At 39.3% G+C, this 280,304-nt stretch overlaps 7 protein-coding genes and 1 long non-coding RNA gene across 13 annotated transcripts; 5 read left to right on the plus strand and 3 right to left on the minus strand.

Moving 5' to 3' along the window:
• Positions 1-4,025: 4,025 nt before the first annotated feature.
• Positions 4,026-6,335, plus strand: LOC139165462 (cation channel sperm-associated auxiliary subunit delta-like). The gene has a single exon (XM_070748638.1). It carries the CDS (start codon positions 4,026-4,028, stop codon positions 6,333-6,335), a length of 2,310 nt encoding a protein of 769 aa, XP_070604739.1.
• Positions 6,336-8,390: 2,055 nt separating this feature from the next.
• On the plus strand, positions 8,391-10,700 carry LOC139165463 (cation channel sperm-associated auxiliary subunit delta-like). The gene has a single exon (XM_070748639.1). It carries the CDS (start codon positions 8,391-8,393, stop codon positions 10,698-10,700), a length of 2,310 nt encoding a protein of 769 aa, XP_070604740.1.
• Positions 10,701-21,723: 11,023 nt separating this feature from the next.
• Positions 21,724-24,033, plus strand: LOC139165464 (cation channel sperm-associated auxiliary subunit delta-like). Its single transcript, XM_070748640.1, has one exon. The coding sequence runs from the start codon at positions 21,724-21,726 to the stop codon at positions 24,031-24,033; it is 2,310 nt and encodes a 769-aa protein (XP_070604741.1).
• Positions 24,034-24,476: 443 nt separating this feature from the next.
• TRAPPC8 (trafficking protein particle complex subunit 8) lies at positions 24,477-116,036 on the minus strand. Of its 2 annotated transcripts, XM_070747693.1 has the most exons (31): positions 115,575-116,030; positions 113,650-113,844; positions 105,089-105,172; positions 99,894-99,983; positions 94,918-95,092; positions 93,738-93,891; positions 88,285-88,375; positions 85,421-85,674; positions 83,159-83,274; positions 77,875-78,025; positions 76,288-76,388; positions 75,364-75,469; positions 70,665-70,796; positions 66,022-66,246; positions 65,458-65,566; positions 63,100-63,294; positions 62,828-62,958; positions 62,097-62,171; positions 58,304-58,430; positions 57,332-57,489; positions 56,523-56,962; positions 55,864-56,011; positions 53,532-53,628; positions 47,726-47,794; positions 47,591-47,631; positions 46,763-46,930; positions 41,981-42,082; positions 34,910-34,957; positions 33,885-34,030; positions 26,442-26,531; positions 24,477-25,457 (listed from the first exon to the last, which is right to left on the minus strand). In XM_070747693.1, the coding sequence occupies exons 1-31, from the start codon at positions 115,729-115,731 to the stop codon at positions 25,223-25,225; spliced, it is 4,410 nt and encodes a 1,469-aa protein (XP_070603794.1). In that variant the 5' UTR covers positions 115,732-116,030; the 3' UTR covers positions 24,477-25,222. The 2 variants fall into 2 exon arrangements, with proteins under 2 accessions (XP_070603794.1, XP_070603795.1); XM_070747694.1 differs by lacking the exon at positions 105,089-105,172 and having other exon boundaries at positions 115,575-116,036.
• A 4,513-nt stretch (positions 116,037-120,549) lies between these two features.
• Positions 120,550-146,556, minus strand: LOC139164948 (uncharacterized). 2 transcript variants are annotated; one of them, XR_011558718.1, is made up of 6 exons: positions 146,429-146,556; positions 131,922-131,980; positions 131,540-131,645; positions 131,169-131,446; positions 123,904-124,026; positions 120,550-120,648 (listed from the first exon to the last, which is right to left on the minus strand). It is a non-coding gene; the product is annotated as an uncharacterized lncRNA (long non-coding RNA). The 2 variants fall into 2 exon arrangements; XR_011558717.1 differs by lacking the exon at positions 120,550-120,648 and having other exon boundaries at positions 123,371-124,026.
• RNF125 (ring finger protein 125) lies at positions 124,997-138,361 on the plus strand. The gene is made up of 6 exons (XM_070747699.1): positions 124,997-125,465; positions 128,393-128,546; positions 128,790-128,884; positions 129,116-129,206; positions 136,744-136,851; positions 137,953-138,361. The coding sequence occupies exons 1-6, from the start codon at positions 125,269-125,271 to the stop codon at positions 138,043-138,045; spliced, it is 738 nt and encodes a 245-aa protein (XP_070603800.1). The 5' UTR covers positions 124,997-125,268; the 3' UTR covers positions 138,046-138,361.
• On the plus strand, positions 144,854-160,903 carry RNF138 (ring finger protein 138). Of its 3 annotated transcripts, XM_070747695.1 has the most exons (8): positions 144,854-145,133; positions 145,321-145,509; positions 147,468-147,594; positions 148,367-148,532; positions 149,001-149,116; positions 150,406-150,477; positions 157,080-157,185; positions 159,793-160,903. In XM_070747695.1, exons 2-8 carry the CDS (start codon positions 145,335-145,337, stop codon positions 159,859-159,861), a joined length of 831 nt encoding a protein of 276 aa, XP_070603796.1. In that variant the 5' UTR covers positions 144,854-145,133; positions 145,321-145,334; the 3' UTR covers positions 159,862-160,903. The 3 variants fall into 3 exon arrangements, with proteins under 3 accessions (XP_070603796.1, XP_070603799.1, XP_070603797.1); XM_070747698.1 differs by lacking the exon at positions 145,321-145,509 and having other exon boundaries at positions 144,860-145,133; XM_070747696.1 differs by lacking the exons at positions 144,854-145,133; positions 145,321-145,509 and adding an exon at positions 145,953-146,245.
• An 18,196-nt stretch (positions 160,904-179,099) lies between these two features.
• Positions 179,100-272,655, minus strand: GAREM1 (GRB2 associated regulator of MAPK1 subtype 1). Of its 2 annotated transcripts, none has more exons than XM_070747701.1 (6): positions 272,359-272,655; positions 235,928-236,068; positions 202,778-202,908; positions 191,702-192,874; positions 188,642-188,808; positions 179,100-185,575 (listed from the first exon to the last, which is right to left on the minus strand). In XM_070747701.1, the coding sequence occupies exons 1-6, from the start codon at positions 272,480-272,482 to the stop codon at positions 184,666-184,668; spliced, it is 2,646 nt and encodes an 881-aa protein (XP_070603802.1). In that variant the 5' UTR covers positions 272,483-272,655; the 3' UTR covers positions 179,100-184,665. The 2 variants fall into 2 exon arrangements, with proteins under 2 accessions (XP_070603802.1, XP_070603801.1); XM_070747700.1 differs by having other exon boundaries at positions 183,011-185,578.
• Between the last annotated feature and the right edge of the window lie 7,649 nt (positions 272,656-280,304).

A 280,304-nucleotide genomic window follows, 5' to 3' on the forward strand; every position in this document is an offset into this window, starting at 1 on the left:
CTGGCCCAGCTCCTGCCCCAAGGACTGTGGATGTGGGGGAGACATCCACATGCTGCAGGCCTGTTTTGCCCCCGGTGGAATCTGATGATGAAGGCTCCTCTGACCAAGAAGACATGAGTGACAGGGAGGAGGAGAGTGTGGCAGACAGCTCAGAAGGAGATCAATTATCTAGCTCCTCCTTGGATTCAGAACAAGAGTTAATGATACAGCCACGCATGCGGAGAGCGATGCATAGGCAACAACAACTGAGAGATTATTCTCAAAGAAAATGAGGCCACCTGTGGTTGGGTGGGGCTGTGGTAATTAGTGAGGCTGCTATAAAGAGCAGCCTGTGGGTTTGGCCATTGTGGAGGATTATCTGATCATTGTGTTTCGTGACTGCTTTACTGACTTTGACATTTTGTGTGCTGATTTTTTCCCCTTTGAAACTAAACCAGAGCAAAATGTGTTTCACTTTGTGAAAGAAGGACTGTTTGTTTGGAGATGAGTGCTCTTTGCTATACCAAAAGAGGGCTTAGTTTAAGTGAATTTTCATTATAAAGAACATTGTTTTTAATTTTCAAACGTGTGTGTGTCTGAAATTTGTACCTGTGAATTTTGGGGAGGATTCTACCAGACAGCCCGACAGAACAAGTATAGATCTATTTTGGCTTTATGGCCTCATCAGCTAGACATATCCTTTCCCTAATAAGGCGAAATAGATCTATACTAGGCTCCCTTCCTTTTCACTTATCAGCAAAAATAAGTAACCATGTAAATTATAGTTTGTCGACTATCAAAAAAATTATGTCTTGGAAATGGCCCCTGCTTGGGCCTGAGGACCAAAAAGAAAGCAAAGTTGCTTCCTCCCATATTTGGGAATACCAGGGTTATTTCAACAGAAAAACAACTCTGTCTGTGTGTGTGTGTCACATATTTTTTGCTGAATTCGAAAATTAAGGGAGATTCATCAAAAACACATGACACATAAAGAATATAGTTTGTCGGCTAAGAATAAATTAATTAACTGCCTTGGAAATGGCTGTGGGTTGGGCTGAGAGGCAAAAGGAATGAATTAGGCTCCAGAGTGATTGGACATAAAAAACAGTGTGTGTGTGTGTGTATACAATGGTACCTCTACTTATGAACTTAATTCATTCTGTGACCAGATTCTTAAGTAGAAAAGTTTGTAAGTAGAAGCAATTTTTTGCCATAGGAATCAATATAAAAGCAAATAACGCATGCAAACCCATTAGGAAAGAAATAAAAGCTCGGAATTTGGGTGGGAGAAGGAGGAGGAAGAAGAGGAGGACAGTCGCTGCCGAAGGAAGCAGGGGAGGTGAAGGGAATTTTAAAAATCCAATACTTTTAATAAAAGAGGGACTCTGAGGCAGCGAGGAGGAGCACGCACCTCCCAGATACCTGGCATGAGGCTGCCTCCCATACACTGCGCCAGAGAGAGAAACCCAAGGGAACGGCAGGAAACTGGCTGGGCCTTCGTGCCGCTGCCAAAATGGTTCTTAAGAAGAGGCAAAAAAATGTTGAACACCCGGTTCTTATCCAGAAAAGTTCTTAAGTAGAGGCGTTCTTAGGTAGAGGTATCACTGTATCTCTATATGGCATTGGCCAATTCATATCATATGAGCCGAGGTGGCACAGTTGGTAGAGTGCAGTACTACAGGCCACTAAAGCTGATTGCTAGATCTGCAGCAGCTCAAGGTTGACTTAACCTTCCATCCTTCCGAGGTGGGTAAAATGAGGACCCGGATTGTGGGGGCAATATGCTGGCTATTGCTATTGCTAACATGTTGTAAGCCACCTATAGTCTAAGGAGAAGGGCAGCATTTAAAAAACTGAATGAATGAATGAATAAATAAATAAATAAATAAATAGATATAAAAATATCTACACTTAATGCTTTTTTGGTTTAAATATTTTTGTGAAATCCGGACCCTCGTCCTCTCCTCCCGCACCAGGCCTGAGAAGGTAAGAGTGATGCCGGGAATGAAGAAGCATCTGCGGCTGATTTTCCAGTGCTGGTTGAAAAATATAGCCAGCCCTGGTGGAGGCTTTCCTTTGGGCGACCCTCCTCTCCCTCTCGTGACTCCCTGGCTGGCTGCGGCAGGGCCAGGCGGGTGCACATGCCCGAGGTGACTCTCCTCAAGTGAGCACCAAAGCAAAGCAGAGGAGGGGTTTTGGACATGGTTTCTCTCCTGCCATAAGGATCTTGCCAATGCCTTGCTGTGTCTACCCCCTACCTCCCACAGCTCTTCGGCCAAGTGGGGAGGGTGTAAGATCCAGCCCGAAGCAGCAGGGAGCAAATGCTGCCTTATGTGTAAATGTGGGATGAAGGCAGGTACAGGGCTGCTTCTATCCTGCACTAAGGCTCCCGCAACCCTACTCCCTATTCCTTCTTCTCTCATTGGAGAGGACGGGGCATGGCAAGGTGATGACAACCACATTTACGCATAAGACAGCCTTTGGTTCCTGCTGCTTTGGGATTGAGGTTACGCCCTCCCTGCTCAGCTGAAGAGCTGCGGGGGTGGGGCTGGCATAGCAAGTTGAGGGCCAGATCCTTAGGGCAGGGGGGAAGCCTCATCCAAAGACAGTCTTTAAGCAAGCAGCTGCTTGTGCCTTTGCTGCACTTTGGTGGTTGCTTGAGAAGGGTCTCCCTGAGGTGCAGGGTTGGGCTGCTGCCTGAACGGGGCGGGGGCGTAGAAAGTTAGCGAAAATAGAACACCCCAGTGCACCCAATTTGCACTGAAAGATGTTGAAGGGAAATGCAGGATGTCCTGCATAAGCCACACCCACAGCGTGGTAGTAAAAAATTTGGTAATCCTTCACTGGAGAAAGGTCACCTGAAAGGAAGCTTCTGCCAGGAGTGACAATCGTTCCTCAGCAGAGAGAAGGGGAGAGATGGGGGAAACAGAGAGATGAGGGTGGGAGAGGGAAATGGGTGAGAAGGAAGGGGGAGATAGCAAGAGGGAGAGGAGAGATGGAAAAAAAGAGATGAGAGAGAGGGAGAGAAATGGGAGTGGGAGAGAGATTGAAATAGAAAAGAAAACATGGAGCCCAAAACCTAGGGAGGCCTGGTTGGGGGTCATGGAACTTGGTGGGAGTGAGTGACATTGAGGTGGCCATGGCCACCCAGGTTTTGACACTCCGGGTGTTTTCTATTCTCTGGGTCCAAATGACTCTTTGAATTTTTAAGGTTGCCGAGCCCTGGAATAGAGGTTGATAACACTTTTAATGGAAATAGTAAATCATCTTTCAAAACTAAGCTGCAAATCTCTTATTTACCCTGAATTCCTGGATTTTATATTTATATGTTTCAGCCACAACATGTGACATATATGCAAATTTGAAAGTTAAGGGAGACTAGGATAGATCTATTTCGGCCTTATTTGGCCGTATCAGCTACCCATACCCTCACTGCAACCTTTGCCTTGTAAGGCAGAGAATTAACCTCTAGGCTACAGTATCCAATCCCTTCAGCTCTGTACCAGGGAAGGGTTACATATTTTTGTGTCTCTCTGTCATGTTCATCAGAATATATATATATATATTCTGATTGAGTCATTCTATGAGGAAGATAAATGGTTTCTAAATTCAGGTAGATGATGGATATATAGACGGACAGATGAACATGACAGAGAGACACACAGACAGACAGACAGACAGACAGACAGACAGACAGACAGACAGATAGATAGATAAAGGTAGAAATTTACCAGAATTGTATAGAAGTGAAGGTAAAAGATAATTTGATATATTCAGTTAATAAGAATTTATTAGCCAATGTTCCTTGACAGAAAGATCTCAACTCATGTTTTCCATCAGTTTTTGTTTAGTAATAAATATGGTCTGTTACCAACAGCTCCTGGGTATTCTTTATGACATAGCAGATACCTCAGAGCCTTAAGCTGTCAACTGCCTTCTAGAAACATCTCCCCCAACGACCATTGCAAATAGAACCTCAAGAGAAGTAACAGAAAGGATATTTATGATCTTACGCATTATGTCCGTTAAGCTAAAGGAGCCAAATCATGTTGTTCTCCCTGTTAGTGAAGTTTTGGCTGTCCCCCATTATGGCAGTTGGCTCCTGGCCATGCAGCAATGAACAAGCGGTACATTCAATTTATTCTTACCATTTGGTCACACCATCGTCAGGTATCCTGCTTACTTTCAGATACAATCAACCTTATATTTTACATCACCCTTGTGGAAATCATTTTCCACATGGCATTTCCCCAGCTCTTTATCTTGGAGAAAGGTTATTCATCAGCTTTGATATGTTTGAAAGCAGCATTCTTCCTCTAACCATCCCCAACGGTTTTACAAGGTCACCTGCCATTGTTAGTGCTGCTGTCTTTGGGCAGAATACAATTGTGGCAGTAGTGAATGGTGTCGTCTTTGTATATCTCTATGCCACATGGAAGAGATGGCTGCATTCAGAGGGGATTACTCGTCCGGTTACTGAACTTGCCACCTACAAATGCTGCTTTGCTCTAAATGATCCTTCCTGTGACAAAATCAATGAACTTATTATGGCATATGACCCAGGCAATTTGGTTAGCACGAGTGAAATATTTTATTCACGAAATGGAGGCTACATATTTCAATCTTTAAAAAGTAGACCAGTGCGTGATGCCATTCTACTTGGTATCTATGTTTTTTATTCCTCCTCATGTTTTGGAATTCTCCTCCAGGATACCAGTCATCCAAATGTTACATACTTCAGAAGTGGAGATATTGAATTCACAAGCAACACAACAGGAAAATACTTTGGATCAAGCATACCAAGTGGTTATACAGTTAAAAGCATGTCCCCCCCTGGTATGAGAGGTTTTCTTTTCTTTTGGACTAACAAAACATTTACGAGCACCTCAAATGATGCATGGACTACAGAAGATCTTTTTTTAATTCCTACAGACACCTATCGTAATAAATCCTTTCCAAAAGGTATTTGCTTTGTAGCTGCTACTAGTAACGAATTTGCAGTCCTCACTCAGACTCAGCTTTTCTACGGAAACATTAACGCGCTCACTAGACAAATGGTACATTTAGGAGACAACAATGTTTCCTCAGCCCATGCTTCTTGTGAAGCTATGTTGTTTGAAAATATTGGAATACTTAGCATCATCCATCCCTTTCCCAGCAATACATCTAAATACTATCATTTTCGAAAATGCATCATCAACATCCAGGATAAGCTCATGGCTGTGCAGCCACCACTCCAATCCTGTCCAATGGAGATCCTCAGGGGTGATTTCCATAACAGAATGTATTATATTGATGCAAATCAGATTCTTCATTTTAATGCCACGTTTGTACCAAAGCCAGGGACTGATGCTTATCCATATGTAACGTTGAGCAATCCACAGGTGCTGGGATTTGAGGCACATATTGTCGACGATGGCTACACTTCTAATGGAAACTCTAAATACAAGTTGAAAATTAAATTAGCAGAACAACACTTAAATCAGATGGTAAAAAAAGAGAACTCAACACTCTTTAAGAAAGTGTCATCTCTTACTGTGGATATCTATAACAAAGGGATATTCTGCATTGATATGCATCCATTGACAGCTCTTATTGTACTGGGCTGCCCACCTAAGAAACACATCAGAATTTTAAAGAGAACAACTGGTTGCAGTTTAGGTCTCTTTGAACCAACATTACTGCAGAATGCTGTTCATTCAATTGATAAGAAGCTATATGATCCTTTGTTCCTTGGCAGAAAAAAATTAGAACAGGATGATCTTAATGTGTCCTACAAATATGACTTTTGGGGATGTCCCCTTCTCTTATTTTATGATAAGCCGTGGCTTCCAGCTTTTGAATTATGGGACAACGATGAATTTGTGGAATACGTTTCTGCGGATTTTGTACTGTATGAAATAAATGGCATGCACAATTATGATTATCTCTTGAATGAAATAGAGGCCAATTGTTTGTCAGAGGCCCAGAACTGGACCAAACAATTAGCAAAGTTTCCAGGCTCTCCACAAAGTGCATGGAATAGATATAATTATGTGAATTGTAAGAAATACAGAGGAAACACGTCTTTACCATCAGTTAATTCAAAGTACCAGGTTTTAAACAGGGATGAAAAAAATAGAATAATTTTTTCACAATACAATGGCTTTTATATCTTCAGAGCTACTGTTGTAGATAGTTTGTATAGCTATTGTGACCTTACGACAGTTTTCAGTGTGTATGTTCATGGAGCCCTCCCAAAAACTAAGGTCAGTGTTGGGAAAGCGCTAATTAGTTTTCTTGTTCTAATATTTGGCACGATGCTGATAGTTTATTTTTTTCTTAAATTACTAAAGGAGTACTCAAGAACGAAATAAATTTAACCCTCATTTCACATCTTAGTGTAGAACGATTAATGTGGGTGTAATTATACTATTTTTTCCTTTTGCTTCCTGGTTTGAAATAAGAATACTGTATACTGTAATAAATGTTATGTTTGTTTATGTGCATGTATGTATATATTCTTCTGTTTGAATTTTGTGATAAAGAACATTGTTTTGAATTTTCAAATATCTGTGTGTCTGAAATTTGTACCCTTGAATTTTCAGGAGGCTCCTAACAGAGAGCCCGCCAGAACACTGGTTAGGGCATTAAAAAAGTATTCGGAGAGAGTAACAACAAAAGAGTTTGCAAGCCAGTAAGAGCTGTGAACATAATTACAACCTGGAAAGAAACATTCAGAGCAAGTAGAGCAATGAAAAAACCCCTGCAAAGACTTAGGATTTGAAAAACATTCTTCGTAGAGAGTAACAATGAAAGAGCTTGCAAGCTGGTAAGAGCAGTGAACATAGTTAGTACCTGGTTAGGGCTCGAAAGAAACATTTCAAGCAAGTTAGACCAATTGAAAAAAAATCTGCAAAAATATTCTTTCCCAAGAGTAACAATGAAAGAACTTGCAAGCTGGTAAGAGCTGGGAACATTGTTAACACCTGTTTAGGACTGGAAAGAAACATTCAAAATAAGTAGAGAATGAAAAAATATCTACAGAGACAAGGTTTGGAAAACACTCTTCCCAGAGTGTAACAATAAAAGAGTTTGCAAGCCGGAAACAGCTGGGAACATTGTTAGCACCTGGTTAGGGCTGGAAAGAAACCTATTCAGAGCAAGTTAGAGGAATGAAAAAATCCTGCAAAGGGCTTGGAAAATATTCTTCCCAGAGAGAAACAGTGAAAGAGCTTGAAAGGCAAGAGCTGGGAAGTTACATTCACATGCACCCAAATTATCAGTCTCTTTTAGGGAAGAAAAAAGGTGCATCTTATATTCTGAAAAATAAGGTACAGTGTTTCCTCGCCACTTTGCAGTTTCTCGGACTTGGTACATCATGGGTTTTCATAAAATATTAATGGCTACTTAGTGGGTTTTCTGCAGAACTTGCCTGACTGAGACACTACTTGCCTCCATGAGATTGTAAACAACACATGATTGGATGATTGACGGAGAGGTGAACAACCAGAGAGTGCTGCTTTGTATCGCAGAGCCTGATTGGCTCAGTACTGTAGCACGTTGTTCACTTTTTGTCTGTGCGCAGCTTCCCCATCTCTGAGTCTGCTCCTATTCGGCCATTTCATGTGTAACATCATTACATCACGTAGGTTTAGGAATTCAAAACATTTTACAGTAAGTATAAATGCACAGAACAGTGTGGGAATGGTTATTAAGGGAATGAGAAAGGTTTATGTAGTGTAAAAGTGTGGGGGAGGGTTAATAAAGCCTTAAAATAGTGTATAAATAAATAAATATAGCGTCCCGACTTTGCTAGAGGTTGGTTACACTTTTAATGGAAATAGTAAATAATCTTTGAAAACTTAGCTGCAAATCTCTTATTTATCCTGAATTCCTGGACAATAGATAGATAGATAGATAGATAGATAGATAGATAGATAGATAGATAGATAGATAGATAGATAGATAGATAGATAGATAGATAGATAGATAAAAAGATAGGTAGGTATGTAGGTAGGTAGGTAAGTAAAGGTAGGTAGATAGGCAGGCAGGCAGCCAGGCAGAAAGACAAACAGTGACTTTCTACCTAAGAAATCTACAGAATTGTATAGAAGTGCATATAAAAAATAATTTGATATATTCAGTTAATAAGAATTTATTAGCCAATGTTCCTTTACAGAAAATATTTAGAACAGGAAGATCTCAACTCATGTTATCCATCAGTTTTTGTTTAGTAATAAATATGGTCTGTTACCAACAGCTCCCGGGTATTCTTTATGAGACAGCAGATACCTCAGAGCCTTAAGCTGCCAACTGCCTTCTAGAAACATCTCCCCCAACGACCATGGCAAATAGAACCTCAAGAGAAATAACAGAAGGGATATTTATGATCTTACGCATTATGTCAGTTAAGCTAAAGAAGCCAAATCATGTTGTTCTCCCTGTTAGTGAAGTTTTGGCTGTCCCCCATTATGGCAGTTGGCTCCTGGCCATGCAGCAATGAACAAGCGGTACGTTCAATTTATTCTTACCATTTGGTCACACAATCGTCAGGTATGCTGCTTACTTTCAGACACAATCACCCTTATATATTACATCACCCTTGTGGAAATCATTTTCCACATGGAATTTCCCCAGCTCTTTATCTTGGAGAAAGGTTATTCATCAGCTTTGATATGTTTGAAAGCAGCATTCTTCCTCTAACCATCCCCAACGGTTTTACAAGGTCACCTGCCATTGTTAGTGCTGCTGTCTTTGGGCAGAATACAATTGTGGCAGTGGTGAATGGTGTCGTCTTTCTATATCTCTATGCCACATGGAAGAGATGGCTGCATTCAAAGGGGATTACTCGTCCGGTTACTGAACTTGTCACCTACGAATGCTGCTTTGCTCTAAATGATCCTGTCTGTGACAAAATCAATGAACTTATTATGGCATATGACCCAGGCAATTTGGTTAGCACGAATGTGATCTTTTATTCACGAAATGGAGGCTACATATTTGAATCTTTAAAAAGTAGACCAGTGCGTGATGCCATTCTACTTGGTATCTATGTTTTTCATTCCTCATCATGTTTTGGACTTCTCCTCGAGGATGCCAGTCATCCAGATGTTACATACTTCAGATGTGGAGATATTGAATTCATAAGCAACGGAACAGGAACATTCTTTGGATCAAAAGTCCCAAGTGGTCATACAGTTAAAGGCATGTCCCCCCCTGGTTTGAGAGGTTTTCTCTTTCTCTGGACTAACAAAACATTTATGAGCTCCTCAAATGATGCATGGACTACAGACGATGTTCATGTGGTTCCCACAGAAAGCTACCCCAATAAAACCCTTCCAGAAAATATTTGCTTTGTAGCTGCTACTAGTAATGAATTTGCAGTCCTCACTCAGACTCAGCTTTTCTATGGAAACATGGACATAGTCACTACACAAATGGTACATTTAGGAGACAACAATATTTCCTCAGCCCATGCTTCTTGTGAAGCTATGTTGTTTGAAAATATTGGAATACTTAGCATCATCCGCCCATTTGCAAGCACTACATCTAAATACTATCATTTTCAAAAATGCATCATCAACATCCAGGATAAACTCATGACTGTGCAGCCACCACTCCAATCCTGTCCAATGGAGATCCTCACGGGTGATTTCCATAACAGAATGTATTATATTGATGCAAATCAGATTCTTCATTTTAATGCCACATTTGTACCAAAGCCAGGGACTGATGCTTATCCATATGTAATGTTGAGCAATCCACAGGTGCTGGGATTTGAGGCACATATTGTCGACGATGGCCACACTTCTAATGGAAACTCTAAATACAGATTGAAAATTAAATTAGCAGAACAACAGTTAAATCAGGTGGTAAAAAAAGAGAACTCAACACTCTTTAAGAAAGTGTCATCTCTTACTGTGGATATCTATAACAAAGGGATATTCTGCATTGATATGCATCCATTGACAGCTCTTATTGCACTGGGCTGCCCACCTAAGAAACACATCAGAATTTTAAAGAGAACAGCTGATTGCAGTTTAGGTCTCTTTGAACCAACATTACTACAGAATGCTGTTTATTCAATTGATAAGAAACTATACGATCCTTTGTTCCTTGGCAGAAAAAACCTAAAACAGGATGATCTTAATGTGTCCTACAAATATGACCTTTGGGGATGTCCCCTTCTCTTATTTTATGATAAGCCGTGGCTTCCAACTTTTGAACTATGGGACAACGATGAGTTTGTGGAATATGTTTCTGCGGATTTTGTACTATATGAAATAAATGGCATGCACAATTATGATTATCTCTTGAATGAAATAGAGGCCAATTGTTTGTCAGAGGCCCAGAACTGGAACAAACAATTAGCAAAGTTTCCAGGTTCTCCACAAAGTGCATGGAGTAGATATAATTATGTGAGTTGCAAGAAATACAGAGGAAACACGTCTTTACCATCCATTAATTCAAAGTACCAGGTTTTAAACAGGGATGAAGAAAATAGAATAATTTTTCCACAGTACAATGGCTTTTATATCTTCAGAGCTATTGTTGTAGATAGTTTGTATACCTATTGTGACCTTACCACAGTTTTCAGTGTATATGTTCATGGAGCCCTCCCAAAAACTAAGGTCAGTGTTGGGAAAGCGCTAATTAGTTTTCTTGTTCTCATATTTGGCACAATGCTGATAGTTTATTTTTTTCTTAAATTATTAAAGGAGTACTCAAGAATGAAATAAATGTAACTCTCATTTCACAACTTACTGTAAAACGATTAATGTGGGAGTAATTATACTATTTCTTTCTGTTGCTCCCTGGTTTGAAATAAGAATATACTGTAATAAATGTTATGTTTGTACATGTGCATGTATGTATGTATTCTTCTGTTTCTCTTATTTCATTAAATTATTTTCATGAATATTTATTACATTAATGGTCACATGAATAATAAACCCTTTTTAGGACCATTGATAAAAATTGACAATGTGTTGTGTCCATTTTATTTTCATTTTCAGTGGCTGACAATGGCCTTGTTTGTTTCTACTTACTTTCTTCACCTCAAAACCTTAAATCTTGCAAGAACATGTTTCAGGCTGTACAATGATCATTGAAATTGGTTAATCTGTGCACAAAACAATTGCTCATCCTGATACCTTCATTTCACAGTTTTTAAAAAATACAGTGGGGAATATAGTGAATATGATGCACAATTTTATTTTATTAATTTTATTTACAGCAAATCAGTTATAAATATAATACATTTCCTGAAAAGCTTCCCTTTCTTTAAAAAAACAGAACAACTTAATTGCTCTAGTTACTTAATAAAGTGAATAAATTTAACTGAAAAAACATTTTTATTTTATTTATTATTTATTTATTTATTTATTTATTTATTCATTTATTTATTTATTCATTTATTCATTCATTCATTCATTCATTCATTTATTTATTTATTTATTTATTTATTTGAGTTGAAGCAGGGGGTTTGACTTGCAGGTTATCAATTCCATCCCCCTGCTCAAGCAGGAAACCTTACACCACCCCAACCAGATGGCAATCCAGTTTTCTTTTGAATGTGTCAAGTGATGGGGCATTTACCATCTCTGCTGGCAGGCTATTCCACTGGTTGATCGCTCTCACTATTAGAAAGTTCTTCCTTACTTCCAGGTTGAATCTCTCCTTGGTTAGTTTCCATCCGTCGTTCCTGGTCTGGCCTTCTGCTGCCCTGGAAAATAGTGTGACCCCTCTCCTCTCTGTGGCAACCCTTCAAATATCTATATACTGCTATCATGTCCCCTTTGGCCCTCCTTTTTGCTAAATTATCCATGCCCAGTTCCAGCAAGCTCTCTTCATATGTCTTGGTTTCCAGTCCCTTTATTATTTTAGTTGCTCTTTTCTGTACTTTCTCTAGAGTGTCAATGCCCTTTTTGTAGTGAGGTGAGTAAAATTGAATGCAGTTTTCTAGGTATGGTCTGACTAGGGCATTACAGAGTGGTATTAATACCTCCTTAGTCTTGGAGTGTTTCCCCCTGTTGATGCAGTTTAAGATTGTGTTGGCTTTTTTAGCCACCACTGCACATTGCTGGCTCATATTTATTATTATTATTTATTAGATTTGTATACCGCCCCTCTCCGAAGACTCGGGGCGGCTCACAACAATAGTAAAAGACCATCGAGATAGAAAAACATCCCCAAAATATGAACAAGCGGGATGATACCTCCCGCTTACCAGACATCTGGAAACCAGCCCTCAAACACATCCCAGCCATAGAAACCAGACTCAGAACACTCAGAACAATCAAGTGGGCCTGCAAGTCCCAACTACTCAGGATATCACGCCTAATCTACAACCATTAACTAATCAGCATACCTCAGCTACATCAACGACCCCAATTGTTACCCCACTGACTCACCAGGAAGTTTCTACACAGCAGGCAATTGCTGAGCCATCAAACCACACCCAGCCACCAGTATTTATAGGAAGAAGGCAGCTTAGGTCTCGCAGTGTTCGCCTGAGAACAAGGACAGAAACACCAGCCTGAAGATGACGAGTGAGACCTCGTCGAAACGTCGCCAGAAATTTCCAAATCCTACATGGGAAGAAACCCGAATATACCAAGACCGTCATACCTGTACCCGTGAAAATCTACGAAAACATATATATATGTCACATGTTTTTGGGGTGTTTTTTTTGCTGAATCTGAAAATTAAGGGAGAGTAGGATAGATCTATTTCGGCCTTATTTTGGCCTCATCAGCTAGCCATACCCACTGGGACTTGAACCTGCAACCTTTGCCTTGTAAGGCAGAGAATTATCCTCTAGGCTACAGTATCCAATCCCTTTAGCTCTGCACCAGGGAAGGGTTACATATTTTTGTGTCGAATAACCCTGGTGTATTGAAGGAACATCACAGCTCCTTATTTGCTTCTCGGCCCAACCCAGGGCCATTTCCAAGGCAGTTAATTTTATTGATAGCTGACAATTCTATCTGTATGTGTACATATTTGGGGGAGGGGGGTTGGCTGAATTTGAAAATTAAGGGAGACTAGGATAGATCTATTTCGGCCTTATTTTGGCCTCATCAGCTAGCCATACCCACTGGGACTTGAACCTGCAACCTTTGCCTTGTAAGGCAGAGAATTATCCTCTAGGCTACAATATCCAATCCCTTCAGCTCTGTACCAGGGAAGGGTTACATATTTTTGTGTCGAATCACATATATAAAAAACCCCAATAGTTAAAAAACCGTACAACACATACATACCAATTATAAAATATAAGAGCCTGGGGGAGGTGTCGCAGTTCCCCCATGCCTGGCGATATAGGTGGGTCTTGAGTAATTTGCAAAAGACAAGGTGGGTGGGGGCCGTTCTGATCTCCTGGGGGAGTTGATTCCAGAGGGCCGGGACCGCCACAGAGAAGGCTCTTCCCCTGGGGCCCGCCAGACAACATTGTTTCGTCGACGGGGCCCAGAGAAGGCCAACTCTGTGGAACCTTATCGGCCACTGGGATTCATGCAGTAGAAGGCAGTTTGAGAGGTATTCTGGTCCAATGCTATGTAGGACTTTAAAGGTCATTACCAACACTTTGAATTGTGACTGAATACTGATTTAGTTGGTTATCCACCAAAACTCAAAGATTTCTCTCACAGTTGCTGCTGTTAAGTGTGTTTTCTCCCAATTTGTATGCATGTCTTAAGTTTTCCTTGCCTAGGTATAAGATTTTGCTTTTTTCAACATTAAATTTTATTTTCTTAGTTTGAGCCCACAGTACTAATCTATCTAGATCTTTCTGTATTTTGAGCCTATCCTTTGGGTTATTGGCTACCCCCGCCAGCTTGGTGTGGCCTGCAAATTTGATTAGTTCCCCCTCTATTCCCTCATCTAGGTCATTGATGAATATTTTGAAGAGCACTGGGCCCGGGACCAATGTTCCCTCTAATTTTTTTTCGGTGTGGGCGGAAAAGTTTAGTGTCTGAGCGGCAGTCCCCTTGGGACTGGGCGGCATAGAAGAATAAATAAATAAATAAATAAATAAATAAATAAATAAATAAGGGGAAAAAATCCCTTCTTTTTTATTAAAAGAAATTAATAATTTTAAAAAAACAAAATCCATTACTATTAAAACTAAAACAACCAGCAAAACCAAAAACATAAGTATTAATAAAAACAGGTGAGGGATGGGGACTTTTTTCTCTGTTATTATTTAAGTGCTTTTACCATATGCTTTAAATCAAGTGTCACTTCTCTCTCTGTTTCTCTCTCTTTCCTGTCATTCTCTGCCTCAATCATTTTCTCATTTCACTTTTTTTCTCCTTTTTTCTATCATTTCTCTCTCTCTCTCTCTTCCTTCCACTCCACTGTCTCTCTTGCTTTCTCTGTCTCTCTCTTGCTTTCTTGCCCTCTCCCTCTCCTTCCTTTCTTCTCTGTCTTTCTTTCTCTCTCTTTCTCTCTCTCCCCCTCTTTCTCTCTCTTTTTCTCACTTTCTCTCTCTTGTTTTCTTTCTCTCTCTCTCTCTTGCTTTCTCTCTCTCTCACTCTTTCTCTCTTGTTTTCTCTCTCTCTCTCTCACTCTTTCTCTTGTTCTCTCTCTCTTGCTCTCTCTCTTTCTCTCCCCCTCTTTCTCTCTCTCTTTCTTACTTTCTATCTTGCTCTGTCTGTTGCTCTCACTCTCTCTCATTCTCTCTCCATTCTTCTCACAGTGGAGGCCGGCGAAGGTGATTTTCAATGTCGGGCGCATGGGGGTGCGCTCTCCCCATCCCCCTGCCAGCCCACCCAGAACATTCAAAATAAGGGTTGGCAGGGGGATGGGGAGCACGCTCACTCACGCACCCGACATTGAAAATCACTTTCACCTGCCTCTGCTGTGAGAAGAATGCCTGCCCCGCCTCTCCTGCAGCCCCCTCGCTGACTGCCCAGGACAAAAGCGCTCTCGGCAAAGGGACTGCAAGAGGGGCAGGGCAGGCATTCCCAAAGCACTCAGAGCGGCTAGTGACCAGATGAGGAGGACGAGAAGCTGCAGCTGCCACTTCTGCTATGGGGGGGAGCTGCGCCCCAAGGTGGGAAGTGGAGGAGGAAAAAGAGAGGTGGATCGGGGGGGCAGTGGCGAGAAGCAAGGGGCGCGAGGGGGGCGGAGGCGCAAGGGGGGCGGGGGCAGCTGCGGCTCCTTGTGCACCCTTGGAAAAGGGTGCGCAGGGGGGGTGTTTTGGGGTGCGCGCAGCTTAGAGTGAACAGTGCCCAGGACTGAACCCTGAGCTACACCGCTGTTTACCTCATTCCATGTGGATTTGGAACAATTGAGTACTACTCATTGGGTGTGGTTTGTCAGCCAATTGTTAATCCATCTACATGTGTTATAGTCTATCCCACTTTTGTAGAGTAGAGTAGTAGGTTGTGGTCTACTTTATCAAAAGCTTTACTAAAGTCCATGTATATTCGGTCTATTGCATTATGATTTGGTTATGGTATTGAAAAATGATATGAGATTGCTTTGGCATGGTTTATTTCTGACAAATCCATGTTGGCTGTTGGTTATTATCTTGTTTGTTTCTAGGTAGTGGCAATTTTGCTGAGGCTTTCCTTCCTGGGAAACCCCACCTCTGGACTTCCATTGCCAGCCGAAGCGCCTGTTTTCATGCTGGTGGGATTCCCCTGCTGGAATTTCCCTGCAGCATCGCAATATCTGGAGGTGCGGTTTCCCATGGAGGGGAGCCTCAGGGGAATCACACCAGTGTGAAACCGGGTGCTTCGGCTGGCAATGGAAGTCTGGCGGCAGGGCATCCCAGCAGCGGTGGCAGGTTCATAAGGTGAAAATAGTTCGGAAGAAGAGGCAAAAAAATCTTAAACCCCGGGTTTGTATCTCGAAAGGTTTGTATGGTGAGAGGTTCGTAAGACCAGGTATCACTGTATATATATATGTAACTATGCAGGGTGGGATGCACTACTGTAATGTTGAAAATGCTGCAGAAGCTCATGGTCAATAATGGCAAACAGCCTCCGGTGTAGAGGAAACGATTGCCAGCTCCAACTCTCACAAGAAATGCCTAGTCACTCAGAAGGCTCACCGCAACTGAATGACTAACTAATGAAGCCACAAATTTGCTTGGGAACCAATGAAAAGGGCGGTGGCATAATAATATAATTTCCAATTTGGGAGACCTAGGCCTCCTCTTTCTTTGCGATCTTCTAATGAATTTTGTTTTATTCTTGGTTTCTTACTTTGCCATATAATTTTTTTTATTATCTTATTTAATTCTCCAAAAAAATTTGATCCAGGATTTATTGGGATAACTTGAAAAAGAAACAAAATTTTGGAAAGAATATTCATTTTAATTGTAGAAATTCTTCCCACCAGTGGTAATTGCAAGTTGCTCCAAACTTCTAGGTCTTTTTTAATCTGACCTAATAGTTTTAAGTAATTATCATTTTTTAAGGATATGGCTTTGGATGTCATTCATATCCCTAAATATTTCACCTTTTTTGTAATTTTCATGTTTGATAAATCTTCTAAGTATTTTCTCTGTATCTCTGTCATATTTTTTGTTAATATCTGTGTCTTTTCTTTATTTTCAATCCTGCGATGTTCCCGTATTCTTCAATTAAATTTATTAACCTTAAAATGGATACTGTAGGGTCTTCTAAAATAAAGACCACATCATCAGCAAATGCTTGTAATTTATAGGTCTTTTAAAATTGGGACTTTTTAAAAATGCCGTGGGACGCGGGACAAATTAATCAAAAGCGGGATTGTCCCTCCAAAAACAGGACGTCTGGTCACCTTATCCTAGACAGTTCTTTCTCTTATATTATTCCACGGCGTCTGGGACCAACAGTTATCTTTCAGCTTTATGTAGAACCTTTTTGAGTTGTATATGGTTTCTTACATTAAGTTTCAACAGAAGGTTTATTATATTTTTTGTATTTATTAAACATAGTTTCTCTATGTACAGCTTTATTTCTGCTTCCTCTTTTCCACCCAATTGTAAAATTCTTTTCAAATTTCATAGTATTTTGTTTCATCATTGTCTTCCACCTGCCTGTGTCTATAAGAATCTTGATATTCAATTTAGGTATAGTCCAAATTCATACAACCATGCATAGGCTTTAGACCAGTGGTGCTCAACCTGGGGGTCGGGACCTCTTTGGGGGTCAAACAACCATTTCACAGGGGTCGCCCAAGACCATGGGCAAAAGACAATTTTCTCATGGTGTTAAGAACTATAGCTTCTATTTTGGCACCTTGGAACATATTCTTACAATCCAACCAATCAGGCATTTAAAGTGGGGGTGTCCCTCTGACCTTCCTGCCAATCAGCTTAAAGCTCTGTTGGGAGAATTGGGGCTAGACTTATGGTTGGGTGTCACCACAACATGAGGAACTGTATTAAGGGGTCACGGCATTAGAAAGGTTGAGAACCACTGCTTTAGATCATAACAAAATTAGATTAGATTAGATTAGATTATTAGATTTAGAAGGACTCTATAGGTCATCGAGTCCAAACCCCCCTCCAGCAGGAGTCCCTGGGAGGGCGTTTTTGGCTTTCAGAGAGCCTCCGGAGGGATGGGGAAAGGAGTTATAACCTTCCCCCAGCTCTAGCAAAGGCTTTGGAGCCTGGGGAGGGCAAAACACAAACACAAGAAAGTTGGGAAACAGGCTATTTCCAGTCTCCAGAGGGCCTCGAGGGGGGGGGCATGGGAAACTGATTTCACCGTCCCCAGGTATTGAAATATGTGTGTGGGCACTCATGCATGCGCGAGAACATTCACACATGCTCTTTCAGCACTCAAGGAAAAAAGGTTTGCCTTCACTGTCCTACACTATTTTGGACAAATGGCAGTCCAATCTCCCTTTGAAAGTCTCAAGTGTTGGAGCTCTCACAACCTCTGCAGGTAAGCTGTTCCACTAAATTGCTTTTCAAACTACAATTTATTATGAGCTTCTCATTTGGATGAAATATAAAGATAAATTTAGCATGTCAGGTATATACAGTATGAAGGTATGTTCTGATATTGCAAAAACAACCAGATTCAAACCTTAAGAAAATCACAGACACTAGATTGCTAGAAATTCAATTGCAATTTATCTTCCAACGTGGTTTACAGTGTTTTGACTTCCAGTGACCACCTGTTCAATGTCTAAATCTTTAGAAAACATCTGATGAATTTATTCCAAACTCATTTCACTCATATTTGCTTCAATAAAGCCTCCTAAGCAATGACAAAAAGTAAATTTTGATAAATACCCTCCCCCATTTAAAGATAAGATGTGTAAATGACATATAACATAACAGCCAGTAATATACTGATGTCTGATACAGATTTTCAAATGCTACCACACAATATAGTTAAGAAAATGAGAATTTCTGCTTGAAATTGAGGTGGATGGGTCGGGGAAGGAGCCCTTTGAGTTTTCAATAGCCAGGAGTGCCTACGATTACTGTTGCTACATGGCTCAGGGCCAGACTATTTACAGGACCGCCTCTTGCCGCATACCTCTCAGAGACCAATAAGAGCACAGAGTTGGCCTCCTCCAGGTCCCATTGTAAGTTGGCAGGACCACGGTGGAGGGCCTTCTCTGTTGCCACCCCGCTCTATAGAAACAACCCCCCCAGATGTCCATTCTGCTCCCACCCAGCTGGCCTTCCGTAAGGCCACGAAGACCTGGTTTTTCTCGCAGGCCTGGGGACCACAAACTAACAACCATCATGGCCAAATATTGTGAATTGTTTATATGTATGTTGTTGTGACTGATTTATCGTGAGTTTTTTAGTGAGGGATTTATTGGTTTAGATTTTATATTCAACTTTTTTATTGTTTTTTATTTATATTGTTTATTGTAAACCTTCCCGAGTCATGTGACTGAGTGGGTGTGGCCAATTTGACATCACTCACACACACACCCTAAGCCAAGTCTACAGAAAATGGTAGGAAAATTTACCCTTCTTTAGCGCCGCCGCCCCATCCCTTGCCCCACCTGCCACCTCCAAATTTATCTTTCCTCCTGCAGCACCACCACCCTTCTCAGCCCCAGCTCAGGATCTGTGACTTTTATTATTAAAACCTGTCTGAAATAAATAAATTAACTACCAAAGCATGGTCAAAATGGGGCAACATGATAAACTTCTATATACTAAGCTGAGGATGGATTCAGAAACCAAGTAAAGTCAGAGCAGGCTAGGACTTGGAAGGGATCTTACTATCAATCTTAAGAGGTATTGTTATAACATCTTTTGAGTAATAGGTGGCAAAATATATAAATGAAAAACATTTCTATATGTTGCTAGCAAAACTAAACTGATATGTCCATGAATCATTTAGGAACTGAGCTTTGCTGGAAAGAAATATAACCTTTACTTTTTGGGGTAGCTAGGTTTGGTTTTGTTTTTTGGCAGGTTGCATTTGTGTCATGCCATGATATAACTGGCTTGATTTAGGCTTAACATATAAATCCAGTCATTTTATGTTTAATAAGCTAAACTAGGTTTAAGCAAGGTTGTTCTTGTCTGTACCTGATTCCAGCTATTATAGAACCTGGCCCAAAGGCAACAACCAGAGCTCCCCTTCTCCTCTTCCCCACCAATCCCAACAGTAGGACTCAAAACAATGGCAGCAAATATTCAGAGTAGATTTTGTCAGCAATCAAAACCTCAGGGAAAAATTGACATTTTTAAAAACTCTTGATTAATAACCACATGGGTAGAATTAAATATTAATCTAATATTTATTAGATTTGTACTGTATTGTATTGTCATTATGTTGTGAGCTACCCCGAGTCCTGGAGAGGGGCGGCATACAAACATAATAAATTAATGTATTATTATCATTATCATTAGAACCTGGAAAGAAACATTCAGAGCAAGTAGAGCAATGAAAAAAAAACTCTGCAAAGACTTAGGGTTTGGAAAACATTATTCGTAGAGAGTAACAATGAAAGAGCTTGCAAGCTGGTAAGACCAGTGAACATTGTTAGTTCCTGATTAGGGCTGGAAAGAAATATTTCAAGCAACTTAGACCAATTGAAAAAAAAATCTACAAAGACTTAGGGCTTGGAAAATATTCTTCCTCAAGAGTATTATTATTATTATTATTATTATTATTATTATTATTATTATTAATTAGATTTGTATGCCACCCCTCTCCGTAGACTCAGGGTAGCTCACAGCAGTAATAAAAATCAGTGTACAGTAACAAATCTAATATTTAAAAATATCTAACAATGTAACAATGAAAGAGCTTGCAAGCTGTTAAGAGCTGGGAACATTGTTAACACCTGTTTAGGACTGGAAATAAACATTCAAAATAAGTAGAGAATGAAAAAATAATCTACAAAGACAAGGTTTGGAAAACACTCTTTGCAGAGTGCAACAATGAAAGAGTTTGCAAGCCGGTAACAGCTGGGAACATCGTTAGCATCTGGTAAGGGCTGGAAATAAACTTATTCAGAGCAAGTTAGAGCAATGAAAAAACCCTGCAAAGGGTTTGGAAAATATTCTTCGCAGAGAGAAACCATGAAAGAGCCTGCAAGGTAAGATCTGGGAAGATTGTTAGCAGTTAGTTAGGACTGGGGGGAAAAGCTACATTCAGATGCACCCAAATTATCAGCCTCTTTTAGGGAGGAAAAAGGTGCATCTTATATTCCAAAAAATAAGGTACAGTGTTCCCTCGCCACTTTGCAGTTCACCTTTTGCGGACTCGGTGCATCACGGGTTTTCATAAAATATTAATGGCTACTTCGTGGGAACTTGCCGGCTGAGACGCTACTTGCCTACATGAGATTGTAAACAACACACGATTGGATGATTGATGGAGAAGTGACCAACCAGAGAGTGCTGCTTTGTATCGCAGAGCCTGATTGGCTCAGTACAGTAGCACGTTGTTTACTTTACGTCTGTGCGCATCTTTCCCATCGTTGAGTCTGCTCCTATTCGGCCATTTCATGTAGGTTTAGGAATTCAAAACATTTTACAGTAAATGTAAAAGGTACAATACATGCACAGAACAGTGTGGGAATGGTTATTAAGGGAATGGGAAAGGTTTATGTAGTGTAAAAGTGTGGAGGAGGGTTTATAAAGCCTTAAAATAGTGTATAAATAAATAAATAAATATAGCGTCCCGACTTCACTAGAGGTTGGTTACACTTTTAATGAAAATAGTAAATAATCTTTGAAAACATAGCTGCAAATCTCTTATTTATCCTGAATCCCTGGACTGTCTGTCTGTCTGTCTATCGGCATATTCCTCATTATCACTGTGGATATTTACAATGAAAGCATATTCTGATTGAGTCATTCTGTGAGGGAGATAAATAGTTTCTAAATTCAGGTAGATGATTGATGGATGGATGGTTGGACAGACGGACGGACGGATGGATGATAGGTAGATCAAGGTAGGTAGATAGTCAGGCAGGCAGGTAGACAGACAGTGACTTCCTACCTAAGACATCTACCAGAATTGTGTAGAAGTGAATGTAAAAAATAATTTGATATATTCAGTTAATAAGAATTTATTTGCCAATGTTCATTCATAACAGGAAGATCTCAACTGATATTATCCATCAGGTTTTATTTAGTAATAAATATGGTCTGTTACCAACAGCTCCCGGGTATTCTTTATGACACAGCAGATACCTCAGAGCCTTAAGCTGCCAACTGCCTTCTAGAAACATCTCCCCCAACGACCATTGCAAATAGAACCTCAAGAGAAATAACAGAAGGGATGTTTATAATCTTACGCATTATGTCCGTGAAGCTAAAGGAGCCACATCATGTTGTTCTCCCTGTTAGTGAAGTTTTGGCTGTCCCCCATTATGGCAGTTGGCTCCTGGCCATGCAGCAATGAGCAAGTGATACATTCAATTCAGTCTGACTATTTGGTCACACCATCGTCAGGTATGCAGCTTACTTTCAGATACAATCACCCTTATATATTGCATCACCCTTGTGCAAATCATTTTTCACATGGAATTTCCCCAGCTCTTTATCTTGGAGAAAGGTTATTCATGAGCCTTGATAGGTTTGAAAACAGCATTCTTCCTCTAACCATCCCCAACGGTTATACAAGGTCACCTGCCACTGTTAGTGCTGCTGTCTTTGGGCAGAATACTATCGTGGCAGTGGTGAATGGTGTCGTCTTTCTATATCTGTATGACACATGGCAGAGATGGCTGCACTCAGAGGGGATTACTCATCCAGTTACTGAACTTGCCAGCTCCAAATGCTGCTTTGCTCTAAATGATCCTTCCTGTGACCAAATCAATGAACTTGTTCTGGCATATGACCCAGGCAAATTGGTTAGCACGAGTGAGATATTTTATTCACGAAATGGAGGATACGTATTTGAATCTTTAAAAAGTAGACCACATTTTGATGACATTCTGGTTGGTATCTATGTTTTTGCTTCTTCATCATGTTTTGGAATACTCCTCAAGGATGCCTTTGAAACAGAGATTACATACTTCAGATTTGGAGATATTGAATCCATAAAAAATGAAACAGGAACAACCTTTAGATCAAATTTCTCAGTTGGTTACAAAGTTGAAAGCACATATGCCCCTGGTATGAAAGGTTTTCTCTTACTATGGACTGACAAAACATTGATGAGCTCCTCAAATGATGGATTGACTACAGAACATATTGCTGTAGTTCCCACAGAAAGCTACCCCAATAAAACCCTTCCAGAAAATATTTGCTTTGTAGCTGCTACTAGTAATGAATTTGCAGTCCTCACTCAGACTCAGCTTTTCTACGGAAACCTGGACATGGTCAGTAGAAAAATGGTACATTTAGGAGACAACAATGTTTCCTTAGCCCATGCTTCTTGTGAAACTATGTTGTTTGAAAATATTGGAATACTTAGCATCATCCGTCCATTTCCAAGCACTACATCTAAATACTATCATTTTCAAAAATGCATCATCAACATCCAGGATAAACTCATGACTGTGCAGCCACCACTCCAATCCTGCCCAATGGAGATACTCACGGGTGATTTCCACAACAGAATGTATTATATTGATACATATCAGATTCTTAATTTGAATGCCACGTTTGTACCAAAGCCAGGGACTGATGCTTATCCATATGTAATGTTGAGCAATCCACAGATGCTGGGATTGGATGCACACATTGTGGACGATGGCTACACTTTTAATGGAAACCCTAAATACAGCTTGAAAATTAAATTATCAGAGCAACACTTCAATCTGAGGGTAGAAAAAGAAAACTCATCACTCTTTAAGCAGGTGACATCTGTAACTGTGGATATCTATAACAAAGGGATATTCTGCATTGACATGTATCCATTGACAGCTCTTATTACAGTGGACTGCCCACCTAAGAAACACATCAGAATTTTAAAGAGAACAACTGGTTGCAGTTTAGGTCTCTTTGAACCAACATTACTACAGAATGCGGTTTATTCAATTGATAAGAAGCTATATGATCCTTTGTTCCTTGGAAGAAAAAAATTAGTACAGGATGATCTTAATGTGTCCTACAAATATGACCTTTGGGGATGTCCCCTTCTCTTATTTTATGATAAGCCGTGGCTTCCAACTTTTGAATTATGGGACAATGATGAATTTGTGGAATACGTTTCTGCGGATTTTGTACTGTATGAAATAAATGGCATGCACAATTATGATTATCTCTTGAATGAAATAGAGGCCTATTGTTTGTCAGAGGCCCAGAACTGGACCAAACAATTAGCAAAGTTTCCAGGCTCTCCAGAAAGTGCATGGAGTAGATATAATTATGTGAGTTGCAAGAAATATAGAGGAAACACGTCTTTACCATCAGTTAACTCAAAGTACCAGGTTTTAAACAGGGATGAAGGAAACAGAATAATTTTTCCACAGTACAATGGCTTTTATATCTTCAGAGCTACTGTTGTAGATAATTTGTATAGCTATTGTGAACTTACCACAGTTTTCAGTGTGTACGTTCATGGAGCCCTCCCAAAAACTAAAGTCAGTGTTGGGAAAGCGCTAATTAGTTTTCTTGTTCTCATATTTGGCACAATGCTGATAGTTTATTTTTTTCTTAAATTACTAAAGGAGTACTCAAGAACGAAATAAATTTAAGTCTCATTTCACAACTTACTATAGAACAATAAATGTGGGTGTAATTATACTATTTTTTTCTGTTGCTTCCTGTTTCGAAATAAGAATTTACTGTAATAAATGTTATGTTTGTATATGTGCATGTATGTATGTATTCTGTTTCATTTTATCAAATTATTTTCATGAATATTTATTACATTAATGGTCACATGAATAATAAACTCTTTTTAGGACCGCTGATAAAAATTGACAATGTGTTATGTCCATTTTATTTTAATTTTCAGTGGCTGACAATGGCCTTATTTGTTTCTACTTTCTTCACCTCAAAATCTTAAATCTTGCAAGAACATATTTCAGGCTGTACACTGATAAATGAAATTGGTTAGTGTGTGCACAAAATATTTTACCCATCGTGATACATTCATTTCAAGTTTTAAAAACCACAGTGGGGAATGTAGTGAATATGATGCACAATTTTATTTTATTTATTTTATTTACAGCAAATTTGTTATAAATATAATACATTTCTTGAAAAGCTTAACTTTCTTTAAAAAAAACAGGTCAACTTAATTGCTCTAATTACATAATAAAGTGAATGAATTTAACTGACAAAACGTTTCTTTGTTTGAAACAGTGCATTTTGTAGAGATGAATGAGAAAATATTCAAACTGCTGTCAAAAATTGTAGAATATTAAGTGGAATTATATATGCAATTGCAGTAAGAATTGCTTAATAGTATGTGAGGCAAGTTGCAAATGCAACTTTTTAAAAATTGAAAATGAAAAACAGAAGATTTGGACTGGAATAAATTGGATCCTAGTTAACGTTACAGAAACAATATGATATAATCTATGGCTTACTCAAAAAAAGCCACCAAGGAACTTTTTTCCTAAATTTCCATGTAATACAGCCACAAATATAAACACATGCTGTACATTTTTTTTCAGCATTAAAATGTACAAGGATTTCCCAATTTTGTTCTTAGGAATCTTAAAAGTTATGTAGTTATTTCCATTTAACTTATGAAACATTTTTAAAAGAAAGAAACTGGAATTCAAGATGCCTAGTATTGTGAAACAAAAGTAGGCATGTAATCATATTATGTGGAAGATTTATCTACAATTTTTTAGCAGGTTATATGCCAATGTTGTAAGTTCAAAGAAATAACAGCACTTTTGTTTTGTTTTTAAACAAACCCCTCAGTCAAATACTGTTAATAATAATCAGGGCTGGCACTGAATTCTGTTGACTTGTTTCAATTAAAGTAACTTGATGGGAAAGCTTGATAAATATTCGTGGGGTTCCAAGATTATACACTCCAGGATGAACAAAGCAAGCCTTTAACTGAAGGTTAGATACTTCATAGGCTTTTAGCTGAAGCTTGTATTGTGTCTGCCCAAGCCAGGTAAATGAACCATGGATCTCAAGAGTTTCTGGACTGGAAAAGACAAAGCACAGGGGTCACAATTTCTTCCTGCTTATACCCTTGTTTTAAACAATGTACAGTACTACATATTTTTCGGAGTATAAGACACATCTTAGTTTTTGGGGAGGAAAATAGGGGGCGGGGGGGAAATCTACCTACTAGGTATTCATCTGGCTAGCATCATGTCTGTTCAGTTTCAGCACATTATTTTCATCCCCTGGTTAGGGCTGAAAAAGGAGTAGGAATGAAAGCAAGACTGCAAAACTTAGGGCAGGAAAAACTGCTTCGGAGGAAGTAAGAATAAAAAAAATGCAGCAAGGCAGGACGATTGTTATCCCCATGTTAGGACTGAAAAAGCCTTTTTCAGAAGGAGTAGGAATGAAAGCAAGCCTTTAAAGACTTACGGCTGAAAAAAACTTTCTTCGGAGGGAATAGAAAGCCAGGAATCATTAGCATCTAGTTAGGGCTGGGGAGAAAAGCTACATTCGAAGTATAAGAGGCACCCAAATTTTCAACTTCTTTTAAGGTGGAAAAAGGTACGTTTTATACTCCTAAAAATATATCATTTGTCCTCAATAGTTCACTTCTGGATGTTAACAAGAAATTTATGTAAAATACAGTATTTGCATTGAGCATAAAATTATAAATTGGAAAATTCTATTACTTAAACCTATACTACCCTAACCCTCTATTACCATTGTATGAAAAAGGTTTTAAGCATCCCAGATCAGACTAACAGCTTCACGCTGACATCATACAGAGTTATTTAGGTTATCAGTCAATAATTGTTAGTTCTAACCAAAAATGCCCATTCTGGTACTTCACCAATCTGAAACTTGTAAAACCATTAAACCAAATACAAATTAGAAATATGCTTTGATAAGCCCTGATGTTTGCATGTCTTAGGCAGGATATAATATTCTAAAGAATTTTCTCTAGGAATCTAATCCAGAGAACCTTCCCAAGTATAAATAGCTTATAAGCTGTAAAAATTACCTTCTTGTTTTATGTCGCAGATCAATTATCACATCAACATCAGCTTCAGAACAATTTGAAAGTAGAAGATTAACTGGAACTATACAAAGACTGGAAATAAAATTTGCATTAATTGCAACTAAATCAACTGATCATTTGAATCAATAGTAGTGCACAATCACTTTTGCTTTTTAAAAACAACAACCGTGAAATATGCTAGTTTTAAATAGAATATATAGTTACAGTCAACTGCCAAACAAAAATGAACCATTCTGGAGGAAAAAAAGTAGAACAGAATACAGTGATACCTCAAGATACGAACTTAATTGGTGCCGGGAGGAGGTTCGTAAGGTGAAAAGTTCGTAAGATGAAACATTGTTTCCCATAGGAATCAATGGAAAAGCAATTAATGCGTGAAAGCCCAAAACTGAGAAACCGGGAAGCCGGCCGCCACCACCAAAGGAGGCTTGAGCCTCCCTTTGCCCCACGCTGCTTCGCCCTGCCTGTTGTCCTGGGTGAAGTGCTGGGGGGAGGGAGTCAGGAAGGTCGTCCTGCTCCCCTCCCCAGCCAAAAACACAAAGACAGGCAGGGCGGAGCAGCGTGGAGCAAAGGGAGGCTGAAACCGCGGGCGGCTTCAGCTTCCCATTGCTCCGCGGGAGCGGCAGACCGCCTTTATATTTTTGGCTGGGGGGGGGGAAGCAGGAGGCGCAGGATCGGGTCGGCGGTGGGCGTGCTGTGAGGTAGCAGGTCAGCATCCTGGGCGGCTGGGCGGAGGGCGAGGAGGCGCGGCCGAGCGGACCTGGCTCCGGCTAGACCTCCAGCGAGAATGGGGCTGGCAGTGGGCGCGGCGGCAGCGGTAGCGGCGAGGTTGCGTCCGATTCGGGGCTGGCGGCCCCCAACGCAATGGGGAACATCGGCGCGGGAGGCAGGAGAGGACCGGGCGACTGGAGCAGCAGCGCGGCTTCTTTTTGCCTGGGAGGGAAGGTGAAATGCCGGCGGCTCTAGCAGCTGCTACGAGCGGCATTTCACCTTCCCTCCCAGGAAAAAAGATGCCGGGGAGAGGGGCACGCCTTCCGCCTGGGAAGTCCGGCCCCATCATCCCAGAATGCCGGCAACTTTTTGCCTGGGAGAGAAAGTGAAATGCCGCTCCTAGCAGCTGCTATGAGCGGCATTTCACCTTCTCTCCCAGGCAAAAAGATGCCGGGGAGAGGGGCACGCCTTCCGCCTGGGAAGTCCGGCCCCATCATCCCAGAATGCCGGCAACTTTTTGCCTGGGAGAGAAAGTGAAATGCCGCTCCTAGCAGCTGCTACGGGCGGCATTTCACCTTCTCTCCCAGGCAAAAAGATGCCGGGGAGAGGGGCACGCCTTCCGCCTGGGAAGTCCGGCCCCATCATCCCAGAATGCCGGCAACTTTTTGCCTGGGAGAGAAAGTGAAATGCCGCTCCTAGCAGCTGCTACGAGCGGCATTTCATCTTCTCTCCCAGGCAAAAAGATGCCGGGGAGAGGGGCACGCCTTCCGCCTGGGAAGTCCGGCCCCATCATCCCAGAATGCCGGCAACTTTTTGCCTGGGAGAGTCGGCTGCGGGCGGGAGGAAGGCGATTGTTCCGCTGCCGCCAGCAAGGCCTGGCTGGCAGCGGAAGATGTAATGAAGCCCACGGGGGATTCGCTTTCCTCCCGCCCGCAGCCGACTGACCGTGGGCTCCTTCGCAACCTCGGAGAGCTTCCAGGGCATGAAAGCTCACGAAAACCAGGAAGCTCTCCGAGGTCGGGAAGGAGCCCACGATCAGTCTCGGCTGCGGGCGGGAGGAAAGCGAATGCCACGGGGCTGGGCTCGGCTCCCCCCTCGGCTCCCCCCCTTACCAGCCCCGCCGCGGAACGCTCCATTCTGTTCCCTGCCGGCCTGATTGAGCGGCCGGCGGTCTCCATTCAGGGAACAGAATGGAGCCTTCCGCGGCGGGGCTGGTAAGGGGGGGAGCCGAGGGGGAAGCCGAGCCCAGCGTGGGCTCCTTCGCAACCTCGGAGAGCTTCCAGGGCATGAAAGCTCACAAAAACCAGGAAGCTCTCCGAGGTCGGGAAGGAGCCCACGATCAGTCTCGGCTGCGGGTGGGAGGAAAGCGAATGCCACGGTGCTGGGCTCGGCTCCCCCCCTTACCAGCCCCGCCGCGGAACACTCCATTCTGTTCCCTGCCGGCCTGATTGAGCGGCCGGCAGTTTCCATTCAGGGAACAGAATGGAGCCTTCCACGGCGGGGCTGGTAAGGGGGGGAGCCGAGGGGGAAGCCGAGCCCAGCCCCGTGGCATTCGCTTTCCTCCCGCCCGCAGCCGAGACTGATCGTGGGCTCCTTCGCAACCTCGGAGAGCTTCCAGGGCATGAAAGCTCACGAAAACCAGGAAGCTCTCCGAGGTCGGGAAGGAGCCCACGGTCAGTCGGCTGCGGGCGGGAGGAAAGCGAATGCCACGGGGCTGGGCTCGGCTCCCCCCTCGGCTCCCCCCCTTACCCGTTTGAGCGGCCGGCGGTCTCCATTCAGGGAACAGAATGGAGCCTTCCGCAGCGAGGCTGGTAAGGGGGGGAGCCGAGGGGGGAGCCGAGCCCAGCCCCGTGGCATTCCCTTTCCTCCCGCCAGCCCCTCAAGTTGGATGCACCCTCGCTGGCCCGCTCGGCCGCGCCGCCTCGCCCGCCGCCCGCCCAGGATGCAGACCTGCTGCCTCGCCCCACGCCCGCCGATCCTGCGCCTCCTGCTTCCCCCCCCCCAGCCAAATATACAAAGGCTGTCAGCCGCCGCCCGCGGAGCAATGGGAAGCTGAAGCCGGCGGCGGTTTCAGACTCCCTTTGTTCCAGGCTGCTCTTCCCTGCCTGTCAGACCGTCTCTGTGTTTTTCGCTGGGGGGGGGGAGAGCAGGAGGACCTTCCTGACTCCCTCCCCCAGCGCCGGACCTCCTGCCCTCTCTCCCAGACAAAACCCCAAAGTGGCCTCCCGAACCCGGAAAGAAGCCCCGCCGCCGGCTGTCACCTTTTAAAACAGCCGGGCGGCTTTCCAGCAGCCTCCGAACGCTGAACCCGGAAGTTCGGGTTTGGCGTTCATAACACGAAAAAAGTTCGTAGGAAGAGGCAAATTTTTCCTGAACCCCGGGTTCGTATCACGAGTTGTTCGTAAGACGAGGGGTTCGTATCTTGAGGTACCACTGTATTCTGCTTGCGGCGTAAATGAAAATATATATTATTTGACAGGTTTCTATTAGCATTCCAATTTGACATGACACTTACTGTCATTCCAATTTGACATGACACTTACTGTATATGTTAGATTTAGGTATCATTATCTGTGAAGGGAAGGGCTTCTTACATTCATAGAAAGAATTAAGATTTATTAAACATTTTCTATTGGAAAAAAAGGATGAGAAAGCCTCTCTTGAGCAGACTACAGTAACAAAAAAGAATCTCAAGCAATTATTTCTATTGAGAAAAAAAAATTCTACTGGATGCAACTACGGATCCAACCCACTGACTATAAACCTCCCAAGAAAGAATACTTCTGCTTTATATTTATACAAAGATTGTGTCAATTACTGTTAAAAATCAAACATGAGAAGTATTTCTTAAGATAAAGATAGAAAACAGAATAGCTAGGGCTATACATTCTTAAAACTTAAGATTTCAAAGTAACTTCATAAAATATCATGAAGGTTAGCTAAAAGTTATTTTATTTCAATGCAAGAGCACAAGAAAATAATTTATTGCAGATTTTCTTGTTAGGCGTTCTGTGTTGTTTCAGAAAAGAATCAAGCTAGAGCAGTGGTTCCCAACATTTTCTATACCCCGCACCCCTAGAATGGTTCTGATATATTCTCTCAACTCTTAAAAAAGTAAATAATTTTGAAACTTTTAAACCCAAGTTTAAACTCCAGAATATCATTTTGCACCCCAAGGGGGTATGTGAAATAGAATTTGAACTCTGCAGAAAAGGGGTGTTGGCTTACCTGAATGCCTTTTCTCAGTAGGTTGCACAACAGACTACAGTCTGATCTGCCCAGTTATTGAGTCTATGTTTCTTCCTGACCACTCCTCCATGCCTCTCTGAGTATACTCCAGTTTTCGTCAAATGATGGCTGAAATGAGTGAGACCTGCACACAATATTAGAGAGAAGGCGGCTCCAGATCCCATGAGCATTCTGCAGGATGGGGCTGGATTGTTGTGCAACCTACTGAGAACAGGAATTCAGGTAAGCCAGTGCCCCTTTTCCAGTAAGGTTGCAAAACAGTCCAGGAATGGGATGTACCAAAGCCTGGTATCCCTAAGGGCAGGAAGCCGTTAGGTCTGGAGCCCCCAAGGCTAAGTGGACCTGTTGTAAGACCCTCCTCCCAAATGAAGCCTCTGCTGAAGCAAAGACGTCCAACTTGTAATGTCTAATGAAAGAGATGGGGTGGTCTAAGTGGCTGCCCTGCAGATATCCTTGAGAGGGGCCGAGCAGCCCATGTAGCGGCGGTAGCTGCACTTCTCATGGAGTGCGGGCTGATACGTCTGGGAATCAGGAGAGACTGTGCTTCATATGCTTTAGCTATGCACACTCTGATCCTGTGACCAACAGTCAAGGATGACACCTTAACGCCCATAGAAGAGGATTGGAAAGAGACAAAGAGAGCTTCTGATCTCCTGGTGGGTGCTGTCCACTTGATATACATTTTTAAGGACCTACGTATGTCCAGTTTATGCCACCTTCGCTCCAAGGCATCAGAAGGCCAAGGGCAGAAGCTCAGCAGAACCAACTCCTGGGCCTGGTGGAAGTAGGAGTTGATCTTGGGAATGAAAGAGGGATCAAGTCTTAAGGTTACCTTATCCTAGTGGAAGATGTAGAGGTCACTTCTGACGGATAAGGCCCCCAATTCAGAGATACACCAAGTGGATGTTACGGTGACCAGGAACAGCACCTTGAGCATCATATATCTTAGACTGGTAGTCCACAGGGGCTCAAAGAGAGTCTCTGTCAAGGCATGAAGTACTTTGGGAAGATGCCAGGTAGGGTATCTGTCGACTGATGGGGGACACCAGTTGCTGATGCCTCTGAGAAAGACTCAAATGTCAGGGTGGTGTGACAAAGGGGGCTTTTTGCCACCAGCCAGTACCATACTAGTCCCGAGTCTACGGACAGGGGCAGCATACAAATCTAATAAATAAATAAAATAAATAAATAGACAATGCTGCAACTTGCCGTCGCAAACTGCCATGAACTAGGCCTCTGTCCAGTTTGTCCTGGAGGAAATCTAGATCCTGTGAAAAAGAGGCTGAGGCAGGCTCAATGCAAAGCAGTCAGTACCATTTGACAAATGTTGCCATGTGGCATTATATATACTGATGGTGGATGGGTGGATTGGTGGATTGGTTCCTGGCCGCCTGTACAGTCTGAATGACTTTTTCAGAGTAATTCTTACTCCTCAAGCGGCAGCCACTGAAACTCCAGATCAGTATTGGGTTCCTAATGATATGGGCCACACTGTAGCTCCAGTAGGGAAAATGGAACTGCGTGCGCAGCTCTGTGTCCCTGGTGCACCCAACTCCATATCCCGGCACACACACATGCATTGTCCGAATGAGATTTTGCTTCTGCACATGAAGCAAAATCTCATGAGCAGACGTGCGCACAAGCAAGATTTCGGCAATTATTTCCTTAAATGCACATGCGCAGAAGCAAAATCTCTCTCAGACGCACAGGAGCTGCCTCTGATTAAGATTCATCAGAGTGGTCTGATTGAGGCCTCGTAGGAACCTCGCAGGCAAAGGGGTCCTCACCTCCAACCAAATGTCTACACTCCCTGGAAGTTGTGCGAGGAAAGACTTTCGGAGAGAAGGCCTGTGAAGAAATCACTGGGTGATCCTGCATGGAGCACAGAACCATCACTGTAAGGGAGTCGGTGCTCTCTAGCAGCCTGTTGGCCCATAACAGATTGAGGTTTCTCTTTTGACTTAGAAGACCTTTTGCCCTCCTTGTGTGACTTGCCTGAGGCCTTTCTGGATACAGAGGCCTCCACCTGTTCCAATGCATGGGAAAAATCTGCCATTCTGCAAAATAAGTTGCTAGGAAAGGCGGGATCACTGGAGAATGACCAAAATCAAAAACCCAACTGGATAAGGCTTGTCCAAACCTGAGCAGCCACACAATAATTGATGGCTGAAGGTTCAAGCCAAAAGGTGAAGACTAGACCACACCTGACTCCTGAGAGGCTTAGGCCAAGGCAGGGTTGGTCAGCACCTGCATACAAAGGTACAATAATAATAGAGTCCAGTGAGCCTGATACTGTAAGCCCGGCTGGGCTTCCCGAGAGGAGGACAGCCAAGAACCTGGTATGGGACTCTGGTAGAGTAATCCTCCAAAGGGTGATAGAGGTAAAAGGCTGATGTACAAGGAAGCATATGAAATGGCCGCTTGAGGCTCCTAAAATGGCCACTGAAGCCTTGAGAGAAGGCCTGGACACAATATGGCCATTCAAGGCTCTCCAAATGGCTGCCGCAGCCTTGAATAAGGCGTGAGCACAGGGCCAGGTAATAAGGCACTTTAGATGGCTTAGTGGACTCCTAGCAATCAGCTTCATTGGCTCCATTGGAAGGAGACGCCAGAGAAAAGCAAGCCAGGGGAAAGTACATAGAACAGTGAATTGCTCAGTGCCTCCGTATGCCCAAACTGAATGTAAGACCAATGAATTTTTAGAGGTCCCCCAGGTACCCACATAACAATGAAGTACTGCCAGCAGAGCTGCCATTGGATCAGGACAATGGGGCTGCGCTAATGATTGAGCAGCTGGAAGAAAGGGTATGGCTGCAGAGGTAGCAAGTTGCTGGGAAGGATCCAAATGGATACCCACGATCCAAGAGGCCAGAATCGGCAGAATTCGGTGGCAACAAGCCAACTGCTGTTGAAAGGTCCAAAGGGCTTGTTGGCTTGAATTGTCTTTGGAAAAAAATTGTTTCCTCTGATAGGATTGATTTAGAGTGGCCAAATTGAAAGGAATAAACCTGAATCCTTAAGTCCAGATGTCCAGGAATGGTTTTGCTAGAGACAAAACCGCAAAGACAACTGTTTTAGATCTGACTGAGTTGGAAACTGGGGCATGCTCAGAGAAGCATGGAGGAGTGGCCGGGGGGAAATGCAGACTCAATAACTGGGCAGATCAGACTGTAGCAACCCATTCCTGGACTGTTTTGCAACCTTACTGAGGAACAAACTACATTCTTTCCATCTCATCAGCACAGATGTACTAATGGTCCCCAAGCAAATCACTCCCTAACCCAATGTATTTGCTCATGCTCAATGGAAAAATATGCTTCACTTGCAGACTTGCATAAATAATATTTTATGCTTTGCACTGAAATGTTATAACAAGTGCCATATTTACATTTCCAAAAAGGAGGAAAAATGGCTGGAAGTTTAATGCTGGTTACAATCTAGAGTAAAAAGAAAAAATATTCAAACCTTTTCTGATTAAAGGAGTGATTAAATGTTTCAGGATAATGAAGACTAGTTTTAATAAGATTAGAAAACTCTTCCGCAGTTGGTTTGGATGATGCAGTAGTGTTTTCTTGGCGAACAAGATTTGAAAGGCCTATTTCTGTGGATTCCTATAACATAAAATGTATTAAGAAAATATTTTGGTTCAAGAAAGACTTGAAATTATATATATGACAAATGGACTATATCATATAAATAAAGAAAAAATCAGTCAGTGGGTTATACTGTACTTATGAATCAAGTGAAGCAGGTAAAAAATACCAAAAAATGTATAAGATATCTGGTGATATAATTGCAGAGAATTCACATAATTAAATGATTGTTTTTATAAGGTATAAAACACTTGATAATCAAATTATTCTGAAAATGTTTCAAGCACAAGGAGTTCAGTTTCTTTTAAGCTTGAAATACTTTCAGAATGATCAAAATAGCCTGTTTCTAATGTGAAAAAAACAGTAATTTGAAACATTTTTTATTTATTTCTAACTCTTCTATACTTATGATTATACCAAGGCATAATTTTTTATTATTATTATTATTATTATTATTATTATTATTATTATTCATTAGATTTGTATGCCGCCCCTCTCCGCAGACTCAGGACGGCTCACAGCAGTGATAAAACAATATACAGTAATTTGGGATAATCTTTAATATACAGACAGTTCCTACATCCTCTTTTTGTTTATTTCACATGAAAATAGTTCCATGTGGAGATTAAACATTTTTAAAATAATATTAATGCTTTTTGAAGCAGAGGGTAATGGTTAGAGAAACCAAATTCATTAACAATGTAATTATTCTAATGCAAGGAATTCACAAATGCAGAACAAACCTTCATCTTGTGATGAAAAATATTAAACTTTGCTCATGCCCTTGGCCCATGATTATAAAAAGCCTCATCTTTCCCCTTATGTTGCAAATAACTAGTTAGAAAAATAAACCATGTATAGTACTATACAAATGTATTTTCCCTAGAATTTCAGTACCTGCTCCAAGTCCTCCCAATCAGAATTTCCAAGTATTTTTTTAAAGCCCTATGAAACATAAAAGTAGATTACACCAAGATGCATCAACATTATATAATATATAATCTTTATAAAGATTGTAGTGAAACATTTGAAAAGTAAAATGCATTTTCTTAAACCTGACTAAGAATTTGACATCTGTAAGTGAAGAAAGCAATACAGTGATACCTCGTCTTACAAACGCCTCGTCATAAAAACTTTTCAAGATACAAACCCGGGGTTTAAGATTTTTTTGCCTCTTCTTACAAACTATTTTCACCTTACAAACCCACCACCGCTGCTGGGATGCCCCGCCTCTGGACTTCCGTTGCCAGCGAAGTACCCGTTTTTGTGCTGCTGGGATTCCCCTGAGGCTCCTCTCCATGGGAAACCCCACCTCCGGACTTCCGTGTTTTTGCAATGCTGCAGGGGAATCACAGCAGAGGAATCACAGCATCGCAAAAACAAGCGCTTCGCTGGCAATGGAAGTCCGGAGGTGGGGTTTCCCAGCAAAGGGAGCATCAATGAAATCGCAGCATCGCAAAAACACAGAGGTCCAGATGTGGGGTTTCGAGGACTTTGGTGTTTTTGCTATGCTGCGATTTCATTGATGCTCTCTTTGCTGGGAAACCCCATCTCCGGACTTCCATTGCCAGCGAAGCGCTTGTTTTTGCGATGCTGGGATTCCTCTGCTGGGATTGCAAAAACACAGAAGTCCGGAGGTGGGGTTTCCCATGGAGGGGAGCCTCAGGGGAATCCCAGCAGCACAAAAACGGGCGCTTCGGCTGGCAAAAGGGGTGAATTTTGGGCTTGCACGCATTAATCGCTTTTCCATTGATTCCTATGGGAAACATTGTTTCGTCTTACAAACTTTTCACCTTAAGAACATAGAAACATAGAAACATAGAAGTCTGACGGCAGAAAAAGACCTCATGGTCCATCTAGTCTGCCCTTATACTATTTTCTGTATTTTATCTTAGGATGGATATATGTTTATCCCAGGCATGTTTAAATTCAGTTACTGTGGATTTATCTACCACATCTGCTGGAAGTTTGTTCCAAGGATCTACTACTCTTTCAGTAAAATAATATTTTCTCATGTTGCTTTTGATCTTTCCCCCAACTAACTTCAGATTGTGTCCCCTTGTTCTTGTGTTCACTTTCCTATTAAAAACACTTCCCTCCTGGACCTTATTTAACCCTTTAATATATTTAAATGTTTCGATCATGTCCCCCCTTTTCCTTCTGTCCTCCAGACTATACAGATTGAGTTCATTAAGTCTTTCCTGATACGTTTTATGCTTAAGACCTTCCACCATTCTTGTAGCCCGTCTTTGGACCCGTTCAATTTTGTCAATATCTTTTTGTAGGTGAGGTCTCCAGAACTGAACACAGTATTCCAAATGTGGTCTCACCATCATTCTATATAGTGGGATCATAATCTCCCTCTTCCTGCTTGTTATACCTCTAGCTATGCAGCCAAGCATCCTACTTGCTTTCCCTACCGCCTGACTGCACTGTTCACCCATTTTGAGACTGTCAGAAATCACTACCCCTAAATCCTTTTCTTTTGAAGTATTTGCCAACACTGAACTGCCAATACAATACTCAGATTGAGGATTCCTTTTCCCCAAGTGCATTATTTTACATTTGGAAACATTAAACTGCAGTTTCCATTTCTTTGACCATTTATCTAGTAAAGCTAAATCATTTACCATATTACAGACGCCTCCAGGAATATCAACCCTATTGCACACTTTAGAGTCATCGGCAAATAGGCAAACCTTCCCTACCAAACCTTCCCCCATGTCACTCACAAATATATTAAAAAGAATAGGACCCAGAACAGATCCTTGTGGCACACCGCTTGTAACCTGACTCTGCTCAGAATACTCGCCATTAACAATAACTCTCTGATGTCTACGCTTCAGCCAGCTGCAAATCCATTGAACTATCCAGGGATTAAGTCCAATCTTCACTAATTTATCTATCAGCTCTTTATGTGGAACCGTATCAAAGGCTTTGCTGAAGTCCAGGTAGGCAATATCCACGGCACCACCTTCATCCAACACCTTTGTGACATAGTCAAAGAAATCAATGAGATTAGTCTGACATGATTTGCCTTCAGTAAAGCCATGCTGATTTGGGTCTAATAAGTTATTGTTTTTTAGGTGCTGATTTATCCTCTTTTTGAGTAGAGTCTCCATCATTTTAACTACAACTGATGTCAAGCTAACTGGCCTGTAGTTACCAGCTTCTTCTCTACTGCCCTTCTTGTGAATAGGCACAACACTGGCCATTCTCCAATCCTCAGGAACTTCTCCTGTTAACAAGGATTGGTTAAACAAATCAGTCAGGGGGGTAGCAATGACAGATCTGAGTTCTTTAAGAACTCTGGGGTGGATGCCATCTGGACCCATTGCCTTATTTATCTTTAATCGTTCAAGTTCTTCTAAGACATCGGTTTCTAAGATCACTGGAGCTGAATCCGTACAGCTGGAAGCAATGCTATATCCCTCTATAGTATTATTTTGTAAGGTGTCTTTTGAGAAAACTGAACAGAAGTAGCTATTGAAATGGTCAGCGATCTCCTTATTCCCATTAATGCATGTATTATTCCTGGTACTAAGCTTCGTGATGCCGCAGTTTTTCTTCTTCTTATCATTAATATATCTGAAGAAGGTTTTATCCCCCTTCTTTACAGATTTGGCAATTTCTTCCTCTTTTGAGGCTTTAGCAGCATATATTATCTGTTTCGCCTCCTTCTGTCTCATTTTATATACCTCCCTATCAGCTATACTTCCAGACTCTTTATACCTCCTATAGGCAGCCTTTTTTTCATTGACTATAGCCCTTACATCATTGCTAAACCATAGCGGTTTCTTCTTCCTTTTACCTTTAGTTATTTGTCTTACATACAGTCCAGTGGCTTTTAAGATGGCCTTTTTTAATACAGTCCACTGGATGCTCGCTCCTGCCATTTTATCCCTCCCCTTTAATTCATTATCTAAATATTCTCCCATTGCATTAAAATTTGTTTTTCTGAAATCCAATACTTTGGTTGCATTATAGGATTGCTCACAATGAGTTTTTACATCAAACCACAAACATAGATGGTCACTGCAACCTAAATTTTCTCCCACCTTGACATCTGAAACCCAATTCCCATTCGTAAAAACTAAATCTAGAATATTCTCCCCTCTAGTTGGTGTCTTAACCAGCTGTGCCAGAGCTGCTCCTGTAAAGGCCTCTACTATATTCTTACTTTTGCATGTAAGGGCACTGGGGATATTCCAGTCAACATCAGGCATGTTGAAATCACCCATAACCACAATATCTCCCTTTACTGCCATTTGGGTAATTTCATCCACCATCTTGTTGTCATATTCCTCGGATTGCCCTGGAGGCCTATAGATCACCCCAATTCTAATGACAGAACCTTCTTTATTTTGCATGCAAATCCAGAGAGTCTCTAGATCTTGACACGTATTTTGAATTAGTGTTGTTTTTAGACTTTCTTTAATATAAATGGCTACTCCACCTCCCCTTCTCTCTATTCTATCCTTCCTATACAGTGTATATCCTGGTATATCCTTGTCCCGGAACCAATTAAGTTTGTAAGACAAGGTATCACTGTATATGGCTTTCCAAACTAAAGAGATAATTAAGCCTCGACATTTTCTAAGCATATTTCTTTGTTGTGTGCTCCTCCAGAATGGTTGAAATAAATTCACAACAATTGGCCGCTATACCTGCAACCCTCTTTACTCATAAAAGATCAAATAGCATAAAGATTAGGACTTCCAGTCAGCCTCTTTTCCAAAAAGAGGAACAAAATTCAAAGTCCAATTATAGAGATATCAATTTAATGGCTGTCATAAGTAAACTTGATGCAACATTATCTGAATTAATAATTCTTAGATCAGCTGGACAGAGCACGGCTCTTGTAGATGAATTGAAGTGATTTAGGTCAGCTGGATAGTGATAAAATTTATGCCTGATTCTATTTATCTTATTTTAATTCCAATATATTTTAAAATATAAACATACACTTTTCAAATCAATCAATCCAAGCTTGTCAGCCTTTCATAATCTTGAAGACTTGGTTCTTTCATATGGCTCGGTTTTGGGGCATAGGACAAAGCTGTGGCATGATTGTGCTGATTGTTATGGTGGCTTTTTTTCTACCCTTAGTTGCCAATTTGTATTTATTGTGATAGTGGATTTTGTTACAATACTGTCATTTTAAATTATTATTAGCTTCCTAGGGACATGATATTGAGATGAACGGCCATGTCAATTCAAACAAACAAACAAACAAACAAACAAACAAACAAACAAACAGATAAACATATCTATATGTGACTCTATATAACTTCTGTAAACAGTATCAGAACTAACCAAAAATCCCTGCAAGAAATTTAAATAATCATCTATGACTATTCAGTACAGATAATTATAAGAAGCCTCTCTTCTATTTAATGTTTATATAAATACACTCACTGTAAGTTAGTAACCTAGGCATAATTTCGCAAAGTTGCCTGAGAAAGTTCTTATCAGTTTTATTATGTAAAGCCATGCAATGTTACTTGGGTTTTCCACTGCTTCAAAACTTATCGAATTTGGTAAACACATTTTGATGGGAAAATGTTGCCCTAGTACAAATCATTTGTTTGGTACTTGACTATTTTGGCCCCATTGCGGCCTGGTTTGGAGGAGAAGGATTGTGGAACCATGACCACCTGACAGGGATGGCACATCTCCCTTGGCATGTTTCAAGAGACCAGGGGCTGGGGAAGATGCTGTCCTATGTCTCTCAGGCATTGGGGGGATATAGCTGACCAGACGGAGAACTGCCTACCTGCATAGACAAAGGGGAGAATTGGTTGCTGACAAGCTTGATGCAAGGACAAGGAATGTGGAGCATAGGGAAACCCAGAGAAGGGCTACAAGGCTATTTGGGAACACTTGAAAAGAGAAGTAATTAAAAATAAGATGTGGGGAGTTTGACTTTCCCAGGAACAATTATTTGCTTTGGCTTACATTCCCTCAGCTTTGACTCATGCCTGTTGCTTTTTGCCTTGCCTCATTTGGAAGATAGCTCTTTGCCTTTTGCCTTGAATCCATCCCATTCTCTTACGGACTACTTTTGGCTTTTGCTTCACTTTGCCTTTGGGATTGCTTCTTGCCTTGGACTTTTTCTTTGTCCTAAAGATTGCCATTGTCTTGTGCCTGGACTCTGCCTTGTGGGCTGGATTTGGAACACTGAATCTTGCCCTGTGAGTATGCTCCTATTTTGTGGGCTTTATTTGCATTATAAGGACTGTTGTTTGGTGGTCTGAGGTGGGTTGCCTTAAGGGTCGTGTGGGGATGAAGCCTTACTGGTCATTGGGGGGCCGTTTGCTGGAACATTTGTTGAGAGAAATAACATTTTCACTAGAGGCCTGCCTTACCTTGAATCACCTGAGACATAAAATTGACATTCTACAAAGGAAAGTGGGAAATAGTTGCAGAGGACAGATAGAAAATTTGCCATGCTGGAAAGGTCATTGCAAAAAGAGTGGGGAACAGCCACAGGGGCAGTCAGGAAGTCGGCCATGTTGGGAAGGTCAGTTTATGACATAATTCAAAATGTTATATAAGTTTCCTAAAATGGTGTTAAGAACATAAGAACAGCCATGCTGAATCAGGCCAAAGCCCATCGAGTCCAGCATTCTGTGTCACACAGTGGCCCACCAATTGTGCATGGGGATCTTGAGTAGAAAGAGAAGGCAAAACCCTCCCTTTCCCTTGCCCCCCCCCCCCCAATGTTCAATATGGACTATTTTCAAGGAAGATACATTTCTGAATATATCCCAACTTTTTCAGTGAAAACAACACATTAGAAGTTTAGTCAGCACTGAAGGCACTGAGGTATCTGGTAAGGAAATATCTTTGAAAACTTGACCCAATAGGTTACAAGGAAAAGCTAGCATCACAAGGGTATGAAAATGCTTTTGTCATTTGATGTAAATGCTAGACCTGCAGACCTCTCCTGAAGGTATTGAGACTAAAAAGTCAAGAATTCTGGAGGTTACATTTCCAACACATAAGGAGATAGTGTCCTGGAAAAGCTGTTCTATATAACAAGCTGATTTTTCTCAGAGGTTAAATTCCATGCAATGCTTCAATTTTTATTCATGCCTGTTCCACAGTGGTCTTGTTAGGGATATTTTGACCATTTTTAATTTTGCATTAAGTTTTAAAACATTATTTTTGTAATCCTTAATATAGTCTGAAATCATACAATGTATAGTACCTGAGAAATAATCTCTGATTTTAGCAAAACCAAAATAATAGAATAATAATTATTTTGAACTCTTTCCCACCCTTTACACTCGGGTTTTGTTTTAGAATATTGTTTTGGCCTGCTAATAGTGGAGCTGACAGCAGAGTCGGACAGTGAGGAGATTGGGGAGGAATATGGGTCAGTCCTGGGGGCTGGGGAAAGTTCGGACGAGGGCTATGCCTCGGAGGCAGGGAGAGAGGTAGATAGCAGTGAGGCAGAGGAACAGCTGGAGCTTGTTCCCAGTGTGCACAAGCTGAGCTGCCAGAAGACAAGAACAACTATGAAAGCAGGGTCGACTTGGGAGTAAACCCTTGGAGATGATTGGCCCCCTCCCACAGGAAACAAAAGAGGAGCAAAAGTGGTGTCAGCTTTTGCAGGAAACTATTAATTCCTCCAGTCTTTTCAAGAGTGAAAATGTCTGTTTGTGACTCTAATAGACTCTGTGCCAAGTTTTGCCTTGCCCTGCCTCTGGAAACTAGTTCTCTGGTAGCATTCCAAGTGAGATAAGGTATGTGTTGATAAATATGCCTATGAAAGACTGTTTGCCAAGCCTTGTAGACTGTGAATGAAAGGAATTCACAGTTGTGTAAATAAAAGGGACTTGCCGGGACTAAGATTCTGATTCATGCTTTCTAAGGAAGCTTAGGTCAGAATAAATACTTGAAATATTTTACTTAATTTAATGAATTGGTTTAGAAAAAAATCAGAAGTGAAATTTTCCATACCTGTTTTTGAGGTAAAGAAAACGCATCTTTTCCAACTGCATTAAGACAGACATGATGCTGGCCTTCCAAAATGAGTTGTTTGTTATCTTCTACAACATATGCCTGTTGGAGGATAAAGTTAAAATAAATTGTAATATATTCGATTCTGCAATACTTTGGGTATAAATGTGTTATTTCCACATATATTACGTACAATAAGTATTTACAAAAATAATAGACAAATAAAATCCAATTGCAAAACATGCTATTTGGTTCAGTCATTGGAGAGGGGCGGCATATAAATCCAATTAATTAATTAGAGTTTTGCTATTATTTTCACTATTATATTACCTTACCTTTATTCAAATTAAGAAAATCTGCTTCTGGAAGCCTCTTATAAATGTATATAAACAGTGACAAGTGTTTGTAAAATGTTTTCAATGCTATTTTTAAAAAATCTTCAGATCAAAACAGATATAATTATTAATAGTAAACAAAATTCCCAAGACGTTGTGTCTACACAGATTAGCTTTCTATAATTCTATTATTAAAATAGCTTTAAAGTCGTAAATAATTTAGGACCTGATTATTCAAGAATCTGCCATTCCCTTTTATGACTCCGACCTGGATATTCAGTTCCAGACAGGAGGAATAGGAGGCATTTCTAAAAATAGTTCTACTGACATATCTATCACATTGGAGAAGGCTTCCTGCAGTCCTGTTCTCAGGTAATGAAATGCAGTCCATTGGAATTTGAGTTTAAGTCACCATTTTCTTATCATTTAGAAAATCTGTAAAGATGCATGTCTTTCACAAGGTTTTTCATTATTAATCATTGTTAGTAGTGTTTTTCATGTTTACATCAACTTTTCAGACCGTGGATATGTTTGAATTTTAATGTTTGAATTTTTAAATAATGCAAAGATGGCAACTACCTTAACAAAAATTAGATTTTAAGGAAATTTTAAGGTTAGAAGGATTGTATTTTGATTGGGAGATAGAAGGGCTTGATGGAGAGGAAATTTACTAACGGGAACAAAGATAATTCTGTTGTGAATAATATATAATTAAGATATTTTTGCTTGAATCTATAAAACTATATTTTGGGTAAAACTTAAAACATAAATCTTTGAAATTTGACTTGATAATGGATTTAATAATGGAATTAATTGAGGTGACTTAGTAATGAACTGAATTATTATAGATAATATTTGGAGATTGAATTAAGATACCGTATATACTCGAGTATAAGCCGACCCGAGTATAAGCCGAGGCACCAATTTTTGCCACAAAAACTGGGAAAACGTATTGACCCGAGTATAAGCCGAGGTTAGAAAATGCAGTGGCTACTGGTAACTTATAAAAATGGAAAACAATAAAATTACATTAATTGAGACATGTTTTAGAATATTTATTTTAAAGAAAACCAGTAAACTAGCTCTGTAAATTTAAAAGAGGGTAAACAAATTAACAATATTAACAATAAATTAAAAAGTAAAAAAAGTAGCTCGATCAGGAACAAAGCTAAAACCTAAGAGTTAAAATCCTTCAAAACTGGATTCCTTCTCATCATTAATTGGATTTACATTATTGTTCTGTTTTTATATATGCTGTGAGCCACCCTGAGTCCTTGGAGAGGGATTGCATACAAATCCAATTAAATAAATAAATAAACAAACAAACAAACAAACAAATAAGTGTATCCAAAGAAGAGCTTCAGCATCAGCTGCTGTGAGGTTATCAGCATAGAAAACCAAATAGATAGATAGATAGATAGATAGATAGATAGATAGATAGATAGATAGATAGATAGATAGAAATAGATAGATAGATAGATATAGACAGAAAGATAGATAGACAGACAGACAGAAAAATAGATAGATAGATAGATAGAAATAGATAGATAGATAGATAGATAGATAGATAGATATAGATAGAAAGATAGATAGACAGACAGACAGATAGAAAAATAGATAGATAGATATAGATAAAGATAGATAGACAGACAGACAGACAGATAGAAAAATAGATAGATAGATAGATAGATAGATAGATAGATAGATAGATAGATAGATAGATAGATAGATAGATAGATAGATAGAAATAGATACAGATAGATAGATAGATAGATAGATAGATAGATAGATAGATAGATAGATAGATAGATAGAAAGAAAAATAGTTAGATAGAAAAAAAGATAGATAGAAATAGATACAGATAGATAGATAGATAGATGATAGATAGATAGATAGATAGATAGATAGATAGATAGATAGATAGACAGATAGATATAAAGATAGACAGACAGATAGAAAAATAGATAGATAGATAGATAGATAGATAGATAGATAGAAAGAAATAGATACAGATAGATAGATAGATAGATAGAAAAATAGATAGATAGAAAAATAGATAGATAGAAAGATAGACAGATAGAAAAAGAATTCCTGTCTAGCTCTGCCTCATAACACATTATTAGATCCTATCCAAGCAAGGACAGCAACTACCACAAAATACCATTTTTTAAACAGTTTAAATCCTTTCAAAGGAGGGGGAGGAGAATCTGATAGCAGGGGGCCTTTTTAATCCGACTCACCATTGCAAATGGCTGCCTTCTTTGCTTGAGTTAGGGAGAGGAACTACAGCGTGCCAGAGGGGACAAAAGCTGGTGCCTCCTCGCTCTGGCTCAAGCAATGGCGCCCTCGTGTGGTGACTTTGTCAATGACCCGAATATAAGCCGAGGCTGTGTTTTTCAGCCCATTTTTGGGGCTAAAAAACTCGGCTTATACTCGAGTATATACGGTATTTAGTTTACTCATTTATATTTAAGAAATTTGGAAATAGAAGATTATGTTGGTAATATTGGGATATTGAATTTGAATTAAGATATTTAATTTACTGATTTAAACTATAAGAAACCTGGAAACAGAAGATCATGCTTGATTTCTTTTTCTTTTTAAAGGAAAAGAGATCTTGCCAGGGGTAATCATTGAATTTAGAACTTACAGAATGATAGATTTTTACAGATCACAATTTAGAAAGAAAGTTGAATTGAGGAAGCGGAACTTTCTTTTAATCTATTTGCATCAATACAATTAGAGTAGAGCACGAGGATTACGCTGGGTAAGCAGCGACAAAATTAGGGTAGGGCATGAAGATTCAGCTGGGTATGCAGCGTTATATTGAGAAATTGATTCCAGTGGGTTATTGGAGGGTTTTTTTTCTTCTCTTCTCCTCTTTTATTTTTTGTTTATATATAAAGAAAGAGAAATTATTTTAGCAGTAAATACTAAAAATAGAATTTATGGAATTATAGAAAATACAGATCATAAATTTTGAAAGGTGTTTTAATTTTAAATTAGACTAAGGTAGGGGAACTTATTTTATCTATTGGGATCAATACTTTTACATTAGGGCATGATGATTCCGCTGGATTTGCAGCAATAAAATTAGAGTAGGGCATGAAGATTCCGCTGGGAATGCAGCGATATACTTAGATTGATTCCAATGGGTCATCAGTTATTTCTTTTCTTCCCTCCTTTTTATTTATTTGTTTGTTTGTTTGTTTGTTTGTTTGTTTGTTTGTTAAGGAATAGGGCAGGAGGTTCTCAGGATAGGAACATGATTATTTCACAGGATATGGACAATAGGAAGGTTTGAATCAATGGTTTTTCTTTTCTTTCTTAATTAGAATTATTGTTTCATGATTTAGATTGGGATGGAGGAGTTTAGTGGTTTATAGATGAACTTTAAGGTTTGGTAATTTTGTTATACTGAGGAATTTTGGGAAGTTGATGAGAGGAAAAGAAAAGATTCTTTTTCTCCCTCTTCCCTCTTCTTCTCTTTTTGGTTTAATTTATCTCTTTCTTTTTTCTATTTTTTTAGTAGTACTTTTCTCATTCTCTTTTTTTCTTTTTACATATATTTTCCTCTTTATTTTAACTTATTTGTCTTTCCTCTTTACTTTTTAAATTCTATTTTTTTATTTTTACGCATTTTTTATGATTTCTATAAAGGAATTATGACTAATTAGATTTTACAATATGGCTAATTTGGAGAATTATTGAGATTTTAATTGGTCTTTTCCACCTTGATTTGTATATTGGTGTTTATTAACTTTATTTTTTAAAATTCCTTTTTAATGGGCATTTACTAATAAAAAAGGTTAATAAATATATATGAAAATTGAAATGGAAGAGATGTGGAGAAATTTGAACTACTACCTAATTAACTTGAGGCCTAATTAACTTGAGGCATTTAAAATTTGGATCAGCTTAAAATATGTTTTAGCAAATATCATATTAATACAATATAAGAAATCTGAGCATCTATTTATTATCCAGATGTCAAAAGTAAAGGAGGTAGCATTGGATTTGTATACCATAATTTTTAAAATTGAATTATTGATGTATTTAAACAATTTGATGTTGTTGGTACTTTACATTGGTGAGAAAAAATTTTAAAATGTGGAAAAAAAATAAAATTATCTGGGACTAAATCAAGAAGACAGGGTATTGTTTTCTCTCTAAGGGTGGACCAGCTGCTCAGATATGATCTAAGACAGATCCTTTTACTTCAAAAATACAGAGGATACAAAAACATAGCCTTCTTGTAATGATATTTAGGATGCAAAAAATCTTTAGGCATCACTAGGTACTTTCCAAATGAATCAATTAGAACTTTTCCATTCTCTCTGATCTATGATAACAATGCCGAACAACCGATTACTATTGCACTATTAAGTGGTCGTTTTTTAACGTTGTAATAGATTAGTTGCCTGTTTTTTAGTTTTGTTATACATACCCTCCAAAGTACAATAATATTCATATCCACTTCACTACACTTCTGTATCTGTCTGGCAGCATTGTCACACGAGCTTTGCAAATTGCTGTGTTGGGTCTGTATTTTTTTTAAGTTGGAATATAAACTTCGAAAAAAGAAATCAGCAGATGGACTGGTTGAACTGATTATCTATTAAAAAAGAATAACATGATTTTATTTTGAAAACTTTCACAAAACTGTAATTCTAAATATATATTGTGATATGCATTTATAAGCTGATTCATCACTACCTCAAAAATTTTCATCAACTTAAAAAAGTATAATTTGAACATTAGTGCAAAATTAACTCCTCTCTTCTAAACTTATTTGTCTGCAACCCACATAGCCAATTTTAGGCTATTTCATGTTTCTGTTTTAAATATAAAAAGCAGTTATTCTCAGAGAAAGCAGGAAACTATTTTTAAGAAAAAAATAAAATATACATTATCTTTGATTACATTTATATAAAATAAACAACAGAGTATGTATATAGAGTGTGTGTGTGTTCTAAACACATATACATACACATCTGTGTATATGTTTTTTTATATTTTGTATGGCTAGAAAAGAAAATATTACTTCATTTTTTTAAAAAAAAAGTGCAGACTCATCAAGTTTTCTATTGCTACATTTGATAGATCTATTTGTTGTTTTATTTTTGTGCTTTTACTTTATACATTGCATAGATGCTAGCAATTTGGCATTGCTGTATTTTTCTCCTAGATGTATTTCATAAGGATATTTCTGTCATGTTAAGTCACTCTTTATGAAATGAAACAATACTTTTAAAACAAAATAAGATAAGCATACCTGTTCATTTCCAAAAACAACATCTGCAAAAATATAATTTTCTATGGAATAAAGGAGGAAGGAAAAAGTCAGTCTCCCAAATGAGAAAACAATTAAATGAAATGAAATAATGAAAAATAAAATTTGATTATTTACCTGCTGATTGTTTGCATTTGACTGCTTTTAAACATAATTTTCCCTTTTCTCTGTTAGCTAGTTTAATATCTGGTAAAAAGAATGATAAAATATGAATTGCTTAGCATGCCAAAATAATTTAATGTGAACCATCCGTTTCCCCAAAACACAGGTTTCAAAGAAAATTAAGAAAATACATTCCTGCATTTATTTGAAAGCCAAATTCAAATATTCACCAAAATGTTGTACATAGAAATTACATTTCATAAATGCTATAGATGCACACTTTGTATCATGTATATAAAGTAACGTATAAGTTATGACATAAATATAAGTACAGTACAGTACCAGAAAATATAGCGTACATACAACTTAATAAAAGTGAATTTTTCAGGATATTGTTCATCTAGATATGAAAAAAAGTACTGTAGTTGGAAGAAAAAATGCATTATATGTGTTTTTGTGATCATAACTACGAACACAATTGGATTAACTTTAATTTAATTTATTCAGCTGCTATGCCACCCAATCCCATAGGACTAGGGCAGCTTACAACAATACAATACAGTAATAAAAAGAAGTCAAATATAAATAACAACAATAAAAACCCCATTATAAACCCATATGCTAAAACTATAACCCCCCTAATAAATCCCTATTTTTAATCTATCAACAAGATACATACCAATCATGACTCGGCCATGTTAAATGTTAAAATTCATGGCACCCAGGCCTGTCAGCAAAGCCAGGTTTTGACGGCTTTTCGGAAGGACAGTAGAGTGGGAGTAGTACGGACACTGGGGGAGGGGAGGTGGTTCCAATTCTGAGGCAGCTACAGAAAAGGCCCTCCCCTGCAGTCCTGCCAACCTACATTGCTTAGTCGATGGAACCCGGAGAAAGCCAATTCTGCGCGATCTTATAGGTCTCTGGGAGGTATGTGGGAGGAGATGGTCCCGTAAATAGTCAGGCCCTAAGCCATGTAGGGCTTTATAGGTAATAACCCATATCTTGAATAGTGACTGGAGACTAATTGGTACCAGTGCAGCACGCAAAGTTTTGGTGTTATACTGGCGTACCGAGGTACACCCATAACAGCTCACGCGATTGCATTCTGGACTATCTGCACTCCAAAAACTCTTCAAGGGTAGCCCCATGTAGAGTGCATTGCAATAATCAAGACAGAAGGTGATGAGGGCCAGAGTGACTTTGCGCAAGGCCTCCTTGTATACCAGGAAAACCTGGGCAAAAGTCCCTCTGGCCACAGCTGAGAGATGATGTTCAAGGTTCCACTGTGGATCCACCCCCTCCCCAGAACAATGGACGGACAGATGGAGCAGTCCTTCGTAAGGAATGCTCAGACCACTCAGTCTTGTCTGGGTTGAGCTTGAGCCTGTTGGCTCCCATCCAGACCCTTACAGCTTCCAGGCACCGGCACATCACATCCACCATTTTACTGAATAGGCATGGGGTGGAGATGTACAACTGGGTATCATCAGTGTACTGATGATACCTCATCCCATGCCGTCGGATGATAAATGTTAAATAGTGGGCGGGAGAGAACCGATCCCTGTGGCACCTCACAAAGTAGGGGCCAAGGGATGGATCTCTGCCCCCCATAACACCAAATGCGAATAACCGGAGAAGTAGGTGAAGAACAATCATAAAACGGTGCCTCCCAGCCCCTCCTGCCAACAAAGAAGGATACCATGGTCAATGTTATCAAAAGCTGCTGAGAGGTCGAGAAATACCAGGATAGACCCCTATCCCAGGCCCGCCAGAGATCATCCATCAGCATGTCGAAAGCTGTTTCTGTGCTGTGACCGGTCCTGAAACCAGACTGAAAAGGGTATAGATAATCGGCTTCCTCCAAGGACCGCCAAGAGCTGGAGTGCCACCATCTTCCCAACAACCTTGCCCAAAAAAGCAGGTTGGAGACTGGCCTAAAGTTCTTCCATTCAGCTGGATCTAGGGATGGTTTCTTGAGGAGGGGTCGCACAACCGCTTCCTCCAGCAGCTATGGAAAGGACTCATCATTCAAGGAAGCATTAATCAATGCCTGGATCCAGCTACCTGTCATCTACCGGCTGCCCAAAACCAGCCAGAAAGGGCATGGATCCAGTAAAAGGTGGAGGAACTCACAGCTCCCATGGCCTATATACTATACTAATTACTATACATATTAATATATATAGTATATTAGCAAAAATTCAGTGGTTATTTTTAAATATTATGGTCTCCAAACAAACAGAGAGCCGGGGTGGTGCAGTGGGTAGAGTTCACTACTGCAGGCCACTGAAGCTGATTGTAGATCTGCAGGTCAGCGGTTCAAATCTCACCGCCGGCTCAAGGTTGACTCAGCCTTCCATCCTTCCGAGGTGGGTCAAATGACCCGGATTGTGGGGGCAATATGCTGGCTCTGTTAAAAAAGTGCTATTGCTAACATGTTGTAAGCCGCCCTAAGTCTAAGAAGAAGGCCGGCATAAAAATTGAATGAATGAATGAATGAATGAATAAATAAATAAATAAATAAATAAATAAATAAATAAACAAACAAACAAACAAACAAACAGACCTATTTGATTTTTGGATTATGACTGCAATGTTGTAGCTGTATCAATTTGTTCCATGTAACAGATTTTGCTACTCTGTCAAATGACAAAAAAGGAGCTTTGCAACAAAATCAATATACTTGCATATCATACGCAGGTTTCATCAGTAACAGATCCAGCAGAGCAATCTCCTTAAATTGACATTTTACATACATCTATTTAAAAAATAGTCAATGCTATTTTCAGTGGGCCATACTTCTACTAAGAAACACAGGACTACCATTATACTATAGTTTCATGCAAAGTTACCAGATAAACCAAAGTTAAAAATACCACAAGAAGACTATAGGTCCGTGATGACGAACCTATGGCACATGGAGCCATATCGGTGGGCATATGAGGCATTTTCTATGTCAACTCCAGAGCGCATGTACGTGCTAACCAGCTAATTTTCAGCCTTGAGAAAGGCCGTATTGCCCTCCTGAAGCTCTGGAGTGCAAAAAAACCTCGCCTTTGGGCAAACTGAAAGTTCCAGAAAAAAGGACTTCCGGTTTGCCAGTTGTGCTCTTTTTTGCAGTCCGGAAGCTTTAGGGAAGCTTCTGGAAGCCTCAGAGTGTGAAAAACAACCCAACGAGCAAAAAGGTAGTTTGAAAAACAAACTTCCAGTTTGCCTGTTGGGCTGTTTTTCGCACTCCACTGCTTCAGGAAGCTTCCCTGAGGCCTCTAGAGTACAAAAAGCAGCGTAATGAGCAAAACGGAAATCTATTTTTTCGAATTTCAAGTTTGCCCATTTTCTTACCCTCTCAGGCTTCAGTGAGGCCTGTGTGCATGCGTGGGGACGGGGGGGGGAGTTGTGCGCATGCACAGAGGCTGCACAGAGGATGCACACGAGTGGGGGAGAGTGAATGGGTATGGGCACATGCACATGTGCTAGCACATGCACATACAGTACACTCTTTTGGCATGCGAACCAAATTCTTTTTGCCATCACTGGTATAGGTGGTTCCTAATTTATGACTGGTTGCTTACAACTGTTTCAACTTATGACGGATCTCCCAAAAGCTGTTTGGACCTGTTTTCAAAGTGAACTGCAGTCACTTCATAGAATTTCAGGTGTTTGGCAAACAGCTCACCTTAATGGCAGATCCAATGATCATTTGATCAAAATATGCAACTTTTTTGACTATTTCCAGTATTTATTTCTAGTTTTCAGAAAAGAAGAAAAAAAGCAGCCACTGTAGGAAAAGGCTTAACTACCATGGTATTTGCTTAACGACTGATAAAAAATTGGTTTAGAAAAATCAAGTCTGGTCATGTGAGACCTTGACTTATGACTACAATGATTTACAAGTATAATTCCGGATTCTTGTGCAATTATAATTTGAGGATTATCTGTACAGTAGTCCAAATTCAAAAATACATTTTACATTTTTGCAAACCTGATGTGTTTTCAATAACCATTGTTTTCATTATTACAGAAAGGAATTCTCCTTGGATTTTTGCCTTGATGATTAAAGATTTTAATGTATGGCATATTTAAATTTTTAATAGCGATGATAAGAACTAGTTCATCACTGTGCTGTTTTATGAGATAATAAATATTTAAAATTTATTTGTTGTCTTAACTCCTTCCATCCATGTAATTAAACTATCAGTGAATTAAGTTTATTCTTTTTACTAAGATACACTATACAATTCTATGTATGTAAATCTCTCTGGATGACTATTCTTCCAAAGGGAGATAACTGCTGAATCAGAAGGGAAAAGGGAAAAAATATGGCAGTGAGGATTTGTTAGCTGTGGCATGCTACCAAACAGAGGACAAAATAAGAAGAAAGAAAAACATGGCCTTTAGTACAATAACCAGCCATGGAGAAAACATGAGCAGTCCATAGTCATTAAAAAAGCCACCCAGAGTTGCTTGACAGTGAGATGGGCATCATATAAATTTAATAAATAAAATAAAGATTAACAAAAGAGATTTCTGAGTCCCCAGACTGTATACCCATTTCTCAGGTAAACCCACACTAGTAGATTAGGATAACAGAACATACTGAAGATCAGCAACCAACAAGGGACATTGACTGTTAGGCATCAGTGTAAAATAGAGTACTTTTAGAACAGGATTTGAGATAGATATGGTTACAAGAAAATAGAAGGCAGTATTATTAAGTAAAAACACAGAAATGACTAAATGCTAGAACATGGCATCATATTCAAATAAAAAGTAAAACAAAGTATAAACCTACAGGCTAAGAGAAACAAATTAAGGAATGAGACTTTAGAACAGGGTGGGCAATTAATTTTGCCATGGGGCTGCATGAGAAATTGGGATGGTTTTAAAGGGCTGGCTAATATAATTCACTCAGTTCTACCCAATACTGCAAAGGCCCAGACCCTGGCCTGACCTAAACACCCAGACCCACTCTATAGACCCTTAATTGTTTGTTTTACGGCAACATGGTGCACCACAGTCACTGCGCTGGTGTGTTTGCATGGTTTTCGTGCTCGGCCGCTCTTGGTAGGAGGTCCGGGTCCACTCCAGTGCGAGGATGAAAGAGCTCACTGCATCTGCCGGGACTCCTCCGGTTCCTGCTTTCCTCATGATTCATCAGGAAAGCAGGAACCAGAGGAGTCCTGGCAGACGTGGTGAGCTCTTTCATCCTCGCACTGGAGCGGACCCCGACCCCCGCGGACCAGTCACAGATAGCGGGCGGGCCGGTCACAGACAGTGGGTGGGCCGCCCCTTGCCCAGGTCTGCTTTAGAAAGATGAAGACAGATTAGAATAATCATAGGTCAGCATGTGAATACAAAAAGATGAATTGATAAGGATAAGAAAAATAAAACATAGAAACAGCACTGGGAAGATCTTGTATATCAGTGGTTCTCAAACTGGGGGTCAGGATCCCTTTGGGGGTCAAATGACTGTTTCACAGTGATCGCCTAAAATCATGGGAAAAGACAAATTTCCCATGGTGTTAGGAATTAAAGCTTCTATTCTGGAGCCTTGGAACAACCAATCAGGTGTTTAGAAAGGTTGAGAACCACTGTTCTAGATAAAAACAAAACCATAAAAATGTTAGTATAGAAACAGAAAATCTAAAATAAAAATAAAAATCCCACCACCACTGGCAAGTAATAGGTTTATTTTTGTATGAATCACTTTTGTAATAAATTACTTCCTTATTCAGTGTGTCTTGCCTGGATTTGTACCATCCCTGATCCCATGGCCATTAAAGAGAATTTGAAATTTTATTATATTATAAATTTAACAAACCTTTATCTTCAGAGAAATTTATGGATTTTTGTAACTTCCAGTTTTTGCTGTTACTAGACACTTGGACTATATGAAATTCTTTTATACCAGCTTCACTCTAAAAAGAGAGATATCAAAATAACATTTGCAAATCATTTGTCTGTCTCAAAGATAAATTATCTCAAAACTAAAAATTATAAATAAAGAACTATTCTATTGTTGTTTTTTATGCATAACCCTTTTGGATGGGGTGGGGGAAGATTACAGCAGCACAATTTACAAATCCTCCATATACAATAATTTATATAGCCAATGTTCCTCATTCAATGAACGTTGTACTTGCACAGGAGCTATGGCTGAAAAAAGGGAGGAGTTCATGAAAAAAAGGGAGGAGTTGAATCTTTTTGTTGAAATCTTAAATTGATAATTCACTTGGGTTTTGAAATGTAAACAAGAGAAATAAGAAATAGAAAAATCACTTGCTGCTAATATCTGTTGGGAGCACAAGAGGGTCAGAATTATAAAACCTAAGATGATCAGAATGATAAAACTGGTGTGATACCATTGTGATACAAGTCAAAAGTATTTGTATTGTTATTGTGATACCATATGCACATACAAAAGGGATGGACTTTGCAATCAATACTGTTTTCATAATTTTTTGTCAAAAACAGACATCAGTCCTAAGAAACCAATACCATATAAGCCAATTTTATTAGAACAACTATAGTAACAGAATCTTGCAAGTCTGAATGTGCTCCTCCCGTCTCTTACTTCATATTTGTGTGAATTAGAAAGGAGTCTAAGATGTTTATCCAGATTAGCTTCTTGGAATGGGCCTCTTGCACTTCATATTCATATGCCCTCCACATCAGCACAATCCTGTGATGCCCTTGTGCTAGCCCCTTTTCCAATATGGTTTATATCTATCTAGCTCAATGTATTTTAATCAGAATTATCTCTGTGGGAAGATTAGAAATAGGCATCGATCTTATTCACTCTTTTCCTCAGTTCTCAGGGTAATGAAAAAAAGAGATCTGGACCAGAATATCGAACATTTAATTTTTGCACTGCAGGAATATACTCGTTTTATAGAAATTTTATTCTTACAGAATCAAAGACACATAATCTTTAGGTAGATAGAGATAAAAAATAGCAAATGTCTAAAAATTAGCTAGACTTCATCCCAGAGGGAAAAAAAGAAGTTTAAAAGTTGTTAAATAAGGATTTCCATATGAATAAAAAGCTGACTACTGCAGAAACACATTAAAACTATATTTACTCTAGATATCTTTCAAAAGGGGGGCATTTGGCCAGGTTCGCCTGGTGCACCAGTTGTGGCCCTGTTTGGAGTCTCTACACACAATCACTCAGGTTCTTATCACCTCAAGATTCAACTACTGCAATGCTCTCTACATGGGGCTACGTTTGAAGAAGTGCAAAATGCAACAGCGCAAGTGGTCATGGGCCTTCCTAGACATGCCATTTCTCCAACACTCTGCGGACTGCATTGGTTACTGATTGATTTCCGGACACAGTTCAAAGTGTTAGTAATGACCTATAAAGCCCTACATGGCATCGGGCCAGATTACTTACAGGACCACCTTCTGCCATATGAGTCCCATCGACCGGTTAGGTCCCACAGAGTTGGCCTTCCCCAAGTCCTGTCAAACAGACAATGTCGCTTGGCGGGGCCTTGGGGAAGAGCCTTCTCTGAGAGGGCCCCGACCCTCTGGAATCAGCTGCCCACATAGATTCGCACTTCACCCACCCTCCTCGTCTTCTGCAAGAGTCTTAAGACTCATTTATGTCATCAGGCTTGGGGCAATTAGATCTTGGCCCCCTAGCCGACAAATGTTACATGGTCGATGTCTGAATGGGTACGATTGATTTTTAATAAAATTGGGGATTTTAGATTAGTTTATCTAATTAACATTAATTGGATTTAGCCATTGTATTTTGTTGTTTTCTTTTATATGTTGTAAGCTTCCCTGAGTCCTCGTAGAGGACAAGAGGAGAGAGGCAGTATATAAATCCAATAAATAAATAATAAGTTAATTGTCTGAATTCCAATGCACACACTAAGCAATTAAAAACAAAAAAACATAACAGCAACATGAGCAGCTATTCCTATATGGAAAGGTTGGGAAAGTACATTGGAAAAAACATTCTGGATTTGTCTACATAGCAGATTTCTATTGCCAAATTTCTATGAAGTCCTGAAGAAGGAAAATGATTTAAAAGTATTGACCTTTTCTATCTACTTTAAAAAATTAAACAAATATTTCATAAGAGAACAGAAAGGTTGTTTTAAATGCAATCAATGTTGTTCACCAGTTCCAAGAAGACTTACAGAATTGATATTTTCCACATCCACAAACACTAGCATATTGTCATCTTCACCTTTTTCATCCTCAAGAGCATTGCTCCGATACACAGTAGATCGCACAGTCAAAGATCGGCTGGTGCAAATAACTGCAGTGTGTCTCAATACTCTGTGACTGGAAAAAGGAAATATCTTACAGGCCATGTGTCAAATTTTCTTCAAATATAATTCAGCGGCTATTATATGAATTAATGATCCATTCCCCCACCATCTAGTCAGAGCTGCAGAAGCTTCTTGGATGAGAAGTGAAATGTCTTCAAAGAAAAACCAGAAAGTCCAATTCCCTCTTGAAAAAAGCTTCTTTGGGACGACCATTATCTGGATGACTGAGAATCTCCAGAGACACAATACTGTGTACTCTTAAAACAAATTGTGTCCCATATATTTACAAGCTGGTACACTCAGAATTTGAGGAATACATTTGTGAAGACTTAAGTTATTTAACATTTATCAAGAAGTACTGACAATGTTCTTCATTACAACAGTTTTCCATATAGCATTTATTTGTGGAAAAATGTTCAGCCAGAGGTTAATATGATCTTATTAAACATCATTTTCTTTTGTTTAATTATCTTTTTGGAAAATTTTAGTTCTTAGATAGAACAATATAGTTTTAAAAGACTTACCACATTTTTGAGTGCTTTCTAATACTTTCATAGTAAAACAAGAAATTTATTTCATGAACTCCTTCTTCATCTGGCCCACGAAGCCACATGGGTAGCTGTACTGATACTCCAGGGAGGAGAACTGAGTCGGGAAGTGGGACATCAATTATTTCAGGTTGACTTCCTGTTCCAACTCCAAATTCTGAAGCAACAGCTGAGGATATCAGTGAACATACTGAGGTAGAATGTGTAACAACAGTCTTATAAGCACTGCAATGTTCAGATGCTGTTGGGCTTAGTGGAGATAAAACAGCATCTTTACTACCAAAGGTAAAGAACTCAGGCTGTTTAGAGACCACTTTCACTCCAGTTAGAGGACACTTGCTTACATTCATGAATTCTACATACGTCTTTCGTATTTCTCCACAAAGCAGCAGTGTCGGGAAATTTATAAAAAATACCTGCATTTAAAAAAAAAAAAAGAAATCAATATGTTTTGATAAAGTTTTAAAATGTTAAATGCTAGCTCTGACTGCTTTAATTTTAACAGCATTATAAAATGAGAAAAAGGAAGGGGGAAAGCACAGTACATTTCTCTTCGTTTTAAAAAGGGTTGACGTCATTCAAACCTGTTATTTTGTACAGTGCTTACATTTTATTTTATTATAACAGGTTTCAGAATTTCCCTGATTTTAAGTATACTAATATAAAAATGTAAAATTGAAGTAGACTGGAAAACAAAAATCAAAAGTGAGAAGATGGTTCACGTAACCAGAAAACTGTTAAAATATCTAATAATAACTTAGATGTTGCCAACTGTTGAACTGTACCTCAAGCAAAGGCATCTCTTCTGTAATAATGGGATCTAAACGTCGATCTGGCCCATACTTAATAGATGTTTTCTCTACTTTGGTGCTGTTTAACCGAGGGCCCTGGATTTCCAAATCTTGCCGCCCTCGCACAGACATTTCAGCAGAATTATATTTCTCTAAAACAAAAGGTATCAAATGAGTCGGTAATCCAAACTTTGATATAGCTTTAGCCACAATTTCAATGGCAATTTTAATATAATAGTTAAAGCAAGTATAAAAACTGTTACAGCATATCTCAGATACTGGAAAAAAATTAAGGTTGCAGAAAAGGATCAGAAGGAAAAATCAACTCTATTGAAAAACTAGTGTCATTCTTTCTTCTCCAGCAATTACCATCCAATACTTTGCATGAGGCTACAGCAGCTAAGAAGATAGGTAATATTCAAATAGGCGTTACACATAAGCAATGCCTATGTGCCTCTTCTATTGCAACTACCTGTCATAAAAAGTTTTTAAAGAAATGGTTAAGCATTTAAGAATATTGTTGTTTTTGAAGGGCCTTTAATGAGTTTTGATGGCTCAAGAACAGGTTACCTTGTTCAAATGAATAAACTAATATAATCCAAGATTTTACAGTATGAAATTTCACTATTCATTTAGCGGACTGCTAATTAATCAAAATATCAACTTTTTGAAATATTATCCTTGTATTTGGTTAAATTCAAGTTGGTGCAAATATAAAGTAACCCTTCCAGTATACGATGTATTGAAATATGGCAATGTATAATCATTGGGAAAAATCCTGAACTGCAGAAATCAGGTCTTTGTATTAAATGAATTGCTCCTATTTCTGGGAGCCATGAGCTTTTCTTTCTTATTGGGGATAGCAATTATTTCAACTATAACACACTGAATTTATATAACAATCTAACAATATGATAGGAAACTTACATGAAACTTCAGTGAAAGGAAAATGCCACACAGGCTTACCTCTCAGTAATCCAACAGAAGAATCTAATCCATCTAGCACCGTAGTACCCTGCATAGTGCCAAGATTGTAAGCGACTCCCAGAATGTGTAGCTCCCCTGTTTGATGGGGAAAGAGCTTTAGTCTTGCCTGTGGAGATATGTTAAATTTTTGTTGTTGCTACTGTAGTTATTTTACATTTATAAACCACTTACTATATAAAAGCAACTACCTATGTCACACATTTTAACACATTGAATCTACATTATTCCTTCTAAGAAGCTATATAAATTTAACACATTTTCTATATGTTTCTTGAATCCAACAATCCTGAAACTCTTTGGGCCATTTTCTATCCTTCCCCCTTTTTGGGAAAGCTTATATAGAAGCTCCAGAGAACAGATTAACTGGGGGCATTGAAATGGCACTGATAGCACTTTTAGATGATTTGTGGTAGGAGTGGAATTAGAATGGTGCATCTGTCCATGCTCTTCTTGATTTCTCAGTGGCTTACAGGGCCTGCTCCCAGGTAGTGCTGTACTTTTCTCCTTTCTCCAGGGTCAGTTCCAGTCCATGTTGTGTGGAAGAGAGGTTCAGCTCACACCCTGTTTTATATGGGGTACCACAGGGCTCAGTACACTTCCCTCTCCTGTTTTAACTTGTAGATGAATCTGCATAGCAAAGTCCTTCAACATTTTGGGATGAAGTATCATCAGTTTTATGTCTCCATCCCAAGCTGCCTAAATAATATCATGGAGGTCCTATCTTGATATCTGGAGATGTCTGGATCTGGATAGGAAATAGTGGGTTGCTGCCCGTTCAGAGCAAGTCTGAATGGTTTTGGCTTTTAAAACCTCCGGGTCTATAGATTTTCTATCACTTATTCTGGACACTACCTCAAATAGAATGGAAGTTCTCTTGGGCTTGCCACATGGTTAGGATGGTTTTTACATGTGTAAATTTCTGTACTAGGAGGCCCTGCTTCCAGTCATTTCTGCCCCAGTTATTTCCTAATTGAACTATTGCAAAATGCTGTACACAGGGCTGTCCTTGAAGAACATCTGGAAGCTCCATCCAGAGTAAAATGTACTGGTACAGACTTTTCATGCAGTATGTCATATCTGTGCTCTGCAAGCCACACTGGTTGCTAACATGCTTCTGGTTTCAAGTCAAGGTGCTGGTAATGACTTATAAAGCCTTTCATGAAATATGACTCATGTTTGATTATCAAACAATATCTACCTGGTTGAATCTCCATGTTTTGTGAGATCTGGAGAGAGATTATGATGGCTCCCTTGAGTGCCAGCTCAGATCACGAAGAATAGCTAGCTCTGAGTCTGAGAGGGATGATGGGAAGCACATGGGAGACATGGGAGATTCTGTGTCAGAATTGGATGGTCAAAGTGATACCATGCTGGGAATGTTGAGAGAATCTAAGAGAGAGCAGCCAGATAAAAAGCCGGATATGCAGGCTGGAGAAGAGACAGCTTCAGCTGGTCTGCAAAGGTGATGAGCCTCCAGTCAAGGCTGGAGAAGAGACTTAGCTGCAACATACATCACAGAAGAGAAACTGCTGCTCCCACATGATCCCAGGTCATGCAAAGTCAAGTGAATAGAGGTCAGTGAGGCTACTCACAAGGAGACATCCTTGCCCTTCGTACAGAGGTGCATTGGTCAGCACCTATTTAACTCAGCATCTGTTAGTTGACAATCACTTGTAATCTGTCCATCCGTAAATGCTTGTGACCCGTTGCCTTGAATTCATTGAGGCTGTGTTGCTGTTATTGTGCCTAGCACCTGTTCTGTTTCCAGGCTTTTGGAATGAAACCTCCATCTAAAATGCACTATTTTCAGATTTAAATCACACTCTTTTTTGGGAAACACAGCATTAAGCAGAAAGCAGTTTGTTAAATTGTTCGGGGAGTATTTTTTCTCTGCTGCAAAATGATCAGATTAGGTTCCAGGAAAGGCGCCAACTTTGGCCTAATGGCATTCCAGCGAGATAAGAAAGGGAATGCAGGATAGAAAAGTTTTCTAACAGTCATGCAGTGTCTGGCAAAGAGTTTTTAGCAAGACAGAAATCAGGTTTTCGGGGGCATTGTCAAGCACCCCAACTCTAACATAACGTTCATGAAACAACGTTGAAACCCCACCCCGAATTTCCCCAAATCCTTTGATTTTATATTTTCTGGGAGTGGCATCAAACCCCCAAAAGGAAAAGCTGCAAACTATTTCCTTTTACCATACAATTTCTGTTGTCTTCTCCTGTATCTAGCATCTAAGAGTGGGTCATCCACTCTGTCTTCTTCATACTCTGACTGGGACCACTCCCCCTTTGGTATATCAGCCCACTCTGGTGATCCCTCAGGTTCATCCAGGTCACTTTCTCCCTCACTCTCATTCTCTGCATCAGCTGGCAACCACACTGGCCCAGGGTATCCAGAGGGGCCTAACTCATCCTCCTCAGAATCTGATATTATTAGAGGTGGACAAGGAGCGCTCACAACAGCACCTATTGAAGGCAAGTTGCCTTCAGTGTGCCTTGAACCTGTGCGAGTTGTGGTTGCTTTTGCTGTGCCTTGCAATCAGCCATTGTTGTCATCCTGCTCAAAGTTCATTAATTCCCCTTGCTGTTGTCCTAACCAAAATCCCTTGACTCCCCTTGCTGTTATCCTGCCTGGAGTTCTTAGTTCATCTTGCTGAGTCAGAAACAGACTGTGTTTTTTCTTGCTCCCATTGTTTTCATCATGCCCAGTTGGCATTTTCTTGAAAGGCTGTTTGAAACTGGTTCTAAGGACTACACATGCAGTTGGGACTTGGGACTGGTGACTGAGATTGGTGGTGTGAAATAAGCATACTTAACTTTGCCCGTGCTATGTGTGCCTAAACTGGGACAGGACAGATAAGCATGCTCAAGGTCCCTGGTAAATCCCAAGAGAACATTTTTTTCTGTCATGGCAGAACAGCATTACCACAGAAATTAACCTTACCTCAATTCTATTGGCTTTTCATAAGATTTTTTAAAGCCTGGGGATCATGATGTGGTTTAGGCCATATTATGGTTGTTGTTGTTGTTGTTGTTGTTGTTGTTGTTATTATTATTATTATTATTATTATTATTATTATTATTATTAATTAGATTTATATGCCGCCCCTCTCCGTAGACTCGGGGCGGCGCACAGCAACAATAAAACAACATACAGTAACAAATCTAATAATTAAAAAACGAAAAACCCTTATTTAAAAATAAAACATACACACAAACATACCATGCATAAAACATATAGGCCAGGGGAGATGTCTCAATTTCCCCATGCCTGACGGCAGAGGTGGGTTTTAAGAAGTTTACGAAAGGCAAGGAGGGTGGGGGCAATCCTAATCTCCGAGGAGACCTGGTTCCAAAGGGTCGGGGCTGCCACAGAGAAGGTTCTTCCCCTGGGTCCCGCCAGCCGACATTGTTTAGTCGACGGGACCCGGAGAAGGCCAACTCTGTGGGACCTAACTGGTCGCTGAGATTCATGCGGCAGAAGGAGGTCCCAGAGATATTATAGTTATGTTGATCGTGCTGTTTTCTTTTATTTTGTATACTTTATTTGTTATTTACTGCTTAGTTATGATGTTTTAATCTCATTATTATTTCCTTTCAGCTACAAAGTCATATTTTTAACATGGGTGGCCATGCAGTGTACTGTAAACTGAATACATAAAATGTATAATTATTTGATTTATTAATGCACATGTAATCCCCAGATCCTTTTGTGAGCAACCATCCTTAGATTACTATTTTTTAAAAAGATGTGAAACAAACCTACCTACCATTTTAGTTTCTTCACTATTAATCAAAAATTCTGATATCACTTCAGCCCCAATCATGTCTTTTCCACATGTTTCCTAGAAAAAAAAGAGGTACTTATTTCTCACAATGATTTTTTGCCAATAATACTTTTCAAAAACACTGCATTTGTTTTCATGGTCAACATTTTTTGATGAAAGAAACATACTCCTAAATGTTCTAGATATACAATCATATGAACACGAGACCCCAGTTTAATACCGCAAGATTACAAACCGGTGAATTGGCCCCTGACATGCACTCTAATCTCTCGGATACAGTTTTGATTGTTTTCATTTCCTAAGAGCGAAATATGATAATGTGCTTTGTTTTGCATTATTCCTAGTTTTCAACATTATTTTTTTATAACAGGTGAGAACAGAAACCCAAACAAACAACCATAAAAATGTTTTTCTAAACAAGTGCCCATGGACTAACACTAGTTTAGGGTCAGTGTGAAATGTTTCATTTTTGTTACTTTACACGGAAGCTCTGAATCATCTTGTTGCTATGCAAAGGAGGAAACGAAATGTTTGAGCACCGAGAAAAACTATGATTGAAATGTTAAACTCTACTTTAATATCACAATTTAATGCCATCATTATCTAAAAATTAAAAGAAAATCAACCTAATAAAATATGGAATCGTAATTCTAATTAATTGTAATTTCTAGTATATTAAAAATCCTTGCTATAGACAATTTCTAATTACTTACAAATTCCTTTGTTTCTCCATTATTCTTTGAATTGAAATCCTTTGGTTGGAATTTCCAAAGTAATGATAGATCGCTTAATAAAAGTGGAACTTTCAGTGGATTTCTAAAAGCTACTTCTACTGTTATTGGTTCTATTAAAAGGAAAAAGTATACATATTTTTAGAAAGTGTTTAAATATGATTTTAATAAACCATTTGTAAAGTTTAAATTAAAATTGCCATTATTAAAATAATGTTATATCATATATCCCTTATCTATACATCTTCATTTACCTTCTACTACAGCAAGTGGAAATCTAGAATTATCCGTATATCTGTTCAAACAATACTGTGTTGCCTGGAAATTAGGAAGTGGTGTGCCTCTGTTAACTGTAGACACAACTTGCTCTTCAAGTTCTTTCCATTGTTGTGAAAATTCTGAAACATATTCCTGATCAAGGCTTATATGTGTTGCTGCCTGTTTTTCACCTAGATGTCAGTATTGAAATAAAAATTAAAAAGTTTTATTTTTATGTCATAATTTACCTGTTGTTTTTTCCATATGATGTGCTTTTTTTAAAAAAGGACATATTATTCCTATTTTATATCTTTTAATGTATTATTATCAGGAAAGAAGCAGAAGTCCATAATTCAAGTCACTGACTAGTACAGGAAATAAAACAACTACGTGAACAGGGAATCTAAGGAGATAATGAAAAAGCCTGGAGTTTTAAAAAATAAACAGCTAATAAAGAGGCTAAGTCATTTGCATGCTGATCTTAGCATCTTTTTCTTTTAATAGATATTGGAGCCCCCCCCCCGACTGTAGTGCTAAAATTTGGGAGAAAGCTCATGACCATAGGAACATTACTTTACTTTTTTTTTCATAAAACAAGAATTAAAATGAGCATATTATATCTCCAATATTATTACAGTAATCCCTCGTTTTTCACGGGGTATGCGTTCCAAGACCACCCGTGAAAAACGAATTTCCGTGAAGTAGAGGAAATATATTTTTTTATGTATTTAATGAGTATTTGGACTTTTAAAACCCACCCATTGCATTAAACAGTCATTCTATAATGTTTCTCAGCTGGAACTACATGTGATATCCTACCAGTTTCTTTAATAGAGCACAATAGTACTGTAGAAGAATTTTATGAATTTTTGATGGATTTAAAATTTTCAATGTATTTAATGGATTAAAGCTCCTTTTGAAAACTCGTGAAGTAGCGAATCTGCAAAAGATGAACCGCGAAGTAGCGAGGGATTACTGTATACAAATTTGGTTTCCCCCCACCTAAAAAAAGCAATAGCAACTACAAAACAGAACTCTGAATTTTCTCAAAACAGGAGTGAAAAAGAAGAAAAATTCTGCTCATGCTCCTCCCTTTGACATGAATTTTATCACCATCATATTTCTCGCCATTTATATGCCAGTTAAAAGGGTACCTACCTCCTTTTAAATTTTAAATTTGTTTGATTTAGCTGGAGCACATCCAAAAATAAATATTCTATGATACAAAATATAACTTGAGCTATATACAGTGATCCCTCGAGTACCGCGAGGGTTACGTTCCAAGACCCCTCGCGATACTCGATTTTTCGCGATATAGTGGTGCGGAAGTAAAAACACCATCTGCGCATGCGCGCCCTTTTTCCATGGCCGCGCATGCGCAGATGGTGGAGTTTGCGTGGGCAGCGGGGAAGACCCAGGGAAGGTTTCTTCAGCCGCCCAGCAGCTGATCTGCTCGGCAGCGCCGCAGCAGCGAGGAGCCGAAGATCGGGGTTTCCCCTTTGCGTGGGCGGCGGGGAAGACCCAGGGAAGGTTTCTTCGGCCGCCCAGCAGCTGATCTGCTCGGCAGCGCCGCAGCAGCGAGGAGCCGAAGATCGGGGTTTCCCCACCGCCCACGCAAAGGGGAAACCCCGATCTTCGGCTCCTCACTGCTGTGGCGCTGCCGAGCAGATCAGCTGCTGGGCGGCCGAAGAAACCTTCCCTGGGTCTTCCCCACCACCCACGCAAAGGGGAAACCCCGATCTTCGGCTCCTCGCTGCTCGCCCGCCCGCTGCTCGCCCACCCGCCCGCCGCCCGAGAGCAAGAGGGGGAGAGATAGAGAAAGAGAGAGAAGGAAAGAAAGAGATGAGAGAGGGAGGGAAAGAGTGTGAGAGAGGAAGAAGCAAGAGAGAGAAAGAGAGAGAGAAAGAAAGATGAGAAAGGAAGAGAGTGACGTCATCGGGTGGGGAAAAATCGCGATATAGCGTTTCGCGAAGATCGAGATCGCGAAAATCGAGGGATCACTGTATCCTGCAAAATTAGAAGTCATGTTCTGAAAAAGTAAAGGGAATTGCACTCTTTCAGCCCACAGTGGAAATAACATTAAATGTTAATGACATCCACATTATATATAAAAAATGAAAATTTAGAAAAATACACAGCAGAGAAAAGTGGTGGTTAAGAGCCATTCCTAGGCTCATAGTTTCCTAATCCTCTATTTGCAGGAATTTTATATGGTGGATATTAAAAAATAATGATCCCAAACTGCAAGATGTACCACATAAAGTATATTTTATTTTATTCTCTCTGAAACATTAATTTTACAGTCTTTTACATAAAAACTTAAGATTCGTACAACTGAAAAAAAGGACAATGACCTTCTGCTGGCCGTCTGTCATGTCCGAAGAATACACGTGTTTCAGAATTGTTAATATAGGGTAAAGGAAGTTGTGGCAAAGGACCATCAGGTGACAACTGACTTATATTCTGTAAAAACAAAAAAAGAAACGTCATCCACGCTTAGCAAGTAAAAGCTGTGCATCTTTTGAATAAAAAAATAATAATACTGGGTATCTAATCCATCTCTTGATGAAAAGTTGTCAGGTCGCAACATAATTGGGGATATTATTAACTGTATTTGTCTATTTTATGTATTACATTTTAGTTGCTCTACAGAAATTAATTTGACTGAGGGACAATATAGGATTGTATTCTGTCATAACTAGAGAGGAGATTCCAACTTCCATTTTTTAAAGGCATCGAATATCTTGAACTAGAATAAAATCTAATATTCTCAGTAAGTCCTCAAAGCAACAAAAATGTGTTCCAAATGGAATTTACTTATTTTAACTAAAAAGGCAAAACCTCAAATCTTAGTGCAAAATATTTTAATGGCAAGCTCTCAAATTAAGATTCTACTGAGAGCAAAACTGGTGACTTACCTTATAAACATAAAGATATTCTCGGAGGAAGGCTCCTTGCTGAACAGCAGTTTGCTTGCTATCATTGATTAAAATATGCCTGAAGGCTGCTATAGCATTATCAAGTTGCCGAAGGGTAAAAGACTGGCGGCCAATTGTGAAATTGATATGGTCTTCAGCAAGGGACCACCCTTTTCCTTTATAAACTTGCATTGCTTGACAGTAGCATCGTAGAGCATGTTTTTTCTGTAAGCATTTAAAATGTAAAAAGAATTATGCATGTCATAAATTGAAAGCATATTATTTTAAAAACCCCAAAAGGTATTTTAATGAAGAATCTTTAGTGAAGAAACAAATCTGCAAAGTTCAGTTTCACTTGATTTCTCATTATTTGAAGCCCATTTTGTTTAGTCTTCAGATCATTATTCTTTTTCTTAATGTCTACATGGAAATGTTTGTTTATGTTTATGTTTATGTTTATGTTTATTTAGATTTGTATGCCGCCCCTCTCCGCAGACTCGGGGCGGCTCACAACAAAGTGGGGAAAAAAACAGTTTACAACAAATCTAAATTTCTACTAAAAACATTTAAATATGTACATATCTATTTATACATTTCTTGAAATATGTCTAGGCATGCAATATATTTTTGTGCTCTTTTTCCTGAGACATAGCATTTGTGTGGAGTACCTCATATATACAGTGATCCCCCGGGTATCGCGACCCCGATCATTGCGAAACGGCTATATCGCGAGTTTTCAACCCGGAAGTAACACCATCTGCACGCATGCGTAGATGGTGGAGTTTGCGTTCCGGCAGATCAGCTGCTGGGCGGCCGAAGGAACGTTCCCTGGGTCTTCCCGCCGGCATGGGGGGCTTCCTAGCACCCCCCAAACCCGGGTTGAGGGCTGGGGGGGGTGCTAGGAAGCTCCCCATGATGGCGGAGACCTGTTAAAACACTCGCGCGGCTTCCAAACTGAGTCCTGAAGCCAAGCGCAGAAGTTCGCCTTTGGCGCTTGGCTTCAGGACTCGGTTTGGAAGCCGCGCGAGTGTTTTAAAAGGTCTCCGCCAACAATGGGAGCTTCCTAGCACCCCCCAAACCCGGGTTGGGGGCTCGGGGGGGGTGCTAGGAAGCTCCCCATGATGGCGGAGACCTGTTAAAACACTCGCGCGGCTTCCAAACCGAGTCATGAAGCCAAGCGCCAAAGGCGAACTTCTGCGCTTGGCTTCAGGACTCGGTTTGGAAGCCGCGCGAGTGTTTTAAAAGGTCTCCGCCAACAATGGGAGCTTCCTAGCACCCCCCCCCCGAGCCCCCAACCCGGGTTTGGGGGGTGCTAGGAAGCTCCCATTGTTGGCGGAGACCTTTTAAAACACTCGCGCGGCTTCCAGGACTCGGTTTGGAAGCCGCGCGAGTGTTTTAAAAGGTCTCCGCCAACAATGGGAGCTTCCTAGCACACCCCCCCGAGCCCCCAACCCGGGTTTGGGGGGTGCTAGGAAGCTCCCATTGTTGGCGGAGACCTTTTAAAACACTCGCGCGGCTTCCAAACCGAGTCCTGAAGCCAAGCGCCAAAGGCGAACTTCTGCGCTTGGCTTCAGGACTCGGTTTGGAAGCCGCGCGAGTGTTTTAAAAGGTCTCCGCCAACAATGGGAGCTTCCTAGCACCCCCCCCGAGCCCCCAACCCGGGTTTGGGGGGTGCTAGGAAGCTCCCATTGTTGGCGGAGACCTTTTAAAACACTCGCGCGGCTTCAGGACTCGGTTTGGAAGCCGCGCGAGTGTTTTAAAAGGTCTCCGCCAACAATGGGAGCTTCCTAGCACCCCCCCCCGAGCCCCCAACCCGGGTTTGGGGGGTGCTAGGAAGCTCCCATTGTTGGCGGAGACCTTTTAAAACACTCGCGCGGCTTCCAGGACTCGGTTTGGAAGCCGCGCGAGTGTTTTAAAAGGTCTCCGCCAACAATGGGAGCTTCCTAGCACCCCCCCGAGCCCCCAACCCGGGTTTGGGGGGTGCTAGGAAGCTCCCATTGTTGGCGGAGACCTTTTAAAACACTCGCGCGGCTTCCAAACCGAGTCCTGAAGCCAAGCGCCAAAGGCGAACTTCTGCGCTTGGCTTCAGGACTCGGTTTGGAAGCCGCGCGAGTGTTTTAACAGGTCTCCGCCATCATGGGGAGCTTCCTAGCACCCCCCCCGAGCCCCCAACCCGGGTTTGGGGGGTGCTAGGAAGCTCCCATTGTTGGCGGAGACCTTTTAAAACACTCGCGCGGCTTCCAAACCGAGTCCTGAAGCCAAGCGCTTTTAAAGCCAAGCGCTTTTAAAACACCCGCGCGACTTTCCAATGAGTCCCGAAGACAAACGCGTTGTCTTCGGGACTCATTGGAAAGTCGCGCGGGTGTTTTAAAACATTCCCGCCGACATGGGAGGCTCGCTAGCACACCCCCGAGCCCCCAACCCGGGTTTGGGGGGTGCTAGGAAGCTCCCATTGTTGGCGGAGACCTTTTAAAACACTCGCGCGGCTTCCAAACCGAGTCCTGAAGCCGCGCGAGTGTTTTAAAAGGTCTCCGCCAACAATGGGAGCTTCCTAGCACCCCCCAAACCCGGGTTGGGGGCTCGGGGGGGGTGCTAGGAAGCTCCCATTGTTGGCGGAGACCTTTTAAAACACTCGCGCGGCTTCCAAACCGAGTCCTGGAAGCCGCTCGGTTTGGAAGCCGCGCGAGTGTTTTAAAAGGTCTCCGCCAACAATGGGAGCTTCCTAGCACCCCCCCCGAGCCCCCAACCCGGGTTTGCGGGGTGCTAGGAAGCTCCCATTGTTGGCGGAGACCTTTTAAAACACTCGCGCGGCTTCAGGACTCGGTTTGGAAGCCGCGCGAGTGTTTTAAAAGGTCTCCGCCAACAATGGGAGCTTCCTAGCACCCCCCAAACCCGGGTTGGGGGCTCGGGGGTGTGCTAGCGAGCCTCCCATGTCGGCGGGGATGTTTTAAAACACCCGCGCGACTTTCCAATGAGTCCCGAAGACAACGCGTTTGTCTTCGGGACTCATTGGAAAGTCGCGCGGGTGTTTTAAAACATCCCCGCCGACATGGGAGGCTCGCTAGCACACCCCCGAACCCCCAACCCGGGTTTGGGGGTGTGCTAGCAAGCCCCTCATGTCGGCGGGGATGTTTTAAAACACCCGCGCCGCCCCCAATCTTAGGCTCCTCGCTAGCGCTGCGGAAGTAAAAACACCCTCTGCACATGCGCAGATGGTGTTTTTACTTCCGCAGCGCTACTTCGCGAAAACCCGCTCGTTGCGGGGGGTCCTGGAACGGAACCCTCGCAAAGAGCGGGGGATCACTGTATATAGTTGCCACAATCATTTTCATGCAACCAGTCTGGGGTCCTCCTGGGGCCTGAGGCCAGCAGCCGCAGAGGTGAAGGTGGCCTGCAGTTCAGTGCACCTCTGGCGTAGAGGAGGCGGGGCAATCTCAGTGAGGGGAAGGAAACTTGCACAGGGCCCCCAAAGTTAACAATTAGAGCTGGGGATAACAGAATCAAGAGTTGAGGCCCCGCTGCCTGAGGGCCCAGCCACTGGAGCCAGAACACTCTCATCTACCTCTGGGGATGTAGTTGTAGGAGTGTGACCTCCTGGCCACAGTTTTGTCATATCTTATCTAACACCCCATGATGTAGTTGTTGATAAATTTGGAAGATCTGGAAGATGAAGAGGGCGTTTCCAAGCCCTTGGATGATCTCTGAAAAATAGCTGGGATCAAAGGGACCCCTTGCCAGCCAGTAGTCAGTCTGGATCAGAGCCGTGATCCTCGGCACTGAGAAAGCCTTGCCCACAGGTTGCTGCTTTTGGATCACTCAACTAAGCAAGCAGCAATTCAAAGTTTTTTTCCTCACTATAAAGCTGTGAGGCAGCTCGAGCCGCAGTTCGGCTGCAATGGAAATTCTAATGTTAGCAACTGTCTCTGCTGTAACTGAGGTCAAGCTAATCTAAGAAGAATAGCAATAATAATAAAAAGTAGAAAAACCTCACAGTGGATACAGCAACCAATTTAGGAGGAATGGAGTGGCACAACCATCCTCGTTGAACAACTGAGTGATAAAGCTGCCAAGCATAGCAACCAAGGGCGGTACCTAAACAGCTTTGACAGACTCAGTCCAATCAGAGAGCAGATGGATTTAACCCATTCCTAGATGCTATATCCACTATGAGGGAGAATATGACATTCCAAGTTTTACAAGAGTTATATAAAGAAGAATTTCAAAATATTATGCCAATATATTAATTTAAGTCCTTCCATTATCAGCTTGTGAAAATGATACAGAATTAATTCTCTGCTATGAATCACTTATATAATTCTCTCTTCAAAGATTTGTCGAACTTCATTCTCTTTTTTTCTGGTTTGACTCGTCTAAAACCTTTAAGGACTTTAGAACTTGGTATGCTATAAAGTTTTGCTATGATTATCTATATTTAGCTAATATTTCAGACTGATTTGAATTATATAAATTAGAGACATGCCAGAATAGGGGCTGGGATGAATTTTTCCTTGCAATCCGTGGGTCGTTTTGTTCCTCCCTCACAAAAACAGACAGGCAATAATGTATAACATTAACTTGTTTAACAAAAATTGAAACAAATCAATCAAATTGTGATAATTTCTTTTGTTATCTGCCAAACTTACCTGTCCTGCTTTACTATATCTATGTCCAGCCAGTATCATATGAAAGGCAAATTTTCTAACCATAGGATTTTTCATGTTTATAAAACAATGTGCAGCTTGTTCCAGCAGCAGTGCACTTCGAAGATCTGAATCCTATTAGAAAGAGTGAATAATGAGACAACTGGCAACTATTTTTAACACTAGTTCTGAAGACCAAAGCTATGCAAACCCCCATTATATTGCTATTGCAGTAAAACAGTGTCTGTTTATACATAATAACAAACACTGAATAAATAAATAACTTGTCTACCGTCCCTGTCCTAAAGTCCCCATGTATTTCGTAAAATATCATATACTCAAAACCATGCTTGCACTTTTATATATGCACTTTAATGTTTATACTTTGTTTGTATTCATACACACGCTTGATAAAATAAAATAAATAAAATGTGCATCAATAACAATGAATTACTTTATTGTTACCCAGTAATAATTTAGCAGAATATGTTTCAATATATTTAATACACTATCTAATCTTCCAGCAACTCCAGCTCACATTTCTAACACTCACCGTGCCCATCCAAGCGCTCTGCTGCAATTTTTTTTCCACAGAAAAATTTAAAAACAAGAAGGTAAGCTTTAAAATATTTCAATTAAACAAAAAGAAAATGAAGACTGGGAAAAACTGAATATTACAAATCTAACTCTGACTATAATTTTGAAATCCTCATTAACATCTGATTTAAAACTATACGTAATATATAACTGAGATATCAATTAAATGATTTCAAAATGTTTCTAAACAATTTAAATGCCCTGTATCGAAACACTTATATTCATTATTTTTCCTTTTAATTAGCTTATGATTTCTAGGCAGATTTTTTTTTACTCTGCTACTATCTGAACATGCATGATTTTAAAAGGCATAAAATGTGAAGTTTCAAATTTTCAGCATCTATATGGCATCTATTGTCTGTTTATTTGAACATGTTTTCTTTTTTCAGATAAAAATTGCATGAATTAGGCGTTGATTACTTACCTGAACGCCTCTTCTCGTACGCTGAGCGGGTACAGCAGTCATGTGGGCTCCACGCTGTCCAATCCGCATAGGACCGAGCCTTGTCTTTAAAAAGATTGCTGGATGTGCCCCTTCCCCAGAATTCGCGAATCCGTACACTTAGGCTCGAAAAAGTGGTGGCTCAAATGATGCTCTACTCTCTTAATTAGGAAAAACAGGTTAAAAGGTATAACCATAGTTAGAAAGAAACCTAGGGAGGGAAGTGACTGCTGTACCCGCTCAGCGTATGAGAATAGGCGTTCAGGTAAGCAATCAATGCCTATTCTCCGTAATGAAAGAGCGGGTCCAGCAGTCACATGGGACATACCCAACAGATGTGTCCCTAGGGAGGGATTAGTTGGCTATCATGAGAGATAACGGATTGGAGGACTCTTCTGCCAAAGGCAGCATCCGCTGAAGCGTAAGAGCGTAAGAGTCAATTTTATAATGCCTTATGAAGGAATTTGGTGAGGCTCAAGTGGCCGCTTTGCAGACTTCTTCCATAGGAGCCTAAGTTGCCCATGCGGCTGACGTGGTTGCATTTCTTGTGGTATGTATGTATGTATGTATGTATGTATGTATGTATGTATGTATTTATTTATTTATTTATTTATTTATTTATTAGATTTGTATGCCGCTCCTCTCCGAAGACTCGGGGTGGCTCACAACAACAGAACAATACAAATCCAATAGTTAAAAACAATTTAAAAGCCTTAATATAAAAAACAACCATACGTCTCATACAAACCATATGCTTGTGTGTGCCATGATATCTCTTGGTATGCTGAGGGAAGCTGACTCGTATGCTTTCAAGATTGTCCCTCGAATCAAATGGCCTAATACAGTTGACAAATAAGGCTTTGGACCTACGAAAAGGTCTAGTTCATTGGATGTAAATCCGCAGAGCTCTAGTGTGTGCCATCTGATGGAAAGATGATGGTTCTGGTTGGAACAGAAGGAGGGCAATACAATGTCTTGGGATCTGTGGAACAGGGAGCTGACCTTTGGCAGAAAGGTGGGGTCCAGACGGAGGACTATTTTGTCCGTATGAAACTGGCATAAGTCTTGACGGATGGAAAGGGCCGCCAGTTCTGAGATGCGTTGGGCAGACGTAATTGGCACGAGAAAGGCTACCTTGTAAGATAGGTACTTGAAGGACAATGACATTAAGGGTTTGTATGGAGCTTGAGTAATGCAGAACCCAAGGTAGGTCCCAGGACGGATAACTATGTACAGTAGGAGGCCTGAGGTTTGAGATGCCTCTTAGTAATTCTTGTATCTCAGGGAAGAAACGAAGTGCTTGTCTGCGGGGTCCTGCCAAGACCGAAGATAAGGCTACTAGATTACGCCGAATGGTGTTGACTGAGAGGCCTTGATGAAAATCTTTCATGAGGGAGGATATGATTCTGTGAATGGGAATGCACAGGGGGGAGAGACCTTCCTGCGTACACCACTGGTGAAATTTAGACCAGGTATGTTTGTAGATCCTACACTCTGCTACTGCAGAGTGTAGGATTTTCACCGATTCATCTGCTCTGGGAAAAACAAGAAGACCTTCATAAGATGGAGAAACCTTATATAATTTCTTGTCTTTAGAGGTGGGGTTAGATCCCAAAGTTGGGTGGTCCTACTGTTTAAGCAGAGCATCCTTGAACAGCTTAGGCATGCGGATGACCTCAGTATCCTCTTGCTCCTGCATGAAGAATGGAAGATTCTCTTCTTGAGTAGCAGTAGGAGAGTCAGCAGGTTTGTCCTGACCAGCAAGGCCTGTGGCTGCTCTTGCCTTGAATAGAAGGGACTTGAACAGTTGAAAGGGGAAAATGGTGGCAGGAGAGGGAATCTTGTTTTCGGATTCCTCATCCTCTGACAGGCCTTGGAAAGGGTCATCACTGTCTTCTGCATCCTCGTCTTCTTCATTCTCATCTTGTGAGGAATCAGTCTGGTTCTTGGACTGGGACTCTGTAGGTTGAGGAGGAATCACGGGCCTAGGGGCACGTGGGGGGGGATGAGGCTGAGAGGGCGCATTGATAGCCGAGAGCAGAATACGTAGTTTGGAGCTCTGGAGAAAGGTTAGTAATAGGAGCAGGTAATAAAGGAGATACCCTAAAGGCCTGGGTTGGACCTGGCTTGGAGGGATCTTCCATCATGATATCTGGCTCACCTGGACCTAAGCCCATAAGTTAGGTTAGGGTCTGTTTAGGTTTGTCTCATCCAGGGAAAGCACAGGGACACCTGAGGGAGGCAGGCCAGAAGCCTCTGGAGGATCAGGAGGGCTAACGTGCACTTGGGCCTGAATTCTAAAATGTTTAGCTGACAGCTCATGAATTTTTTGAAGAGCTTGGTCCCGCCTCTTTTCAGCTCTAGTGGCCCTAGCCATGGGGGGAGCTACAAGTGAAGAGGAGGAGGAGTCCTGGGGGATGGTTTCAATTTCATCACCGGTAGGCCTACTGTCCAGGGGACCTTTAGAAGAAGTGCCTCTCTTGGGAATAGAGGAAGCCATGGCCTGAACAAATTACAGGAACAAGGCTTGAGCCAAAGGAGAAGAAGCTACTGTGAATAAGCAAAATTTCCAAGAGGAAGGAGGCCGAAGCTCCTAGGCCCAGGAGCGTCTGCAGCTCAAAGGCAATCTGGACAAATCCAAAGTTCGTGCCAATGAGTACAGATGGGCCAGGCCTCACTATGTAAAAGAAAACAAACCAAGGCACACTGATTTTTAGGCCTAGCCAGGGAGTAATAGCCTGAGGGTCTCACAACCTACTCCAGGCCACGCGGTGGACTTTATGGCACCAAACAGCTTGATCGTGGGTGAGCTGCAAGTGCCGAAATTACTGGGCACTGAGGGCCTTCGCGCCAAAGAAAAACGTTCCAATAGTTTGAATGGAGACAAGACAAAAGTCCAAGAGACTAACAAGAGAGCTTGTTATGTGTCCCACACCACCGGAGGAAAAAAAGGGCCACAATGATAATCTCCTAGCCGAGTAGATTTACTTGTAAATGCAATCCGGCAGAAGCGCGAGCAGGGCGATTGCGAAATTCACGGCTTTAGCCATGCCGCGGCTTCTCTCTTTTGGCGCAGAGTCCAGTAGAGCTGGCGTGAAGTCAAAGCTTCGAAGAAGAAAAGGCAATTGTAAACGATTTTACCTATCTGTTGAATTGAGAGAGAGAGAGAGAGAGAGAGAGAGAGAGAGAGAGAACGAAGAGGGAAGGTGTTTTTGAGAGGAGCTGAGCCACCACGCGTCCTGCCGGTAGGAGGACCGAGCAAATTCTGGGGAAGGGGCGGATCCAGCAATCTTTTTAAAGACAAGGCTCGGTCCTATGCGGATTGGACAGCGAGCAACCCACGTGACTGCTGGACCCGCTCTTTCAGTACGGAGCAGTACTATAAATTATTATAACTCTTTCAGTGAACTCTGTTAGACTGTTGCCAGTATGAAATAAAGGATTAATTTGCTAGCCATAACAGAGATGAATAATTTTCCTATAAACAAATAAATGTAATACAATGTACATGCAATTACACACAGGAAAGATATTATTTTAATCTTACAAATCTTTCCTTTAGATAGTGTTCCATCTACTTAAGAAATGCAAATTTTTAAAATCCCCCCCCCCCTCCCCTTTATTTGCAACATACAAAACCAAAGCAATTAAAACCTTATCTACCTCACTGGTTAAACGAATAAGGAGAGCAGCTGCCTCTGAATATTTGGCTTGGCTTTTCAGTATTTCAGCACTAAGGAGAACACATCTCTCTGCCAGTAACATATTCCTAGGAAACACAAAATAAATTATTTGGATATAATTTAATATCCCATGTATTGTACTCTTATAGAAACTACGCGGTGAATATTTTAATTAAACATAAACAATAAAAGTATTTTATTTTCTCCAATTTTCATTATGAAATAGTGAACAATTCTAAACACTGTAATAATACTCTTGCCATATATAATACTAAGGATTTAACCTAGTAAAATAATGATAACACTTATCAACTGTTGTACAACAGTGTAGTTATTTAAAATAAGAATTTGCCTTTGCCTTCAGGAAGGCAATAGGAAATTTGATTCCATTTAAAGAAAATAATTTTACAGTTTTTATTGTTGATATTTCACTAATTATGCATGCATCATTATGGAATACAGTGTTCCCTCAATTTCCACGGGGGATGCGTTCCAAGACCACCAGCGAAAGTTGAATTTCCGCGAAGTAGAAATGCGGAAGTAAATACACTATTTTTGGCTATGAACAGTATCACAAGCCTTCCCTTAACACTTTAAACCCCTAAATTGCAATTTCCCATTCCCTTAGCAACCATTTAGATTATTACTCACCAAGTTTCTTTATTAAAGTTTATTAAAAAAAATATTTATTAAAGGTGGACGAAGGTTTGGTGATGATATATGATGTCATTGGGCAGGAAAAACCATGGTATAGGGGAAAAAACGCAAAGTATTTTTTACTTAATATTTTTTGAAAAACCGTGGTATAGACTTTTCGCAAAGTTTAAACCCGCGAAAATCGAGGGAACACTGTAATGAAAAATGTTTAATAAGAATGGTTTAAGAACCAAAAGTAACCACATACTTGCAGATATCTCTATAGGTCTGAACTGCCGTCTCCATGTAATGAGCAGGATATGGCCTTGGTGCTCCTGGCTGAAGAAAAGCCGACACTGCTGCCATTTCCTATAAAGCAAAAGTGGTCATTAAATAATTTTACCACAATTCTGTAACCTGAAAAAATTATTTGGGCACAAGTATTCACATATGCAAACATAAGTCAACAATCTTTTATAGTATAATAAATGTGGGTTTCCAAGCATATTGTATTGTAATTCACAATGGAGTCAATGTCAAAATCAAAACAATATCCACAAAATCTTAGGACATCCATTTTACTTTTTAAATAATTTTGACAGCTCTGACTGAAAACAGTTAACGCCCATTTATTTTAAGCTGAGCTGGCAACAGTCATATTAAAGTTACAATCTAGGAAGAAAAAAAAAGAGCAATAGAAGTATCCTGTTCCCATGCTATGAATGTCTTCTGTATCTGCATGAGACCTAGATTTATATGCATTTTGAAATATACATATACATAATCTTTGGCATTACATGAAAAATGTAAATAATACTTATCTAATGTCAAATATTATATTTATAAAAAATGACAGATAAGCAACAGGTGATACTACACAACAATATAATTGGGCTAATGCCAATGTCATTCATATCAATAACAGAGGATGCATTAATTTGTTTTTGTTTGAAATATTTTAACAGATAAAGCAATATACTCTCTTTTTGTTCTTTTCAGAACACCCCCCCCCCGTAACACAAACATATTTTGTTATACTATGTATCTGAAAAGTTTAACCTTTAATCCTTGTCGAAATATGTTTACATTTTAAATGTTAACCTGAAGTCTGATAAAGTTATAGATTCTGTAACTTCATGTAGCTTTATTTATTACTGGTTGACTCAGCCTTCCATCCTTCCAATGCCAGTAAAATGAGAAGCCAGATTGTTGGGAGCAAAATGCTGACTCTAAACAGTTTAGAGAAGGCTATGTGAAGCAGTATATAAGTCTTAAGTGCTATTGCTATTGCTGTACTAAGTTTCCAATAACTGTCACAACCAGCTGAGGCTACTGTAGCAGCGATATCTCAAAAACACATTCCTCTTTCCTTTTATAATCCTACATTTAATTTTCTAGTGTCAAATCATATGACAGTGCCTAATGACCCTACAACTAATAAGTTTTTAGGGGAACTAATAAGTGCTAATTGAATAAATGGAAGCAATTAATGAATAGGCATTAACTTTTCTATTTGTCAGCCTATTTGCTTTAATAGGCAGTTAACACGATTCTAGTATTGATTCTGTAGAATGGACACAATGTTTCAAATTGCCTTACCAACTCTAATAGTTATAGATGTACAGTATTTTCTAAAAATTGTCTCCTCTCTTATTTAAATCATATGCATTGGTAACAATTTCTGATGCTTCGAGATTTCAATTAGCTTAATCCTAAGAATTAAGAAGAGCTTACACTGTTGTAAGCTACATAAGAGAAACATCTGAACATATAAGATGGTATATAGGCAATAGTAAGATTTTTTTGTGCAAAGCGACACAAACATAATTTTTTGCAAATACGTTAAGGCACCAACCAATGCTCCTGCTGCATATAGCATTGCTTGATCATTCAAAAAGTCTTTCTTTGCTGTATGATAGCAACTATATGCCAGTTCATAGTGCTGTACCAAAAAACACAAATCTGCCATTTTCCTGATTTGGAGCTCTGGTGCTTCAGGAGAGTATCTGAACATAGAAACAAATAAAAATGCCAATTTATAAACAAAAATGTCATACCATATTCATACAAGCTTCAAACCAAATCGCAGCTAATCCAAATTACCAATTTAATATATCTATATATACAAAGAAAAGGAATAACGGTAACAGCCATTTCTAGCCTACCTATAACATTTTTAAATGAAAGCTATATTGGCCTCCTGAAGTTACCGTATATATCATACCGTGTTTCCCCGATAGTAAGACCCCCCCCCGATTGTAAGACATATGGGGGGTTTCAGGGGGGTCGGCTAAAATAAGCCATACCCCGAAAGTAAGACATATGTCTTACTTTCGGGGAAACACGGTACGATATGCCGGAGAGCCGGAGAAGGGGGCGTCCGGACCCCCCCACCCCCAGCAGAAGCCAAGGGGGGGTTCCTTTCAAGCGGCGTTGGGTGAAAGAGGGCGGGCAGCCAGCAGCAGAAGGCGAGAGGTGCCTCCTTCTCCGGCTCTCCGGCAGATCGAGCGCGCGAAGAGGCACCTCTCACCTTCCGCCGCTGCTGGCCGCCCTCTTTCGCCTAGCGTCGCTTCGGAAGCCACCAAACGCCGTCAGGGGGGCGCTTGGCGACCGCCTCTCCGTTCGCCAAGCGCCGCTCGCCAAGCACCCCCCTGACGGCGTTCGGCGGCTTCCGAAGCGACGCTGGGCGAAAGAGGGCGGCCAGCAGCGGCGGAAGGTGAGAGGTGCCTCTTCGATATGCCGGAGAGCCGGAGAAGGGGGCACCTCTCGCCTTCTGCTGCTGGCCGCCCACCCTCTTTCGCCCAGCGCCGCTTGAAAGGACCCCCCCCTTGGCTTCTGCTGAGGGTGGGGAGGTCCGGACGCCCCCTTCTCCGGCTCTCCTGCATATCTCAGAAGCCAAGGGGGGGGGGGTCCTTTCAAGCGGCGTTGGGCGAAAGGGCGGGCGGCCAGCAGCAGAAGGCGAGAGGTGACTCCTTCTCCGGCTCTCCGGCAGATCGAGCGCGCGAAGAGGCACCTCTCACCTTCCGCCGCTGCTGGCCGCCCTCTTTCGCCCAGCGTCGCTTCGGAAGCCGCCGAATGCCATCAGGGGGGCGCTTGGTGACCGCCTCTCCGCTCGCCAAGCACCTCCCTGACGGCGTTCAGCGGCTTCCGAAGCGACGCTGGGCGAAAGAGGGCGGCCAGCAGCGGCGGAAGGTGAGAGGTGACTCTTTGATATGCCAGAGAGCCGGAGAAGGGGGCACCTCTCGCCTTCTGCTGCTGGCCGCCCGCCCTCTTTCGCCCAGCGACGCTTGAAAGGACCCCCCTCCCTTGGCTTCTGCTGGGGGTGGGGGGGTCCGGACGCCCCCTTCTCTGGCTCTCCGGCATATCGCAGAAGCCAAGGGGGGGTGTCCTTTCAAGCGGCGCTGGGCGAAAGAGGGCGGGCGGCCAGCAGCGGCGGAAGATGAGAGGTGCCTCTTCGCGCGCTCGATCTGCCGGAGAAGGAGAAAGAAAGAGGTCGGGTTGTGTGAAAGAGGCCGGGGTTGGGGGAAGGGGAGACGTAAGATGTGTGTTTTTTTTTTCCCAACGCCGCTCAAAAGGTGCCTTGGCTGGAAGAGTAGCTGGTTTCCAGGGCATAAACTGGCTCGCTTCCGGGGATGGTAATGTAAGACATACCCCGAAAGTAAGACATAGTGGGGCTTTTGGGGGTAAAAAGAAAGTAAGACATGGTCTTACTATCGGGGAAACACGGTAGTTAACACTAACTGCTTGATTTCCCTTCTATTTAGTTTCAAATCAGTTAGAAAACAGGTGTGCCTGGAAACAAAGTTTTCATCTACAAGAGAACAATTATATTAATAGAACATGTGATTCCATTCATGTGACTGTGTCATCCATTTGTGTAACATAAGCTTTGGACTCAACTCACTAAGAAGAAATTAATTCATATTAAATATTTACCAATTCTAATTTCAACAAAACTATATAGAACAGTGTTTTTCTTTTCTTTAGCGTCAAATAAATACCTTGTTTCCCCCAAAATAAGGCATCTTCTGATAAAAAGCCCAATTGGGCTTTTGAGTGCATGGCAATAAGGCCAAGCGCTTATTTCAGGATTCAAAAAAATATAAGACATTTTATATTATTTTCAGAGAACACAAGTAGGTAGTCCTTGACATAAAATCATTCATTAAGTGACCATTCAAAATTACAACATTACTGGAAAAAAGTCACTTATGACCATTTTTCACACATGACTATTGAAGCATCAGCAAGGTCACATGATCAAAATTTATCCACTTGGCAACTGTCTTGTATGTGATGGCAATGCTCTCCTGGGATCATGTGATCACCACTGTGACCTTCCCAGCTGGCTTCTGACAGGCAAAGTTCATGGGGGAAACCAGATTCACCTAACAACAACATGATTCACTTAACAACTGCCTTGCTTTTAGCAACAAAAATGTGAGGCTCAATTGTGGTCGAGGACTATCTGTAGTAATCAAAATGCAATTTAGTTGTAGCATATACATTTTGAGTATATCCAAAGCAGAAGCAAAGAATTTGAATTGATAATTGTTCGATTATCTTTTAATTAGTAGCAAGCCAATTTTAGCATATAAAAATATATGTATTCAATATGCCCATATCTTTTGACCACACATGCAACCGCTTCCTACCTCCTTTCAATGCTCCCTAAATAAATGAGAAAACTTTCAATTAACCACAGTTATTAAATTGAGGTTCCTGGGAACAACACATCATTTTTAAATAGTGTGGTAAATAGTGTTGGATAGGAGCCAGTCATTATGGTACATATTGGCAATAAGTACAGAGGGAAATTAGTCATTAGTGATTTCAATCACCTTCAAAAAGTCTGAGAAAATGCATGTTCTGGATATGGCAAAAACCAAACTGCTTATGTCCTGGAACAGCTAGTCAAAAACAACAACAACAGAGCACTGGACTTAATCTTAAATTGTGTTCAGAATTTTGTCCAAGATTTAAATGTTTTGGAGAACTGATCATAATTTTATAATTATCAATTGGAAAGTGAGTGGATACTTGCCACTAACATGATCTCAGAAGAAAAGACTTTCAAAAACAATGGCAATGTCTGGCCAAAGCCATAATTTGGAGTTAGAGATTTTGGCCTGCCACAGTAGAATAGTATTATGGAACCACTCCCCCTCAGGATCTGTCTCTCCTCGGAACCGTAGGAGGCCAGGAGTATCTGGCCAGAGAAAGTGATGCCCAATAGGGGGCAACTTGGTCACCCCACTCTGATTGGAGATCTCTGAGAAACCAAGCTGTCGACCGGTCTGAAGTTGGGAGTTCCCGGCCCGTGTCTCGCAGCCAGTCCTTGGCAGACCTCCCTGACTATTTTGCACATCTAACTGTAAGTGGAACGTTCCCTAAGCAAGACTCTTGGACCCACGAATGGGCACTGAAGGCCCCTGGGGATCCTTATACTGGGTTAACAAAGGGGTTCCAGCGAAGTGAAGACACCCCATCATTCCACATGGCTGCAAATGAAACTGACAGGCAGCATCATTGAAAAGAAAAATGAAGGGATAGTAATAAAGGCCAATTACTTCATAAAGCTTGAAGATTATTTATAAATATGATAGTGTATCAGCTAGAATATACACCTAAAATCAGGAGAGGTACCATCTAGGTACCATCTACAATAGCTATTAAAGACAAGGCTTGTTGGTTGTTGTTTTTTAAAGGAAATCTTGGCCAGCTGGGGAGTACTGTACAATGAAGAACATAAAATCTGGCCAGAGAAATAGAGGCGGTTAAAAAAAGTGACACTCTCCCTCCAAAAAAATTTGCACATTGTAAACACTGAAACAAAGAGTAACAAATTCTTCACATATGTTTGATTTAGAATAGGAAGGATATTAAAGACTTGTTAGAATGGGAGAAAGAAATAGCAAGTAAGTGAATTAATTATTTGTTTATTCTCACTGATAAAGATGTAGGGATTTAGTTTATTTTTCAGGAACAAGATCAGACAAGATGACCCAAGCAAAGATAAAGATGGGCAAAAAGGAATCTATTCCTCATTATACTGGAGATGGTATCCAAGAGTTTTTAAAGAACTTAAATTAGAATTTGCTGATCTTTTCACAAAATTATGCAATTACACTTTAACAACAATAATATCTGTTCCTAAAAAATGGAAAATGCCATTATAAGCCATTTTTTAAAAAATAAAAATATAGATAAGGAAATTATAGGTCAGTTAGCTTCACATCTGTCCCAGGAAAGAACTATATATTTTAAAAAAACAGCAAGTGTATGAGCTTTCCTTGTCCTTTGGCTATCTGGATTAAGTTTGGTCTCATTAACCTTCTAGACATTTTGAGTGTGTCAACAAGCATGTAGACAAGGATGACATAATAGACCATATATACCTGGACTTTCATAAAAGCCTTTCACAAAATCCCTCACCAAAAGCTTGAGCAAACTCAGCTGTCATGGGGTAATAGGATAGGTGCTCTCATGGACTGACAACTGGTTAAAAACAGAAAATAGAGAGTAGGAATAAATGTGTGATTTGTACACTGGCAGATAATGTAAACCACTAATACATTAATGGAATCTAAGCTGGCAGTGTCTGCCCAGAAAAAGGATCGTAGAATCACAGCAGACTGCTTGATTAATGTTAACCCAGCATGCAATTGCTGTAATATATAAATTCCATGCTTAGAGTACTGAGACCAAAACTGTTGAAATAGAAGCGTCACTGTACAAATGGCAAATTACTTAGGGTAGAACAAATCAGGATCTTAAACCACAATTAAAATGTGGATAAATATCTGGCTTCTTACGAAATTGTCAATAGCCTCCAATTTGGATATAAGGAAAACTATGGCTAAGAGAAAGTTTACTATTTTAATCATGATGAGCTCATAAAGAAGACAGGGTTGCATCTGTAAGCAAAAGACCTATCTAAATGGAGACATAATCATTAAAAAGTAGTTACTCTTAATTGTGTTAATATTATTAAAATAACAAAAAATGCCTTTTATTTATTTTATTTTATTTTAAATTTAAATTTATTAGCCACCCAACTGCAGTGGACATGGAAGTCAGAAAAGGCAAAACCTAATAAAATTCAAGTATTCTGCATTTTTATAAACAGGTATACTTACAACAAACCAGATGTGCTTTTCAGTTCATTCACACCCTTCTCTGGAACTTTACCTCCAGTAAACCATTTTTTGGTTGCAGAAAATAAAGATCTACTCAAACCTTTCCTAGATATTAACTGAAAGATATAAATATTTTCTCACTGAAATGCAATAGTTTATTATTCACAGAAAACGCTTTTCAGAGATTTACAGCTATCTAAAAAACTATGTATAGGCTCCAATCAAACATGTATTACAATTATGGACCAGCATAAAGAAGATAAAATGAAAACATTAGCTTTTTAAACAAAATATTGTAACAAATATCCACAAAATTAGAAAAATTAAAAATACATTAAAAATATATACATATATTGTATACTTAAACTATCATTTTTACACACATCTAAAAAACAAGAGAGAAATTTTTTAAAAGTCAGATAATTTTCTTTTCAGCTTTTGTTAAATACTGCTATCTTGTTATCTTCAGAAAATATAATATATGCTTCATTTTAGGAAATGTATGAATTTATGATTCACTCATCTATTGAGCATTGTTATATAATTTTCAGCAGCAGATATTACTTCAAAGGCAGGAATAATTATTCATTATTTGTCATTACATAGTTTATCAAAGTAATGTGAAGTGCTCTGCATAAAAGGAATCTTGTTTTTATTGGCTCTAGGTTTCATTTGTTACTTTAGATCATTTAAAATACAGTGTGTTGGATTTCTAGAGCATTACATCATCTTTATAAATGAATGGCAATGATATCTGTATTAAATTTCATTATTAAATATCAATTACACTATGCACATGTACTTTGATATAAGCTGAATTGAGGATTTTCACTGAAATAAATACCGTATATACTCGAGTATAAGCCGAGTTTTTTAGCCCCAAAAATGGGCTGAAAAACACAGCCTCGGCTTATACTCGGGTCATTGACAAAGTCACCACACGAGGGCGCCATTGCTTGAGCCAGAGCGAGGAGGCACCAGCTTTTGTCCCTTCTCCCATGCCGTAGTTCCTCTCCCTAGCTCAAGCAAAGAAGGCAGCCATTTGCAATGGTGAGTCGGATTAAAAAGGCCCCCTGCTGTCAGATTCTCCTCCCCCTCCTTTGAAAGGATTTAAACTGTTTAAAAAATGGTATTTTGTGGTAGTTGCTGTCCTTGCTTGGATAGGATCTAATAATGTGTTATGAGGCAGAGCTAGACAGGAATTCTTTTTCTATCTTTCTATCTATTTTTCTATCTATCTATTTTTCTATCTATCTATCTATCTATCTGTATCTATTTCTTTCTATCTATCTATCTATCTATCTATCTATTTTTCTATCTGTCTGTCTGTCTGTCTATCTTTCTATCTATATCTATCTATCTATCTATCTATCTATCTATCCATCATCATCTATCTGTATCTACAGTATTTCTATCTATCTATTTTTCTATCTATTTTTCTTTCTATCTATCTATCTATCTATCTGTATCTATTTCTATCTATCTATCTATCTATTTTTCTGTCTGTCTGTCTGTCTATCTATCTTTCTATCTATATCTATCTATCTATCTATCTATCTATTTCTATCTATCTATCTATCTATCTATCTATCTATCTATCTATCTATTTGGTTTTCTATGCTGATAACCTCACAGCAGCTAATGCTGAAGCTCTTCTTTGGATACACTTATTTGTTTGTTTGTTTGTTTGTTTATTTATTTAATTGGATTTGTATGCAATCCCTCTCCAAGGACTCAGGGTGGCTCACAGCATATATAAAAACAGAACAATAATGTAAATCCAATTAATGATGAGAAGGAATCCAGTTTTGAAGGATTTTAACTCTTAGGTTTTAGCTTCCTGATCGAGCTACTTTTTTTACTTTTTAATTTATTGTTAATATTGTTAATTTGTTTACCCTCTTTTAAATTTACAGAGCTAGTTTACTGGTTTTCTTTAAAATAAATATTCTAAAACATGTCTCAATTAATGTAATTTTATTGTTTTCCATTTTTATAAGTTACCAGTAGCCACTGCATTTTCTAACCTCGGCTTATACTCGGGTCAATAAGTTTTCCCAGTTTTTGTGGCAAAAATTGGTGCCTCGGCTTATACTCGGGTCGGCTTATACTCGAGTATATACGGTATACAAGATTTGTTTTGAAAATACGTATGTTGCATTCGAGATTTTACATAACAGGCTTTAATTGTGAATCTAGTTTGAATTTCAGCTAAGCCAAAAACCTCCCTAAAAACATTTTTGTAGAAATAAAATTACTTACCTGATCATTCAGTTGCCTAATAGTTTTCTCTATATGTGGTAAAAGTCCCCTAAAAGTAAATTCTTGTATGAATTGCCGAATTCTATCATGATCTGTGAGTGTCAAACAAGTACCATGAGGTGTCCAAATATTTGATTTCTTTGATTCGTGCATAGATAGATTTGGTTTTATGTAATCTGTCCCATCGAAGCAACTACTGTCACTACCATGATCCAACTGAAGTGGGTGAGTCTTAAAGTTATTTGATAAACCATCTAAGAAAAAGAAATTATATGTAACAACTATTTATTAAATTATGTTTTCAAACTGCCTACAGTAATCCTTAACTTACTATGGCAATTGGAATCAGACTTTCTAGCACTGAACAATGAGCTTATAAAACACAACCACATCATTTAGTAATGGCAATCACTGCAATTCCAGCTGCTGTTGTTTAATCAAATCCCACAACTTTTAGGTAAGGCAACTTCCTGCTAACCTCCGACAAAAAGTCAATGGAGAAGTCGCAAGTCACAAGAACCTTACAAACATGCCAGGAAGGAGGTAGGTGATTGCTCCTTTGGGTGGGGGGGTGTCCAAAAGTGCAAGGGATATGTGCAAGAAGGTATGGTATGTGTTAACAGTGTGAGATGCAGGAAGGGTTGGGGAGGGTGCATGAAGGTGTGAACAGGTACGTGGACATGCTAGGAACACACATCACGGCTCAGAAAGAGCTTGTACAAGTGGCCAGCATAATGCAACTACAGAAGGGCTGGAGGTGAGTGCATAGATGGGAGAGACATATCTCAGTGATTTGTAACATTCCCTGCTGGCTTCCCTATTGAATTTCTGAGGAAGTCAGAAGGGAAGGTTGCAAATGACAATCATGTGATTGCAGGTTGTGCAACAGGTAATAAATTGTGCTAGCTGTCAATCACCCAGAGTGTGATTACATGATCATGGGGATGCTGGGATGGTTAAAACTCCAAAGACCAGTTATAACCATCATTTGTTCACCACCGTTACAAGTTTGAACAGTCATGAATGAATGGTCATAAATTGAGGACTACCTATCTTCATAACAACATTTAGCTATTTTGCAAGATTTCATACTTTCACAATATAACTTCATATCCACATCAATCCACAATGCACACACATATATATCACTAATGTCACAATATTTGACACCATTGTAATAGGCAAGCTTCAGCACCTTGTTTATCAAAATGTCTTAAATTTTTTCCCAGCCTCCAATAGCTGCTGGGAATATGGTAGTAATATAGTGACAATCTTGAGGGGACATGACTGAAATTTTCAGTTTACGGGTAGGTTTTAAAAGATCATTATTAATAGAAGCTTAACACACAGTACTTATTTTAACTTTCTTTTATGCCTCCTCCAAAATACTAGGAAAAAAAGAAGGTAGACAAAGACTATTGAAGAAGTCTGCTCTTCTGCATTCTCTCCTCTCATTGGCTTATTGTTTTCAAATGCCTTGTGATAAGTCCTTATTTTTGCTTTTTAAAGCATGAAGTATTTTATTTATAATCATACTGTTATAATCATATTGTTAAGTAAATTGTTTTGGTAGGATAACTATCTGAAAAGTAGAATATACCATATTTCTGTGAAAGGAAGGTGCCTCTGAACGAAGACCATTTCCGATTACAAGCAAACAAAAATACATGTCAAATACTCACCTGGTGGCTTCCCCACCTGGTGGCAACAAGAGTTGCTAACTTCAGTCAAAAATATTCTTCCTATAAAGCAAGGGTCTCCAACCTTGGCAACTTTAAGACTTGTGGAGTTCAATTCCCAGAGTTCTGAGAGTTGCCATTCTGGGAATTGAAGTCGACAGGTCTAAAAAATGCCAAGGTTGGAGATCCCTGCTATAAAGTGTGCCTTTGTCACAATCGGCATATATACCCCTCCAAAAGAAATAGATAAAATAAAGCAAATAGTGTGTCTCTAGAAGTAATCCCATTAACAAAATTAAATGATCCTCAATTACATAATTATGAGCTGAGGTGGTGCAGCGGGTAGAGTGCATACTGCAGGCCACTAAAGCTGACTGCTAGATCTGGAGGTCAGTGGTTCAAATCTCATTACCGGCTCAAGGTTGACTCAGCCTCCCATCTTTCCGAGGTGGGTAAAATGAGGACCCGGATTGTGGGGGCCATATGCTGGCTCGGTTAAAAAGTGCTATTGCTAACATGTTGTAAGCCGCCCTGAGTATAAGGAGAAGGGCGGCATTTTAAAAAAATCAAATAAATAAATAAATAAATAGAAATGTACAGAAGCCACTACCTCACACAGAAACCTATACATAAGCATAATTTTTTTTTCTCTTTATCCAACATATATGAGCAGTCCTTGACTTGATCACACCCACAACTGAGACCAGAATTTTCATCGTATATCAGTATGTTTATCAAGTGACCAGACCCAATTTTACAGTTTTATCAGTGAATCACACAGCATTATGACTTCCTCAACCATCTTTGTTAGAAACTGAGTGAGAAGGTTAGAAATTGCAATTGCGTGTCTGCAAGATACTGCAACCATTCTAAATGCAAATTGGATGCCATGTGCCCGAACTGCAATCTTAAGACTATGGAGGTGATACAACAGCCATAATTTCAAGGACAGGTCATGTCACTTTTTTCAAGATCATCTTACTTTGAACTGTCATTAAATAAATGGTTGTAAATCAAAGACTGCTTCTATAGTGAAAAGGAAAGGAACTCAACTGCAATAAATAATATGTTCTTGGTGACAAATGATTCTTTATAAACTGGAAAAAGTATGGCGAATTCTAGTATAATCAAAATGTGGTATAATATACTTGGAATAATAGCCTTTTTTATTTCAAAGAAATGTACCTTTGGAATCATTATTTAATCCATCCAGTGGTATGAAGTGATCAGAAATCTTATTTGAAATAACTGTACATATGCCATCTTCATAAAGTTCCTGTCAGAACAAAATATACAAAAACACATCCAATTTTACCAAAATATTATGCATCAAAATATTCCAATGAAAAATGTTCTTTATTTTTTAAGCAATTTGGCCTTAAAGATACCTTTGAAAGGCATACAATATTCTCACTAAATTATAGATCAATAAACAACACATACAGATTCTTGGAAGGGAGCAATACAGGTAATTCTCAATCTACGACCACAATGGAGCCCAAAAGTTTATGTTGCTAAGTGACACATTTAATTCTGCTCCATTTTATAAATGTTCTTGCTATGGTTGTTAATCACTGTGATTGTTAAGTTAGTAATATGGTTGTTACCGTGTTTCCCCGATAGTAAGACCCCCCCGATTGTAAGACATATGGGGGGTTTCAGGGGGGTCGGCTAATATAAGTCATACCCCGAAAGTAAGACATATGTCTTACTTTCGGGGAAACACAGTACTAAAAGCGAGGGAGGCGTCCGCTACTCCCGCCGCCGCCTTTGCTCTCCCTGCCGCGCCTGGGGCTGCCTGCCTGCCTGCTGCCGTAGCCGGGCTGGGCGCGGGGCATTCTCGGCGTTGGCCAGCAGGCAGGCAGGCAGCCCCAGGCGCGGCGGGGAGAGCAAAGGCGGCTTCGGCCCGGGCGAGGCCTCTTCTCCTCCGGGCAGCCGCACCTGCCGCGCAACGCCGCCTAACGCCGCCCGCCCGGAGGAGAAGATGCCTCGCCCGGGCCGAAGCCGCCTTTGGTCTCCCCGCCGTGCCTGGGGCTGCCTGCCTGCCTGCTGCCGTAGCCGGGCTGGGCGCGGGGCATCCTCGGCATTGGGCAGCAGGCAGGCAGGCAGCCCCAGGCGCGGCGGGGAGAGCAAAGGCGGCTTCGGCCCGGGCGAGGCCTCTTCTCCTCCAGGCAGCCGCGCCTGCCGCGCAACGCCACCCGCCCGGAGAAGAGGCCTCGCCCGGGCCGAAGCCGCCTTTGCTCTCCCCGCCGTGCCTGGGGCTGCCTGCCTGCCTGCTGCCGTAGCCGGGCTGGGCGCGGGGCATCCTCGGCGTTGGGCAGCAGCGGGAGGAGCCGCAGCCTCCGGAGCCGGCCAGCCGGGCGCCCCCAGGACGCGCATCGCGGACCGGCCCCGCCGCGGCGCAGGAGGGATGGAGGCCAGGCCCGACGCCGCGCAACGCCGCCTAACGCCGCCCGCCCGGAGGAGAAGAGGCCTCGCCCGGGCCGAAGCCCGAAGACGAGCCGGCCCCGGGTGCCCGGGACAATGTAAGACATACCCCCAAAGTAAGACACAGTGGGGCTTTTGGGGGTAAAAAGATAGTAAGACACTGCCTTACTATCGGGGAAACACGGTAAGTGAATCCGGTTTCCCCATTGACCTTGTTTGTCAGGAGATCACAAAAGATAATCATGTGACCTTGGGACATGACAACAGTCATAAACATGAACCAGTTGCCAAGCATCTCAATTCTGATCACGTGACCATGGGGATGCTGCAACAGTTGAAAATGTGAAAAACGTTTTTCATTAGATGCTTTTTTTGGTGCAGTTGTAACTTCAAACAATCACTAAATAAACTGTTGTAAGTCAAGGACTGCATGTACTTTATATGTATTTTAATATATGAAGAATAGAAAATATAAAGTATTACACTAGATCAGTGATGGCAAACCTTTTTTTCCTCAAGTGCCGAAAGAGCGTTATCGTGCATGTGCAAATGCCCACACTCATAATTTAATGTCTGGGGAGGGCAAAAACAGCATCCCCTACCCCCTGCAAGTCCCCTGGAGGCAGGAAATGGCCTGTTTCCCAAGTTCTGGTGGGCCCAGTAGGCTCGCGTTTGGCCTACCCAGGTTCTAAAGGCTTCCCTGGAGCCAGGGGAATGTAAAAAAAGGTCCTCCCCCATCTCCCGAGAGGCTTTCTGGAAGCCAAAAACATCCTCCCAGAGCCTCTGTGTGAGCCAAAAATCAGATGGCCGCCACACACATGTATAATGGAGCTGAGCTAAAGGGTTAAATAAGGTCCAGGAGGGAAGTGTTTTTAATAGGAAAGTGAACATAAGAACAAGGGGACACAATCTGAAGTTAGTTGGGGGAAAGATCAAAAGCAACGTGAGGAAATATTATTTCACTGAAAGAGTAGTAGATTTATTTATTTATTTATTATTTAGATTTGTATGCCGCCCCTCTCCAAAGACTCGGGGCGGCTCACAACAAGATATAACAAATCATAAATAATTCAAATACTTTAAAATATTTAAAGATTTAAAAGAACCCCATATACTAACAGACACGCACACAAGCATACCGTGTATCAAATTGAACAAGCCCGGGGGAGGTGTTTCAATTCCCCCATGCCTGACGGCAAAGGTGGGTTTTAAGGAGTTTACGGAAGGCAGGAAGAGTAGGGGCAGTTCTAATCTCTGGGGGGAGTTGGTTCCAGAGGGCCGGTGCCGCCACAGAGAAGGCTCTTCCCCTGGGGCCCGCCAACCGACATTGTTTAGTTGACGGGACCCGGAGAAGGCCCAGTCTGTGGGACCTAATCGGTCGCTGGGATTCGTGTGGCAGGAGGCGGTCCCGGAGATATTCTGGTCCAGTGCCATGAAGGGCTTTAAAGGTCCTAACCAACACTTTGAATTGTGACCGGAAATTGATCGGCAGCCAATGCAGATTGCGGAGTGATGGTGAAACATGGGCATACCTAGGTAAGCCCATGACTGCTCTCGCAGCTGCATTCTGCACGATCTGAAGTTTCCGAACACTTTTCAAAGGTAGCCCCATGTAGAGAGCATTACAGTAGTCGAACCTCGAGGTGATGAGGGCATGAGTGACTGTGAGCAATGAGTCCCGGTCCAGATAGGGCCGCAACTGGTGCACCAGGCGAACCTGGGCAAACGCCCCCCTCGCCACAGCTGAAAGATGGTTCTCTAATGTAAGCTGTGGATCAAGGAGGACGCCCAAGTTGCGGACCCTCTCTGAGGGAGTCAATAGTTTCCCCCCCCCCCCCAGGGTAATGGACGGACAGATGGGATTGTCTTTGGGAGGCAAAACCCACAACCACTCCGTCTTATCCGGGTTGAGTTTGAGTCTGTTGGCACCCATCCAGGCCCCAACAGCCTCCAGGTACCGGCACATCACTTCCACCGCTTCGTTGACTGGACATGGGGTGGAGATGTAAAGCTGGGTATCATCAGCATATTGATGATACCTCATCCCATGTCCTTGGATGATCTCACCCAGCGGTTTCATGTAGATATTAAATAGCAGGGGGGAGAGGACCGACCCCTGAGGCACCCCACAAGGGAGAGACCTCGGAGCCGACCTCTGACCCCCCACTAACACCGACTGCGACCGGCCAGAGAGGTAGGAGGGGAACCACTGGAGAACAGTGCCTCCCACCCCCAACCCCTCCAGACGGTGCAGAAGGATACCATGGTCGATGGTATCGAAAGCCGCTGAGAGGTCAAGGAGCACCAGGACAGAGGATAAACCCCTGTCCCGGGCCCGCCAGAGATCATCCATCAACGCGACCAAAGCAGTTTCCGTGCTGTAACCGGGCCTGAAACCAGACTGCCGGGGACCTAGATAATCGGCTTCTTCCAAGGACCGTTGGAGCTGGAGTGCCACCACCTTCTCAACAACCTTCCCCATAAAGGGAAGATTGGAGACTGGACGATAGTTATTAAGTACGGCTGGGTCCAGGGAAGGCTTCTTGAGGAGGGGGCGCACAAGCGCTTCTTTATAGAGTGTTGGAAAAACTCCCCTCCCCAAGGAAGCGTTGGTAATCTCCTGGGCCCAGCTCCGTGTCACCTCCCTGCTGGCCGAAACCAACCAGGAGGGACATGGATCCAGTAAACAGGTGGCGGAACTCACAGCTCCAATGGCCTTGTCCACTTCATCAGGTGTCACCAGATCAAACTCTTCCCAGACAGGTGGACAAGTACGTGCCCCAGATCCTTGGAACAAACTTCCAGCAGACGTGGTTGGTAAATCCACAGTAACTGAATTTAAACATGCCTTGGATAAACATATATCCATCCTAAGATAAAACACAGGAAATGGTATAAGGGCAGACTAGATGGACCATGAGGTCTTTTTCTGCCGTCAGTCTTCTATGTTTCTATGTGCCAGCAAATACGGCTCTGCGTGCCACCTATGGCACCTGTGCCATAGGTTTGCCATCACTGCACTAGATAGTTCTAAGATCTATTTTTGAAAGAGTGACCTATTTTATACTAAAAATTTCTATTAAATTTTTAATAGAAATTGTTAATTAAAGTGTTTTCTCATCCCTTCCCTCACCTTTCATTGTTGAAGGCCTCTTTGGCTGGAGCTAGCAAGACACAGACAATTTCAGATATCTTCCTCTTTCTGGCAACCAAGCTTCAGTCAGGTTGCCTAAGAGGACAGTCCGAGAATCTGTCTCTCTACCATCTACCATGAATTGAGGAGTCATTTATTACTCAACTGATAATTCTCTTGCTTTGCCAAATCCCTCTATTCCTCAAAAGCAAAACTGCAGGCAACAGATAAGGCCTCAAGCTTGTTATAGTTATTACTAAGAAAATGTTGATCTATGAAAGTATCTCATGGAAGTTATTGATTTTGTCCTTAATCTCTCTTATTTTTAATTTGCAATTGAAACCACTGTTCTGTTTTATTGACAGAGGACACATTTCATACGTACATAACAGTGGTTGGCTTAAATAAAAATTGTACGCCAAAAATATGTCTCATTTACAAATTACAGATTTTTACATTATATGTATTGAAATTGGGCAAAAGTTTGGTAATTGGTCAGGATATTAAATTAATTGGAAGAAGTTTAATATGATTCTATAGGCTCTTCTACGGAAATTTGTAATAACTGGAGTTTCTATTGTTGCAGAAATGGAAAGTGTAAATCCAAAAATCCACAGGTTTTCATTTTTGAGATAAAGATATAAAATTTACCTTGAAAAACTACATATATAAATGAACATTTATTGAGTTTCTGTAAAAAAATGCAAATCTTGTAAAATTATCATTAACCTCGAGATTAATATACCTATACGGACAAATACATGTGTTTGTGTGATTCTAAGTCTACTGTGTTTTGTTCTTCAAATAAACAGATAGTGGTTATTGGTTATTTCTAAGAACTATGGAACAAAGACTGTCCTATATCAATAGATGTTTAAAGGCATTTAAAAATAATAAGCACATTTCTTAAGATAAAACTAATTCTCATCTAATCAACAAAAGTATTACTTTTCTCATTCAGTAAATGCTTGAGATAATTTTTAAAAGGAGTTGCAGTCAATTAGCTATGTGAGAAAGATAAAATGTATAAGGGGTGTTTTGAATCTAATAAACAAATGATGGATGGATGGATAGATACCTGAGTTTGCATAATATTTTTCTGAAGGTACTGGCTCCAAGGATCAGGAATCTGTTCATCTGTTCCTCGATTAGACACACGAGAATTTATTTTAAGCAAGTAGCAACCCTGAGTTCCATATCTCTGCTTCATTTCTTCATATACTGAATCAGCTCTGCAAAGATGTTAAATATGGCCAAGAGAAAACTATGACATTTTGAAAGACCAGAATAAGAGAGTATAGGACAAACTTTAATGAAAATACATTTATTAAATATAAGAAATACAATTATGAGCAGCACAAGAATGGTTTCTGGTTGAAGTAACATGCAAAATTGAAATTTGCATTTCAAAACAGGAAAGGAAAAATATGACATAGGGGTAACTAAGTAGAGAAAATATTTCATTCTTGGATAATTATTCTTCCTTCTGCTAGCAGATGGAATATATCACATTATAATTACCACTTGAACAATTTTAGCTTCCATTTGTTTTAGGCATAATGAATTACAGTTATGTTATTAAAAGAATATTTATTGTACAATACATTACTTTATGATAAATCCACAAATGGGTGCATAGTCAATAATTAACATTCCTTCATCAAGAAAATTAGAATAAGTGCAGTATAAATGAAGTCAAGACAAAATAAGATAATCAAGCTGGAGACTTGTTTGTTATTCCTCTAACTAATCAGAATGCAAGCAAGTAAGTTTTAAATGTATTGCCTAGGATGAAGGTAAAAGCCTCCCAGGCATGGGGTAAGGAAGGGAAGGTAAGGGGTTGGGGTGAAATCCTTTCCTTTTATTCATTTTTTAATAACCCAATGTAGAATTATAAAAGAAATGTAAAAAAAGAAATAAAAAATAATTATCTTGTAGAAGTCTAGGCTAAAGATTCTCTATGTTATTTGATTTTCAGAAAATTCCATTATGTACAGTAGAAGTAAAAAATATTAAATAATGAATAATCAAATATCTTTTCTTCCAAACTGTTTTATATAAGATGATAGAGAACGGCTTTGGATAAGCAGCAACTGATTTCCCACAGGTAGGAATCATTTAAATCCACATTACTGATTTACCTTAATGATTTCAAACAAGTTAGGTGTCTTTAGGCTACTTTTTCATTTATTTTAAATCAAATAAATGGACAATATTGATTTCAGAAGCCTAATAAAATATTGATGATGCCTACTCACCTTTGTTCCTCTCCTATACTCACATCATGCAACAACACGTAATATTTCAGTGTGTTTGGAATAAACCACTTTGGATAGGAATATTCAGTACTATGTTGAATCCGATGTTGCTCTTGTGATAGTTTTAGAAACTGTTCCACAGGTTCAGATTCACTAGATGATACCACGAGCATACCTTACATAATGTTAAGGTGGAATCACAACTCTAAAAATTAACTAATGACCAATACAAACACTAAAGAAGTATGGAAGATGCTGGTAATAAGTTAATTGCTTTAGTGACAATGGCAAAGATATTAATTCATAATGCATAAGAGAAGGAAATGGTAAAGCTGTATTTTTTTAATTAAAAAACCCACATAAATAAAAGTATTAAACGATTGATAATATGTTAGAGAATGGTTTCCTCAGTTTGAATAGCATTCAAAATGCTATTGAGGAAGAGCTGAGGATATCTCTAAGTATTACTAGCCTTATGACATGGTTAAATTAGAGAATTTATGATGTGTAATTGCTAATGTTGGCACACAGGTAGTACTCGCTTAACTATTTATTAGAAGCTGCAGTCAATCCTCCAAATTATGGCCACTGAACACCCCGCCCCATAGTTAAATATAGCCCATTCATATTTATGACTGTAGCATGTACTTCCTCCCATCCATTTATCACCCCTCTCTGTTCTTCTGGCCATCCTGTACTCCGTCTATCCCTGCTACACAAACCTCATAACTGACCTTGTCTACCTTCTTTTCCCATTGCTGCTGAAGCATGCCTAACTAAGACAGCGGTTCACTCTTCATGAGGCCATGCAGAAAGATGGTGATGAAGGCCAGATGTGAGTGTACAGTGACAAAAGTGTGCAGGACAGCTATAAAGGCATAAGTGGGGGGAATAGGAGGATAGGGGAAACTGAAATGGAGGTGAAGATGGCAGGGCAGAAAAAGCATGAACCGTTGCCTAATGATGGCATAAACTTGGCTTAACAATTACAAATGGGACTACTAGAACCACCATTTCTGAGCAGTGACCTCATGTGATGTTTAGCCTAGTGACCACACCATTTAGAGATGGAAAATCTGATCCCAATTAGACTCATTAAGTGTGGCCTATCTGTACAGGGGGGGAAAATCTGAAGCTGCAAAGAGAGAATTACAGAAGGAACATTGAATGTAAGACTCATGAACATGGGAAAGCTCAACACAATGAAAGAAATGACTAAATGTTGACATCTTAGGTATTAATAGGGAGAGAGGGGCGGGGTTTTGAGCCTGCAGCACCGGGGATTTTTCCTTCTCCAGGGAAATGTCCCCAAATCCCATAGTTTGAGGGTTCTGGTCCTTTTGGACCAGACCGGACCTCTCCTGTATAGAGCGATGCATGGGAAGCTGCCAGTGGCCTGGCAGGGCCGGCATGCCCCTCTAGGCAAACTGGCTTTTTCTCGCACCAGCTGTGGTAAAGCCAGGCAGGCAGCCATGCCTGTTCTGACACAGCTCAGGTGATTCACAATGCCGGGAGTATAGCTGAATGAATTCATCTGGAAAGAGAAGTGATGACTTGCCTGCAGAGCCGAGAAGGTTTTTTTCTGCCTATGTTGGTAAGCAGAGAGTGCCTGAATGGGATTTTGGATTTTTGTTTCTTGCTTGGTTGCTGGACGAAGTTAAAATGGCCTCAGATTGAAGAAGGCAGCTAACTGTGCGGTGTGGCATTTCAGCAAAAACCTCTAAAGTAGCGAAATTGCCCATCTTTTTTGATTATTTTTTAAAAACATTTAATTGATTTTTAAAAAAAATTTGCCCTTTGGAATTCAGAATTTTTAACTTTTTCTTGTAGAACTCTTATCTTTCTCTTCTTCTATAAACAACTATAACATAAGACAGGAAGAACAATCATTGGACCGGAGGTGACGGAAGATTATTGTTTTTAGAGTTTCTGAAGCGGAGGTGCTTGGAAAATATTCAAAGAACTGATCACCTAGCAATATCATGTGGCCAGAAGAAATATGGCAGTTGTTGCAGGTTTAAGACTTTTCAGCTAATGCTTGGAAGGAAAGCAACATATAAGATGAAGTTACTTAAACTGAACTAAAGTGTCCTGAACTGATTTGATCTAATTGGATTGATTGGCATTTAAAGGCAATATTTAGAAGTTATTAAAGTTATTTAGAAGCTACTAAAAGATATTAACATTTTTTCTCTCTTTTTACAAACCTACAAATTATAAAAAGAATTGAGTATACATAATGAATTGGATTTATTAATAGTTTAATTTTATGGGAGTTTATCAATGAAAATTTATGTATTTTACAAATATATAAGCAAGTGATATAAAGTGTAAAATGAAAGAATTATATAGGAGGAGAAAATTTTAATGGCATATAAATGAAAGAAATGAAAATAGTTTTGATCATTATGTATGACAAAGATTATGATTAATTTTGGATGATTTTTGTTTCCTTTTTCCTTTATTTTGTCTTTGTTTTCTTTCCTTCTTTTTAATTATTTTGATTGATTGAAATATAAATTCTCTATTTGATCTATGGTGATAAATAAAATGGGAGGAAAAGGGAATGGTAAGGGGAGGATAGTTATAATAACAGGAGTAGGATTAATACAGATGAAACAATGAAGAGTTTAAATCAATAGATTAGGGAAGATCATCACATTAAGTTTGATAGTGGAAGATATTTAAAACTAGGGATAATATATAGATTAGGGAACTATATAGATTAGGGAAGATTATAGCACCGCATTTAGCAGTGAAAAAAATAGAATAAGGAAGATTATTGCACTGACATGACAGTGACACACAGATTAGGGAAGATAATTACACTGGGATTGGCAGTGGGGTTTGTTAGATTAGAGAAGATTACCACACTAAGAACGGCAATGGAAAATATTTAGATTAGGGAAGAACATTAATATTTTGGTCTTTTTTAATAGAATATATTTTTTGTACAAAATAGCGAAATAATAATGATTTATAATAATGATTCATAGTTATTTTAATTTGCTAAAGCAGAAATGATATATTGATATAATGAAAGAAATGAAGTAAATGAATTGAGTAGGAAATTGCAATCTTAAAAAACAACACTTCCTCCTACTTTTCTATTCTCTTTTTCCTGTTGGTTTCCTTTTTTTTCTTTTCTTTCTTTTTCTTCCTTCCTGGGGTTTTTAAGATGTAAAGTTGGATATTTTCTATTGTTAAGGGCAGCTGTGATAAAATGAGGGTGTTTTTATTTTTTAAATGAAAGTAGGTATGTATTCTTTAAAGGGATCGAAGCACGATGGCAAAGTTGGGAAAAATAGCAAATAGCCAAGAGAAATTTAGACAGCTATAGCAATTTAAATATAAATGAAAGTGGAGAACATTTTCAGAAATCCGGATGATAGCACTTGGCAAGAAGGTAGCACAGGATGAATGATATACAGTGATCCCTCGAGTTTCGCGATCTCGATCTTCGCGAAACGCTATATCGCGATTTTTAAAAAAATATTAATTTTTTAAAAAACCACTTCCGCGTTTGGCTTCAGGACTCAGCTCGGAAGCGGCGCAGCTGTTTTAAAAGGTCGCAGCCGGCCTGGGGGGCTTCCCAGCACCCCCCGAACCTGGGTTGGGGGTTTGGGGGGGTGCTGGGAAGCCCCCCAGGCCGGCTGCGACCTTTTAAAACAGCCACGCCGCTTCCGAGCTGAGTCCTGAAGCCAAACGCCAAAGGCGAACTTCCGCGTTTGGCTTCAGGACTCAGCTGGGAAGCGGCGCGGCTGTTTTAAAAGGTCGCAGCCGGCCTGGGGGGCTTCCCAGTTCGGGGGGGTGCTGGGAAGCCCCCCAGGCCGGCTGCGACCTTTTAAAACAGCCGCGCCGCTTCCCAGCTGAGTCCTGAAGCCAAACATGGAAGTTCGCCTTTGGCGTTTGGCTTCAGGACTCAGTGGGAAGCGGCGCGGCTGTTTTAAAAGGTCGCAGCCGGCCTGGGGGGCTTCCCAGCACCCCCCCCCGAACCCCCAACCTGGGTCTTCCCGGCCGCCCACGCAAAGGGGAAACCCCGGCTCCTCGCTGATGCCCGCCACTCGCCCGCCCGCCAGCAAGAGGGGGAAGACCCAGGGAAGGTTCCTTCGGCCGCCCAGCAGCTGATCTGCTCGGTAGCGCAGCAGCAGCGAGGAGCCGAATCGGGTTTCCCCTTTGCGTGGGCGGCGGGGAACGCAAACTCCACCATCTACGCATGCGCGGCCATAGAAAAAAAGGGCGCGCATGCACAGATGGTGTTTTTACTTCCGCAACCCTACATTGCGAAAAATCGATTATCGCGAGGGGTCTTGGAACGGATCACTGTATACCAGAAATAATTGGATAAATAATTAGAAAATTTGATTAATTTGACTGAGAATTTGATATTTGATATTATATTGTATTATTTTAATTTGAGGTATGTGAATTGGAATCTCTGTAAGGTGTGAAAAATAATAAAAAAATTATACCCATCTTAGGTATCAATAAATTGAGATGAATTTTGAACGTACATTTTTAGTCATAAAATCATATTGTTTATTACTCAGGATTTTAAATCAAATAAAAAGTATTGCTATTATAGTTAAGAAGGGTATAGTAAGAACACTACTTAATTATAATGCAATCAGTGGCAACAGTTAGACTTAGTTAATAACTCTTCAATATAACCATCATTCAAACTTATGCTCCAACCACAATGCAGATAAGGTTTTTTAAAAGCCCTAACCAGGGAATAAAATAATGTGCTGAAGCTGACCAGATTAAGGACGCTAGCCATATGAATATCTGGTAGGCAGATCCCCCCCCCCTATTCTCTGCCCCAAAAACTAAGGTGCATCTTATACTCCAGTATGTCTTATACTCTGAAAAATACAGTAATCACTATGTCATGTTTTCAAGAGGAATTTCTATAAAGACATGGTCCATTCGAAGCTAACTATCAGTATATCATGTTCATCCATTTCTAAGGATACAGGCTACATAGTGGTTTAGGAACTCGTGGTCTGATGCTGGCATAGACTGAAGAAAACTCTCTCGATAAGCTTCAAACCATGGGGTGGTGGCTGAAATAAATGAGAAATTAAAAAGATGGTTATACAACATTTTTTTGCTGTAAAACCATTCATGCTACTTAAATTATTATAAAAGAAGACTGAGAAAATATATCAAGTTAAGAGCATTATCTTAGAAGAATTATACATTATGAGTTTTCAATATGTCCCATAACCATGTATTAGAACAGAAAGCTTTAAACATTGTATCTATGTTTTTATATATGATTAGATACATTTTCATTTATCTCCATGGAAGCAATTCAAATTAAAAAATTAAAGATAACCTGAAAATGCATGAGTAGTGTGCTGACAGTCTGACTCTATGAATACCTATTAAAAATACAAGGCATTGAACTCAACAAGAATTTACTTGCAGGTAGTCCTCACTTAACACCTGCCCCATTTAGTGACCATTCAAAGTTACAATAGTGAAAATGTAACTTTATGATCATCCTCATACTTACAACCATAGCAGTATCCTGCAATTACATGATCACATTTGAGTCCCTCACAGCCAGCTTCCAACAAGTAGTGTCAATGGAGAAGCTGGTGGTAAAATCACAAGTGATAGTCACATGATGTCTTGTTTACTTATGACCACAGCAGAAGTGAGGTCATAGGTCTATGGCAGTGATGTTATGTTTCGCTTAATGACCACATTGCTAGTAATGGAGTTGCCCATCCAAATTGTGATCATTAAGCGAGGACTACCTGTATTACAGTATGATACAATGGCATGTTCACCTAGAGAAGCAGTGAGGGAATTTGGCAATGTAGGAGCTTTTCCAGAAAGAAGTAGAGAGAGGTTTGGAGTAGTTTTCATATTAGGAATATAGGAAATATTCTATTATATTCTAATATTTCTATTATGAAATTTATATGTAGTTCATCTTGCTATTCAAAGCAATATTTTAAAAAGTATTTTTAAGAAGCTAAAATTGTAATTAGAATAGTATTTTTAACAATATAGAGTAATTTGTTTAGCAACCAATCATAGTTATGACAGTGATGAAAAAATAACTGTACAACCAATCCTCACATTTGAAACCTTCGCAAGTCTGTAAATCAAAGGAAAGCACTGTTTTACATAAATATTTGAAAATTAGTAGTAATCATTTGTAAATAAGTACAGTAATACCTCGTCTTACGAACCTAATTGGTTCCCGGGGGAGGTTCGTAAGGTGAAAAGTTCGTAAGGCGAAACATTGTTTCCCATAGGAAACAATGAAAAATGAATTAATGCATGCAACGGAAAAAAAATGCAAAAAAACGCCACCGCCTGGCTGTTTCAATTGAAACAGCCGGGCGCTTCTCAGCGTTCTCCCAATGCCAAACCCGGAAGTTCGGCAAAAGTTCGGGTTCGGGTGGCCGCCGAGAAGCCCTGCCGCCCGGCTGTCACCTTTTGAAACAACCGGCGGGCTTCTCGGCGGCCTCCCGAACGCCGAACCCGGAAGTTCGGGTTTGGTGTTCGGGTTCAGGAGGACGCTGGGAAGCCCCCTGGCTGTTTCAAAAGGTGACAGGCGGGTGGCGGGGCTTCTCGGCGGCCACCCGAACCCGAACTTTTGCTGAACTTCCGGATTTGGCGTTCGGGAAGCCGCCGAGAAGCCCCGCCGCCCGGCTGTCATCTTTTGAAACAGCCGGGGGACTTCTCGGCGGCCTCCCGAAGGCCAAACCTGGAAGTTCGGGTTTGGCGTTCGGGTTCAGGAGGACGCTGGGAAGCCCCCCGGCTGTTTCAAAAAGCGACAGCCGGGCGGCGGGGGGCGGGTTCGTAAGACGGAAAACGTTCGTAAGAAGAGGCAAAATATATCCAAACCCCAGGTTCATATCTCGGGTTGTTCGTATGGCGAGGGGTTCATATCATGAGGTACCACTGTATCCATACATTTATGCTTCCATTATTCAACAAGTCTTTGCAATAAACTCCTGCAACTCACAACTAAAAGAAACAGTACTATATCCATCTACATATATACATACATAAATCGTAATACTATTTCCTTTTAGGATGAGTAATGTTATGCAGAAAAAGAAAAGAAAAAAGTAAACCAAAGAAATTAAAGACAGGAGATAAGAAAAAGAAATATTGCAAAACATAGTCTACAACACCACCATGCGATGTACACCTGCAAAAAATATTTGCTTCCATCATATTACTACATTTACTTCATACTTACATTGTGTTCTATAAATGACCCTACTGTCTCTTTTTCAGCATCTTATTTACTTTAAACATAATGTCAGCTTCCTAAGCATATATTGTATTCACCAGTCACCATTACTTGTTCTTGGTTCTCCAAATGCTCCAACCATTTTTTGAGCTATATTCCCTTTTTCCCATTTATTCATTCCTATCATATCGTTGAATATCTTTCCCCAATTGGATAGCATTATTTCAGAATGTTACAATATTTTTCTCCAAGCTCTTATCTTGTTTTCCATTTTTCATTATTTACTAAGCATAACTAGCAGTATCACCAAAATATGGCTTCTTTCTTATTTCATATACACAACTCCCTAGTGACACCAATTCATATTTTCTTCACTTTACATTTTAAGACCTTTCATTTATAATTAGTCATGTATTTAACAACTCTATTTCGTAAGCTGAGGCTTTCAAATCTTTTCTATCCTTCCTTTGATTTAGATTCTGACATACTGTATACCCTATTTTTTTATTGATATTTTTTTATTACAATTAGCTTCTCTTATATTCTAAGTTATAATTTTTCTTATGCTACATTTATCACAAGACCAGAATAGAGACACTGAGGTTCACTTGCACAACATTATTTAGGTCAATCAGTGCTTCACATAATACTTTTTAATCTATATTATACCTGTGACATAGGAAAATAGCAATAATAATACTAATCAATTTTAGCCAGTTTGTCACAAACATATGCTCACAGAATCTTGGAAAGTCAGTATCTTTAATGCAGAAATTATCTTTCAAACCAACAATTGCATCCCATCGATTAAGAGATAAATGCAATAAATGCAATAAACTGACACACAATCAAAACTGGGTTGGTTATGACCTATAGGTTGGTTATGACCTATAAAACCCTCCATGGCACCGGACCAGATTATCTCAGGGACCGTCTTCTGCTGCACGAATCCCAGTGACCAGTTAGGTCCCACAGAGTGAGCCTTCTCCGGGTCCCGTCAACTAAACAATGTCGTTTGGCGGGGCCCAGGGGAAGAGCCTTCTCTGTGGCGGCCCCGGCCCTCTGGAACCAACTCCCCCTGGAGATTAGAATTGCCCCCACCCTCCTCGCCTTTCGTAAGTTCCTTAAAACCCACCTCTGCCATCAGGCATGGGGGAACTGAGATACTCTTTCCCCCTAGGCCTTTACAATTTATGCATGGTATGTTTGTTTGTATGTATGATTGGTTTTAAAATAAGGGTTTTTTAGTTGTTTTAGTATTGGATTTACATGCTGTTTTTTATTATTGTTGTTAGCCGCCCCGAGTCTACAGAGAGGGGCGGCATACAAATCCAATAAATAAATAAATAAATAAATAAATAAATAAAATAAAACACATATTCTGTGTTAAAAAGGAATCTAAGTACAAGAGAGAAAGACAAATGATTTACAAAATCAGAATCCCAGCAAAACATTTAAGGATTATTCTGGCAGCTTGTATAAAATAAAGGATATCAACAGACTATTTAGAACTAATCCTGTTCTGGTTAACAGTGACGTACGCCAAGGCAGCATACTTGGACCAACACTCTTCATACTCTATATAAATGGCCTTTGAGATCATATTACAAGCAACTGCGTTGTCTTCACAGAGGATGTAAAAATTTTCAATACCACCGATAACACAGCTATTCTCCAAAGAGACCTTGATTTTTTCTCTGAATGGTTAAACATCTGGCAACTCCAAATCTCAATCAAAAATTTCTCTGTCCTACACATTGGCAAAAAAGAATCAGAACATCAAATACAAGCTAAACAAACAACTACTTCAGCTTCAACCACAACACACGAGCACACAACAGATACAAACTTAAAGTAAACCGCTCTAAACTCGACTGCAGGAAATACGACTTTAGTACCGAGTAGTTAATGCATGGAACTCACTACCTGACTCTGTAGTATCATCGCCTAACCTCCAAAACTCTACCCTTAGACTATCCACTGTTGACCTCTCCCATGCACCAGCATGCTTTCCATCCCCTATCCTAATGTTTCTCTCTTACTAGTATCATGTATAAACATTGTTATATATTTGTATACTACCAATACGTACTTGACAAAATAACTAAATAAAAATAATAAAAATAACTAAATAAAAACTGAAACCCCCCTATTTTTTCTAGTCTCAAAATCAAATCATCATGGTGGCATCACTTGACACATCAGGATTTTTCCCCCTGTTGCTAAACTGGGCATGGGCGTGGTCAGCACGTGATGCATCCAACCCCAGGCCAGGAATTTAACAGTCTTGCTCTAGTAGAACTTCTAAAACAAAGGCAAGTAGCATGTTAGAAGAGAAAATAATTTTCAAAAATGCACTTCAAGTATTACTCCATAGATTCTAATGGTAACACACAATTTTATTCATATAAAATTCAATGTTATTTTTAAGAGAAATGTAATTGCTTTTTCCTGCATGCCAATGCCCTGATTGATTTTTTTTAAAAAAAACATTCTTGATAAAATACAACCAAATTCATTGAAGCACATAAAAATAAATTTATTATGCAATAATAAAGGACCATTCATAAGTTGTTTTAATAAGAAAATGAACAAAAATTCACATATAATTCCAAGAGCACTCCTGAATCTGATACCATGTATGCATAGACATTATTTAAGAGAAAAGAAAAAAAATTGGATGCAGCAGATACTGTATTATAAAAGTCAGCATGCACAACGAAATTAATCAGAAATTGAAAATGATTGTTTCTGCATTTAAAATTCCATTATCAGTCAGCAATAATATATGAATCAACTAGAGAAACATAGCCATCACCAATATTCTTCCAGGAAAAACAAGATAAGAAAGCACTACACTACAATTGGATTATAAAGAAATATGGAAGCATTATATAATAGAGAAAAAGAAATGGAATAGCAACCCACACCTATCACACAAAATACCTGAATAAAATGTGGATGTGTTCAGTCCCATCAGTGTGTCTTTCCAACTAATGTACCAAGGGACACTAGCTTTAACTGAGTGATCTGACAGAGAAAACATGGAATTATTACACTAAGCAAATAAGTTTGAAATATCTTGCTCGCCATGTTAGATTTCCTAAATTTTAATACACAAATAGCCCATATGTATTTAGATTAAACTGATCTTTTTGGAATACTTCACTTTCTGAACAAATCTTGAAAAATACACTAACATATTTATTTACAGCATGCTGATATCCTGTTGAAAGAAAAATATATTAAATGTAGCTAATGTTCAAATTTACAAAAAGGCAAATGTACATAAGTGAAAGATTAATGAAGTTTTTATATACAATTGATATTCTTCCAAAAATTACAGAAGTTTAAATCGGTTGGACTTACTATGAGGTTCCATCTTAGCCCCAGAAGAAGAAGTTCATTCATTTCTTCCCATTAGAAAACAAGGTAAGAATTCTGCTTTCTGTGGAAGTGATCCTTCCTAACTTGATTTCTTACTGATTGGTAATAACCACTTTAACACTCCTTATATACAGTGCATCAGTTAGTAACATTTAAACATAGCAAAAAAAGTTAATTCAAATATGACACACATTCATATCCCATTCGCATATCCTATACCTGCCCCCCTGAAATGGGCTAAAAATGGAACACGCAGCGGCTGAAAATGGGACATTCAAAGGCCAAAAATGGGCAATACGGAGGCGGCAATAGGCGGCACTGGCAATGGTGGTGATGATACTGATGGGTGCTGGCAATCCCTGCAGCCTGGAATAACTGAAAGGTGATATCCCACAAGGCACATCCAACCGCCAATCAACTGCTTGTGTTAAATCAGGCTATGTGCTGTTTGCTAAGGAGGCAAATTGCTAGGAGGCAGATTTTTTTTCTTGTTTTCCTCCCAAAAGGAAGGTGCATGTTATAGTCCAGAGTATTTTATAGTCTGAAAAATACAGTAATTTTCCTCCTTCTATTAATGGGAATGGCTTCAGTAATCAGAAATTATTTGTTTAATGCAAAGGTGCTTCTAGATACTTCAGGCCCATCAAACCCAAACAACCTGACTAATCACAAGAGATTGTAAAATTAAACTAGAAACATCAGGATGGCATCAAGTTACCTAGCCCTGATAACAAAGTTATCAGCCAGAAGATTCAAAATACATGGCGTCTGTTGTGACTCTCTGTGTAAATGAGGCATAGTATCCTCCCCTCAGTGTGACTGCAAGGTCCAATGTATCTGATTTTTTAAAATATAAACAATGCTCCTGCTCAATGGTTAGATGACTTAGACTTTGGTTTTTAAACAAAGATCTTTTTAATATTTATATTTTATTGTGTTTTATTAATCTAGGTTAAATATTAATATGAATTGCTATTCATGTATGATATGCCATACACTAAATAAAATAAATAATGCCTAGCCCTGACTTAAGAATTATTTGTAGGGAAGATCCTGATTATTGAACTTTTACAAGATTCATTATCTCAAACACGATGAAAACTATGTCTTTATCTTAGCTGCATTCCATTTAATAATTAGCTCTAAAGAATTTTATAACTATAATAAAATCAAGGCAAAGTCCTCTCCTCAGTAACTTTTTTTACTAGTTGGTAGCTATTTTTCAAATAAGGAAAAGCAACATTATGCACAGTGAATCATAAGTGATTCTTATATAGGGTTTTATATGTTTTTAATATTAGATTTGTTCTACTGTTATATTGTTTTTATTGCTGTTGTGAGCCGCCCGAGTCTTCGGAGAGGGGCGGCATATAAATCAAATAAATAAATAAATAAATAAATAAACAAACAAACAAACAAACAAACAAACACACACACACACACACACACACTTGTTTGTTTTCTTAGATTTTCACGGGTATATGTATGTAGATTGTTCTGAGTTCGGGTTTTGCCCCGTGTAATATTTTGAGTGTCTATGCAACGTTTTGGTGAAATCACATTCACCATCATCAGGCTGAAGTTGTAAGCTTCGTGCTGCTGTAAATATAGTTTGTTTGCAACTGCCATTTGTTCCTTATATATAGTGGTGGAGGTGGAGCTTTGGTTTGAATGTAGCAAATAGATTGGGTGGCTATGTTTTAATGATTTGATTGGTTGGTGGAATCACATTTAGTTGAAGGATTGACATGGTGATGATTATGATATGTTTTTTTGTTTAAGGCTGGTTTCCAAATCTTTGGTAGGTGGGACGTGTCATCTCGTTTGTTCATGCTAAGGGGGTGTTTTTCTATCTCTATGGCTTCCATGATAATTCGTTTGTATACATTTTCTGTTTTGGAAAGTAATTTAGTTTTTTCAAAGTCAATTTCATGCCGTTTTTTTAATGTGCTGGACAAGGGAGGAAGTTTTTTCTTCTTTTTTGACTGCACCCCCCAAAAATCAAGATCAAGAACAGGATAATGGCACCACCCTCCTCCCTTACATCAAGGGCACCACAGACAAAATTAGTAAAATTCTACACAAACATAATATCAAAACTTCATTTGTCACTAACCAAAAAATATCAAACATCCTAAGAAACCCAAAAGATAAAAATCCAACTCGAAAACCAAGGAATCTATGAAATCCCTTGCAAAACATGTGCAGCCACATACATTGGACAAACTAATTGAAGAGTAAATGCATGCATTGCAGAACATAAGAATGCAGTCAAAAAAGAAGAAAAAACTTCCTCCCTTGTCCAGCACATTAAAAAACAGGGCATGAAATTGACTTTGAAAAAACTAAATTAATTTCCAAAACAGAAAATGTATACAAACGAATTATCATGGAAGCCATAGAGATAGAAAAACACCCCCTTAGCATGAACAAACGAGATGACACGTCCCACCTACCAAAGATTTGGAAACCAGCCTTAAACAAAAAAACATATCATAATCATCACCATGTCAATCCTTCAACTAAATGTAATTCCACCAACCAATCAAATCATTAAAACATAGCTACCCAATCTATTTGCTACATTCAATCCAAAGCTCCACCTCCACCATTATATATAAGAAACAAATGGCAGTTGCGAACAAACTATATTTACCATTGGCTCGAACAATGATGGAGTAACCTTTTTGGCATAATGCAATGCCCGCACAACACCCCCCCAACTCCCTGTGCATGTACGCCCCTGTGCATAAGCATATAACTACCCGCACATGTGCCCCTGAATAAGCATTGCAAGCTACTTCTTCTAGCTGCCAGCAATTTGGCAGATGAAATCTCAGTAGGCTCAAGATCGACTCAGACTTCCATCCTTCCAAGATCAGCAAAATGAGGACCCAGATTGTTTGGGGCAATATGCTTATTCTCTATAAACTGCTTAGAGAGGGCTGTAAAGCACTGTGAAGCGCTTTACAGCCCACTAAAGTCTAAATTTATTTAATTTTATTTTTTATTAGATTTGTATGCCGCCCCTCTCAGAAGACTCAGGGCGGTTCACAACAATAAAAACAGTACAAATCCAATATTTAAAAAGAATTTAAACCCCTTCATATAAAAAGCAATCATACACCTCACACAAAACATGCATAAAATAAAAACGGTCCAGGGGAATCAATTTCCCCATGCCTGATGACAGAGGTGGGTTTTAAGGAGTTTGCAAAAGGAAAGGAGGGTGGGTGCAATCCTAATCTCTGGGGGAAGTTGATTCCAGAGGGCCGGGGCCACCACAGAGAAGGCTCTTCCCCTGCGTCCCGCCAGACGGCATTGTTTCGTCAATGAGACCCAGAGAAGGTCAACTCTGTGGGACCTAACCGGTCGCTGAGATTCGTGCGGCAGAAGACAGTCTTGGAGATATTCTGGTCAGTGAAGGGCTTTATAGGTCATAACCAACACTTTGAATTGTGACCGGAAACCGATCGGCAACCAATGCAGACTGCGGAGCGTTGGTGTAACATGGGCATACCAAGGAAAGCCCATGACTGCTCTCACAGCTGCATTCTGCACGATCTGTAGTTTCCAAACACTCTTCAAAGGTAGCCCAGTGTAGATAGCGTTACAGTAGTCGAACCTTAAGGTGATAAGGGCATGAGTGACTGTTAGCAGTGACTCCTGGTCCAGATAGGGCCGCAACTGGTGTACCAGGCGAACCTGGGGAAACGCCTCCCTCGCCACAGCTGAAAGATGGTTCTCTAATGTAAGCTGTGGATCGAGGAAGATGCCCAAGTTGCGGACCCTCTCTGAGGGGGTCAGTAATTCCCCCCCCCCAGGGTAATGGACGGACAGATGGAATTGTCCTTGGGAGGCAAAACCCACAGCCACTCCATCTTATCAGGGTTGAGTTTGAGTCTGTTGACACCCATCCAGACCCTAACAGCCTCCAGGCACCGGCACATCACTTATACTGCTTCGTTGACTGGACATGGAGGTGTACAACTGGGTATCATCAGCGTACTGATGATACCTCACCCCATGCCCTTGGATGATCTCACCCAGCGGTTTCATGTAGATATTAAATAGCAAAGGGGAGAGGACTGACCCCTGAGGCACCCCACAAAGGAGAGACCTAGAGGTCAACCTCTGACCCCCCACTAACACCGACTGCGACCGACCAGAGAGGTAGAAGGAGAACCACTGAAGGACAGTGCCTCCCACTCCCAAACCCTCCAGTCGGCGCAGAAGGATACCATGGTCGATATTATCGAAAGCTGCTGAGAGGTCAAGAAGCACCAGGACAGAGGATAAACCCCTGTCCCAGGCCCGCCAGAGATCATCCATCAACGCGATCAAAGCCGTTTCCGTGCTGTAGCCGGGCCTGAAACCCGACTGTTGAGAGCCTAGATAATCGGCTTCTTCCAAGGACCACTGGAGCTGGAGCGCCACCAAACTTCTCAACAACCTTCCTCATAAAGGGAAGGTTGGAGAATGGACGATAGTTATTGAGAATAGCTGGGTCCAGAGAAGGCTTCTTGAGGAGGGGGCGCACAAGTGCCTCCTTATAAGGAGCCGGGAAGGACCCCCTCCCCTAAATGCTATTGCTATATGCGCATACGCCCCCTGTGTGCATCCCACTCCTCCGTGCTTGTGCACATGACCCTTGCATGTGCATCAAACCCCAAGGATGCATGCACATCTCACGCATGTGCCCCACTCCTGCACACGTGTGGCAGAGACACGAAAACCAGCTGGCTGACAGAAGGCATGTGCGGCAGAGATTATCTGGGGCAATGACTCATGTGTACGCAGAGTAGGCTCTGTGTGCCAACCGTGGCACACGTGCCAGAGATTCACCATCACAGGGCTAGAGTATACTTCCAAAATCAGTTTTACTCAGGAAGATTCTTTCTGGTATTTCTCTGGTATTTACATCTTTTCTAACTACACACTAAGGATATGGAAACTAAAAACAGGCACAAGAAATTGATCATTACATTGTAACAATTGCAAATAAGGTTAATATTAAAAGGTTAGAAAGATTCAAATTTGCTATCAGGTACACAATGATCTGAAGCACTTATCTCTACACTAAATAAGCCTTCTTCACCAGGAGTCTCTGCCAAAGGACTATGTAAGAATATGGTGGACTTATATCATCTACATTCTTAATATCTGCTTTTCTGTTTTCAACCAAACTTATTTAAATGTAAGCAAATCAATACATAAATGTCTATGTATAATAAGTATTCATGTAAGCTCTTCCTTTTTTTCTCCTTTTACAATTTTTTAAAACGATGACTACTAGGAATTCTGAAGGATTCAGTTCTGGTCTTCATCCCATTCCTTTCAAAACATTACTCTTGGATGGCTTGAAATCCATGCCTTTCAATACTAAAAGTATATAAAGGTATTTCAAAGTACCGTACTTGTCTCCAACACTTAGACTAAAAAAATCTTTTCCTAATCTGTATTGCATACTAAACATCCTTGGTGCGCATTCTCTTTGAGTTTGAGATGTTGCCTAGTATAACACTGGATCATCTTTATGGAGAACTTCCGCGTTTGGCTTCGGGACTCAGTTGGGAAGCCGCGCGGCTGTTTTAAAACGTCGCCGCCGGCATGGGGGGCTTCCTAGCAGCCCCCGGACCCCCAACCCGGGTTTGGGGGGCTGCTAGGAAGCCCCCCATGCCGGCGGTGACGTTTTAAAACAGCCGCGCGGCTTCCCAACTGAGTCCCGAAGCCAAACGCGGAAGTTCGCCTTTGACGTTTGGCTTCGGGACTCAGTTGGGAAGCCGTGCGGCTGTTTTAAAACGTCGCCGCCGGCATGGGGGGCTTGCCAGCACCCCCCGGACCCCAAACCCGGGTTTGGGGGGCTGCTAGGAAGCCCCCCATGCCAGCGGCGACGTTTTAAAACAGCTGCGCGGCTTCCCAACTGAGTCCCGAAGCCAAACGTCAAAGGCGAACTTCCGCGTTTGGCTTCGGGACTCAGTTGGGAAGCCGCGCGGCTGTTTTAAAACGTCGCCGCCGGCATGGGGGGCTTCCTAGCAGCCCCCGGACCCCCAACCCGGGTTTGGGGGGCTGCTAGGAAGCCCCCCATGCCGGCGGCGACGTTTTAAAACAGCCGCGCTGCTTCCCAAGGCGGCGGGGAAACCCCAATCTTCGGTTCCTCACTGCTGCGGCGGAAGTAAAAACACCATCTGCGAATGCGCAGATGGTGTTTTTACTTCTGCAGCGCTACTTCGCGAAAAACCGATCATTGCGAGGGGTCCTGGAACGGAACCCTCGCAATAATCGGGGGACCACTGTATTCCCTTTAAGTTCAAAATGTTGCTCAATTATACCATTTTAATATATTCTGAACATAAGCTTTATTCCTTCCACTCCTATATTATGCCTAATCTCAGTTTCTTCAAAATTCTCAATATTTATTTATATTGTGAATCATTTTAAATCTTTCAACAGTTTTATAATTACATTCATCTACAAAAATAGATTTCTAAGCATAAGCAATTGAAACAATCATTTGTTTTATTACACTGAATGCTACATTGCAAACACTTTGATGAAGAGAATTGTTTTCTTGTACTCTGAAGGTGCATACAATCAAGGTGCTACTGTATATATAAATAATATAATAGTACTTTATTTTTTAGTGCAGTCTTCTCTTATTTCAAGTACTAACTGGTTAAGAGGAGTGCAATAGTATTATCCAAACCCAAAATTCTGGAGTATGTCATCCATTTATATACCATTGATTTGAACAGTATTTTTTTCCAAGCAAAAATAATTAGGATCAACCAGTAAGTTTTAACTACTTTAATACTACTTCATACCTATTTATTTGCAAAAATACAGCTTTAGTTAGGTATATTATTTTTTGCTGAATAAAGATGTTTAGGAATTAAATCATCCAACAAGTTAAAAATTCAAAGGCATTATTGAATTGGAACCAAATAAATGCTATTATTTTGTGCAAATTTGCCAAACACTACTTAATTATATAACTTACACTTCACAACAGTGCATTATTCTAATGCAACAGTGACTAATCTGCATTGAAATGTAATATAATTTTATATACCTTTCACTACAACAATAAACTATTGCAATGTACAAACTGAAAATGTTTGTTTAAAATGTTAGAACAATTGCAAAAAAAATAATAACAAAGTTTTAAGACAAAAATAATTTTTAAAAAAATTCACACCCTTTTAGGATATTTTAATTCAGACATGTGCTTTCTGAAGTTTTTCACTTCTCTTTCCGTTAAAAGTTTTTCCCCATCCTTTTCCTTTCTAAGTGATTTGAACTGTAAGAGAGTATTTTTAATTAAACAAAACAACCAAGATTTAAAAACAACAGTTTTTTGCACACTGAGCTCAATTCCTAAGGACTTCACAAACATCAATGTAGTCTTTCTGGAAACAGTTTTTTGGAAGTGGTTTTTAATGGCTTTCTTGTTACAGTCATAATCCAGAATTTCTGCTTAACATTCAATACTAATCAGATCTGATCCTGCTTGACTTCTCAAGCTAAGTCAATATGAGTTTGAAGATTTAAAACAGAGATATATAATTATTTCATAGTACAATCAATATTCAGGGCTAATAAACCTCTTCCATATTACTAACCTACATTCTATCAGGCAATATTTGTGGCTGAGTCCTACACATCTTCTTGCTAAAGGAAGATGAATAAAGGAAGAGAAACAACAGGAAAATATTCCCAATGATCAGTGCTACCTCAGAATTTTTCTATACAAAGTTGGATTTGGTCTAAATTGCACTTCAGAGATTGCTTCCAGTTCTATGATTCTGTAAAAAATACCGAGTGGATAAAAGAGCTAACAAGGACTACAACTTATAGCAATAATAAAGCAGAAACACTTTTAACACTAAGTGATATATTTGGAAAACATCATTCCAAATATATATAACCAAATCTTTCCTTGTTTTTTATAATGGATTTTGATTACTTTATTTACGATAGTCAGACTTTTGTACAAGGAATTCTGCTTTTCCCACAAAGAAATTGTATGTGCATTTGTATATATGTAGTGCACCTGCCTACCTTTACATGTATAAGGTATTATGACATCTAATACATATGGGAATCTTTTTGTTGCTTACCACTAATGTTGAGATCATAATCTCCTGCAGTAATCACATTAGCTAATAATCCTTCAGCAGGCTGGCTAACAGTCACCACATCATTCAGAAGTTTTCGAATAGTTGCAGTCTGAGGTGGCTGAGTAATAATGTTGTTGACAGCTATTTTCAAGTTTTTGATTATGTGAAGTTGATTGTTAGGGTCTCTCATGTGCACTGAAATAAGAAAATAAATATGTTTTAAAAATAACCCTTTCTGATACTACGTATCTAGCAAAATAATATTTTCAGTACTAGGAATCAAATATAAATTTTATCTCATTGAAGTTCATGATTATAATCAAACTATAGAGAAAACCTGCATTAAACAGATAATACAACAACAGAAATACAATTAAAAATAACTGAAGTGTTCTTCTTAATGAAAACCAGAAAAATGTAATGTATCTTGCATTACCATTTGAATATGTTGTCCACCCATTCAGAGTGAATGTTAAGTCCTTTTTCTAAATTCCCACCAAATAGAAACTTGTCTTGGTTGTAGATTCCCACTCTACCCCACCCCACCCCAAATATCTTATATTTCCAGCTGCATATTATATTTGCTTTTATTATAGTATTTCTTGCATCAAAATAAGGGGAGCACTGTGTTTCATTACATGGGGCAGCTATTGCTTTTAAGACCTAACTTTTCCCCTGCACATGGAGGGGGACTCTTGGCCATTTCTTAAACTGTATTCAGGCTGTATTTGAACAGAAAAGACAGTCTGTCAACTACATGTATGTCAAGACACACACTATGGACATTCAAGTGAAAATCATCAACTTGAATTATACCCACGAGTGTACAAGAAGCCAATGCAGCAGCCAAGACGTTGTATAATAATAATACTAAATTCTTGTTGTGATTTAAATTATTGGAGTCCTACCAATAGAATTTCTGTGTTTGTCTTCAATTACAGTCCCATCTAAAGTTTACTGTAGATGCCTACATGTGAAGTGAAGAGACTAAATTACCATCATAAAATCTTCTTGGTCCCAGCTCCCAAAAATACAGGGATTAAAATAGTGTTATCATTTAAACCTGGCTTTTCCAACATTCCTGGAGCCATTGACCTGGGGAGGGGGTTTTTACTAGCGAGGTCCACCTATGCATGGCTGTAATTATTTTAAATAGAAATGTTTTTATATTGATCCATGTTTATTTTTGTTATTTTTGTTGTGAGCCGCCCTGAGTCCCTAGAGTTGGGCGGTATATGTATGTGTGTGTGTGTGTGTGTGTGTGTGTGTGTGTATACATACACACATACATACATACATACATACATACATACATACATACACAGGCTTATATATACTGCTCAAAAAAATAAAGGGAACACATCCAAGATCTGAATGAATGAAATATTCTCATTGAATACTTTGTTCTGTACAAAGTTGAATGTGCACAACAGCATGTGAAATTGATTGTCAATCAGTGTTGCTTCCTAAGTGGATAGTTTGATTTCACAGAAGTTTGATTTACTTGGAGTTATATTGTGTTGTTTAAGTGTTCCCTTTATTTTTTTAAACAGTGTTGGTTATCTGGCACATGGTTATTATTATGAAAATATTTTTGGTAAGGTAGTTTAAGTCTCGTTCTTATATATTATCCATATATTAGCAGACTCCAGTGTATGTCTCCGAGCCCATCATCTACACAACCATTCTGGTAAAAGCCGACAGAAAACTAAGATGGGCAACAGCTGCCTTACGGGGCTGTCAAACTTTAGAGAGAGGTGAACAGCAGAAAGGCTCCCCACTCTTGTTCTGACTCAAAGGGGAGGCCTTAACAGGGCCAGGTAGCCTCTCACAGGCGCAGCTGGCGATAATGCCAAGAGCTTGAATCTGTCCCCAACCCCCGCCATGTAAACAACCCAGTTCCTCTCCCGCCGAGCGATACCGACCTTCCGAAGTGAGGCGGCAGAAGGGCTTTACCAGCTCACAGAAGCCCAGGTTGTTCTTGCGGGTGATTCTCTCTGCCTCCTCGCTACACAACGCGGCCACTAAAGGCACAAACGAATCCTGGAGGAACTCTTGAACCGACTGCACCCGCTGGGCCATCTCTCCGATCGACGGAACGGCCCAACACGCCGAGCTTCAACCGACGACCTTACGGACGGCCTACCCGCTTTGGGCCCTCTCCTTCTCTCGCCGTTTCCCCCTTCGTGCCGGAGCCGAGTTTGCGCCGATGGATACGGTCCTCTCTCCCCCGCCCACCCCGTCCAGGGTTGAGAGCCGTGGCCTCAACTGCCACCTTACCGGCCCCTCAACGCCCGCCCGGAGCCGCCATATTGGATCTGGGGGGGGGGGGGGAGAAAGTCAGACAAGTGGGTAAACTAGGCCGGCAGACTTTGCGGCTGTCACGTGATGGGAGTGGACAGGAAGAGGTGAAAAATCGGAGCGAGGGAGAAAATGGGCGGGGGAAGCCGTTGACGTGTATTCTATGAGCCGCGTTCCTGACAGCGGCTGAGGGAACCGGGGAGAACACGGGCGGGGGGAGAGGGCTGAGAAGCGGTTTGGCAGCAGTTCTTCCATTTTAGACTTGCAAAAGCGAAAGAAGTTTTGTTACAGGACAACAACTTTATTGTTCGTCCGTAGGCGGTGTCTATTCTAGGATAGCATGCGGAGAGAAGGGTGACCACAGCTTTCCTCGGTTTTTGTAGCCAGACCTATATGTGTGCTTAAGACCAGGGATCTCCAACCTTGGCGACGTTTAAGACTTGTAGACTTCAAGTCCCAGCATTCTGGGACTTGAAGTCCACAAGTCTTAAATTTATCAAAGTTGGAGACCCCTGCTTAAGACGGGTCGCCTAGCACTTTTTTCCCCTCACATAGAAATTTCATTGACAGTGACTGACCCCAAGTCAGTGATGGAGAACCATTTTTCCCCTCAGGTGCCGAAGGCACGTGCAAACACACACTATCGCACCTGCGCGAGTGCCCGTACCCATAATTCAATGCCTGGGGAGAGCAAAAATTGGCTCCTCTGCCCCTTCTGGAGGCCAGAAACAGTCCATTTTCCAATTTCTGGTGGGCCAGGTGGGCTTTTTTTTCACCCTCCGCAGGCTTCAGAGGCTTCCCTGGTCTGTGCAGGGCAAAAATGCCCTTCCAGAGCCTCCATGCAAGCCGAAAATCAGCTGACTGATGCGCACATGCATGCTGGAGTTGAACTAGGGCAATGGCAGATATGGCTCCATGTGCCACAGGTTCGCCATCACTGTCCTAAGTCATTTCAGCTGAACGTGGGCTATCTAGTCTACATCAAGCAGTATAGGAGTCCAAAACTGACGTGTCCCGTCCCCCTCTTTTTTGTGTGTGTTTGCCTGAATACAAATTAGCCAGCTATGGTTTTAGCCCAACATTTTGTGGAAAACTAGAACGATTTGTGTGTCACTAACTTTTGAACTCAGAAATGTGGTTCACTGAACAACTGATAGTTAACCAAGGGAAGGGTAAAGGACAATGATGGCGAACCTTTTTTTTCTTGGCTGCCGAAAGAGCGTGTGCGCGCGCTATTGTGCATGCATAAGTGCCACACCCATAATCCAATGCCTGGGGAGGGTGAAAATGGCCTCTTCTGCCCCCCCCAGGCCCTCGGAAGGCTGGAAACAACCTGTTTCCCAACTTCTGGTAGGCCCGTTTTTCACCCTTCCCAAGCACTCTGGAGCCTGGGGAGAGCAAAAACACCTTCTCTATTCCCACAGAGGCCCTCTGGAAGTTGAAAACACCCTCCCAGAGTTTCGTGCAACCCAAAAATCAGCTGGTCAGCGTGCACATACACATTGGAGCTGAACTAGGGCAACAGCTTGCATGCCAGAAGATATGGCTCCGTGTGCCACCTGTGGAATGCATGCCATAAGTTCACCATCACTGGTATAGGAGATACATTGTATCCGGGATATAAACTTATTGATCTAGCTGCAAAGTGGATACTTTTTCAAATGTGTACAAACAATGGTTTTTCTGCTCTGATCAACATGGTTTAAAACAAGTATGGATACAATTGCAAAAATAAAATATTGTATAAAAGCTCTTGTTCCTACTGTTGCTTCTGTACTAACAATTTCAGATTATTCTGAAGCTAATAAAAGTGATGAACCCTTGCATATTGATAGCCCTTCAATCTGTTTCTCTTATCAGTACATTGGGCAATTTCATAGGCAATTTAATGGTCTATAATTTTCCAAACTCTGCACATAAGGATTCAATTTTACATGTATTTCTCTGGAAAAGGATTGTTCCGTCCATGTCTTTCACCTATAGATTACAGTTCATTTATATCACCACCCCCCAGCAAATTCCCAGCAGTTTGTCATAAAAATATGAAACATATTAAATAACCTAAATCAATATAAAGCATAAATTGTTTTAGTATCTACATCAATTGATTTATATCTAAATCAATATAGAACAAAAAATCTGCAGTGGTAATTACTCATTCCCCAGAACCCATTGAAATATCTCTTTTTTTAATACATTTCTGGAAGGTCAATAAGATTTTAGCCCTATTTGCAGAGGGAAGCTATTCCAGCCCTCCATGGACTCCGTGGAGTTGAATTCCACTAGTCTTAAAGCTGTCAAGTTTGAACTTTGTAAAAAGTGTACATGGTTGTAAAAAGTATTCTGATACACTGGTATTTTATTAAATAATATATTACTACACCATTTGGTTCAGAATATTTTTTCCCTTGTTTTCCACCTCTAAAATCTAGGTGTGTTTTATATTCTGCTGTGTCTTATAGTCTGAAAAATACAGTAGTTTAGAATGCCTGTGTGGGTGAGAAGTTCAACAAGTTCAATTTCCTTTGAATATAGTTGAACATTATCTAGTCTCATTTAAATGCAAAGCATTAGTCTCAGAAGATTCTTGCAATAAGCTTGGGCAAGATCAGCTAGTTGAATTCTTCCTATGTGGACCTTGTTATTTGCATCTGACACTGATTGGGAGATAGGGTTCCATCATGCTTATCTTGCAGAATTAAGCTCAACCAAGCTTCATTCCTTAATAATAGAAATATCCAAAAAAATGATTATATTGAAGAGATTAAAACCCCTTTGATGGAGATTTATTTTTATTTATTATTTATTTATTTATTCTTTGTCCAATATACAATACATATGAAAGAGAATAGACATTAAGTGATATATAAAAGATAGGAAGTAAAGATAGGAAGTAAAGAGGAAGAGAAGTGGGTGGGAAGGAAATAATATATATGATAAAAGGGAAAGGAAATACAATTGGACAGGGGACGAAAGGCACATCAGTGCACTTATGTACGCCCCTTACTGGCCTCTTAGGAACCTGGAGAGGTCAATCGTGGAGAGTCTGAGGGAGAAATGTTGGGGGTTGGGGGTTGACACTATTGAGTCCGGTAATGAGTTCCACGCTTCGATGACTCGATTGTTAAAGTCATATTTTTTACAGTCAAGTTTGGAGCGATTAACATTGAGTTTGAAGCTGTTGCATGCTCTTGTGTTGTTGCGGTTGAAGCTGAAGATGATGCAATGTTTTTAATAAAACTATTAAGAGAGCTCTGTGGCTACAAAAATAGATTGACAGAAAATTCTAGGGCTCTTTCTGAAAGGATTAAGAATTGAGATTATTAAAAATTGAAGGAAGGGTTATAAAATTTATTTGTTTGTTTGTTTGTTTATTGGTTGGTTTATTTATTTATTTATTGGTTGATTTGATTTGATTTGATTTGTATGCCGCCCTTCTCCGAGGACTCGTGGCGGCTAAAATTGGTTTACTTGTTGAGGACTAAGAAACATAGTAAGATTTTGCCTGCTGGGCTTTTGCTGACAAGAAATATTTGACAAAACTTGTGAATTTGTGTTTATTTCTCAAGTGATGAATTTGAGATTATATGTAGTCCTTGACTTACAACAATTCAGCCCAAAATTGTTATTGCTAAGTGAGGCAGTTGTTAAGAATTTTTCCCCATTTAACAAGCTTTCCTGACATAGTTGTTAAATGAATCACTGTTAACTAAGTAGCATGGATGTTAAGTGAATCAGGCTTTCCCCAATGACTTCACTTGTCAGAAGGCCTCAAAAGGTATACATAATCTCAGGACACTGCAATTATCATAAATATGAGTCAGTTGCCAAGCATCCAAAATTTGATCATGTGACCATGTGGATGCTGCAAGGGTTGTATGAAAAATATGTAAACTCTTTCAATGAAACAAAACACAGAAGTAATTGAATATGAGAGAGAAAAGAATATGCCTTACTCTGCTTTAGGGTAAAAACTGGAAGAAAGCCTCTTCAATTTCCCAATGTGGGGAAGAGTCTAGCCAGACAATGCTTTTTTAAAACAACTGATTTTAGTAACATGATATACCAAAACAAAGGAAACGCCCAAATGCAGAATTAGACAATACAGTTCATTTTTTTAAATAGAAAAGGCAATAATTACCCAAGTTCTTCAAAACTTTTTATCATATTAAATAGCATAAAAATACTGTAGAAGAAAGTTTTTAAAAGTCCAATAATTAAGACTAGGGATAGATAAGAACTGTAGATTAAATTAGTTCTATGTAGGTGTTAAAGCTTTCAGAATTTATCAAGACAAAGAAACAATGGCTGATTTCCATAGTTCAGGAATATGAAAGGCCAGCTATTTCAGTCTCTTATCTTGAGTAAAATGAACAATTGTGTACAGTGACTTGCCCAAAAGGTGGTTGGGGAAGATGTGTAAATGTACACTTTGGCTGTAATACATCTGTTTATGACATGAAATACAAAAAGGAAGAAATTCAATTGAAATTTTCCAGAAGGCTAATAGTAATTAAAAATGGGATACAAACAGATATAAAACAGTACTGTTTTTAGACATGTTCCTACAGTAAAAAATGTATTTATTGAATTTATATAGCGGCTCATGTTGATTCAGCAGCCCAGTTCTGTTATATTACTACACAGCTTCTCAGGATCCATTTGTTCCCCTGCATTTGTTCCCCTGCATTTGTTCCCCTGCATCAATGAGAGAGTTGGATAGTTCTTAAAACAGAATTGATTGATTGATTGATTGATTGATTGATTGATTGATTGATTGATTACTTTATGGCCTTGCAAATCTCACTGTTGGCTTCCAAATGGCAACAATAACAATGTAATAAGTAGCAATATGTGAATCAATTTTATTAATAATTCAAGATTGGATTATTCCCTGCAACATGAACTATAAGCCATGTTTTACAAATCACAATGGCATAGTTCATATAACCAAAGGAACAGCATTATGGCTTACAGCAACATGTAAATCCACCTGTAGAATAAATAGATTTAAACCTGTCCTTCTCATAGTACAGAATAGGCCAATCATATTACCGTGAACACTTCTTGAATATGGAACCTATATCTTACTTGAATATGGAACTTGTATACTCATAAATCTGACTCTTGAGAACATAGAAATAAAACTGCTCTTAAGTTTCCTATTAAATAGTAGAATAATTTAGGTTGGATCACTTAGCCATCATGGGTAGGCAAAGCAAAGTAGGACTTGATTAATACTTGGATTAGAAGCTTTCATGAAATACTAGGCTGAGAAGTAAAAAAGAAAATCCTGAGAGAAAACAATGTCAAACTACACGTATTTCCCATGACAGTAAGAGTGGAGTTAAATATTCACATAGGTATTAAATGGATAGTAGACTAGAAACTTTTTAACATTTGTCAAAACAGCATAATACACAAGGGAAACTTATGACAGAAACTAATATCTACAATATTGTGAAAAAAGTAGGGAAATATATAATCCTAATATTAACTGAGTTATTAAAAAAACAATAAAGCTAGAATAAAATAATAATAGCAAAGCAGAAGAGGAAGAACTGGAAAAAAATCACAAAACACAAGAACACGTAAAAATAAATAGAATGACTGTGCTAAAAGGAATCAAAGCAGTAAGAATATTAATAAGCACTTTGTGCACAATCCCAAAACAACTGGAGCACCACTTGAACACTTAGCATTGACAAGATTACCATCAGTCAATTGCAAATGCAGCTTTATTGGGAACATCTAATGCCATTAAACAAGTTCTGTCTATCCCAGGTTTTTAAAAAAGACCAGATAGGTTGATAAAAATGCCAAATCCAGTATAAACATCTGGCTTACCATGCAAATAATAATAATAATAATAATAATAGTAGTAGTAGTAGTAGTAGTAGTAATAGCAGTAGTAGCAGAAAAGAAAATCATTTGGTGGACACACTTAGCTTGGGCAACTGCCAACTGATTTTGAGGGTAAAGGCAAAGCCAAGACATGGAAAAATGAGGAAGGTGTAGTTGTCCTCCTGGATTCTGAATAGTAACACTGTTAATGTTGTGAAAAGCACATGCCCGTCTCCTAGAAAAATGAAATAGTCTAGGAAATATTAAAAAGGTAGAATATATTTCCCTGGATGAGAAATGGAGAAAAATGTTTTTAGGCAGGAAACAGACTGACCCCCACCATCCTCAATAGCTCAAGGGAGATGTCTGCATTTAAGAGATAAAGAGATAGTTAGGTCTATTCATAGGCAAATGCTCTCACCCAAGATTAAACAAAGATAGGATTAGCCCTCTACCCATCTAGCAACAGAACTCACCATGTGGCACTTGGGAAGATTACATCACCCAATTTATTTGCTGTATGCAATCCAGTTGGTGGCAGAGGTCCCCAAACTTGGCAACTTTAAGACTTGTGGACTTCAACTCCCAGAATTGGTTGAGCCTTGCTTGGGACTCAGGACAGCCCTGCATGGCTCCATGGGAGTCTGACAACCAATCAGAATACAGGCTCAAATTCAAAAGTTTTTATAATTTTGACACTCAGACACTATCATTATCTCTGCCTTTTTTTTCTTTACCCAACATCAGGAAGGCATGTAATCCTGTCCACCATTAAACCATCGTTCCAAACAGCCACCATGTTTCCAGGGTCTTTCTGCCCACTGGGAACTGAACCCAGAAGGACATTTCTTCCAATAGTGTTTTATATCAATGTGTAGCCTAGCATCTAAATCACAATGATTAGATCTGGCTTCCAAAGAGAAGGTGGCAGCATAATAATCTCTAGTCTCATTTGCAATTGTTGCTCCAAGCCACAATTCTTAAACTAATTTTAAGATGTAAAACTATTTAATTTATTTGCTGTAAGCCAATCTCGTTGGTGCAGAGGTCTCCAAACTTGGGAACTTTAAAACTTGTGGACTTCAACTCCCAGAATTCTGTGAGTTGAAGTCCACAAGTCTAAAAGTTGCCAAGGTTGAAGACCTCTGGTTTACAGCATTAAAGCATTATAATCTTCAGAGATAAGTATTCCCAACCCAATAAAGTAAATCATAGTTCCAAGAGAGGGAGAGGGGATTGCCACTTTTTAAGGAGATTTAAGGTCAGAAGGGTGGGACCAAATCTCACCTCTCAAGAAAGAAGATACAGTATTCCAAAGGGCAGAGACCACTGCAGGGAAATCTCTTCTCCAGGATCCCAACCAAAATTCCTTGACTGATGAGATCCATGGGCCACTCCCACCAGGGAAAGACAATTCCTCAACTAAAATAACTCAAACCATGATTTCAGTTCACAGTACAGTATAAACATAAACATGATCTGTGGCTTGCTACATTCTAGGAATCTAGTCACTGCTTTACAATCCGATTTGTTTTTATATATTTTGAAAATTTATCAATAAGACCTGAACAAGGAATTTTATTTATTTATTTTTATTTTATTTATTTTTGTCAATCAAGTATAGGATAGTAGTTTATATAAACATAACATAGAAAGTAATGATAAAAAAGACAATAGGACAGGGATGATAGGCACAGTGGTATGCTTATGCACGCCCCTTACAGACCTCTTAGAAAAGGGGAAAAGGTCAACTGTAGAAAATCTAAGGTTGAAGATTTTCGGGTTGGGAGAAGAAGCAACAGAGTCAGGTAGTTAATTCCATGCGTTGATCACTCTATTGCTGAAGTTGGATTTTCTGCAGCCTAGTTTGGAGCAGTTTAAATTTAGTTTGATTCTGTTACGTGCTTCTGTGTTGTTGTGGTTGAAGGTGAAGTAGTCATTAACAGGAAGAACATTTTGGTATATGATTTTGTGAACTATGGTTAGATCAGTTCGGAGGCCACATAGTTGTAAATTGTCTAACTTCAGAATTTCAAGTCTGGTGGAGTAAGGTATTCATTATATTCGGGTTTGTGTGATTTACTAATTAGGCTGGCTAAAAACCATTACCTTAAGGCAACACGTGAATTTCAGTGTTCATTTTCAGCAGAGGACAGCTGCTTAGTGTTTTCCCTTGTAGATTGCGTCCTTTTTCTCAGGATGTAGGGTTGTTGTTTTTTTACATTCATGCAACTGGAAGAGAGAAAGAGAAGAGGGAGAGAGCGCGATGAGCTTGGCCACGAAATACACTGCCCCCCAAAATAAAGGGAACACTTAAACAACACGATATAACTCCAAGTAAATCAAACTTCTGTGAAATCAAACTGTCCACTTAGGAAGCAATACAATCAATTGACAATCAATTTCAGATGCTGCTGTGCACATTCAACTTTGTACAGAACAAAGTATTCAATGAGAATATTTCATTCATTCAGATCTAGGATGTGTTATTTGAATGTTCCCTTTATTTTTTTGAGCAGTATGCAGTGGTACCCGTACCTAAGAACGCCTCTACTTAAGAACTTTTCTATATAAGAACCGGATGTTCAAGATTTTTTTGCCTCTTAAGAACCATTTTCTACTTAAGAACCCGAACCAGGAAATTTGAGAGCGGTCCGAAGGACCGTCCAGTTTCCTGTTATTCCCTCTTTAATCCCAGCCATTTTGGGCTTTTCTGGGCTGCCAGAGGAGCATTCCGTGTTTTATGTATAGTTTGTTTGGGTTGTATGAGTGTTTTTTTAATCAAGGATTTTTAACTGTTTTGCTTTTTTAATCATTGGATTTGTATTCTGTATTCCTGTTGTGAGCCGCTCCGAGTCTTCGGAGAGGGGCAGCATACAAATATATATATACATACCCAGTAAGGGTATGGCTTGCTGATGAGGCCAGAATAAGGCTGAAATAGCGCTATCCTAGTCTAGGATAGCGCTATTTAGGTCTTATTCTAGCTTCATCAGCTAGCCATACCCTTACTGGGATTTGATCCTGGGGCTTCTGCCTTGAAATGGCCTTGGGTTGGGCCTATAGGCAAAAAGGAACTGTGGTGTTCCTTCAATATACCAGGGTGATCCAACAGAGAAAAAAAAACAACCCAAGATACTCGGGGAAATAAACTCCCTTCGACCCAGTAGGAATCATCTTTGGTCATTCTACGCAGAGCCCATTGGCAAACCATCCGGGTCCAAGGCAAAACAAAACAAAACATTGCGCCAACCAATAAACGAAGCCGGGGCTACTTTGTTATCTGAAGGTGTCAGGTTTCAGCGCGGAGACTTGGGACTGGCGGCGGGGCAGCTGACCCTTTTGTTTTGCTTCAAGGCGAAGCCCTCCTTGCAAAACTGCGAGCGTTCCGGTCGCAACGCATTTGAGCAGCGCGCCTGCTGCGTAGTAGCGGCGAGGGCTAGCAACGAAAGCGCGGAGAGCTGGTTTAGGGCCATGGGGTCGGTGCTAAGCGGCGACGGGCGGGAGGCGGCGAGGACGCCGGACGCTGGCGATCCCCGAGACAGTATTCAGTTCCCACAACCACCGTCCGATCGAGCGGGAGACGTGGGAAAGCAGCCAGTTCCCTCTTTTGAATGCGCCATCTGCTTGGAGGTGTTCGACCAGCCTGTAAGGACCAAATGCGGCCACGTGTAAGTGCAACTTCTCTGAGTTTACCTCAGGTTGGGAGACAGGGGTTAAACTTTGGTTCTTGCTTTGAGAAGCTTGTGTTGAAGGAACTGTGCTTTGCAATGCAAACTGATTGGAAATATAAGTTGCGAGTGTTATGTATGAACGTTTAAGATTTTTCTTAAAACCAAATATTTATATATTCCTGCGATGGGGTTGAATTTATATTATTATTATTATTATTATTATTATTATTATTATTATTATTATTATTATTATTATTATTATTATTATTATTATTATTATTATTTATATTTGTAAGCCGCCCCTCTCCGAGGACTCGGAGCGGCTCACAACAAAATACAATGTCACAAATCCAATGTATTAAAAACCCCCATTAAAAACCCATTATTAAAAACCATAAAACTCAGACAGACCATACACAATTCTACCAATTTAGTTCCAGATTTGGTCCAATGAGAGACCAAGCTCATCAATGGATGATTTTCCTTTTGAACATTTATCTCGAGGATGGCATTAGAACGAAAAGTACTTGTGTGGAAAAAGGAAGGAAAGGAAAAAGAAAATTAAATTTGAATCAAACTATATTGCTGAAACACAGGTTGATTCGTTTCTCTGATTGTTTTGATAAGCTAAACAAGATGTTTTGGTAGAGAACTAATACATTGCTATGTATTTTAAACGTGATTTTGGTTTAAAAAAACTTTATATTTTGAAAATGAAATGTTTTTTTAAAAATATTTGTGTCACATGTTCCTGGCAGAATACAAATAATGTAAAATAAAAATACTGCAGAAGCCAGCCTTAAATTTTAGTTGCCTGCCCAAAAGATAATTGAACAAGTCATCTGACTCCATTACTTAGTCTCAAATCTATAATGACTTCTTCCCGTTTTTGCAAATGAAGGTCTTGATTAACAGCCTAGGTTTTCTCTTGGGTAAATAATTAAATTTTCAATGATTAGTAGCATCATATACTTTGCTTTCAGCGTGCCCCTTTTTCTCCAAGAAATTTAGGTAAGAGTCACTCTAAATATCTGTAAATAAAAATCTGTGAATCTGTTGAATGATGTGGGCTTCAGCAATAATCTAATCAGCACACTACCAAAATCTTTAGAAAACTCTTGCTTGATAGCAAATCCCATGGTAAAAGTTTTTTTTCCTCCTTTGGAGAAAAAAAAAAGCTCCTCACATAAATTAAAACAAATGCATCTGAATCCGCTCCATTGTCCAAATAATGTTTCAACTGCCATGACCCTATCATACATGTTTTCCTGCAATAGCGTTTTAACTATGCAAAGTACCATTCATGACATTGGACAAACCTTGATATCCATTTGATTGAGCCAGAATATCAAACAATACTATGGGCTTGTCATGAAATCCATTCATGTCAGGCTAGAACTTGTGTAATAGTGAGTTCTATCTCTGCTTTAGGCAGGAAACCACCTTGGGCCAGTCATTTTCCCTCAATCCAGGAAGGAGGCAAACCAGTTCTAAAAATCTTTGCCAAATGAACTGCAGCCACAGAAACTTAGTAGTTCTGGACTCATCACACTCATTCAGCCCAGCCTATATTTCAAAATTGTTAAGGTGGTAAAATGTAAGTCACCTTTTGTTTTGGGAAGAAAGACAAGATATAAATACAATATTCTGCTCAAAAAAATAAAGGGAACACTCAAATAACGCCTCCTAGATCTGAATGAATGAAATATTATCATTGAATACTTTGCTCTGTACAGAGTTGAATGTGCACAACAGCATGTGAAATTGATTGTCAATCAGTGTTGCTTCCTAAATGGACAGTTTGATTTCACAGAAGTTTGATTTACTTGTAGTTATATTGTGTTGTTTAAGTGTTCCTTTTATTTTTTTTGAGCAGTGTATCTAAAAATCTATAAAACTGTTCTTCTAATATAAAAACCTCCTCAAGAGAAGATGATAATATTGAAATGTAATTTGAATGCATTTCTTTAACTTTGGGTTATCTCCAAGACAATGCTTGTTAAATGTCATCCTGATAGCACCTTTTATTTTGCATATCAGTTTCTAATCTCCAAGCTTTTCTAAAGTAAATCCAATCAGGGTTCACAAAGCTTATTTGAACAGTCATTTCATTTCTGTGAAAGTTCCTTAAAATGCTTCCAGGCACTCTTTCCTGAGTGGGGGAGGGGGGCTGGGGGGCGCGCATAGAGGTGGGGAAAAACACCTCTTTGGTACCAGTAACAAGCAGCCAAAAATCTCACCCCTCTGAAACAGAGAGTGGGTACCAAAGGAGCCATAAAAGGCAGAGGCTGTTCTCACAGTAGTTTGGGAGTTGGTTATTATCAAAAAGTAGGCATCACATATTCCATGGTAGAGGGGAGGAAATTGAGAAGCAAAAATTACTGTGATTCTACTTTGCAAAAGATACTGCACTGTTTCCCTGAAGACCAGGTTCTTCACAATAAAGCAAGGATATTGACTTTAAATTTGAGAGGAAGTATATTGTAAAGAAAGTATAAATATATTATATTTTAATTCAGAATAGTGAAGGATTACATGAAATTCATTACTGTAAATTATGCATACAAATGAGAGCAAAATTAAAACTGAAGCCCTTTTCTTTGGAAATAGTTGTAATTAATTTTTGGCTAGTTCTTTGCCTTAAGTTCTTTTTGCAGCATTGACATCTCATATTAAAGTTGTATTACAAGTCACTTATTTTCAGTCACTAATAGGCAAGTACTTTGATGCTAATTAGTAACTTAGGTAATGTAGAGATAGCCTCATATCAAAGCCTATGATCTTCTATAGCTATTCTTTATCAACAGATTAGAAATCTAAAATCAGACAGAAATAATTCTTCATAGGATGTGTCTATATTTTAGATTGCTTTTCTTAAAATAGGTTCTTGTGAAGAAACATGATTTTATTTTTATCTTTGCCAGATTTTGTCACACTTGTATTACCACTTGTTTAAGAAATCATACATGGACATGTCCATATTGTCGAGCCTATCTTCCTTCTGAAGGGAACCCAGCAACTGATATTATCAAAATGATGAAAAACACACACCAAAACTGTACAGAATGTAAAACACGGGTAAGTAATGATTGATACTATGTAATTTACTCTAAAATTAAGAACTTTCTAAATAGTACTCCGATACACACTTTTTCAAAGTTATTTTGAGTTGTAAGCAATGTGTGATACCCAGCTGAGAAAAATTTGAACTTACCTTGCCTCCTCACTTTTATGAAAATCAAAATTTTAAAATGTTAATCTTTAAGTGTAAAATTTTAACTAAAAACATAGTTAAAACAAACATGTCTTTGCATGTTTCAGGTTTGCCTTAGTGAAATGAGAGCTCATTTGAAGACTTGTGACCAATATTTAGAAAAATATGGGCCTCTACAAGAAGTTGCATACCCCGAAACAAGGTAAATTACATCTTAATAAAATTAAGGATAAAGAAATCTATAGATTTATTAGTTATTTTATCTTTTCATATCCAAGTGGCTTGTGTATGAACTAAAACTTGCTATGAATAGACAACGTTATAATTTCTCAGGAGCAAATTGGTTCATTGTCCAAATTAGCTGTCAACTGGAGAATGTATTTAGTAGCTAACATTTAAAACGTGGGTATTTATATATATCTGTTGTTTTCAGGTATCCTTGTCCTTTCTGTCAGAATGAATTGGATGAAAATGATCTCTTGGACCATTTTCTCACTTTTCACAGAACTGAAAGAAGACCAATGGTAACTTTATTATATTTCTATTTATGTCTATATCATAGTTTGATAAATTAGATAAGATGAGATAAATGTACATTTGCATGTCATGATATATTAATAACTGATATTTCTTTAAAATAATACATCTGATGAAAAATTATCTCCGCAGCTTGCTGCCTAAGGTTTTATGAAATATAGATTTCAAAAGCTCCAGAACTAAAATTTCTTATTCATGCCCTTATAGAAGTATACTGGAAAGGTTAAGAGCACTTCTTTCAACTTTCTCATTAGCATGAGTTGGCTCGCCTGTTTGTTTCATCTGGGCAAACTTGCATGTTTGAAAATCTATTATGACTTACTATATAATATGTTATTTTGTTCATTGCAACAAAGTACATTAATTAGTGTGCTTCTTTGATCAGAGAAATTGTAATAAACATAGATTTAGAAAGAGGAAGGTATTTACAGTAATCAAACAACTATTACCGGTAAGTAATCATCCACTGTGAGCAATGAAAGTGCAAAAATAGTAATTCTCAATTTCAAATAGTAAATTATTTTCTTAGATTAAAGTACAGTGGTACTTCTAGTTAAGATCCTAATTCGTTCCGTGACCAGGTCCTTAAGTAGAAAAGTTTGTAAGTAGAAGCAATTTTTCCCATAGGAATCAAATGTAAAAGCAAATAATGTGTGCAAACCCATTAGGAAAGAAATAAAAGCTCGGAATTTGGGTGGGAGGAGTTGGAGGACAGTCGCCGCCGAAGGAAGAAGGTGAGGTGAGGGGAATCGAAAAAATCCAAAACTTTAAGGTTTAAAAAAGAAAAAAGAGGGACTCTGAGGCTGCCCAGAGCGAAGGGAGTGTTTCTTTTCTCTGGGCACTGGCAGAGGTTTATTCCCTTTCCAAGTGCCCAAAGAGAGGAAAATGCTTAGTTCGCTCTGGACTGCCTTCTTAAGCGCCACTGAAAGGCTCCTCTGGCAGCCTGTGATGGGCCGGGATTAAAGGGGGAATGGCAGGAAACTGGCCGGGCCTTGTGCTGCTCTCAAATTTCCTAGGAAATTTTTCTGGGCTCGGGTTCTTAAGTAGAAAATGGTTCTTAAGAAAAAAATATCTTGAACACCCGAGTCTTATCTAGAAAAGTTCTTAAGTAGAGGTGTTCTTAAGTAGAGGTACCACTGTACATTTAAAGCTTCATTAAGGTTTTAAACTCACTTGAGAACTGCCAGCATGTGTCAGGAGAAAAATAGTTCAGTAATTAAAGCTACTTATGGCTACAAAATATTCATCCATGGAAGAGGTTTCCACTATGTCTGTAATTGGGCAGAGGTTTATTCTGACTTGTTTTCCAAAAATCCAGTGCTGGATTTTTAATAAATAAAGTAAAAAATATGTAGAACAGTAAACTGCTGGTCGTTGTAATCTGTAGCAGCTGGCTACTCTCATTTCTATATCTTGTCCATAAATTAATGCACTGAATTGTATTAATTTACGGACAGTTGGATACAGTTGTGTCTAACTGTATGTTCAGTTGGATAAAAAAGAACGGTGTGAAGTTTCCCTCTTATAGTTTGGAACCATACATTCTAGTTTACACATCTTCAATCGTATAGGTTGATTTATGGTCACATTTGGGGCTGGGATTGTAGTCCTAAATTGGTGCAGTTGCAAAGAGACATGATGTCATGACACCAATTTACAATGGCAATCAAAGCATTTCCTATTGTGGTCATTAACCGAGAATTGTGGTTGTTAATGGAGTACCCATCCCAATGTAAGACATTCCAGTTTTGATCCCCCCTAGCCTCAAGCTTCAGGAAAGTAAGGGACTGTCTCCTCTTCCTCATCTCTGCCCTTTAGATGCCCTACACCTTGTTTTACAGGACAGTAAGCAGCTCTAGAATCACCGCTCCACTCTGGGGACCCATCCAGCTCACCCAAGCCAACATTCATTCACCCTGCTGCCTTCTCTCCCAATTCCCCATACTGACCTTTCCTCTTTTCCACCAACCGTCATGGCTGAAGGATAAACACTCCATTGTCTTTGCCTCCACCTGTTTGGATCCAGTTTTTATGATGAACATTTCTTACATATGGCTCCTTGAGTCTTTGGAATGCTGTGTTGTCTTCGTAAAGTTGTGCTGACTTTGAAAAACTGCTGGAAAATATGCAGGTGGTTGAAGACTTGAAGTATCCCTGTGGTTGTAAGTATGGCCAGGCTGCCAAATACCCAAATTTTCATCATGTGACTGCCGGGCCACTTCAGTAACTGCAATTTTGGGCATGGGTAGAAAGTGCACTTTTTTACCAATGCAATAATTTTGAAAATTTGCAGAATGAACAAACATAAGAAGAGAAATACCTGTACATTTGGGTTGTTTTGCTTTGATATTTTGCTTACTGTAGGAGAAAACTGTATTAATTCTTTGGAATGTTTGAAATTTAGAGACAATATCCTGGAAACTTTCCTGAAATGACAGGAGACAAATATTTACAAATTTGCTGTTTTGTTGGAGGGGGCAGGGGCGGAGTTGTATGTTTGAGTCAACTTTTTGACTCTGTGAAACCACCCAAATATGTACCTGCACATTTTTTTGCAGTTTTTAAAAGTGATTTTCTATAGCGTCTTTCTTAAGACTTAGAGAGATAAAATAACTATTGTATTTTTCGGAGTATAAGACGCACTGGAATATAAGATGCACCTTAGTTTTTGGGGAGGAAAATAAGGAAAAGAATCTGCTTACCAGGTATTCATCTGACTAGCGTCCTTAGTCTGGTCAGCTTCAGCACATTATTTTCTCCCCTGGTTAAGGGTTTTAGAAAAAATTATTCTGAGAGAGAGACAATGAAAGAGCTTGCCAGCCAGTAAGAGCTGGGAACATCATTAGCACCTGGAAAGAAACAGTCTGAGCAAGTAGAGCAATGGGAAAAAAAAACCTGCAAAGATACTTAGGGTTTGGAAAGCATTCTTCTTTGCAGAGAGTAACAATGAAAGAGCTTGCAAGCCGGTAAGAGCTGGGAACATTGTTAGCATCTGGTTAGGGCTGGAAAGAAACTTACTCAGAGCAAGTTAGAGAAATGGAAAAAACCCTGCTAAGACTTAGGGCTTGGAAAACATTCTTCACAGAGAATAATAATGAAAGGGCTTGGGTACATTAATAGCACCTGGTTAGGGCTGGAAAGAAACATTTGGAGCAAATAGAGAATGAAAAAAAACCCCCTACAAAGACAGGGTTTGAAATACATTCTTGGCAGAGAATAACAATGAAAGAGCTTGCAAGCTGGTAAGAGCTGGGAACATCGTTAGCACATTGTTAGGGATGGAAAGAAACTTACTCAGAGCAAGTTAGAGTAATGGGAAAAACCCTGCAAAGACTTAGGGCTTGGAAACATTCTTGCAGAGAGAAACAATGAAAGAACCGGCAAGATAAGAGTTGGGAAGATCATTAGCAGCTAGTTAGGGCTGGGGGGGGGGGGGGAAGCTACATTCAGAGTATAAGATGCACTCTAATTATCAGTCTCTTTTAGGGAGGAAAAAGGTATACGCCAAAAAATATGGTAGCTTATGGTCACCTAGTTGGCTTTGTGCCTGGGCTCAAGTTGCTGCTGCTCAATGCCAGGCCGGTGGTAAATAAAGCTCTCCTCATCCGGGATTTGATCCTGGATGAGGAGGCCGACCTGGCTTGTGTGACCGAAACCTGGCTGGGCCCGGAGGGAGGAGTTCCTCTCTCGGAAATCTGTCCAACTGGGTTTCGGGTATGGCACCAACCTTGACCCCAGGGAAGGGGAGGAGGAGTGGCTAATTATTATAGCCAGGGAGAGTCTTTGCCTGCGTAGGCTCATTGCTCCAGAGGTTGCGGGTTGCGAGTCCCTCCTGGTGAAGTTGGACTTAGGGGTTCAGGTGGGTTTGTTACTCACGTACCTGCCTCCCAGCTGCGTGTCAAAAGCCCTGCCTGTGCTGCTCGAGGAGGTGGCCGGGTTGGCGGTTGAGTTCCCCGGACTTTTTTGTCCTGGGGGACTTCAATCTGCCGTCACTCGGTGGTTCCTCTGGACTGACACAGGAGTTCATGGCCACCATGACAGCCATGGACCTGACTCAAGTAGTTCATGGTCCGACTCACGAGGGTGGGCACGCACCCGATATGATATTCCTCTCTGAGCAATTGAGTAATGGTCTGAGACTAAGGGGCTTAGAAGTGTTTTTGTCATGGTCAGACAATTTCCTACTGCGGCTTAACTTCCTGGCTCCAATCCTTCCCCGCAGGGAGGCAGAACCGATTAAGTTGTTCCGCCCCAGATGCCTGATGGATCCAGAAGGTTTTCAGAGGGCGCTTGGGGTTATTCCAGATACACTCGTTCACAGTTCGGCAGAGTCTTGCTGAGGCCTGGAACAAGGCTGCAGTAGGGGCTCTTGACCAGATTGCGCCTTTACGACCTCTCCGCGGCACTAGATCCCGTAGAGCTCCATGGTACAACGAGGAGCTCCGGGAGTTGAAGCGCCAGAAGAGACGTCTGGAGAAGCGATGGAGGAAGAGTAACTCTGAATCCGATCGAACACTTGTAAGAGCTCATATTAAGACTTACAAAGTGGCGCTCAAGGCGGCAAGATGCACGTATCATGCCGCTTTGATTGCATCAGCGGAATCCCGCCTGGCCGCTCTGTTTAGGGTAACCCGCTCCCTTCTTAATTGGGGGAGTTGGGGAGCCCTTGCAGAGTAGTGCTGAGGATTTTAACACATTTTTCGCTGATAAAATCGCTCGGATCCGGGCGGACCTTGACTCCAATTGTAAAACAGAGTCGACTGACAACGAGTCAGTCGAGGTGACTGGGGCTAAACGTCTTTGTCCACCTGTCTGGGCGGAGTTTGACTTGGTGTCACCTGATGAAGTGGACAAGGCCATTGGAGCTGTGAGTTCCGCCACCTGTTTACTGGATCCGTGTCCCTCTTGGCTGGTTTCGGCCAGTCGGGAGGTGACACGGAGCTGGGTCCAGGAGATTGTCAACGCCTCCTTGGGGAGGGGGTCCTTTCCAGCCCTTTATAAGGAGGCACTCATGCGCCCCCTCCTCAAGAAGCCTTCCCTGGACCCAGCCGTGCTTAATAACTACCGTCCAGTCTCCAACCTTCCCTTTATGGGGAAGGTTGTTGAGAAGGTGGTGGCACTTCAACTCCAGCGGTCCTTGGAAGAAGCCGATTATCTAGGTCCTCAGCAGTCTGGATTCAGGCCTGGCTACAGCACGGAAACTGCTTTGGTCACGTTGCTGGATGATCTCTGGCGGGCCTGGGACAGGGGCTTGTCCTCTGTCCTGGTGCTCCTTGACCTCTCAGCGGCTTTCGATACCATCGACCATGGTATCCTTCTGCACCGGCTGGAGGGGTTGGGAGTGGGAGGCACTGTTCTCCAGTGGTTCTCCTCCTACCTCTCCGGTCGGTCGCAGTCGCTGTTAGTGGGGGGTCAGAGGTCGACCTCAAGGTCTCTCCCTTGTGGTGTGCCTCAGGGGTCGGTCCTCTCCCCCCTGCTATTTAATATCTACGTGAAACCGCTGGGCGAGATCATCCAAGGACATGGGGTGAGGTATCATCAATACGCCGATGATACCCAGTTATACATCTCCACCCCATGCCCAGTCAATGAAGCAGTGGAAGTGATGTGCCGGTGCCTGGAGGCTGTTGGGGCCTGGATCGGTATCAACAAACTCAAACTCAATCCAGACAAGACGGAGTGGCTGTGGGTCTTGCCTCCCAAGGACAATTCTATCTGTCCATCCATTACCCTGGGGGGGGGATTATTGACCCCCTCAGAGAGGGTCCGCAACTTGGGCGTCCTCCTCGATCCACAGCTCACATTAGAGGAACATCTTTCAGCTGTGGCGAGGGGGGCGTTTGCCCAGGTTCGCCTGGTGCGCCAGTTGCGGCCCTACTTGGACCGGGAGTCATTGCTTACAGTCACTCATGCCATCATCACCTCGAGGCTCGACTACTGTAACGCTCTCTACATGGGGCTACCTTTGAAAAGTGTTTGGAAACTTCAGATCGTGCAGAATGCAGCTGCGAGAGCAATTATGGGCTTCTCTAAGTATGCCCATATCACTCCAACACTCCGCAGTCTGCATTGGTTTCCGATCAGTTTCCGGTCACAATTCAAAGTGTTGGTTATGACCTATAAAGCCCTTCATGGCACCGGACCAGAATATCTCCGGAACCGCCTTCTGCTGCACGAATCCCAGCGACTGGTTCGGTCCCACAGAGTTGGCCTTCTCCGGGTCCCGTCGACTAAACAATGTCATCTGGCGGGACCCAGGGGAAGAGCCTTCTCTGTGGTGGCTCCGACCCTCTGGAACCAGCTCCCCCCTGAGATTAGGATTGCCCCCACCCTCCTTGCCTTTCGCAAACTCCTTAAAACCCACCTCTGCCTTCAGGCATGGGGGAACTGAAACATCTCCCCCATGCCCATGTTGTTTTGGTGTTAGACTGATTGTGTGCTTGTTTTTTTTAATATTCTGGGGTTGTTTTTTATGAATTTTTTAGCTTAAAATTGTAATTGGATTGGTGGGTATTGGATTTGTTATTATGTTTTTTTTTACCTTGTTGTGGGCCGCTCTGAGTTTGTGGAGAGGGGCGGCATATAAATGCAATACATCTAATCTAATCTAAGGCAGGACTAGAACTCAGTCTCCCAGGTTTTAGCCTGATGTGCTAAATCCCTACTCTAAACACCTTTCTCAGTGTACAGCGGTTATCACCAGTCAGAAAACACCATAATAAACTGATGAGGGTGCTTTTCCCAACTATGTGAGATCAAGAAGCATTTTTGGAAATAAAAATGCTGCAGGGTAACTACATGTTTTTACCTTACCATGCCTGATTCTTTTTAAGTTTCAAGTTAAAAAAGGTTTATTAGAAGCACTGCCTGTTGTGTACCAAGGAATCTGTCCATGGGTTTAATATTGCTTAGCCTATTGTGCTTTTGCATTAATACAATCATCGTAGCTTATAAACCATAATTTATTAGTTAGTTATTTTGTGTGAATGCAGATAAATCTGATCTGTTAATAAACAATATTTATAAAATCAGGGATTTGTCTAACCCAGTGTTTCCCAACCTTGGCAACTTGAAGATATTTGGACTTCAACTCCCATAATTCCCCAGCCAGTGAATGCTGGCTGGGAAATTCTGGGAGTTGAAGTCCAGATATCTTCAAGTAGCCAAGGTTGGGAAACACTGGTCTAACCTGTAAGATTGGTCATGTTTGATGACTCATTGAGGTCTGCATGGATAGAAGACACTAATTTACAGATGCATATGAAAATGTTCTTGGAACATAAACTATTTTTGTATTTTCCCCATGACTTAAATAGGTAACAAGACCAACTGCTTTTGCAGACAGGATATTTGTATTCTTGTATATGTACTGTAGGCTATGAAGAAAATAATATCTGAAATCTTTCATTCAACCAACCAACAATAATTTACATATACTGTAATTAACATTTCTTTTTTAATAATTCATGATGCACATTATAATGACAAAAATATTTATTTCTTCCCACCTTGAAATGTCTACAGTATTGTCCAATCTGTCGTTTACTACCTGGTGGTAGTCCAAGTTACTACATCAGAAGTTTTATAAGGCATCTTCAGCTGAGACATACATTCTATTATGAAGATTATATTGTGAGTAAATTGTGTCATTTTTTCCTAATTCCTGCTAAACTTGATCTGAATCTTTATCTCTCTGTTTCTCTTGTAGTGTATAAGGACATTTATAGATTTCAAGAGCATTATTTGGGGGATAGGTTGCAAAGACTAAAGACTTCAGTGGATAAATAATCAAATTTACATTGAATGTGCTATGCCAGAGAATTTGTTCAGATGTTTAATAGCAATTCAAAATTTACTGAATGTTATAAGTGTTTATTTTTCAAATTACTAGAATTTCTGCTTATGTCTTGCTTATGCAACGATCTCAGGGGGAAAGTAGGAACCTGTTTGCTGGTTGAAGCTGAACATGAATCTTCTATTTACAAATCTAAGATACGTACAGTGGTACCTCTGCTTATGAACTTAATTCGTTCTGTGACCAGGTTTAGTAGAAAAGTTTGTAAGAAGTAATTTTTCCCATAGGAATCAATGTAAAAGCAAATAATGTGTGTGATTGGGGAAACCACAGGGAAGGGTGGAGGCCCTGTTTCCTCCCAGGAGATTCCTAGAGGCCCCATGGAGGCTTCTCCCCACCTTTTCTGGCCCTGTTTCCTCCCAGGAGATTCCTAGAGAGGCCCCACAGAGGCTTCTCCCTGCCTTTTCTGGCCCTGTTTCCTCCCAGGAGATTCCTAGTGAAGCACAACAGAGGCTTCTCCCTGCCTTTTCCAGTTACAGTTTCAGAGGCTTGGGTTTGTAAGAGGAAAATAGTTCTTGAGAATAGGCAAAAAAATCTTGAACCCCCGGTTCTTATCTAGAAAAGTTCGTAAGTAGAGGTACCACTGTAAGAGGAATTTGTTATAAAAAGACATTCTGCTGTTTTTTTGTGAACTTATTGAGAAATACATCCAATTACAGTTCCCTTTTATTTAGAACTATAATTTGAAGGTGTTTAGTTTATATGTGTGATTGAAATATCAAGGGGTTACTATCCTAAAATATGTAAGATGGGTGTAATCTAATTATTGCTAACGAAGTTATTACTAAAGCCTACAATTTGGCTGCTTTCACAACTAAACAAGATTTTGTTGAAGTATTTTACTTGAAACTTCTGATTTCCTTCCCTTCTTATTTCAGGACATAAATATTGTAGAAGAAGTTCTCATTGAAAGAGTTCTGGATCGATCAGTTTTAGATTATGTACATGTGAATAATACAGGTACTATGTGATCAACAATTTTACAAAGACAAATGGATTACATTGTGAATTAAACACTGGTTGTTTATGCTGTTATCAAGTAACATACAAAAAAATTGAATTTTAAATATTTCATATGTGAAACATTCCATTTCAAGTATGAAACAACTGCACTTGACTATTCTATTTATAACTATAAATTGCAGATTCAAAACGAAATATTTCAAGAATGAAGCTTTTGTGTATCAGTTTCCTTGTCTGTAATTCATTTCTATAATTTCTAATTAAATTTAAGTTTCTAAACTCTTATTATTTTCCTTAAACAGCAAATAAATCAAACTAATCTTACTTGGTTGTGAATTACTGAGATTGAATGCATACCAGAACCCTTCTCAATGTATGTATCTTGAGTTCATTCATTAATTTCAAATTTGGAGAACCTAGCTTTAAAAGTTTTCAAGAAATCTGTTTGGTTCTTATCATTCAGCCTTATACAAGCCAGTTATGGAATAAAATAGATCTTAAAGAAGATCAATTAATATCCAGATTTTTATACTACTACTACTACTACGGTGTAATAAAAATCCAAAATTTTTTACATTTGCTTTAAACAAGTTGGCAAGCTACATTTGTTATAGTTCTAATTCATTCTTATCCTTTAATTTCAACATTAGAGAAAGATTTGCTTTTCAACATATACAGGTTAAAAAACGCATATCAAACAATTAGTACAAAGTAATTCAGAATACAAATTATTACCCATTTTTTCAACAGCAAAACTTATTATCGGGCTTTTTTACCTATAGTTTTGAAAAAACTGACCAAAGCTCAGATCATCTTGTGACTGCATTTCTAAGAGAAGGACAGGATCTTTATGATCATGAAAATGTTGCAATGCCAATGAGCAACTATTTACTTTTTAAAAAGCATTGCATCATTTCTCAGTAAGAAAACTAACTTGACAAACAGAGTATATCATTACATAGTCCTGCAGAATTAATTGGATATATTAATGCTGTAGCTTAAATTGACAGCTGTTGGGCTGTCAAATACAACAGAACGATAATTGAATCAGTTAAATCATACTTCAAACTAGAACTAATGACACTGTTTTTCCATCTTACTCTCTGCCATATTTCATACTGTTTTGCATAGGATCTTTTAAAACTATTTCCAGTAATACTTTGTACATGCTATACATTCATGCACCTTAATATGTGCTGATAAAAGATTATAAAAAAGTTGTTCTTACAATATTAGTGTATATAAAATATTCAAGAAAGAATTAGTCTTTTATTTACTAGTCAAGAACAATATGAAAGAAGGGTGATATAAAATTACCTCAAAACTATTGACCTATTATTAATCTGCTGAATATAGTCAGCAAGCAGTATGTCAGATGTTTATGTAGTCCATTAGTGGATTGGAATGACTCTAAAACTATTTTGGTATGTAACACTTGACTTTCACCTATATCATTCTATTGTATATCTAGCCTTTATACCATTTAGTAGAACAATAACATCTAAATTGATTTTAAATCTGCAAAAAAAACCTTCAGACTAAAGAGTGGGCAATTGAGTATTACTGCCAAGGCACAGCTAAGCTGGCAAGGACAGGAATTGGTCTTCGGAGATAACTCTATTATTTAGGTGTCATGTTTTCTTACAAATTCTCCAAAAGGGTTCTACTTTATCTTCCACCGTGCACCACCTCAATTTTCTCCTAACATTTGGGTTTAATATAGAAAACACAGTGATAAAGATAAATTCAATTAACCTTAAAGCCATGGTAATTCCAGCAGGAGAATTCAGTGCTAGGGTGGGAGCTTCTATACAAGCTTTGTTTCATTTGGATGTTATTCCTGAAGATTATTTAATTATTGTCCTGGCTCTCTAGAGACAACAAAAGAAATACTACAGGTTCACAATTGGTCTCCACAGCTCCACAACCGGTCGTCTTGATTTATAAAAGGGCAGACTAGATGGACCATGAGGTCTTTTTCTGCCGTCAGACTTCTATGTTTCTATGTTTCTATAAATGTAATCTCCATATTTTAGGTGGTAAAGAACCTGTATATCCTTTTACATTCCATTCAGGAAACTTCCGCAGTGTTCTAGATGAAACAAAGAATTGTTTTCAGATATTGCATCTCATGTGAGGGAGGATAGCAATCATTAAAATCTGTTTCCGAGGAAGACCTGATACTAAATTATACCTGTCTCATGTTAACAGTATATTAACTAATCTTGAAGTGATGCACAACAGAGCACTTAACTGAGTCAAATTTGATTAGCTATCAAATTAGTGATTTTTTAAAACTCAGAACAGGCCGAGACCTGGAGGGACACCGTACAACAAAATATATGCTAAAATGCTTAAAATTAGTATTTTATTTTCTCCTGTCTTATTCCAGAATTAGATTATGTCTATGTTTATTTTATTGATAAGGCTTTAGGAGTAATCAAGCAATAAACAATTATTACAATGCTGCTCCTCATATAGAAGCAGTTGAAGTTTCTTAAAGTTGAAGCCAATGTATGAAGCAGTATCTTCAAATTGTGGCTAAACCTAATAACTTTCTATAACTTGGTTAAAACATAAGAACATAAGAAGAGCCATGCTGAATCAACATAGAGGCGGCACATGGATATCCGTTTCAATAACCACCGATATACTTGGCATCCATGAATCTGTCTAATCCTGCCTTGAAGCTATCAAGGCTCACAGCTGTCACGACCTCTTCTGGAAGTGAATTCCATAAACCAACGACCCTCTGGGTGAAGAAATATTTCCCTTGATTTGTCCTCACTTTCTTACCTATAAGCTTTAGGGAGTGCCCCCTTGTCCTAGTATAGTGTGATAGAGAAAAGAATTTTTCTCTATCCACCTTTTCTATCCCATGCATGATTTTATACACTTCAATCAAGTCACCCCTTAAACGCCATCTTTCAAGGCTGAAGAGACCGAGGCGTTGCAACCTGGTATCATAAGGGGGCCATTTCCTTGATCATTCTTGTTGCCCTTTTTTGCACCTTTTCCAGTTCCATTATATCCTTCTTGAGGTTCTAGTTGTGTTAATGACTTTTTAATTACGGTACAAAATTGAAAACAGGACTGGAGGATAAGCTGCATTATTATGGCTTCTATCCTGTTTTTATCACAACGCGGTATAATGTCACTACACATAAAAGTGTCAGACATCTCATTTTGCTACACTAACATTCCAGAGAGTTCTCACACTTGCCCACTGAAATGTGTAACAAATTCTAATTATGGAAGGCAGATTCCAGGAAATCCCATATCATGAACGACTGTCACTACAAATCAAGTTATTGAAACAAGTAATGTACTTTTTCTATTGTCAGTGTTACGTTGAACTGTGATATGAATTTTAACCACAACTTTATTATCTCAGCTTTTAGCTTGTGCTCTTTATTGGGAAAAAACCTTTTCTGAGTAGCAATGAAAAAAAATCCTGCAAGCCAGAAAGGTCACTAGCAGCTCATTAGGGCTGAAAAAAACCTTTTCCTGGGAAAGTGGCAAGTGGAGCCATATTGGTGGGCATGCAGGAGAAGTTGGGAAACAGGTCATTTTTGGCCTCTGGGGGTGGAGGTAGGGAAGGCTGTTTTCACCTTCCCCAGGATCCTAGAAAGGCTTGGAAGCCTGGGAAGAGTGGAAAATGGGCTTGCCATCATGTGCCAGGAGACGGAGTCCTATGTGTGTGTGTATGGAAATGGAATTATGGGCTTGGGCACACATGTGTGTCTCCCCATGCCCTGCCTTTTGGCACACGAACCAAAAAATGTTCACCTCACCATCAGTGTCATAGGGAATACCATTACTGCACTATTCTGTATTTTTTAAGCATTAGAACATTTGAATATATTTTCCTTCTTGGTTGCTCTACCAAATGTTAGTCTATGGTACATTTCTTGACTACTGATACTTCTTTCTTTACTGTTGAAGATTAATCCTAAAAGGCAAAAACTATCATCAATATCTTAATTGTCAGTTCTAAGGTTTATATCTGTTGCCATTGGTTTGATTGTCTTTAGATGTAAAGATGTAATTTCAGGGCCTTTTTCCCCCTTTCTGTTTATTATTAGAGCTTGCAGATCATTTGCAGAGTCCGTTTGGATTGAGCGGCATATAAACACCATAAACAAACAAATAAATGAATGAATGGCAAACATGCAGTCTTATCTCTCTCCTTTGCAAACATGGAGCTGTCCCTTTACCATGTTCTGTCTGTATTGTAGCTTCCTGACTTGATTGTGTTTCTCATGAGGATAATGAGATGTTGTGATTCCTATTTTTCTAAGCACTTTCTACAATTTGACATAATCGACAATCAGATGCCAACAGACTTCTTTTTGGTGTTTGGCTTTTTCAGTTCCCATATTGATCATCAATGTCGAGTTGTCTCTGGTCATTTCTAAAGTAAAGTTGAACATCTAACATATATTTTTAGTTAAATGCATAAAAATAAGAAACATAAGTACAGGAAGGCTTTTGAGAAGATTCAGATGTATTTTCCATTTATTTGTAAATACAGTGGTTCCTTGACATTCGCGGGTCCGACTTTCACAGAAAGACTACCACAGGTTTTCAAAAAATATTAATGGAAAAAATACTCCACGGTTTTTTTGAACACCACGGGTTTTCCTGATCTACCCCTCCCCCGGGGGAGAGCATGGAAGCCAAGCCGCAGCTTTTCAAACGCGCCACTTCCCTGGACGGGCGGCTTTGCTTGCTCTTGACAGGTTTGACAGCAGCCCCCCGACCGCCACAACTACCTTGTGCCGCGAGTCCTTGGAGAGGGGCGGCATACAAATCCATTAATTAAATAAATAAATAAATAAATAAGGCCCCCCCCTCTTCCACCGCCCCGCTGCCTGAGCCCGGCAATGTTGTTTACACGGTGCTGGTGGAAAATCGTTCATCGCTCCAGAGATCCTGGCACAGGAACTGCAAAGATGGAGCTGGATGGAGCGCCCAAAGCCTTTCTCACACACACAAACACCGACACACATCTCCTCCCCCTTCTCTCCTGGTTTAAGGCACGAGTTAAAAAGGAGCGTTGGCCGAGGGGCAGGTGACGGAGGGGCGAGCGGCATCAAGGGAGGGGGCATGCTTTTTACGTTTTTTAATGTTATATTTATGTTGTAAATACTGTATAGCGTCTCTACTTCGCGGTTTTTCGTTTTTCGCCGGTTGTCTTGGAATGCATCCCCCGTGAAAACAAGGGATCACTGTATGCATAGATAGAGTTGCATTCAGTATAATTTCATATGATTATCATACAAGTCACATTAGAGTCACTTTGAAATGAGATGGGCAGCAAATTTCAGAACAAAATTTTTAAAATTATTATTAAAATAATAAAATCTGTCAAAAATATGAAATCCTTTAAACTCGGAAGTTGTTTTCAAAAATGACTTCCGGCAATTGATTTAATAATTTTCAGTCATTTCAACTTTGTTTTTCTCTCCTTTTGTAAAAGGAAAAAAAATAACTGGAAAATAGGAAGGTATTACTATGTTGTATCCCATAAAATGATACAGCAATGTTAAATCACCCTTGTATTGTTACTGGAAAAATCCAGATGGGGAGAAAATACAGGGAAAATATATCTTACATGATTACTAGGAGTCAAAAGAAATTTGATCGTGCATAATTACCTTATAAAATCCTATGAATTAATCTCTTGTATGGGTCTAGTCTAGTTATAAGGCAGACATTCCATTCAAAACTGCTCTGGTTTTAAAGAGTAAATAAGAGAAATAGATCTTATTCCCCTATAAAAATCAAAGAAATCAATCACAAACAAGTATGTATACATAAGATCATTTATATCACAAATGTTACTGTCCAAATACATATTTATATACATAGAGAAAAGTAAATGATGAAGTAAAAATCCAGGATTGTAGTCACATTCCATTTTCTGAACTGTGAAGAATTTATAAGATATGGTATACTATTGAACATAGTCACCACATATCGACAGACCTCCTCACATCCTGGGCACGAACCGTTTCAACTTCTACTGTCAAAATGATGCTATAAGGCACTGTAAGACAAAACAACTAGACACAAGGACTTCCTACCTCCATGCTATTACTCTGCTAAACAAATTCCCACAATACTGTCAAAACTATCTGTATTACCATCCTTCTCATGTTCCCTATAACCAATCTCTTCTAAATGATAAATGCTTGCCACTATTGTATGTACCAGAAACAAATTCCTTTTGTTTCTTAATTACTGTACACTTAATTACACTTGGCCAATAAAGACTTCTACTATATTATGTTGCCTGGCATACACTGATGCAAATAAGTAATGTACTCTTTGGATTTAAGAGCATATCCTGTCAACTTTCCTGATTGATTGCTATTCAAAAAGAGATACAAACAAAAACATATAGCCTCAGTATATCTTTACACTAACACTGAATATTTGACTTGCTTGTAGCTGTCATTTGCCATAACTTGGGATGGTGACTTGGTGATAGCTCTCTAGGCCAGGAGTCTCTAACCTTGGCAACTTTTAAGACTTGTGGACTTCAAGTCCCAGAATTTCTCTGCCTGCAAAGCTGGCTGAGGAATTCTGGGAGTTGGAGTCCACAAGTTTTAAAGTTGTGGACTTCAATTCCCAGAATTTCTCTGCATGAAAAGCTAGTCGAGGAATTCTGGGAGTTGAAGTCCACAAGTCTTATTAGTTGCCAATGTTGGAAACCTCTGTTCTAGGCTGTAGCCAGCTTGCCTAGAGCTTAAGCCATAAAGCCGCTAAGTCAATTTATGGTGCAAACCGCAGTTAAGAGAAGGCGGTCGCAATGCTCCATAGCGTGCTATGAAAGCGAGGGACGACAGGGGCCGTTTTTAAAAACACCGACCTTACCGATGATAAACCAGAGTTCTTTTGACGTTTACGCAGAGCCTCGCTGCCTAAGTAGATATCGCCGACGTAACAATCGGTGAAAATCTCCCGTGTTCTCTTAATCAAGGTTAACTCAGAAAAGAAACGGAAAGCATTGACCTGGGTGGCTTGGGCTTTCCAAATCTTCCATCCCGTAGGACCGTTCTCAACCACCACGTAATAAAAGTTTCAGCAGGTAAAGAAGCAAAGTCCAACTACTAAAACTTACAGGCGGCATGCTAGCAGGGGGAAGAGACGAAAAAGGGCGATAACCTGGTCGGAAAAGCCGCTTAACTTCTAAAATGCGTGTACCATTAACGGGTGGTAAAAACAAGAGATCGAGTTAAGTGCGAACCGCGGCTGTACTTCCAACTTCTCTTCAGAGCCCAGTTAGGAAATGCAGTCATACGCTCCATGGCCACCTCAAGAAAACCAAGACCGAAGTTTGAAAAAAAGTTTCCTAACTGGGCCGGGACCTGCAAGGCCCCCGATGGGCCAAACCGATCAAGCCGCCACCTCTGCGAGTTTTGCTGTAAAGAGGAGCCTTATTCGCCGAACGCTCAGGAATCATGGTTTGTATAGGGCTTTTATGCTATCCTGTACACCAGAGGTCCTCAAACTTGGCGACTTTAAGAATTATGAACTTCAACTCCCAGAATTCTCCAGATAGCATAGACTAACTGAAGAATTCGGGGAGTTGAAGTCCACAAGTCTCAGTTTGCCAAGACTAAGAAAGTCGCCAAGTTTGAGGACCCCTGCATACTTTTATTAAGCCCCAAGTTCACAGCAGCTTCTCTTGGGCTTTTTCGCAAATAAAGAGGCCCGTGGTCTGAAGGGAGGGAAGAAGGAATTCGCTGCTGAGGCGAAGGCGGGAAAAGAACCAACGTTCGAGGGGCACTTCTAGTCCGACGGCGTCCTAAACCCGGTCCTTTTACCTCCGTCCCGAGAAAGCGGATCATGAAGCCATTTGGCTTTACTACTTAGACCCACAGCTTAACTCTGGGCCAGTTAGCTCACACGCGAGAAGGCCGAGGAGCGAGCAAGGCAGTTTTCCCGCCGTCCGCCGACTCTCACGGGGGCCGAGAGAGGCAGTGACAGCTACTCTTGTTCAATAACAATTCCCGCAAGACGGGAGGGGGGGAGCTATTGCCATGGCAACCTGGCACCGCCTCTTGGGACTAGGCCGCCGCTGCGGCGGCCTAACAACTATGGAGAGCGGTGGTGGTTTGACCGGTTTGGCCCCGAGGAGCCTTGAAGATCCCGGCCCACTCCCGAGGCCCGCGGTAGACCCTCCCGTTCTCTCGACAGGTAGTGGCGGTAGCTTTTGGCGGCACCTGGAGGCTCAGGGAGGGCAGCCTTGAGGGAGGATTTGGCCTGTCCGAAACCTGAGAAGCGCGAGGGAGATTTCGGGCGCGTGGCTCAGCATCCCGCGCCTGAGGCTTCCGCGCGCCGCGCAGGCTACATTCCCCTTCACGGTCGCGCGTCTCTTACCTTTTGGTAGCGTGACAGGAGCTTCCGTTTTGTTTTGCTTTTTTAATTTTTAAAAAAATCAGTTTTTCGACTTAGAATTTTTCTCACTCAAATTCCAAAACGAGAAGGAAAGTCAACGTTTCATTAAAATATTTTAGCAACACAGATAAGCCGCCCTACAGAGAGAGCAAAGTTCGGAGATCACAGGGCCAAGCCCAGCCTTGTTTACTTTTAATAAAATAGAAAAAAAGTTTCACTTTATATTCTCTGGGTTTAAGCCCAACCAATGTGAGTTACGGACTAGATTTCTGGTCTCCCAAAATCCAGGCAACTGTTTATTAAATGGCAAGAGAATATAGAAAAAGGCAAATATTAGGACATAGCTCTAAAAAAGCCTGTACTGTAGCTGACAGAATGCAAGGCTGAAAATACAATGACTAAAACGTGTGCAAAGGATTTGTAAAAAAGAAAAGAAAAAATATTTCCAGTAAAATTGAAGCATAGAAAAGAAATTTGAAAGTGATGGTGTTTCAGGCTGTTGAAACTATTCTTTCTCCAAATTCCAGAGCAGAGGCAAAAAAACAAAACAAAAAAAAACAATGTCATGGCAGATAAGCTGTGCTAAACTACCATAAGTTCTCATAAGTTCTCATATTGAAAAATGACTTTGAGAAATATTATGTTCCCCCAATTCATTACTATGATCAGTTAATTGCAGCTTTATGCATTGCCTCTGTCTTTTGTTAACCCAGGGTGGTCCTATACAGAACATTGTGTATTAAAAATAGTACTTTAATATTACATACAGTATTTCATCTAGTGTAGCTGTATTATTATGATTGGTGCACGAAGCTAAATCTTTAGACTAGATTTGGCATTTTATCCAACTCCTTTCCAAGGACCTGAGATAGGTCCTTGGAAAGGATGGTGCTAAAGGTATCTTTGCCATTTGTTTGATGGTGCTAAAGATACCTTTGCCTTTTGCGATTGATTGATGGCGATTTTGTCAATGCCATCAGGGTTCAAGTGAAACTTCAGATGTTAATTATTCTTCTTTCAGAAATACCACAGTTTGCTGTCATGAATGAGGAACCTGCCACAATTTGTTTCAATGAAGATGATTATTATTGTCCTGTCTGCCAAGATGTGTTCAAAACACCTGTCAGGATTTCCATTTGTCAACATGTGTGAGTATCTGACTAACCCATTTTTCAGTGTTTTGTTTCTTTCCCTCCCACTCTTCCTTTCTATTATAAGAATACATCTATGGCAATAATATTGTCCTTTTTCCAGAATATGCAAGAACATTACCTAGGCAAAAAGGGCTGAAACATTTTTTTAAAAACCCAGAATTACAAAATAACATTCAGGAACAATTCACGCAAACAACCCTGTAATTTACTGAAATATGAAAAGGAGCAACATGTTTCTGTTATAGCCAATTTCAATAAAAGTAACATTAGCCTTGTAGAGTTGATTTTCTGATCTGATCTACCTAGTGGAGCTGATGTATGTTCTGTTTCTAATTATGGTGAACTATTGAGTTCTTGTCCTTCCAAGATCTATTTATTCCACTTTCACACTTTAATAACATTTTAATGGTTATTATTACATAATTCTTTCTTAGCCTCCATTAATCTAGATTAGTGATTCTCAACCTTTTCTCAACACGCATGTATCCCTTTTAAATACCTTTTGTGACCATGGGCCATGGACCCCCCCAAGACTTAACTCAAGATTTAAATCATAACATTTCTTCAAGTCTTTGCAGGCCCCCTGTGATGACATTGCGGCCCTGCCCCAGGGGTCCATAAATTGAAGGTTGAGAACCACTGATCTAGATATCATCACAGTATATATAAAATTTGAATGATGATTTGCCTTAGGCTTAGAGCATGTCACTTTGACTCTGATTTGTCATATGTCTGTTCATTCACTGCCACATTATATTTGATTAAGATTTTGCAGGAAATGTTTCTTAATGGCTATGAAAGAAGGTGGACCACACTGTCCATTATGTCGAGGCATTGTAACCAGAAAAGAAAAAGCACGTCCCAACAGAGCCTTAGATGTTGAAAACAACATGAAGAAGTTGGTAGGGAGTTGTAGATGCTGTGAAAAACAGGTATAGTAAATGCAAAATAGTTTTAAAGATGTATAATTGTTACTGCAAACATACACATAATTAATCCAGAAGATCTTCCAAACTTGTAGAATAAGTCTGGAAAGAAAGCCCATCCAATCTATCAGCATTATTCTGTTCAAAAGTGGATAGCCTCATTTAAATGTACCCCCAAATTGCATGAACTAACCTTTGAGATTATTATTTTTAGTATTCCTCCTTTATTTTTGGTTGGCTCAATAAGGACACATATCTAATACTCCTGATTTCTATTTTCCTCACAACAATAACCATATTTGGTGTATTGTGCTGAGAGAAGTTGGCCCAAAGGCTCTCAGCCAACTCTTATGCCAAAGAGAGGATTAGAATTAGTAGTTTTCCAGTTGTTAGTCTCTCCCAGATCTTAACATATCACTAAACTGGCTTTTTATACCAGTATTTAAAAATCTAAATGAAATACATCTTTTACAGATTAGATTCTCTCGTATGAGACAGCATTATAAATCATGTAAGAGGTATCAAGATGAATATGGTGTTCCTTCTATAATTCCAAACTTAGATATATCTCAGGATTCAACAGGAAACAGGTGATGTATAGTTAATTTCATATTTTTTCCAAAGACTATATAAACCAAATTTGAATGCTTTATATTACAGTAATTCTGTGCTATAAACATTAATGGGTTCTGTTTATAGTACAGAATTTTCATCAAGATGGTGGCTGAAATACAGAGTTTCCAATGTGATTAGGACAAGACTAAAATAAATCTAAACTTTGTAACTGGTTCCACTATGAAATAAAATTCTAAACATTTTGTTATGTAATTCAATTCTATTGAAGTAGTGATCTGTTTTAAAATATTTAATATTCTGCTAGGTATATGGTTCATAAAACTGACTTTTTAATATAAAAGTTCTTTTAGAAAATATTTGAGCCAAAATCAAAAAGAAGCGCTATGTCAATGCATTGTTTAATATCTGAATATAACTCCATCAGTATTTGTTTTTTTTAATGCATTTCTTCAGTTCCTTAAAAATTCAGACCTTCCACCTTCTCATGGAAAAAAAAAAGATCTCACAAGGTTTAAGGTCTGAACTATTTTTTTTACCATAGTCCCACAGACTACTTTAGTTGCTGTGCATGTGGCAACGGAGAACTGGGCTTCTGCATGTGCAATGCCCGCTGGGATGGCAGCAGCTGGGCTGAACTGACACTGGGCCGGACCCTTATAGCTTCCAGAAGGGCCATGAGGACCAGATTCTGCCTCATTGCCAGCCAAATCAGGCCCGTGGGCCTTGAGTTTGACATCTTGCTATAGACTGATAAAAAACCATAACTATTTTAAGATTTAATCACATAAATATAGTTATAATTAATATTAAATGTATTAGAGGGAAAATGTAACTATAAAGCAACGGTAAAAGTGTCAGCAGGTCATGGAGGTCTTGTGTGAAGTTGTAAACAAAGAAGCAAGGACAAATCTAGTTAGTATTTAGAAAACCACCTGAAGCTGAAGTTCTGGGGAGTTGAAATGCATATCCATTTAAACAACTAGAGTGTAGTGTAACTTGAAAGCATTTTCACTAGTATTTTTATAACAGTTTGTAGTAAAAAAAATGCTAGCTCCTTGGTTGCTATTTCTGTTTCTCCCTCCAGTTATAACTGTGTGTCTGCATATATAAATAAACATATACATACCGGTACATAGAGAGAGAAAGAGAGAGAGAATCTGGAAGAAATATGTACACATTTTATTCAAATGAATTTTGTTTATCAAATTTAAAGATCCCACTTATCAATTAGAGATAGAGGGATTTACCTAATAATAATAATTATTAAGATTTTATATTTACTGTAAAATAAATTCTCACTCAGTTTTGGGAGTGATTCTTCTACTTCGGAAATGGGAGAAAACTCTAATCTACATGTTCCTGAAGAACCTGCAAGGTAGGAATAACCTTGTTTATTAATAACTATTGTTTTTTATAAACTATAAAGAGGGTGAACCTACCAGAAATATATTCCAAAATAATGTGAACACTACAGCACATTTATGTAAACTGTTAATTTTTATGAAGTAGTAAACAAATAGCTATTGTAATATGTGTCTATTTTATAATAATAACATTATTCTACATCATTGATCATAGGAGCGAGGATAATGAAAAAGCTATACCTTCTTTCCCCTAGGAAGAGCAGCCTCTTCCTGGAAGAACTCCATTGTCAGGGAAACAGTGCTGGCCATAGTCATTGGTAGGAGAATAAATTGCCAGCAAGTTTTTGGGCATCCCACTCAGGGGGAAAAAAACAAAACCACCCAGGTATTTATGAATTGCCTGAAATTATGGAAGCAACAGAGCGATACTCTGATCCATACTACCAGTTAGAGGTGGTGTCTATCAAGATGGCAAGGAAGTAATAAGCAGAGGGAGAAAGCAGAGCTGCTTAATTCTTTCTTTGCATCTATTCATGCAAAAGGAAAAAATAGCATAACTTACCCAAAAAAGAACCGTAAAAGACAGACTAGGAATACAAATTAAAATAGGCAAGAAAATAGTAAGAGAATACCTATACACCAGGGGCGGATTCCTTTTACTTACTGCTAACTGTGTGCTGCGCACGCAGCATGAGGATTCTTCTGTGTGCATGCGTCCTTAGCATGATTTTGCTTCTACACATGTGCAGGAAGCAAAAATGCCAAAATCTCACAAGGGGACATGCATATGTGAGATGTTCCAGTGATATTTTCCTTCTGCGCATGAGCAGAAGCAAAAAATCACCAAAATCTTGTGCACAAGAGCATCCCCTTGTGAGATTTTGCTTCTGCACATGTGCAGGAAGCAAAAAAGACCAAAAATTCAAGAAACAAATATTGTGGTACCCGAAGGACCAGCACTGGAACAAATTGCGTAATCTGGTGGCTGCTACTGGTACAGATTCGCCTACCATACCAGTAGCAACCCATCACTGCTATACACCGTTAGACGAGTTCAAATCACCAGCACCAGCTGGATTACATCCCAAAGTTCTAGGAGCTGACAGACATAATCTTGGAACAATTGAACCATGTCTTTCAAAGATCCTGGATCACTAGGGAATTACCAGAGGATTGGAAAAGAACTGCTGTAGTTTCCATTTCCAAAAGAGGGGAATAAACAGATCCAGGAAACTACAGATCAGTCAGCCTGGCATTTCAGTATCTGGAAAGGACCTGGAAAATGTAAGTAATAGATCCGTGAACATCTACAGGTGAAAGTCAGAAAATTAAAATATAATGCAGAAGTTCATTTATTTCAGTAATGTAACTTAAAAGGCAAAACTAATATATGAGAGAGACTCATTACGTGCAAAGCAAGATAGTTCAAGCCGTGATTTACCATGCTAGTGGTGATTATGGGGTACAGCTCATGAAAATCCCAGTCCACAATCTCAGAAAATTAGAATATTACATGCAATCAATAAAACAAGGATTGTGCATAGAACAATATTGGACCTCTGAAAAGTATAAGCATGGATATGTACTGCCTCAGTACAGTGTGGCATAGAAGCTATCAGCCTGTGGCACTACTGAGGTGTTATGGAAGACCAGGATGCTTAAATAGTGGCCTTCAGCTCTTCTGCATTGTTCAGTCTCATGTCTCTCATCTTTCTCTTGGCAATGCCCCAGAGATTCTCTATGGGGTTCAGGTCAGGTGAGTTTGTTGGCCAATCAAGCACAGTAATTCCATGGTCATTGAATCAGGTTTTGATGCTTTTGGCAGTGTGGGCAGATGTCAAATCCTGCTGGAAAATGAAGTCAGCATCCCCATAAAGCTCATTTGTGGAAGGAAGCATAAAGTGCTCCAAAATCTCTGGTAGATGGCTGTGTTGAGCCTGGACTTAATGAAGCACAGTGAACCAACACCAGCGCACGCACACACGCTTTCAGCACTCAAGGGAAAAAAGGTTCGCCATCACTGATCTAGGCGATCTTTGAGGATGAATGACATATCCACGAAGGCTTGGACTTTGTACTCCTCCTTCCTGATTTTCAGTCCCTTTATCTCCTACATACTTATTTTTCCAAGGAGGCTTGCCAGGACTAATATGAAAAATAAGGGGGCTAATGGGCAACCTTGGCGTACTCCTTTTTGAATATCTATTTTCTCTGTCATATTATTGTTTATTAGTATTTTTGCAGTTTGCTTGTGATATATAGCTCTATAAATTTTTCACCAAAGTGCATGTTTTTTAATTGTGTTATGAAATATTGCTAGTGTAGGTTGTCAAAAGCTTTTTGAGCATCAACAAAAATGAGTGCTAATTGTTTATCTATGCATGTGTCATAGTATTCAAGTGTATTCAATATTATTCTGGTGTATTTCTGTATGGTAAAAATCCGTTTTGGTCGAAATGAATGACCTGATTGAGAATTTTTTAAATCTTTCAGCCATAACAGATGCAAGTATTTTGTAGTCAGTGTTTAGAAGAGAAATCGGTCTATAATTCTGGATTTGTTGTCTATTTGAATCTTCTTTGGGAATCAGAGCTATACAGTAGTCCCTCGCTATACCGCGCTTCACCTACTGCAGCTTCACTTCATCACGGGTTTCTGAGGAAATCGATCGGCCGATTTAAACAGCCCACCGAACTCGATCGGCAGGGTTTAAAAAAAAACAAACTAAAATTGTAAATACTGTATTTAAATACTGTATCTAAAATAAATACTGTGTGGGAAGGGTTTATAAACACTTAAAACAATGAAAACTTACCAAACAATTACAATATAAATACTTAAATAAGTACTATCAGTCAATAAATTCCCCATCGCTGATTTCACCTATCGCAACCAGGTCTGGAACGTAACACCAGCGATAGGTGAGGGACTACTGTATATGCTTTCCAGGATTCATATAGTATCCTTTTCTCTAGTATTTCATTAAATAGGTCTAACATTATAGATTCTAATGAGCCTTGTAGATTTTTATAAATTTCAAAGGAAATACCATCTGGTCCTGGAGCTGTATTCTTTTGTGGCATTTCTCAATTCAATTAGTGTTATTTTATCATTTAACATTTTCCTATCTTCCTCCAGGATGACTAGCAGATTGATTCCATTGAGATATTCTTTAGTTGATTCAACTTTTAGTTCTCCCTGTTTGTAAAGTTCCGTATAGAAGGTTTGAGTTATATTTCCCCCTCATAATCTTTGTCTATACAGTGATCCCCCGATCATTGCGAGGGTTCCGTTCCAGGACCCCTAGCAATGATCGGGTTTTCGCGAAGTAGCGCTGCGGAAGTAAAAACACCATCTGCGCATGCGCAGATGGTGTTTTTACTTCCGCAGCGCTAGCGAGGAGCCGAAGATTGGGGTTCCTGGGAAGGGGACTCAGCTGGGAAGCGGCGCTGGGGTTTCCCCACCGCCCACGCAAACTCCTCCCTGCCGCTCGCCCGCCCTTCGCCCGCCCACGCCGCTCGCTCGCGCCGCTTCCCAGCTGAGTCCTGAAGCCAATTCGCTTCAGGACTCAGCTGGGAAGCGGCGCGAGCGAACGGCGTGGGCGGGCGAAGGGCGGGCGAGCCGCGGGCGCGCGGGCAGGCAGGCGGCGGACAAGCCGTTCGCTCGCTCGCGCCGCTTCCCAGCTGAGTCCTGAAGCCAATTCGCTTCAGGACTCAGCTGGGAAGCGGCGCGAGCGAACGGCGTGGGCGGGCGAAGGGCGGGCGGGCGCGCGGGCAGGCAGGCGACGGACAAGCCGTTCGCTCGTGCCGCTCGCTCGCGCCGCTTCCCAGCTGAGTCCTGAAGCCAATTCGCTTCAGGACTCAGCTGGGAAGCGGCGCGAGCGAACGGCGTGGGCGGGCGAAGGGCGGGCGAGCGGCAGCGAGGAGTTTGCGTGGGCAGTGGGGAAACTCCTTGCTGATGCCCGCCGCTCGCCCTCCCGCCAGCAAGAGGGGGAAGACCCAGGGAAGCCGCCCAGCAGCTGATCTTCCCGGCGCCATCTACGCATGCGTGCCCATAGAAAAAAGGGCGCGCATGCGCAGATGGTGTTTTGACTTCCGGGTTGAAAAATCGCGATTTAGCCCGTTCGCAATGATCGGGATCGTGATACCCGGGGGATCACTGTATTTCTCCATTTTGATCTTGTAGAGCTTCTATTGTTCTATCTGCTTTTTTCCTTTGCAAGTTTGTGGGCAAGCCACCTCCCAGATTTATTAGCTGATTCAAAATACAGTAATTCTGTTTTATACTTTTAAATTTTATAGCCCATTCCTTCTGTTTTATCAAACTAATTTTGTGGCTAACTATGTTTACATCTCCTAACATTTTAGAGTCCTTAGGGTCTTTTTGTAGGGCTTTTTCCAGCTTATGCAATTCTATTGTTAGGGTATCTAATTTAATTTTCCTTTGTTTGTTATGTTTGGCCAAGTAAACAATAGAAAGTCCCCTTATACATGCCTTCGTGGTGTCCCATAAATTCCTTAAAGTAGTATTTCCATTGTTATTAATTTTGGAAAGATATCTAGTTCTTTCTCCATTAATTTGATATACTCTTGCTCCGTGACTATTGTTTGATTTAACATCCTACTTGGTTCTTTCCATTTTAACCAAAGAGATAATAAGACACTTCTAACATTGTTTGTTGTTCAGGAGTGGCTTGACAAGAGAAATACGACATTTGAAACCCATGTCCAGGATCCGTCTGTGTGTGGTGGCTCTTGATGCATTGACTCCAGTCTTGGTCCACTCCTTGTGAAACACTTTTGAATGGTCTTTTCCTGAGAATCCTTTCCAGGCTGAAGTCATTCCTGGTGTTTGTGCACATTTTTCTTCCATATAACTTTCTATTAATGTGCTTTGATACAACATCCAACTTGTTTTTTTGCAATTATCTTTTGAGGCTTTCCCTCCTTATGGAAGGTGTCAATGATGGTTTTCTGCTCAACTGTCAGGTCAGCAGTCTTTCCCATGATTGTGATTCCTACTGAACCAGACTGAAAGACTATTTAAAGGTTCAGGAACCCTTTGTGGGTGTCATGGCTTAATTAGCTGATTAGAGTGAGACATGAGCCTGGAAATATTGCACCTTTTCACAATACTGTATTCTAATTTTCTGAGATTGTGGATTTGGGGTTTTCATGAGCTGTACCCCATAATCATCACAATTATGACAAATCATGGCTTGAGCTATCTTGCTTTGCATGTATTGAGTCTATTTCATATATTAGTTTCACCTTTTAAATTGCATTACTGAAATAAATGAACTTTTGCACGATATTCTAATTTTTTGAGTTTCATTTGTAGAAGCAAGTAAACCAGGAGCCAACATTATTTCATTCTTTGACAAAGTGATTAAATTATTGGACCAGAAAAATTCTGTGGATATAGTATACTTGGATTTCAGTAAGGCATTAGACAGAGGAGACCATACTCTAGTGTGTGGATAAGTTAAAAATGTGGGATAGACAGCATCAGATGGATTAGTAACTAGTTGACAAGGCACTCCTTAATGGAACTACTGTACATCTATATGGAGGGAAGTAAGCAGTGGAGAACCTCAAGGTCCCATTTTAGGCCCAGTACTCTTCAATATCTTCATAAATGATTTAGATCAGGGGGACTCATTAGAAAGGGAACTCATTAAATTTGCAGATGACACAAAGCTGGCAGGAATAACCAATACCACAGAAGGATTTTGACTGATGTGAACACTGAGTCCTAACAAAATGAAATTCAGTGTAGAGAAAAGTGAAGTTTTACACTTAGTCAAGAAAAACCAAATGTTCCAAATACAGATTAGATGAACATGGCTCAAAAGCACTAATGTGAGAGGGATCTTGGGGTCCTGGTTCACAATCATATAAATATGAACCGGCCAAAAAAAGCCAATGCAATTCTAGGCTGCATTAATAGAGGGAAAGATCAAGATCACATGAAGTGTTAGTACTGCTTTACAATACCCTGGTAAGATTACACTTGAAATATTGCATCCAGTTTTAATAACCACAAAATAAAAAAGATATTGAGACACTGGAAAAAGTGCAGAAAAGAACAGCAAAGATGATTAGGGGGCTGGAGGCTAAAACAGTTGCAGAAATTGGATATGTCTGATCTAGTAAAAAGGATTAAGGATGACATGATAACAGTGTTCCAGTATTTGAGGGGCTGCTGCAAAGAAAAGGTGGTCAACCTATTTTCCAAGCACCAGAAGGCAGATCAAGAAGCAATGGATGGAAAATAATCAAGGAGAGAAACCACCTAGAACTAAGAAGAAATTTCCTGACATTGACAGCAATTAACCAGTGGAATCTGTTACCTTCAGAGGTTATGGGTACTCCATCACTTGGATGCTTTTAAGAGATTGGATAGCTATTTGTCTAAAAGGTATAGGGTCTCTTGCTTGTGCAGATGGTTGGACTATAAGACCTCTAATATCCCTTCTAGCTCTGTTATTTAATCACTACTACTGACTTGTCAGTATTGCAAAAGCATATTAAATTAGTCATCTGTGAACAGCAGATGGCCCCGTGAGCTTGTTTTTAATCCATTAAGTTCCTTGTTGCTGTTTGTATTTCAGTGAGCAGCCTACTTTCAAATGCCCTCTATGTCAAGAAAGTAACTTCACAAGGCAGACTCTATTGGATCATTGTAATGACAAGCATCTTTATCAAGTAGACCCAGCAGTGAGTACATGTATAAAAAGCTTGTTGTATGTAAAACAATGAAAGGTCTTGTAGCTTAGCTCAAATGGTATAAAAGAGTTAATATTTTAGGATACAAGTTTTAATTATTTCCGTTATTCTGTTATTACTGTTAAAGCCAGCCTAAGGAATATAAGCAATGCAGTGCTGGATTGGACCCTGGCCTGTCTAATCCAGGCATTTGTTATTACAGTGGCCAACTAACGGCAAAAATACATTTCCCCCTGCTTGATGGCCTTCTGAGGCAATCACATTGTCATTCAGAATATTCCATAGATCCCCAAGCCTTCCATGAATTGGTGCAACCTTTTTGAAGCCAACCAAGTAGTAGGCAGCACCACATCTCATGGTAGTGAATTACAAAATTTAATTACATGTGTAAAAAAAAAAGATTTTTTTTCCTTCTGAGGAGTACTTATTTTAAATTATGTTAATTCCAAGGTGTATAAAATAAGAGAAGAAATACCATATTTCATAAACTTTTTACCTCTTTTTGACAGAGCTTTTCCATTTTCAATAATAATAGTATTTTCACTCCTCCCCCCCCCTTTAGATTTGGCATAGATCATACTTCAAAAAGCACACAGACGTTGCATTTCATTCATTAAACATACAGTATCTAAGCACTTAAACTATTTAGATCTGGAAAAATTATACATATCAACATTGCAGAATTGGATGGGAGTGATTAAGTTTTTAAAGAATTTCATGGTATTTTCCTCTACCATGTTTCCAAAAGATAAGACCCTGTCTTATTTTTTTTTTAACTCCGAAATAAGTGTTGGCTTTATTTTGAGGGAAGTTTTATTATAAGTGCTTGGCTTTATTATTTTGAGGTGCATAGAGCAAGGTAGGACTTCTCTTGTCATTTTACCTGATTTCCAGCTCTGCCTCCCTAACATTAATCAGAGGAAATTGTATTTTCGGGAGAGAGCTTCTTTTCAGGGGATGATTTATTTTGGGGAAAGGGTTTATTTCCAGGAAAACATGGTAAGTGCTAAGTGGATCAGATTTTGCTTACTTTTTTTCCAAACTCAGCTGAAGGTGGATTGATATTGGCACTAGTGGAGACTAGTGGCTTTTTAACATCACCTTTTCTTAAAAGGCTTTTTAACTTAATGGGAGGGGCATGACTAGTATTTTCTCTTTTAAAAGCAGAAACACTAGATCTACTTTTAAAATACCGGTAATAGATGTTTGTTCTATTCATATTCCTTCTACAACATTCTACTTGTTATAATCAAATATAACAATATCACATCACTGAACAATGATTACCAGATCAAAATAGATTCATTACCAGAAATAAAATATTCAGGGGTGCATAAAGAGATTCATAAAAAGGTGAAATTGAAAGACCCAAAGACTGAGTATAATAGTAGAAAACAACAATTGGAAATATAGAGGAAACAGCAGATATAGACTACGGAAATGACAACTTAGATTAGAAGAAGTAATAATAACAGAACCACGATATGAATAAGGCACTTCCAAGAATTAAAGTATCACCTAACAAACAGATTAATAATCTTGCCTACAGTATAGCACTGGCAGTTGCACAAGAGCAAAATATCAAATTTAGAAAACCAAAATCAAAGTCAATCCTAAAGTGAAAGATCAGGTGGGAGGCCAAGATAAAGACATTAAATTCAGATGCAAATAATTAAAGAATATGAAATAGTAAAAAAAAATATTGAGGAATATAAGGATCTAGACAAATCTAATTTTAAAAAAATGCTATGGTAGGTGAGCAATCCTATCAAGAGGGGCGGCATAAAAATCTAGTTAATAAATAAAATAAGAACCAGCACCTTAAATTGTATCTGGAAGTAAATCAACCACCAGTACCGCTCATAAAAGCAGAGCTGTTATATGGGTATACTAAAGTGTGCCCATCACTCCTCTTGGTTCTATACCAGTTCAAAGGTTCTAGAGATCTTCAGAGTCAGTCCTGTATGCATCAAATTATAATAGGCATGCTGCAAGCAATTAGGCATGATTGACTATCTAAAGGGCCTTTGATCAAGGAAAGGGTGCAAATTGTATTGTGAGAATAATAAGTTCAAAACAATTGTGGCACATTAAAGAGAAACAACAGTAAACTTGTGGAAAGCGAAGATAGAAATCCTTCCATATATATATGTATGTATGTATGTATGTATGTATGTATGTATGTATGTATACACACACACACACACACACACACACAGAGGTACAGGAAGTCAGATCTTATGTCTTAACATTTCTTTTCTCCCCTCTCAGAGAAGAACAGAGATTTATAAAAGAAGACCATTGGACTAAAAAATATCTTGAATTATTTTAAATAATGGCAGGATACACTAAAATCAAATGAAGTTTTCCTTATGTGTTTGGAATTCACTTCGTTTATTTTTAACATCATTCTTGAAAGAGTAAATGAATTTAACAATAACCCATTTGTTGCTTTTAATATGAATATAAAACTAAACAAAACCAAACATTCAAGAAATTGTATTTTTACAATTTTCTAAGTAATAATGCAGAGTATTAAAGAAAAATAGTTTGATTTTAAAGGTTTTGTTTCTAATTCACTGCTACTTTGTTATTTAGAATCTTCAATTGGATGAAGAAACTCTGTTTCAAAATGCTGTTGAGGAATCTTATCAAGTGAACCTTTGAAGCTTCTAATTTCCTTACATCACTACTATCTACAAGGGGGGAGAGTCAAGTCTGGTCTGATGTTAATAAAAGGAACTCTGTATCCAATTCAGTAGCAATTGTTTTCCCCTAGGCAAATTTCATTTTAAAATACTTTAAAACATGTGTTACTACATTGCAGTATAAAATATTTTGCAACTACTAATAGAAATATTTCAAATAACTGGAGAAAGAAAAAATATTTCTTTATTTAAATTATTTGATTTTACAGACCTTTCTTATTTGCATTAAAGTAAATTGTAATATATTCAAATCCAGACAAGGAGGATAGTTATCCTTGTTTGAATTATTCTATTTTCTTTACATACTTTGTTTTTTGAAGTAGAAGTTAAAAGTTTTATTGTAATCTATAAATTAACTATTGCATGTGGAGATTTTCTTAATTGTTTTCAAAAATCTCTCAGTACAGAACCATTCATTGAACTTTCACAGACTTAAAAACTATGATTTGTTGGTCTAGAAAAAATGAAATTCTTTTCACCAACACCTCTCTCGCTATGCTTTTCTAAAACACTTTTCCCCCTGAGCATTATTTTTATATGATTAATTTACATTAGTTTAAGACCTGAATAAGTTTTTAGGGTGCGGGAAAATTCACATGAGATGTTTATTAGTGTTTCTCCTTTTTAAAAAAATAAATGACACTTAGAACAAAAATGTTAGATAGTAGATTTCTGATACTTTGAAAATGTTATATTACTGAGACTGCATTTATAATAAGAGAGTTTCATTTTTCTAAAAATGCTGTGTTGTCTTAGTCCAATATTAAATTGGGTTGATTGTAGTGTTTAACTTAACAAGATATTTCTACTAATTGAATCTATCCTGAAACCAAGTAAATTTCTACTTGCTTTAAAAACTAGCTGGTAAACTATCTTCACTGTAGTAATATTATGAGTAAGCATCTTCATTTTGTGTCACTGCATTATTACTCTAGGTTATTATTAAGCCTTGGTTTTGCTCTTATTTATTTTCACGGAATAAAAGAGAATTTTACAATGCAGACAATGGAATCTCTACATGCACATCCACGATTTCATTATTCTTTTTGCCTTATTTTAAACACATGAATTGTGTTTAGGCTTCAGATAAACCTAAGTTAAATTAGCACATGTAGAGCTAGAAAAGGTACCATTAGAAAAAAGATGTTATAAGACTATAAGTTTTTCTATGAAATAATTAGAGCAGTGCATAATACTAAGTACTGCTGCAGGAGGCCATCCAGGTTGAAAATGGGACATGGGGGGGGCGTGCACACACACACACCATGCCCCATTTTGACTGCCAGAGGGTTATCAAAACTAAAAACAAAAGGAGAAATGTTTCCTCTCTTGCATTTGAGCATGCGAGAAGGAGCAGAAGAGGGAAAGAGGAAAGACGGAGAAAAAGGAAAAAAATTGGAAGAGAGCAAGGAAGGAAAAATAAGGAAAGGGGAGGAAAAAGAAATTAAAATGAAGAAGGGAAGAAAAGGGAAGGAATATTATGATGAGAGTGAGGGAGAGTCTCAAGGAAGTCCTGCCTTAGCACTTGACCATCATAGATGCCCCTCCCCGAGTCCCATGTTATGCCCACCCCAGCCACTCCTCCCCCGCCAACCCTCCAATGTCAAAAACAACCCACAATGAAATCAAGTTTGACACCTCTGGTGTACACTATCTTTGAACAAAGAAAATGTGAAAGAATACATAATGAAGATCAACACCAATATTAATGAAGCTACTTAATTAATCAAATACATATATTGTAAAAGTAAAATTGATTATGTATTTAATGAAAAAGTATCTAACCATGTTTCGGATGGGCTCTGTAAAATACTCAGGTGAAGGGGAAACCCAAAATTTGGGGCTAAAACTTAAAGTAGTAGCCAAGAGATGGATAAAGAATAATTCAGAAGGGACATTGACACTTTTCAAATTATGAGATGTAATTTTATTCAGTGAGTTCTGCTACATCAGAAAGCTATTTAGAAGGGTTAATAAACAGTCAATCCAGGGCCTGAGAGGAGCTAACTGGCAAGCATGTATTCTGCAGATACATTTCTGTACCTTCTGGAAGAACCCTGGAATTCTGAGTATATTTAGTGAGTAGCCTTAATAGAAAAAGAAAGGTAGAACTACATGCATCTTCTTGTGTCCTCAATAATTTCACTTAATATCCATGTGTGCACTGACATTTCTACATAATTTTTCAGGAGATAAAAGCTTCATGCCCGAAATCTAAGAATATTTTTATATGCCTATAGAAAGGATAGAGGTATATATTATCTCATTTTTTCTTGCTAATAAGGTAAAGGGAGTTTATCAGCATCTTTTTTAGGATCCCCTCCCCCCCAAAATTTTTCCAATCCTATAGCCCTATAATTTCCTTATGACCTTTTGTCCAGCTATTAACCAGGACTACATCTGTGTAGCTTGGTAACAGATTTTATTAAGAAACTATTTCATACATAAACCTGATTTACCAAGGGATTTGCTTAGAGTACCTCCACTCCAATCCAGCCAGCTTTTGAACTGAACAAATGGCCTGAAACCATTGAGCTATAGCCAGGAATAACCAAGTTACCGTATTTGATTGACAGCTAATTTACTATAATTGCTGCAGCAGGTACCTAAGTTCAGGAAAATGGATAAATTTTGGAAGCTAATATCTTATTTGTATCTGTTTCATTCTTGTTATATGCTAGCTCTGTCCCAATTATGTCCTCAGAACTAAATCTCTTTCAATGTAGTTGAGCTGGCAGAAAAGAGCAGCAAATCTTTCCTCTGCTGACATATTGCCTGAAATGGAGTTCTGTCAAGCTTTACTTGGCATTGGAGAGTAAACATTGCAAAGCCAGATGGGCATTCTAAGGCATGGAAATGGTGGCAATATGGCAGAGCTCCTATTTTTCCCTGGGTGGGGGTAGATCAAGATAAAAGAGAGGGACATTACCCTCTTACATTATTATTATTATTACATTATCAAATGTCAGTAATATCAGGGTGGTCTTACTTTGATCCCATGTATTCATGGAAACCCAGAATTCCACTTGCTACATACATGGAGAGCATAATGCCAGTCCCCAAATTCCGGCAATTCAAAAGAATGGTACACTTTTCTTTCTCTGAGAGAACTAGGATATCAGCCTTAGCAATGAGATGATTATTATCATCCAGGGTATCTAAAGGGCAGCACATTGCCTATGCTGGTTGAATAATCCACTGAAGGGATGAGTCATTTCTAAATCATGGTGAATAACTGATAAGATTTTCTTCTAAAAGCCAAACATCTAAGAAAATCATGTTTTTTAAATTTCTTAATCAATGTAAAAATCATATGCTGGTTATAATACAATCTTGCCACCAGAGGGCACCAAGCTCTTTGAAAGGCAATCCTTTTAAAATCTATGGATTTAATTTTTAAAAAAGTTTTGATGAGACTGCACACATGTCATTTTAACACAGAGGTGCATCACCTGTGAGCTTGGGGCAGTATGAGAGTCCTTGAGTTCAACTCCAAAAGCTTTTACCAAATTAAAAACAGCAATGTCTTTAAATATATCACTGGAAAGTAATGTTACCTATAATCCACTTCAACTGGAAATGAAATGCAGGGTGGGTATTGTCCCCTCCACTACTTTCTGCAATGCACCCTCTTGCACATGACTTAAAGCCTCTGGCACACCATCCTTGATTTGAAAAAGTTATACATCAATACACTCCCATGCAAGTAGCTTATTTATTTGAAAGAAACATATTGCAGTGAAAAGTCTCATCTTGTAGTACTCATAAATATGTCCAGATGTTATAAATTGAAAAGGTATTTTAAAGGTTACTCAGAGTTATTGATAGGCGGGCTGCCCAAAGAACGACATGTTTATGGCTTAGCTACATAAATATATGGCCAGCATTGCAAAAAATATATATTGCTGATGCAACATAGCTAGTTTGCTTTCTCTGTCGCTTCTGTAATAAATGATTTATAAAGTACAATAGGTACATTCGTTTACTGCTTGTCTTTACTAACCCAACTGTATTTGGGACCAGTAGCTCTGTTACTAACCAATGAGGTCATAAAGTGAAACATCTTGTGATTGTGCCTGACTTAGGACTTCAGTTCTGGCAGTGGTTAAGCAAATTGTCAGAGTAGTTAAGTGCAGGTCACCTATTCACAACTTGCAACTTCCTGCCACTTTTCCCATTGTCTTTGCTTCTCAGAAGGCAGATGTTAAGTTGCAAATGGCAATCACATGACTGCAGGATGTTGCAAGTATCCTAAGTACACATCATCAACTAAGCACCCAAATTGTGATCAGGTAACTGTGAGGATGCTGTGATGACCACAAGTTCAAGGACCAGTCATAAATCTTTTTTCATAACTTTGAACAGTTGCTGAACAAGCAGTCAATAAGAGAGTCTTCACGATACATATTTAAATTCTTGTTTCTTCCTTATTAACATTTTTAAAATTATTATTAATACATTTTAGCATCATACCAAATCCTGCAGGTATATTACATTGGATAATTAACAGATGCATCCTAAAAGTGCAAAGGAATTTTAAGAGCGATACAAGTAAAACTGAAATGCAAGCAGCTCCAAGGTTAAGGCAGTGGTCCCCAACCTTGGTAGCTTAATGGCCCAGCTAGTGGAGGGGAGGAAAACTAGGCCACACGAGTAGCAGGCTGGTGTGTGTGTGCACATAGCCCTTGCACAAGTGGTAGGCCAGCATGCACGTACATAGCTTGACTTGCACTAGCAGGAAGCCAGCACATGCATGCATGCAATTGCCCACTGACTTGCTGTTCACACAAATTGAGCTGTATGCATGCATGCTCTGACCAACCACTTGTACAGCCCAGTTCCAAATAAGCCACAATCTAGTAGTGGGCCACAGCTCAGAGGATGGGGACTCCTAGTCTAAAGAGCATTGTTCACTAATTTGTCTTATGCCTAAATAGCTCTGGCTATAATTCTTTATCAGTTTCAGTGTTCAGGGAAATCCATTCCTTCTCCATTTTATTACATAGGTAGAAGACTTCTAGTAGGAATAGCACTTACTGTAATAGAATTAAACACAGCAACTTTGCAAGAATGATTTTCCATCTAACCTGAAGATGTTTGCTCACTCAATACTCAACTTACCCAGAATTTATCTTACCTCACTATTTTTATTTATTAATTTATTAATCATCTTTGTGGTTCAATACTTTTATAATTTTTGGTAGCATCCTCTCAACCTATTGTAAACCTGTCAATACCCATCTGGAAAAGTGGTGCCCAGAATCATACATAGTACTCTAGGTGTAGTCTTATCAATTCAGAATAAAGGGAAATAAGCTCTTAATATATCACACACACACCAATGCAACCCAGAAATATACCAATCTAGCAGCTGTCTCACACTTCTGTCTCATGTTTAGCTTGTTCTCAATAATCATTCTCAAGTCCTTAGCTTATATAACGTTTCCAAGGTATGAATCTCCATCTTAGATGTGTATCCTTACATTTCTCTTTTTAAAAGATACCTTATTCTTCTTGGTCCAGTATCCCAATCAATCAAGTTTAAATTGCAATCATGGTCTGATTTTTAATTGTTCGTCAAATATACATATCATTAGAAGCTATATTCAACTAATAAATACTGAATGACCAAAAAGTTTTGAAGAAACTTTTTTTTGAAACTTTTTTTTTTAAAGAAAAGCAGTATTTTATAGTGATTTCTGCTTGATTGATTACAAAGAAATAAGCAATATCTTATGTTCTGTCGAGCTCTCTGGTAGAATCCTACCAAAAATGCACAGATACAATTTCAGACACACACATGTTTGAAAATTCAAAACAATGTTCTTTATAATGAAAATTCACTTAACCGAAGCCCTCTTTTGGTATAGCAAAGAGCACTTGTCTCCAATCAAACTGGTAAATTGTAGAAGTCCCTTATCAGTTCTGTGATACTTAGCTTGCAGCTGTGAGGCAATTCACAGTCCTTCTTCTTTCACAAAGTGAAACACACTTTGCCCTGGTTTAGTTTCAAAGCGGGGGAAAATCAGCACACAAAAGGTCAGTCAGTAAAGCAGTCAGGAAACACAACGATCAGATTAATCCTCCATAATGGCTAAACCCACAGGCTGCTATTTATAGCAGCCTCACTAATTACCACAGCCCCACCCAACCACAGGAGGCCTCATTTTCTTTGATAATAATCTCTCAGTTGTTGTTGCCTATGCATCGCTCTCCGCATGCGTGGCTATATCATTAACTCTTGTTCTGAATCCAAGGAGGAGCTAGATAATTGATCTCCTTCTGAGCTGTCTGCCACACTCTCCTCCTCCCTGTCACTCATGTCTTCTTGGTCAGAGGAGCCTTCATCAGCAGATTCCACCGGGGGGGGGGCAAAACAGGCCTGCATCCACAGTCCTTGGGGCAGGAGCTGGGCCAGAGCTAACCACAACAATCTTTAGACTTCAATCACATTTCTGAATGGAATGCCTCATGTAGCACCTCAAAACTATGCTTTCCCTTAGAAAATTCTTCAACATTTTGTTACTGATCTGGACATCAGTTAGTCTGAGCAATTTTCTGATTCACTTGGCAAATGTTGAGAATGCAAAATGAAAAAAATGAAAAAATGGGCCCCTTCAATGAAGCTTCATCTTCCAGGAATCTATCTCAATTAAGAGCCCCATGCTGTTCTTTCTTAGAATTTGGAATATTCTGGCATGTATTCTGGCATGTCATAAATTTCTTAGAAAAGTATTCTGGCATGTCATAACTTCCTTAGGAATCAAGTCACCCAGGTTTTTGGAGAAAGTATATTCACTGTGCTAATTATCTGTTGGACAGGAAGGAATATGGCCAAACCTGACATTCAGCATTACATGCAAATATGAAGCAGCTTTTATTTAGAGAAAAGTAATTGGCAATATAGGTAATTACTGTTCTTTAAAAACAATCCATTGCTAGCAGTTTTGGATTTAATTCAATCTCAGTTGACTGATATGAAAAGGAGGATTTTTGCCATGTACGGTACATTATACTGATTGCATGGATTAGAGATGCTTTTATATTCCATCCTGGCTTTTACAAATCTTTTTCATGATTTTACTCGGTTCTTGTACCAAAATTGAAGAAGTTGATGGGGAAAGATGGATTGCCCTATTAAATTTTCTGCCAAATTATCTGCTTCCCATACATTTATTGTTAACTGCCCTGAGCATTAGTTTTAGTGAAAAAGGAGAAGATAAAAATGATGAAATTCTGATGGTGTATATAATAAGACTGATATAAAAGCTGCTATCAGGATGTTCCTGGATTACTTCTTTTAATGAAAGTTTCTTCATGCCTAAAGCCAGCATCAAGCTACAATCTTATCTGAGACATCTGGACTTCTCTCAATATCTTACATATAAATGTTATGCAAGGGTGGAAAGTCTCCCACACAATCGTTTTATTCCAGACTGATGGTCCCTAAAATTGCCTTCCAGAAGCAACTTAAAATGGAGCTCTTCCTAAGGGGATTTGAGAAGTGACATCCAATTATTTATTTTTTTTGGGGGGGGGGGGGATGCTTCGGTTTTTTAATGTTTTTAGTTTATAAAATATATTTAATTGCACTGTGATTGAATGTTAGTATGTTATATCTGTCAGGCATGAACAATGAGATCCATATGTGAGCTGTTCAATTAATTATTCTATTACTCAAAGCATTACATAGGATTCTTCTTAGATTGGTGGTTTGGACTTGGTGTGTTTTAGATAAGGTTCAACAGGTGGGTAGGATTTCACTTGGACTTGGTGTGTTTTAGATAAGGTTCAAAAGGTGGGTAGGATTTCACTCTGTTGGGTCTACATAGAGATTCCAGACTAATTCCCTACTTCACCCCATGGCTTGGTCTCTCTCCCTCCCTCCCTCCCTCCCTCCCTCCCTCTCCCTCTCCCTCTCTCTCTCTCTCTGATGGTATCTTCCTGCTGAAATCACTGAGGGATTGCAGCAAGTATAAATGTAATTAATTAAATAAAAAGATTAAATGCTCCACTGTTGAGCGTCTATTAGTGTTTGAATAATGTTTGAATTTGAACTTTGCACTTATTGTTTACAATACAGCAGACAGGAGTTAGCTAGCAGATCTGGCAATTTATTGATATTTTTCACTATAACCCTTTGGAATACTTTTTGAGATTTTTTTTTCAGAATTTCTGCCTAAGTATAATCAGATCCTACTTCAAGCAGAAGTTATGAATGGCAAAGATTGCTACATCAGATGATGTTCAGGACTACAGTATTGTATGGTGAGTAGATTTGAAGAAATGGCATCAGCATAACGAAGAAGAATTGAGTTGCATCAGAACTATTGCAAAATTATCTGGATTTCTAATGTCATAAGGAAACCCACAAGCAGAACATAAACACAGAATCACAATCCTAATAATTTATACAAACTCTAATAATTGATACAAACATCCATGTTAATTCTAAGATCAGTGCCTTGTCAGTTTATCTACCGTGTTTCCCCGATAGTAAGACCCCCCCGATTGTAAGACATATGGGGGGTTTCAGGGGGGTCGGCTAATATAAGCCATACCCCGAAAATAAGACATATGTCTTACTTTCGGGGAAACACGGTACTAAAAGCGAGGGAGGCGTTGGAGCAGTTCGCGGCGCCCTGGCGGCGGTTCCCTCCGCTTTGACGGCGCTGGTCCGCTCGCTCGTCCCCGCAACCGACCCGTTTCCCTGACACGCGTCTGGAGGGGAGGAGCCGCTCTGCGCAGTTGGGCAGCCCTGCCTGCCGGAAAGAAGGCGGGCGAAGGAGGGCGCAGCTCCGGCCGCCCGCTTGGCTCGCTTCTACAACTTTGGACCAGCGCCGTCCTTCGCCTCGCATTTCCGGGTTGGCGAGCCTGGATTGTTTTTCCTGCGAGCGCTGGTCCCCGCTAAGCCTTCTGCGCCTGACTCGGCGAGGCGAGAGGGAAGAAGGAGAAGCGCAAGTGGATGCGGAGCGAAGGACAGATAAATGCCTCCCGGGCGCTCCGCATCCACTTGCGCTTCTCCTTCTTCCCTCTCGCCTCGGCGAGTCAGGCGCAGAAGGCTTAGCGGGGACCAGCGCTCGCAGGAAAAACAATCCAGGCTCGCCAACCTGGAAACGCGAGGCGAAGGACGGCGCTGGTCCGAAGTTGTAGAAGCGAGCCGAGCGGGCGGCCGGAGCTGCGCCCTCCTTCGCCCGCCTCCTTTCCGGCAGGCAGGGCTGCCCAACTGCGCAGAGCGGCTCCTCCCCTCCAGACGCGTGTCGGGGAAGCGGGTCGGTTGTGGGGACGAGCGAGCGGACCAGCGCCGTCAAAGCGGAGGGAACTGCCACCAGGGCTGCTGCCGCGCTGCCGAGCAGATCAGCTGCTGGGCGGCCGAAGAAACCTTCCCTGGGTCTTCCCGACTTCACCCTGTCAATTTGGTGAGTGGAGGCGGGAAACGGCGGGGGGGGTATGTAAGACATACCCCGAAAGTAAGACCTAGTGGGGCTTTTGGGGGTTAAAAGAAAGTAAGACACTGTCTTACTATCGGGGAAACACGGTAGTACCTATATCTCTTAATTAACCCTCTTTAGTTCTGTGATTATCCCTTTATCTTGTGGTAGCAAATACCACAGTTTAATGATGCACCATTTTAATAAGCACTTAAAATATTTTCTTTAGGTAATTTACCTTTCTTCTCTATCTTGTACCATTCAATTGAGTATCCTTTCAGCTACAATAACACCTATCATGTTAGACTGTAACATGATTCCATACTATATATTGGAGCAAAAATTTACACTCATTCCAGACTTTCATCTAGCTCAGAGTCTGCGGAGAGGGGCGGCATACAAATCTAAATAATAAAATAAACTATGACAACTTTACAATCTGTCGACTTCAACTCCCAGAATACAATTCCCTTGGCTGGCTCAGTAATTCTACAAGTTGAAGCCCAAAGGTCATAAAGTTGCCATAGTTGCCATAGTTTGATCTAGCTTATAACAAGATGAATCATAAATATTGCAGTTTTTCAAACTGGCGATTACAGTACTTGCAGTTGAACTAAGGCTCATATTCATTTGTCTGCATTAGTTTCTTTTTGTTTTCTGGTGGAGCCACCACCCTAAAAAATAAGGCATGATTGCTTTTCTTCTGAATCTTGATTAGTATCATTCAACCCACAGGTGTTTTTTTAAAAATTAGAGAAAACTCTGTAAAAACAAAATAAAATAATTCGTACAGTCAAGCATTAAGGACAACATACTCCGGATTCATTAGTCACCAGCAAGCATAACTTATTTCTGCCTTTCCAAGCAACACCTATGATGACTAGAGGGAGGTTTACTTAGAAAGCATGTTGTGGATTTCCTAGCCAGAAAAGACAAACAAACAAATAAACCCTTTAATAAGAATTTTTAAATTTTAAAAAAACATGCTTTCCCCCCTTCCCCCTTTGTTTTTTTCAGTGTAGCTAATCTTTTAAAACTATAAACTTGGGAATAAGATTATAATCGTATTAGTAAGCATTAGTTAGTGTAATTCTCTGTAATACCATTTAGGGAGTTAATTTTCTCTGAAGAGCATGCTAAGTACATATTCAGAATCTAATGTCTAATAGAAAACACTATGTTATCGAAATGAGTTGTAAATGTAATTGTAAATATTTCCCCCCAGATTCGCCTGTGAACTGTTGTAAGTATACCACTTTCCTTTGGAAATTAAAAATGAATTCCATATCATATTTGAAAGTATAAAATGATACAGCACATCTAACGGTGGCCTTTCCATTGATGACATCAATCTGCCTGAAACCCAGTGCCCCACCCTGTATGGCATATCACTGACCTTGTTATTTCACTTTCTGCAAGTCTTTATAGAGCCCTCTTCCTTTACTTTCCTATGCATACACATTTCAGATTGTCTAGAATAGAATAGAATTGAATAGAATTGAATTGAATTCTTTATTGGCCAAGTGTGATTGGACGTATAAGAAATTTGTCACTGGTGCATATGCTTTCCGTGTACATAAAAAGGTACATTTGTCAAGAATCATGAGGTACAACATTTAATAATTGTCATAGGGTACAAATAAGCAATCAGGAAACAAGCAATATTAATATTAATCATAAGGTCATAAGTGGAAGGAGATGGGTGATAGGAATGACGAGAAGACTAATAGTAATAGTAATGCAGCCTTAGTGAATAGTTTAATAGGGGTGAGAGAATTATTTGTTTAGCAGAAAAAAACTGTTCTTATTTATTTATTTTTATTTATTTTGTCAATTCTTGTGTCTAGTTGCCTTGGTGTACAGTGCTTTTTAGCATCCTTTTGAGGGTAGGAGTTGAAACAATATGTCCAGGATGCAAGGTATGTGAATGGTTTCATTGATCCATCTAATGTGATAATATATTACAACTTGATAATAGGCACAAACGATCATCATCTTCAGTTGCCTTGTCTCTAGCATTAGTTACATTGCTTATCCCCAATCAACAGAGGGGCATTTGTCAGCAAATGTCAAATCGAAAGAACCTAACAACAAATGTTAGGTAAATCGATAGATTGTCAATATTCATCTAAATGAATAACACATTGTAATGTTTGAATTAATTTTTGATGCATGTAGTCTAATTTCATACCTTTATTTTTATTTTATTTATTTATTTATAATAATTTATATTTTGTTTTTAGCTTTATTTCTCCCCAAGAAGTGAGATTCTCCAGTTTTTTGGAGACTGTGAAGGCAGTGTAAAACAACTCTTAATTGAAATCCCTTCCACACTGATTACAGATCCGTTAGCCAGATATTTTATAGGAAACCAGGTTTCATAAGCAGATATAGTAGTTAGCCACATGAGATGGTATTAGGACAAGAGTTTCATGGGCCTTGGTCAGTTTGCTGAAATGACTTCAAAAGAAATTTGTAGCAAATATTTCAATAGCTTTTCTCAAAAATTTGTTTAACTGGACCTATCTTAAACTTAATTATTAATATTTCCTTATTGGATTTTCCTTTTTTCTTAATTTTTAGGAAAGGTTTGAAGAACATCCTGCCCCCCCCCAAAAAATAGGCTATACAGTATTCAAATATAATGATAATGCTGTCCCCAAAAATGGCGGACGGCAAAGGCCCCTTATTCACCCCCAAACAGGAATCGGCACTCCCACAGTGCAGATTTGGCATTCCCCCGCAGGAGCGCAAGGGATGCCATCTTGTCATGGCACTAGCCATGCCCCTCTCCAGCAGTTCTTACCTTGTTTTGCCAGTTGCACTAGAGTGACCAGCAGCTCTTCTCCTCATTTTGCAAGTCTTTTTGCTTTCGCGCATGCGCGGAATAAAAAAGAAAGAAATTGCGTGCACGTTTTCGCACAACATTCAGCTTCTGGGCATGTGTAGAAGCTGAATATTGCGGCGGGCATGCATGTGCACTCCTGGCCTGTTCCAGTAGGGCCAGGAACACTAGCCCGCCACTGGCTGTAGGTATTCAGGTCTGTTCAACTTACCATATTTTTCAGACTATAAGATGCAACTAAATTTAAGAAGAGTAAAACAGCAAAAAGGTTTTGGCCTCCACATGTCCTTTTTTCGGGCCTTTTCCAGCCTTTTTTTCTGCCTGTTTTCTAGGCTTATCTCCCATGCATTCTTCTCACCCGTGCATCTAAAATAGGGTCCACAATCTCCCTCTCCTCATCAGGCCCAGACAAAGTCCTAGCTGGGTGTTCTCTAATCTCTGCAGGACCCTCAATCTCTATCCCTTCCTCACTTTCACTATCCAACTCCTCTGATAGCCACACAGGCCTATGATGCTCACATGAACCCGATTCCTCCTCTTCAAAGTCTGTGATTAAAGGAGCAGGCTGTGATCCAACCACAACAATGTGGAGGCCAAAAAATGGCCGGCAGGTGGGCAGGGCTTCACCAATATTCAGTCTATAAGTCACACAGACATTTTCACCCCTTTTTTGGGAGACAAAAATGTGCATCATATAGTCCGAAAAATACAATATAACTGTTTTATAAGGCCAGTTAAAACAGTTTTTGGTATCTTAAATTTGTATCTGTCTAAATTTCCCTTTTTCCTAAATTTCCCTTTTTCATTTAATAACAAACATATTTTTGAAACTTCTGAAAGTTTGGGAATAAAAACAGTATTGCAGACATATTCCTGGGATAGCTATTTGTTACAATATAATAATATTATAAATTATTTCTTATACTTATCCAAACGTGTGAGCATAATGTTAGCCGTAATTTATTTTTTTTAACTAGTTGTCTCCTGTGTGCTCACAGAAAAAAATAATTTTTGAACTCAAAAAAGTGATTTTTCAGGTTTTCAGATTTTCAAAAGCTTTTCAGAGGAAGTTGGAAAGCCTGAATTAATTGGTGCCATTGCCTGTTGAAAAACTCATTAGTTGCTCAAACAGTTTATCACCACTAGAGATATAAGATAATATAGTCTTTAGGCATTATGTGAATTTTGTTGTATGTGTATACTGTGTATACTGTGTATATGCATACAATGACAATAATAAAGTATTGATTTAGTTATTAATATCCTTTCTGAATGGTGTGGTGGCCTAGTGGTGGAGCTCTTGCCTCACAATCAGGAGGCTGTGAGTTTGATCCCAAGTAGCAGCAAATACAGTACTTCTGTCTTTGGGAGGAAAGAGAAAATATCTCTTGTGAGCTGTGCATAGGCTTTAGGAAGAGCATCTGGTCAGTAAATACACAGCTCCATTCAGTTACCCTAACTCCTCCCGATGCAAAGGATTACAGGGTTGTTAAAAGAAAAAAATGTCTCTTCTAGGGAAATAGATAGTTTTCAGTCTCCTTTTATTTATTTATTTATTTTATTTATTTATTTATTTATTGGATTTGTATGCTGCCCCTCTCTGCAGACTCGGGGCGGCTAACAACAATGATAAAAACAGCATGTAGAAATCCAATTAATAAAACAACTAAAAACCCTTATAATAAAGCCAAACATATGCACAAACATACCATGCATAACTTGTAATGGCCTAGGGGGAAGGAATATCTTAACTCGCCTATGCCTGGCGGCATAAATGAGTCTTGAGTAGTTTACGAAAGACAGGGAGGGTGGGGGCAATTCTAATCTCCGAGGGGAGTTGGTTCCAGAGGGCCGGGGCCGCCACAGAGAAGGCTCTTCCCCTGGGGCCCGCCAAACGACATTGTTTAGTCGACGGGACCCGGAGAAGGCCAACTTAGTGGGATCTTATCAGTCGCTGGGATTCGTGCGGTAGCAGGCGGTTCCGGAGGTAATCTGGTCCCATGCCATGTAGGGCTTTAAAGGTCATGACCAACACTTTGAATTATGACCGGAAACTGATCGGCAGCCAATGCAAGCCACGGAGTGTTGAACAAACGTGGGCGAATCTTGGAAGCCCCATGACGGCTCTCGCAGCTGCGTTCTGCACGATCTGAAGTTTTATGCAAACCACTACACAATTATTAAAAATGTATAAGTTGGGACTCTGTAATGTGTGTAACAGAATACCTCTAAATATGTGCTTCTCTTCCCCCCCCCCCAACTTTAATATGAATTATTGGCATATTTCATTCAAGGATATACTTGAAATTTCCTGTGGCTCTCCGCCAATTGTTTGCTTTTGTTTAAAAAGGATGGATACACATTAATCTCTTACTGAACATTTGCACTGCTAGTAGAATGAGACATCAGCATGTTTAAAGTAAATCTGGAAGCAACTGATACCTTCTAAACTTTGTTGAACACAATGTGCTCATTATAGAGGAATATTATTGATCTCCCTTTCATTGCTAGAAGCACACTTTCTCATAATATTGTGTTAAAATCTGTCTTTCAATCATCCAGAACCCTTTTTCCCTTGCATAAGAGGCTTTTGCCATATTCATAAAGACTTACATTTTTTTACCATTAAATATTCTTTCTATCTACCCATCCAAATCTGGGGGAAAAAACCCGCCTTCTTTACTATCTTCCTTTGAAATTTAAGGGAAGATTGGAAGCCAGAAATGATGCAGCCTGAAGTGAAGATTGTTTTTTAAGACAGGACAGTCTCTCACACACCATTCCATGATCTTCTAACTAATAAAAAAAATAAGTAATTCATAACATATCCATGAGAATTTCACTTATTTTTTCTTATTTCTTTGGGGGAACAAAGGAAAAAAATAATTGAATAAGGAAGATGAGAAAAATTCCGTATAACCCCTTTGAAAAGACTAATAAGCAATTTGGGCAGAAATTGCTTCCTGGTCCAAAACAGTTGTTTTTCCTGGCACATAATCTTCCACAGTTAGAGATTTGGCACTATGCATTCTGTGTGATACATGGAATAAATGTGGAAAGGCTATTACTGCTTTACAAGAGATTCTATGAGAATGATGTATTCTAAATTGGAGACTAGAGGCTATTGTACTCAACAGAGTCTTCACTGGCAAGGATGCTCCAGTGGTTATGCATTATAGGTAAGAATGTGCAAAATGTGCACAGATTATTCCATGCAAAGGACAGTTGAGTTAGGGTTGTTCATGTCCACACTAAAATGTATTTTTTGATATCTGGACCAAAATGGGTCTCTTTTGAATGCAGATTGAAATGCAGTGGTTCCGCGGTATGTTAAGAAAGAATAGAGTTGAATATCAATATGTTGATGACAGTGTGGTCTATGACATTTCCGATGGTTTCAGGTACATATTGAACAGCACGAAGGACAAGATGGACATTTGGAGGGCTCCTACTGAACAATGTAGATCATAGATTAGTGTTAGCGAACCTTTTCAGCAAAGTGCCGAAACAGGAGTGTGCGTGTGCATGTGTGCTGGAAACCGTAATAACAACCACCTGGCACATACACTCCTAGTTTCCGGCATATGCACCGGTCAGTTGGTCTTCGTGCACGCATGTGCACCAGAAACCGGAAAACCAGGTGGCAGGTGCACATCTGTGCATGAAGAGATAGTTTGTGTGCCCAGAAAGATGGCTCTGTGTGCCACTTCCAGTACATGTGCCATAGGTCCACCATCATAGTCATAGATTCAAGTTAAACAGAGGTCCTCCAGCACCAACTTCTACATATGCTGTAATAGGAAAGACTGGAATCAGATAAAATGGGTGATCCAGAAATATGTCATGGTCAAGGGTCAAAAAGTTGCTAGGAAAGATAGAACAAGTCTTTCCACCCAGTACCTACTGTGCACCATTCATCAAAATAACAAAAGCAGCTTTTAACCGTATTCTGATTGAAACCAATGTGGAAATAGATCTGGAATATTCACTGTCAGTCACACTCAGCTGGAAATGCGAAGCAACCACCTTGACCTTTTTTCTCATATAATTGTACAGGTCATCATGGTTAAGTGAGAATTTCTTCAACAAAAGTTCTATGTCTTTCTCCTTTGACAGGGAACAAAACACCCTTCCAATAAGGAGATGTTATCTTCCTTAACTGTGCTTAAATCTTGAGTAATTTAACCAGATGGGCAAGGATTGAATTAGCACTTTGTGATCCTCATCCTTCTATGCAACCTTCAATATAAATGGCAAGAATCTGAAGTAACTATCTCCTGACCTAACTCTGGCATCCAATTCAACTTTGCCCACAAAGAGCAATGCAAAATGTTCACAGCATTTCAGCCACTATTTTGTATCCCTTTTTGCACAACTTAGAAAGGAAGAACAATTTGTTCACTGCAAGTAGAAGAGGTAGAGAAACCAATCCTTTTGGCTGCCTTCACTGTTTTTGTAAAAAAAGGAAAGGTGGGCTTTTAGGGAGGGTTTACTTTGTATACTATTCAGCATCCCAGGAGTTTTTCTACTTTGTGGGAGAGCAGGCTGCCTGGAAAATTGCCAGCATTTGTACTGCTTTCTTCCCTTTAAGCCTTCCCCTTCCCAGCGGTATCACAACATTGACTATAAAAACTTTGCTGTGAAATAATTGAGGATGTGTGGGGAGAGGAGAGGAAGGAGGGATGTTTGCATGTGGATGTAACCAGAGGGTGGGCTACTGCCCGGCCGGGGGAGGACGCAGTGGGGTAGTGAAAACGGAGCTCCACCCCAAAGCACCCAATTTGCACTGAAAGATGTTGAAAGAAAATACATAAGCCACGCCCACAGTGTGGTAGTAAAAATTTTGGTAGCCCTTCACTGGATGTAACTTATCACAAACTGTAAGAAAGGGACATTTTTCTCTAGCAACACTCACTAGGAGCAGTAGAAGGAGCACTTTCGGGGGAAGAGTGGAGAAGAATGAGTAGAAATAGTATATGAGGGTGTGAGTGCTTGTGTGTTTTGCCTAGGGACATGTGGCATTGTATTGACTATTTTGTGTCTTGAATCCACCAAATTTGATATAATTCAAAAGAACCTGCAACAAAGAGGCGGCATCAGTGGCTATCCAAAGCATGTGACATTGGCTTGAACTCAAATTTATTAACTACTTTGTATGAAAAGAAAACAAACCTTAACTATAAGAGAGTTTGGCCCTCAAAGAGCTCAGACTTTACAGGTAATAGCCAGCTCCTGGCTGCAAAAAACTGATGTCTTATCAGAGCCCTTACCAAACAGCTAAATGGAGCAACTATTCCCTTAGACATAGGAACTACTACTTTGGTAGTGATGAGTATCCACCCTGTGTCCATAGTTAAGCCAAAGAAGATAATAGACCAGCCAGTGCAGAAGTGTTGAAGCAACAACAAGAGGAAAGGCTTCAATTTATTATAAAAGTGGAGGAAGAACAGCTTTGGAGGAGGATCAACAAAGGATAGGCTAGAATGAGAAAAGAGGAGAAGAGTTCAGGAGACTGATAGACTTGCTTAAAGTCCAGAAGAACATCCACTTCAAGTATTTTCAGAATGAGTAAAGGAGAGGTGGTCCTAAAGATATAAAAATTCCCAAGTTATTACAGGAAGATATAGAAGCCTACTTTATACTAATGCTGCTACCTCTTGTAATTGGTTTGAGAGTGAATGCATGGTCAGATTGGTCCCATGTTTAATAGGAAAGGCGTTAAGAGCTTATAACAATCTTCCAGTAAGGGAAGTAATGGATTATTACTACGTTAAAAAGGTAATCCTAGGCAAGTATGATGTAACTCATATTTATAGGCAGAGGTTTAGGACCTATACATATGACAAGCATGAAGGGATCAATGAATTGTGGGCATGATTGGAAGACAGATAGGAAAAGGTTGAGGCCAGATGAAAGGAACAAAGTAAAAGTGGTACATGTACTCTCTACTGAGATTTTGAGTGCAAAACTACCACCCAGAAACAGGTCAAAAAGAATTGGCTGAAGATTACTAGTTGCATAAAGATCAGAGGATGTTTGAAAGGAAAATACAGAAGGAGAAAGAACAAGAAAGCCTGTTCCCAAAAGTAGGAACCATAAAAAGCTGGGAAAGGAGAAAGGTATGAAGAAGCCTTTAGCTCCTGCTCAAATGAAAGTATTGCAGTCCATATTTGTTACAATTGTTGGAAAAGTGGGTATTTCTCAAGGTTATAAAGGCCAGAGAAAAAAGGAGGAATGACTGCGGTATTGCAAACACTTCTGGGAAGAAGAATTATGATCTCAGCAAAACTAAACCGAAATACAGGCACATGGAAATGAATGTACTGCTTTACAGAGCAATGCTCCCATCAATCCATTCCTCCTTAAGAAGTCATCACTGAACTCCTCAGTAACGGTAGGAGTAATTCATAACTTAGCTATGTAATGTAGTGATTGGAATAATATTTCACATACTGAAGGTTGGACCCAGATAAAACATTCAAAGAGGAAGCTGGGAGGGACAGGTACTCCAGTCTAAGGCAAAATAGAGGATGGAGCAGACGCAGGAAAGGAAGGATCCTGAGATCTTAGCCATTCCAAGTGGCATGTCCTAGGAAGGAGAAAGCCTTATAAAATGCTGACAAATTCAGGTAAAGTGAACTTCTAGGGATAGAGACTTTTAATGTATGTGAGAAAGAGAAAAGGAAATGTGTGTGTAGAAGTAAGTAGCATCACGTTTTCTCTAGTACAAGGAAAATATAATTTTATCTTATTTTACTTACCTATATATCAACTCATTTTATTTTACTCCAATTTTATATTTTAAAATATTTTTGTAGGATTTTATTAATAATTTGTCTTGGAACTCAGTATTTTGATATGGCCTGTGGGCTAATCAATAAATTAAACTAGTCCATCGAATGAATAAACTCTGCATAAATATCATGAAAATAGTATCTTTAATAAACAAATATACTTACAATACAACACTGACATGTCTTTATATACGTTATAGCATTAATTCTTTGCTCTGGGTTTAAATAAATGTTTCTCATCCTAACATTTTAATGGAATCATACAGACCAGCACAAATTTCACAAATGTAACAATATTCTTACTGAGTCAATTTTTTATTTTGTTCTGAAACATTTCTTGCAAACATGAAACTGAATAGTAATATGGAATCTAGAAGCTCTTGATACAGTGCAAATAAAATTTTCTATCTGCCCAATGAATTTTATTCACAAATTAAACCCATTGCTAATTAAGACAAAACCTTCTGTCCTATATATTAGCAAGGCTTTTATATCCCACTTTATTTTCAGCTTCATTTTATCAATGAGAGGTGCCATGGATGTTTCTAGTGTCATCTTTCTACTGAAAGGTAAATTACAAATAATAACAACAACAACCACAGAGTTGGAAGGGATTTTGGAGGTCTTCTAGTCCAATCTAGAATCTACAATCTATACTAACTTCTAAATTTTCATTAAAAAGAAGTTTTGGAAATTGATGTGAAAATTGTAATTGCTTCAACATAACGTAACTTCAAGTAGGGATATTATGCATGAGGCATCCTAAACCCATTTATTCATCTTACTTAGTAGCTACAATGTGGTCACGGTTTCTGAATACTGTTGCCAACACTTAATTCCAGCATGAAGCTAGATCCATGATGCTTAGCCTATTTTTTGACTTTAGTTGCTGTTATTTCTCATTTTTAATAATTACATATTCTCTAAATTCCCAGAGGCTGTGAACGAGCAACTGTAAAATTATGAATTTGCTCATTTCAAACTTCTAATAAATCTTTGGGATGATTTAGATAAGATGCAAGATTTTTAGGGTTCGGAATGGAGGACGCTAAGCTATCTTTCAATTAAACTTAATCAAAGACCTATTCAGTCTTCAAACAGGTAGCATGCAGCTCATGAGAATGGAATCCATGCCCCTCTAGGAATGATTCAGTGCATCATTATTCTCCACTGTGCCTTAAACAAATTGTTTGAAATACTACACAGGGGAAAGTGACAGTAAGGTTTTTATAATACAGTACTGCAGTTTTGAGGAGTGAGACCTGTCACATAGGGGTCTATAAGATCATATATTGTTACTTTATTTCAGGGTAACTTTAGCCATTGAATTGATTCAACCTTTCTAATTCTACTGAATCACTTGACTTATGACATATGTAAAAAGTATACTGTACATTGGGCATTCTGTAAGGCATTCTTCTTTACCAGGTATTATAACAGCTCAGATTTTGAAATTTCTAAACATTGTGATGAATTTTAAAATGGATGGAATATGATACATTCTCCAAATTGGAGAAAGTTTTAGATTGAGAGGTGTTTTATCGCTAGCAGTGTGACATTTTCTCTGTATTACAGTATATGCATACATACTTAGAAAAATATCTCCCACATTCACTGTGATTATTTTCTCAAAGACTATATTTTATAAGTCATTTTATTTATTTCTTGGTAAACATTAAGATTATACATCCAGCTTTGCACATATGGATTTCATCTCATGAAACAAATTTATCTTTCATAAGGACTGATTTAGATCTGAGCTGCAAGAAGTTAGATAAGGACTAAGTGGCAGTATAAGAACCAGTATAACATAGTAGTTAAGGCACCAGGCTCCTGGGAACTGACAAATTCTAGCCCTGCCTTAGTCAGCTGGGTGACTGGGCTAGTCACGCTCTCCCAGTCCTAAACAGAAGGCAATGGCAGACTATTTCTGAAAATCTTCCCAAGAAAACTGCAGGGAATTGTCCAGTTAGTTGCCAGGAGTCAACACTGACTTGACGCCTCAAGATTGCCAAAATACGACAGCAACATGTTGGAGATTTCTGAATCTCTTTGCTGTTATACAGTGGTCATCTGGATTCCTGAGTTCTGCATCTTAGTTTTCTCTTTGATGCCTTGGAATGATATGTCTTGGAAGATAGAATACATTTCTAGAATAGATTGAAGGGCCACCACTGCTTCGATGGACAACCCTGAGGGATTTCATTAAACTCTGCAACACAATGCATTGAATTATAGGCATTTGATTATCAATGACAATGCAGATAGCTGGCATTAGTTCCCCTGGCCCCATTCTCCTATAAGGAAATCCACTTGAAGTCCTGTGGCATAACATTGCATACTCAGGTCTAGGGGACTAAGTGTTCCCTCTGCTGAATATTCTGCAATAGGGTTCAATAGCAAGATGTATAGCAAGACTCAAAGCTCTGCCTAAAGCAAACTCTTCATGTTGTGCTTTTAGCTAATCGCTTCCATCACAATCATTTTTCCAATAAACACAGGAAAGAAGATATTGGATGGTGTCTAAATATATCCAGAATGAGTCACTTCTCCAATGTATTTGCATAGCAGCACAAGAAAGTTATGGTAACCTGTTAAATTGCATGGTCTCATATTGTTCCAGAAATCAAACTTCTGGACATACAATCCAGTTAGAAATTACTAGAGTCTTTGTATAAATGGACAAGTTTCAAGAATTAGCACCATTCCATGCACAGAGTTCCCATGTATATGAATACTATAATTAATCTTCCAACTGACTAGTATTATAAAATATATCAGGGAAGTGGACAGCTAAAATTAAAACCTCAAATTCATTACCTAGAGGGGAAGATAAAAGAGCAAGGAAGATTAATGTACCAGGGCAGGAATTGATAAAATGAAGATGCTGCTATTTCAAACTGGATTACAATATATAGGTTTTCCCCTTAAAATTTTCCTCCTTTCCAATGTTGGTGGTCGGGAATGTTAGGATTATGCTACAGGATATGCTCTTCTGCCATTTATAGCAGCAACTGTGAGAGTATGTCACCTTCACCTATTGGACATTTAGCAGTTCCTGTCCCTAGATATTGCAGAGTTATTAGGAAAGACCTGGTGCTCTTTCCCTACTGCAACAATCTATATGTCTTTATTCCCTCCTGTCCCCAAACCTAGAAATTTGCAGTACTCATTGTTCTGGATTTTCACCATGTTTCTTTTCATCCCAGGCCTTTATAGGTCCTAATACCACCCGAGCCCCAATCTGAGTTTATGGTACTAGTACAGGTTGTCAAATCCAACACCTGCAGGCCACATCTGATCCGCGGGGCTGCCCTGGAAACAGCCCACGGTGCCTCATCAATGGAAATGGAGCTTAGGAGAGCAACCCTGATATGGCCCTCAATGAAATAAAGTTTGACACCCCTGTACTAGTGGTGGATACACTGGTTGATCATTTCCTCCTACCCATCCTAGAAGTTCTTTTCTTGGCCTAATCCTATTATGTAACACAATCAATAGGATAACAGCTTCAAACCATTTGTTTCTTGCATGTACATAGCCCTTTTGGGGTTAAAGCATGACTTCTGATAGATATTACACCATAACAATTTCTAGGATTGTCTGCATATGACCAAATTACTCAGACTTTTCTGAAAATCTATCAAATGGCATTGCTGGGTTGCTCATTCCAGAACGTTCTGTTCAGGTGGCTCCAACCTCTATAAATTTTGAAACATTCATTTTCAAATCACTTTCTTTACACAGTTTGCTAAATTAGGACTGTTTGAGTTCGCTCAGTTTGGTGTGTGTGTCTTTATGTGTGTGAGAATACATATCAGAAGTCACATTTTTTTCCTCATGGCCAAAACATAGCTTTTTCCTCTCATATGTGGCATGCAGTCTTCCATCAGGTTTCCAACAAGTCTTATAGTTTCCTGATACAAGGATAACGAGTGAAAAACAAATGCAATTATCACATTCAGAAATATTGCAACAAGGCCATAAAGAGATGGGAGAGGGTACAGTTCTTTTTGCTTAAAGTATAAACATGGAATCATTTATTCTTGCTGTTTAATATTTAAATGTCCAAAGGAATGAGTGGTGGTACATTAGACCCATAGAGATATTAGTGTGTTTGTTGAACATGATAGTGTGAACAGAAAGTAGATTGAGATATACTGGTAGATCTTTGGTTAAACTGCCATTGATTGGTAAGTGTTTCTGGTTTTGAATTGCTTAATAACTTCCTCTGCCCTCTGCCATAACAGGTTCCTGAGAAAGAATACTTGAAGCGGGGAAAAATGTGGGCTAAATATGTACTCAGAAGCCCAATATTATAATATATTTAGTATAAGTCCTCTGGCAATGCTGGATTTCAGGATTTCTCTAAAATAAATCCCCAAAGCTTGAGGTTTGTCCATTTTAAAGTCTGTTACAGTCAAAACTGACTTAGGGGTAAATAGATTAACGCCCACTGCGACTTAAACAAATGCATGTCAGATATATAAGAAATTTATAATATATATACATCATTTAATAAAACATTTATTATTCTCCTAAGCAAAAAAAATTGCTTTAAGGAAATTATTCTGTTTCATTTTGATTAGCGAAGTTTAGTTTTTAGAATGTGGAATGTTTTAATTTAGATTAATAGGTCAGCTTTTCTTTTTCCTTAACTGTGTGCATTTTTAAAGAATATTAAGGAAAAAAGAAGAATATGAATCAACAGGAAGAAATCATTGAATCACTCTACCAGTTTCTCACTTCTTTAACTGAAGTTGCAACTGAAATTTAAATTCACTCTAACATCCACTCTAATTTTAAATGCACTTTATACATAAACAAAGAAAATGATCTTTATCAATTATTCCAAATTGAACTAGGGCATCAGTATTTGCTCAGAATACATGTAAACATTTCAATAGTTTGCAAAATTGTTACAAAAACTTTTAAATGCAATTATTTGCTGCTCTTGGTTGACACCGAGTTATTACTTTTCAAATTTTTAATCTCATGCCCCTACTAGACATCAAAAACTTTTACCTCTTTCTTTCTTTTTATTAATGGTATGCTATGTAAAAAAACAAAAAAACAAAACACCCTGCTGGATGCAAGAATCTATCTGCCCAGAGTGTGGTGGGTGGGGGTTTTTTGTATTGAAATATGGATCCATTATTTATTACAATGTGGGAATTGTATAAAAATGAATCTACAACAAGAACAAGGTGCAAAGGTGGAATATTTGACACTTTCTATTAAACAAATAAAAACAGAAGGCAATGACTATTATTAGAATAAAAATAAGAACTCAAGAAGAAAAAAAGATTACAAGGAATAATAATAATAATAATAATAATAAACTGATTTGTGCACCAGTTTTGCTAACCCATAGTAATAAATATGTCTCACTACACTACATGAGAACAAATTAATTCCCTTTAATGTCCACTATTTAGCAGCTGTTGAATGTTCAGGGATGCAAAAGGCACACCTTTATCCTTCTATTATGTACAAAAGTGTTTGCTTAACGCCCAAAATAATCTGCATAGTAATAACTGTTTTTCTCCCACTATTGAAGGAAGGAAGGAAGGAAGGAAGGAAGGAAGGAAGGACTTAGTGCAATAAAAAATATTAAAAAATTAAAAATGGTAGATTGTGAGTTAGTTTCAGGGATTCTAGCATACTTCTATATTTTGTTGAAGTGGTCAGCACTACATTTTAGGTCTCCAGCCATTAATAAATTGCAATATTTTTTTAACTTGTAGTTTGCTGAGTTTAAAGTCCTCAGAAAGGATCTCTTCATTGAGCTGGACAAGCAAGTTGCCATCAATTTTTTCAGTAACAAAAAGTGTTATGACATCCTCCGATAAACCTATAAATCGCAGAGACTTAGATACTTCCTCAATGGAAAGCCCAGACAGATCTACAGGTGGCTGCCATGGTGAACCGTCCCCACAAGATCTTGGTGCTAGCTGAAGATGAAGGGGTGATGAGAAAGAATAAGAAACCGAGAAAAGGTCTTGAATGTTTTTTTTAACCAGATACTGGTCTTCAGAAAGGTCTGGAGAGCATCTGTGAGGATCTTCCTCAGCACCATCTATTCTGAGAGACCCAGGACACAAGTCAAGCCCTGGCTTCTCCTCCACCGTCTTTGGTGCACGAGGGGGTAAGGCAGGGCAAGAAAGTGACTGCAGCGTGCCACTTATTGCCAAACTTTTTTCATCGGTATGTTCAAGTGAGTAACTTGCTGACTTTGGGCAACTGGGCATGATGCATTCTGTCTCAATTGTAGCTGGTGTTACATCTCCTGCAGAGACTTCATTTCTGTCAAAATCAAATGTAAAAGGTGCTGGACAGCTTCTCTTTGGCGTGTTGGGAGTCTTCTGCCTTGGATAGCTATAACTTCTGCTTGGATCCAACAGAAACTCACTCCTTGAAAGGCCTTCGGCAGCTCCAGAAAAATGGTTTGGCCACGAGAGTCTAGAGAACAAAGCATCAGCAGAAGGGGTTCCCAAAGGCAATTTGTTGTCAAGCTCTTGCAGGTCACTTTTCACCATGCCACATGGATAACAAGTAATGGGAATAATCTCGGAAGAGTTTTCAGCATCATCTTCTGAGGCGCTGCTTTGAGATAATTAAAAAGAAGAGACAGAATTAGTATATAGCTTTTGTAGTTGGTAGTAGTCACTTTAGAATTCTGTTATTTTACTGGACTAATGGAAAACAGTATCTATACAGGGCTTCCATTATATTGACATTTTTTTTCAAACAGGACAAATTTAACAACTTTTCCCAGCGAAGTCATCAACTTTCCTGGCAAGTATTTTTCCTTTTATTATTATTAGGTTGCATATGATGGGCAAATATTTATATCAGATATTCAATCCATTTTATAGAAAGAAAGTGTAATCGTCATCCATACTCAAGTCCACTAGATTGCATAGGGGTTTTTTTGCAATCTACTAACTACACCCTCTGGAGTTATAATGACATCTATTTCTGTGTAAATGAAAGTCTATACTTGAATAGATAGCCTTCATTACAGTTCCACATGCCAATAAAGCTGTTAAGGTCCATGGCGCTACATATTATGATTATGGTTCTTTGCACAGTCAGCCAGATGTTCAGATTAGATTTGGCATTTTTGTCTGCCTATTGAGTTCGTCCCAAGGTGGTGATATTATTATTATTGTTGTTGTTATTGTTAACCAAAGATTAGAAATTAGCCCCTCTTTACAAGGGAAAATAGGGCAATTAATTACATTTTTTGGACTTCAGGAATGAAAAGCTGCCCAGAGTCCTTCGGGAGTTGGGTGGTATACAAATTTAAATAGATAGATAGATAGATAGATAGATAGATAGATAGATAGATAGATAGATAGATAGATAGATAGATAGATAAAACCAGAATCATAGTAGTTATAAGGCTGTAAAGTAGCCTTTCCCATCACAAAAGTGCTGCCCTACGAGCTCCCTCATTCCTATTCACCATCCAGAAAGACAATCTAGACTGAACAATATAGTCAGTCTATGGTTACAAATATTTTGTTCAGTAACAATGATCGTTTCATTGATGCTATACTAGCATCAACAGTTTTTTACAATGATACTTTACAAGAGATTTACAACCAATCTTTGAAGTTGCAGCCAATCGCAACATTCTTGTAAACAAATGACCATAATTTGAGCTATTGGCAACCAACTTGTAATTATGACAGTTGATAGCATCCTGTAGTCACATGATTATCATGAGCAACTTTCACTGCTGGCTTCTGATAAGCAAAGTCAATGTGGAAGCCAGCTGGAGGTCATAAATGGCAATCATATAACATTACACTTACTAATCACTTGGGGCTCACTTAACAGATGCGGCTACAACTGTTGGAACTGCCACTATAAGTCAGCAGAGTCTTATGATGTCATGTTCTGGAACTAACTACTGTTATTAATCAAGACTACCAGTATGTGGCTTGTAGTCCAAACGTTTGGAAGATTTTAGTTTGGAGACGACTGATGAGGGTAGACTACAGCAACAAAGATAATAAAAATCAGGTTGATCATGTGTCTGACCGTTTTAGGGTTGTTATGACATATGGACATAATGATGAGAGAGTCCATTTACAGTTCTATGTCAAGGATTACTTTTATGTAGTTTTGGTGGAAAAAGGATTTTGACTTACACTGTCAAACTATGAAATTCAATCTTGCTTGTTCTGAGTAGAGGTAGCTCTCCAAGATCTTAATCATAAGTCTTTTCTCAATGTTCTGCCCCAGCTACGGACCACAAAAAACGTGGCACACCCAAAGTCTGTAAAATCTTATTTTACTAATTAAGAACTACTAATGAGCTTTCTTAGTATTCATCAAACACAAATAGAGTTTAAAACAGTCTTTTCTGAACACCGCTGTTAATTCAACTTCATTAACAACCAGCACAAGTCCACGAAATAACAGCTCAATTCTGAGTAAACAGCAATCTTACAGTGGTTGGCAAAATGCCCAAAAGCAATTTGCAGGAAAAATGCCAAGAGAGAGAACAAGAACCAGATCAGCTGTTTCTAGAGTCAAGACACAAAGGAATATGAATGGAGTTGTTTCCTGCAAATTGGCTCCTTGGCAGTCATCCCTTAAATAGACTAGGGGAGTGGCCAATTAGCCCCAAGCCTTACTCCTGAGGAGACCGCCTCCTGAGGAAACATTCCTGCCTTTTGGCAGCTCTGCGTGCCTGTGCATTGAGAATAGGCTCCTCCTCTTCTTCCTCATCACTGATGGGAGCTTCTGCAGGCCCTGGCTGAATCTCCACCTCTAGCACCGAGTCCTCTCCAGCCTCCTCACTGTCTGACTCGGGTGCCAGCTGCACAGGCTGCTGGTGCATCACCACATCAGCCTCTTCACTGTCAGAATCAGCTATCAGCTGAATGGATTGCTGGTGGGCCACAACAATGCTGCTGCCTATGATTCTTATCAGTATCAATACCAAGAATGGAGTTCACAAAATAAATGGTTTCCATCACTATGATCTTGTGTATTTCTTGATCTTTATAACCATAAAATATCTACTAATATGTGAACTAATCAGTACGGATCTCAAATTTGTCCTTTGTTTAATACAATCTTTCTTTAATGAATCAAAACAAGTTGAACAGGTTTCATCCTACAATTCTTATTTGTTCTGCTACACAACACCAATGTCTGGCTCCTCATTGCTTAGGTGTCATCAGTACAAAAAAATTCATCTTTGATATTTTGATTGTTGATCTTGCTGCCTTATTACAAATCATCATATAAATTTTGCACGACTGTTAACAAATACGATTTGGGAGGATATGAACAAAAAACTGGATTCAATGGTTTAATGCCCCTTCCAAGTCTCTGATTCTTTATTATTCAGTTATTGCAACCGTTCATTTTCTATTAATTATTTATTACCCCAATTTTCTTCTACTCGTAAACTACTGAGTATAAGTATAATGTTTAGGGTTACTTCTCTTCACAGTAACAATTCTATGAACAAGCTTAAGTTGAGAGATAATGAGCTCCAATGTCAAGTGGTTTTTACACCTGTGCTTTCTTAGCCCATATATGGCACTTAAACCATATATTCTTGGAGAGGGGCGGTATATTAAATAAACAAACAAATATCATTGATATAAATATGATTTTGAAAAGAAAGCACACAGTACTTACATATTGTGCAGTCCTGATGAATAGTATGAAAGTGTTGGACTAGGAGAACGGGTTTGCTGCCGCACAGGTTTGCTCATCCGTGGAGGAATAGAAGGGCTAGTAGATGTTGGCTTTGAATTGCGTGGTGGGACAGGAGGAGCATTCAGGAGTCTACATTCCTCTCTGACCTGAAATTATGCATAATTGTGATGTAACGCATCGTGCAGGTAATTAATTATCCTGAAAACTAATAATGTTATTAATTGGGATGAAATAAGCATAAAGAAATGATTATTTATTTAAGGACCCTTAAGGACTCTAAGGCAAAGGTGGAATATGAGAACTTGCAGTTCATCTTAGACACCCCATTTATTTATAAAATTTATCTACGTCCCATTTCATATCCACACAGCTCTGGGCGTTTTACAATATACAAACATAAAAACAATTAAATTATCAATTGTAAAAAACACAGCAGATGAAAACATTCATAGATAAAATCCCGGACCCTGGGAGGTCAACCACCCCCACTATGTAGCTCTTCCATTGGGTCTCTAAGCCATCTGGCAGAGCCAGGTTTTTAGGCTTTCATGAAACATCACCTAAGGGGTAAAGGCCATACCAGATCAGAAACCGTTGCAGAAATTGAGAAACTAGGTCTGTGATAGCGAACCTATGGCACGCGTAGCCATATCTGCTGGCATGTGAGCTGTTGCCCTGTATGCTCCAGCATACACATGCGTATCAGCCAGCTGATTTTCATGGAGGCTTTGGGAGGGTGTTTTTGGCCTCCGGGGGAGGAAAGCCTCTGGAGACTGGGGAGGGTAAAAAACAGGCTTACTGGGCCCACCGGAATTTGGGGTACAGGTAAAGTGCGTGCAGGCATATGGGGTGGGCATTGAGTTATGGGGGTGGGCAAACGCGTGGGTGCGATAGCATCGGTCTGCTTGCTTTCGGCACCTGAGGAAAAAAGGTTTGCCATCACCAAACTAGGTGAATAATCCTGCTAAATTAGGAGAAACTGATCTGAATTCCAGGTTATGGAACAAAGAAGAAAATCCTTCAAGGCCAACACTCCCATCAGACAGAGAGGAAATGGCAGTGTCAGCAGCAGCCTCAGCTGTTGATTCTAACCTTAAAGAGACAGTTGTTCTTTTGGAGGACACAATTGAGTTTTCCTGTACCGCACTTCTTTAATTAGCATGCTCTTTGAATCTATGAGGCTGGGTGTTAAATTAATTGTCAGCCCAGATTTCGATGGACTGTAACTTTTACCCAAATAACTATCTTCGGGATCGTCTCCTATCGCATATCTCCCAGTGACCAATAAGGGCCCACAGGATCAGTCTTCTCCAGGTCCTGTCAGCTAAACAATGTCGGCTGGCAGGCCCACAGGGGAGGGCCTTTTCTGTGGCTGCTCTGTCTCTTTGGAACCAGCTACCTCCTGAGATTCGGACTGCCCCCACCCTACTGGTCTTCGAAAAAGCCGTAAAGACCTGTCTTTTCTGGAAGGCTTGGGGTCGCTGATTAGATGGTACACCATCGGGATCCAGCCAAAAGAGACATGCATTGATTGATTGATTGATTGATTGATTTGACTTGTATGCCACCCCTCTCCATGGACTCATGGACACATGACATGGGGCAGCTCACAACATATCAACATTCCTTAACGGGTTTAACTGCTTGATTGTTTGTTTTAGATGTTTTAAACTATTTTTAGGAGGCTTTATGTTATATTTTATCTGTATTTGGCTGTCAGCCATCCAGAGTCCTTCGGGAGTTTGGCAGCATATAAGTCCAAATAAATAAAATGTAAAAGATTTTGTCCTCCTATTATTTTCTTTTTTTAAGCAGATTCAGAATTGTCTTTTAAAAAATTAGAACTTTACATTTTACTTACGTATCACCAGCAGAGGGCAGAGGGTAGCTGCTGAAAGAGGACTGGTTAAAAATGCTAGTACAAACGCTATTAGAATTTTGTTCAAATTAACAAACTATTTACAACTCTCAAGGGAGAGATTTGAACAAAATATAACCTGCTTTCCCCTCTTTAAAATAAATTGTGAAATTTTACCTTCAAAGACATTTCAAGGTTTTCTCTCATAAGAAAAGGAAGTAATTCAGAAAGTATTTGAAAGCGTACTGTAATTGATTCAGGTCCTTCAGATGGAAAAATGAAATATCTAGTACATTTCAGATGGATTTCAGGCCTGATTCTGGAACATAAACTTCCTGGCTGATGAAACAGTCTTGCTCAGATGAAATCAAGTTTAGACAACTGTTCCCTGCTTTATACAGGGCTATCTTTATAACAGTTCTGAAACTGCAATTGACTCACAGAATAAGTGGTTAGACTATTAATTAACACTGTTTGATATATTACATTGAGGTTTTGACACCTGCATTGTCTTCAATCCTGTTTTAGGAACCAATTTAAAATCCCAGTGTTATTGTTTAAGTCCTAAATATACTAAAATTTAGTATTATAAATATGCCTTCAGTCCTTTGGATCTACCTAAAACATATTCTTTTTCAGAAATCATATTCTGAGGGCTACTGGACAATTATATGCAGAGGCAATTTGTACTGAGACATATTTCTACTTCACTGCACAAATCACCACAAAGTAGGCTCGAACAGCAGCTCTTACGCATGTTTGGTCGAGTTCATTTGTCTTCTGCCAAGGTCTCTTGATCCGCTTCATCTTTCTCAGTTCCTCCATAAACCATGGGGAATGACGAGATTGACGGGTTAAGAGAGGCCAACTGGGCACAATCCTATCCAGATTACTTCACCCCGTTATGAAAAATGAGCGATTTATTTATTTATTTGATTTGATTTGATTTGATTTGTATGCCGCCCCTCTTCAGAGACTCGGAGTGGCTAACAGCAACAATAAAACAGTGTACAATAGTAATCTAATACTAAAAACGATTAAAAACCAATTAGTATAAAAACCAGGCATACATACATACCAACCATGCATAGAATTGTAAAGGCCTAGGGGGAAAGAGGATCTCAATATATTAGTACAAACTTTATCCATCTTGGGAATTAAGCAAAAATCTAGGTACTTACTGCTTCTGATTTAGGAGGCACAGGTGGTGGAGGTAGGGAAACATCTGAGGATTTTGCTGTTGCTACTATAGATCCAGGTGCTAGCAGGGAAGCTGTACCACCCTTGGACCGGAAAGAACTCCTGTAGTTGTCACATTTGTTCTTTTCGCTCTGTGAGCGAGTAAGAGGCTGATCGTTCACTTTCCCACCCCCTTTGTCCAACCATAGTTCTTCATATGGAAGTTCCAGTTTAGGAGGTAAACAGACAGTTTCTTCACTAATTTCAGGGAACAGGTAGTTACAGCTCCCATCCCTAGAATCTTGCAAAGCATCATGAGAAGATAGAGCCCACTCATTACACAAGTCTCTGCAATCATGAAGGTTCACCTCACTATTTCCATGGAGGTTGTTTCCATAGACACATACCGAGAGACGGTGGAAAGACTGGGTCAACTCATCCCGAGCGTAACTGAGAGAGTTTGGCACATGGTTGTGGCTGGCGGGTCGACTTTTTTGTGGGCTTTTGCAGTCCTCGTTCCAGTCGGCTTTTACGTCCCTCACAGCACGAGAATATTCATCAATATCGAACTGCTCTTGGCAGAGGCTGAACCAGTGCTTTACAAAGGCTTCATGCCACACTTCTCCTTTCACAAGACTTTCTGGAAGGGTAAACTTTGGAAGAGCTAAATGCAAAGGAAAGTGCATTGGAATAATTTTATTACTATGTAGTGCACAACAAACCACAACTGTCTTGGTTTGAATGTTAACAAACTTATAACGGTGTCCTTCCCGGACAAAATGTAAGTCATAAGGATTCCGTGGGGGAGGGCTTGGCACATTCACATTCACTGGGAGCCGTGTCTTCTCCACGATGTTTCGAATGGTATGCTCTCCTTCTTGCATTTGCAGCTCTAAGGGACTACGGGTGCTAAATCGCCCTTTACACTGGAAAGGCAGGCTAATACTCTCATTGGTCCGATGGTTCATGCAAATCAAGCAAGGCATTTTGCCTTTCCCCAATTTGCTAATGGAATTGAGTTTTCCAATTTTCTTGAAGATGGTATTGAGCCGTGACTTTTCCTTGGAAGATTTTGCATATAGGATTTCTGCTTGTCCCATTAACGTGAGCTCATCTCCTGTGCAAAGGGTAATATTATAAACTTCTGTGTCTTCATTGCATTCACCTGAAGCAACCTAGGAAATACAACATTCAAAATTAAAATAGCATATCAAGCTCTAAACTTAGGAGATGAAACCAACAAATATGAATATCAGAATTGTCCAACTTCCTCTGCTTGGTATTCTATTCTACTAGGTACATCTATTCTACTAGTTTTTCTCATATTCCTTTCACCCATTTCCTCCCTTGTTGACTGTATGACTGTAACTTGTTGCTTATATCCTAAGATTTTTATTAATATTGCTTCTTCATTGCTTATTTGACCCCTATGACAATCATTAAGTGTTGTACCACATGATTCTTGACAAATGTATCTTTTTCTTTTATGTACGCTGAGAGCATATGCACCAAGACAAATTCCTTGTGTGTCCAATCACACTTGGCCAATAAAAATTCTATTCTATTCTATTCTATTCTATTCTATTCTATTCTATTCTATTCTATAGTTAGACTATAACACCCATGCATTCAGTGTATGAACAATATAAAAGTACGAAAGATTGCTCTAAAAATGCCACATGCCCTTCTTTTGTTAAATAAACTTTTTATTAAGAGTAACATAATATTAAAATTATCAGACAAAATAAGTAATCTCCCTATGCCACAAAACTTAAGAACATATAATGTTTAAATTATATACAATTAGGCTTGCTCGTGAGCACTGAGGTGTTATTATACTTTGCTATTCTACTATAGTTTAATGCTATATTTGACCACCTATAATTTGTAGCAGTATAGTTATTCCTCCCTTTCACTCTCTTCTGTATTCAAAAATAAAAAAGCATGAATGTAAATATGTATAAATTTGAATTTTCAAGTTATCAATAGTCCCAGCCAGCAAAGCTAGTGAATTTAGATTGCAGAAATTGTGGACTATAACATCTGAGGAGCAACATATATGTAACTGTTGACTCCCTCCCTTCCTCTCTCCCCTTCCCACTCTCTCCCTTCTCTTGAAATTAAATACTAATATATTCTACAAATCCCATCAATGACTACAGATTTCTATAGAGATTATTTTTGTTTCCCAGTTTAGAAAACAGCACAGCTAGAGCGATAAAAATATTGGCCAAACAATTTGCTGTGTGGCTGATCATCCAGAGATAATTGCTTCTTATTTCATAAAAATAGCCAGCTGGCAAACTCTGTGAAGTATGAATCTTACGTGATCAAAAGTAAATAACGCCCAGTACTCAAATTAGATTGCGCAATCTATACCACCATAGTCCATATTTACAACTAAGAGTAAAAATTAAGATTTTTTCTTTCTGATCAATGTTAATAAACAAAAGTTAGCAAATGCTAAAATTTAATCCGTGAAATACATGCCATAATTCTGCAGATTAACAGGCAGCTTTTAAAAACAGACAGATATTTTACCACATATACATTTCTGTAACTGAGTTGTGTATGACCTAAGATTCCAATCTAAATATCAGCCTGAGAAAGAACAACCTCTTCCAGTCACACTGGAAATTGCACAAAGGGAATGCAAAAGTGGAACAAATCTAATAGACATGCCTGGGCACCTTTAATATTCACATATAAACCGTTTTGCAAAATAATTTTTGAAAAATAATTTTTGAATCTTAATATTCACTGGACTAAAATTTGTGTGTGTGTGTGTGTGTGTGTGTGTGTGTAGTATAATGCATAAGAAATCAAAGAAGTTATATATTAAATTACAAATTGCATTTTAAAATGCATTGGTTCTAAAGGCATTCTATATATTAATCTCTAAGCCATTTTCCCAATTAAACTTGGTATTTGGTAATTGCAATAATTAATCTTAATATTAATCTTAATATTCACTGGACCTAAGTGTGTGTGTGTGTGTGTGTGTGTGTAGTATAATGTATAAGAAATCAAATAAGTTATATATTAAATTACAAATTGCATTTTAAAATGCATTGGTTTATAAAGATAAAGCCATTTTCCCAATTAAACTTGGTATTTGGTAATTGCAATAGGTCTACTTGTCTTCCTATATAAGCTCTCAGGTGCCAATTAGTCACAATATGATCTGGTGTCTGCCGGGGAGCACCACAATCACATTCAGGGTAAGATACTGTGCCCCATTTAAATGGAGAGTCTTGACAGATACCATGTAAGGCGCGAACCCTATTCAAAATGTTCCAGCACCAATGGCTAGAATTAAAACTGACCTAATAGACAAAATAAGGAAACCTATAGTGGAATTCTATTCATAAACTTATTCAGAAGAAAGGCCCACTAGGATTTTATTCCAGATAAATGGTTTAACATTGCTACTTTAATTTATTATTTATTTATTTTTGTATAAAAATAGAAAATCACAAAAAGTAATCAGTAACATGTTTAGCAAAGGATTAACCGTAATGTGAACATTGGAAAGGAAATAATTTTTCAAACTGAACTCTTTGTTATGTACAGCTTATCAAGCTATTACCACCGCTGCAGAATTTCCTGAGAGGAAGTGATTCCAGTGGTGTAATATCTCAATACAGCCAATCCAGGAAACAATAAAAATCTAATTGAACATGACTGTTGTTAAAGACAGACCCAAAGGCTAAACATTATAATTCATCATGAATATGAACAGCCATCAGATTTCTTATTAAGATCTGAGTCCTCAGCGCTATACTTTTCACTCCATTGAAGATTTTTACTCTGATGTCGCTTCTTCAAGAACCGTTGACATATCATATGTGGCACCCTATGTATGTTATCATCACTAGGAAAGAGCAAATACAGTGATACCTTGTCTTACAAACTTAATTGGTTCCGGGATGAGGTTCTTAAGGTGAAAAGTTTGTAAGATGAAACAATGTTTCCCATAGGAATCAATGGAAAAGCGATTAATGCGTGCAAGCCCAAAATTCACCCCTTTTGCCAGCCAAAGCGCCCATTTTTTGTACTGCTGGGATTCCCCTGAGGCTCCCCTCCATGGGAAACCCCACCTCCAGACTTTTGTGTTTTTGCGGTGCTGCAGGGGAATCCCAGCATCGCAAAAATGAGCGCTTCGCTGGCAACAGAAGTCCGGAGGTGGGGTTTCCCAGCGAAGGGAGCATCAGTGAAATTGCAGCATCACCCGTTTTTGCGCTGCTGGGATTCCCCTGCAGCATCACAAAATCATGGAAGTCCAGAGGTGGGGTTTCCCATGGAGGGGAGCATCAGGGGAATCCCAGCAGCGCAAAAATGGGTGCTTCGCTGGCAATGGAAGTCTGGAGGTGGGGCATCCCAGCGGCGGTGGTGGGTTTATAAGGTGAAAATAGTTTGTAAGAAGAGGCAAAAAAAATCTTAAACCCCATGTTTGTATCTCAAAAAGTCTGTATGATGAGGCATTTGTAAGACGAGGTATCACTGTATGTCTATTTTATTTTATAAAACATTTAATGTTTCCCTGCAAAATGTTACATTATTTTTTTAAAAAACAGTTAAATTATCTACTTTTAATTTTGATGAAACCAAGTGATAAGAACTTTCTTGAAAAAGAGGCAGATCACTTTAATAATCAAAAGCAAACAGCAAAAATGTACACACAAAACTTTTGCTCCCCAAATAATACTTTTCTTGCCATATTGGATAGCTTCCAAAAATGTTTAGGAAAAGAGCTTAATAATGAACCAAAATTATGGCCCCTTGCTGTTTTGGAAGTTTGTGGCAATAAAATAATGGTTTGGTTAATTAAAGGTAGTTGCCTCTAGGGATTTAAAAGTTTAAGTTAATTATTATATGAGCTTGCATTTGCTTTAACTGGAGCAAGAACTTGTTGAAGAATTATATTCTGAATTAGAATACTAAAGTGATTTTTAAAGGCCCTTTTGGCAACAATGCCATTGTATAACTTGTGCTATCTTCCTTTCAGTAAAAGGAGCATAATGGATTTTCTCATTAGCTCAAATGATGCTATAATATTATTAAAGCCCATAATTCTTATTGTCTAGCTTTTGATTTGGACATTTATAGAAAAGCAAGTATGAAAAGACTGTGGCTCTCCAGGTATTGCTGGACTACACCTAGGAATGTAAAACAATTTGTGAGTGGATTTGAGTGTTAACTCCAAAAAGATCCACGACAAGACAAACATGAGTCACACATCAATTCAAGCCAACATGAATCTTTCAAGAAAACGAATACTTTCAAGAAAATGAATTATATTTTCTTTTTTTAAACGTACAAGGTAATTTTGAGATACCTTTCATCATTTGTACCTAAAGCAATGCCAACGTCTTTGTGGAGAGGCCTCTCCCAAATTCCAGATCCTATCTCCAACTTCTGCTGCCACTTAGAACAGTTCCGTAAGTCTGCTTTAAGTGTGGTATCTTCTTTCTATGAATAGCTTTTTTCACGCATGCTGCTTCATCTGCTTCTTTAACTTTTTTCAAATGGCCCCAACAGGTAAGAAAGATCTCAGCATAATTTATATGGCATCCAAGAATCATCTGGGAAATTCGTTTGAAGGGAAATCTTGATTCTTTCATCAGTTGTTAATGTAGCTAATGTTCTGACATTCTATATATATAATGCTGAATACTATCTTCCTGCAAAGGACTTACTATTTTGCCAGATGTAATGTTACTTTCATTTATATGCTTTGCTCTATTAATTCTTAGTCAGTCATACACAAACAAGCATTTTTAGAATCACTACATCTGTTTAAAATGTGCTAGCTAACTAAAGAAGGTTAACCCTTTGTTTCTTCGGTTCCCAAATACCACCAGTGATTCTCAGGATGACTTAGTGGGTTTAGTTGGGCATATTCTTTTGCAGTTTTTAAGCTATTTTATTTCTTCTTCTTTAATTTTTGGTGTGTGTATCTGTGTGCTTAATCTTAATGATATCATGATTTCAGGTCAGAGTTCTTCAGGCATTAATCATTTTTATCTATTTTGAAAAGATTCTTAGATAATTTTGGAATAAATGATTAAATATTTGAGTTAACAGATTTGCTAATGTTCCAGAATGTAGATTTATTTATTTATTTATTTATTTATTCGTTCATTCATTCATTCGTTCAATTGGATTTATCTGCCGCCCAACTCCAATAGGACTCCAAGCGGCTAACAGTAGATTGGAATCTACTGTTAGAATATTGGGCTATTTTTAGTACAATGGTGAAGGATTTCAGACTCCCAACTGCTTAATAATAGAAATGACAAAATAGCTCCTTTGCCATCTCAAACTATGCAGCTGAACAAAAGAAACCCTAGAGAACCAGGAATGATTTTTTTATATGCATGAATAATGAGCTCCATTCAATAAAATACTGTATTCAAAACAAATTGTTAGGCTCCTAGGTTTTTCATTCTAAGTGTAATTGTTGCACTGATCCTAGTTGGAGGAACTTGAGAGCCTAGGAAGAAGATAAATCTTCTTACTCAAAAGCCTCACAAGCTTGGAGCATCCTGGTCTACATAACTTCCTGGAAAGCATGTCCAAATATGAAAAACCCATGATCCCTTAATTAGAAACTCTATTGTTTTTAAGCAGTAGAAACTGAATTGGAGCTTTCAAACAAAGCCTTCTTTTATTAACCAAGTAGGAGAACATTGATGCTACATTCAGTATTGTATGTGTACATTTTCAATCCTCATCTATTGAACCAAAGAGAGGTTTTCTGCAACTCACAGGAGGCACAAGCCAAGAGAAGGCAGGCAAACATATGACTATGCTGATATGAAGCTTAATTGATAAGCTCAAATATTTTCAGAAAAAATAAAAAAAATAGTTCATGCAGTGCTGCAGTTCAAAATAATGCAGTGAAATCAACTAATAATAAAAAAAGATTAACAATAAGCATTAAGATGCTTCAATTGTGACTCAATTGTTACTTTTACTGTCACAGTAGCATTGTAAACCATTTTGGCTAAAAATCAGAATGTGATGCAAAACCCATAATCACTGCTTACCCAGGTTCAGTATATACCAAGTTCAATTTAGGTTAATTTACTTTACACTTACTCTTTTAAACATATTAATGTTAAATGAACATCAACAGTAATGTCTTATATTTTGGACTCTAATCTTGATCAAGACTTTTTAAACATCTTCAAAACAACAGGCTCAAAATTCTCCACCTGATTCAACCAATGCTACTGTAATTTAAATGCATGTTACTAAAGCACCACAGTGTTCTAGAAGTCAGTGCTCAGATGGCTTATGGCTGTTTTATTTTTATTTTTTGAAAAACTGGTTTAGAAATAATTTGAGACAATTTCTGGAGAATCTGCCTTTCAAGAACTATGAATTTTGGCTCATTAAGCAGATCTTTGAAGTAGAGACAAAATTCCTCTAAGCAGAAAAATGATGATGGGAAACAAAAAGATAATCTTTGTGATTTCCAATAAATACTTTACTCATTATGTAGTTAGATGCTAATTGTTATTTTATTCCATACAGTTTGTTAGACTTATTTGCCATTAATCACACAGACACTGGAACCATTAGAACATTTAAGGCAACACCCATACATTCATTTTAGGGGGGGGGGTTACTTTTATATTTTAATCTATGCATTCCCTGCCATCCCATTCTTTCTAAATTTTTGTGCCATTACTGTTACACTATTAATATTAAGTTTGGAAATACTTGTAGAAGTAAGTGATTTACTGATTTTATGTTCTTTATTAGCCATCCATGCTTACAGCTGGTTAGTAATTTTTTAGCATTATATATAGTTTGTGGTATAACAAATTGGTAGAACAGTATACCAACTGCATATACAGTGGTACCTCTACTTAAGAACTTAATTCGTTCCATGACCAGGTTCTTAAGTAGAAAAGTTTGTACGGTAAGTAGAAACAATTTTTCCCATAGGAATCAATGTAAAAGCAAATAATGCATGCAAACCCATTAGGAAAGAAATAAAAGCTCGGAATTTGGGTGAGAGGAGGAGGAGAAAGAAGAGGAAGACTACAGTTGCTGCCAAAGGAAGGTGAGGTGAGGAGAATCAAAAAAATCCAAAACTTTAAGGCTTAAAAAAAAAAGAGTGGCGAGGAGGAGAGCGTGCCTCCCATAAATCCAACGCGTGGCTGTCTCCCATACACTGCACCAGAGAGAGAAACTCAGGCAGGCGAGAGTGGGGAACCACCTGCTCCTTTGATCAAAAGGCGGCTGCAGCTGCTGCTACCTGCTTCCTCTTCCTTCCCATGCTGAAGGGCTCCCCCCTCCTCTCGCTCGCTCGCTTTGTAGCCAGTGCCTTTCCTTCATTATGGTGACTCCTTGGTGTGGCTGAAGTTAAGTTGATCCGGCCACGATGAAGCGCTCCCTTTTGCCTTTCCACACCCAGATGCTTCGGGAAGCAACCTCGTGCTGGGTGTATGGGAAGCAGCATGAGGGAGTCACCATAGTGAAGTGGTTTATTCCCTCTCTAAGCGCCCAGAGAAAGAAAAATGCTTCGTTCGCTCTGGACTGCCAAAGCCTCCTTAAGCGCCACCGAAAGGTCCTCTGGCAGCCCAGAAAAGCCCGAGATGGCTGGGATTAAAGGGGGAATGGCAGGAAACTCGCTGGGCCTTCGTGCCGCTCTCAAATTTCCTGGAAAATTTTTCCAAGCCCGGGTTCTTAAGTAGAAAATGGTTCTTAAGAAGAGGCAAAAAAATCTTGAACACCCGGTTTTTATCTAGAAAAGTTGAGTAGAGGCATTCTTACGTAGAGGTACCACTGTATTTAAATAAATAGAATTGAATTCATAGCTGATTTTTTATCTCCAGTTGTATTTATAATCGAAAAGGTATTATTATTAAGTTTTTAAATCTGTCTTAGCATCTTAAATTTTAGCTTTTCTTACAGTATGTAGATTAAACTATTGGCATAATAGAATTGCTTTTGTGCTGAATGTAAATTTTATTGGTCAGTGACCTTAATAATAATACTTCAATAAACACATCTAGTTTCAAGTTTCAAGTTTTATAGGATTTATATGCCGCCCCTCTCCGAAAACTCGGGGCGGCTAACAGCAATCATAAACAGTATACAATAATAATCTGGTTTATCTCATAGTTGCTTCAATTAAAAAAACCCCAAACAACTGAAATAAGACATGAAAGCTGAATTTCCTTATTTTTTATTCAAAACCGTACGTAGAAAACTGAAGAACAGAACCTCTGAAGAACAGGTATTACAGGTAATCTATACTATAATCTATAATCTTTTTTTTTTTCTTATTTAGAATCTATTATTTTTGAAGCCCATCTTCAGTGGTTGTGGGCATACTGTACTAAGTCTTTTATGAAATTATATTAGTTGTTAAAATTAATTAATAAAATAATGTTTCACGTTTCTAAAATCTCCATTACACTTGGGAATTACATTTCTCTCTTTCTCTCAAGGGAAATCACCAAGTCTGTTAAATGTAGCATTGGCTTACCTGAACAGTCTTCTTTGTACACTGTGAGAGGGTTCAAGCATGAGTTGACTTCATTGGTTGTCTTTTAACTACTTTTCTAAGGCCCTGAGCCTCCTCTCAACATCTTTTAACTCTGCTACAGAGGCCTTGTCCTTCGCAACCCTGTCCTTAGAGGAGGTCTGGCTTTTTGCTGTGGCTTTTTTATGGACAGAAGAAGATAAGGCCTCCTGACCCTTATCAGACTTTCCAGACATGGTGAAAGGCCAACAAGCCCTGGAACACCTACTTAGGTAGAGTCAGAATACATCCCTAGGGCTGAAGAAATAATACCCAGAGGCAAGGACTCCTATATTGTGCCTGGGCGAGAAGATGATCACCTTCCCATGGATCCCCGGGAAGAATACTCACTACAGGCACTATAAAATAACAGAAGCAAACAGCAGTAACAGGCAATGCTTTATGAAATTGCATCAAAAAACCCCCAGTTTCTATAGAGAAAGCAGCTATGATGAGATTTCTAAGGCAGAAAAATGGCAACAAAATGGCGACCGGCAGCTGCGCAGCCATAATGGCCTCTCAAAATGACCACCGTCACTAATTGTGATGGAAATTTACCAGAACAGCCAAACAAAATGGCCACCATGATAAAATCTGCCTAGCAACAGGCAAATCGCAGCAAGCACAAAAACAAAATGGCCACCACTGCAAATAAAATGGCCATTTTGAATTATCATAGCCGTTGGAGCAGAGAGAAAGGACATGTTTAATTCAATCAATGAACTCAGTCCCTGTGATAACCGATGAGGTTAACCCATGCTTGGACCTTCCTTAGCAGTGCATAGGAGAAGTACCAAGATCATTCAATCCTACAAGACTTGTAATACAAAGGGACGCTGTCTGTAGAAACTACAGCCACGAATTTGTGAGTTGTTTTCTTATTTCACATTATTTGATTTTTGCACTTAAACTGACAGGAACATTTTTTGTTTCTATATGCATCATTCCATTTTTCTTTGAATCCCTATAGATTTAAAATCAATGCAGCATTATTTTGCTTTTCTATAAATATTTGATTATGCTCACTCATCTGCGTTGAAAAGTAGATATTACTAATCATTACAATATATATTGTTTTTATGTGACCTAAGACAGTGTAAAGTGAGTGAAACAGCTGCTCCTTTACCAAATAATCCACCACGAGTCTACGGAGAGGGGCGGCATACAAATTTAATAAACAAATAAATAAACAAATAAACAAATAAATAAAATAAAATAAAATCTAAGGGGTCAGAGGTGAAGGAGGGGGTGTACAAGACAAAAAGCTCTGTCTAAAATTTGGAACCAATATTCTAGTTGAACACCGAAAAAGAACATTGTTGATTGGAAATGATTCCCCTCCATTAAAAGGTCTTCATATTTTGCAAGATTAATAACCCACAAATTCAAATTAAGCAAAATGTTCACAAACAGATTACGAGAAAACAACAATCCCAAATTACTTTTTGTATAATATATTGCTCAATTGCAATGTTTAAAAAATGGCTTAATCACAAACCATTTAACTTGGAATAAACATTTGTTTAGGGGCTACCTTAACGTTGAATGTTATTTCCTCCATGACGTAAACTCGTTCAGGAAATGCTTTAGCCACCTCCTCCACACTGTTAAAATACTGCACTGGCTCCTTAATATCACGGTCTTGTTCCAGCAGCTTAAACTGCCCTGAAAACAGATGATAAATAGAAGAGCAGTAAGATATTTATATTGGATTGCAGTTTCTGTGGCAACTGCTAACGCGCTCCCTATTCCATTTCAGTTGGTCACTTTCCTCCAATTATTAAGAGCTAAGTAATGGAAGAAAAGATTGCACACATTTTTACAAACCTGAAAAGGAAAGAGCTACCAAGCTTGGCTAAACCGGAATTAGAAGAATGTGTGGGGGCTGATGTGAGATTTAATAGAATTTACAGGCAGGCTTTCTGGAAGTCAACTGAAAGTATTAATACATTTCTCAGGAAGAAACTTCATACAGGCTTCTGTGTGCTTAGAACTTTTTCATCATGTTACATACTGTAAATTTTAAAACAGGAACTCATTTTGTATAAAAAGTTTCACTTAAAAAAAAGAAGGGCCATTATAGACCTTTAGTAACTAACCAACATCTGTTGACCAGCTAGTAAAGCAAGTTTACAAAAATCCTTTCACAGACATACACAAAAGTTCTTTTTTCGTAGATACCCTGTGTTGATTCTGGCTTGACTAGAGCAAGGAACATTCCAGAAGAAAATTGGGATGTTCCACATACAGAAAAACCTCACATATATTATCTGCATTATAAAAACATTCCAATTTTAATTAAAAGGGTCACAACGTAGATTCAGTGGCAAATCTCATCTACTTTCCTTTAATAATTGCTAGGGGGTATGTGTTTATGAGTCTTGGTAACATGGTTCTTAGGGAAAGTAAAACATTTATTGGATAAGGACAAATAAGTGATAGACAAGAATTTATTTATTACTTGTATTCTCAGTAGAAAGCATTGCATTCCATATATATTAGTTATTTAAAACATATATCCATGTGCTAGACACAAGAACAGTTTTTTTCCGAACGCCATCACTCTACTAAACAAATAATTCCCTCAACACTGTCAGATTTTCTACTAAATCTGCACTTCTATTCTACTAGTTTTTCTCATCATTCCTTTCACCCATTTCCTCCCATGTTGACTGTATGACTGTAACTTGTTGCTTATATCCTAAGATTTTTATTAATATTGTTTCTTCATTGCTTATTTGACCCCTATGACAATCATTAAGTGTTGCACCACATGATTCTTGACAAATGTATATTTTATTTTATGTACGCTGAGAGCATATGCACCAAGACATATTCCTTGTGTATCCAATCACATTTGGCCAATAAAAAAAACCTATTCTATTCTATTCTATTCTAATAGCACAATTATTTATTTGGGCAAAGATCTTATCAGAAGAAAAGCTCAGATATGCTTATTCAGTTAGCATATGGTACCAGTTTTGAAATAATCTAAAATGTTACATACCTTTACATAAATACATGTATTTATTTAAAATACATACATACATACATACATACATACATACATACAAGCATACACATATGCTATTCCATTTTGAGAGAAGCAACAGTATAAAGGCACAGAAAAGAAGTATGAAATAGTAAGTGAAAATAATAAATGTGATCAGAAATATAATAATAATTTAATAATAATTTATTAGATTTGTTATTAGATTTGTATGCCGCCCCTCTCCATGACTCGGAGCATTAGTTTTATACCTAAAACTAACCTTCAGCATAATCTACGATCTCTTTCCAAATCTTTCTGTCTTTGCACCTATGTTTGCTTCTATCATATGTAGCCTTTAAAGTTCTTTAAAGTTCTCATCTCTCCCTCTTTTTCAGGATGAAATCTGTACTTTAAAGTTTTAAAGCCCCTAAAACTGTTGACTCTGTTAAACTTAAATTACACATTTAATTTCAGCTTTATAGAAGTATGTTCTGTCCCTTTCTGAAGAAGGACAGAAATCAATACAGATACTGTATTGCATAGGCTTTCAAATGTACCAAAGATTTTTATTTCCTTCAGTGCTAAGTAGCCCTTCTAGCATACCATGCTGTTCTTGCTACATGCTCAATTATAGTTATAAAATGGGAAAAGTGGAAGAATGAACACCACTCTTTAAATTGCCATCTATATTCAATCCTTTCAGTATCTCTAGACTATGGTAAGCTACTTTTTGTATCTTTTCCAACTTTACAATCCCCGTTGTTTGGTCATGTTAGTTGGGATGCCTGAGCATGATAGTTAAAATTTTCTACAGTGAATTAAAAGCCTTTGAAAAGCAATGGTGTTAATATTTTGGGAAACCTTATGAAAACAGCAGAATGGATTGACTTGTTTAAACTCGGGTTCTAACATCATATGCTTACAGCTCTGGTGTTTCTGCATCACTGTACTAGCTATACAGAACTTAGTATCTCAGTCAATAGCTGCATCCTGCCTTATTGCCTTACTAGCCACAGCCGGTCATGTGTTGCTGTGGCTCAGTCTGGTTAAGTGGAAAAGAAAGGAATAAGAAAATGCTTGTTTAAATTTTTGAGCCCCTTGCTCAATTTATTCAGAATAACAGAGTTTGAAGGGACCTTGGAGGTGTTCTAGTCCAACCCCCTGCTCAATTATATCACAGAGTTTGAGGGGATTAACATTAGAGAACAGGGTGACATTTGTACATCTCTCTCCCTCCCGGTTTCCCCCTGGTTTAACAGAGTGGCCTGACCCATCTTCCGAAATATGATAAGACCGGCCTACCTTACATTTGTACATCTCTCTTTCTCTCTCTCTTTCCCTGTCCTCCTGGTTTAAGAGACTGGACCGACCCTTCTGCCAAAAGACGACCAGCCTACCTCGCAGGGTTTTTGTTTCCACCCAATAATGGGTGGCAAAACCCATGATTTGCAGCCAAACCTGGTTCCTTTATTTTCTGAGGATAATTTCCTGTGGCAGTTGATCAGCATGGCGGTTGATCAGCAGCCAATCAAAACGTGCCTCCTATGTTTGTCACCAGTCTCCATGCAAAGCAACTAACCTGTGTTTTCACCAGCCAATCGAAACACGCCTCCTATTTTTTCACCAGGGAATTCTATGTTTTTTGGCCAGTTTTTACCTGTCACAGGTGCGACATCTATATAATAGAGGTACTGTATATCATAAGGGCTGTGTTCGAATGGAACGCTGTGTCAAAATTTCAAAGCAATTGGAGAAGTATAGTATTTTTGAGATTAGCTCTGCCTAACAAAGATACATTTACATTTTTATTAATAGAGATGGAGGCCTGAAAATCTTTAGCTCGTGGCAGAAGTGTTACATCTGGCATTGAAAAACTGAGATCACACAAGTTGTATTCATCCTTTCTTAAGAGAGTAATATTTGGATTTTTTTTTTTAAAGAGCCTGGAAACAGTTACAACTGTTCTGTATATTAATATCAAGCTATAGAAACATGATAATAGAGAGGAATTGGCAGAACACTCCCACTCTCAGTGTTTCTTATTCTTTGGTTGAAAAAGATTGCCGAGTGGCTACTCCTACATCAGGGTCTCCTTTAATTGAATGACTTGTTTCATTCATCATAAAGCTGCTTATTGAGCATTATTTTTTCTCTCTCCAGTCTTGATTCTGGTCCATGTTAAACAGACTGTGGTAGAAGTGTAGGATGGTGCATAGTAAAAAATTCCATCTGACAGGACAATTATGTAAACATTTCTGCTTCTGCTTGGAACTTTGTACAGAACAAACAAGCCTTGAAAGAAACACTGCTTTGAAAAAGCAATGTTTTTGAACACGTACATAGTTCAATTTGATGTAAAAGACTTCTCTTGTTTCATGGGCAGGAAGCTTTTAAGTTTACAGAAACGGAGAAGTTTAAAGCCAAGAAAGAGATTATATAGACTTTGGCAATATAATCTACATTCATCCCACATGACAATGTGGGCTAACACTCTACGCAGAGTCTAGCATTTCAAAAGTCAAAAGTCAGTAGGTGTGACCTGCAAACATTACACTGACATTTGAAAATGAAAAAAAAAACCCTTTCCTATTATTGAAGGCAACTATGTATGGTTTATATATGTAGTCTGTGGCTTATTGTACGTGTTACTTGCATTTGTAAAAATTTCACATTAAAACAATTTTGACATCTGCCCACCAGAAAGAGATTTTATTATTATTATCTACAATTGTATCAGCCAGTTGTTTTGCTGGATTTGGCATTGGCTACTAGTTGAGCCCCACCCAGGAGCCTAGGACAGTGATAGCGAAACTTTTTTTCCCTTCGATGCCAAAAGAGCATCCACGTGTGCTATTGTGCATGAGCAAGTGCCACACCCATAATTCAATGGCCTGGGGAGGGCAAAAACAGCTTCCCCCCCCCCAGGAGGCCCTCTGGAGGCCGGAAATATTTTGAAGCAACTCTGGGAGGCTTACAGCATAAAAACATTAAAATCATCAGGATTAAATATTCCCAACACAAGAATATGAAAATAAAATCATAGTTCCAAGATGGGAAAAGCGGAGAGGGGCGGCATACAAATCCAATAAATTATTATTATTATTATTATTATTATTATTATTATTATTATTATTATTATTAAATAGGTGTGGGGGGGATTGGCTCTTAATCAGCAAATAGCATTATATACCACTTCACAAAGCTTTACAGCTCTCAGTTATCTGGATCCTCATTTTACCAACCCCAGAAGGATGGAAGGCTGAGTCAACCTTGAACTGGTGAGAATTGAACTGCTGAACTGCTGGCAGCTAGCAGGATTAGCCTGCAATATGGCATTCTAACCACTGTGCCACCACAGTTCTAATTAATCAACAGTGTGATAATCAGGGCGATACTCAGGACCCAAAACAGAGTAATCTGAGATGCCCAAATCTGTCAAGCAATGGGGAAATCAAGAGATTGAGGCAGTTCAAATGAGTATAATGATTTATTGCAAGCTTACGTTCTGTACAAGAGTCTGACCAACTAACAGTCAAGGGAAATGAACGGGAGTAAGAAGGCATTTAAAATGGGCTGGACGTAGATCTCTTGTGGACATGCAGGGATTCATTATTTATGATGTGTTTGACCATTCCCTCAGCCTTAGCATGGTCATCTCCTTTGTGTTTCACAGCAGTATCATTCAGGTATTACCAATCGCTAACAGAATCTTTCCAAGTTTTGAATACTGTAATGAGAATTCTGACATATTGTTGTTTTTCACGTTATCCGAAGAATAATAATATGATTGAAACAATATTTATGGAAGTTGGTTTAATTGTCATATACAATTGCCAATTCCATTCCTATTGAATGGAATGCTCCTATATCACAGGATATTCATTAACATTCTCATTACTGAAGAAATAACAACTCAAAAGAAATATAACATTGGTGTGGGACAAGAAAATAGTCCACCTGACTATTGTAATGAAGGGGAAGCCAAGGCCAGAAAGAGATTCATGAATACAAGGGCTTTTCAGTGAAGAACTCTAGGGTACAGAAAGACTGCAAAAAAGGAGGGTCAAGTTACAGTTCACTGTATAATGCTTGAGCAATCCAACCAGTTCTTCTTAGGCTTCCTCTAAAAGGGGTAGAGAATATTAGACATAAAATTTTCTTGAAAGACAGGTCTGGCTGATTTCATCAATTTTGAAATTTAAAAAGTAGCATCCTGCTAGAAAAAGAGAGGGAGGGAGGGAGGGAGGGAGAGAGAGGGGGTGGCATACAGAAATAAATACAAAAACATTATTCTTTCTGTTTTATTTTGCTTAAACTGAATCATTTTCAGTGTTTACCTATATTGTAAATATCATGATCAACTGGTTCAGTGATGCTGGCACTTTTATATTTATTTATAAAACATCTATTCAACTTTTTCAAATGATGAATAAAATAGCCAAATTATATGCAGCCTTAATCATCTCTTTCTTTACTCTTTCACACATATATACCTTCATATACATATTGTAAAGAAGGAAGATCCTAAATACACGTACAAAATGCACATTAAAAAGGAACAGCCAAACAATTAGAAGCAAGAGTGAAAAGGAACTGGAATCAAAATTAGATAACAAATGAATAATGAAATAGTAAATAATTCTTGCAGAAAGCTCTTTACTGAATTTATTAAGGAATTGGTAACAACATATGTAAACAAATACTTGATCAAATCACCTGGTCCTAAAACATGGAACATTTTTACAAGCCCAAGCAAAAACTTTGAACAGATTAGGAACTGGTTTAACTGGCATAGCAGCATCCTAATACAGTCATGACACCATTCTCATCCAGTAATTTAGTCATTGCAATAGGGAAATAATTGTAATTTCCAATCAGTCCTCCAGCATTCCTGTCCCTTTTTAGGTTTCAACTGATGGAAGAGTGTCTCTATGTGTACAAGATGTACACTTGCCAAGTAGTCCTCTAACAAAATAATACTGAGAGACAGACAACATCTGTTTGTTGTCTAGTAAATTTGAAAAATTTGGGGAAAAGCTTGTTTTAAATACCTTTTCTGTCTTTACTAAATGCACTTGTTCTCAATTCTATGGCCACATTTTCTCTGTGTGTATTTAATGAAGTGATAATCCATTACTCCTTAAAATAGTAAGGATTACTTCACTTGATTCATTGCTTTTGGCTTCTAGCTATATGTAAAATTGGTATCCACAAATCTATAAAGCAGACAAATTTTCATTTTTTCTGATGCACTGATACTGATTCTGATTACACAGATGCTGCTGCTGTTGTTGTTTGGTAAATTCTACTGTACAAGATACCCTCTTTGTTCTTAGTTCATTACCCTTGCATTAGAAATGGAAAGGCTATTTCATTGCAGAATCTCATATGACTTTAGCAACATTACAAGAGAAATGGCTTTCTTTCAACTGAAAGGTTTGATTCAAATGCCATTTATGACAGTTATGAAATCCAAAAAAGGTATGAGTAATGAACCATCCTATGAGCTTCAATCACCAATGAAGGATGATTAATAAAACATATTGTGTATTTATTACAGAGCAAGCAACTTGCTTCAGGGTGGAGGATGATAAAACAAACAAAATATTAAAAGTTATGATATTTATGTAGTTATTTACTAAGCACATCTAAATTATATTAAAATAACTAAAATATCTTTCAAGATATGTCACAACGTTTGAGCACTTCTAATGTTTGAAAATTGAACATTGAAAAATTTGATATGCCCCAATTTTCCAGTCTTAAAATGTGAGTTCAGTGATGTTGTAACTTCATCTAAGTGTTATGGATAGACCTTGTTCCTTTTCTGTATTGTAGAAGGCCTTAAATACTTCCAAGAGTCAAAAGAGACACATTCCCTTTTATATTACACTCCATGATACACATTTATTCTAGTATTTTTAATCAGTTAGCAGTGAGTAGGGAGGATCTGTAATTAAGAGGAATACTGATTTTTTTCAATATTTTAGGTGCTTTAATTAAAAAAGTGGATCTTATTTATTTGTTTGTTTGATTGATTGATTTCTCAGGGAGGCTTAGAGGAAAAATTAATGCAAATCAAGTTAGAAATCTAGATTAAAATACAATCTTAAAATCCCAACATTTAAATTAATCTATCACATTCATCCCATCATGCACAATACATTCAATTGTTGCCGGGGCTAGATATTAGAAACTCAGTGGTCCCAAGCCTGTCAGCAGAGGTGAGTTTTTAAAACCTTACGGAAGGTGGAGAGACTGGGGGCAGTGCGGATCTATGGAGGGTGTACGTTCCGTAGGGTGGGGCCGCCACAGAGAAGGCTCTTCCCCTAGGCCCCACCAGACAGCATTGTCTGGCTGATGGGACCTGGAGAAGGCCGACTCTGTGGGACCTGACTGGTCACTGGGATGCATGAGGCAGAAGACATAAGTGATCTGGTCCAGTGCCATGTAGGGCTTTATAGGTCATAACCAACATTTTTTGTGTTTGGAGACTAATTGGCAGTCAGTGCTCGTTGAGTGCGGTAGAAACATGGGCATATCTAGGAAGGCCCATGACTGCTCGCGCGGTTGTGTTCTGCACGACCTGCTGTCTCCAGACACTCTTCAAAGGTAGCCCCATGTAGAGCATTGCATTATTTGAATCTTGAGGTGATAAGGGCATGAGTGACTGTGAGTAGAGACTCCCTATCCAAGTAGAGCTGCAACTGGCGCACCAAGTGAATCTGGGCGAACTTTCCCCTCGCTACAGCTGAAAGATGGTGTTCTAAAGTCAGCTGTGATCGAGGAGGACCTCCAAGTTGCGGACCTTCTCTAAGGGGGTCAGAAGCTCCGCCCCGAGTGATGGACGGACAGATGGAATTGTCCTTGGAAGGCAAAACCCACAGTCACTCCATCTTGTCGGAGTTGAGTCTGAGCTTGTTAACATCCATCCAAATCCTAACAGCCTCCAGACACCGGCACATTTTTTACAATTATGTTTCACAATATTTCTAACAAGGAATTCTAGGAAAGTTTAGTTTGTATAAATAGATAATTAATTGGATTTGGATGTACACTGTACCTTATACGTTGTAAGCCATCCCAAGTCCTCGGAGAGGGGTGGCATATAAATCTGGTAAGTGAGTGAGTGAGTAAGTAAGTAAATAAATAAATAAATGAATAAATAATTAATATTGGGTCAAAAAGCTCTCTCTCTCTGTGTAAATGGGGGAAGACTATCTCCACATTTCTTAGTTATGTTTGTTTTTTATTGTCATTTCTGAATTACCTTTAGTACTTTGTTGTTTAATGTTTATTTTTGGTATCCTTGTACTCTACTCTTTTTTAAAACTGCTTTGAAAATAAAATTGGAAGGAAAAACATGTTAAGGAAATTCACATTTCTAATACAACAAAAGAGTTCAAAAATGCATATACTGTATAAGCCAAGTTATGTAATAACTCCCATGATACTTAACTTCACAGAGAAGATTTTCAAAAGATTTCCTGACAAAGATATACATAGGGAATATCATATTAGAGCTGGAATTCCGTTTTAAGCATGTTTACTCAGAAATGAACTGCATGATTCAGCTGACCTTTAGTTATCCTTAACTAAGGCGTGCTGCTTTAACCATCTCACATGGATTTTTACAGGAAAGATGCATCAGCAGTTTTCCATTAAGGAATATTAATCCAATGCTTCTGTTTAAAAAAAAAAAAAAAAATCTATGAGCAACATGCTCAAAAAGTATCCGTCCCCCCTTCCCTCCCTCCCTTTTTTTCCTGTACTGTAGTGATAAAAAGAGGAACTGAATAAGTCTCATTTGTATTATAAATACAGTATCTGCTGCCGTAGAGGAAAGAGGTAATGGCCTTAAAGGGGAGGAGGAAGAGGCCACAGTTAGGCCTACAAGATTCTGTTACCACAGCTTTATAATAAAAGTGGTAGTGACCTATGGCGATCCTATAGCATGGGGGCTACTGGTGGCACCATATATGAGGGCATGCGAGGTGTTGCCCTATGTCAGCATACATGCGTTGGCCAGCTGATTTTCAGCCTTCTTTTTGGCCATTTTTGCTCTCCACAGGCTTCAGGAAAGCCTCCTGAACCCCAGGGATGGTGAAAAATGTCCCAACCAGAAGTTCGGAAACTAACTTCCGGTTGGCCCATTAACCAGTTTTTCGCTCTTCCCCAGACTTCAGGAGGCTTTCCTAAATCCCAGGGATGGCAAAAAACAGCCCAACAAGCCTAATGGAAATCCAGAGGCTTCAATAAGGCCTGTGCACATGTGCAGAGGAGGACATTGCATTATGGGTGTGGGCATGTGTGCATAAGGACCCTTTTGGCACCCAAGTCAAAAAAGGCTCGCCATCACTGATCTAGAGAGATTGACAACTCCTTGTTATTATTCAGCCCATTCTAACTTTACCTTTTCAATTTGTTCTCTGTACTAAGCAAACACATTCCTTACAAATGCAAATCCTCCTCACTTTTTCCTAGCATCTCTATATACAAACAAGAATGTGCATAGGCAGGGGAGGGGTCAAAAAAATCAAGATGTTAGCCACAAATGTGATTGAAGTGTCATCTTTTTTTATATGTGTTTGGTAAACAGCTCTGTGTACAAACCTGTCTTTTGCCAGAAGACGGCAGGTAAATGGAAAAAGTACTAAAGTGATGTGCTTGGTTTCCTTCTCCCAGCAAAGTGGACAACTGATATATTCTCCTTACATAAGGAAAATGAAATGGTTCTTCCCCATTGTTTTAGCAATTTGAGACTGATGCTTACCTCTCTGGCTTTCTTCTATGTTCCTAACTTTATAAATAGCTTAGATCTTGTTCGATGACCTTCCAGACCATTTTTAACTTGGTAAAAAATAATTTATTTATTTATTTATTTTATTTATTCAATTTTTATGCCGCCGTTCTCCTTAGACTCAGGGCGGATTACAACATGTTAGAAACATAGGTAGAAGTCTGACGGCAGAAAAAGACCTCATGGTCCATCTAGTCTGCCCTTATACTATTTTATGTTAGCAATAGCACTTTTTTAACAGAGCCAGCATATTGCCTCCACAATCCGGTTCCTCATTTTACCCACCTCGGAAGGATGGAAGGCTGAGTCAACCTTGAGCCGGTGATGAGATTTGAACCACTGACCTGCAGATCTACAGTCAGCTTCAGTGGTCTGCAGTACAGCACTCTACCTGCTGCGCCACCCTGGCTCATTATAATGTAATTATGACTTATTTACTTTGATAGTTGACAATGCAAAGGATCTGCAACTTTTCATAATAAAAGTCAAGAGGCAGAATGAAAAAATGGGACTTAAATTTAATATAAAGAGCAAACTAAGGGCAACAGGTACATCAACCAGTCTTAGATTTGACAATGAAGATACTGAACTAGTGGATACCTTCTATCTTTTTGGGATTAAACATCAGTAAATAAAAAGCAGTCAATAAAAAACACAAATGCAGTAAAGAAATGCAATAATCTCAAGATTACTGTTCTGAGATTATTGCATTCTCAGAACAGTACAAGAATGGTATTTCCTGTGAGATTCTAGGGAAGCAATAACTGGACTTCGGAGAAGGAGGATAGAAGAAGTACTGACAATTTTGAAATTTGGAGTTGGAGAAAGCTATGGAAAGCCAAGAAAACAAACAATGGATCATCAAATAAATCAAGTCAGAGTTCCCACTCATGGTACAAATGATCCGGTTCCAATTAAGAACATAAGAACATAAGAAGAGCCATGCTGAATCAGGTCAAAGCCCATCGAGTCCAGCATTCTGTGTCACACAGTGGCCCACCAATTGTCGATGGGGATCTTGAGCAGAAATAGAAGGCAAGACCCTCCCTTTCTCCTGACTCCCATCAAATGCTACTCAAGGGAATCCTGCCTGCCTCAACCAACATAGAGGCAGCACATGGACATCCGTTTCAATAACCACTGATACACTTGGCATCTATGAATCTGTCTAATCCTGCCTTGAAGCTATCAAGGCTGACAGCTGTCATGACCTCTTCTGGAAATGAATTCCATAAACCAATGACACTCTGGGTGAAGAAATATTTCCCTTGATTTGTCCTCACTTTCTTATCTATGAGCTTTAGGGAGTGCTCCCTTGTCCTAGTATTGTGTGATAGAGAAAAGAATTTTTCTCTATCCACCTTTTCTATCCCATGCATGATTTTATACACTTCGATCAAGTCACTCCTTAAACGCCGTCTTTCAAGGCTGAATAGATCAGGGCGTTGTAACCTGGTATCATAAGGGAGGTGCCCCATTTCCTTGATCATTCTTGTTGCCCTTTTTTACACCTTTTCCAGTTCCATTATATCCTTCTTGAGGTACGGTGACCAGAAGTGTACACAGTACTCAAATTATTATAGTTCAGACAAAATATTTGGCTCTCTGGAGAACACTTTATTAGTGCTAGAAAAGGCAAAAGGAAAGAGAAGATGACCACCATCAAGGTGGATGGACTACACCAGGGTTGGTGAACCTTTTTGGCACTGAGTGCCAAAACGGGGTGGGTGGGGGCATGACAGAAACCCAAAGAGTAGCCACCCAGTGTGTATGCATGCACTAGGAAGATGATCTTCCGGTTTGGCCCGCACGTGCACACTGGCCACCTGGCCTTCCAGTTTTTGGTGTGCATGCATGCATGAAGAGCAGCTGGCCCTTGCACATGCACGTGCCAGAAACCAAAATATCATCTTCACAGGACACACATGTGTCCTGGGTGGTTGCTCTTCCAGTTTTTGGCGCTCCCATGCACATGTAGACCAGTTGGGTGGCGCACCGGAACCCAGAAAAGCAATGGGTAATGGCTCACATGCCTGGAGAGATGGCTCTGAATGCCACTTCCGGCACGGGTGACATAGGTTTGCCATCACAGGACTGCACTATTCTAAGACCGAAAGGATCAGGTTAGGATCAGACTGTCATGGGCAAAATGTATGTGATACTGATTTTATGGCACATAATCAATAACTCTGTAGACTTTTCTTCAACCCCTTTCCTTTATCCCACAACTGCAATATAATCCAGCTATTGGGAAGCTGGATTAAGGATCAGGTAGAAACATAGAAACATAGAAGACTGATGGCAGAAAAAGACCTCATGGTCCATCTAGTCTGCCCTTATACTATTTTCTGTATTTTATCTTAGGATGGATATATGTTTATCCCAGGCATGTTTAAATTCAGTTACTGTGGATTTATCTACCACGTCTGCTGGAAGTTTGTTCCAAGGATCTACTACTCTTTCAGTAAAATAATATTTTCTCAGACTTATTTCTGAGAATGGCTGTTCAAATCTTTAATTTTGGAAGAGATTATGATTTAAAATGTGATTATTCTAAATTCATTTTTGACCAAAATCTCCCTTGATTGAAAGACTTGGCAACATCAGTTGGAGAGGTATGTGGGAACAGAATAATGGAGAAGAAAAACAGACATAACTGTAGGAGTGTGCGGCCACATAAGACAAAATTGTAATTGATAGTATGCCAGGGTGAATGTCTTAAGATGTTCTAAATTATATTTTATTACGCCTTGAATAATACTCTGCTTTTATCCTAGGAAAGCACAACTCCATATGTTCCCTTTCTCATTTCCTCCCCCACTATTACAAAGCCACCAAGCTGAAAGAGCATGTGCATTTGATTCCCTCCTTCCTAATGGACTGTGCCTTTTTTCCTCATTTGATTAACCATCACTGAACATTAGGGTGTCTCAAAGCAAACTGAACACGAGGAATGTTGGAACCCAAGAGGTTTACAAGATGAAAATGCAACACAATATAGAAATACAGTGTTCCCTCGATTTTCGCAGGGGATGCGTTCCGAGACCGCCCGCGAAAGTCGAATTTCCGCGAAGTAGAGATGCGGAAGTAAATACACTATTTTTGGCTATGAACAGTATCACAAACCTTCCCTTAACACTTTAAACCCCTAAATTGCAATTTCCCATTCCCTTAGATTGCAATTTCCCATTCCCTTAGATTACATTTAGATTACAACTCACCATGTTTATTTATTAAAGTTTATTTAAAAAAATATTTATTAAAGGCAGACAAAAGTTTGGCAATGACATATGACATCATCGGGTGGGAAAAACCGTGGTATAGGGGAAAAACCCACAAAGCATTTTTTAATTAATATTTTTGAAAACCCGTGGTATAGACTTTTCGCGAAGTTTGAACCCACGAAAATCGAGGGAACACTGTATTTCATGTTCTTACATTTATGACTTGTGGTGGATTTAGAAATAAATGTAATATTGCTCAGTAACCTATAGTACAGTGTTCCCTCGATTTTTGCGGGTTCGAACTTCGCGAATAGCCTATACCACGGTTTTTCAAAAAAATATTAATTAAAAAATACTTCGCGGGTTTTTTCTATACCACGGTTTTTCCCACCCGATGATGTCATACGTCATTGCCAAACTTTCGTCTGCCATTGCTGATTGGCCGAAATCTTGGCCGATCAGCATTTTTATCGCAAAAAATAATAATTATTGTTAATAAATAATTATGTTTATAAATATCAGGATCACTAAGTGTCTTATCCAACTGTGAGTACCAGTAATAATGGTGAGTAAATGGTTGTTAATGGAATGGGAAATGGTAATTTAGGGGTTTAAAGTGTTAAGGGATGGCTTGTGATACTGTTCATAGCCAAAAATGGTGTATTTATTTCCGTATCTCTACTTTGCGGAAATTCGACTTTCGCGGGCGGTCTCGGAACGCATCCCCGCGAAAATCGAGGGAACACTGTATTTTCATACCCATGGAGCAATGGTGAAGGTATGAAAGTTTGACATATTATCTATTAAAATAGGCAATAATATTACATTTTAATATTATTTATTTCATTTCATTTATATGCTGCCCAACTCCAAAAGGACTCTGGGTGGCATACAGCAAGGACATCTAAAAGAACAATTTAAAATCCCTCATATAAACATTCATATCTTTGTGGCCAGATCTAAAAGATGTCTCATTTGCTCATCGGCCCCAGGCCTGCCAGTAGAGTGAGGTCTTTAAGGCTTTCCGGGAGGCCAGTAGGGTGGGGAAAGTATGGATCTCAGGAGGTAGCTGGTTCCAGAGAGCTGGTGCCACCACAGAGAAGGCCCTACCCTGCAGCCCTGCTAACCGACATTGCTTAGATGATGGGACCCGGAGAAGGCCAACCCTGTGGGCCCTTATCGGTTGCTGGAAGCTGTGCGGCAGAAAGCGGTTTTATATTTAAAGTTTTCAAGTTCTGTTCCAATTTTTAAAATTTTGTTAGTTGCTTTGAGTACTTGATACAAAAATTAATCCATTACCAAGTGGAAGGAAACATCTGTAGCAGGAGCTCATTTTATATATGTGTAATATTAATATGATTTAGAAACAGTCAAGATTTTAGGTCTTGTACAATTCTCATAGGAATTTAGCAAACCCCTCATAAGATACAGCACGGACCTTACTATCTTATCCTGCCTTTTTTCTATTTATCTACATGTTTAAATTCAAAAAGGGAAGCAGGACTGTGATTTTCTTCTCTCTTGTTTAATACTAATTGTTGGAGGCTTTGACCATTAGTACGCAACTCTAATTAAGATTTGCGGGTCCTTGCTTCCATAATAGCACTCCCTAGGTATACAGGTAGCCTTGACCCAAAGGTGCCTTTTCAAAGAGGCAACTGGGCTTTCTAGCTTTTCTTTGAATGTGTTTTGCTTCTCATCCAAAAGCTTCTTCTCTCTGAAGAAAGCTGCAGAAGCTTCTTGGATGAAAAGCAAAATGTCTTCAAAGAAAAACCAGGAAGTCTGGTTGCCTCCTGAAAAAGCTCCTTTGGGACAACCATGACCTGGATGACTGAGAATTTCCACAGACAGGTAGTTCTTGATTTACGACACCATTTGCATTTATAATAGCCTCGGTATGAGTTCTTGATGGCCCATAAAGCACCTCTGGTTATCGTAAATGGATGCATTGCCCTCCCACAGTCACATGATCACATTTTGGGTGCTTGTTTATATTTATGATTGGTTACCAAGTGCTCTGCAATCATGTGGTTGTCATTTGCAATCTTTTCTACCACAAGCCAAGGGGATGGAGGAGCTTAGGAGAAACCATGCTTAGGCAACATCTAAACATGTGTTCTAATAAATACAAAATACACTAACAGGTTTCAGAATTTGCTTCATTTACCAATTGTTTCATGAAATTTAATAAGAGCAAAATAGGAATGTTTTGTTTAGCACACATTAAAATGAATACAATTAATAGGACTCATGCAAATGAGGAATTAATTCAAGGTTTGCCTTGAAGGAAAATGATTTTTTTAAAAAAAATCAGTTGAACAGATTTATATATTATATGAAGAATATTTCAATATTATTCTATATTTCCCTTCTAAAAAATTAGGACAGCCCATATTAAATACCAATTTATATTCATTAAGATAATCTTTCTCCAGATGCTGCACGAAGTACGTTTTTGTAAACCTTCAATGAGATGGCTAACAATCAAGATTATGTCCACCTCTATCAGATTGAAGAAGTCTGCAGCAGGCATTTATTGGTTCTCAAATAAGACTTGATAAAGATAAAAGCCTTGGAAAATGTGATTAAAGGACAACAAAGAATTCCCTACTGTCCTTACAAATTCTCAAAAGTGTTCTTCATTCTAGAAAGGCAGATTTGTTTGAAACTCCCCCTGAAGGGCACAAAGTATATCATTAAGGTTGACAGAAGAACAGAAATACAGTGATACCTCGTCTTACAAACCCCTCATCATACAAACTTTTCGAGATACAAACCCGGGGTTTAAGATTTTTTTGCCTCTTCTTCCAAACTATTTTCACCATACAAACCCAAGCTGCCACAACTGGGATGCCCTGCCTCGGGACTTCTGTTACCAGTGAAGCGCCTGTTTTTGCGCTGCTGAGATTCCCCTGAGGCTCCCCTCCGTGGGAAACCCCACCTCCGGACTTCCGTGTTTTTGCGATGCTGCAGGGGAATCCCAGCAGTGCAAAAACGGGCACTTCGCTGGCAACAGAAGTCCAGAGGTGAGGTTTCCCAGCGAGGGGAGCCTCAGCGAAATCGCAGTATCACAAAAACATGGAAGTCCGGAAGTGGGGTTTCAAGGACTTCCGTGTTTTTGCAATGCTGCAATTTCGCTGAGGCTCCCCTCGCTGGGAAACCCCACTTCCGGACTTCGGTTGCCAGCGAAGCACCTGTTTTTGTGATGCTGAGATTCCCCTGCTGGGATTCCCCTGCAGCATTACAAAAACATGGAAGTCCAGAGGTGGGGTTTCCCATGGAGGGGAGACTCAGGGGAATACCAGCAGTGCAAAAACGGGTGCTTTGGCTGGCAAAAGGGGTGAGTTTTGGGCTTTCACATATTAATCGCTTTTCCATTGATTCCTATGGGAAACACTGTATCATCTTACAAACTTTTCACCTTATAAACCTCATCCTAGAACCAATTAAGTTTGTAAGATGAGGTATCACTGTAGTTACTTTTAAAACAAAAGTGAAATGGAAAGGGACAAATATCACATGTCAGAGTAACGTAGCAACATATGCTAGAACTACACCAAACTATGAAATGGCAACCTAGAATGGAAGAATTTCATAAAAACATTGAAAAACTGACATACAAAGTAATGTCTCAGTTGAGTTACAGACCACTGACTCCTAATAATCAAATTTGTTGCAGAGTGACCCAGTTCAAAACTCACTAAATGAGAGGTCTTCAAACTTGGCAACTTTTAAGACTTGTGAACTTCAGCTCCCAGAATTCTGGGAATTGAAGCCCACAAGTCTTAAAGTTGCCAAGTTTCGGGACCCCTGCGCTAAAGCTTGCTTTCTTGTATATAACCCAATAAAGGTAGTACTCAACTTACAAGAGTTCACTTAGTGACCATTCAAAGTTATAACAGCATTGAAAAAAGTGACATCCCTGTTTTTCAGACTTATGACTGTTGCAATATTCCCAGTGTTACGTGATTTACACTTGGATGCTTGGCAACTGATTCACATTTATGACGGCTGTAGTGTCCCAGGATCATGTGACCCCCCCCCTTTTGTGACCTTCTGGCAAGCAAAGTTAATGGGGAAGCCAGATTCACCTCACAAGAATGTTATTAATTTCACAACTACAGCAATTCACTGAATAAACGTATCAAAAAAAGTCGTAAAATGGGACAACCTCACTTAACAACATGTTTCACTTAGCAACATAAATCTGGGGCTCCATTGTGGTTGTAACTCGAGGACTATCGGTACTTAGGAAAAACTCAAACATTTTTCTGAGGGAAAAGTTTTAATCCAATATTACTGGTTTTTTTAAAAAAAATGTGTTTTCTTCAGTTTCCCTACTTTGTCTGCTTTTTGTTCAGATAATCTACTCAGGATCTGCCAGAACTGAGGTTGTGTATGATGTGTGTAGGCAACAGGAAATTTGGCAAAACGTATCTTCTGGCTTTCTACCTATTGGAGTATTTTAAACAGACTTCTCTATGGGGTGGAGAGATTTTATTTTCTGTTGGAACTGCTGAATTGTTAACTGCTAACATCTGAAGCCAAGGTAAGTGATGGTCATTGTGAGGGATCCTGAGAAGGTGGTTAAATAACTACATGGAGGATTTCCAGATTTCCGCTCTACTTAGAGAAAGGTCCTATGGGAGCAATCGCTGATTCATTACACTAACAGTTTGTTCTTTCTTTGATAATGAGGGTCAAAATATCAGACAATGAAATAAAAACCAAGAGACAAATAATAGTTCCCCACCCCTCACCACTTTATGACAATGAAGATGGAAATGTCAGGGTTTTTTTTTTTTTTTTAAGTTGTACCTTCCGTACACTGTAATTTGAAATAAAAAAAACAAAAGAAAAAATAAGAAAAACCAAAATAAATAGATGCTGTTTTCTTAGACTGGGTAAATAGACTCAATTTCTGAAAGTAATTTCTTAATACAGTGATGCCTCGTCATACAACTTTTCGAGATACAAACCCAGGGTTTAAGATTTTTTTGCCTCTTCTTACAAACTATTTTCACCTTACAAAACCACCGACGCCGCTTGGATGCCCCGCCTCCGAACTTCCGTTGCCAGCGAAGCACCCGTTTTTGCGCTGCTGGGAGTTCCCTGAGGCTCCCTTCCATGGGAAACCCCACCTCCGGACTTCCGTGTTTTTGTGATGCTGCAGGGGCATCCCAGCAGGGGAATCCCAGCAGCGGAAAAATGGGCGCTTCGCTGGCAACGGAAGTCCGGAGGTGGGGTTTCCCAGCGAGGGGAGCCTCAGTGAAATCGCAGCATCGCAAAAACACAGAGGTCCGGAGGTGGGGTTTCAAGGACTTCGGTGTTTTTGCAATGCTGCAATTTCATTGATGCTCCCTTCGCTGGGAAACCCCACCTCCGGACTTCCATTGCCAGCAAAGCGCTTGTTTTTGCGATGCTGGGATTCCCCTGCAGCATTGCAAAAACACAGAAGTCCAGAGGTGGGGCTTCCCATGGAGGGGAACCTCAGGGGAATCCCAGCCGCTCAAAAACAGGTGCTTCGACTGGCAAAAGGGATGAATTTTGGGCTTTTCCATTGATTCCTATGGGAAACATTATTTCATCTTACAAACTTTTCACCTTAAGAACTTCATCCTGGAACCAATTAAGTTTGTAAGACAAGGTATCACTGAATGTCTCTTTGGATTTAAATTTACTTTATGAAAAAAGCTTAGTCAACAACATAATAATATATCTTCGGGATGATGTCTCTGTGAATGTAAATTAGAACATGTTTCCCCCTCCCGATAAAAATAAATTAGTTCAAGAATTAAACTGACCAAGACTGCCAAGAATAAAAATGAAGTCAGATACCTCAAATAATAAAAATAATGAGGAATGGCAGGAGGCCAATAACAGAACTAGAGATCAACCTTGTTGTAGAAGCGGGAGTAGATGGTAGACTAAAGGAAGGCATTTCCTTTGAACTTTGCCTTCTAATAACAGAAATATAATGCCACTGTTATAGATCATGAGAGCAAAGAAATGCATTTTACACACTCAGTTTTGCTGCTGTTGATCAACAATCTCCACCTACTTCCAGCATTCATGATAAGCACTGGCTCAAGTTCATTGCTTAGATATCTCTGAAATAGGGAGGGAGAGAGATCACAGAATTGAAAAGGGCATTTTAGGTCACAAAGTTCAACTCAGATTTGGTGTAGGTACCTCTATTAACTCTTTCCTAACCAAAAGCTGTGAGTTCTCTGCTTCAAATAATCCAGTGAAGCAGAAAACATTCTCTCTCCAAGTAACTGTATCCTATAATGCTGCTCCTATAATGTTGTTTTTTCTAACTTCCAGTGGGAAATCTCTTTCTTGTAAATGGTACATGGCTTTAGGTATCTGATGAGGGCTATTAGTGTCCAACCAAAGATTCCTTTGCAGGAATTCTCTACTTACAACCTGTTGCTTAGTGACCCAAGTTATGACTGACATTCCAAAAGTGACTTACAAACCAATTTAGGCACTTAGCAACTGGCCCGCATTTACATTATTTGCAGCACCTCGTAGTCATGTGACCGCAATTTATAACAGCTATGCCGAAATCAACCTTTATTTCCAGCTTATGGCAAAACCTATCCCATTCATTCACTTAATGAATGCTGCATTCAATTTAGGACCACTGCAAAACAAGGTAAAATGTCCATTCATATTCATACCTGCTTTACAATTGAAATTGCTAGGCTCAATTATGGTCATAACTCAAGGGCTGCCTGTAAATTCAAGGTTAACTGTGGCCAACTTTTTTCATAGGACTTAAGTTTATAGTCCCCAGTCAGTTTCACTGCTATTGTCTGAACCTATTACAGTTTCAGTGAATTCTAATTGGAGTGAAGTGACTCAATTCTTTGGGTGGGGCCTCATCAATAAAATAGAATAATTTCTTCCCATGATTCAAAAATTCTATAAAAGAGATGTGGTGGTGCAGTGGTTAGAAGTCAGTAATCTAAGCTAATTTTGCTGCCTGCCGGCTGACTGCAATTTGGCAGTTCCATTCTCACCAGGCTCAAGGTTGACTCAGTTTTCCATCCTTCTGAGGTCAGTAAAATGAGGACCCAGATTTTTGGTAGCAAATATACTGACTTTGTAAACCACTTAGAGAGGGCTGTACAGCACTGTGAATCAGTATACAGTGATATCTCTACCTAAGAATGCCTCTACTTAAGAACTTTTCTAAATAAGAACCGGGTGTTCAAGATTTTTTGCCTCTTCTTAAGAACCATTTTCTACTTAAAAACCTGAGCCAGGAAAAATTTCCCAGGAAATTTGAGAGCGGCACGAAGGCCCAGCCAGTTTCATGCCATTCTCCCTGGGTTTCTCTCTGTGGCGTAGTGTATGGGAGGCAACCTCGCGCTGGGCGTATGGGAGGCGCGTGCTGCTCCTCGCCACCTCAGAGTCCCTCTTTTTTTTTTTTAAAGCCTTAAAGTTTTGGATTTTTTTGATTCTCTTCACTTCACCTTTTTCCTTCAGCAGCGACTGTCCTCCTCTTCCTCCTCCTCTTCTTCCTCCTCCTCCTCCCACCCAAATTCAGAGCTTTTATTTCTTTCCTAATGGGTTTGCACGCATTATTTGCTTTTACATTGATTCCCATGGGAAAAATTGCTTCTACTTAATAACCTGGTCACGGAATGAATTAAGTTCTTAAGTAGAGGTACCACTGTATGTCTAAATGCTATTGCTATAGCTGTTGATTCAGCCAATTTTGTTTTTGCAGTGAAGTCATGGTAGTGCTGAACCTTGTGTCACCTCTTAATGCTATATTTAATAAGAAACAACTGATTATCAAACTTGATAATCACTTTCCAGTATAAATGCCCATTATGGACAATGGATTTGCTTACCAACTGCAGTGTTTGCCTAATGACTATGACACTTTAACAACAGCCACGAAAAGTTCATAAAATCAGGCGCAGACATGTGGTGATACACTTAAAGATTGACATAATTTATGGCCGTAATTCTTACCTTAATTACAATCATAGATTGAGCACTACCTGTAATGTTCATTGTGATATGCATAATTCCATACTGAATACTGCTGATTGCCCATTATTTTCAATGTGTTTACAACTCAAATGGCCTTAATTACAGAAATTTAAGCTGAAAATATAGAAGTATGATTTCTATGAAGATTGTATTTCAATAGACTTAAAGAACTCAGATCTGTCATTGCTACCCCCGACTGATTTGTTTAACCAATCCCTGTTAACAGGAGATGTTCCTGAGGATTGGAGAATGCCCAGTGTTGTGCCTATCCACAAGAAGGGCGGTAGAGAAGAAGCTGGTAACTACAGGCCAGTTAGCTTGACATCAGTTATAGTTAAAATGAGGGAGACTCTACTCAAAAAGAGGATAAATCAGCACCTAAAAAACAATAATTTATTGGACCCAAATCAGCATGGCTTTACTGAAGGCAAATCATGTCAGACTAATCTCATTGATTTCTTTGACTATATCACAAAGGTGTTGGATCAAGATGGTGCCGTGGATATTGCCTATCTGGACTTCAGCAAAGCCTTTGATACGGTTCCACATAAAGAGCTGATAGATAAATTAGTGAAGATTGGACTTAATCCCTGGATAGTTCAGTAGATTTCAAGCTGGCTGAAGCATAGACATCAGAGAGTTATTGTTAATGGCGAGTATTCTGAGCAGAGACAGGTTACAAGTGGTGTGCCAGAAGGGTCTGTTCTGGGTCCTATTCTTTTTAATATGTTTGTGAGTGACAGGGGAAGGTTTGGTAGGGAAGGTTTGCCTATTTGCCAATGACTCTAAAGTGTGCAATAGGGTTGATATTCCTGGAGGGGTCTGTAATATGGTAAATGATTTAGCTTTACTAGATAAATGGTCAAAGCAATGGAAACTGCAGTTTAATGTTTCTAAATGTAAAATAATGCACTTGGGGAAAAGGAATCCTCAATCTGAGTATTGCATTGGCAGTTCTGTGTTACAAAAACTTCAGAAGAGAAGGATTTAGGGGTAGTGATTTCTGACAGTCTCAAAATGGGTGAGGAGTGTGGTCGGGCAGTAGGAAAAGCAAGTAGGATGCTTGGCTGCATAGCTAGAGGTATAACAAGCAGGAAGAGGGAGATTGTGATCCCCTTATATAGAGCGCTGGTGAGACCACATTTGGAATACTGTGTTCAGTTCTGGAGACCTCACCTACAAAAAGATATTGACAAAATTGAACGGGTCCAAAGACGGGCTACAAGAATGGTGGAAGGTCTTAAGCATAAAACATATCAGGAAAGACTTAATGAACTCAATCTGTATAGTCTGGAGGACAGAAGGAAAAGGGGGGACATGATCGAAACATTTAAATTTGTTAAAGGGTTAAATAAGGTTCAGGAGGGAAGTGTTTTTAATAGAAAAGTGAACACAAGAACAAGGGGACACAATCTGAAGTTAGTTGGGGGAAATATCAAAAGCAACGTGAGAAAATATTATTTTACTGAAAGAGTAGTAGATCCTTGGAACAAACTTCCCGCAGACGTGGTTGGTAAATCCACAGTAACTGAATTTAAACATGCCTGGGATAAACATATATCCATTGTAAGATAAAATACAGGAAATAGTATAAGGGCAGACTAGATGGACCATGAAGTCTTTTTCTGCTGTCAGTCTTCTATGTTTCTAGATACTTGTTATATTTCTCTGTAGCTGTAGAGGTTCTGCAGTCTCTGTTCCCAGCTCATTGGTGACATTATTTTTAATGTCCTTAATTCTCTTTAAAATCGGAATAAAAAAAATAAAGCATTTGGTTTTTCTCATCCAACTGAAAGAACAGCCCACTATTGAGTGGAATCTTATTACTAACTCCGGTGGCCATATGTTTTTCTCATCCAACTTGGCAAATTAATACTAGTCTGTTCTTTTATATTAGAAATGCAATATAGCCGGAAAAGTTTCTTGAAAAACTGGAATAATGACTTCATCATCAACAAGGTGACTTTTCTTTTTAAGATTTTTAATGCAGGAAATCAACTGTGGCAACTGCTAGAGTTGCAAGGTCCATTTTTATGGCTAACAGATCCCACCAGCTTACTATAAGCAGCTTTTGGTAGAACTTTGAATTCTAATTTACAAAGGTCAAAACTTCCCTTTCGTTTCTTATCTATTATTATCTATTAATCAAGCAAGATCATAGTTTTTCCTCAGGCTCTTCCGCTCTACAAATTGCAATGCAATTTTTATTATAGTGACCAGAAGATAAGCTTTACTTAGGCATACACCTTAAATTAATTCAAGTTAACTGAGAACACCCAGCACATTATGTGCACACTTTTTTCAGAGTAATTTATTTTTCATTACTTGCTTTTCACAATGAAATGGAGTCCTCTTCCATACACATACACCAATTAGTTTTCTGTGACTGTATATTGTGAATAATGTACACAATAAGCATTTGTTCACCAATTGCTTAAACAGCAAGCTCCAGTTCAGCAACAGACATCGCCTGGTACCACAATTCAGTCACATTCTGAGAAATCTATGATGTCAGTTGCTTTTGTAAGTAAAGCTGACGTGACTGGCATTGGTTCCCAGACATGAAGTGCTTTTGGTTTCCATAGGGAGGATGAGGATTGAGGTATTCCAACCAGAGTTACCAGCATTTTCTAAACCTAGCCACACATATTTCTGAACATCTGAGTGGATGTTAAATAGAATGACTTAATCCAACAAAATAGATGGTAGGTAGGCAAGTAGGTAGGTAGGTCGATGGATAGGTAGGTAGGTAGAAAGGAAGGGAGGGAGGGAGGGAGGAAGGAAGGAAGGAAGGAAGAAAGAAAGAAAGAAAGAAAGAAAGAAAGAAAGAAAGAAAGAAACTAAATTTAAACATGCCTGGGGTAAACATATATCCATCCTAAGAAAAAATACAGAAAATAGTATAAGGGCAGACTAGATGGACCATGAGGTCTTTTTCTGCCGTCAGACTTCTATGTTTCTGTGTTTCTAAAGAAAGAAAGAAAGAAATTTTTCAGCATCTTCCTCTTAGAGAAGCAAGCCTCAAATATAGTACATAATAGTCATTTTAAAAGTCCTTCTTAACCAAATGAATATAATTGTCAACCAAGGACCGTATATCCTTTTCCCTATAAAAAATATTTTGGAGTTCCTATGGAGACCATCATTGCTACAATAATTTCCAAACTCAAAAGCCACCTCAATAAAAATCCACATCCAAGAGAAAAGGGAAAATGCATGACAAAGGCAAAAGCAGTTGAAATCAGATCTGGATAAAATAGTGTTTTTAAATTCTTCTACTCAAGATGTGAAGTAGGGTCAATCTCTTTCCCTCTCCCCCCACCCCTCCCTTCCTCACACACAAATTAACTCAAAGAGTTATGTAGCAAACAATTATCTGACATGAAAACAAAATGAAGAAAAACCAGAGTCAGTAAATGAAAAAACAATAATTGGGGAATAAATTGAATGAAATAGAGAAAGAGGACCCATGGTGGTAATATGACAAAGAAAAGAATCCAAAAAAGATGCATTAGCAAAGAAATATACTGTAATAGGCACAATCTGGAACAGAGCATTTGGCTATAGACTGTTGCTGGTTAATAGTCTGAAGTGTCAGACCCTTGAGATACAGATTAATGGGAACCAATAGGTCACCTTTGTTCACTTCCTGCACCAAGGAGATTAATCTATTCCTTTTCCTCTCAAAGGCCAACCACAAAAAATGTTAAATATGTACAAGCAGCCAATAGGGGGGCTTTCAAAGTATGATTGACCTGAACTCCAATTACTTCCAAAAGCATCAGGTTAGTGCAGACTGACAATCTCCCAGTTTAGTTCTTTGAAAAGAACAGATAAAAGAAGAGGGAGAAAGAAAGAGTGTGAATATATTTTAGTTCTATAATTTTGTATCGATGGATAAGAATGGCAATAAGGCAACTGTAATGACAAAGATAAGCCGATCAACAGGAGAAATAACAGAGGGTTCCTTTTAGTAGCAGTGTTAAAGGGCCTGAAACAAGAGGGCAGAGGAAGCAAAAGGTTTAGAAGTTGGCTTCTCCCCGTCCAAGGGCCATGGCAATCCTAGCCAGCTGGAACACAGCTGTGGAGTCTCTCTCTTCCTTTTTGTCCCTCCCACTCACAGATTCTCCCTTCTTTCTTTTTCAAGCTTGGCTGTTAAAGTGATCTTTGCAGAAGATTACTTTGGCTCACACACTCAATTCCTTGCCAAGTTTTTGCCCTAACCCAAGTATTATTTATTTGACACAGAAATTATCCTTCTTACTTGGAAGCAGCAGATTAGTCCTGAAATATGATTCATATATGGAAGTCCAATAATGTTTGGGGGGGGGGAGGGAGAAAGTCCCATACTTCTGTCTCAGAAGCCAGCCATTTGTTTCAGTGGAAATTTGATCCCTACAACATTCCACTCAGTTAGATTTCTAAGAAGCTGCAGTGATCTGCTCCAGCCTTCCTCAACCTGCTGTCCAGATGTGCTAGATCTACCACTATTCTTGCCATCTAGAAATTGTTAACTGTTGTATCGTGGATAGAGATGGGGGCATCAAATTAGGGAAAGAGAGGCTTATTTAACTAAAAGTAAGAAATATGGTAAGATTTCATACCTATATACTCCATTATCTGTGTTTGTTAAATAGCTGAATTTACAATTAAGATAAAACCATATTTTCATTTATTTGTTTATCATATTTCTACATCACTTATCTCACCTAAGTGACTCTGGGCAGTTTACAATCAAAATAAAAAATGGTATAAAAATGCAACACAGTTAAAAACAAAGTTAAAATTAAGATATTACAAGTGTAATCTCCGTCATTCTTGCCCTTGACCCTAAAAGTGAGGCATGCCCCCACTCTGCCAACTAACTGGCCTTCCAACTAGTTCTGCCAACTGTTATGGAGGTCAAAATGTAATATATGACTGTGGATGGTGGCTTGTGGCATAGGGGTAGTCCCACCATCACCCACAGTCACATATTACATTTTGACCTCCATAAAAGTTGGCAGAACTAGTTGGAAAGCCAGTTAGTTGGCAGAGTGGGGACATGCCTCACTTCTAGGGTCAAGGGCAAGGATGACGGAGATGTAGGCATTCTTCTTGGATTTAAGCCAGTCAAAAATTATTTAACCAATGGACTGTGCCACACACCTCCCTGCCTGACTGGGTGGGACAGGATGGTGTGATTGGGTTTCCTTAGGTATCCTGGTCCCTGTGAAAGACTTTTACAGATAACCAGCACTTGAATTGGAAGCAAACTCGGACCCAAGGCAGCTTATCTAGCACAGGTGCTACAAGTGCAACTGTAGGGGTGCACGGAATTGCTCACACCACTATATCCCGTGTCACAGCTTTTAGATACTCCTTAAGAATAGCCCCACATAGAGTGCATTGAAGTAGTCCTTAAGGAAGATGACCAGGGCAATGTGACTAAAAGAAAGGATTCTCTGTCTAGAAAATGGTGTAACTAATACACAATACGAATCTAAGCAAAGGGCTTTCTAGCCACAGTTACTACCTGCTTCTCCAGCAGAAGTTGTGTGTCCCAAGAGAACCTAAAGATCACATACCAGTTCCATCTGGGGCAGTGCAACCGCACCCAAGACTAAAGAGATTAGGTTCCTAGATAGAGAAACGCCTTGGTCTCTTCAGCCTTGAAAGACGGCGTTTAAGGGGTGACTTGATCAAAGTGTATAAAATCATGCATGGGATAGAAAAGGTGGATAGAAAAAAATTATTTTCTCACTCACACAATACTAGGATGAGGGGGAACTCCCTAAGCTCATAGGTAAGAAAGCGAGGACAAATAAAGGGAAATATTTCTTCACCCAGAGGGTCATTGGTTTATGGAATTCACTTCCAGAAGAGGTCGTGACAGCTGTCAGCCTTGATAGCTTCAAGGCAGGATTAGACAGATTCATGGATCCAAGTGTATCGGTGGTTATTGAAACGGATGTCCATGTGCTGCCTCTATGTTGGTTGAGGCAGGCAGGATTCCCTTGAGTACCATTTGTTGGGGGTCAAGGGAAAAGGAGGGTTTTGCCTTCTCTTTCTGCTCAAGATCCCCACGTACAATTGGTGGGCCACTGTGTGACACAGAATGCTGGACTCGATGGGCTTTGGCCTGATTCAGCATGGCTCTTCTTATGTTCTAGATGAGCCTCCAATCCACAGCCAGAGCATCTTACAAGGAGTCATTTGAACCCTATTCCCTATCCAGACCCATCCAGTCAGAAGGCATAGTGAAAGAGCATCTACAGCATCTCTTACTTAACCTGGGACAGAGAGATACACCTGAGTATCATCAGAATACAGATGATACTTCAACTGGTGGCAATGGATTATTCCACCCAAGGTAATCCATTTATGGAGATATTAAAAAGGAGCAGAAAGAGCACCAAATCCAATGGCACCGCACAAAGCAGGGACTGTGGGCACAACCACTTGCTCCCTATCTACACTGATTGAGACAAGTCTCAGAAGAAGGTGGCGCAGCACAAAACTGTAGTCTCCATACCCAATTCCTAAAACCAGGGGTGGAATGCTCCCGGTTCACTTGTGCCTATCAGTCATGGGATAGCCCATCGCAAAGAGAGCGTGAGGCTCTGTCCACTGCCCGGATGCTGCCATTTCGGTTCTTTTACCCTCTGCATATGCACAAAACATTCTGTGCATGCGCAGAGGATAAAAGAACCCAAATGTTAGCGCCTGGGCCGGTGGGTGGAGCCTCACGCTCTCTTCACAATCAGCTCTCCAACAACCAACAAGAACGAGCGAAAAGAGAGCATTTCAACCCTGCCAAAAATGATACCAAAGTTGATGGTCCCAAAAGCCATCAAAAGGTCAAGAAGAGCCAGTGTGTGCATGCATTACACTGCCAGTAAAACCCTGTTCTTGCCAGAGGTAATCAGGAAGTTACAATGAGAACACCATATGGATGTTATCTTGAACCAATCAGCGTCACCACTCTTCTTCAAGCTATGTCTGACATACATGCAAATTTAGCTAGCAAATTAGAAGTTGCAAAAGAAGACATTTAGAAATATTCATAAAACTAACATGATAGGACGCGCACTGATTGCATGTGGGGTACATATTTCCAATGTATCCCGAGGCATTAGGCTTTCCACACTCACTATATATTACTATGCAAGAAAGCAAGCAAGATATATTCTTTATGAGGTTCCCAAACTGTGCCGTAATGCTCCAGGGTGCCACAGTAAACACACGAAGGCACTGTGGGACGTTTTAAATTTTTGCAACTCCATTTGCGAAGATGGGTTTTGCAACATCCATTTATGACGTACTTCTTTGTGAAGCCAGGTTTTCGCTAGTTGCTTTGATAAACAGCAAGTATTAAGCAAAAATCAATGTGGAACAGGAAACAAGATTCAAAGATTTGAGAAGCTGTGTATTTACACAACAGGCATACAGAACCCAGTAGGAAAATAAAAGGTCATTTCAGAATGAAATAAACATATTATTTTCCTTTAATTTAACTAGATTTTTTTTCAACTGACTGCTTGTTAGAATTTAAATACATTGCTCAAAAAAAATAAAATAAAGGGAACATTTAAATAACACAATATAACTCCAAGTAAATCAAACTTCTGTGAATTCAAACTGTCCACTTAGGAAGCAACATTGATTGACAATCAATTTCACATGCTATTGTGCACATTCAACTTTGTACAGAACAAAGTATTCAATGAGAATATTTCATTCATTCAGATCTAGAATGTATTGTTTGAGTGTTCCCTTTATTTTTTTGAGCAGTATAGTTGTTTGGACCCAATGGTTTAATAAACTCGAGTGTTAGTGGGTTATTTTTTGTCTAGGAATGCCATGAAAAAATTCCTGAGACACTAAGGATATCATGAACAGAAAAGGTTTGGGGACCTCTTCCCTAGAATAAAGGACACCATACTCATGGATAGTCATTTCCTGCTATTCACTTTAAAAACTGCAAGAAATAAGGAAGATTTGATAAAAGTTGCTGCTGAAGCTATTGATACAAACATAAGGCTATCTGTTCTTAGGTTCAATGAAAGATAATGCTCTGAAATTCAGGAGGCATATTTCTCACATAATTTTTCATCTCAGAAATAAGAAATAAGATCCCGTGTAAGACCCGAATACGCCAAGACATTCTCTCTCTCTATCTATCTATCCACACACACACATACGGTGGCATTATTTATTGTAAACAAACAAATAAATAAGAAATGAAGAAAGATGTCTTGTGATAGACCTTACCCTTAATCTGGCAGCAAGCCCAGCTTCAGCTTTTATGTCTCTGGAATCTTGTGCAAAGTTTGATTTCAGATGTTTTACAAACATATGTACTTGCATAATTTAGCATAACTTAGAAATTCTAATTCCATCCAGTTTGTCTTAAATGTTAAGATTTTTGAAACTCACATATATATACACACACACATGGAGGGAGGGAGGGAGTAATGCATGTAACAGTTGGAGCAACCTCGGCACTACTTAATTTCAATCAGTATAACTCTTCTATTCTTCAGTAACAAGGAGAACAAGGATGTAAGTTCAACTAGAGATATCTAGTATAAAATTCCCAACATGAATAGACAATCTAATGAAACACTCCTTAAAGCTGGGTTGCTTCTAAGTAAAAAGCAACTACCATCTGTAATGGATGAAGCTGGTATAGTGACAATCAGTGTTGGTCAAGCCAGACAGAACCATAATATAATATATGGAGAATATTAATCACAGTCTCAATATTGGGATATAAAAAGTCAATGCCTTTTTCAGAAGGAGAAAAATGTTAAAGAATTAAAGCCTTCACCCCAATTCAAATCCTATACTGTAAAAGACGATGCTTTTAATGAACTGAGTGGAGGCTTGCAAAAAATGTATGCCTTTTAACAAGAGTAGAAGTACTGCTAGATTCTTCCTGATTGTTTGTCATAGTAAACTCACACAGTTCTCCTATAAAACATGAGCACTCTTACCATAAGGGGCTTGATTACTATATTTTACAGTAGGCATATTTTGGGCACAATTTTTGTCTCCAATAAAGCAAATTATCTAGATATACAGAACATTTCTCTTTTTATATACACTTGAACACCAGCCTCAGTTTAACAGCTGTCCCTGGCCTGACGTCTGACAAAATCAGTCACCCTCACACAAGTCTGCTTTGGAACATTAAGCAGATAAATAGTTGTTTGTTCAAAACGCTGTGTATTGATGGTAAACAACCCCTGAACTTTTTCACAACAAAGCAATTCCCACACTACAATTTTTCTCCTTAACACAGTGTTTCCCAACCTTGGCAACTTGAAGATATTTGGACTTCAACTCCCAGAATTCCCCAGCCAGCAAATGCTGGCTGGGGAATTCTGGGAGTTGAAGTCCAGATATCTGCAAGCTGTCAAGGTTGGGAAACACTGCCTTAACAAATGTGGACAATGATACAATACAAAAAAACAAATGAGGCTTCACACGCAATATTTTAGATTTCATTTTAAAGTGTGGTTCTCATTAGAGAGGTGGAATGACTAAAGATGCTTTGCATTCACTGGGGGCACCCTTGTACTTATTAGCAGCTCTTGCCCTTTTCTGGGATTGCACGGTCGCTTCCGCCAACCTAGCAGTTCAAAAGCAAGTAAAAATGCAAGTAGAAAAACAGGGACAACCTTTGGTGGGAAGGTAACAGAGTTCTGTGCGCCTTCGGCATTTAATCATGCCGGCCACATGACCATGGACTGCACTGGCTCTTCGGCTTTGAAACAGAGATGAGCACTGCCCCCTAGAGTTGGGAGTGACCAGCACATATGTGTGAAGGGAACCTTTGCCTTCACCTTAGATTAAAAGCAGATTTTCAACTTCTGGTCAGAAGCTTACTGAAAACCAGTGCAATACACGAAACTAATCATAATGTGAAAGCAATAGGCAGGCACTGCATTTTACATCAATGGAACCTAAGGTAGTCCTAGACTGCATAGACAGTCCATAGTAAGTGAATTGAAGTAGTCAGTCCTTTAAGTAATAAAGAGTAAGAGGTACTCCCATCAGGACCTCCAGGCCCAGGAAAAGCTCATGGAATCTGGGAGAAGAACTTTGGTACTTCTATTGGTACTGTATTGCATGCATAATTCCTGGCAGCCAATACGACAACTTCACTGCACCTTACTCTGAAAAGGAGAGTGGGATTTTCTTAAACAAGTGTACTGGAAACAATTTCCTTACACAATAATGGATTCTAAATCCTCCATTGCCAATAGACAATGATATTCCAAAACCAGCCCTGCACTGATGCCTAAGAATTCAGGTTGGCATTCTGCCATACAGCAAGATCCCACACGATCCCACTCTAGCCCTATAACCCAATTTCATATACAGGCATTCATAGATATATGCTCTATAGAGAAGGGACTCTGGTCAGTATAAGATAAATTGTGGTTCATTGCCTTTTGATTTTTCCTATCTTGGAACCACTTTTGTTTTGGGATAGAAAAGCTAGAAGAGTAAATCACTGATAGGCCACATCCATACAACAGATTTCAGTATGTTGTAAGAAGTGCGTCAATCAGTTGAATGTAGTTTGGTGGTCTGCAATTTTCTAGAAAATTCTCAAACACATTATTGAATGCTTTCCAGACCATTTTTTTTCCAGCCCCTTAAACCACTTGTCATTGATGATGTATCTGATCTGTGTGGACCAACAAAAATGCCATTGTGGCATCAATTATTCTTGGAAACGTACAGTATGTTTCAAATAACAAGAACCTTCCTTGTTGGTCATCTTCACAACATTTTTTTTATCAGTCCAAGCTTTATGTGAAATAGAGGCAAACAAATCTTTCTTGGGTCAACAAGTGTTTTAGGTGCTATGACTTTCTGTCCTGGAACCAATTTTTTTTCCATATAATGCAACTTTCTTGTCTCATTCACACATAGCTGCCCAGAGTCTTTCGGGAGTTGGTGGCATAGAAGTACAATAAATTAAATTAAATTAAATTTAACAACAGTGCGTGGAATATCTAAGCTGCATTCCAAACAGTAGAGCCACACTACTTTTAGATCTCTACAGATACTGGAGATCTTGATGTACTGGACATGCTTCAACAGCAGCTCCATGTTTTAATATGTTTCTTTTATATGTGCAGCCTATTGCCGAAAGGTACTGAAAGTGTATCTTGCTATATGTAAAAACAGATTTCTATAAAATGGTACATGATAGGCTACATTTCAGTTTGTGTTCATGTTTAATAGCCCAAAATCTGTAAGATATACCCAACTCTGTTCAGGAAGCAAAATCTTTGCTGTACATTAGATTAGATTAGATTTATTGGATTTATATGCCGCCCCTCTCCGCAGACTCGGGGCGGCTCACAACAATGGCAAAAGCAGTACATAGTGACAAATCTAATATTTACCATCGCAGTAGCTTTGCATAAGATACATACTATTTTCCCTCAGCAATGACATTTTATTAGATAAACCACACTCTTAACAGAAGCGTATCAAATATTTCTGTTGTAGAAATAAATTACAGTATTTCCATATATCTTATTTTGCTGAAATTGTTGTCATGGTTTCTTTCAGGAATAATCTTTTTGTAGGTGATAAACCGAGCAGTTAACTATTCAGTTTTCTGAAGTCCACAATTGAAGCTACACTTACCGGCATAATGCACTGGAATTTCTATCTTCGGCCCTATGACGTAATGGCCCTCTTCTAGACTATGAGCTGTAATAGTTGTCCACTGTCGGCATGAATGAATCAATAGATAATCAGTCTCTCGAAGACCATCTATAGGTTCTCCTACAAAAAGAGATTAAAGTTTAAGTCATGTTCGATTAATGATTAAAATAATACGATAGCAATAGCAATAGTACTTAGACTTATATATACTGATTCATAGTTCTTTACAGCCCTCTCTAAGCAGTTTATAGAGTCAGTATATTGCCCCCAACAATTTGGGTCCTCATTTTGCTGACCTCAGAAGGATAGAAGACTGAGTCAACCTTCTTGTTGATTAATGATTAAAGTAAACTAATTTTCAACTGCAGTATATTCTTCTAGGTTGTACAGCGTAGAAAGTAAAATTTGAGCCCAGTTTTAATCCTAATCTAATTTAATCTAATATAATCGCTGCAATAGATTTATTACAAGGCCATCTCCTGTCAACATTGCCCTGCAACCTACCATATTAGGCAAAGCTGAATATACTTTGAGCTGTTATAAGGATTATAGAATTTACAGGAAATAATTTATACACAAATTCATTGCTATGCGTTATTACAACTATGCTGTTACTTTGCACATCAGATATTTCTCATCACCATTTCAATTTGGAGGTGGACAGTATTTTTTCATCTGAGGACTGTTTTGAGGCCAAGGATTAGGAGTGTTATAGCAATAGTAATAGCGTTTAGATTACATTAGATTAGATTTATTGGATTTATATGCCACCCCTCTCCGAAAACTCGGGGCGGCTCACAACAAGATAAAAACAATACATAATAACAAATCCAATACCCACCAATCCAATTACAATTTTAAGCTAAAAATTCATAAAAACAACCGCAGAATATTAAAACACGCATACAATCAATCTAACACCAAAACAACATGGGCAAGGGGGAGATGTTTCAGTTCCCCCACGCCTGACAGCAGAGGTGGGTTTTAAGGAAGTTGCGAAAGGCAAGGAGGGTGTGGGCAATCCTAATCTCAGGGAGGAGCTGGTTCCAGAGGGTCGGAGCCGCCACAGAGAAGGCTCTTCCCCTGGGTCCCGCCAGACGACATTGTTTAGTCGACGGGACCCGGAGAAGGCCAACTCTGTGGGACCGAACCGGTCGCTGGGATTCGTGCGGCAGAAGGCGGTCCCGGAGATATTCTGGTCCGGTGCCATGAAGGTCTTTATAGGTCATAACCAACACTTTGATTTGTGACGGGAAACTGATCGGCAACCAATGCAGACTGCGGAGTGTTGGAGTGATATGGGCATACTTAGAGACACCCATAATTGCTCTCGCAGCTGCATTCTGCACGATCTGAAATTTCCGAACACTTTTCAAAGGTAGCCCCATGTAGAGAGCGTTACAGTAGTCGAGCCTCGAGGTGATGAGGGCATGAGTGACATAAATACCACTTCACAGTGCTTTACAGCCCTCGTTAAACAGTTTATAGTGTCAGCATATACTGCCCCCAACAATCTGGGTCCTCATTTTACCCACCTTGGAAGGATGGAAGGCCGAATCAAACTTGAGCCTGGTGAGATTCGATCTGTGGCAGCTGGTGATCAGCAGAAGTAGCCTGCAGTACTGCACTCTAACCACTGTGCCACTGTGGCTCTTTATCCAAACGGCTTGGGTAATATTTGCAGAACTGCAAATCCTTTCAGAATTTTTTTGTGGTGGGGGAGGGGAGTTAAGGATTAAACTTGTGGAGAATTAAAGCACCTAATGCACTGCTTAAATTATTTAAAAATGTGAAAAATTGTCCACTGTGGTGATGGGGGAGTTCTGGATTTTTTAGGGCGTGCATAAGTGCACCTTTGTGCCTACCATCCCTATAATAATAATAATAATTATTATTATTATTATTATTATTATTATTATTATTATTATTATTATTATTTGGAGAGGGGTGGCACACAAGTCTAATAAATAATAATAATAATAATAATAATTATTATTATTATTATTATTATTATTATTTATTAGACTTGTGTGCCACCCCTCTCCAAAAACTCGGAGCGGCTCACAACAAATAATGCATGAGATACAAATCCAATATTAAAAAACCATTTTAAAAGAGGAGTATTTTTGTACTCCTAAACATAAGGTAGTTTCAGGAGTGGGCTGCTGCCTGGATGGGGGGGTAACACAGTGGGTTAGCAAAAATGGAACTCCACCCCAGAGCACCAAATTTGCACTGAAAGATGTTAAAAGAAAATGCAGGGGATTCTGTATAAGCCACACCCAGAGTGTGGTAGTAAAAAATTTGGTAGCACTTCACTGGATAGTTTCATTTGGAAAATAACATTATTTTCAACCAATTTGGTCTTGTTCAAACTAATTAGTTAATTTAATGTGACTTAAATTAGATTTTACTGCTTTGTGCTTATGAAACTAATAATGAGTCATTCCCATATTGTCAGAAGCAAACACGGTTCCCAACCTCCCGAATATATTCATCTATTTTAGAATAGATATATATTAACATTATCCAATTTGATCCATAAAAATTCTTCAACACTAAAATGGTTTCAATCATTTTACTTAATTTTAAATAAAATTATACTTTCCTAATCTTTTCCAACTTGAAAATTATCCATCACAAATTCCTGTTTTGTGATTCAAGCAGATATTTTTGGGGTTGTGCAACACCAACAAACACTGTGTTACTGCTGTACTCCAATATAATTCAGCTATTTCCCCATCGGTTTTGTAATCCATCTTATGTGGGAACCAGGTCATTGAAGACTATGTTCATGGCAAAACTATTTTACCTCCTTCCTATTCATTGTTGTTGGGTGGCAAAATTATAATATGTGGTTTCAATTGATTACCTGCTTACATACATTCCTCCTGCTAAAGAGAAATTCACAAATTAATCTACGTCTATACTTTGTTATAGAGTATTTCTATCATTCTATTATTTTCCTTTTTTGAAACAAAAATCATATTATTAACGTATCAGGAAAGACTTAATGAACTCAATCTGTATAGTCTGGAAGACAGAAGGAAAAGGGGGGACATGATCGAAACATTTAAATATGTTAAAGGGTTAAATAGGGTTCAGGAGGGAAGTGTTTTTAACAGGAAAGTGAACACAAGAACAAGGGGACACAATCTGAAGTTAGTTGGGGGAAAGATCAAAGGCAACATGAGAAAATATTATTTTACTGAAAGAGTAGTAGATCCTTGGAACAAACTTCCAGCAGACGTGGTTGGGAAATCCACAGTAACTGAATTTAAACATGCCTGGGATAAACATATATCCATCCTAAGATAAAATACAGGAAATAGTAAAAGGGCAGACTAGATGGACCAAGAGGTCTTTTTCTGCCGTCAGTCTTCTATGTTTCTATGTTTCTATGTTTCTATTATTCTGAACCAGAAGATTCATCGAGCTGATGCTTTATAAAGGAGTTTCTACTCAACTAGAATATGATCTATTGAGATAAAAGGAATTCTATCTGGTACGGAGAGAGGATAGAAATAAGAAGCAGAAGTCTTCTTGAAAGAAAAGAGCCAAATCTCTGGTATTGATTGAGATGCATCCATACACATGACCCTTGCTGAGACTTAAGACACCAGGCTATAAAACTCTGTAAAATATTACTTAAAACTAACTCTTCAATATTTTAATCTCAGAAACGTGCTGCTTTGACCATGATCATATCATGATCAATCTTCATCTTAACTTCCTAGAAAATCTAGGTCTTTTTTTCTAGAGATTATTTGTTCCAGAGCCCTCCAAACCAAACTGGGTTTGACTGTCACACAAGCAGAACAGTTTCTATGTTGTGAAGGGAGGGGGGTGTTCATTATGATTCCCAGTGGTGGGATTCAGCTGGTTCTGGAGAACTGGTAGTTAAATTGCTGGGTAGCCCCACCTGTTCCTGTCCTGCCCTCCATTTTGACTCCCAGGTAAGTGCATGGAAGCCTCCTAGACTCAAAACAGGCCACGGGAGTGGTGCGGGGGGGAGTGCCCCCCACCTCTTTTCATTCCAAGGAGGCTTCAAGGAACCTTCCTAGACCTGTTTTCACTTCCCAGGAGGTTTTTAGGCCCAAAACAGGGTGCAGGTGTGTGTGGCACACACACACCGCCGGCAAACTCCCAGGGAGATGCAGGAGACCAATTGCTGCCTGTCACACCCCGGCCATGCCCACCATGACCACACCAGCCCAGTCAGATGACCACCAAGCCACGTCCACAAGCCACACCCACAGGACCAGTAGCAATTTTTTTTAATACTATCACTGACATTAATCCAGAAATTGCAAACAAAGTATCTGGTTTAGTGGATACATGCAAGATTCTGCATGTTTGCAATTAGCATTCACATGTATAGCTGAGTTTCCTATCAACAGCAGTTTCCCATATCATCAATTCAACAAACATAATAACGTTTCCAAATTAGTAAATGGGGAAAGGGAGCATTTTGAAGTTTGTTTCCTCAATATTTTATGAATTATAAGACAAATCCTGACACATACTTAACAGCAGAAAGAAAATATGTCTACAAGTATTTGAAATTTGGTGTAGATCAGGGGTGTCAAACTCAATTTCATTGAGGGCTACATCAGGATTCTGTTTGACCTCGGGGAATTGGGGCTTGGATGTGGCCAGGGTGGGCATGGCCAGCTCAAGGTCACTCATCGAGTGGGCTCCATTTTCGGCTGTGATAGCCTCCTGCAGCCCTCTGCCAGTGAAAATAGAGCTCTGGTGGGCAGCCTCCCTGGGCTCCATTTTCTCTGGCATAGGGCTGCAGAAGGCTCTCATAGCCAAAAATGGAGCCTGGGAGACCCATATGGCCCTCCCAGGCTCTGTTTTCACTGGCAGAGGCACCGCAGGTTGGTTTTTTGCTGTTTACAAGGACCAGATCTAAGCAACCCACAGTCCGAATCAAACCCACGGGCCTTGTGTTTGACACCCCTGGTGTAGATAGATGTGACCAAAATATAACAGTTTGAAAATATTCCATTTTTATTGATGAGACAAACAGATGAAAGGCAAATGTTGCTCTTTGGATTATTTGTGTAAAAATTCAAAGGTAAGCTCAATTAAACTCTTAAAAATAAAATAAATATTTTGAAAACCATGAAATTATTATTTGAGGGCCTGTTTGGTATGGGATTCTGTATAATTACAGATTTGGAAAACATCTGATTTTTCATATATGCCTGACTAAGTACAAATTCTGTAAGAAGGCTATTATCTTTAAAAAATGTTGTTGTTTTTTCAAATGCTGGCAGCTGCATCTTGTACCATAGCTTTTTCTAGCAAGAAATGGTAACAAATAGCTTGTTGTTCTTCATTGATCAAGAGGGCACCTATTGTATCCTCCTTCTAAACAAAAAGCATGTTTTCTTAGGAGGAGTTTAAAGAGGCCATCGTGGAAGGAAGACAACTGACTTAGCTTATAGCCTCGACTAATGCCAATTAAATGCAGCCAAATCTTCCTTCCTTCCTTCCTTCCCCTTCCTGTGCCTATCCTAGTGAAATACTCCTACTTGATTTATTCATCCTTATAACATAATTTCTGTCAGCTTTTCTTCAGTTTCTTGTCACCACACATGTTTCTTTGTCTGATTCTATGCTTGTGATTCCACCCACCACCTTTAGAGCATTTCTTTTCAGACAAGAAATCATGGCGTTTATCCCAAATAAATGTTAAACAAATCATTAAAGATCAATCACACAAATAATTGTGAGTCTGTTATATCAATGAGCAACCAGCTCAAAAACAGAAATAGAACACAAGTCTATCATCAAGCACTGTAGGTCTGGGATAACTATCATCCTATCTTCTTTGCTACTACCTAAAGGTGATAAATCTGTAATTCTTGTGATGTAGTAATAAATTCCATATTTTTGGTGTGTACAGATGGTCCTCATTTAACAACCATTTGTTTAGCAAACGTTCAAAGTTACAAAGGTGCTGAACCAGTGATGCTTACAACTGGTCCTTGAAGTTCTAGCTGTGTCACCACCTTCATAATTCTTTGATTGTGATCTGAGCTCTTGGCAACCAGCTCATATTTTTGATGGTTGATGCATCCGGGGAGGGGTGTGTGTGTGTCACATGATTTCCACTTGAAACTTTCCCCGGCAGCTTCCCACAAACAAAGTCAATGGGGAACCAGCAGAGAAGGTTGCAATTTGCTTTGTTAAGTCACTTAACCCCTCACCCCGCTAGGCAACAGCTACTCTTGACCATGTTGCACTACTACTGTGCCTTGCAGGCCACCCATGTTCATGCCCTACCTGCCAGCTTGTGAGAAATGTGGGAGTGACCTGATGGCTTGGAATTCTCACTTAAGAACATCAATAAGGAGTACAGTAGTCCCTCACCTATCGCTGGTGTTACGTTTCAGACCTGGCCGCGATAGGTGAAATCCGCGATGGGGAATTTATCGACTAATAGTACTTATTTAAGTATTTATATTGTAATTGTTTGGTAAGTTTTCATTGTTTTAAGTGTTTATAAACCCTTCCCACACAGTATTTATTTTAGATACGGTATTTAAATACAGTATTTACAATTTTAGTGGGTTGTTTTTTTTTGAAAAACCTGCCGATCAAGTTCGGCGGGCTGTTTAAATCTGCCGATCGACTTCCTCAGAAACCTGCGATGAAGTGAAGCCGTAGTAGGTGAAGCGCGGTATAGCGAGGGACTACTGTACTTGATTGTTGTCCCTAAGCAATGAAGTCACACGAGGTTGCACTATATGACCACATTACTTATCAACAGAAATTCCAGTCTCAATTACCATAGTTAAATGATGACTACTATAATTGTATCTTTTACTATGTAAATATTACTACCAGTAGTAAATATTTACTATGTTAAAAATACCTTTGCATTATTAAACTGTAATAATCTTGTAATATATTTTAACAGTTTTACCAACATAATATTTTAGCATGATGTGCAATTACAGTAGGGAAAAAAAGATGGAAAGACTGTGGCAACATTAGTTTCTAATGCAAATTAGTCTGATCCCAGGTGCTGTTACCTATTTTATAAGCTATTTTAAATGCACCCACTTAGCCAAGCATATCTTTGCTAAAGTGGGTGTATTTAAAAATCTACCTACTACTCATCAATACTATAGCATTACAATTGCCATGATTACAGCCAGCAGGCTATTTGGAAGGAGATGATAAGCCTTCTGTTACTGTACTGCTCAAAAAAAATAAAAAGAACACTTAAACAACACAATATAACAATATATAACAATATAACTCCAAGTAAATCAAACTTCTGTGAAATCAAACTGTCCACTTAGGAAGCAACACTGATTGACAATCAATTTCAGTTTGTTGTCAGCACATTCAACTTTGTACGGAACAAAGTATTCAATGACAATATTTCATTCATTCAGATCTAGGATATGTTATTTGAGTGTTCCCTTTATTTTTTTGAGCAGTATATAATACTCCAACCAGCCACTCTCCAGACATGCTGTATTACAAATCATCTTCTCTCCCAAATTGCTTTAAGACAGGATAGGAAAATTGACGGGATTTCTAAATATGTATAAGTCTCTTCTTTTGGACACAGCAAATTAGGATCAATATCTGTTGTACTCCTACATATCTGAAATGCTAAGTTAAAAACTTATAGGTTGTGAGAATCATAGGAGCAGCATAAACCTGCAATTTTTGTCACATTTTGACAAATACTTTATGCTTTAGGGGATTATAGAGCAAACAGGCAAAAGTTTAACAAAGCCTCTGATTTGCAGAAGAACCTTGAGTTTAAATTGAAAGAATCATTTCCAATTTTCATTTGATCAATTAGGGTAGTTGTATTTCTGAATTTCTGGCTGAGATACCCTTCCTCAGGCAAAAGTTCAGCTGACAGACAAATGCATAATGTCTGCAAAGCATTATTGAATTTATATAATTTCAATAAATAATTTCTACTTTTAAAGGCAAGTTGTCATTTAGGTAAAATGCAAATTTCAAAAGCATACAGAATTAAATGTCTATAGCTAGAATAATTTAAATAGGCAAAAATGCCACTTAATTTGTCAATTCTACAAATTGTCAATCATATTTTTAACTCTGGTGTTGCTACCACTGTACAGAAAGGTAAAGATATCTCAAAGTACTGGTAACCAGATAAATATAATACAATGGTACCTCGTGATACGAACCCCTTGCCATACGAACAATCCGAGATATGAACCTGGGGTTCGGAAATTTTTTGCCTCTTCTTCCGAACTTTTTCCGTCTTACGAACCCGCCGCCCGAACGCCAAACCCGGAAGTTCGGCAAAAGTTTGGGTGGCAACCGAGAAGCCCCGGCGCCTGGCTGTCACCTTTTGAAACAGCCGGGGGGCTTCTCAGCATCCTCCCGAACCCGAACGCCAAACCCGAACTTTTGCCGAACTTCCGGGTTCGGTATTCGGGAGGACGCCGAGAAGCCCCGCCGCCTGGCTGTTGCCTTTTGAAACAGCGGGGGGGCTTCTCGGCGTTCTCCCGAACGCCAAACCCAGAAGTTCAGCAAAAGTACGGGGTCGGCATTCGGGTTCAGGAGGATGCTGAGAAGCCCCGCCGCCCGGCTGTTAGCTTTTTAAAAGAGCCGCGGAGCTGTTGGGCTGGTGGGGAGGCTGGAAAGGAGGTGGGGAATCCCAATAGGGAATTCCATGGGCGGAGCTTTGACGTCACAAAGACGTCCAGGAAGGACGTCTTTGTGATGTCAAAACTCCGCCCATGGAATTCCGGGTTCGGCGTTCAGGAGAACGCCGAGAAGCCCCCCGGCTGTTTCAAAAGGCAACACCCAGGCGGCGGGGCTTCTTGGCGGCCTCCCGAACGCCGAACCTGGAAGTTTGGCAAAAGTTCGGGTTTGGCATTTGGGTTCAGGAGGACGCCGAGAAGCCGCCCGGCTGTTTCAAAAGGTGACAGCCGGGCGGCAGGGCTTCTCGGCGGCCACCCGAACCCAAACTTTTGCCAAACTTCCAGGTTCGGCATTGGGGGAACGCTGAGAAGTGCCCAGCTGTTTCAAAAGGTGACAGGTGGCGGCGTTTTTTTGCGTTTTTTTCCCTTGCACGCATTAATTCATTTTACATTGTTTCCTATGGGAAACAATGTTTCGTCTTATGAACTTTTCACCTTACGAATCTCCTCTGGGAACCAATTAAGTTCGTAAGACGAGGTATTACTGTACTGGCTACAGCATGGAAGCCGTTTCTTACAGTCTTTTCCTTTTCCAAAATGTTTTTCAACTTTCCAGTCTAGCCCAACTCACTGTTATTCTCTAGTTGTCTCCCTAGAAAGCAATTATCACCAACCTTAATTAGCTTTAAATTTAGACAAAGTTGACCAGATGTTGTTACCTGCTTATAACCTTAAATTTACAAATAAATTAGAGTACGCAGCTCTTTAATGAACTTTAATTTTAATTAAATAAAACTATTTGAATTTTAGTATATTTAGCATATTAATCAAATCACAAATAGCTTGTTTGATGAGTAGCTACAGTTAAAGAAATTATTTTTTCAACAGGGCAATTTCAGTTTGTAATTTATTGCTATGCATATGTCAGATATCTTTTGTATTTTGTACAAAATAAGTATAATATATTTAATTACATATGATTTTCCCCCCTCGAACATGTGGCCCAGGTATCAATAACAATTTTTATATTCTATAAGACGTAGCTTCTAATTAAACTTCAGTTTCAAGTAGCATTTTGCTAACACTGAACCTTAAGGATTACAAAAGTTGGTATTTGCTCGCTGCTACAAGTTCACTACTTGTATGTATGTTTCTATTTTTAAAATTAAACAACATAATTCAGTCCCAAAGCAATGTGTGTATTTGTATTTTTGTGTGTGCATGCGTGTATGTATACATACACCCACACACATTTTACTATCTAAAAATTACTACCAGTAGTAAACATTTACTCTGTGTGTGTGTGTGTGTGTATCTGAAAACTATTCCCATTAATATCCGTATGTCAATATATAGGTGGATTATTACATACAATGAAAAATGGACAAGAACTAGAGGCTTTCTGATAAATTAATATTAGGGACATAAAACAGGCACTCATATATTAGAGCAGACCTGGGCAAGGTGCGGCCCGCAGGCCGCATCCGGCCCGCCCACTGTCTGTGACCAACCCGCCTGCTATCTGGGACCGGTCTGCGGAGGTCGGGATCCGCTCCAGTGCAAGGATGAAAGAGTTCACCGCATCTGCCGGGACTCCTCCGGTTCCTGTTTTCCTGATGAATCATGAGGAAAGCAGGAACCGGAGGAGTCCCGGCAGATGAGGTGAGCTCTTTCATCATTGTACTGGAGCGGAGCCCGACCTCCTACCGAGAGTGGCCGAGCACAGAAACCACGCAAACACTTCAGTGCAGTGACTGTGGTGCACCATGTTGCCATAAAGCAAACAATTAGGGGTCTGTAGAGTGAGTTTGAGTGTTTAGATCAGGCCAGGGTCTGGGCCTTTACAGTATTGGGTAGAACTGAGTTAATTATATTAGTCCGGCCCTCTAAAGCCATCCCAATTTCTCATGTGGCCCCATGGCAAAATTAATTGCACACAGCTGTATTAGAGTGACCTTAAGCAATAGAATTTTCCAACAAATATTTTTCTGTGCTTACAAAATGCACACATTATTTATTTAGGAAAAGTTACTTTGCACTACTGTATATTGTATTATAACGCAGATAGGCACTAGGTGTGTGCTTGTATTGCTGCTCCTCATCCATCTGCTTGGCCTATTTCTGGGAAGTATGCTGTCATGCTAGAGAAGAAGACTCCTCTTAATTCCTACCTGATTGTGGGGAAGGAGCTTTCTGTGTGTCTGCCACCACAGAGGTTTGATTGCACACCTCACTGCCTATGAATGTATGTAGACATAGACTTGAAAAATTGCTTATTCCTACAGTAGATGCACCTTTTTGCCTTAGGCTCTATCTAATTTTATTTGGAATGAATATATGTATTCCAAATAAATATATGCTAGAGAAAGTTAGCAGGCTGTACCTGCCCCAGGTACCATATTTACTTCTAAGAATGCTTCTTATTTTGTTTTCTAAGATTTATTGACATGCAATCTTAGAAAATAAAATAAAAATAAAAAGAGTGATTTCCTTTAATTCATTGCTTTTCCTAGAAGGTAAGCTGAAATGATAAAAGGCATCTCAGGGAGGCAAGTTCCAAGTGGACTTATAACTTCACAGTATATACATTAGCAATGTATAGCCTCCCTGAGTCTATGGAGAAGGGCAGCATAGACATCCAATGAATGAATGAATGAATGAGAAGATGTAAGGACATGGGGGAAGGGATTAATATTCCAACTGTCTTTTAACATTTATGATAGATAGATAGATAGATAGATAGATAGATAGATAGATAGATAGATAGATAGATAGATAGATTGATTGATGATGGATAGATAGAGATAGAGATATAGAGAGAGCAGGGATTTAAAAAAACCAATTGGCTAGAGATGTCATTATCATAAATGGCAAGGGAAAGATACTGCTTTTACAGCTCTGTAAACAGAGTACAAGGCCACTGCCTCTTTGCCCTTGTTTAGGAGCAAATGATAAGAAACCCATTTCCCCATAAACTGAGATGACATTTTCTGTGCCTATCTGGGAGAAAAATAAGCAGATATGAAATAAATCAGCCCGCCCTCACTCAATTCATTTGTATGCCTAAAGTATTTAGTCTTTAGGCATACAAAGGAGTCTTTGGAGAGGGGCGGCATACAAATCTAATAAATTATTATTGTTGTTGTTGTTGTTGTTGTTATTATTATTATTATTATTATTATTATTTAGCATCTGATCTTTCAGGCAAGTTTGAGAAAGCAAAAAGCAAACCTGCTTGCTCAAACGCAGCAGCTTTAATTAGATTTATGTTTGCATGCATACGGTATATATGGTCACATTTATGGTATTCCATACTATTTATCTTTATCTTTTCAGTACTCAACTGAAAAATCAGCGAAACTAGTTGAGACAGGTGTTTTTAATTTTTAATTTTAATAAAAAAATTATTTTACTTTATTTTTCATTTAAGTTAAACAAAACAAAACCATAACTTGGATAGCCACAAACATGTGCTTCTTAAAGACTATTTTGATTATCGTTAAAAAAAAAGAATGTCCTATCTGGCATCATGGAAACATTTTATATTTAATGCAGACATGAACAAACTGCGGAATCTCTTCTATTGAATAGATTGTGTATAATGTCCTATAGATACAATGAACCTTTGTTACCAGGCCCAATGGAGTGAACATTACATGCTTGAGAATGTAAAAGAATGTCCATATAGTCTTTCAAATCACGAGACCAAAAACACAATACAGAGCACAAAATTGTAGCATTGTAGTTTGCCTGAATCTGACCAAAATTTATCACATTACTAAAGCCATTATTTAACATTTTTGAAAAATGTGTTCATTCATGCTACAAAAATCAGAATTCACTTAGAATTCTATATTTCTTAGGAGTATCCTATTACAAATTATAGCAATATGTCCATAAATCTCAAGCCTGCTCTATATATAATATTTAAGTCCTCCTAAGTGGATTCATACATAGTTTTAACTATAACATGGTTGGTTTAATTTATCAATAACTGGGAATAAAAATTTTACACCTAATTTAATAATACATACTTACTTAGCACTACAGTATTTTTAAAGCCAATCTCATCTATTTAATACGTTTAAGATAGAGAAGGATCTTGACAGACTTGAACATTGGGCCCTATTTGATAAAATGAAATTAAATGATGAAAAAGTAAGATTCAACATTTAGGCAAGAAAAACCAAATGCACAGATACAGTATAGGTGGCACCAGGCTCAATAGTACAGGGTGTCCAGGGGGAAAGCATTTTGAAATTCCCTGATATTTCCCTGACATCCCCCTGTAACTTGAAATCTAGTTAAGGCGCGGTCGTAGATGACCTCATATCAAACGGCTAAACCGTAGAGAAATATCGATAGGTGAGGAAGCAAGTTGTTGCCACAGTTATGCTCATTTTTGCTTGACTCTGCCAGACAATGCAATCTGGTTTTTTTTTTACATGATTTTCCCCTGACTTTTAAACATTTTAATACAGTTTGTTTTTTTCCTAATTTATTCCGTTTTTTTGACGAATTCCCTGATAATTCGCTGATATTTCCCGAACCACCTATTTCCCTGATAATTCCCTGATTTCCTGGTTTTCCAGGTTTGCTGGACACCCTGATAGTAGTAATTATGCAAGGGATATTGGAGCCCTAGTGGACAAATATTTAAATATGAGCCAGCAGTGTGCTGCAGCTGCCAAAAAAAAGCCAAAATAGTCCTAGGCTACATTAATAGAGGGATAGAATTAAGATCACATGAAGGGATGATACTACTTTATATAATGCCTTGGTAAGACCACACTTGAAATACTGCATCCAGTTCTGGTTGCCATAATATTAAAAAGATGTTGAGATTCTAGAAAGACTGCAGAGAAAAGCAGCAATGATGATTAGAGGACTGGAGGCTATAAGATATAAAGAATGGTTCCTGGAATTGGGTATGTAATAAAAAGAAGGATTAAGGGTGACATGATCAAGAAGAGAAGCAATCTAGAACTAAGGAGAAATTTCCTGACAGTGATAACAATTAATCAGTGGAACAACTTGCCTCCAGAAGTTATAAATGCTCCAACAGTGCAAGTTTTTAAGAAGAGATTGGACAGCCATTTGTCTGAAATGATTTATGGCTTCCTGCCTGAGCAGGAGGTTGGACTAGAAGACCCTCAAGGTCCCTTCCAACTGTGTTATTCCGTATTGAAAGTATATTTCACCATAACTTTTTAAAATCAATAAATAGAATTCTTTATTGGCAAGTGTGATTGGACACACAAGGAATTTGGGGAATTTATGTACACTGAGTGCATATAAAAAGTGTACATAAAAAGACAAGATCTATTCGTCAAGAATCATAAGGTACAACACTTAATGATTGTCATAGGGTACAAATAAGCAATCAGAAAACAAACATATCAATATAAATCGTAATACAGTAATACCTCGTCTTACGAACCTAATTGGTTCCAGGGGGAGGTTCGTAAGATGAAAAGTTCGTAAGATGAAACATTGTTTCCCATAGGAAACAATGTAAAATCAATTAATCCGTGCAACAAAACTCCCCCCGCAAAAAACCGCCGCCGCCCGGCTTTCACCTTTTGAAACAGCTGGGGGGTTTCTCAGCGTCCTCCTGAACCTGAACGCCAAACATGAACTTCCGGGTTCGGCATTCTGGAGGCCGCTGAGAAGCCCCCGGCTGTTTTAAAAGGTGACAGCCGGGTGGCGGGGCTTCTCGGCGGCCTCCCGAACGCCAAACCCAGAAGTTCGGCAAAAGTTCGGGTTCGGGAGGCCGCTGAGAAGCCCCGCCGCCCGGCTGTCACCTTTTAAAACAGCCATGGGGCTTCCCAGCATCCTCCTGAACCCGAACACCAAACCCAAACTTCCAGGTTTGGCGTTCGGGAGGCCGCCGAGAAGCCCCCCGGCTGTTTTAAAAGGTGACAGCCGGGCGGTGGGGCTTCTCAGCGGCCTCCCAAACCCGAACTTTTGCCAAACTTCTGGGTTCAGCGTTCGGGAGGCCGCCGAGAAGACCCGCTGCCCGGCTGTCACCTTTTAAAACAGCCGAGGGGCTTCTCGGCGGCCTCCCAAAAGCCAAACCTGGAAGTTCGGGTTTGGCGTTCGGGTTCAGGAGGACGCTGGGAAGCCCCACGGCTGTTTTAAAAGGTGACAGCCAGGCGGTGTGGCTTCTCGGCGGCGGTGGGTTCGTAAGAAGGAAAAAATTCGTAAGAAGAGGCAAAAAATTTCTGAACCCCGGGTTCATATCTCGGGTTGTTCGTAAGACGAGGGGTTCGTATCATGAGGTACCACTGTATATAAATACCAAAATGTCTAAATCAACCATTTATAAAGAGAATCAGTATAAAATGCTGTACCAGTGGCATTTAGCACTGAAAAGATTGGCTCAGATATATCCAAATTATAACCAATTATGCTGGAAGTGCCAAGAACAACAGGGCACCTTCTTCCATCAATGGTGGTCATGCCCCAAAGTGAAAAAATATTGGAAGCAACTTAGAAAGTGGTTACAAGAAATAACCAATGTAGAAATTGAATGTATACCAGAGTTCTTTCTACTAGGCATTATTAGAAATTTGTATGAGAAAAATGTTAAATATTTGATATTACACATTATAATGGCGGCAAGAATAGCTTACGCAAAAAAATGGAAAAATCCACAGATCAATAGTAAGTCATAGAATATCATAAATGTATAAATGTAAAAATGAACAATATATCAATGTAATGAAAATATATGGATATTAACTCACCTGAAAATATTAAAAAGTATTAAGATGTAAATATAAAAAATCAATACAAATATTTTTAAAAAATAAATAAATCGTAAGAATACAAGCAACAAGTTACAGTCATAAAGTCATAAGTGGGAGGAAATGGGTGATAGGAACAATGAGAAGAATAATAGTAATAGTAATGCAGCCTTAATGAATAGTTTGACAGGGTGAAGGAATTATTTGTTTAGCAGAGTGATGACATTTGGGAAAAATGTTCTTGTGTCTAATTGTCTTGGTGTGCAATGCTCTATAGGGTCATTTTGAGGGTAGTAGTTGAAACAATTTATGTGCAGGATGTGAGGGGTCAGTAAATATTTTCACGGCCCTCTTTTTGACTCTTGCAGTATACAGGTCCTCACTGGAAGGCAGGTTGGCAGCAATTGTTTTTTCTGCACTTCCGCTTATCCTCTGAAGTCTGTGTCTCTCTCGTTGGGTTGCAGAACTGAACCAGACACTTACAGAGGTGCAGATGACAGACTCTATAATTCCTCTGTAGAACTATGCCAGCAGCTTCTTTGGCAGTTTGAGCTTCCCGAGTTAGCACAGAAAGAACATTATTTGTTGTGCTTTTTTATCACATTTTTGATGTTAGGTGACCATAAGTCTTGAGATATGATAGAGCCTAAAAATTTGAAAGTCTCTACTGTTGATACTGTGTTGACTAGTATTGTAAGAGATGGCAGAATGGGAAGGTTTCTCTTAAAGTCTACTATTATATCTATGGTTTTGAATGTATTCAGTTCCAGGATAATATTTGGAGCTTGGGGTTTTATTATTAAATCTATAGGATGTTTGTTTTCTTTATGTTGCAATTGATTTTTACTGAAGTCAATTTCATGTTAGGTCCATGGTACAGCAGCACCAAATACCTAGTACCTTACAACTGCCTCTCAGTCTTACTCACCAGAACATATGTGATTAATCTCATATGTTTTGTACTGTTAGATCAGCCCTGATTAGGACAGGTTATTTGAATTGTCCATTTAGAAAAGGATAGGCAGCCTGAGTGCCAAAATAATCAAAAACTTGCCTAGGGGACCAATATTGGCTGTAACATATTCCTTTTCCTGAACATCAACTTTTTCCAATCGGGAAAGTAACATGATGTGCAATGGACATGATGCACAGGCAACTGTGGCATGTTGGCAGCTGATGAACCTGGCTCCTTGCTGTATCTCTTCTCCCAACCACTAGCAGAAGGAAATGCTCAAAGCAGTAGAGGCCTGAAAATAAGAACTGGCAGATCTTCTCTGAGACGTCAGCCGAAGTAGAATTAATTGTCCAAAGTGAAGTGCTTTGGATATAAGTGAATCTAGCTTTGTCCAGTGAAATGGATGGTTGAGGGGATTGGTAAATTCTAAGCACCAGGTCTGTAGCTATTATTTTGAACTGTAAACTTGGGATCAGTGCATCTGGTAACTGCATTGTGTACCAGGAAGTTTTATGCTGCAAGTGAGGGTGTTAGCTTTGATCTGTCTACTAATAATAGTCTGAGAATAGTCTGGTTTAATTGGCATCCTTTGGTGGTTTCTGTAAGTCCATTTTTGATGCTCAACCCAAAGGAACTGTGATACTGCACAGCAGAGCTCTGCAAATCTACGTTGAGGCAACTTGGAAGCATCTGTTCAATCAGTCGTTGCTGTGGCCACTTGGAGGGAAAAAATGACAGAAATACAACAAAAGGGCTGGATATAGTGCAATGAAGTGGCTGCATGAAGATTGTCGAGAGTCACTTCTCAGCTGTACTTTCTCAGGTGGTGCACTGTCCACAATGAAAATGCTACCACGCTGCTTATCAAAGTCTCTTGATAAACATTGCATTCTTTTTCAAATAATACAGAAATACTAGTAATAACAATAATAGCAATAATGTCAGCGCTTTATAAATATTTATACTTCCCAGTAAAAGAAACTCTTTGTCTACTATATGATATAAGCATAATATAGATAGCCACAGCATATGCATTATTCTGTTTTTAAATGCCATGCCAGGGACAATTGAATTCTATAGCTATTATGATTTTTACAAAATTTGTTTTCTAGATTCTGCCCAGATCTTTTACTAAAAACTAAAGTCGATGTACAAATTAAAACAGTATTTCATAATCCTACCTACTAAAGAACTATGTATTAATTTTCGCCCAATTTACAATGAAAACAGACACTGTTTTTTAAGGGGTGTGAATAAACGCATCACTGTGCCTACCGTCCCTGTCCTATTGTCCTATGTCCTATTATCCTTTTTTATCATAACTTTCTACTTATGTTATGTTAATACAAACTACAATTCTATATTTGTTTGACAAACAAACAAACAATCAATATTTTATTTCATCTGTTATTAATTCTTCCTGTAGTAATCTCTTCTATGTACCCAGTAGAAGATTTGCTTCAAAACCAACCTGCCTGCCTTCCTAGGTACTGTACTGGAAAACTGGAGACCTGGTTCATTATTTTTTTCCTTGGCCTTACAGTTAAATAAAGTAAATGGAATAATACTGGTGAATAGTTTTATTTTAATGTAGACAAATATTTGTCCAGCTCAAAATATGATAAATAGGTTCAACTGTGATATCATACATCCCTAAGAATAATTGAATTAAGACATGCTAGTCTTCAGCTTTCTTCATAAAAGAGATATTTGCCTGAATAAATGGAAAACATAGTATGAATCTTGCAGCAGGGGAAAATATGTAGTCATATTTTAAACTGAACTAGTTTGGAGAGACTGATAAAAGGATCCTCTGATTTGATAAGAGCTAAGACCAAAAAAGAGACAAGGAGAATTAAGACAACATTATTTATGGTTTTTACTTTGTACTGTATGTAGGGTGAAACGATTTGAAAAGGTCACAAAAAGTTCAAGGACAAATAAATCAGTTTTTAGATAGCCTTCAAGTCAAGAAGCAGATTTATGCTACACTTTCTTGAATGTCATAAGAATATCTAGCTAAAACATTGGAGGAGGGGAAAGCATTTTTAATATTTACTTTCAAGCAAAACTGATACATAATTCATTAGTTAAGTTCCAGGACTCTCTCTTTATTAAATCCAATGTGCAAAGCAACACACAAAAAACCATAAAGATCTCCTTCTTTTAGTCAAACTAGTGATTTATGTGAAGTCTTCATGCTTACAGTGTGACCAACTCCAACGGAGCCTTGCTCTACACCAGTGTTTCCCAACCTTTTTTGAGCCGCAGCACATTACAGTATTCACATTTACAAAATCCTGGGGAACATTGAGCGGGGGGGGGGGGGGGGGGGCTAAAAAAAGTTTGAATAAAAAAATATCTCTCTTCCTCCCTTTCGCTCTATTTCTCTCTCTCTCCCTCTTTCTCTCTCTTCCTTCCTTCCTTTTTCTTTCCCTCTCTCTCTCCATCCCTCCCTCTTTGTTTCTCCCTTCCTTCCTCTCTTTTTTGCTCTCTTTCTCTCTCCCTCCTTCCCCCCCCATGTCTTTCCCTCACCCTCCTTCCCCCCTCTCTGTGGAAGGAGGCTTTAGGATGTCGTTCGAAGCTTTCGCCCAGCTGCAGAGGATGCTCCTCCTTGTCCAGCAGCAGGTCCGCCATGCTGTTCATGGCTACTGTGATGGCCACCAAGAACAACAAGAACCCATGCAGCTGCTCTGCCCCATGCGGTCACCTTCTCTTCCAAGCTCGGAGCAGCGTGTAACTGGGAAAACACTCCTCGTCCAGGGGAATCGATCAAGAGGGACCACGCATGCTCCCCGGAGTCACACACGCCCCCTGGCATCACTCCACACACATCCCGGGGGGGGGGGGCGCGCTCCACTATTTGAGAAGCACTGCTCTACACATAACCATTTTTATGTGATTGGCAACTCTGTCTGAAGTATGCATACTTAAAAACTCCCTATTGCAAATATGCATGCTATGCTCCTGAAGACTTTATCTTCACTGAAGTCACCAGCATAAAAGTAGAGGACAGCAGCAAGAATTATTATTTACTTCTGTGTATGATCCTAGTCCAAGTCTCCTGCTTTAAGTCATCTGAATTGAGTTTGTAAAGAATTAAATTAGAAGGCTTGAAGTGAAAATAAACTTCAGCCCTGCACCCCAGCATGCAGAAGCCATGACTTCATTTGGGCTAGCATTTTGTTTAATGAACAAACATTGATGCCCTAGCTGGCTCAAATAGAAGAAACCTTGACCACCGGTAGTTTGATTTGTTATCTGGTGTGCATTTACCCATGGTTAATGCTACGCTATGTCTCATGCCATGCCAGAGTGGTTTGTGATATAGCAAGAGGCATGAATCCAACTGAAATTTAAAAATAACAGTCTTAGCTGTTAATCTATTAAAATGATTGTGTCTCTCAAATTCTCAGAAATGTATCTCTATTTTTAAAGAGCCATTGATATACCATCTTATTCTGAAAGGTTATACAGTATTTAACTTTGAGAGGATGTGTTTAGAGAAACTGCTATTGATGAAATACATTATAGTAATGATGATAGCAAGAATAACTGATGGCAGGTGGACCAAGACAGTCACAGAATGGATCCCACTCTCTTTCCACAAAAGAGACCCAAAACAAGATGGATCATTGAGATCAGCAAGTATTGCGGGCCAAATTAGGAAACGAAAGCTCAAGACCGTATTGTTAGAAACATGTGGAAGAGATCTTCATCCAGCAGTGGATAGAGGAGGAGGAGTGATCACTATTGCACATTTTACTATGGTGTCTCACTGTGCTTCCAAAGTGAGTCACAAGCACTCACTCTCAGTGGTTTGGGATAGGTGTCTTTTGACTGCTTGTTTTGAAGAAAAAGAATTCTTATACCGATTCTGAATGTTTATTTTCTGTAACAAGGATAAGTAGAATTTTACTCATGGAAAGCATTTATGTTGTGCACTTTTGAGACACAAATACATTTTATAGTAAAATGCAATAGATTATATTGTTTATCTATTAATTTGATACATAGAACGAAAGACCAAGAGCTCCCCTGCAGTACAGTGATACCTCTACCCAAAAATGCCTCTACTTACGAACTTTTCTAGATAAGAACTGGGTGTTCAAGATTTTTTTTGCCTCTTCTCAAGAACCATTTCCCACTTACAAATACGAGCCTCTGAAACTGTAACCAGAAAAGATAGGGAGAAGCCTCCACGGGGTCTCTCTGAGAATCTCTTGAGAGGAAACAGGGCCGGAAAAGATGGGGAGAAACCTCCATGGGGCCTCTCTAGGAATCTCCTGGGAGGAAACAGGGCCTCCACCCTCCCTGTGGTTTCCCCAATCGCACACATTATTTGCTTTTACATTGATTCCTATGGGAAAAATTGCTTCTTCTTACAAACTTTTCTACTTAAGAACCTGGTCACGAAACGAATTAAGTTTGTAAGTAGAGGTACCACTGTATTTATGCCTTCTTTAAATATTAAATAGAAAAAGGTTTTGAAGTTCATTTTGCCACCATCTAGTTAAACCTTGGATTTCACGCCCATCTGCCTGTGGTAGCATCCTACATACATTACCTGCCTGTGACCTTGTATTGTCATTTTTCTCTCTTAAAATTTTCTCTAATTCTCTCTCTTCCCTTAGTAGTACTTCTTTATTCTCTCTTTCATTCAAATATGCATATATTGCGTTTATCTGCAGCCATCTCTGTTGCTCCAACCACCATTCTATACGACTTCTACTAACTCTTCCATTATTCTCATATAACAGTTCTATCCTATTTATGCCCCTACTCTTCAATTCACCTATTATCTTATTTAGGCTTGTTTCATTATCTCTGTTTATAACATAAAACGTTGAAAGCTTAGATTTATTTAATCCTATTTTCCGCTGCCACCTTTTCCAGATTTCTAAGGTCCCTTTCAAAGGGCCTATTAATTTATCTAAATCATGTTTGTGCCAACTTGTAAATACTAACTCTCTATTCCTTATCCCGTTAATCTCCTTTCCAACTTAACCCATTTATTTTCACATATCTGTAGCTCAATTAATCTTTCAATTTGGAACACATCTCTATATAATTCTAAGCAAGGTCTGCTCAGTCCTTATGTTTCTGTACTACAATTAGCCATTTTTTCTTTATTCTCGGCCTTTTATCCTCTTCCACCCAAAAATTTAGTCTTCTATCCCATTCTTTTAATTTTACCCAGGTAAAGCACCCGGCATTACCTGAAGCAGATACTGTACATCATCTTTGGGAGTATCATCATGTTTAATGCCCTTCAAATAGATGTACAAGAGATGAAAAATATAGTGGAGAATATAAGGAAAATCAAGAATAGGAGTTTTAGAGAAATGAGAAGGAAAAGATTACATAAGTGGTACTATACACCTGAACAACTTGTGCATATCTTTAAGAATGTTAAGTCAGCCTGTTGACATGGATGTCAGAGGAGAGGGGTGTTCATGCATATGCTTTGGAAGTGCTTGGTAGTGCAGAAATTTTGGAAAGAGATGTAAGACGAGATTAATAGGATGTTAAATATAAAATGGGTGATTACAAAGGAGATGTCAGTATTAGTAATGAGGAGGGATATGGGTAATTTCAGAGAAATTAAGGAAGCAGCTACAGAACGTGCCCAGATGGTAAGAGTTTTAGGTTGAAAGGATGCAACAAAATGGACAATACAAAATTGGTATCGGTACATGGTGGAACATATTCAATTTGAAATCATGGATACTAAAATAAATACGATCAATGAAAATAAAGTGGAAAAACTGATGGGAAGATGCGATAGACTTAGAGGTTTTGTGGCCAGTAGAATTTGAGACCCAGTTATGAAGAACAAATTGAAATCACTTTATACTTTGTAAACATGCTAATGTTCCCGGTTTTAAAACATAAATTAGTACATCCTCATTTGGTGGAGGGATTGAATGATTATTGTTGGATGGTAGGAGCACATTTCACTGTGCACTGTTTTTGTGTTGTGTGTATTTGTTTTACTATTATTTTATTATAAAAATCAATAAAAGTTATTTTAAAAAAATAGAAAAAGGTTTTCATTCTTATATCATCCAAATTGGTCAAGGAATTTCTGAACTGATTATAGATATTCAGTAGATCAGAATCAGTACTCCGTACAGATATGTATTTTTTAATAATATTAGTTGTACTTAAAAGTACATTTAATATTGCATTCGAACTGAAACATATACCCAAATTAGGCATTTGCTAGAGGGCAGAGTGATAGATATTTGAATTTTCATTCCCTGGGAATTATAATGTTATTTGTTTTCCTCCTCCATTTCTCACATGCAAAAATCTACCTGCAAAAGAAATGCCTCAAAAGCCAGATGTCTTGCCCTTGTTCATACATATATATACTTACACAACTGTACAGCCCACCATAACAGTAAATAGCATTCTAACTTGGAATCACGCATCTCCAATTTCTATAACTCTGATTCTAAGTCTAATAGTGACGTGCATGTCTTTTGACAGCATGTAAATATATTATCCCACACACACACACATATTTGACTGTAGTGTTAAGAATGCATACTAGCTAACTAGCGCAGAACATATTCTACGTGGGATTCCACAGAGTGGTATTGTATAAAGTAAATGTTTTCAGGAAAAGGCACATGATCTTCATGTACACATACGAACTATCCTTTTCTCCCCTGATAACAGGAATCAATTATTTACTGCAATATACCAAGTAACATCGTGTCAGATATAACGCTTTGTCAGTATAATTTTTTAAATTTTTCTCCACCATGACATAAAACAATATATGGTTATAAACACAACAACAATGCTTAAAATCTATCATATACAAACTTTTCTTTTCTCATCACTCGCTCCATGGAGGGTCTTATCTCTCTTCCCGTATAAAATTTTCTGTTAATTTTATACATTATTAGCAATTCTTAAAATTCTAAATTAAAATTTTTCCCTCACCGTCTTACTACTAACGCTTTGTCAAGCTTAGGTTTATAGTATATACAATTCTAGAACAATTAGAGCAAATAAATATTTTCCTATTATTCTTTAAAAAAGAAGTTAAACATTGGAGAAATCTAGCAGTTGTAAAAGTTTTTTACTAAATGCTAAGACCCAAGTAAAATTAATTCTTTCCCTCTACACAGGAAAATAAAAGATGCAAATCCAATATCTGGTTATACAACTTTTGGGGAATTTTAATACCATCTTTATGAGTATCTATTGTAAAAGGAACTTCTATTTCCCTATTCCAGCTTTATCATCCATCCATCCATCCATCCATCCATCCTGTGGACAGATTCTGGGAAATAATTAGAGCTCATTGACAATTATTTCCATTAGGGAATGTTCTTTAACCTCATAGGTTGTCTAGGCATATTACAGAAAGGCTGCTATAAAAAGCAAGATCACTGGATTAATGTTAGAAAACTATGTATTGCATTACAGTATTTGAATGCATGCACTACAGCATACGGCTTTTTGTGAAAATATCAAACAGTGGGAGATGCATGGGTAGGATATAAAGTAAACGGCAAAATGATATAAAGGGAATTGACTTATACTTAACTTCACACATGCTTGCTTTAGCCATCAATCCTGGAAACTGAAGAATCCTGGTAGTTCCCAGTTCCAAGACAGGAGGAGGGCTAAGGTAAGGTTCTAGACACTTTTCACAAGATAACAACAAGATCTTCCATTCTTCTTGACCACAGATCAGAAATTCTTGTGTGTGTTAGTGTGGGGGTCTTTTCCCATAAAATCCTGAATGGCTAAGCATGACACATAATGGTTATTTTGCACACTGGAAGACATTTTAAACTACTGGTCAGCTAAAATATCACAAGAATTCTGGCCATCAAGTCCCTTAAAAAAAGAGGCAATACGGTGTAAGTGATTAAGACACCAGGCTAAAGATTGGGAGACCATGAGTTCTTGGGTTTATCTTAGGCAAAAAAATCAGTTGAGTGGCCTTTGGGTCACTCATTCTCTCTGAGCCCTAGGAAGAAACTAATGGCAAGCAAATTCCAAAATCTTGTCAAGAAAATTGCAGGGATTTTGACAATGATCCAAAGGCACAAAAAAGTTCTGAAAAAAGCAGAAACAGAAGCTAAGGAAATAATAACATTTGCAACTAAAGACCGAGTACAGTGGAACCCCGACATAAGAGCTGCTCGACTTAAGAGCTACTCGAGATAAGAGCTGGGAGAGGAGAGACATTTTTTTATTTTATTTTATTTATTACTTGGATTTGTATGCCGCCCCTCTCTGCGATACAAGCCGAGAAGAGCCGGGCTGGCTTACTTTCCTTCCTTCCCGCGCTGATGCAGAGCCACTCGAACAAAGTGTCGCGCCCCTCTGATGCTTTCGGCAGCTTCCGAAGCGACGCTGGGCTCTTTTGCCGCCAAAAGCGTCAGGGGGGGCATGACGCTTTGTTTGAGTGGCTCTGCATCAGCGCGGGAAGGAAGGAAAGTAAGCCAGCCCGGCTCTTCTCGGCTCGTATCCCGGCACTTGGTGAGTGGAGAGGCGGTCGCCTCCCCTGCCGCCCCACTCTGGGGGTCCTTGGCTTCTGCTGGGGGTGGGGGGATCCGAACGCTGTTTTGAATTTCACATTCCGAGTGGCCCAAACGCCAAAGGCGAACTTCCGCACCTCAGGAGTTAGCTCGCAAACGGCGCGGCTGTTTTAAAACATCGCTGCCGGCCTGGGGGGGGAGAGGGAAAGGGGGGAGAGGGGGGAGAGAAAGAGAGAGGGAGAGAGAGAAAGAGAGAGGGAAAGGGGGGGAGAGGGGGGAGAGAAAGAGAGAGGGATAGAAAGAGAGAGAGAGTGAGAGATGCTCAGTGAGCCTTTCTTTGAAGTTGCCTTTCTTTCTTTCTTTCTCTCTCTCTTTCTTTTTCTCTCTTGCTCTCTTGCTCTTTCATTCTTTTTTCTTTCTCTTTCTTTCTTTCTTTCTCTTTCTTTCTTTCTTTCTTTCTCTTGCTTTCTTTCTTTCTCTTGCTTTCTCTCCTTCCTTCCCTCCTTCCATTTCTTTCATTCTCCCTCTCTATTTTTATTTCTCTTTCATTTTCTTTCTTTCTCTCTTGCTTGCTTTCTTTCTTGCTCTTTTTCTTTCTCTCTTTTACCTTCCCTTCCTCTATTTCTTGCTTTCCTTTTCCTTCCTCCCTTCTTTCCTCCCTCTACAGGATTGGGTGGCAGTGAAGTTACTCTCCCCTTTCATAAGTTTCCTTGCTTCCTTCCTCTGTTCCTGTCCCTTCACCCTTTCTTTCTTCCTTTCTTTCTTCCTTCCTTTCTTTCTTTCCTTCCTTCCTTTCCTCCCTCCATTTCTTGCTTTCCTTTTCCTTCCTCCCTTCTTTCCACCCTCTACAGGATTGGGTGGCAGTGAAGTTGAATAAATAACTACAGTTTAATGAATAAAAATAAAAGTTTGCCATGTTGATTGTTTTGGGTAAAAAGAGGAAGGGAAGGAAAGCTCTCAGCTTATCATCTTATTAATAAGTAAAGTTACATTTATTCTTGCAATGTCTTTTTGCATAATTTAGACTAACTTTGTGAGTTTTTTGAGGGCTGGAACCAATTAAAATTATTTACATTAATTCCTATGGGGAAAAGTCGTTCGAGATAAGAGCTGCTCGACTTAAGAGCGCAGGTCCGGAACGAATTAAACTCGTATCTCGAGGTACCACTGTAGTTGCTAAACAAACTTAGGAACTTTTCTTAGAAGCTAATAAAGCTTAGGAACTATACATTTTTCTAAAGAACAACATTGTTTTAACTTCAACTGGTTACTATAGTTACTCCTAACAGTGTGCTTATTAAGTTATAGAATGCTTTATGGCCAATTTCTAAACATCAAATTGCTGTTGGAAGAACAGGAGTGGTGGTGGGGAATGATACCAAGTACCCCAATCTTGAATTTCATAACAGAAGGGAAGAAGGCTATAATTATAGCAGATAAAATACATTTTAAAAGCCTTTTCCTAGGACAGCTGCACCATGTATGAAATCTAGATGAAGGAATTTCATTTTCAAGAGTTTAGAAAACTGGTAGCAGAAATAGAAATATAAAGGAAGACTATTTTGGGCTTCCTCTGACAACATTAAAGGGCTAAGGAATAAAACGCTCTGCTTCTTAGTGAAAGTTATTTCCACACATTAACCACACCATGGGACTTGGAAAAAGTAATGGCAATGTAATGTGGTGGAAGTGGCCACAGCTGTCCCATTTACTTCTGAACTTAAGATGTTTTCTCAGTTAAAAGGCAACAGCTCAGTTCTAAATATGTCATTTAAAGCTCACTGAGTTCAGGGTGATTTTCTCTCAAATATATTTCACATTCAATTGTACCTTGCAGTGAGAGGCTGAACACAATGTATCTTCAAATGTGAATGCTGACTCTGAAGGGTAACTATTTACAGTATTTAGACACCAACTCCAAAACAATAATTTCAAACCAACATAGCAACTCAGTGACACTCATTTGCAAACACAATGGAGAAGCAGGAGTTTAGAACAAACTAAAAAATACTTTTCTATTAAGTTATTTACTGTATGGCATGCAAACCAGGCTCTTTAGAGAAGTCAAACATTATTGCTTTTGCTATCTAATTTATATGATGGAATCAACATATTTTCTAATTCTTTTAAGCTATAAGGTAGATGCAGAGAGCAATAGGAGTGGCTCAGAGTGGGTAAATCTTAATATCCATTGGATGTTACATAGCATGTGTTGGTACAGAAAACCTTTCATTTAGAACAGTTTCATATTCAAAGTTGTATGACCACATACTTTAATAGGCAAGAAATATGTAAATATTATTTGTACAGGATCAATAACTGAATTAGACTGGCACATCTCAAGATACAGTTTTTGGAAATCTTAACACATTTTATACAGAAACACAAATTACCTAATCAAGAACAGTAAAGTTTGCTCCATATTTCTGACCATAATTATTGCATAAACACACATCAAACTTCATTCTTAGTTTAAGTCTTCAGAATAAGCCCATAGAGAATAAGGATTTGACTTGGAAACCTAGCTGTGATTTTGATTAATTCAATTCATTATGATGAAGCATCTCTAAATTATAGTGGTATGATATGTGAACTGGATTTACGATTAACTTAGAAGGCAAGTCATAATGTATTTTGATTTAGGGCCTAGTATGATAGGCAAACTATCCCAAGATAGAGGAGGAATACATCATTTAACGCCACAAAGGATAAACCTGGATATGGGAATAAAAGAGAATAACTAGAAAAGTGGCACTAGCCAAATGGTCTGAAATATGAACTTCAGAGCATTCCATTTAAAATAAAATATTTATCATGAATAGAAAAAATAATGGGCACTAAACATATAACGTTCTAAATGTCCAAGTGTCTGGTTATATCCTACCTGGACACCTTTCTTGACAGTCACAAGTGACCTGGAAAACCCCTGTCTGTTAAACAGCTACAAGGGGATTGCAATGACATTAAAAGAAGACTGCTTAAGATTTATTACATCCAAGTATAGTAAAGTTCTGAGAACAAATCTGGTATAGTAATTAAGGCATCAAGCTAGAAGTTGGGAGATTGTGAGTTCTAGTCCGTGGGTGACCTTGGGTCAATCACTTCCTTTCAAAAGAAAGGAGACAATGGAAAAATACTTCTGAAAACCTGCAAGGATTAGACCAGGAATCTGTGAAAAATGGATACAAATGAATGGAAGAAAAAAAAATACTAAGTCAGTCATAAGAGAAAAATATACAAAGTATTCTAACCAGTAACAAAACTGTACAGCTTAGAATAGTTGTTAGCAGCACTTTATATCAATCAATAATTTATTTAAAACCCCCAAAGTTAATATAACTTTAGAAGATGTTGAATATAGATTCAATAATAGTATCAAAGTGGAAGAGAAAGAGCTGTTAAGATTTGTCACATGACCTGCCAAATTAACTCTGTCTTTCATGTGTTCTGAGCACAGAACACAAACAAGCACTAATGTTTCAAAATATTTGAAGTCAAATGAATAAAGATTTTTTTTCCCCAAAGGCATGTTTGCCGGACTTCATTTCTTAAATCAATAAACAGACTGAACCAAAATTATTTTGGTATATTTACTTACAACTCCCCTCCCCTTAATACTACCAAATATTGTGGAGCAAAGAATGAATTAGCTTAGCTTTAAAAAGGTAGAAACTCAATGAACCAAAATTAGAACATATTCTAATTTATGAAGGCAAAATTAATTTATCTGAACATGATTATATTGCTTTCACTGCACCTTTGCACAGGAAGGAAACCCACGCAAACTGCACTGAAACAGAAAGACGCCACTATCATTCATTTTCTACTCTGCAGTGCATATATGCACTGGCCAGCTGTTATAAGTTTATGCTTTATGAGTTTTTATTAAGCCTACACACTGAAACTGATGTATGTTCACTGTCATCCTCCTGCAGCGAAGTGTAAGATTCCTATAGAGACATTCCATTCTCATTCATTTCTTTTAAAGCCTCTTTTTAAAAAGATTGCTACTCTTTCAAGCAAAGTCATCATAATTGACTTGTTTATTGTTAATTTTAACTATACATTCCTCTCAGGAATCACTCTCATATTAAAATGTTGTCATAAATTTTAATCATGAAGCTTTTGAATGTTCAGTCAACAGTGGTAGATGCAGACTAATCAGTAAATGAGATGCAGTTAAGTCAGTAGCATAAGTAAAATAAAACCTGTCAAGAAATTCAAAATGCTGTATACTGTAGCTTTTGTTCTTCTGTCCAAGTTAAGATGCATTGGGGTAGAATGCTCATCTCACCCTTCACTACAAATTATCAAGATTAATCATTAATTTGGGAAGGGTAAAAATACATGAGACATTTTCACATTCAGGCATGTATTTTGATAGACAACGACAGACAAAGCAGAAAAGAAATGTTGATATAAGGCTATATCCTTCAGCTTCATTATGAATATTTTTTTCAGGACTGGAAATACTGATTTCTGCAAAATTGTCTTACAAAATTAGAAAGGGGAAATCTAAAAGGAAGCAAAAGTGATAGGACGAATTAACAGCTCGGAAGACAAAACCTTTGGTCCCAGTGGCTGACCTAGATTGGATCCTGCAACATTGATAGTACTTACATTTAAAGTACTATCCACCTCTACATTGAAATGATTTATATATTGGTTCACAAAATCAGTTGTGAATATAGGCAAAAAAGGAGGAATTAAGGGAATATACAGCACATAGTTTAGTGGTTTAGTAAATGAAATATAAGCTGTGAGTGACAGCTAAATCTCTAAATCTCCCTAAACTATGCAGAAAACTATTGTTCACTTTCCAGATATTTATGAAACATGTGAGTTAACTTAAGAGCTAAAAAAAAGTCTTTCAAATGCTAATGAGAATTTTTGTCCGATGTTCTACTTTATTCGATTATAGCAAAAAATATCATAACTAGTTTTATAGGGGGAAACCCTTATAATACTGGATAACTTAAATTGTTACAACATACTGAGTGATCTTTAATTTCTCCAAAAATCTTATCTGGCCATGATCACAGAGATCACACAGAGATTTTTATCACTATAATACCAGGGGTGGTTTCCCCCGATCGCCCAAACTGGTAGCGACCCTCTGATGATACCATGATGGTTTCACTGATCTGGTTCAGTCCTTGGGCGCCACCATTCCCCCCCTTTTTTTTTTACTGTTTGGAAGTATAAACCCCGACCCCCAGTGTTTATAGTTATCTTTATTCCTTTGCCCGAAGTACATCTGATCAGCTTCTCAGTTGTGTTTCGGAATGATTATAGCTACAGTGGTATCTCTACCTACAAACGCCTCTACTTACGAACTTTTCTAGATAAGAACCGGGTGTTCAAGACTTTTTTTTGCCTCTTCTCAAGAACAATTTTCCACTTACAAATCCGATCCTCCGAAACTGTAACCGGAAAAGGCAGGGAGAAGCCTCTGTGGGGCCTCTCTAGGAATCTCCTGGGAGGAAACAGGGCCAGAAAAGGTGGGGAGAAGTCTCCAGCGGGCCTCTCTAGGAATCTCCTGGGAGGAAACAGGGCCTCCACCCTCCCTGTGATTTCCCCAATCACATACATTATTTGTTTTTACATTGATTCCTATGGGGAAAATTGCTTCTTCTTACAAACTTTTCTACTTAAGAACCTGGTCATGGGATGAATTAAGTTCGTAAGTAGAGGTGCCACTGTACTGAACATGTGCAGAAACAGAATTGAGCAAGGGGACGCATGCGTGCGTGTGATCAGAGCATGTTCGCAGGCGAGACATTGAGATACGAATCAGTGGTGAAGCTAAGTGGAACCCACCCCTGTATAATACTATCAGCCACACTATCTGGAACTGCCTGCAATGATAAGTACGTATAAGAGTACTGTACAAACCTTCTGGAGAGTACCATCTCAGGTGAAATATTACAACCCTAGTACATTACAGCTGTACTTCAAGACCTGCCACATTAAGTTGTCAATAGGTTTCCAGACATAGTCCAAAGTATTGGTGTTAACCAATACTGTAATTTTGTTTATGTCTTAGTGTCCCAGTACAGTTCAGGATCATCTTCAAGGCTAGCTTTCCTGGGGATCTGTTTATACCACTTTCCCCTCTCATGAGATAAAGGGAATAGAGGCGGAAACACTCTGTTTTCCAGACATTATTTGAGCTTTTTGGAATAGTCCCTGTTGGAATTGAGGCTTGAACCAAGTCTCTTAATGTTTTGGGACCAGAACCACAGAGATGGAGCTGGTGAAGGAAGGTGGTAGCAGTTGGGAAACCTGAATGGAAGATGCTATCAGTCTTTCAAGATTCGGTTATTATAGCTTACATTAGTAAAATAAAAAATTCCAGTATTTCTGGTGGAGTATCTTTGTTGACCTGCCTCAAAGACTGACAAAGACATCAATCTTGAAAGCCTGACAGCATTTTTTCTTCCCTCCCTCTTATACCAAATACTAAAAGTTTCTAATGTCCTTTTCCCTTTCTAACTGTTGTTTTGCTTTTGTTATTTTTACATTTTTCATTTTTTCCCATTGTTGCAAGCCGCCCAAAGTAGCTCCACAGTGAGATGGGTGGCAAGTAAATTTAACAAATGAATAAATAATTATGGTTGGTCACAGAGTCAGGCAGCTAGACTGGATTTAGCATTTTATCCACCCATTGATTCATTCCTATGGATCTGGGATAGGCAAATGTTGTTTAATGATATTGTCATAGGATGTAAACCGTTCCAAGAAAAGCTGCCTTTTGCAATACAGTGATACCTTGTCTTACAAACCTAATTGCTTCCGGGATGAGGTTCTTAAGGTGAAAAGTTTGTAAGACGAAACAGTGTTTCCCATAGGAATCAATGGAAAAGCGATTAATGTGTGCAAGCCCAAAATTCACCCCTTTTGCCAGCCAAAGCGCCCGTTTTTGCGCTGCTGGGATTCCCCTGAGGCTCCCCTCCATGGGAAACCCCACCTCTGGACTTCCGTTGCCAGCGAAGCGCCCGTTTTTGCACTGCTGGGATTCCCCAGCTGGGATTCCCCTGCAGCATCACAAAAACACAGAAGTCCAGAGGTGGGGTTTCCCATGGAGGGGAGCCTCAGGGTAATCCCAGCAGTGCAAAAACGGGTGCTTCGCTGGCAACGGAAGTCCAGAGGCGGGGCATCCCAGCAGCGGCGGTGGGTTTGTAAGGTGAAAATAGTTTGTAAGAAGAGGCAAAAAAATCTTAAACCCCGGGTTTGTATCTCAAAAAGTTTGTATGATGAGGCGTTTGTAAGACGAGGTATCACTGTATACTGATGGCGATTTTTGTCAATGCTGATGATGTTCAGCTGATGTTCCAGTTGATTTCTGATTGCACCCAAGGAGTCTATTACTCTTGGTATTATCTTTTTTTTTTTTTTTGCCATAGGTGTTCTACTATTTGCAGGACTGTGTATTTTGTGATTTTTGCCATCTCCAAGTACAGCAACAGCCACTATCCAGACTGTTTTGTCTTTAAGTTAGTATGGGATGTTATATGGCAGGTGTTTGAATTTTAAAGTCCAAAGCAATTTTACCTTCTTTATTGTCTATTTTGTGGTCCCACCAGATATTTATTTATTATTTATTAATTATATTTCTATGCCGCCCTTCTCACAGCGACTCAGACATTCTGATGTACCACTGTTGCTAGTTTGTCATGCTATCATTTGCCTAAGTCTGTGTGATTGCCTTGCAGTAACTACCATAGATGGCCTACTGTTCCTTCAGCTTCATTATTTATTATGGTTTAACATATAAAGCCGATCAAACTGGATTTGGCATTTTAATCGACCTATCGAGTACCTCCCAAGGGCCTGGGATAGGTGGGTGTTGCTTGATGGTCTTTTATATTGCTTATAATAATACCAACTGTGAATATTTTAATTGAGCACTTGTTTTTATTGGAGTGCTATAAACTCTTCTGAGTCTGTATTGGTTTGGTAACATGCAAACAGAATAAGTAAATACAATGTTAAGCAATGTCAGTCTTACATAAGTGTATTTGAACAAGTAGCTGCTACATGAAGCCTCAGAAAACTGAAACAAAGATTTTTGTGTAATGAAGTAATTAAGCAATTAAGAATAAGCCTAGATGAACTCAACAGCACTGACTGTTGAACTGATATCTATGTAACACAGAATGACTATAAAAGACAACATGCCAGTAAATTTAGTAAGATGTCCACATGATTTGAAAGAATTGCAAGGGACAGGAGACATGAATAAATAAAATACAAAGTAGTAAACAAGATCATGGGATGAATGCCAAGACAAAAATATGATTTCAGGAAATATTGCTTGAAAACATTTGGGAGCAATACATACAGGAAATAGAGGGTAGTTGGCTCCACATATAACACTAGGTCTTTACCCTTTGAAATCATGGTTTGTGAAAAACTCATTTTACATATTACGCCAAGCTGTAAACTTTTAGAACTTCAAAAGCACACACTGATATTAACACCAAATGCAAATAAAATAGATAATTGTATGTATCTTGGCAAGTAAATTTCCCTACTTCTGATATATAAACCACAACTGAGGCTGGTCCAGATTTGGAAATCAATTTATTCAAAAGGAAAGAAAGGTGAACATCATTATTAATGTTAGTAGTGCTGCATGTGAGAGAAAATGAAAGGGGCAGAGAAAAACATAACATTTCATTTTTTGGCTTTAGTTATAATGCAATATTACACAAATTTATATTGCATTAGAATTAAATATAAATAGATATTACAGACAAAAATTAAATATTTATGAAGAGCGCTGTTTCCGATTTGCTGAATATCTGATATAATCAGTTCAGAAAATCCATGACAGATCTGGATGAACAGGTGGTTTAAGAATGAAAACCTTTTCTATTTAATATTTAAAGAGGGCATAAATACTTCAGGAGAGCTCTTGGTCTTTCATGCTATGTAGATAAAAAGCTTCAAATTAATAGATAAACAATCTAATCTGTTGCAGTTTGCTGTAAAATGTATTTGTGTCTCAAAAGCATGCAACATTCATGTTTTCCAAGAGTAAAATTCTACTTACACTTGGTACAGGAAAGTAAATATTCAGAATCAGTATAATAATTTTTTTCTTCAAAACAAGACACCTATCAGAAACCACTGAGTGAGTGCTTGTGACTCACTTTGGAAGAACCATGCTGAGCAACATCTATTGCTATTACTATAATGCATTTCATGAACAACATTTCTCTAAACACATCTTTTCAAAGTTAAATATAACCTGTCAGGATAAGCTGATATATCAATGGCTCTTTAAATATAGAGTTACCTTTCTGAGAATTTGAGAAACAAAATCATTTTAATAGATTAATAGCTTAGGTTCTTATTTTAAAATTTCAACTGGATTCATGCCTCTTACTATGCTACAAAGCATTGTGGCCTGGCATGAGATATAATGTAACATTAACCATGGGCAAATGCACACTGGATAAGTTTCTAAACACAGGATGGATGAATGGGTGAATGTTTATTTTTACTTCAAGTCTCTCCTAATTTCTCTCCCTAGCACCTAATTGGTATGAATTAGAACCAACTAAATTTGGACTAGGATCATATACAGAAATAAATAATCCCTGCTTATTTTTAGTGCCAGGAGAGGTACAAAATCTGGGTTGCAAAAATCCAAGTGACCACTAAACGGCAGCATCTCTTTTTCATTTGGATTTTTACAGCACAGATCCCAGCCTATGGCTAGCTAGTTCAAGCAAACCACAACTGTTGTACATGGAAAGCCAACCTTTCCGTTCAAATACTCTGTGCGTTTGGCCCCAATCCAAGTTTCTGCAGTTTCCAATTTCTTTCAAATGAATGAAGTATATACTTAACTCTTGGAGTTGGATCACCTCCATTGAAGTTAGTATGCCATCCCCAAAGCCTTTGTGGGATTTTAATTTCCAATTATATTGGTCGGGAGCTCAGTCCTAACCTTTTACATCCCTGCAATGTGTGTGTGTAAGTGTAAGCAGACACACACACACGCAAACCAACACATCATTTTGAATTTGGCTCAAGGTTGACTCAGCTTTCCAAGGTGGGTAAAATGAGGACCCAGATTGTTGGGGCCAATATGCTGATTCTGTAAACCTCTTAGAAAGCTTGCAAGAACACTATGAAGCGGTATATAAGTCTAAAAGGCTAATGCTAAATGCTAATTTTCCTGGGTTAGGGAAGAAGGGTCTAAACACTTGCTAAGAAAACTCAGTTAAGGACGGGAGTTGGGTTTCACGTTTCCCAATAAGAGTCTGGACTTTTAAACTGCGGTCATTTGCAAATTTGCACTAGCTCCATATGGACTCCAAGGAAGCCCACAGTCCCCTGAATGCGCGCAGCTGAAAGGATCTTCTCCTGGAAGTGGTACACTGACAGCACCAGCCTCCGGGTCAGAGGTCTCCAACCTTGACAAACTTTTAAGCCCGGAGGACTTCAACTCAAAGAATTCCGCATCGAGCAAAGTGGCACCAGCCTCCGGGCTAGGGATCTTCAACCTTAGCAAACTTTTAAGCCCGGGAGGACTTCAACTCCCAGAATACCCCAGCCAGCTTTTTCTTGGGGAAGGGGTAGACAAAGTTGGCTCTTCTATGACATGTGGACTTCAACTCCCAGAATTCCTGAGCTAGCATGATTAGAAACATAGAAACATAGAAGATTGATGGCAGAAAAAGACCTCATGGTCCATCTAGTCTGCCCTTATACCTATTTCCTGTATTTTATCTTAGAATGGATATATGTTTATCCCAGGCATGTTTAAATTCAGTTACTGTGGATTTACCAACCACCTCTGCTGGAAGTTTGTTCCAAGGATCTACTACCCTTTCAGTAGAATAATATTTTCTCACGTTGCTTTTGATCTTTCCCCCAACTAACCTCAGATTGTGCCCCCTTGTTCTTGTGTTCACTTTCCTATTAAAAACACTTCCCTCCTGAACCTTATTTAACCCTTTAACATATTTAAATGTTTCTATCATGTCCCCTCCTTGGCTCAGGAATTCTGGGAGTTGAAGTCCACAGGTCATAGAAGGGCCAACTTTGCCTACCCCTGCTTTGGGGGATTCTGGGAGTTGAAGTCCTCCAGGTTTAAAGTTTGCCAAGATTGGAGAACCCCTGCTTTGGGCGGATACAGCCCCCACACACACATACACTCCCAGCCGTCTCGCCCGCCTTTAACTCCACAGGCTCGAAAGCCTCGCCCCCCCCCTCCCGTCATTAAGGGCCCATTCATATTTTTGGTCACGTGCCCTCTTTCCCCAATGGGCTCTTCTCCCCAGAAGGACTCGCGGCCGGGAGTTTGGCCAGCCTTCAAGCTGAGGGAGGGAGTCGGCGCTGGCGGCGGCGCCTCACTGAGGGGGGAGGGAGAGAGAAGAAAGTGGGTCTTTCCCCGCTCGAGCCTCTCGCCCCCCCCTTTCTTCCTCTCTCCCTTCCATCGTAGTGGTGGCCAAAGCGGCATTTTTTCTCCCCCAAAACTGCTTTTCGTCCCCGCCGCCGGCCCCTCTGCGGTTCGACTTACCGCCGTCCAGTTTGACGACCTGGGGCAAGCGGTAAGTGCTAAGCAGCAGGTCCAAAGGGACGGACACGGAGCTCCATTTCACATCCTTCAGCAGACCGAAGCCCGGCGAAGGGGCCGCATCCATCTTCCCGCCTTTCCGTCGGAAGAGTCGAACCGGCGGCGAAGTCTCTCTCTCTCTTTTTTTTGGGGGGGGGGGGGTGTCAGAAAGAAAAGCCGCGCTCAGTCTCTAGTCTTGCCGCCGTCGCCTTCCCGGGCCATCCCGGACTTCTGGCGCAACGGCAAGGTGACTCGCCCCCCACCGCCGCTGCTGCTGCTCCTTCTCCGCCAGCCGCGGCGTGGGTTGCAAAGGCGGCGGCGGCGGCTGTGGCTCCCGCGGACTCTTTGGCGGAGAGCTCCGGCTGACCCAGTAAACGCCATCCCAGCACAGGGGACTGACTAATCGACAAGGTGCGAGGGTACGCCTGCGCAGTTCGCGCTCCTCCTCTTCTCCACTCCCCGGGAGAAGTGGCGCTCCCTCCTTCTCGGAGCAACCGGGAAGGGAAAGGGAGGGTGGGGTGGGTAGAGGAGAAGAGACGGCCGCCCGCCCGCCGCCAATTCTGGCCCTCTCGCGCCCTCTGCCGGCCGCTAAAAAGGCCTGCAGTTTGGCTGCCCGGGTGGTTTTAATTTATTTGTCAAACATATACAATAGTGTTTCCCAACCTTGGCAACCTGAAGATATTTGGACTTCAACTCCCAGAATTCCCCAGCCAGCGAATTGGGAGTTGAAGTCCAAATATCTTCAAGTTGCCAAGGTTGGGAAACACTGGTATGCAAGATATGTACATTAAGTCCTTGAAGACTTAATAGTAGGTATTGCTATAAACATAAACACTAGTAAAGTAGGTACTGTACAGGTAAATTAGGACAATAGAATAGAATTGAACATAGATTGGACACACAAGGAATTTGTCTTGGTGCATGTGCTCTTTTCTTATAAAAGAAAATATAGATTTGTCAAGAATCATGAGGTACAACACTTAATGATTGTCATAGGGGTCAAATAAGCAATGAAGAAACAATCAATATTTTTTTTTCAAATTAAACCAGTTGTGGCTGGTTGCACAAACTTGCAACAGGTACTTGCTCAACCTGCTTGTGATCTTGACCTGAGTTTGCTGTTATAGGGCAACCATCAAGGACAATCTTCGCTTATTCTGTAAAGATGTGTTCCACGGGACACAATGACAGCAATTAGAGAAGATGCTGGAACTGTGTATGTTATATGAACTATTACCAGTGCAAACTGTATGAGCACAGCTGATCCAAAACGCATACAGCCTGATATGACATGCAGCTTTATGTCCCCTAGTTGCTTGCTGAGAAAGTTAATGGTGATCAGCACCAGGGAAACCCAGGTTCAAATCTACCTTCACCCATATAAATTAATTGTGCAATTAATTGTCAGTCATTCTTAGGTCTTCCTAGTTGATAGGACTGCTGAGGAGTGTGAGATGGGATGTTGAAATTGGAGCTCAAGAACACATATGTGCATCACCCTGAGCTGCATATAAGTCACATATGCTGCTCTGTGACTAATAAAGATTTAAGTCATGTGCACTGTTCATTTTGTTTTTGAGTCCAGCCCCACTGGCTATAATCGAGTAACAAATTATTATTATTATTATTATTATTATTATTATTATTATTATTATTATTATCATCATCATCATCCTCTGCCAGAGAGTTGAGGCAACATCAAAGAAGAAGGTAGTAACATGCTGCCTTGTTCTCAGCAAGTGCTGCTGCATTCCAGCCAGAGTTTAGCCCTGTTTCCACCCAGTTTTACCAACTATACCTGCTCCATTCCAGTCTCTGAAAGGCAGACGTAACATTCCGCATCAGCATTAGGACAAGATGAAATGATGTAGAACGACAGCTGATATCAGATAGGATTAAATCTCTCTCCTTTCCCACAAAGGTAAGTCCCAATAAAAGCAGTTTGTATATTTTTTAAAAAGTGGGAGAAAAGCAGCTTTTAGCTGGTGAATTGGGTAGGTGAGCTAAGCTATTGGTTAAAAACTCAAAAAAGAAAGCCCTAGATATTTCTCATAACAAGTGCTTGGTATTCCACAACCTTGCAAAGTTTAAGGTAAGCTAATGATGTAATTGAAAACTGTTCCAGTTTTGCAAATGTGATAAAATAAAGGCAGTAAATGTTACCAGGGGAGTGAAAAAAAACATTATTTGTACCATAATGAGTGTTCATTATGGTACAAATAATTGTGTTAGAACAATATTCCTTTGAATTAAGCAACATTACAGCTTTGTTAAAGACTAATTAGATAAGTACCAAGTAGAGCTATCAAGAAAATATTACAATCCTACACAATCTCTTTGGAGTAGTACCCTTACAAGACATGCAAATTAAAATGAAATTTCTTTTCAGTATACAGGTATTTGGTTTTAATCCCTATTACTACATATGCTATGTTTAAAGTAACATTATTTTGCAAATAACAAGTACATTTCAATGTAGCAATGAGAATTACAAGGTTCAAAAGGTAGGTTTATGATTTTTAGATTACAAAAATCTAGCTAATCACAGGATGGTAGGGACATTATTAATTAGAAAGAACTACCGTAATACTTAACTGTTAAAATGGACATTTAGATTTTTACAACTAATATATAGTAGCCCTGTTTTTATAATTATACACACACACCTTTCTGCGGTTTCTTAAACCAAATGCATTTTTACCTCAGAATCGCATTGCAGTAGTAGAGAACAACCCTCTCATATCAGAAAAAGACATGACTACTTTCACTACTATCTCTGGGACCGCCTTCTGCCGCACGAATCCCAGCAACCGGTTAGGTCCCACAGAGTTGGCCTTCTACGGGTCCCGTCAACTAAACAATGTCGTTTGGCAGGATTCAGGGGAAGAGCCTTCTCTGTGGTGGCCCCGCCCCTCTGGAACCAGCTCCCCCCGGAGATTACAACTGCCCCCACCCTCCTTGCCTTTCGCAAACTCCTTAAAGCCCATCTCTGCCATCAGGCATGGGGGAATTGAGACATCTCCCCCGGGCCTATACAGTTTATGCATGGTTGTGTGTATGTTTGCTTTTAATAATGGGTTTTTTAGTGTTTTTAAAATTATTAGATTAGTTGTACATTGTTTTATTGTTGCTGTGAGCCGCCCCGAGTCTATGGAGAGGGGCGGCATACAAATATAATAAATAAATATATAAAATAAATAAAAGTTGCAGACAGGTGTCACATTCATGTCACTGTACTTTTGTTTTTAGTTCTAAAGCACAGAAGAGTCCATATTATAGACCATTAAACTTAAATGTCGTAGAGCATTTTTTTTTGTAATTAAAGATGGAATCTTCAGTTTAGAAAATTAATATGAGTAACTCAGGTACATTTTTGGTTAAAATTATTGCTTTGGAAGAATGTGTGTACCGCTTCAAAGTAATGCACCAAAGACAAATTCCTTGTGTGCCCAATCCCATTTGACAAATAAAGAATTCCAATTCTAATTCAGTTAAACAATGAGATATGACTCTAGAATGTTACATTTTGTAGCAATTATGGCAGATGGCCATAACTTAAAATAGATGTACTTATTTTATGTATTGGCAGTTTTGGTGTTTTGTTGTTTGCACTGAGTTTAAGGCAGAACAGCAAACCTTTGGTGCTTACTCAGTTCAAGACATGCTACATCCTAAAAGCTAGCCAGTATCAGACCAAATATAAACCATGCCCAAGAGACCCTTTGCCAAGCTTGCATTTCAACTTCATCCTTAATTAGAACAGGATGCTCTCAATATGGTTACACATACCTTTGTCATCTCATGCCTGGGTTATTGCAATTAACTTGGGGGAGGAGGAGTTGCCCTTGAAGACCACTCTGAAATTTCAGCTAATACATAATGCAACAGCCTGTATGCTTACTGTGCAATATGGTACTGTCTAATAACATCACAGTTATGGGGGCTGTGCTACTTAGTGCTTGTTTCCAAGTACCATTCAATATCCTGGCTATTGTCAATAAAGCTACAGGACACTTTGGAGACTAGCTGTCCTAAGCAAATTCTGCCCAACTGACCCAGACGAATAGGGAGTCCTTACCTGAAGATCCTTTTTAATCAAAAGGTTTGACTGGAAGGGACATGTAGGGAAATGTTGGTGGGTGCTTTTCTTATTCTTACTCTGAAACACAAAGAGTTCCCCCCCTCCAAAGCCCTCCAAAGTGTAGTTAACCTTTTAGTAACTAAGTAGGCCAGTGATGGCGAACCTATGGCACAGGTGCCACATGCGGCACACAGAGCCATATTTGCTGGCACGCAATCCATTGCCCTAGCTCAGCTCCAACAGGCATGTGCATGCCGGCCAGAAGATTTTCAGCTCACACGGAGGCTATGGGAGGGCGTTTTCAGCTTACAGAGGGCCTCTGGGGGAATGGGGAAGAGCATTTTGCCCTCTCCAGGCTCTAGGGAAGCCTCTAGAGCCTGGGTAGGGTGAAAAAAGGGCCTACCGGGGCCACCAGAAGTTGGTAAATGGGCCTACTGGGCTCACCGGAGTTTGGAAACAGGCCATTTCTGGCCTCCAGAGGGCCTCCAAGGGGAAGGCGAGGCCGTTTTCCCCTCCCCAGGCATTGAATTATGGGTGTGGGCACTCGCATACGTGCAATAGCGTGCATGCACACATTTTCAGCACCCATGGGAAAAAAGGTTCGCCATCACTGAAGTAGGCCATCATTATTTGGTATTTCCTTAAGGTTTCACAGACAGTCCTGGACTTAACAATCATAATTCAGCCTGGAATTGCAGTTGTAAGTCATTGTGGTCATAAATCAAGGCACTCATGTCACCCGAAGTAATTTTCTAGACTTTTTTTGTGGTGGTCCTTAAGTGAACACCACAATTGTTAAATGAATCCATTCATTTGAATGGGCTTTTTTTTTGCTGATAGCCAACAAAAAGTGCCAGAAACCGCTAAAAAAACATTTCAAATTGCAGTCATGTGACTGTAGAACACCATGGCCTGTTGTAAAGATGATAACACCCTTCCCCCCCCCCCAAAAAAAGTGATCCAGTGATCATGGGAAGGTAGCATCACCATATATGATTGCCCAGGGCTGGTTATGACTGTAAAAAAAAAAAACATTCTGTGGCTATCATAAAAATGACAATTGTTAAGTGAGAACTACCTGTAATTGCTTTTGAACTCATTGTTCATTGTATTGCTTCAATTGGATTCTTAGCCAAGAACTCCTGGAGTTATAACAATGTATATAGAATAATTAATACATATCGGTAATACAATACTTTTTAAAATTGAGTTTTATTTCACATTTTTATTATTTTTCTAAATAGCTCAAGGCAGTGAACATACCTAAAAATTCTTCTCTCTCCCATTGTCCCCCCACCACAGCAATAACTCTGTGGTGGGCTGGACTGACAGAGAGTGAGTGGCCCAAAAACCACCCAGCCAGCTTTCATGCCTAAGGAGGAACTATGTAAAACTCACTGTCTCCCACTTTCTAGTCTTGTGCCTTTACCATTAGATTCTCTATAGAAACATAGAAATCTGACGGCAGAAAAAGACCTCATGGTCCATCTAGTCTGCCCTTATACTATTTTCTGTATTTTATCTTAGGATGGATATATGTTTATCCCAGGCATGTTTAAATTCAGTTCCTGTGGATTTATCTACCACGTCTGCTGGAAGTTTGTTCCAAGGATCTACTACTCTTTCAGTAAAATAATATTTTCTCATGTTGCTCTTGATCTTTCCCCCAACTAACTTCAGATTGTGTCCCCTTGTTCTTGTGTTCACTTTTCTATTAAAAACACTTCCCTCCTGGACCGTATTTAACCCTTTAATATATTTAAATGTTTTGATCATGTCCCCCCTTTTCCTTCTGTCCTCCAGACTATACAGATTGAGTTCATCAAGTCTTTCCTGATACGTCTTATGCTTAAGACCTTCCACCATTCGTGTAGCCTGTCTTTGGACCCGTTCAATTTTGTCAATATCTTTTTGTAGGTGAGGTCTCCAGAACTGAACACAGTACTGTATTCCAAATGTGGTCTTACCAGCATTCTATATAGCGGGATCATAATCTATGGTAAAATACATAAAAATATGACTGCTTTGAAAAAATGGCATGGGGAGAAACTGATGTTCACTTGTAGTGCTCTCTCATGCGTCAGGTAAGTGACTGGTTTCCAATGGGAATGTCACAGATGTTGTTTTGCTCAATAAAGTAAGTTATGTCTGACAGAAAACATACCTTGTTCACTGTGACAACATCTCAAACCTGCCCTGCTGACACTGTCTCCCAAAGGAGATGCAGAAATAGTTTTCTGAACTAAAGAAGTCAGGCATATTAGGTAGATCTTTTTTAAAAATAGGATTTTGATAACTGTAGTCATATAACTATGAATGAGTACTGCCTACACTTAATTTCAGGCCCTTAAGAATAAAAAAAAGCATGCTGGCTGGGGAATTCTGGGAGTCAAAAGTCCACACATCTTAACGGTGTTGAAGTTGAGAAACACTGCCCTAGGGTATTGAAACAGACTGTATTGCAGCTAAATCTCAAAAGAGAGCCAGTCGTGGGGAACCTTGAAGGAACAGATAGGACTCTAGGGTTTTCATGAAAGATGTCAGAACTGGTTGAGACGGCAATCCATATGGATACCACAGCTTATGGAAACCAGAACAACTTGTAAATGTGATGAGTCCCACTTCCTGTCTTAAAAAGTATTGACATGTTGATATAGGTGTAAACTACACTGCTCAAAAAATAAAGGGAACACTTAAATAACACAATATAACTCCAAGAAAATCAAACTTTGTGAAATCAAACTGTCTGCTTAGGAAGCAACACTGACAATCAATTTAACATGTTGTTGTGCACATTCAGCTTTGCACAGAACAAAGTATTCAATGAGAATATTTCATTCATTCAGATCTAGGATGTGTTATTTGAGTGTTCTCCTTATTTTTGAGCAGTATATTTAAGAGTTGAAAGGGATCTTGGATGTCTTCTACTCCAACCCCCTGGTTAGGCAGGAAGTTCTGCACTTCTTCAGACAAATGATTATCTAATGTCTTCTTTAAAACTTCCAGTTTTGGAGCATTTACAACTTTTGGAGGCCAGTTGTTCCACTGATTAATTGTTCTGTCAGGAAATTTCTCCTTAGTTCTAAGTTGCTTCTCCTTGATTTGTTTCCACCCATTGCTTCTTGTTCTACCTTCAGATGCTTTGGAGAATAGTTTATTCCCTCTTTTTTGTGGCAACCGCTGAGATATTGGAAAATTGCTATCATGTCACCCCTAGTCCTTTTCATAAGACTAGACATATCCAGTTCCAGCAACTGTTCTTTATATGTTTTATCCTTGAGTCCCCTAATCTTCTTTGTTGTTCTTCTCTGCACTCCTCCTAGAGTCTCAACATTTTTTTTACATTATGGCAATCAAAATTGGATACAGTCTTCCAAGCGTGGCCTTACAAGACATTATAAAGTGGTATTAACACTTCACACGATCTTGATTCTAGCCCTGTTTATGCAGCCTAGAATTGTGTTGGGTTTTTTGGCAGCTGCAGCACACTGCTGGCTCATATTTAAGTGACTGTCCACTAGGATGCCAAGATCCATCTTATAGTCACTACTATTGAGCAATATACTGAACCTGAGTACCACATATACTGAACCTGAGCATTCTTCATGTCACTTGCTCCCAGAATACCAACAATTTTAATCAGCTTTGGAAATCACAGTTAATGCTGTACCCAGGTAGCATTACAGTGGCACCTCTTCCTAAGAACACGTCTACTTATAAACTTTTCTAGATAAAAACAGGGTGTTCAAGATTTTTTTGCCTCTTCTCAAGAACCAGTGTTTGTAAGAACACTTCCAAACCCAAGCCTCTGAAATTAACCTGAAAAGGC

Source organism: Erythrolamprus reginae, chromosome 3 (assembly GCF_031021105.1).
Source record: "Erythrolamprus reginae isolate rEryReg1 chromosome 3, rEryReg1.hap1, whole genome shotgun sequence".
In the NCBI taxonomy this organism is placed as follows: domain Eukaryota; kingdom Metazoa; phylum Chordata; class Lepidosauria; order Squamata; family Dipsadidae; genus Erythrolamprus; species Erythrolamprus reginae.

Excerpts from the sequence above, each read along its gene's own strand:
- TRAPPC8 (XM_070747693.1), bottom strand. The coding sequence starts at position 115,731 with ATGGCCCAGCGGGTGCAGTCGGTTCAAGAGTTCCTCCAGGATTCGTTT. Across the intron at positions 105,173-113,649 it reads TTATGATCTCAACATTAGTG|ATCACTCAGTTAAAGCTAGT; the intron begins GTAAGCAACAAA and ends TTTCTCTGTCAG. Across the intron at positions 47,795-53,531 it reads AAATTTCTCTGAAGATAAAG|ATATTAAACTAGCTAACAGA; the intron begins GTTTGTTAAATT and ends TCTTTTTACCAG.
- LOC139165462 (XM_070748638.1), top strand. The coding sequence starts at position 4,026 with ATGTTGTTCTCCCTGTTAGTGAAGTTTTGGCTGTCCCCCATTATGGCA.
- RNF138 (XM_070747695.1), top strand. The coding sequence starts at position 145,335 with ATGCAGTCATACGCTCCATGGCCACCTCAAGAAAACCAAGACCGAAGT. Across the intron at positions 145,510-147,467 it reads CCGAACGCTCAGGAATCATG|AAATACCACAGTTTGCTGTC; the intron begins GTTTGTATAGGG and ends TTCTTCTTTCAG. Across the intron at positions 157,186-159,792 it reads TTTATCAAGTAGACCCAGCA|AATCTTCAATTGGATGAAGA; the intron begins GTGAGTACATGT and ends TTTGTTATTTAG.
- RNF125 (XM_070747699.1), top strand. The coding sequence starts at position 125,269 with ATGGGGTCGGTGCTAAGCGGCGACGGGCGGGAGGCGGCGAGGACGCCG. Across the intron at positions 125,466-128,392 it reads AGGACCAAATGCGGCCACGT|ATTTTGTCACACTTGTATTA; the intron begins GTAAGTGCAACT and ends TATCTTTGCCAG. Across the intron at positions 136,852-137,952 it reads TCTATTATGAAGATTATATT|GACATAAATATTGTAGAAGA; the intron begins GTGAGTAAATTG and ends TTCTTATTTCAG.
- LOC139165464 (XM_070748640.1), top strand. The coding sequence starts at position 21,724 with ATGTTGTTCTCCCTGTTAGTGAAGTTTTGGCTGTCCCCCATTATGGCA.
- LOC139165463 (XM_070748639.1), top strand. The coding sequence starts at position 8,391 with ATGTTGTTCTCCCTGTTAGTGAAGTTTTGGCTGTCCCCCATTATGGCA.
- GAREM1 (XM_070747700.1), bottom strand. The coding sequence starts at position 272,482 with ATGGATGCGGCCCCTTCGCCGGGCTTCGGTCTGCTGAAGGATGTGAAA. Across the intron at positions 202,909-235,927 it reads AATTCCAGTGCATTATGCCG|GGCAGTTTAAGCTGCTGGAA; the intron begins GTAAGTGTAGCT and ends ATCTGTTTTCAG. Across the intron at positions 192,875-202,777 it reads AAATAACATTCAACGTTAAG|GTTGCTTCAGGTGAATGCAA; the intron begins GTAGCCCCTAAA and ends TGTATTTCCTAG.